Raw genomic sequence first — 280,530 nt, 5'->3', positions numbered from 1 at the left:
GCTCACGCCGGGCACACGCTGGGCTCACGCCGGGCACACGTTGGGCACACGCTCGGCTCATGTTCGGCTCACGCTGGGCTCACGCTGGGCACACGCTGGGGTCATGCTCGGCTCATGCCAGGCACACGCTGGGCACACACTCAGCTCACGCTGGGCTCACGCTGGGCACACGCTGGGCTCACGCTGGGCACACTCTCGGCTCACACTCGGCACACTCAGCACGCGTTTAGAACATACTCAGCACATGCTCGGCACACGCCGCTCATGCCCACGGCAGACACGGCTAAGGACTGTTGTTCCCCCCGGGCCTGCGTCTCCTCGTGAGAGCAGTGGCAGCTGGGACGATGGATGGAACTCGCTTGACGTTCCCGAAGGAAAAGCATGGAGGGCCCGCGCCAGCGAGAGGCAGGCAGGGCGGCTCGGGCCCAGGGGGGCTCGAAGGGAAGCGCGCGTCCCACGTTTCTCTGTGACCACTTGACGGCTCTTCGATCCTACCGGAAGAGCAAGCCACGGTTACCTCCTGGAGTGGTTCAGGAAAGGCCTCACGCTCGACCCACCGCCACCACGCAGAGATTGCGGGCAGGCGAGCCAGCAGGCTGTGCCAGGGCAACCCCGCCTGCCATGGCCTGCCCGGAGGCTTGGCGGGCCAGGCCCACGCCGTGTGTGCTGGCCGTGGCCACCTGAGGGCTCCGCCACGCTGAGTGAGTGACAGAGGCTGCAGGGCCCGCCAAGCCTGAAATATCTACCATCTGGTCTTCACGGAAACTCTGTTCTGAGTTCTGGGTTTCGGAGAGACCCCTGGTCACACGGACATCGCGAGCTCACCCGGCCGGAGCCAAGCGGGACCACATGGCCCCAGAGCTGCTTCCCAACCCCGTCGGGGTGCAACACGAGCTCAGAGACAACGTGGGTGCAGGCTGAGACCCTCCGGACGCCAAGGGCGGGGCAGACTGGGCTGGAGGCCCCCGGGTGCCATCCGACCTCCAGGTCTCGTCCCGCTGACACCGTAGGACAGGACACGCCCGCGAGTTCCTGAAGGTCAGCCGTGCTCCCGAAGGTCAGCCGCTCTGCAGGCGCTGAGCAACGTGCTGGCCCACGCCCTCTGCGCGACCTGCCCCACCTGCCGCCTGTGCCCGGGAGGCGGGGCGGGCTGGAGATGCAGGATCGGGAGGCTGCGGGTCCCGCTGCGGGGGGAGGCCACCCCACAGCCCGGCCCCGCGCGCCGGGGGAAGCCCGCGGCCTCTCCCACAAACCCCGAGGGAGGGCCAGCTCCGGAGGCTCTCCTCCCGGCCGTGACTCGGGGGCCCACCCTGCAGCTCCCTCACCCCGACTACAAATGCCAAGGACACGGAGCGGGCGCTCCGGCCGCCGACTGGTTTCTGTCTGTTACGCCAGCGGCACTGGCCACGTGGCCACGTCCGCCTGCCCGGGAGGACGTGACAGGGGCAGATGCAGCCGCGGCAGCGACGAAACCACGAGCACCGTCCCGCCTTGGCGCCCGGCCCGGCGCTCACCCTGCACGCGCGTCTCACCACCATGGACTCGCGCCTCGGCACCCCCTGTGCCTCTCTCCGGCAGGCGGCACGTGTGCGAGGCACCCGGCCCGTCTCCCTTCTCCAGCTGGACCGGAGAAGGCAAGTGGCCTGCACCCCGCCGGGCGGCGGTCACGCCTGCAGCACCAGGATGCTGGGTGTGACGGGGAGCCCCGGCGACGAGAAGGGAGCCGGGCCGGGGGGGGGCACGTCCCGACGCTGACGCCCACGCCCGCCCCCGCCCGCTCCGCCGGCCGCCTGCGCGTCTGCTCGGCACCACTCGCCAAGCCTCGGACACTCCGGCGGCATGCGATGCCCCGGGGCGTGAAGTAGGCGTGGGCAGCCGGCGCCCCCAAAGAGCCCGAGTCTCACCCTGCGTTCACCTGCCAAGCCGCAGCGCACAGATTTCATCACTTAGATTTGGATCAAGTATTTTCTTTTCTAAACTATGTTGTTGCTTGTTTTTGAAGAGCAAACGAAACGGCCCTCCAAATCACGTGGCAAAATGGAAAGGTCGGGGCTGTTTCCCGTGGATTCGGTCGAAAACAACGTGGCGTCTCTCCAGACAGCCTTTATGGCCCGTTTCTGTCTCTCGATCCAACGCCAGGCTGAAGAGCAGGCCGGGCACATTCCGCGGTGGCCCTGTGGGGGGGGGGGGGTTGGAAAAGGCCGCCGGGGGCCTGGGAAGCCTCTCTCCTGAGTGTCTGCCCCGCGGTGCGAGCTGGGAAGCGCTCCGAAGTCCATTTAAAGGGCACGGTGTGGCCTCGCGAACGGCCGCGAGCGGCAGGCGCGGGGTCCCCCAGCGCCGGCCTCGGCCCGAGGGGTCTCTCCAGGGGCGCGGCTGCCGCTGCCGCGCTTACTCCAGCGGAGGTCCAGGCAAGTGGCTCTCACCTGGCCCGGCCTGCAGCCCAAGCCCACTTGGACCCGAGAACCGGCGCAGACGCTCGGCGGCCTGCCACGGACCCGCTGCACAGACGGGTGCTGATTCCCAGTGGTCCTCACGGAGGCCCGAACCCGGGTGGCGCCCTCGAGCGCTTCGCAGGCAGCGGTGGGGAGCAACGCCTCTCAGCACCGCTGAGCCCCGGTCGGGAACCGCAGGAGGCGGCCCCGCCCACGCCCCCGGACGGGCTGCCTGGGAAAGAGCCGGTTCTCTTACACGTCATGCTGGCGGGTTCTCGGGGTCACGCCCGACCGGCTCTGCCTGGTGCCTCACACGCAGAGCGCGCTGACCCGGCTCTGGGCCCCCGCGTCTCGAGTCCTCAAGTGACCCAGGGCACAGGGCAGAGGCCCCTGCAGCTCCGGGTTGCGTCGGGTTGTTGGTTCATCTCTTCCACAGCCACCACGCACCTGTGGGCGCCAGGCACGGGGCCGGGGTGGGGGCCCGAGGTCCGGGACAGCACGACCCCTCCCCCAGGGGACATGCCGCCTGTGTGGGAAGTCGGGGGGGTGGGGTGAGGCAACCAGGCCCGGGCAGCGTGGCCGGACGATGATGCTCCCGCGGAGTCTGCACGTGGTGTCTGCGAGGGCCAGGCCCGCACCGACACGGCGAGGGGCGCAGAGACGTTCGACCCCCGGCGCCTGACGCCAGCGGCCGCCGTTCGGCTGGCGAGCACACGACACCGCTGTCCCATCTCGATCTGGTCCCCTGACGCACACTGAGCGGGGCCCGAGGGCCAGGCACCCCGGCCGCCTGGCTCCCAGCCTGAGCCCGGCCTGCTCTCCTGTGCCCGCCTGTGCTCACACCTGTCACCCGCCTGGCGCTGCGTTCCTCCCCGGGCTTAGCCGTGCTTTCGTTCCGGCGGTCTTTGCTGAGCCCACTGCGCCTGACTGCGCACGGGGACGTGGAGCCGGCTGGCCACAGCCGCACGCACGGAGCAGAGGGCCGTGCGGAGCCGGCAGCCCAGAGAGACGTTTCGGCGGGGCGGCCGGGGCGGAGTGGGCACCCCCGCCCCCCGGCCCTGCGTCCGGTCTCGGTGGCGGGAGCGGGGACGGAGTGTGGGAACACAGGGTACGTCTCTCTCCACACAGGCTCCGGAGGCCCGGGGTGCCCCGGACATCCCCGATGTCCTCGGGAGTCCCTGTGCTCCTCAGGTGTGAGTGGCTCGAGGCCGCTCCCCGCACTGGCGTCCCAGCCCCTCAGCCACGCGCCGATGCGGGGGCGGCGGGGGGGGTGGCCACGGCGCCCCTCCTCTGGCCTCGCCTGGGGGTGCGGGGCGCGGGCAGAATCTCGGCGTCACTCCAGGCACACCGAGTCCGCCCCCATTTTGACGAGCTTCCTGGCCCATCGGCGTGCGGGAGCCGCCGCCCCAGGGAAGACGGCGCGCAGGACCGGGGTCTGTCAGCAGCGCCGGGGACCGGGCGGCCAGCGGGGCCGCAGCAGACGCGCCGGGGAACCCCAGCCGGTCTGCACGTCGCGCCCCGTCTGACCGCCACCGCGGCCTCGCTCGGCGTCCACGGCCGCGGACACCTGCCAGCCCGTCAGGGGCGAGGAAAGCAAGCTGCGGCCCGCGCGGGGGCCCCGTGTCCATGCGGCCGGCGCGTGGCTCGACGTGGACTCGCGCGCGGGTCGGTCTGAACCCAGAGCCCGTGTCACCCCCGGAGCTGCCACGGTTCCTGGGACTCGTCAGCCTGGCTGGGTGACCCCGTCAGGGCCGGCACCCGACGTGTTGGGGCCGCGGCAAACCCCCACTGGGCCGTGGTCCTCGTTTCGGTCCCGACCAGCGGGGCCGTTCTCTGTTAACAATCCACCCTGACCCTTCCGGCCCCCAAGGACCACGGGGATTCCTTGGGCCACAGCGATGGGCTGCTTCCACGCCATCGGTGAAGCAGTCTCGGGAAAGGCGAGGTTGGGGGGCTGAGAGCAGGCCGGCCAGTGGGGAGGAGGCCCCAGCATGGCCGCGGCTCCGGCAGAAACTCAGACACTCGTGTGTCCCGTGACGGCCTCGCAGAGCCAGTCCGAGTGCCCCGTCCCCCCCGGGCTGAGGGAACAGCCGCGGCCCACTGCCTGCTCGGTGAAGAAAGGCGTGGCGGGCACGGCCGAGGCGGGGCCCCCCTCACACTCGACCGCCTGGGCGGCCGCGGCGGGCAGAGAGGGGGCTGCCCTCCAGCCCTGGCCGGGCCACGCCCTTGGGAGTCTGTGGCCCTGGGGGTGGCACGCGACTGTGGCGGAGCCCCCCCAGGGTCGCGTCTGCCCCGCGTCTAGTGGCACCGCAGCGAGGACGGCTGATCCGGAGAGTGAGGCTCAGCGTAGGCGACGCGCCAGGCGGTCCGCGGTTCGCCCGCGAGGAGCCGGCGGCCGGCCAGGTCTCTGGGGCACGAGCCAGGGCCGCGGGGTCCCCGGCCACGCCGCGGCCCCCATCCGCGGGCTTTTCGCCCACGTGTGAACACTGCCTACGATCTGTCTATGACTGTAATGTCGTCCACTTTCATCTGCGTATTAAAATTTCCTCTTTGTGTTTTGTCTCCAGTGAGTTCTGAAACATGCATCTGCATGGGACATTTGCTGTTCTTTAATGTAACTTGCATCCATTGCCTCTACATTTGTCTTCTCTTGCCTTTAACATGTTTTGTCAGCAAATACAGATGCCGTTTTAACCCTGCTCCATCGAGTCGTGGGAGTAAAACCATCAGTCCTCTGGGCGGGAAACTTTCGCCGAGGCGGGAGCCAGGCCACGGGGCGCTCCGCTCTCCCCCGGGCGGGCTTTCCCTGCTGCAGCTGCCGCTGACGGCACCTGAATGAGCACGGCCACGTGCGGCAGGGGACACAGGGGCGTGGCGGTCAGGGAGGAGAGCGGGGATCAGGTGCGGGCCCAGGTCAGAACGCCCCTCAGCTCCCCGGAACTCCTGAAAGAGCGGGCTTCCCCGTGTATCTTAGATAATCGCATTTACAAGAACCCGGTTGCACTCAGCTTTTAAAGAACTCTTCATCCGCTGAGTAATTGAGGGGCACCTGACCTGGGAAATATCGGGGGGACGACTCTGCTCAGAGGAACACTCGCGGTGTGTGCACATCCCCATCACCCAGCCCATGCAGCTCCTCGTGACCGTGACCGTGACCGTGACCGTGACCGTGAGCGTGAGCAGTCAGGAGGAGCCGGCAGCACTGCCCCGCCCCGTGCCCCGCCCGCGGGAGGCGGGGCCTGCGCCGAGCAGCTTCCGCGCCGCGCCCAGCAACGGAGGCGGAGGCCAGGCCAGGCCCCGCAGCTCGGCTTCTGCTCTCCCACCGCCGGGGGCCCCGCCACGTGTCAGGCAACCCGCCGGGCTCACAGCGAGACTTCCTTCACGCCCAGTCTTCTCCAGACCCGAAGAACAAAGTCTCAAAAGTCAGAAACCTGGTGACTTACTGCCGATCGGCGGCTGCTTCGCGGGGATGGGCCACGAATCGGGAGGAGCGCCGGCTCCCAGGCAAGGCCACCACGGCGTCGGCCCCGGCCCCGGAGCCGGCCTGTCCCTGAAGCTGAGCGGCCCCGGAAGCCCAGCGGGCGACTCCGTCCCGCAGGGGCCGCGTCGTCTGCACTGAGGACGTGATTCAGAGCAGCCGCCCTCACAGGTCGCCCAGCCGGACCCCTGGGCGACGTGCCGCGGCCGCCACACGGCACGTGGGGCTCCGCCGTGCGCTCTTTGGCTGTGGAGAGGGTTTCTCTCCTTGAACCTCGAGGAGCGGCCCCCGCCGGCTTCCGCTTCACGGAGCCGGGACGCTCAGGCCCCGGGCCGCACTGGGGCCCGCGGCCGGTTCGTCTTCTGTCCAGACCGCGGAAGCTTCCTCCCTGGCGGCGGTCAGCGGCTCGCTGTCTCACGGCCCTGAGCAGCGCGGCTTCCTTCGGGGACGCGCCCTCGGCGCTCGCCAGGGGCCGAGCTCCCAGCCCGACCGGGCCTTCGACCTGCCGTCCTCGCCCGGCACGATCGTTCATGGCTTTGATTCAAAGACAGGGGTGTCCCTCGCACGCGAACACTTCGCGGCCGCTGTGGGGTCCGTGACAGCCGGCTTCAGCGTCGTGTGTCTCGGGGAGGAGGGTGGCCGGGCGGCCGGCGGTCAGAGCAGGACGTTCGTGGGTGAAGCTCTCCGCCTCGCACGGCCGGGCCCGGGGCGCCCCCAACCGTGACAAGCGACCGGTGATCACAGGTCACCAACGTGGAGGCAGGAATGATGCAAACGTCCAGCAGCTGCGAGGACCGTGAAAACGCGCCACAGACATGACGAGAGCAAAAGCTGCTGGGACGGCGGCCGCAGGGCTTCCAGGCGTGAGGACACGCAGGAAGGCGGAGCGGGCCCCCCGAGGTGCGCCCGAGCCGTCCGCGGCCTCGCTGGTGGCCGCAGGGTCTCCCTGGCCGGGCCAGGGCGTCCTCGATGGGGACGCCACGTCCCGGCCGGAGCCCAGACGCCGGGACAGAGGTCTGGCGGGCTGTGCCGTCAGGCTCCATTCTCGGGGCGGTGAGCTGGCGGGCGCGCCCCGCTCTGCCCGCGGAGCCCTGGACACCTGACGAGGCACAGCACGGCCCCGCCACCAGCCGGCTCTCCCGAAACCTCCCGCCCAGAGCCCTGCAGAGCGAGCACATCCAAAAGCCAACCACGCAGCCGGGTGAAGAAAAGTTCAGTTTGGACAAACTTACAAGAATGTTGCAATCGGAAAATCTAGGGGGATTTTTAAAAATTTCATCATAGTTTAATGCTCATCTCTTTCCAAAAATTTTGCATTTGAATTAGGACCATGTGATCTCTGAGCAGGGCCTGGGAGGCCCACGGCTGGGCTTGGCCGCGAGGCAAGGTGAGGACATGGGGTCCGCGGAGCAGTGGCACCTCCGCCACTGCAGGAGCAGCTCCTGCCTCTCGGTGGCGCCCGGCTCGGGGGCTCCGGGCCGGCCCGGCCCCTCCCTGTGCCTCTCACCCGTTGGGTGGCCGCGGACCCCGCCGCAGGCTGACTTGTGGGTGCTCGCCACACCACTCGTGCCCCGCGGGGCTCCTGCTTGCACCTCCCCTCGGCGGTGAACAGACGCGTGAGTGGGGCCGGGGCCCCCACACCTACTGCCGGTCTGCGGCGGAAACGGCTCCGGTGCCCCCAGCCGTCCCTGATCCGTTTCCCTCCGACTCCAACTCCACCGCGGCCGGTCCTCCAGCGTTCAGTCTCGGTGTGGTCCATCTGCACTGTGACCTTGGCCCCGGCCGCTGACGACCCATGTCCTCTGCCCTCTGGAGGTGCTCGCTGCCCCCGCCTCCCCTTCGCATGGTCATTCCAGCCGCCCGGCCCCTCCAGCCCCTGCCACCTCAGCACGGGGCTACAGGACATTCTTGCTGCAGAGTCACATGCAGTCCCAGGACCAGGCCCCAGGAACCTGAAACGCCCGACGTGGTCATTGAGTCGAAACTGGCTTCACATTTGGGTCCCTGGCGAGTTTTAAGAAACACTGATGTCCAAACAAAGCGAGAACCACCTGTGTCAAGACCTCAGATGAGATCGGAGCTGTGACCTCAGCGTCCGGGGGTGGGGTCTGGACGGCGGGGGGTGACACTCCCGTGAGCACCCCGAGTCGGGGACGCCTCTCGGCACGCTTGCTGGGGGATCAGGACGTGGCTGACAGGGCGGAGCCATGGTGCACCCTGCGGGACAGCTGCCGGGCTGGGGGCCGGCGCCACTTACGTGGGCCGCAGCCCCGCCAGGCTCTGCCCCCGAAGCCGCGTGAGACCCCGCGGCCACCCTCCTGCCCCCCGCCCCGCGCTGGGGCCCAAGCAGCTTCTCCCTCGCCCAGCACGTGGTCCGGACAAACCGGCCTGGCCTCCTCCTGCTCTGGCAAAACAGCAGTCGCTCACGCGTTTCGTTCCTGTCCCCCAAGAGTCCAGTGTCTTCAGGTGCTGCCAGGGAACTCGCGGCACAAACACGGGCTTCTGGCCTCTGAAACCAGCTCTGCATCCAAGAAATTAGGTAGAGTTTCTGAGAAAATACGTTTTTAATTTAATGATAACCAATAAAATCTAAGGGAAACTAAGTTCTAAAACTTTCATTCTCAGAGTAATTATTTAGATTTTGAAAATGCCATTCTTCCTAAAAGCTAAAAGATTTTAATCCTATTTACTTTGTTTCCACAACAGAGAAGCCAAGAAGGGTAACTTTATCCCCTTTCTGATAAAAATGGAAAATCCGAGATGAATACAAAGATCGTATCAGCAACAGGCAACCGAGGCCCAAAACTTTGAGCTTCCCACCGGTCAGTGATGAAATTCCAGGACCCAACCTGCCACCGCCCCAGAACGGCGGGCCCCGGGCGCCCGGAGTGGCCGACGGCGCCGTTCAGCTCCCGGAGCAAGGTGGCCTCGGAGGCGCCCAGCATCGTCTCAGACGGTGCAGGCTCAAGAAAAAGCCCTGGCGTCTAACCTGACCGTCTCCACGGCAACTGACCCTGGACCGACGCAGGGCGGGTCTTCCGGGCGCCTGTCACCTGCCGGCCCACGGGTGCTGCTCCCGCCCGGCGCCCCTGCCCTCAGGCACGCGCTCGGCCGCAGGCCCTGCGGCCGCCCCGGCTTCCCGCTCACTCCGTGCGCCTTGCAGGGGCCTCGTGGCCGCCACAACTCCAGCCGACAACTTCCGGCGGCGGGCGCAACAAGACGCCGCGCCCATGGGGGCTGCGACCGCGTGCGGTGGCGCGGGGTCCGAGGTGGCCGGTGCGTGGCGGGCGACGCACTCCTCGCCGGGGGACTCGGCGGGGAGGGGCAGGCAGCCTGGACCCGCGGCCCTCGCGGCAGCTCTGTCTGGTCCGAGCGCTGTCCGACCCCATGCAGCTCGGCTCCGCAGGGGAGGAGCCCCGACGTTAAGGCCGTGCCCCGAGGAGGAGGCTAAGTATTTGCATGTTTATGCCGCACCCGGGCCTAAACCGCTGGGTGGCCGGGCGGGGACCGTGTGCACACGCTCTGCCTCCCCCACCTCGACCAGGACGCAGCTCCCGCCAGCCCGGGCCCCCCACCAGGCCTCGGAAGCCCCCTGAATTCCCGACAGGCCAGGAGCCGCCTCAGTGCCCGGCAGAACTTGGGGCTCGCAAGCATCAAGAAGACGCGAACCCCGAATCAGTCTCACGCTGGAAACATGCCCGCACGTGTGGCCCGTGCACGGTGCTCCGAGCACAGCCGCGGGCCCCGCTCTGCCCGGGCCGGGAACCCGGGAGTACCGGCTCGGACCGGCTCCTGCCACCGCCTCCCGGACGCAGGCGTCTGCGGAGCCACAGTGAGCAGGGCACGCGCCTAGGGCGCCGTCACCGTCGCCGGCGCTGCGCCGCGCTCGTGGTGGGGCCCGGGTTTCACAGAGCAGGAGGGAAGCCCCGGGCTGCAGACGGCGCCGAGTGCCCCACTCCCAGAGTGCCGGGAGGACGAGCGGCCACCACGCCGGCCAGCGCATGGCCACTGGAGCCGCCTGATCGCCCGACTGCAGAGCTGGATGCGGCGCTGCTCAGCCAAGGGCTCCGGGAGAAAGTGGGACTTTCGCGTTCGCCTGTGACACCGCCGGGGCCCGGGGCCCGGGGGCCGGGGGCCGGGGCCGCTGTGGGTGGGGCCCTTCCGGCGCGTCTCTCGAGCCCGAGCGTCCTCGATGCCCCCTCTGCCCACCCTGGGTCTCTGGAGTCTCAGACGTGCTGGCCATCAGCCCTGGCCCTGCTGTCCCCTCCTTGCCTGGCCTCACGCTCGCTCAGAGGGCTGCTGGCTCCAGGGGCCCGGGCCGGTGTCCGAGGTGTCCCGTGTCTGAGGAGATGTTGAAGCCGACAGAGACGCCCCCAACGCCACACAGGGTCCCCCCACTTGGGCTGGGATGAGAGCTCTTCCATGTGCCCGCGGGTGAAGGGGGTGGGGGCCGGTCGGCTCGCCCTGCCGGCCCGCGTGGGGACGAGCCCTGGCCCGGGGGCCCTCTGTGGGAGGACAAGCCCCGCGCCACACTCAGGGCCGATAGCCTCTCCCTGTCGTCCCTCCAGGGCCCCACGTGCGCCCCAGGCCCCCACAGGGCTTGCTTTGCCTCTCTGCAAGGCTGACCCCCGTCTGCAGGACTCCGAGAGCCACGCCCACTCCTCGGGGGCACACAGGGACCCTTAGTGCAGTGTGGTGATGACAGTGGACCGTGTGACAGCCAGCACGGGAGGCCGGGCACCAGCGGGCCTCACGTCCCCATCGGGGTGCAGGGGCACTGTCCCTACGAGCCGGAGGACAAGGGTGCCAGCAGGACCCTCCAGAGGGAGGGCCGTTTCGAGCGATGCGGAGGGCGCCAGACACAGGCTTCGTGGGACCTCGGGCTCCACGGGGGGCTCTGCCAGGCAGGACACTGAGCCCGCCAGGGCCAGGGCAGGGCGTCACGAGCGGGGGTTGGGGGGACCGTTGGCAGGAAGGCGGCGGATACTCAGTTCAGCACAGACTAATGGCGTCGATGACGGACGGCTGTTTGGTGGAGACACCGGGTAAAAGGCATGACCGCCGGGCGGGGGAGGCCGGGCACACGGCGAGCTCAGGTGGGAGGCGGGCCGTCCGTGTCGCTGCTGCTCAGGCCACTGCCCTTTCAGACGGGCCCCCCTCTCCCCGCACAGCTTCACGGCTGTGGGCTGTTACCCCGCTCACTCCACAGGAGCCTCGGAGGCGCGGGGCGCGGCCGGCCCTCGGGCGGAAGCCTCGTCCTGCTGCTTGTCCTGCTTGGACAGGGCGCTCTGCACGGGCCGCTCCGCCCCGCCCCCCGCGGTGCCCCCTGAATCCCCATGGTGCCCCCCGCGCCCGCGGCTCCAGGACGGGCCCGCGGGCGCGGGGGGACGTGGGGGCGGCCCGGCAGCGGCCCTCGGGCCGGGCGCGGACCTGTCGGGGGGCGAATCTCACTGCGCCCTGAGAGTTTTCAGACCCTCGTTTGCACACAGCTGTGTAAATGTGTCACCGCCTCCTTGGCCTCTGCCAAACCGATGGCGGCGTGTGCAGGCGCGTCTGCCGTTTCCTGCGCCGTGGGTAACGACCCTCGCTCCACCCCAGCGTCCTGCGACCCACCCAGGCCGCCCGTCCGGCCCGGATGTCTAGTCCGCGTCGTCCCTGCAGAAACCAGCCAGAGGCCAGGCCTCGGCTCCTGGACCGCAGTGCCCGGCGCGGTCCGGAGGCCAAGCTCGCGGCGGCCTCGGATGGCGACAGAACCTCCTGCCCGGGCGCCTGGCTGTGCGGCGAGCCCAGCGGAGGCGCTGAAGCCCGAGGCGGCCCTCGCCATTCCCAGGAAGCCGGCCATGTCCCCGCCCCGCGCTGGGCCGCCCTCGCCTGGTTCCCTGGTCCCACGGGCTCCTGTGAACACGTGACCTTAGCGGCCCCGCCGGGCCCCGCCGTCCGCCCCGTCTGCACGCTGCTCTCCAGCGGGTCCAGGGCACAGGGTGCCCGCGGCCCCCGGAAGCCTCTGAGAAACACCGGCCTAACGAGGGGGGGAGCCCCGCACGCCCGTGGCAGGGAGGCCCCCTCCCCGGCGGGGCGGCCCCCTCACTGGCGGGGCCCGGCGCGGGCCTTCGCGGCGGCACGGCCAGCCCTGTCTGCACGACGGCGGCGCCAAAGCTCCCGAGCTCGTGCCAGCGGAAGAAATCGCCAAGGAGTCTGAGCAAAGATGAACTTGGAAGCGAGCGGCCACCGGGGCCACTTCAGGAGCCCCCGAGGGAACCCGGGGGCCGAGCTCCACCCGCCACGTCCAACCCCGACCCGTCACCGCCGGTTCCTGCTGTCCAGCGGGGAGGCGGGCCCTGCCCACTGTGGACGCCGGCTCAGCAGGAAGAAAAATGCCACCAATTTAATGGCTCTTCCATGTGGCCATTCCTGCCCGCCTTCCCCAGCTTCGGGGTGATGGGTTTATTGCCAGCTTCTCCGCAGAGGAGACAAATAAATAACCCAGATGTCAGTGTTTGCAGAGCATCCGAAGACACCTCCGCGCCACTCGTGACCCCGCAGCCTGGGCACTGGATGCGTGGCCCGAGATTTACGGCGCCCGACACCAGCAGGGGCGTCCCTGTGCCCCCGAGCCCCGGAGGGGGGGACTTGTCCAAGGCCCGCAGGTCGCTCCCTTTCGCTGCTCAGTGCCTGCTCTGTGCCTTGGGGTAGAAATGATTTTCTGCTCTCGGTTCCCAGTCGCCACAGAATCATGATGTGATTCTGCAGAACTGAAAGGCAGTAAATAAGCTGAGGAAATGAAGGCGTTTCAGAGAAAAAACGCCTTCTCCTCAGTCCTCCTTCCCCTCACCCTGCCGTTGCCACGGAGACCGGCCCGGCAGGTCCATCTTAAGAGTAGGCATCTGTGGACGTTGATTTTCTACTTGCTTGCTTTCTTAATTCTTATTTTATTTTAAAAAGGGCGTAAAAAGTATGCACCATGTCAATCTAAATTTGCCAGCCTTATTCCCATCTCCTCTGCCTACCTACACACCAACCGCTCCACACCCGTCCACACACGCGGATTTAAGATGGCACACTGTACATTGCTTTCTTCGTTAAAAAAACACATATCTATTATTTTTCGAATTCAGAGACAAAAATGGAAGCTCCAAAATAACGGCTGTTTTTCACCTACTATATTTCGTTGAATGAATTCAACATTCTGTTGAGCTCCAAGTACGTGAGAAAACAGAAGGTGATCGCAGAGACCTGGGTTCTGCACGACACCTGCCACAGACAGAGACAGCAGGGCGTGCCAGAGCGAGACACCAAGCCTTCTAAAGGCCTGGCTTAAACAGCTGCTCATGGCAATTCGTTTTCTCTTTCAACAGATCCAGGGACACGAATATAGGACCATGTCTACAGAAGCGGAAAAAGTGATAAAATTCAGCATTATGAACTTTGACTAAAAAAAAAGATTAAATATTTTTTTTAACATGGTAAGATACATCCATCTCAGCCCCGAAGATGAGGGAAAATCTTCTACAAATAATAAATTTAGTAAGATATCAGGTTCTAAAATTAATATAGAGAACCCAATAGCTTTAGAAGATATAGTGGAAGAAATCGGCTCCATTTAATTAGCCAAAAACAAAGACGAAGTATCTAGGAATAGACTGAAGTTAAGATCGATAGGAGAAACATTTTTAAATATCCTCAAAAAATCATGCAAGAAAACTAGTACAAGTTGACTTATGATGTTATTCGACAAGGAAATTCAATATCCAGAATGTCAATTCCCTTGACTTATTTTATAAATTAATGTAACCTCAATGAAAATAATAAAATTCCAGGTTTTTATTATCTTCATGCCTTATTGTTTTATTGTGGGGTGAGGATTAGATGATCTGATTCTAAAATTCAAACAGAAAAAGAAACAAACAAAATAGAAAAACCCTGTGAAGAAAGAGCTGAGAGAGGGAGGTAGCCCTACTGGTTCCTAAATCATAATAATCTTAATAATTAAAACACTGAAGAGCTGGCTCATGCAGAAATAGACATACAGAAAAACATGGAAAGCACAGGTAGACACAAAATATGTGAGGAATTAGTATATAATTAAGGTGACATCTCAAACAAAAATAAAAAAATTGACTGATAAATGGCATTAGGACAACTGAGTGGCTATCCAGCAAAATAATAAAAAACATTGCACCTATATCTACACTGTATATTGAAATAAATTCCGAATAGGTCAATTATGTAAGCATTAAAAATAAAATCATTAAAGTACTAACAGAAACCACAAGGAATTCTCGTTACAACTCTGTAGTTAAAGGAACTCTTCTAATTAAAACTGTAAATCCAAATGCTGTAAATGAAAGATTTATAGATTAAACTACAGAAAAATAAAACTTCTGCATAAAAAAGTGCCATCAGCATATTCATAAATCAAGATAGACAATGGGAAAAATACATTTCACCACCTAGCGCACCCTATATCCTTAATATATAAAAAGCCCCTAGAAATAAATAAAAGGACAAAGATCGACAACCCAAATACACGAGCAAACACTTTACCTAGATAGTCCAGGGGAAAAAAAGAAACACAAATAGATGCTCGACCTTATTAACAATAATTAAAAACCCCATTAGATTGGCAAAAGTCAAAAAAGTTTTACAATAGTCGAAGTGTGCAGATAGAAGCATTTCTAAATATTGGAGGAGTAAATTTATAACTCATTTGGAGAATAATTCGAAAACGGCTATAAAATTACAAAGGGACACTGCCTTCGGGCATGTTACTCCCAGGGATTGATTCTGAAGACATGTGCAAAATGACATCTGTGCAAGGCTTTTTGCGCATTATTTGTTATAACAAAAAAATCTGAACTGCCTTAAGTGTCCACCAATAAGAAACAGCCATACAACGGAATACTATGTAGCTTTAACAAAATGGAGTTCTCCGTGTGCTGATAGATGGGAGATTCTCCACATACTGTGGACTATGGTACCTATGATGCTACTATTTGTCTAAAAAACGGAGGGCGTGAAAGTGAGTATACATACTTACATTTGTGTGCGTATGCATTAGGAAATTCTTCAGGGTACACGAGAAGCTCATCGCATCTCCCATCCTTAACATCTAAAGAGCTCCAAGAAATCGGTAAGAGTGCCTCACGCAGAGGACCGTAGTGAACGGTGGAGAAGGCGGGCGGTGGAAAGCAGACTCTACACGCGACACCTTTTCAGGTTTTCGATTTCTAATGCATGCGAATCATTACCCATTCAACAACTTAAAAATTAAGTTTTAGAGGATAAAATCAGCTTTTCTGTATTTAAACAGTACTTTTTTATGTTTGGGCCTCAAAAAATAAACACTACCATTTTCCAACAAAACAGACCGCCATCGACCTCACAGGCCAGTCATTTTAGCACTACCCACGACAGAAAAGTCGCATGGATACTACGCAGTTTGTACTCGCTAATAGGTGAAGCCAACAGGAACCACCTTTGCGAACGCCACAAAGTGCATTTCCTTAGCGTGATTTTCTGTTTCCCCTTTCTCTCCGCCTTACTCATGATGGGCTCAGCAAAACCCACTTTCATCCTGCAGGACCCACAGGGCCTTTGTCCACTGTCCTCAAAGCGCCCCAGGGCATTTCCGGTCACCCCCTCCAGCGACAGCCCAGACGGGGCTCCCCAGAAGGGACGTCGCATCTGAGGACACCAACCCCGGCTGGAGGGGTGGAGGGGTCCCCATCCTCCCGGCCGCCCTTGCTGCCCCTTGTGCCCGGAGCCCAGCAGGGCTGCCTCACCCCGACGTCCAGCCTCCCAGGCCCTTCCCGGAGCCAGTGACTGCGGCCGGAGGACGCTGGGCCCTGAACCCTGCAGTGCTGGCCGAGGCCCCCAGGCTGGCCGCGCTCCGCCGCGTCCTTGTCGCAGGCTTTCCCCAACATCACGCTGCCCCCCACGCCTCCCCCTGACCCCGACCGCAGCGTCCAGTTCTGGGCCCGGCCCAAGGCACGGCCCGCTCGGCCACCAGTGTCCCCGGCTGGAGTGGCTCCCCGCTGAGCTCGCGGCTGCCCCCTCGGCTCTGGGACTGTGCCAAGCCCTGCCGGTGACGGGGGGTCCTGCCTTGTGGGGCGGAGTGACGCCGGTCGTGAAGTTGCCAGATGTCTACAAAGCCCGGTGCGCAGGAACCGCCGGTCTGGCCTCCACGGTCACATGGACGACTCTGTGGCCCTGTCCCGCTCTGCTGCGGGCTCCGTTTGCGTCCCTTTCCTCGGGCCTGGGTGGGTCACTCTGGCACTGGCAGCGACCTCTGTCCTTGTCCCTTTGAAACACATCCTGGCCTGGGAAGCCAGCCCCATCGGGGCGCCCTAGCCCTGCCGCCCGGGTCCCTCTGCTGCACCCGGTGACACGGGGGGACGGACGCACAGACGGGACTGTCCCTGTCCCCTGGACCTGGAGAACGCCGTGGGCGCGCGGCGGACGTCACAGTGAAACTGCCCACCCACGAGGGGCCGCACCTGCAGGTGGAGGGTCGCCCCGCCCCCGCCCTGGCCTGTGACCCCTGTGATGAGATGCTGCCTCGGCAGGCAGCTAAGGCACAGCAACACACGGGAAACTGACCGCCCTGTCCCTCCTGCTACGCCCAAGGAAGCCGGAGTCTCCGCGGGTTCTGGAATAGACGGGGGAGGGGCGGGGGGTGCTGCCTCACGGGTCCCGGCTCGGGGGGGCGGTGGGAGGGAGTGGGGACCACGCAGCTGCGAGGACACGGCAGGGCCGCCGGAGGGATGCTCGTCTCAGGAACGAAGGGTCGATGCTCGTTAGGTCCTGCTAAAGAACGACGTCCCCAGCAGATGAAACAGGGAGGCGTCCCGAGGTCCTGGCTTTCGGTTTATCAAAGCTATTTAATTAGGGGGAAAACCCAGTCTATTAAGAACGTAGCTTTTCACCCTGTTTTTTAAAAAACAATAATGAAGTATTTCTTGCAGGTGCTCGGAATTCAAGGTCTGGTGGGGGGACAGGGACTGAGGTCCGACGGGGGGCGGGGGCCGATGCCGGAGCATTTGCTTTTCATCGGGCACAGGCAGAGCCAGAGGATGCCCCGGGATTCCTGCCAAGCGGGTGGCAGGCTGGGCCCTGGGGGTGGGGAGGCCCTGGAAGGGGAAGGCCTGGGGGGCGGGGGAGGGGAGTGGAGCCCCAGGCGGTGTGAATAAGACACAGCAACATGGCCGGGCACCCCACTAGCCATCTGGACACACCCGACTTGAAAGGAAGCTGCACTGCCACCATTTGGCCCAGCCTGCTGGACGCCGCGCCCCCCGGCCCGTCTCAAGGTGTCCCCGGCTCTCACACCTTCCTGTTTGTTCCCTGCTGGAGCACGCAGCTGCGGGTCGGGGACGAACACGAAGCAAACGGGCCACCTACCGACCTTCCAGGTGCTGGCCCACAGGCCGGTCCTGCCTTCCTGGCCTGGAGGTGGTGGGCCAGGCCACGAGATCGGCGTCGGCTTCTCCCCTCTCTGAGCGACCGAAGGTGAACCCTCAGAGGAAGGACAGGAGACGGGGGCCGGCGGACCCCCCGTGCGCCGAGAGGCACGGAACGGGATTCTGCGCAGGGGACAGAGCTGGCCCACGCGGCTAGGCCGGGCTTTGGTCCTGCGATTGAGCCCTGCCTTCTCCCGGGCCTCCGGGCCGCCGGCAGCCTGGCTCTGAGGCTCCGATCTGTCGCTCCTTGAGAACCCGCTGGTCACTGTCAGGTGAGCTCTTTTGGACGCCCTGCCGCCTGCCACCTCCCCCTGACGGAGCCCGCCGGGAGCACTGCACTCTCCCTCCCGGTCAACTCTGACAAGGGTCCCCAGCCCCAGGCTCCGCACACCTGCTCGTCCCACCCCAAGTCCCAGAGATGCACTCGGCTCCTCCGGGCAGGAGCACCTGCGGCCCGAATCCCATGGGACACAGCCCGTGGCTCCTGCGCGCCCTTCCTCCTCCGCCCACCGAGACGTCTGAGGTGACTCACGCGACGACCCCGCGGCCAGACCGCGCACCCCGTCTTTCTTCGCCCCCGGCCTCCCTCTCACTCTGGCCACGTGCTTCTCCGCCTTCTGGCGGTTCTGTGCTGGTTTTAGGGGTCAGGCTGCTAAACGTCGTTCTGTCCTGGGCTCTCTTCTCACGGCGCAGACTCCCGCCCCCACCCCCAGTATGACCTGGTGACAGCCTCCTGGTCCGCACCATGACGCAGCAACAGGGAGCAGGAAGAGGGCCGGCGATCGCCTCCCAGCTGGTGCGGGCCCAGGCACCCCGAGGCTGCCCCCCATCCCGCTCGCTGGCGGCCACTGCCCTCGGCCCCCGACACTCCACGGGACTGCCTGGCCACCTCTGCAGCGTCTGTCCATCCCGGGAACTTTTCTTCAAACATTTCCGGGGGCCGTTAGCCTCCCCAGCAGAACGTCTTGCCCAGAATGCAATGAAATATTTACACTGTAATTAGGTCTGTTATGTAACTTTCGCCCACGCCAGAGCCATCAGAAGCTAACCGCGGAGGCAGGTGGGAGGGAGACTCCAGACTGCTTTCGTGCAACTTAGTGCAAACTTGGGAGGCTGAGAGGAAGTGCCACCCCCGTGTGGCAGCTGAGGCTCCGTCTGTGGCGAGTGCGGGTCTGCGGGCAGGGCCTCCGCTCACCCGCGACACTGAGGAGCCACCTCGTCCCACCCGTCCTCCGTCACCTGTAACATGGACGATGCTGCCTCCTTGGCAGGGTCGCTGGGGACTGGTCGTGGGCACGGCACAGGTCAGCATAACCAGCCCTGAGGTGGGGTGGACGATCCTGCCGCCAGAGGAAGGCCGGCCGCCCAGCCCCCCACGTGCAGCTGGGGCCGGCCCTCTGCCCGGCCACCGCCCTGCCAAGGTGCGCAGCATCAGGACAGGCCCAGCTCACACTGCTGGCTCCTCCTCTCCCGGAGGGCAAGAGCACCTGCGGGCAGCTGGGCCTTGGTCACTCTTCAGTGGCGCTGACACTGTGCGGCTGGGAAGGGCGGAAATGCTGGCTCTGGGTCCTGCCCCGCATCACAGACGGACCAGCCCTCAGGGCTCAGCTACAGCTGGCGTTTCGAACCTAATACAAAATACTGTCTAAGTGCTTGAATGACACGTTGGAAGAACTTGCTGCTGCACCCAGGATCTCATCGGGCAACCTTAGGATTTGCTCTTACACCTACTGTCCACGGGCCCGAGTCAACTCACACGGGGGAACCATCCCAGGTCCCTGGGGCTCCGGCTTTGGGAAACGTGCCCGGCACCCTGCAGCAAGTCACCTGGTTCTAGGAAAGTTACCTGGAGCGGCCCCGAAGCGAGCCGCGGCCAGGCCCGTGCCATGCCGGGGTGCACAAACGGGGTGCCCTGCAGCCGGGGGCGCCAGGCCGTGGGAGTCCGCGGTGGGCGCCTGGGCACGGCCCCCGCGCCCCCGCCGCACGCAGGCCGCTCTGGGGCGACGGCCCCGCTCCTGAGACGCTCGCCAGCCGGGCCGGGCCCTGCGGCGGGCTGACTGCCGGCCCAGGGCGCCGCGGCCGCCGGGGAGGGGACCACGCAGGTACCGCATCCCCGCAGGGCGCCACCGCGCGGTCGCCGGCGGAAGCGCGGCGCCCACCGGCCTCAGTGCCGCCCGAGCGCGCGGCCGGGAAGCGAAGGGAGACCGAGCGCCCGCGGGGGCCCCACCGGTGGGCGGTGCAGGACGCGCCCCGGGGCCGGCATGTCCGCCCACAACCGCTCCTCGCGGGTCTGTGGCTGACGCACGGTGCCCGCGTGAGGGGCGCGGGGACAGACGCCAGAGTCGTTCCAAGGCACAGTTCAAAGGGCACTTCTCCGCGGGAAAGCCACTGTCGCCCTGGCACGAGGGGCCTGGGAGTGCCAGCTGTCCCCTCGGCCCGCAGTGAGCCGCGTGAGGAGGGGCAGGTGCACACAGGGCCCTGGCTGCTTGCTTCCCGGGAGAACATTCTCTGGACATGCAGAGCGCCTCACTTCTACATGGAGCGAGTTCGAACTCTCCTCCCAGCTAACGGCAAGGTCCGCGACACCGACTCACGCCGTGTTGCCTGGCCCGACCTCACCTTGCTCGGAACAGGGAGAAAGGGACCAGACGCCTTCCCGACAGGGCGGCTCCAGGAGGCTGCGTGCAGCCTGCTCAGGACACCGGTCAACCGCGGAGCCACGGTCTCGGTCGCGCTGTGCCCAGCGCCTGGCCTGCGGCCCGCTCCCGGGCTTGGCTGTGTCTTGGCGGCCAGCATGGTCGTCTCCCCGGGGGCTGGCTGGTTGCCGGCAGCAGAGGGCACTCGAGTGCTGGCCCCCGCCTGGGGCCCCAGGAGGCTGGCCAGGACGGCCGAGCGCCGCGGCCGCGTGAGGCTCGGCCGGTGTTTGTCCTCGTCCTCACCACGTGTCTCTCTCCTCCCTCCGGGCGCTCGCTCAGCTTGCTCGTCCTCTCAACACTCGGTCCCCACCGATCGGCCCGGCTGGCCCTGGGGCGTCATCTACTCGCAGGCGGCTCTGCTCCTGAGAATCTCAATTCCGAAAGGAGCCGCGCTAGCCAGCTCGCCTTCCCTAGAACGCTCACGTGGCTGGCCGGCCTCGGCACGGGCCCCCCAGGTGTGGTCCACCGCTGGCCCAGTCGCCGCGCCCCAAGGGCAGAGGGGTGAGGTGGGGTCTCAGGGCTCACTGCCCACTTGGCTGGAGCTAAGTGACAGGGACACGGATGAGGCAGGCTGCCTGATGCATTCGGGGCTGACCCACACACTTAAGTGGACCCTCCGGGTGGCTGTGTTTTCAGAACTGTTCAGGCAGGCCCTGGCGTGTGCTCCACTCCTGTCCTTCCCCGACGCTGACCAGACCCTGCCGTGTGGAGAGGCCAGGTGGCGCCCTCCTCCTCTCCGTCCCTGGCTTGCAGCACGCTCGGCAAACTCCCTTGAGCGGACGTGCGTTCGGATGTGCCGTTCGGACGGTTCCCCTTCACGGAGGGTCGGCACGAAGCCAGCCGGGGGCCCGCTGTGGCCTGCAGACCCACCTGCCAGTGCCTGCCGCGCATGCTCATCAGATGCGCTGGACCGCAAGGGCTTTGAGGGCCTGAAACACACCACTTAACGTGCTAAATACAGCCAGAAAGGATAGCCAGAAAGGATAGCTTTTTTAGAGAAAAATGACATAATAAATGTGGAGACGTGACAAAAAGTACCATCGGTTGACATCTGCCAATACGGGTCCAGGCAAGATTTATCAATGGATCCTAAAAAATGGAAGCGCTACTGGAAAAAATGTTCACAAGGGTTCAAAGTAACTTCCCACATGTCAGTTATTAATTCTAAGTAAACGTCCTTATAATGAAGAAACCTGGTGCCATCCACCTTCGCCAAGGGGTCAAGCCTCACCTCACCAAAACAGGTTAACCGAACGTGTCCCCTGGTGTGATGACCGCGGACGCGGCACCATGCATGTGCACACGTCCCAGTGCGGCGCGCCGAGGACACCTCCTCTGAACAGTGTGCTTTGCTACAGGGACAGGGGACCGCGTCTGCTGTCGCCATCCAGCTCCAAGGGACCCGCCTGCGGTTCACTGAGCCGGCTCGGAAAGAGCCCGTCGGAACTCGCGGCGAGACGGAGCTCGGACGCGGGCCGGCCGCCGGGACCCCCGCCTCGGGTTTCCAGCCGACACGCTGCTCAGTGTGAGGCCTGAGATGGGTTTTCCGACGTGGCCAGAAGCGTGTGAGCCCTGTTCCTACGGCGCCGCTTCGCCTGCAGGTTTCTTGGCTAAATGCATTAGCATTTGCTCCTTCTCGCCGAAAGCCCGCATTTTCTGCAGAGCCGTGTGCGTGAGCCGGACCGTCTCCACCCACTTGTTCTTTTCCGGGCTGGTGTGAGCCGCCAGGTTCTCTGTGTACTGCAGGAGCGACTTCAAGAACCTGTTGAAAAAATTAATTTCTTCATCTGTTCCATTACAAATGTAGTAATGATGTGAACACTCTTTATTTTCGAATTAGGATTAAAGTACTGCACTCAATTTTTGTCTGCAAATTCAAGAAAAGTACGTACAAAATGAAAACAGAATGCAAGTTAAGTGACATAAAAATGCTAAAACGTCAATGTCACTGGAGAGGTAGATGGACTCTCAGAGTTTTACACGCTCAGGAGCGTTTACACAGAACCTTCTCACGTGATGGAACTTGATTTCAGAAAGACCGCAGGCCCTCTGGACCAAGCCCGCCCGTCATGCGCACACTACGCACGTCCAAAGGCACCAGATCCCTGGGGTAGCCTGCACGCTGCCGCCCCGCCCCTCAGCTCCGCCCTCGGGGGGCAGGTCCCGTGTGTCACTGGTCAAAGGGACGGCCCCTGGTGTTAAATAGTCTTTCCTTAAAGATACTTGTCAAAATGTTCGAGGGTTGTCTGATGGGAATGTCATTTTTACATTTTCCGGGTTCTCTTCAGTTTCCCAAATAGTCTAAAATTTTCTCCAACTTTTAATTTTTGAAAATTTCCAAACGTACAGACATTAAAAGAATAATACAATGAAAATCCACGGATCCTTTGTGAAGAGCGTGGTTCTCAACTGGGGGTGATTTTATGCTCTGAGGGTATTTGGTGGTCATGCTGGGAAGGTTACTGGCATGGAGTGGGTAGAAGCCGGGGTGCTGCCAAACAAGCCACTGTGTGCAGGACACCCCCAAACCCTAACCAGCGGGATGGCCCCCCAGAGAACCACCCGGCTCACAGAGGGATGTGTGGAGGCTGGAAGCAAGCACCGGCTGTTAACATCCGCCGCCTTGTTCACCTGGATTTCACCTTCTTTCAGTAAGGTGCCATAGTCACTTTTTCCAGTTCCTTTTAACCACGTGGTGAGGTGCCTGCTACCTGCAAAGCTTGGTTTAAAGCCAGCGAAATGCAGGGCCCTTCGTGGGAGAGCCTGAGCCGTCTCCCGGGGGATCTCCGGTCACACACGTGCAAGCCCACCCCCAGACCCTAGACTTGGGCTCCTGAGGCGTGGACTTCCCAAGCAGCGGAAATTAGTTATAGAAAACAAATTCGTTTTGGGGCCGCGACCCTGACTCAGGTGTCCACATGGTGCGTGAGGCAGCTGAGGCGTCGACTCCCTTCTGAGAGACCTTTGCCTGTGAGCCACATGTGGATTTCTGAAAAGCGTCAGCGTTCAAGGCTCACAGACTTGCCCTGAAACCCATGACAAACAGTGAAGGACCAAGCGGACTGGGGTTTGAAACAACCACCAAAGACGACGACCAACAGGAGTGAAAATTATTTCAAGTTGCCAAACAGTGTCATTTCTTATAAGTGTGGCGCACTTACTTCAGGTACTGCTGATATTCATGAGCATTTTTTCCATGAACCATATGAATGTTGACCAATTCCAGTGCAATCAGCAATAAAATCAGGTAAAGCGTAGGCGACAGAAGCTTAACACTAAAAATAGATAAAATAGGTTAAAATTTGTTAAAGAAAAATGTTTTCAATTTCATCAGAAAAACATTTCTTCATCCACCCAACTCTTTGTTTGAGAGCCCTAAAAAGCACACCTCTCCGAGGAAGGGGTTTGTGCTGTACCCCAGCCCCCCGAGAAGCAGCCACCTGGCCAGGCCCCGCCTTCCTATGTCCCGCTCAGGGTGCCAGCGCCCTCGGCTGCCCCAGCCCACCGCTCTGCCCTTTGGGGTCGCAGGACGTCACCAGCTCTGCGCCCGGCCTTCCCACTGCGCCCATCCTCTGCATCCGACAACATCCTTCTCACAATCAGACAGTAAAAGACTTGCACAAAATGAGAAATACTAATGGCTCAAACGTGAGAGTGTGTTCACTGTCTCCAGGACTCAAACGCCAGCTAAAGTTGTTATCTTTCCCACTAAACTGGTAGATTTTTAAACATCCTGCTTGGGGGAGGGGAGGACCTAATGGTATCATCCCATAAGCTGCTGGTTGGAGTATAAACTGGGTGCAGCCTGGGAAACAACCCAAGAGTTAAAAGCTCTACAGATACTACTCAAATCCAAGTTCTAGGCGTTTGTCCAAGAGTCACATCTTGAGGACGCGGCATGTCCTCAAACTCATGGCATACGCGGAGAACCCGGAATGCCGGCACACCTGAGACCCAAGCGGTCCCACACGCCGAAGCTGCAAACACACTTGCAGACGAGATGAACCTGAACTTCCTCTAAAATGAGTGTTTCTTAGAAAGCATGAGAACTGCATCCAAGGGTGACTCCCGCCCGAGCGCGCCTCCCAGAACCGGAGCACGGCGGGAGCCACACACCTGCTTGACATGCACAGGTAGTTCCGCCTCTGCCGGGAGCGCAGCCTCTTCTCCACCCACTGCTGGTGCCTCTGCTCCCAGGAGGCCGCCACCTGGCGGGACACCTGGGCACAGCGCCTGCCGATGTTCTGGAGCACAGCGAGCACTTCCAGAACGGCTCTGGGGCAGAACAGGGTTGGGACGCGGATGCTGCAGAGTTCGGGGAGCAGCCGGGGACACCTGCGGGCCAGGGCATGACTCCGATGGGCACGGTCTGTCACCACCCTGTCGCCGCCTCGCGGGACCTACTGGGCTGTGAATTCTGTGCGCAGGGGCCGGCCGGCAGCCTGCCTTCGGTCTGCTGGTACGACCCCGCCGCACGCAGGGTCAGTCCGTGCGGGCCTGACCGTGGGAACTGCTGCGGGACGGGCAGACGCGTGTGTGAACACCGCGGCTTGCCTAGGAGTCCCTCTGGGGGAACGTGACAGGGGGTTCCAGTGCTACCATCCCATATGTGACATTTAAAACACAGGAAATAGCTGTTTGCAACCCCGATCCACTTAATTGACGTTTTAACAATTTTCAGAAGTGCTGAAATGTACTTGTCAATAGGAAGGTTATCCAGGCCGGTGAAAACGCAGTGATTCTCAGGTAGGTGGTGATACAGGTCACTTGTGAGTCTTAAAATTAAAGAGTTGCAGGCGTTTGTTTCTGAATTGCCTTCTAATCTGAAAAACAGAAAATATTCAAATATACATAATGAAATTTAAGATGCTCAATTAGCGCCTGTGCAAAATAACATTTGTCAATGGTTTACTGAGCAAACCACTTATCTGCCATTTAGTTTCCCGAAGACGGAACGACAAGTCGCCATCAGACGCAGTGGTAAAAACAAACGATACAGTGCGCGGAGAGCAAGGCACTCGGCTGATGAAGACGACCCATGGACCCTGCGGCGGCGTCCCGACCACGACTCCGAATCCCTGAGCTTCAGGCCCCCATTTCCAACTGTCACTAAACACTTACAGTGGGTGTTGTCTCTGCCAACGGCCCCGCCAACGGCCCTGCCCACGAACGGGCACTGAGCTGGGCACCACCTCCGCTACCCCCTGCCCCCGTCCTCTGCTCACGGGGGCCTGGCTGGCCCTCCTCAGCAGGTCCTTGTCCCTCGGCCCTGGAAGAGCCCTGGGGGCTGCGCTCACCGGTTCGTTCTGACCACCCTGCACGGCCCAGGGTCGCTCACCCAGCTGTTTCCCTGGCGGCTTCTTCCGGCAAAGGCAGCAGAGGCCACACCCTGAGGCTGCGCTCGCAGCTCAGCACCTGGGAGGAAAAGGTCCCCCTGCTTTTAGAGTGTTACAATGAAGCGCCAGGAAACAGGATTTTAAATTGTTACGATGTTGCTCTTTGTAGAAAATGTTTCTATAAAACTGTTTTAGACATAAAAACTGGGCGGCGGGTGTCAGTCACCCACTATAATCAGACAAGCCGGGCTGGACGAAGCTTCTTCCGGTCAGCGGGTGGCTGCGCGGCAAGCCTGCGGCTGCCAGTTCTTCCCACGGCCCCTGGCTGGGAGCTGCAGCCACGCTCCCTCCTCTGAGTAGGGACTGGCTCTAGTGGGTGGCCCGTCACCAAGAGACCCGAGGAAGTGAGGCCGCTGCGTGACTTCTGAAGCCAGGAAGCGCAGCACCCTCCGGGTCCCCAGGCCGCGTGCTGTGCGTGAAGATGCGGGACACCTGGGCCAGCCCAGCAACGGTCTCTGATCTCAGATCTGCCCACAAAGTGCAAGCAAAGGAAGTGGCCGCTGTCACCCCCACGGAACGTGGGTGCCGTGCAGCGGTGACGACCAGAGCATGGCCTGACAGGACACAGACCGTCGGCTAATTAAAAAGTGAGCAGTGACAGATGGCGGGGTAAGAAGCTACCGGAAACGGTGCCGAGCAGTGTGGGGAGAGGAAGGGGCGCCCGCCAGGGAAGGGAGCACCGCCGAGCGGCCCAGGGGCCCAGCGAGGGAAGACCGCCTCCCGAGGTTCCCCTTGCTTCCAGAACCTTCCTCCTCTGAAACTGTCCTCCCTCCCTCCCCTCTCTCGGAACCTGGGTGCCCAGCGGGCAAGTCCAGGGTCCCCCTCTCTAAGGTTCTGTCCCTGGGAAGCTCAGCATGGCGGGGGGCCGTGAGTGCGCAGTGGGCTGGCTGACGGTAGGGCCCATATGGCCTGAAGCGCCCGACACAGTCCATGCAGAGCTGCGGCTCACCCGCCCCCAGGAGTCTGTCCGCACCCCTCCCGCCTGCCGCCACCTCTCCTAAGGATCCTGGGCTTGGTCCCCTCGGGCACCGGCTCTCTGGGGCTGTGTGCAGACCCACGACCCGTGCGCTGCCTCTGGCTTCCGCAAGGAGGGCGGGGTGGCTCTGATGTGACCGCAACGTTCTTGGGGACGGCCCATCTATGCCCCCTGTACCACCTTCATGTCCCACATACAGTGTGTTGAATAAAGTACTAAGCTAATTTCCAAATTGGAGCTTCCTGGCAGAAGCGCTTTAACGTTCTGTTTGCATGTTTGTTTTAATTTATAAGTTAACAGAAGCTGGTAAGTTAAAAACTGACATTCGTCATCACTGACAAACAAGAACTGCTACCGTCCTGGGCAACGATACAGATGATACACTGGCCTGCTGGGCCGCTTCCCCACAGTCGCCCACCTGGTACTAAAAGCCCCCAAAGCCACGCATGCTGCCATCATTTCTCTGCGGGGTACAGGCCCTGAGGCTCGGAAAGGCCGAGCAGCAGGCCCAAGGCCACGCATGCGAGTGACGCACTGCGGTAGACGCCGGCGGACCTGCTGACCCGCGTGTGCCTTGCCGGGGCCGCCTGAGCCCTCGAGCATCTCCTAGCAGAGACCACGCACACGCCCTCGCCCCCAGATGGCTGCACGCGCGCACCTGCTTCTTCAGCCGAGCAAGCGGATGGAAGCGCGCGCTGTAGCCTTCTGCGAGCCTGACCAACGATTTTACTGCTGCTTTTTCCTAGTTAGAAAAAACAGATGTAAGTTACTACAACTTTTGTTTAGGCTTCTAGGTTTTTCTATTGAATTTTAAGTCACTCAAGAGTCCTAGTTTCTCGTTATTTCCCTCCATGTAATTCTTTTCGGCTGTAACAAAGCAAAACTCTCCTTTACAGGAGGTCTGAAGACAGTCAAATCATAACCCCCAGAGTGATTTTAAATGACGCTTGTTAACAACGATAAAACTTAAAAAGGTCAAGTCTGCTCTCTACCCCCAGTGCAACTAAATTAGGAATAAGATTCCAAACAATCAGAAAACTTAAGAGATTCCCCTAAACACCTAGGACATGGTAGAAATTTAAACATTTAAGATCAATAAAATTAAAAGAATTATATAGCTCTAAACACATAATCGTTAGATATATAAATACTGAAAAGCCAGTAAAAATATCGTTTAGTTATATTGATGTAACTGCACCTACAAAATCAAGTCAGCTGATGAAAACGATTAGAAATAAAAAGAGAAGTCAGCGAGTTCGCAGCTGACAAACTGCAATAGCTTTCCTACACATAACCGCTAACTACCCAGAGTTCTCGGCAGCACACAACGAATAATTAAAATAGCTGGACGTTAACTGAAGAAATGAGCTTAACCTTTCATTCACCCAAATGCCTGAGAGGCCGACAGTGCCGCAGGGAGTGTGCTCCTGGGCCCTCAGGGATCCCCGTTCTAGTGGGGCAGCCAGGACGCTCGTGGTGACGCTGGTGTTGACGGCAGGGACCTGGGGGCCTGCAGCGCCAAGAGTGCACGGGCTCTGCTCCAGACGTGACACTGCGGGGGGCTCCCGGCGGGGAGGAACTGTGAGAGGACGGTTCTGCCCGCTCTGCTGAGCATGGAACCCGGCAGAAGAAGACCTGCCACAGCCGGCGATGCCCCAGGGGAAGGTTAGGGGGGTCTGCCCAGGTGGCGGTGGCGCGGGCAGGTGGGGAGACACGGTTTGGGCCATGTTTTAACAGCAGAAGACTGAAGGCGGAAGGAATGTGGGGGGGTGAAGGGGGGACTCGGCCTTGGGGCCTCAGCCGCCTCCAGAGAGGAGAAGGCGCCACACGTGGGGAGGTGGCCTCAGCGATGGGGCACCGTTAGGGAGTGATGTTCAGCACAGTCAGAAACGCCCGTGGGCCCCCACTCATCCAGCAGCAGCTCATTCCTACATATTTTAAACTCAATTCACGAGGACTTCCACTTTCTGTGTTAATTTTTGAACTTTAAAAAAACTTTAACAATAATTGTTATAGGTATAATCTGAAAAAAAGATTAAAATATCACTAAACATTCTAACCTAGTTTTTTTTTTAATAATATTTAGTTTATTGATAGATGCAAACATTGCACCCCACCAATTTAACAGACATCTACAAAATTTCCATTATTTTTAGTTTAATCCTGAGTTATAGTCTTTGGTTTGCAATTTCCTGTGGCAGTTAAAAACAAAGGCAAATGTATTCTGAAGAAATGGGTTAAATTATTTTAGATTAGATTAGGTAATATTTATTTATTATACAGAATACATGCATACGTGATTAATTCACAATTATCTGTTTTGATGGCATACTGTAACTCAGAGAAATTAAGCAAAACGTGATTAAGAGTTAATTCCACTTAAAAATAAACTATATCTTTCGTAGCTGAACGACAGCGACTTAATTAACCGTTTTCTTCCCGATACGATACCTTAAACACCGACGCCACATCTTCGTCAACGAATCTCAATAAAAGTACAACGGAAAATGCAAGCAGCTGATCTGTTATTTCTTTTGGAAATCCAGGTAGGCTGACTTCCCCGTGGCTTAAACGATCTCTTACACGGGGACCCTCCTGATGGTTCAGGAAATCCCAGAGAAATTCCTTTCAGAAAAAAATCACAGAAAACATTTTATTAGTATTCTCAGCAGAGGAAAGTGCCAAGGCCCAGGCCTGACACGGTCACAGACAGTGTTCACTCGGCACGAGAGGTGAGCCTCAAGGAGACCGAGGGCCAGGACCACAACTCCAAGGAACAAGCGGGTGGCCTCCTGGAACCCGATCTCAATGCCCGCCACTCCATCAGGTGGGATCCTCCTGGGAATAACACTCTACCCGCACAACTCATGGAACCGACACGTTCAAGAACTCTCTGGGGAGCGGGCCGCTGAACCGGCATGCCTTAGAAAAAGGACATTTGGACGATAGACACAATGCACAGGACTTGGGCTCGAGTCACAGCTCGGCAGGTGCTTCCTGCAGACGATGAGATTGAGGCGTGTGCAGGAGGCTCGGGGCCCCCTGAGTGTTTCAGAAGTCAGAACCTATCCCACCCCAGAGACATGCAGCGCCACCCATAAACACGAGACCTTCCAACTGGGAGGCCCAGTCCTCACCATCGCAGGCTCTCCAAGGAAAAGAGGAAGCTGGTTAACTTTACCATCATTCAAGTGTTTTGCCAGTATCTAAAACACCAAAAATTAACAAATTAATTGGTGCGTACACACACACACGCGCGCGCGCGCACACACACACACACAGAACTTGTAGAGTTGAAGGATAGAGTACCTTTGGTATGAGATGTTAAACAAGCCAACAGAAAGAAATAAGGAGTCTTAAATGCAGCAACCCCCAGTTCAGGAGAACTTTGCCTAACCTGTGTGACTTGCAGTAGATGTATCTTCTCGTGTGGAGGGTGTGTGTGTTTGCATAGTTATGTGTACATGTGTTTACCTACATTTGTATGCGTGCATGTGAGTACATGCATGTTAATGTATACTTATTTGTGTATCTATGTGTATATGTAGTCATATGTGCGCTTGTGCATGTTTACATGTACTTGTTTGTGTCTGTATAGTACACACGTTTGTGTACCTGTATCTGTGTACCTGTGTGTATGTTCATAGGTACACACGTGCACATATGTATGTAAGTACCTACCAGGCACTTCGTTAGCCACTCCCTACCTCACCGTGGGCTGTGGAGCCCAACCACCTGTCCCGGCCTCTGGGTCCTGCCCCGCACGGAATGCACTATCCAATCTAATCATCAGTATCGCGCGCATCGTACGCTCACCAACAGCGAACTACTGAGCCAAGGGACCCCGCGCAGGTCGGCGGCACCCGCGCTGCTGCACCGCCGCCTCTCCTCTCCGAACGCTAACAGGTGTTTAAAGGCAAAATGGTCTGAACGCCTCAACCTCCACCCGAGACTCTGCTCCGTTTCCTCCCAGGCCGACTCCACGGTGTCGCACTTCAGGGTATGTGAGGACGACACACACAAAAGCCTCTAAACCCCACAAGTGACAGAAGGCGTGTCCAATGTAATTTTTACTATTCCAGACTTTCACCTCCAGAATCCCACCCCCAAACATGCAGACTAAACGCATCGGTGCACACTACGTGCTCCCAGCAGCAGTCGACGTGTGGTTCGCGCGCAGAGAGGGAACGTGCTAACGCAGTCTGCCACGTGGGCCTCTAAGCAATCACGGCAGGTGATGGCGCACCTGCTGGCGCTTCCGACTCTGGCCTCTCTATGGCTTCGGAAACGGTCTCGTGTAGCCTAAAAACTGCATTTAACTCTATGTAAATATTTTTTGTTGTTTGGTTTATGTGACTATCAATATTTTCCTATAAGCATGTGACTTACAGCTGATCTTTAATTTTGTATTTTAATTTGCATTTTTAAAGAATACAACATTTTACTTGTTTCAACATACTATAAATTTACTTACTTCATCAAAGGTGGTATAAAGAGCTGTTGACTTCAGAAAAGAAAAAAAAAGAAATAATTAAAGCAAAATACAAGCAGAGTGACATTATTCAAAGCAGGAGAACGTTCTGGCACATGGCAATGGACATTCAACGCCTTTTGAAGATGACTCTCCACGCGGCCGCACTGCGGGAAGAGCACGCCAGCACGAGCCCACGTGCCAGGGACCCGGACGGCTGCCAGGCGCAGCCCCGGGTGGCGCCACGGCCCCGGGACTCCCGCCCCCTCCCACATGCAGAACTCCTGCTGCTGGTGTGCGTGTGACGCTCAGGGAGGACAGCTGAGAAGGCCCTCGATGGACGGCTTTGTTCTCCACGTCGGAGTGGTCAGGACAGAGTTCAGACGTGGGCCCTGGGGCGCAGTGTCTAATCTCGACTTCAACACTTTGAATGCGAGAAGCCCTCAGCACCTCCAGTGTCTCTGTAAGACGGGCCATGCGCCAGCCACCACAAGAGGCTGCTGAGAAGGCGTGCAGGATTTTACACATGACATGCTGGAATCGGTATTCGGTGGGAGCTGGCTCTCGTAAAGCGTGGTCTTACCCGTTAATGGTCATCAATGCATTTCCAATTAGGGATTATCAAATGTTGTTAGATGTTTATCACTAAACAGATTACTCAAAATCTGCATCTTTAGCTCCCAAACCTGTACTGCTGACTCTTAAAAATTTTTCCTGAGCTCTATTCTAAGTAACCAATGACCTAGTAAATCTCCCCAGTTCTTTCTCGAAAAAGCTGAGCTTTCCACTCATCCCCATAAACCATATGCGCTGACTCCCCTTGTTTCACGGAAGTGGTGTGTCTTCTCTGTCACCCTAAGGTGAGCGTCTTAAACGTCAGGCGGCCCCGCTGGTCTTCACACCTTGCGCTGCTCTGAGGAGACCTGACGCCGCGACGCGTGCTCAGTAAGAGCGTCTGCCCAGCACTCACTGTCTCGCGGAGTTTCTCCACAGTGCGTGTCGCCGTACGCAATGCTGCAAAGTTTATTCTAGAGTTCACTGGGCGCACGGCCGCCCAGAAACATCTGTGCGCCTCCTCGCAGCTGGCGAGACCAAGTTCTGGCCAAGGGGAACAGTGCCCGTAAAGAGGGGGCATGCTACAGACCACGGACCCCCCATGGGGTTGCGATGCCACGCCAACCGTTATGGCTACAGGCAGAAAGCGAGCAGTGACTATCTTTACGACATCACTAAGTTTAAAAGCTTGCTTGGAAATACTGTAGAACTACAAAAACAATAAAAAAAAATAACAAAAATACAAGTCCTGAAAGATCATTATAAGAAGCAGCCACAAAAAATGACGGTCAAGCCTTCCGGGCAAAGTTCTTAGCTAAAACACTTGTTTAATGGTAAACAAAAGTACATGAGACATTAAGAACTTTTAATTAGGCACAGAAGACTGTCACGACAGTCGCGATCATTAAAGCACGCACCTCGGCTGTCAGAAGTCTCCGTGGACACTTGTTAATGGTGGCGAAGACGGTCCTGAGCCCGGTCTCCAGCTGCATCAGCAACAGCATGGCACAATCGGCAAACCTGTGCAGTTGGAGGGACACAAGCGAAACCTCCGCGGTGACGCGGACGCTGGCACCAGTGCCTCGGGAGCAGCGCTGCGTTTGCCGCGACCGCTGCGCGCGAGGCGAGGACGGTGCCTTCGCTTGCTACAGTGGGACACGAGAACACGATCGAGGCCCATCAGACCAGTGATTTTAAAATCACTGTAGCGTGTCAACGTTTGATGACCTACTTTTAGTACCTCAGTATAATAAAATGTCATGGAAACCTGCCTAATTCGTTCCATCACTTCTAAAAAATACTCAGATGCCAGGACATCAGCGGATTCTCACAATACACAAACGAACGTGTCAGGTACTTTCGGTCCCAGAAGTGATGACGAGGAAAACGGGAGGGACTTCAAAGACCACGGACCTCCTGACGTCCACTGGCACAGGCTCGGCTCCTCAGAGACGGAGGAGACAGACCTTACTCGGTCTGTGTTTCACGATTCTCTAACATGGGACACGATGTTTCACTCATGCCAAAAACTCAAACATTTTCAAAAGTTGATTCTATAATCTTTATCGATGGTGCAAAAAGGTGACATGAGCTGAGTCACAGAAGACCTCTGGATTAGGCACAGGGAGGCGCTTCACCCTCAGCTCCACCCTCGAGTCGGCCCACGGCTACCGATCGCCAACGGCAAACAGGCCTGGAGGGCGGAGGGACTCCAGAGGACTAGCCTCCCGACTTCCAGACCCACTGTGCGATACCACCTTCCGTTACCTGTGTGACTTGAACTTGATCAATGCAAGTTCCCAGTATGGCAGCATGATTCTTAATATGAAAGTGGATTTCTTCGTCAGTTCTTCTAATACCGACAGCACCTCATGAGTAACACCTGCAAAACAGCGAACTTTTTTAAGCACAATCATGCTAATCTACTGAAAATGTGCGAACGCCCTCGGGGAGTGGCACTGGCAGCCCCTTCTTTACGCTGCGGGGCGGCGTGTGCCATGAGCTAAGGGGGCCGCCCCAGCTACGGCCAGAGGCGCAGGTGCCGGCCGGCGCCCTGGGAGAAGAGTGGGCGGGGACGCGGCATCCTCTCAGTGCGGAGGCTCGAACTGCTTTGAGGAGAGGTGTTCGGGGTTGACCAGCTGACCAGGAAAGTATGTTTCCAGAAGCTACAGGAACCAAGAGCGAATGCCAAGGTAAACCACAGACTCTGCGTGATGATGACGGGGCAAAGCAGGTTCATCCCTGGTAACGCACGTCCCATCTGAGGGGGGCGGTGCGTGTGTGGCGGGGTGCAGAATCTGTACCTCCCTCTCTATTTTGTTATAAACTAAAACTGCTCTAAGAAAAATCTTAAACATATATATATTATTGGCAGTCGCCAACCTATCGAAGGGTCCATGGTACGAGAACCTGGGGCTGTCGGCGCGGGGGGCCTGCGCCGCCTCCCCAGGGGCTCACACTGGCAAACGCAGACTTACGCCTCGATTGCCCACGTGGAGAAGGAAGGAGCGTGGGGCGAACCCACGGCTTCGCTGCTCTTTCGAAGCTCTGTGTGCGCCCCACCCCCATAATGTGGCAAACGGCTTTGTCATGGAAAACAAAAGGACAGGGGAGACCCTTCCCCTCCTGGCATTTGTGGCGTGACTGAGCACAAAGGCACGAGAGGGGTGGGGAAGGGAAAGTGTGTTGGAAAACGGTCCTAAGCCACGTGTGCGCCAATACAGGTAACGGGCAAATGGGTGCCGTCACCAACAGTGACTCGTGGAGCGTGGCTCTCAGGAACCCCCACGGCCACCTGGAGGCACGTGGGGACAGGGAAGTTTCACGAGGCAGAGTTTAAACGGTTCTTCATGTGACTTTCAAAGGCATCTCACCATTGGAGGATAACATCCCCACGTAAAGAGGTCAAGTCCTGATGCTATTTAGTGACTCCAGAAATATCTCGAGAAAGATCCACGCGGGGAAAACGAGAAGCGCGGTACTTGCCAGGGAAAACGCTCAGGTCCCCCACGCGTGTCAGAGCGAGCGGAGGGCGCCGCGGCAGCGCGCGCTCGGCGTGCCGAAGGTAGCGCTTCAGCAGCTGACCCAGCCCCGCCGTCAACAGCACCATCGCGGAGCAGTACCTGGCGGAAAATGCCGGGGCTGTCAGAAACGAACTCGGTCACCCACGTCGAAGCTTTACTTTCAAAAAATAAGCTTAAAATTAAGAAAGTAGAACACTACACAGTGTCGGAGACCCCAGAGCTGTGTGAACGAGGCAGAGCCACGCTGGCCAGGAGGGGCGAGTGCGTGTCGGAAGGCTCGGGCGTCCCGCCAGGAAGCGGCGTCCGTCCCCGCGGCTGTCGCCGACCCGCCTTCCGGCGTGAGTCCCTGAGAGCGAACCCACAGCACTCCGGCCGCTCCGCTGCGCACGTCGGTTTTATCTTCAAACTCCTGTCCCCAAACTCTCTCTTCTTTCTCAAGGCGCGCGTACCTCCGTGCTGTGGCACTAGAGATAAGACACTCTCCTGGGCACACGCAAAGACAAAGAGCGGCACCTCCCCAGCAACTCACTTTGCAGGGACCTCGTGCGGCGCCGCGAAGCCGTGCCACAGGACGTTGCGCAGGTTGAGTCCGCGGGGGCTGCCCACGAAGACTTCCAGCACGTTCATCTGGTCACGTGATAGACAGCAGGTTACCGAGCAGGTAAACGGCTACGGCTGCTGAGCAAGACAACAACTCTGGACGATGTTTCCTTTCCTCCGTGGAAGTAACAGAACCAGCTGTCGGGCCGGGATGGAGTCGTCCTGACAGCCAGGAAAGGAGGCGACCGGCACTACCGAGCGTCAAGTCGGGTGGGACACGTCTGGTGCCCACTTGCGGGCCTGTGTCCTCAGAGCGGCCTGCGAGTCAGGCGCTGCGGGTATCCCCGCCCGCAGGGGACAGCAGGAGAGGGCAGGCCAAGGCCCGAGGCCACAGAGCTACGAAGGGGCACGTGACCTGACCCAGGCGGTGCCACTTTCACACCGGGCGTCAAACCCGCCTTATGTCTAGAAAAAATAAAACCAGAAACAAGGGTACCACGCAGAGTGGCGGGCACTTGTGCCATGCCGAGGGCAGTGCAGAGGGCTCCGACTAGGAGTCCCCGCCTGCCCGCGTGGGTCCCTCCACCTGGAATGTGGAGACACGCCCACACAGGGACATGCATGTCCGAGGGCACCCCTGGGCAAGTGCTCTAGGACAGAGAGACGCGGGAAAAATGGAGGGTGTTCAGAGACTGAAAGCACCCAGCCATGTCTCATGAGACAGAACCGCGGGGCGTCAGAGAAGAAAGGAGAGCTGTCTCCCTGTGCTTGCGCGAGAGCCTGTGGGGCCGCGGATGTGCTCTGAAGTCCCCTCAGAGCGCAGGAGCGAGGCCCGAGGGTGCGAGGTGCAAGAAGGAGCAGTCGGCATCAACGCCCGGCTGCGGCTTGCCGGCGCTGCTCCGGGCGCGCTTCACACTCACACTGGTGTTAAGGTGAGTGACAGTAACAGTGACTCCTTACCACACTCTGACAGTAAAGTAACGTTATTTATTACTAAGTCGACAGTAACTTTTAATTACCTGTTCATGCCACCTTGGCAATCAGATATACACGTGCCTATGAACTAGTAAAACGGGGGTGAAAGTGGCCGCAGGAGGCGAAAGCCTAAGAGCGCACGGGCAGACCACGGAGACCAGATCGAAGCGACGGAACGTGTTTAAGAAGCCAGCGCTCCGACAGGACATTTCTACTTTATCTTCACTCCATGCTCTCCATGACAGAAAATGACCTTCAAGAGGACAAGGGGTACATAACCGCCTCACTGAAAATGGATTTCCTGTCCAAAAAGAATGCGTCGAGCCCATAACATATTACACAATTGTACATCTTCTTGGCCCAGCAGACCCCTTCCCAAGGCAGTTCCTGGCTTTCCTCCTCACCTTCACCTGCTTGTCAGTTGCTTAAAGGCTGGTCTTAAACAATCCTGATCATGTGCTCTCTAGAGGATTTTGAAAAAGTAAATAGCTCTGCATGTTTTCTAACTGACACCTAAGTTATTTATTCACCATAAACTTGAACAGTGGCAAAGGGCATAATATCCCTCATGTTAAAAATACTGATATTTTAGAGTAAAATTGTAATGCCACTCTTTAAAGAGTTAAAATCTTATTTTAGAATACGTTAGTGTTATATTAATATATAATTAATGAAATCAACAGACTTCCAATTGTTCATATGACTGGCCCCCTAGAGGTTATTATACCAAAGGCTATTGCAACAGAGACCATCACACCAGAGGTCACCACACCAGAAGTCATCACACCAGCGGTCATCACGTCAGAGGCCACACGCCAGAGGCCTCGCACCAGAGGCCATCACGCCAAAGGTCACCACACCAGAAGCTAGTAGACTGCACCAAGACCCATTCTAGGAGAGATGCGTGTCTTTTGGCTAGAAGAGTAGCAATTTTTAAAGGGGAGGTGGAAAAGAAGAATATGCTCGACTCACTGATATGATTTTTTCCTATTACAGCATCACTTTTTGAGGAACAAAAGTACAACGAGCATGAACTGTTTTGTGTTGTGCCTACTCTATTAACAGTGGGCAAACGGACTTACCACCGACTGCCCGAAGACTTGAGCGAGCTCTTCAGATGCAAGCAGATCTCTTAAAAGAAAGGGGCATTCTTTTCCAATCAGTAAAAATACCTAAAATTTAAACAAAAATCATAAAACAAATTGCATTATATTCAGAAAATCACCCCTAAAGCAACTTTGTATGAACAAGGGGAGACAAGTCCTGAGGACACCAATGTCTTAATTTCATTCAAAAAATACTGAAAATCTGCACCAAATAATTGCATTTTATAGGACAATAATTAAAATCAAGAAATCTGAGGGCAACGATCGAACAGTTTAATGTTCATTCGGATGCTTTAACAGCCCCACAATGAAAGAGTTCTCATACTTACGTCACCCAAGGATCGTTCTAGACACGATGTCAGCTTCATTAAGCTAAGAGAAATTGCAGGAGATTGAAGACTTTCCAAGGCATCAAATATTTCAGCAAATAACTGTTTAGAATAAGATACATGTTAGAATTTTTGCTCAATAAGAAATATTTCTCAAAGTACCAATACTATTCATGACATTCAAACCTCTAAAAATTTCAATTACAATATTTAGTGACTTTTTTGGTAGAAGTAAACATTTTCTATACAATTATAATAATATTGAGTCAAAAAAGATTTACTAAAGAGTTCTCTGAAAGTTCTTTATAAAACGTTTATTGAAAGCAATAAATGTGGCAGAACTGTAAATGAAGTCAAATATTCTGACCTAAATCTTATTTTCCATTTTGCTTACTTCTTAAAAGTAGATAAACATAAGGCAGCTTGCTCTGTCACTCCAGAGAGCTATTACAGAGGGAGCCACAATGACCCTTACACTATAAATTAGGAGATCAAAGTATTTTAGAATTAGACTTTTTAGAGTTACTGCTCTATTGTGGCCATTAATGTACCTAGTGAAATGGCTGGTGGAAAGCAACTTACCAGCCAAAGGTTTGGGGAGGCCCTGAACGGGCCTCCTCCCTCCAAGCCTCCCTTCACCAGCCACGCACCCGTCTGTCTCCCAGCCCCTGTTTCAAGAATACTTTACTATCTATCCAGGTCTTTCTTTTTTCCTGGAAGTCCACTTCACTCTGTCCCAGGACCAGCACCCATGTATCACACTATGTCCCCAGCCCCCCATCCTGATGCTGTCCCCCAAACTTCCTTCATCCACAACAATGAGCTTCTCAGCTCAGGCTTCAGACTTTGAGTCCCCCTCCCAACCTGAAAGCCTTCTTCACAGCTCAAGGAGGCGTAAAGGAGACAGAGCCCTTTACGATTAGTAAGTAATAAGGGTCTCTAAGTGGAATTTGCAAAGCCTTTGCTTTCCAAAGGTTGTTCAAAGGCCAAACCTCAGGGGAGCTTGTCCACTGGAGCCACTGTGTGAACTGCATTTCCAGCTGTCCCCGGGGCAGGTGTGACAGGTGTGAATGGATGGCCTCACACACAGGGCCCAGGAGCCTCACGCTTCCCCAGTAATCCAGACCCTGGGCTTAAAGGGCAAGAAAACAAGGTAGTATCATAGCTCTGCATCACGTGACGGTCTAGTCTGACTCGTCAAAGAAAATGTGCTCTCATTACGAAGTTTTCACGCAGCCAAAAATCAGTTTATAACTTAACCCACAAAAAAGATACTCCTATGTCTTTGAAAATAAATTACATAGCGCTTATCTGATTATAAAAGAAAAATGAAAAATGTGCTATCAGTAGAGTTTGGAAAATACAGGAAGGTTCAAACAGGAGAAAAATATTTTCTTCAATTTCTTTACCCATATATGTTTATAGAAAATCAGGCTCATACTGTATATGCAATATTTTAACCCGATTATTTTTACTTAACATTATTCGAGTGTGAGATTTCCAATGACCTTTATTATCACGCTTATGTGATTTTTGTATATTTAGAGCTGAACAAATGATCATGATCAAAAAATATAAAAGGGTGAACATCTCCTTCCTGACCACTGAATTCCCCTTCTTAGAGCAGTATTATTAATTCCTTGCATATATTTAGAAATATTTATAGGTATACAAGCCAATACAAATATCTTCTCATTTTCACTCAGCGATATGGCTCAGAGAAACGTCTGTAGCAAGACAGGCCTCCTTGTTCTGTTTTACCACCGGATATTCCAGTGTGCATTTTCCGCAATTTGCTCAAGCGACCCCCTACTGCTTGGCATCTGGCTGTTTCCAGTGCCCTTTTCCTCTTTGCTGTCTGTAAGTGCCGGTCTAGAAGATCCTGGAACTTACTGGAACGGCTGGACCAAGCATCTTCAGTCATCATCTTTATAACTATTATTACACTCCCCAACCCGAAAACCTGCTCTGAAAATGTGCGAGACGTCACCACCTTAACAATGATTTCGTACCCCAAATCATGCCTTGTATTTCTACCCTTTTCCACCCAGAGTGATGGCCAAGCGCTGAGGTCCATGCCCCCCACAGCCCCCCTTTTCTTCCAGTTTCCGCAGCTTTCTGTTAACTCTTCTATCCTGCTCTGGCCTCATTCCCTCTTTTACACCAATTCCTTTCATCTTCTGAGTTAAGCCTGTATTTTAACATCCTCTAACCACAAGCAGCGACGGTCAGGGAATTCTGCAGGTTGAGCCGTCTTCAGTGGCACAACAGTGACAGGTGCTCGGGGTGCAGAGAAAGTGCAAACCTGATTCTGCACAGATCACACAGTCCGTTAGTGTCTTCCAGCACACTTCACCATTTGGAGTTACAATACTATTGATATCGTGACTTCCTCTGACTTCGAACCCGAGTTTACAGATCATGTCATACACTGAGGGAGAAAGACACGTGGTGGGAGGATCTTCTAATATCTGAAATATGAAACATAAAAGATACCGTTTAAATGATCTTTAACACGCTTTGTGGATATCGTGTGACGAAAACACTGATTACATATTAAAGATAATTTACATATTTTCAAATGTTGAAAGACTTAAAATTATTTTATGAATTATAATATTTGTTAAGATGTGTTTCCAGAAACTCAGTGTATTTTATGGATAGTTCATTATTCCTTTCAGCATTCCTTTACTATCCCAAAGTTAATCACGATAAGCAATTTTTTAAATGGGGATGGGAAAAAGCAGAAAATGGAGCATAATAAAAACAGGAAAAGCATCAAACCATGCTGCTGTTCCATGAAGGATTATATAACACCAAAATCCTCATAATTATCCCATCACATACGGTCATCTTATAAACCTGCAGAATCATACTCTAGGTCTAAGGCTGACCTAGGGGTCCCTATCCGATGTGTCAAGTGAAGGGGCGGCAGCATTCTACCACTGTGACTAAGCCCCGGCCGATCCCTAACTTGGCAGCTGCCAGTTTAAGTTCCCTGGGCTGCTCTTCCTGGCTCCTGAAGCTTTGCTTCTCTCCGCTCTGGCTGTCGACCAACCCCCGCGGGCCACCCAGTTCCGGGATTGCCTGAGAAACCTGAGAAACATGCGACCGCACGCTGCTCAGCCGGTCAGGGCACTGGAGAGGGCAGGCAGGAGCGGACGTGCTCGTGTTGCCCGCGGCCCCCGACGCGGGTCCACTTCCTGCTCCTTCTAGCCTCCGGCTGCAGCAGCTGAGTCCAGCCCCCAGCGCTGCCAGCGCTCGTCGGCCCCACTTCGTGACCGGCCCCTACCAGAGACACCACGCCGCTTGTCCAGGGCCTCCCCTTCACAGGTCGCGGCCAGGTGCCGGTCGCTGAGGAGCACAAGCTCCTCCTTAGAGATCAGGTTCAGCTACGACCCGGCGACGTTTAAGTGTCCACGTTTCAAAGTCCCATCCACTCTCCTTCCTTCCCTCAGTCCTCCAGACTGTGACTGAGTCCTGCAACTGCCTCCCCCATACTTTGAGACCTCTTTTTACCTTTTCAGATACCTAGTTAATTCTGTACCTTGTTCACTCTCTAAATCCTTAATTCAAAAACTTAGTGTGGTTTGTCTACTGATACAGAAATAAAATGCTCTGAAGGGTTACTTTCACATCGAGAGGGACTCTGCATTTTTGAAAAGCATTCAAACTCCAAAGGAATGAGCTGTAGTTCTGGAGTGTCAGGTGACAGGCAAAATTAATATTTTTACACAAAAGCCCATCCACTCCACTACTAAAGTGAGCCGCAGACAGAGCAATGTAAGTTGTGTGAAGTCTTCCTTTTTGATTGTAGTCACCCTATCAACATCATTGTCCCTCAGCCTCAACCACAGAGCAAAATTTGTGTCCCCAGCAGCAGCATAGCCCCAGGGCACAAAAAAATAATCAAAGGTAACAGAATGACTGGCCCCTCCTACTCTCAGCTGAAATACATCCTCCGCATCTCCACAACCTTCAGCTTTTGGGAAGGACGCTCTCCTATACCCTACCAACAGGTACACAATTCTAGAAAAAAACCCACTGTTAAATAAAATCCAACCTCAAATCAACAAATATTAGATGCTGCAATATCCTTCACTCATGATAATTAAATACCTTGTCTTGCATGTTACGGTTACAAATATGCCTGTCCTGTCACTAGAAACCAGAAACTGCACGTTTGCATGTGCGATCACCCACCCACACCACTGTTCTTTGGTACATCAGCTGTCTTGCCCAAAGATAGCATGGGGTGATGTAAATGTCTTGTTTTGGAGCAAAGACTTAAATCTGAATTTGTCCCCAAAATCTACCTCTTGCCTTGGAAAAGTTACTTAACATGTCTGAGCCTGTTTTAAATGTGAAATAGTGTGAAATACTATCACCCTCTAGGATTGCTGTCATTATCTGAAAAGCATCCAGCACACACTACTCAGATGCAGTTACTGCTAAAACTGATACATGTTTGATGTGTAATTGCCTGAGGAAGAAAAATAAAATCCTAATTGCAAGGCATCCCAAGAGAATCCGACCTACAGCCAGTCAATGAGGCCCTTGTGATTTAGTTTTGTTAGAAAAAAGTCCTACAAAGGAAGGATATAACTTTGTCAAGTGTGAGCTGCAGCGGCAATTACTACTACACAGGACTTCCCGTGTTGCTTAGTTACTACTTAGATAACACTTCCTTTAGGTGATGAAGGCCGCAGTCAGAATAAACCCTTAAAGTAAGGGCGCGTGTTGCTTGCAATACCGGGTTCTGGGTCGGCAGCTCTGGGTTCCGACAGACCTGGCTGTTACAGCGTTAGAGCCTGGACGCCCCACAGGCGTGTGGAGTCATTACACTATTTATTCAAACTTTAGCCTGGAACCTGGGGGACGATGGGGAACTGGGCCCTGGAACGGCCTGGGGGAGGAGACGACGCCAAGGAAAACGAGGGCGCGGCTGCTTTTCGGGGGTCGGGGTCAGGGCCAGGCGCCCACCCTCACTCCGGTCGCGGCCGAGGGGCAGGCACGGCCCACCTGCCTCCGCCGCGGCTCCAGCCCGGGGTACGCGGCCAGGGGGCCACTCGCGGGCGTCGCCCTCCCACGACCTCCGCCGAGGCCCACCCGCTAGAAGGGCGCGGCCCGCGCGGCGCCCCGTCCAGCGCCTCGAACTGGCCGCACGCGGAGCACCGGAGGAGCGGGCCCCGACGCGCCAGCGGGCACGCGGGTGAACGGCGCCCCGCGCCCTACCTCCATGACTTCCGGCTCCCAGCCGCCGGCGCCGCAGGGTGACGGCGCCTCGCCCCGCCCCTCCCTTCGGGCCGCACTTCCGGCTGGCGCGGCGCAGGCGCGAGACTTGCGCTCTCGCGAGAAGCAGCGGAGGAGGTTGGCGGCCTGCGAGTACCAGACGCTCGGCGTCCCTGAAGGAGGGCGGGATGGAGAAGCGGGGTCGGGGTGCGCCGGCACCCTCGAACCTGGCACCTCAGCAGCCTTCCGGGGGGCCTCGGAAGGAGAGGAGGCCTAGCATGTTCGAGAAGGAGGCAGTGAGTGCGGCGGCGGGCGCTCCCAGTCGCCGAAGCCCCTGTCCACTGGCCGGGGGAGCAGGGCTCTCTCGGAGGCGACCCGAGCGTGGGCCGGAGCGCTGGGTTGCTGTTCAGACCGCGGAGCCAGCGCTGCGTTAGCCGATGCGGAGAGCTTCTGCGAGAGCTCCAGCTCTCTTCACTTGCTCAGCTGGCAGATTTCCCAAGAGTAGCATAAGAGGTTATTGCTGTTTACAGTAGTGCATAATTTTAGTATATTTAGTGCCATCCAACAAACCAGAGGCAGTTTTACCGGCCACAGATGAGCGTATGTGTGCTGTATTAAAAAAGGGAAAATATCTACCAAGCAGAATAATGAGATATTTTCAGATTTTAAAAACAACGGACTCAGTAGTTGAATATAGAGGAGGAAAAAATGTAACGGAGAATATTATGTCCACTAACATATTGTCTAAAATTGAAAACGTCATTTGATTTTATTGGTGGTGTTACACTAGGATTTCTATAGTCCGAAATTGTATTGTAATCAAAATTCCCATCTTTTATTGAGACTTTAACAGGAAAAAATTTTTTCCAGGGATACAAAACTGTAATGATAGAGCTGAGACTAGAAACTGTGTTGTGTTATAATGGTTTCTTTTCATACCTACTTCATGGGACTCATAATTGATAGAATGAAGGAGCGAGAACAGGCAAAACACTAACTTTGAGGATTCTAAAACATTTCAAACAAAAAATTCTCAAAATAGTCATAGCAACATTTCAGGTTCTAATAATGGTTCTTTGGTGTCTGCATTTTACAGAAGAAAGAAACTAAGGGAGGAAAAAATAGGCAAAGTTTACTCAACCAAGAAGAAAAAGCAAGCCTAGGAACCTTAATCTATTGGACTTTAAATGTTATGCTCCCAGAAACTGCTGTATTCCTGGAAATAATTCTGAGTAACATAGGTTGCCTGGAGTTTAAAAAAAAAAAAATCTATATTTTGAGGCAGACAAAGGTGTCTTTTATAAACTTACTGCATGCAAAAGATCTGAAGTGGTCTTGAAAAATGGGTAAGCCTGAATTCAAAAGGAGATGCATAGGTATACTTGGTATATAGGTTAAAATCTAGGACTACAGGGTCATGGACCAAGGCAGTTCTTGCTGATATGATATGGTTGGGATCAATATAGCTGTCTTTAAAATCTAGCTTCCAGAGGTAAGAAATTCGAATAGACCCATTACTGGGAAGAGACTGATAAAGGATTCTGCAAATGCTCACTACATGTACCCGAATACAGTGAGTGTGCTAATGAGTCATGTCTTAACTTTCAGATAACTGATAATTTCCATGTTCCTGAGCACAGGAAAAACCAGGACACAGAATTTAATCAATATAAATATCTTTTGATTTATCTGGCATCCATTTTTTTTTCTAGTAGCATCTCAATTTTCCTTTGTAGAATTAACTAATTTCCTACTGGATAGAGTTTTGGTGGGACTGTCAGTCAATTTTCTTAACTTTGTGGTGAAGATAAGACCAAAACTAGGCGAATTAGATGAACTATTCTTGGAATAATGCAAGGAAATGATTGAGATTCATTCAAAATGAAGGATGGCATACTGAAATGCCTCGTTGTCTTGTCATTTAACTTTCTTTTCTGTGGAATATCTTTCCAATTACATTTTTGCATAACTAGAAATTAGTTCTTATTGCTTGCAACCAAAGATCCCAAAACCTTAGATTACCAAAAATCGAAAACTTGATTAGTTTCACTTGTATACATATATTTGAAAATCATAAATACTACAAAATAACATTTAGAAATACATTAATGTAATGGCATCTTATGACCAAGCTTAGTTTGTTATAGGATGATAATTAGGCTCAGTGTAAGGAAATGGGTTAAATAATTAAATTCAGGTGTTTTTAGTAGATGCAAAAAAAACTTGATCATATTTTAAATTTATTTCTAATTTTAGAAGTGATTACAAAGATTTTTCCTTAATAAAAGGGTAAAATGCTCTTAAAGAGATTACTAAATTAAGCCAATAATATATAAGGAAAAAATGGTAAGAGATGTGAGTTTTCAGCATATGGGAATCTCTAAGTGTCATTTTCAAACCATGCTTGCATGCTCTTTCTCCAAGAGAATCATTGCATTTGGAAGTTGAATCCCTTAAGTATGTTGGAAAAAGAGATGGCAATTGACTCCGGAGACAAGCATTCTCTTAATAATTTTAAAAACAAGTGTTTTGTTTTTTAAGTGGTTTAAGGAGTTGACAATGCCTCTCTTCCCAAGCTAAAACATAAAGCAGTCTGACAGATGATCAAAACAGCATATTTGTTTCTGATGAAGGACTTCTGTCAGCCAACATGGAATAACTCCTACGAGAAACTACTGAAAATAACAAAATCTGTGAAGCAATTGTTAACATTGGTTGGCTATAAGACAAGACAGGATAGTTTTCTCTGAGGGAGGAGAAATAGGAAAGATGAGCCCCAAGATTCCCTTTAACTTACTGAGAAATTCCAGCCCACATCTTATGGAGAGATCTCCTGTAGTTCAGAAGCATTTGAGAACCAGGGTAGGTCACAGTGACATGAGTCTGCAGAGTACAATATTAAGAGACAGCTGTACGAATAGCTCCAGATATCTGCAGAGGATTTTCCTCAATTTTTCAGCATAGTGAACTAGTATATCTGGTGAGGAAACTACCTGTGACCAAAAAAAGAACCACCCAAAAGGAGCAGAAAAAGAAAACCTCTGACTCAAATAAATTCGTATTCCCGCCAGTAAGAGTAGAAAGCCATGTAAATCATCGGGCATTGGTTACAGTGCTAAATGTACTATCTCAGTAGTGGGGAGTGGGGAGGGGAATAGCCCTAGACTTAAAGATTTCTCTAGTGTGGCCTATCAAAGCTTAAAAGCAAGCCTCAAGATTAAACTGTTTCCAAGTTACTACCTTCAAGAAGAAAGCTCAAGAATGCTTATAGGATTTCAAAAATACACAGCAAATAAGGTGAAATTCACAATGTCTGGTCTCCAACTAAATATTAGCCAACCTATAGAAAAGCAGGAAAATATGACCAAGAAACAATAAAAACACCCAGAAATGACACAAAGGTAGAATTACTATAAAAAGACACAAAAGTATTATAAAATAGTTATTGCATTAAATAGTTTTTATTAAAGCACCTGTGTAATTAAATTATATAACATTATTACAATCTATATGTTCAAGTGTGTAGAGAAATGATTGAGCATTTTAAATCCAAACTGCTACAGACGAAAAATATGATGTCAGAGATGTAAAATACACTGAATGACATTAGCAGATTGGACTGCGAAACAAAGGATTAATGAACTTACAGGCAGCAATAAGAAAACCTGAAAAAAAATATTAGGAGACATCAGTGAGCTACGTGGAAATTTCAGGCAAAAATTTTCAATCCCTAAGTGAAGAGAGGAAACGGGAAAGTCAAAATATTTGAAGAATTAATGGATGAGCAATTTCTAAATTTGATGAAAATTATAAAGCCACCAAATCCAAGAAGCTCAATGAACTTCAAGCAAAAGAAAGAAAATTATGCTGAGATATGTAGTAATTGCTTAAAATCAGTTACTTAAAACTAGAAAATCAACTAGAAAAAAATAACGAAAGAACAAAGAAGAAAAAACAGCAGACCTTTCAGAAAGAATGCAAGCTAAACAAGACATCTTTAAATTTCTGAAAGATAATCGAGGAAAAAAACTCCACCAACCTAGAATTCTATACCCAGTGAAGATAATCTTTCAAAAAACAGAGAAAATGAGTTTTTCAGACATATGAAAGCTCAAAGAATTTGTCACCAACAGACCCACACTATCAAATATTAAAGGAAGGCTGTCAAGAGGGATAGCATATGAGATGTAAATCTAGACAAAGAATGAAAAGCAGTGTGAGTGGTAAATACGTTGATAAATGTACAGAATTTTCTTATTTTTAAATTTACTTAAAGATAAATTACTGATTAATTCCAAAGTAATAACATTGTTGAGTTTATAGCACAAAGACCAGAGGTAGGAGGGGGAGCAAGTATACCATCGCAAAGCTCTCATGCTATATGTGAAGTAGTTTAATATGATTTGAAGGTAAACTGGTAAATTAAAGATATATGCTATTAACCCTAAAACCACCACAGGAAAAGAATAAAGCTTATAGGTTAACAAATGACATAAAATGGACTCTTTAAAAATAATTCAAAAGCATAAAAAATACAAGGAACAAAACAGGACAAATAGTAAAACAAGAAATATGGATTTAAACTAATGTCAGCCTCATTAAATGTAAATGTTATAAACATCCCAATTAAAATTCAGAGATTATTGGACTGGTTATAAAAGCAAGATGAAACGATAAACTGCTTATAAGAAATTTTACTATAAAGGCACAGATTGGTTAAATGAAAAAGATGAAAAAAGATACAATGTGAACACTAATCAAAAGAATGCTGGAGTGCCTATAATATTAGAGAAGGTGCATTTCTAAAGAGAATTATGAGAGAGGAAGAGGATCATTTCATGATATTAAGAAGTCAGTTCATCAGGAAGACAATAATCCTAAATGTTAATGTACCTAAAATCAGCACTTTGAAAAATGGGAAGCAAAAGGACATACATTGTTTGCTGAAATACATAATTGCAGTTGTGAATTTCAATACACATCGCTCAATAATTCATAGAACAAGCAGACAAAAAACTAGTAAGGATATAAAGGTGAATAATGTAATCAAATTTGAACTACTGGACTTCTTTAGAATACTTCATGCAATGACAGTCGAATAAATGTTCCTAAGAAGTGCAGATGAAACATGACTAAGATACAAGTCTTGGGATGTAAAACAGGTTCCACTGACTTTAAGCAGATTCACATCATACAAAGTATATTCTCATCACAATGGAATAAATTAGAAATCATCAAAAAATAAATGGAAAATTGCAAATTGATAAATGACAGACTTCTAAATAACCCGTGGGTAAAAGAAGAAAAAAAATACTTTAAAAATTTTAAAAAATATATCAAAAATTGTTGAATATAGTTAAAGCAGTATGTGGGAGAAATTTATAGCCCTAAATAGCTATATTAGAAAGATTTCAAATCTGTATTTCAACCATCAGCTCATATTAAAAAGCAAATTAAACTCACAGTAAGCAAAAGAAGGGAGGTAATAAAAACAGGAGTGGAAATTAATGAAATAGTAAACTGAAAAACAGGAAATGAAATCCAAGATGATAGTTTGGAAAGAAGAATGTTGACGAACCTCCAGCCCAGAGGTTGGCAAGTGCATTCCGTGGGTCAAATCTGGCTCACAGCCTATGATCTAAGAATGGTGTGTGTATTTTTAAAAGGTTACTTAGAGCAGTGAGAGATGGGGGAGCAGGAGAAAGAAAAGGGAGGAAGAGGAGAAGTGACAAAGACCACACTTTGCCCACAACACCTAAAATATTTAAAAAACAAAAAATGCCAACCCTTGTTCAAGCTGGACAGATCAAGTAAAAATAGACAACACCACAATGAAATGTATAAATTTCCTGAAAGACACTTAGGGCTGAGTTGTGTGCCCCTAGAATTTGTGTGTTGAAACCCTAACCCCCAAATACCTCAATATGAGTGTATGTGGAGATGGTTAGGTTTAAATGAGTCTGTTAATGAGGGCCCTAATCCAGTCTGACGGTGTCTTCGTAAGAGGAGATTAGGACACAGGCAAACCAGGGCCAAGCGTGCCCAGCAGGATGATTCTCCTCAAGTTTTATGTGAAGGGGCAGCAAGAATGTGGCCATCTGCAAGCGAGGGGCCTCCAGAGAAACCAACTCTTAGCATCTTGGTCTTAGACTTCCGGCCTCCAAAACTGTAAGTAAATACATCTCTCGTTTAAGGCCCCAGGCGTGTGATCTTTTGTTATGGCAACCCTAGCAGTAGACACAAACTGCTGGAGAAACATTAGACACCCTGAGTAGCCCTGTATCTATTAAGTAAAATGAATCTGTGGATTGAAGCTGTCCTGTAATGGAAACTCCAGGCCTAGGTGGCTTTTCTGGTGAGTTTCTACCAAACGTGTTCTGGAAATTGAAAAGGAAAGAATTCCCAATTCATCCTACGAGGCAGCATTACCCTGCTATCAAACCCGGAGTAATAACAAGAAAACAGAACACTGTTCCTTATGAACATAACTGTAAAAATTCTTAAAATTATGGTAAATTAAATCCAACAATATATAAAGAATAAAATATATGTACTGCACCCAACATAGGAGCACCTAAGTAAAGGAACCGAATACCAACAGACCTAATGGGAAAAATAGTCAGCAATATGATAACAGTAGGGGACTTCAACGCCTGCCCTTATATTGATGGATAGATCAGCCAAATGGAAAGTCAACAAGGAAACACCAGCCACAAATGACCGATTAGATGGAATTAACATATATACAAAATATTCTATCCAAAAACTGCAGAATACCTGTTCCTCTCAAATACATCTGGAACATTCTCCAGGATATATCATATGTTAAGCCACAAAACAAGTTTTAATTCAAGAAATTAAAATTATAAATAAGCACCTTTCATACAACAGTGTCATGAAACGTGATTTTATTTTTACAGCAATTACCACTATTTAAATTAGCTTATTTGTTTCCCTATGTCCTTTTTTTTTTTGTTGTTGTCTCAGTCCTCTTCCCACTAGAATAACTGTGAATGCGGAGTCCTTGATTATTGGTTAATACAAGTAGATCGTGAATTCCTGGCTTTTAATAATGAAGCTCACCACTGTAATTCAGTACCTAGAACATTTATCTGGACCATATTAGGCACTAAATATTTCCCTAGAGAGTGTTTAATGTCACCATAAATGTTGAATGCCAAAAGCATGGGATGATGTACATACTGAATCACATTTTTGTTATCTTTTCAACAAGACTTATGAATGTGTTACCTAAATAATTATTTATTCAAAGATAAGTAAATAAAAGTAAACTAATTAACCAGTAGGAAGACAAGAACCACATTACCTCAGGGTTGGGAGCATGAGAGCTTTTCCTTACGTACCTTGCATGTCTCCTAGCCATTCAGTTGCCCTCTCTGGAAGCCACCCTTGTTTCTATTTCTTTTGCATCATTTTCCATGGATATTATATACATACAAATTTGCGTTGGTGTGTATTTGTGTTTATAGATAATAGATACAGCTTGATAGCTAGCTAGATATCCTTTATTCTTCTTTTACCAAATTGATAGTATGGAGTGAGTCAGTGAACCTGGGATTTATCATCCGCATTATCATAGAATAGCATTACAGTGGATTTCCAAACTGTGTCACCAGGCTTCTTAAATCTAGCATTTCATTTTACAATTTAAAAAGTAATCTCTCTGCCCTCTCTCTTTCAGTATGCACAGATTTTAAGAGAAAGACTGAGGGAATCATTTCATGATGTTCAGTATGTAGAGCCTCCATTTGATGATTCAATTGCCGATATAGGTAAAGAATGGAAGAGTGCCCTGGCAAAACTAAGATTTGCCAATTCATACAGAATGGAGCCATTGAAAAAGTTCCAAGCTTATGCAGTAGAAGCTAAAGTCCAGCAGCTCCTAAAGGTAGGGTCATGGGTATACATGATAACAATATCTTAGCTGTTGACCCTTGATATGCCGTATTCAGGTTTATGGCAGTATATAATTACCCTGATTGATTTTTTATAGTATTTATCTCAAAGTACGAAAGCACTCTGTAGTCCCACCGAGTCCTCACATTGATGCTGTGAGCCAGGTTCAAGGGAACCTTCCGTTATTTCATTCATTTCGTCATTATCCATAAATCATCTCTATTTCCATGTTCCTCCCATAATTGGAAGCATGAGTAAAGAAAGAACGTATTGACTATGTATATATGTGTGAAAAATTGGTTCCTGCCTATGCTAAAACATCTTAAGAATAGGCAATCCCCAGTTTAGGCTTAGGTTGTTTTCTTTAAACAGACTGGGATGTAAAGTTTATTCGACACAGTTGTTTGAAATTCGGATACATGTTTACAGGCTTGTTCAAAAAAGTTTCTTTGATTTTATAAAATCAACACTTTAATACTAATATTAACGCAGTGTCATTTGTACTAGTGGCGCCCTCTGAAGGCTGCATTGTTCTGACGGAAGGGTGCCCTTCACCATCTTTCCTGATAAAGGACCAAATTACAGCTTTTTAATTACAGGAAGGGTGTTGAGGGACCACTTTTTCTGAATCTGTTTCTCACCTTTGGTCCTAGTTCTGGACCCTTGGCACCCGGGAGTTTTCTGTGACCAGATCTCCTGTGTGGCAGTCCCTCACGCCGAAACCTAGCCCAGAGGCGTTCCTTGTTTTAGAATTACCACCCACCCTCCAGTTTACAAGATGCATTTCTTCAGTAACAACTGCTGTGATCTGGCTGTTGGGAAGAAAGCAAACGTTTAATTTATTTTGTAAAAATGATTAATACCCCTTTAATTCTTTAAATGAATTCACCTTTATTAATATAGTAGACTAGTTAAGCAACTTACTCTCCAACCTCCCTCCACTATCACAGACGTAGGTGCATTTTAAACCGAACTGTCAGATGATATGGCTTGTGGCTACAGGAAATAAAGAAATTGAATTCAGTTTAATAAAATAATAATTGATTACCTTCTTCTCAATTCTAAAGATTAATAGGAAGCATTTGTGATGGGAGAGCATACAGTTTGATGTGTCTCTCACTCAGCCCTACCACTTAGACTGCGTTCACATCTATTGAAAATAGTAGGATTTCAAATTGTATTTACATATGATAATTTATAGAATTCCATTGAGCACGATGGGCCAGGAACAGTTCGTTGGATATGTAGGCGGATGCTAGGGGTCTTCAAGAGGCCAAGGATTTCTCCCGGGTTCGGGGAGCACCGAGCACAGTTCTGGGTACAAACAGTATGTACTGCTGGAGCTCACGGCACTGTCCTGTGGGAAGTGCTCACTGTTCATTGAAAAAGGGCCCTTTGGTAGCCAAAGCCTGGGGCGTGATGGGCAGATTCAGAGGAGAGAATGCATGTGAGTGTCCAAGAGAGAGAGCCACAGCCAAAGGCCTGAGGGAAATAAATACTTCTAGACCCAGTTTTGGATCCAGAAGCATTCTAGAAGGGAACCAAAACAGCAACAAGAGGGCCATTTCTTTGGTTTTACGGGCCTATAAAGTAGCTGGCAGGAGCCCATTTGTCACCACCGGAACCCAGAAAGTTGGTTACTTTAGCACTGGCCCAAGTCATTTAATCAAAGGCATGTGCCGTCTGCCCAGCGATGGTCCAGGTCTGCTGATGGTTCGCATGAGGGTCCCCTAAACCTGGGCTGCGGGCCGCTGCCAGTCAGTGGCCTGTCAGGAACCAGGCCGCACAGCAGGAGGTGAGAGGCGGGCAAGTTCACGAAGCTTCATCTGTATTTGCAGCTGCTCCCCAGCGCTGGCATCACCACCTCAGCTCGGCCTCAGAGCATCAGGCAGTAGATGCTTACAGGAGCACTGGTCCCTGATGCCGCAAAGGTTGGGGACCGCTGGTTTGCAGGAAAGTGTAGTGCTTTATGGCCCACACCTATCTCCCCGCAACCGTACAGTAATTCATTAACAAAGATGATGAAAATTCTTGATTTCCTTGGCATTATCCTGGAGGCCACAGAAAAAAGCAATCAAGTGGAAAGCCATGGGGAGAGCGGATTAAGGAGTGGGCTTTAGTTCAAGGAGGCTGAGGAGGGTGGGTCCATAATGCAGGCTCTGTGTTCCAGTAACCCTTGCTTTAGGAAAACTCGAATCTGAATTTTAGCAGATATACAGATTTTAAAAAGATTTATTTCTCCTACCTAAGGATTCTCAGAAGCTTTATTTTAAAATTCCCCTGTGTCTCCCTAAAAACTGTTTGATAGAACAACCTAATAAAAGGAGACTTACAACTTAAAGGTAAGTTGCAAGAGTAATTGAACATAATTTAAAATCCAAAATAAGCTTTCATTCAAATTGTTATTAAAATAAATTGGTAAGCATTACATTCGTTTAATATTATTTGGTTGGGAATATGTATTTTTTTAAAAAAAGTTATATGTATGATTTAGACACGTTTTCTACTTGAAGTTTTAGAAAATATTTGGTTTTAAAATTAAAAATTTTTTTTTAAAGGAAAGTCTTAAAGATGTCAAATATGACGATAAAGCCTTCTCTCATTTGTCGCTTGAATTAGCAGACCGAATATTGATAGTGGTCAAAGAATTTGGGTACTACCGTTATAAGTTTATTATAAAAGTATTATTTATTCAAAAGGCTGGTCAGGCAATAAATGTAAGTACCTCCATTGATCCAACATCTATCGATTAGAGCTATAAGGTCTCTCTAGTGATTTGGTATTTATTGGCATATCTCCAAGGCATTGCAGTCTCTTGTGGTGCTTGTGGAATGAAATGATAATTTTGTTAAGAATATGTTCTTTCCCTGTATGGTATTTGAAAAGTACTAACTTATAAATGACATTTTTCTACCGATAGCTTATTAAATTGTATAGCTAGCTTCCTTGATCATACCAGTTTTGACAATTTAATGTAATTTAACAATTAACCAGTAAATTCATTTTAGGCAGTAATGGGTGTTAGGAACTGAGGAAATTACAAAGAATTATAAGACATGGGCCATGATTCTCAAGGAGTTTTTTTACTCTAGTTGCAAAAATAAAGCAACTCAGTTTAGAGTTTAAGAAAACGAAATAATTTGGGTAGGGTAACAGCTTAGGTCTGAGAGTCTAGTTGGCCTAGATATGAATCCTGGCAGCAACACTCATGCTGTGGCCCAGGAAGATAAAACCTCTTGCTAGAGTCCTTGTAACTAAATGAGATTATCTGCATTAAAATCTTTAACATAATCTCAAGCACAGAGTCTTCAATAAACAGCAAGATTAGTGTTATTATTTGCAAATAAAGATGCAAAACCACTAGGCCATGTAAGTTTCTAGTGAGCTGGGAGCGGTGTGGAGCGGGGCAGTCTGCAGGCGTGGAGGGGGGCGGACGGGCAGACAGGTGACTCCCGGGGAGGCGAGAATTGCCACAGGTACTGTGTGTGCACCTGAGTAATAAGGACGGACCTTGAGGATTGTGATCAGGGCTCTAGCGAGAACATTGAGGCAGGGCCAGGTGGTAAGAGTGACCGAGTGGGATTGTCTAGAGGCAGGGAAGGCCCTCTGACAGCTGAAGGGCGAGAAGGAATGAGCCGTGCCGAAGATCGGGGCGCACGCTTACCATGGAGGGCAGAGATGCCGAGGTGGGGTGGACTTGCTATGCTCGTTAACACCCAGGGCTTCTTTACGTGGGGGTCTCCTCAGCATTCCACGGAGGCGAGAGCAGACGCCTCTCTAGGGCCTGGCTTGGAAGTTGCACAGTGTCACATTCTTTTGCTCAAAGCAAGTTCCAGTGCCAACTGATATTCAAGGGGTGGAAAATAGACTCAGCCTCTTGATGGGAGAAGCCACAAGTGATCTGTGACCGTTTTAGATGCGCCACAGAAAAGCAGGCCGTAGTCAGAGCATATGTGACTTCGTAAGCGAAGTGCAGGAGTTAGGACTTTCTCTTAACTGCCTCCTGTATGATCGGTGCCATGTCTTCATTTCAAGACAGAGTCCCAGCAGACTTGCGGTTGAAAATCTTTTAAGGGTGGGAAGAGTAAGTGACTCCTTGCGATGGCCTGTAGCGCAGCAGAGCAGCATTGCATGCAGAACTGCTGGGCCCAAGTCTCAGGGGGCCTCCCGTTCCCTCCCCCCCTCTGCTAGGGTGGGGGTGTTAGAGGACCACCAGCTGGTAGAAGAGAAGCATCACTGTTAAGCCTTTTCAGGAAAGGGGAAACTGGACAGAGTGTTTTGCAACTGTGACTTTCTCAGATACCGCTACATCTTTAAAAAAAAAAATCAAACGTGTAGATTTTTTAATTCTTAATATGTTCAATCTAAAGTTGATCTTTTTAAAATTCCTCATAGGTTGCCAGCCGATGGATCTGGGATGTTGCGTGGGACAGCTGGGTCGCAGCCAAACATGAGACGGAGACTTATGTGGCCTTGGCCTTGGTATTTGCTCTGTATTGCGAATAGTGTGTTACATGGAGTAGATTGTTTGCGTCTCAACTTTCCAAAAGTACATGAAATTTATAGATTTGTGAACCTTACAGTAGTTTTAATTAGCTATATTTTTATCTTTAATCGAAGCTCGATAACTTATTTTAACAACAAACAAATAAAAGCTGGATTTCTACCTTCATACTTACTAGTTATTTTTATTAACACTCTATTACCCCAAAGTACAAAAGATATATATGAATATGATTGTTCAGAGTAGATTATAATATGGGAAAATTATCATTCTTAAATTTAAGAAAATTATAATTTGCTATCGGAAATTATGATATCACCTTATAAAGTATCAAATTAAGCAAATGTTAAGATAGATTTTGGAAAACTTCTAAAGGCAGATGTATTTTGTATGATACTCAAATACGTTGCATGCATTCTTTCGAAAAGAATTACCAAGTTTGAAATAAAAAGGATTAACTATAATACTTCCCTAACTAATACCTCTCCCCAGTCAAATGCTTCCAGACATGTAGTCTATTTGTTAGTCTGATAATTAGGCTCTGTTTAGATGCGAGAGCCAAAAAACCTAATACGTTATTTTTTTAAAAAAGGAAAATTCTATTTCCCAGGCGTTTGATTGCAGATCCAGGCTCTCTGTCTTCATCTTCTCCTTGCAGACCTCCTTGTACAGTTGCTTAACTTGACAGGACTTAATCACAGTCCCATGACTGGACTGGTCACGATTCACTCCCAGGGGCTGGGGCTGAGCCACCTTCCCCGAGGCATATGGCCGCGTTGAACTAGAGGAGCCAGCTATAAGCGGCAGTTGTGTCCACTGTTCTGGCAAGGAGCAGGGGTAGGGCATGGGAGAGGCAGCCCACAATGCGTGTGACAACCCACGAGGTTTTCATAGTTACGAGTCCCGCGCTGCATGATGGTTAGTGACTGACTGACTGCATGCACGTATGGCGGTGGTCCCATGGACTGTCATGGAGCTGACAAATTCCTATCACTCACTGACATGGTAGCTATCACAATGGTGTGGCCCCACACAGTACACTGCCCACAGTATTCCATACAGTAACGTGCTGCCCAGGCTTGTGGCCCGGGAGTAGCAGGTCACACCGTGTAGCCTGGGTGTGTGGCAGGCTGGGCCATCCAGGTTTGCATAAGTGCACTCTGATGTTCGTACAATGACAAAATCACATCATGACACATTTCTCAGAACGGATCCCCGTCCTGAAGCAGCAGGTGGCTGTCGGGCTGGCAGACTTTGGAGATACTGCGGCGCAGGTCCAGGCCCCCACAGCAAAGCAAACATGGCAATAAAGCGAGTCGCACGAATTTTTGGTTTTCAGTGCACATAGATGTTTATGCTACACTGTAGTCTACTAAATGTGCAATAGCATTATGTCCAAAAAACCAATGTACTTACCTTCATTAAAAAATGCTTTACTGCTAAAAAAAACCCAACATCATCTGAGCCTTCAGCGAGTTGTAATCTTTTTGCTGGTGGAAGATCTTGCTTCAATGTTGATGAAAACACAGTATCTATGAAGCGCAACAAAGCAAAGTGCAATAAAATGAGGTATGCTTGTAATCAGAACTTGAAATATCGATTCAAACTTAATGGATAATAAACATACCCATTAGTTGGCGAATCTGCAAATAGGGAGACAGAAAGGTACAAGAGAGTATTTTTTCCAGTTATGCATTGTGATGACCTGGTTAATCCAGGATTAATAGTTTCATATCACACAGCATTTACATGATGGCTGCAGCCCTAAGGACCTCCAAAATAGGAGTTATCAGTTGCTAACCTTGGTCACAGAAAATAATAGTGATAACAAGCCTGTGACGTAGTTCATGGTAAGCGATGCACTTCCCTGCTGGACTTGTCAGTAAGATGCACTGCCTTGCAGTCAAGTTGATTGCCTTACACGTATAATTGTGTATAAAGTGAGAATCTCACCTTCCTCCTAAGGTTAGTGCTCTCTGTGAATCGTCAGGTAGCATATAATCGAGCACTTGTGCCCAGTGCTCAGCATAGCCCTGGAGCACACTAAGTCCTAAATGTTACCTGTTGTTATTCAGTCTGACATCTCAGAATTACCTTTAGCTCTACTTTTTCTGTTGCCATATCCCAACCCCCATATATATTTAGTTGTTCAATTTTGTTGATTCTAATTTTTTGAAGTGACTCACAGTTAACTTCAGTCACTGTAAAAATCTGAACACCCCCTAATCTGACTCCCAGCTTCTCAAAGCTTTTCACAACGGGTTATTAGCCTTCCTTCACATGGTTCGTAGAGTTCGTCTCTGTTCCCAGTCTCTCCTCCAGATGTATTTTGACTTTCTGTCCTTAACAGCAACCCAGCTGTTCCCTGAGGGAGACGACCACGCAGCCCTCTCAGGTGAAAGCTGCTTTCTCTCAGCCCCCATGCCGCAGCCAGAAGCAGGGTGGGCAGCCCTTGCTCTTCAGAACTCCAGCTCCTAGAAAGGTATGTCTCTGGATACACAGTTTTTGCCTCTGCGAGTCACTGCTGCTTGGAGTCCCGTGGTTTGTTCCTTCTCATTATGAGAAGACTTGAACTACTGGATCGCAAGCTCCATCTCCACTCAGCTCCTGCCATCATCCTCTGTGACTTCGATATCCCTGTAGCTCATCACCCAATAAGGCAGTGGTCGGTTCGCGCGGTTCTGATATGCACACGTTTTAGTCACACTTCCGATAAATAATACCAGCCCCTCGACGACATTGTTCAAATTTCAGTGACCACGACAGATTAACTGTAATTTCGGAAAGTACAAACTTCATAGCTAGCTCTTCAGTCCACGCATCGCTGTGTAAATAACAGATGGCATCATGATCGTTTTTTCAGTCTTTCATTGGTCACTGCGCATCTGTTATTCAGCTCTTCGGTTTGCAACACAGACAACAAAACTTGTAGTTCTGTTGTCTCCATATCTCCCAGTGACAAATCCACGTGATGTTAAAAAAAAAAAAAAATGAACCATTAAAAGAAGGAATTGACCAAAAAAGATGAAAGTGCATCGAAGAAACAAGAAGTGATGATGCTAGAAATGAAGTTGAGTGTGATTAGGAAATTTCAAAATGATAACAGCAGAGCCAAGGGCGGACGAGAACCGAGTCTGGCTGAAGGTACTGTAGGAACCGTAGGGAGAAAGTCCAGTGCGCAGAAAAGACAAGATGAAGTTGCAGCCACATAATCAATTGCTCTAGGAACAGAAAGCCGCTGGTGCTGAGAAAGACTTTCTTCTATTTTGGGTAGAAGACTCTAATAAAATAAAGATCCCAATCAGTTTGGCTAACGTTTGGGCCAAAGTGTTCAAGCTGGTTGCCATGCTGAAATAAAACTAATTACAAAGACTCTGAAAAACCACCTTTACTGCCAGTGAAGCCCGGTCCCACCACCTTGTAAGTCGACGTGACTTGAGTAATGTCGAGCTATCTAGTAAGCGGCTAGGCCAGATCAGGATGCTGCTGTGAGATCAGATTAGTTACAGCTGTGATTACTTGTGACAAAAGAACGAAGATGCCCAGAGGAAGTGACACTGATACAAATTTCACTTTAAAAGGGAATTTTTACAACATTGAAAATGCAAAAAATAAAATGTTGGAAATCAATCCAAACCTAGAAAGGCATATGACAACTTATCAAGCTATAGAAAGTGTAAGTTTCAGGGTGAGAAGAAGGCAAACAGTGCTAACTACTCTTGGTAAAGTTTTTACAAAGAAATAAAACTAATTCTCAGTGTTTCCCATGTTTTAAATTACAGTGCACTAAATAAATGTAAGTTTCACAATAAAAAAATTCCATACACGTTTATAATTGGCAGGAAGAGAGCTTTTAATACTTTAACAAAAGTCTTTTTAAAGTCATAGAGCAGTCACATTTTTCTCTTGGTCTATGAAGATTGCTTTGGACGATTTCGGCGTCTGGGGTCATTTGTGCAGTGCCACACGGTGACACAAAGCCAGGTCTGAGCGCACTCCAGCTTCTCAGCGCCTGACTAACTCAGTCAATGACCTTTACCTTAAGCCCAGCTCGGGCACCTACTCTTTGGTTCACCCTGTAGACCCTGTTATCGTCGATGTCAGGATGACCTCTCAACTCCGTCTGAGCAGGTTGTTCTCACGCAGTGATTTCCTCTCCTTCCCGCGCACTGCCTGCCGTGCCCTGAAGAGGGCCCTTCTCTTCTCACGCACTGAAATCTCCAATTCGTCAACCTTTCCTGGTCACCAGCCCTCTTCTCCTCCTTGTTCAGCTTAGCTGTCGTGGCCCATCATTATACACTCCCTTACAGACACTCCAGATTCCTTTGCCCCTCTTCATCCGCTTTCCTAGCCTGAACTGAGTAGCTAAACTTGAATGAGAAGGTCGCAAAACCAGACCGATTGGTTGCACTGTAAGGTCATGACCGCGAGCCTCCAGTGGGAAGACCGCTTGGCATCCTAGGGACTTTGCTCTTTACTTGCCACACCTTCTCTCTCCTTCGGCTCCAGGATTCCTGTCCCCCTCTCCTTGCAGCTGATGATTTCACCTCCTATTTCACTGAGGAGAGAAGTATCAGAGGAACACCCTTCAAATTCTCTGCCGCCGAATCTCTATAAACCGACTTGCGTGGCAGCCACATTCCGTTTTTGGTCCTGTGACAGTGGATGGATCCTGCTTCCCCTCTTCAAAGGCTTGTCACCTTCTTAAGGGCCACCTCCCAGCAGCCTTCTTCTCTCTCCTCAGCATCATGATTCTCCCTACCTACTGAGTCGTTTTGGTCAGCATGCGGACATCTTCAAACCAGTGACAAGCCACCGCTCCGGCCACCCTCTTTGTTACCCTTTACAGTCAATCTGCTCTCTGGACTCTGGCTCCAATCTCTTGCCTCCTATTCTTCCCTTAACTGACTTCAGCCTCACTTCCGAAACTGCCACTCCATTGGAACAGCTGGAAACAATTAAGATTGCCGATCACTCTGAAACTGCTAAATACGATGGACATTCCTGCCTTCATCTAACTCAGCTCCTCAGTCGGCAGAGTTGACCAGTCTTTCTTTTAGAAACATTCTATCCTCTCAGCTTACAATACTTGAGTTTTCTTCCTTTTCCTTCTCTATTTCCATGAGTATCTCTGGACTTCCTGGTCTTGGGCCTTTTTCTCACTTGTATCTCTACATATTCTAAGTGGTCCCATATAGTTTTATGGCTTTTTCTGTTCATTGTATTGCTAGTGCCTAACTCAGTGCCTAACTCAGTGCCTAACTTAATAAAATGTAAGGTAGTATCTGATGAAGGAATGAATGAATAAATGATTCTGTATGTTTCTATTACCTAGCATAGTTCTTAGTTCATAGTTGGTTTCCATTGAATATTTGAAATAATCGAATGGACAATATTATTACAATCCTAAAAACGAGGAAATGGAGGATCGGAGTATAAACAGTCTATCCATGATCACACAGCCAATAAATGGCACAGCCGGTATTCAAGCTAAAGCCTTAATTTCAAATTCTTCATCTCACCATTACACCAGACTGCCTCCCTGGACGTTGTGTTCTAAGCTCCTAGAATCTGCCGTCACTTACCCTGTTCTGAAGCCAAACTGGGACGACCGATGCACCTGAACACGCTTCCTATTTTCCCACCTCTCAGTCTTTTGAGACTTGAAACTCTATTTCCACTTCCAATTATATATTCATCTGTAGAGGTCCTACCAATCAAGATACTTTTCAAGTTCCATGTCAATCTTAAAAATCTTAATTGTTCTAGTTACAAGTAAATTTTCCTCCATCTAAGTTGCCTTTAAGTACAATCTTATATTTGCATCAGTATTTGTATCATATTATCATATTCTTTCAGCATCGAAAATGCCTATAGGCAAGGATTGTAATCCACGCAGTAACTCTTTAACGTTCTGCCTTGCGTTGGATGAAGGCTGTATCAGTATTCATTGATTTGGAATGAAGAATTTTAAATTTGTATTTGATTGCGATACAGAATTCCCAAGGGAGAAGAGTAGACCCAAAAAATGTAATGTATATACATTAAACTGTCCCCACAATCCAAGGGCCTTGATCAGTTAAGAGAATCTGGGAGAAAAAGGTTGATCTTGATGGATTCAGTCAGTTAAGAGCATTTTCTTTAGTGAGTTCTTGGTAGGAAAATGAAGAGCTGGTCTGACTGAGAAAGCAAAGTCTAAACCAGGAGCAGTTTGTGAGAGTTAAGCTGTTGGTGATGCCTTGTGTGACTGGATGGCAGCGGGGAGTCGGGGAGAGTCAAAGCAGGCCTATGCATTAATGTCCTAGGTTAGAAGTAATCCCCTTATGTTTCAAACTCCGTTTGCTGAGTATAAGCAAAAATAATGAATGAAAAGGAAGCCATATTAACTCTAAACCCCAAAACATTCTCTATTGCCCAGAAACGAATCTTGTACATTCTAAGATAAATAAAATGTCTGCTGAGAGGTCAACTTTAACAAATTTCTGGCACCCCTGTCACCGTAGTAACAGCTCTCTGCCCTGTGTTAAGGTTCAGTTCCAGACTTAAAAAAAAAAACAACTTTGGTTGACTCGTAGAAGTGACCAGGTGAAGCCTAAGAACTAGGCTTAACAATAAATTCAGTTCCTGTAAAACGGCCCCCATTTCCCTGGTGCCTTTTATGGGCCGGGCCCACCAAGCACTATGGCCTTTACCATAATCCCGAGGATTCGGGGTTTCTCCCCGCTTTACAGATGGAAGAGGTTAAATGAGCTGCCAAGCACGGGAGCCGGAGTCCAAAGGTCAGCGTGTGCGCACACGTCCTGTGGCCGCGCGGCGAGTCGCGTGCGGGAGCTGCCTGCAGGACCCCGGGGCCGCTTTCCGTCCCCCCCCCCGGGGGCCGCCGCGCTGCGCCGCGCGGACCGCGTGGCATCAGGCGCACTCCGGGCGCCGCCGCCTCGGTCACGCTGCACGCGGCCGCGCGCGTGCAGCTGGGTCCCAGCGACTCCGGCGTCTCGTGAATTCGGCGCGCATCGAGGTGGCTGCGGATAAACTGCTGCGGCGGCGGCGGCCGAGGCCGTGGCCGGAAAGGACGCGGCGACCGGCAGGTGGCTCGGGAGCCGCGGCGAGGCGGGAGCAGGGAACAAAGGCGGGCGAGGGGCGGCCCCGAGGAGCGCGGGCCGGGGCGGGGGCGGGGGGGGCGGGGCGGGGACCCCCGGGGGCGGGGCGCGGCGGCGCGGCGGGAGGCGGGAGGCGGGAGGCGGGGCCGACGCGCGCGGGGCCGGGCCGGGCCGGGGGCGCGGCGGGAGGCGGGGCGGCGGCGCGCGGGGCTGCGGCGGCGGGAGGCGGGGCGGCCGCGGCGGGATCGGCGGGCGGCGGGCGGCGGGCCGCGGGCGGCGCCGGGCTGAGGGCCCGAGCCCCGGGGCGCGGCGCGGCGCGCGGCGGCGGGCGGCGGCGGCGTGGGGCTTACGTAGGAGGGAAGGCCGTGGAGGGCGGGTAGAGGGAAGAGGCGAGGGAGCAAAGGGATCCTGGGGGAGAGGCAGGTGGGGAGGTGGAGAGGATCGGAGATGAGGGAGGGAGAAGGGGCACGGGAGACGGGGAAGGGGAGGGAGGCGAGGGAGAGAGGCGGATGTGGACGTGGAGGAGGTCGGAGGGAGCAGTGGAGGAGGGAGGCAGGGAGAAGAGGAGGAGGGAGGGGGGAGGGGGAGGGGGACGCGGAGGTAGCGAGCGAGGGAGCAGAGGGAGCGCGGTGGCGGGGGCCGGGGGGGGACGGGAGGCCGTGGAGGGGGGCCCGGAGACGAGGGGCGATCGGGGAGACGGGCGGCGGGCGCGCACGGCGTGTCCCGCGCGCCCGTGGTAGCGACGGGGACCGACAGGGGGAGGAGGAGGAGGAGGGGGGGGCGCGGGCGCGCGTCCACAGATCAGGAGCGGCGATGGGGGCGGAAGCCGCCGGGGGGCGACGCGCGGGCCCGGGCGCCGGCGGCCGAGCGCCTGGCGGGGTGCCGAGCGCCCCCTCCCGGGGCCGGCCCCCGCCCGCCGCCGCGCCCGGGCCCGCGGGGACCCCCGGAAGCGCCCCCCGCGCCCGCCGGGCCGGCGGGTCGCGCTGTCCTGCGGACGGGGACGACGCCCGGGGCTCCGGGGCGAGTGGGGCGCCCCGCGGGCCGCGGAGCGTCGCGCGCTGTTAAAACCTGTTGTTTTTCAACTTTAGCGGGTCGTGACGGGAGGTTGGGGTGCGGGGGCGACGTTTGAAACTTGGATCCTGGTCGCCAAGGCGAGCCGAGACGGCCCCGCGCCGGGCCCGCGAGCGGCCTGAACGGCGACGTGGCCGCCGCGCCGCGCCCGGCCGGCGGAGTCCGCCCCGGCGGGTCCGCGCGGGTCGCTGCGGCGCTCGGAGCGGGGCGCGGAGCCGGGGCGCCCCCGAGCGCGGCCCGGAGGGCGGCAGTGACGCCCGCCGCCGCGGGGCGGGGGGGCGGGTCGCACGGTCCCCACATCCTGCCCGGCGGCTCGTCCCAGGCGCCGGCGGAGGCCGCGAGCGAACGGCGCCGTTGTGGAGGCGGCACAGGAGCGCGCTCCGCGTCGCCGGCGGTTCGGGAAGGCGTCCGAGCAAACCCAGCCGCGGCCGCGGGAGCCTTTATCGTAGTCGCGTTAACTATCGCCGGGCGCTTAGGTGCTGGCTGGGCTTCGCCCCTCGGGTCTCCCCGTGCGGACTCCCCTTAGCCCTGGCCGTAGGCCCGCCGGCCAGGCGCTGTCCCCGCCGGGTTCAGGTGAGGAGTGGCGCGCTCGGGGCGGCCGCGCCGCTGCCGAAGCGCCGCGCCCGGTAAGAGTCGCCGGCGGCCGGCGTCGGCCGCACCGCCGCGCGCTCTGCGGGGTCGCCTCCCTTTTAACATGCAGCAGGCGGACGGTCGTATGGAACCCAATTGAATGTTTGAGAAAGGTGTATTACTTTGATTTAAAACAAACAAACAAAAAAACCCATAAGCCTCTTTTCATTAGGCCTTAGCTAATATGTGAGAAATTAATTTCCTGAAGTTGATACTTCATGCATTTCTTTAATGGTCCGACTTACAGCCTAGATATTATTGTCACAGTAGATGATGTCACTTAAAAAATTTAAAGCCTCTCTTCTTTGGAGGGAGGGAGGGTGTTGCTGAATAGATTGATGATTCTCATCCTTACCAAGTTGTTATTTTTGTTTGTTTGTTTGTTTTGATAATAGCCAGTCCAAAATGTGTGAAGTGGTATCTCATGATTTTGATTTGAACTTTCTGAATAACTAACGATGTTTAGCATCTTTTCATGTGCTTATTGGCCATTTGTGTATCTTCTTTGGAGAATATTTTTGCTAAATTTACAACGTAAACAAGATTGGTAACCTGTTTTTAGTCTTTGCATGTCTTTTCACAGGGATATAACTACAAAAACAGCCTGTTAGTATATTTCTATAAACCAGCCATAAGTTAACTTAAACACTAAATGATCCACATATTTTGTTCTTAGCTGAGGTAGGAGAGTTCGCTTCAAGTTTAGAGTGTTGAAGCAATTTTCTGTGTTTGTTTAAACTAGAAGACACTTTAACTTTCGTAAGAAAACAAAAGTAGGTTCAGATTTACAGATTAATCGAAAGCTTTTTTTTTATTCCGATTGTATTAAAGATCAGTTTTTAGTTTTTTTCCAGGGTTGCCCATGCCACATTCTTGGCCCCTTTTTAATTATAATGGAACGTTAACATGTATAACTAGTTGTCCTTAGAAAGTCCATAAGTGAACCTTTTAGCAAGTCTGGGAAGATGCATTCTTTCCTTACTTATTATTTCTCGTTCTTTTTTGAATCCTTGAAATGTATAGGATGATAATGAAGATAATTCAAATGATGGGACCCAACCGTCCAAAAGGAGGCGAATGGGCTCAGGAGATAGCTCCAGGAGTTGTGAAACTTCAAGTCAAGACCTTGGGTACTGTCGTTTAATTGCTTAATAGTACTTTTTTGTGGTTTGTTTCTCTGCATTAGCTCTCTCCAGTCCTCCCCCTAGCCTTGACAAAGGCAGTTATCAAAAACTGTAGGTTATTTTTAGTCATGTTTTACTGTGTGTCACCAAAGTTGCTTTCGCTTAGTGCAATTTTTTTAATTCTGGTACAATACACAAAATTCAGCTTTTTAATTATTTTAAAGTATATAGTTAGTTCAGTGGCATTAATTATAATATTTTATAATCATTACCACCATTCATTTCCAGAACTTTTTCACTACTGAAAACAAACTTCATATTCATTAAGCACTAAAAATTCTCGTTTCCACCTTTCCCAGCCCCTGGCTAGCAATCACTCTTTCTGTCATTATGGATTTGCCTATTCTAGGTACCTCATATAAGTAGAATCATACAATATTTGTTTTGTGTCTGACTTATCTCAGCATTATTTCTTCAAAGCTCATCCATGTTTTAGCATATATTAGAATTTTCTTCCTCTTTAATGCTGAATTATACTCCTTTGTATGGATGTACCACATTTTGTTTATCCATTCATCAGTTGATGGACACCACAGGGTTAGTTCCAGCTTTTGGCTGCTGTGAACATTGGTATATCCAGATCTGTTTAGTGTCCCTGTTTCCTCTTCATTTGGGGGTATACTTAGGAGTGGAATAGCTAGGTTATGTGGTAGTTTTATGTTTTCCACAGTTGATGCACCATTTCATATTCCCACTAGCAATGCACAAAGTTTCCAAGTTTCCAGTTTCTTCTCATCCTTACCAAGTTGTTATTGTTTGTTTGTTTGTTTTTTTGATAATAGCCATTCCAAAAGGCCTGAAGTGGTATCTCGTGATTTTGATTTGAACTCTCTTAATAACTAACAATGTTCATCTTTTCATGTGCTTATTGGCCATTTGTGTATCTTCTTTGGAGAAATGTCTATTCAAGTTTTTTGCTTATTTTAAATTGGTTTAAATTTTTTTTTTTAACCCCTACAGTACCAAGTCTTCCTAGGTGGTCTCCCGTCCCACTACTAACCAGGCCTGAGCCTGCTTAGCTTCCGAGATCAAATGAGATCGGGCACATTTTGTCTATAGACAAAAAAATTTTTTGTTGTTGTTGTAGGAGTTCTTTATCCATTCCGGATTATTATTAATCCCTTATCGGATATATGATTTGCAAATGTTTTATTTTCCCATTTTATGGTTTTTTTTTAACTGTTGATAAGTCCTTTAATACACAAATTTTTTAATTTTGCCGAATTCCTTATTATCTATTTTTTTGTTGTTGCGCATGTTTTAGGTGTCACACCTAGAATCCATTGCTCAATCTGAGATCAAGAAGATTCACTCCTTATGTTTTCTTCTAAGAGTTTTCTAGTTTTAGTTCTTATATTTAGGTCAGTGATCCACTTTTGAATTTTGTCTGTGATATGAGTTAGGGGTCCAAGTTTCATACTTTTGTATTTGAATATCCAGTTTCTAAGCACCATTTTTTAGAAAACTAGTCTTTTTGTTCATTACTTTTAATTGGATAGGTGCATGCAATAGTGTCACATTCCTGCCTTTAGTATCCATTGATGAATTTAGAAGTCGAGTTGGCCCAGGTCCAGAAAACTATAGTATTTCCTGTTCAGGATTGGGGTTGATCTGCAGTACACTGGCACCATCAAACTGTGTCTTATTTCTTTGTTTCTGAGTTTGTGAAGTCTATCAAAACAAATAATTAATGTTTATAGTTTATAATGTTGAGAAATAGGTTTTTAGAGTTCTGCTTTCTCACCTTTTCATGAGTCACTGAATAGCAGGTGGGAAGCAGCAGTTGATTACTTTAAACCTTGGCTGGATGGGATAGTGGCAATGGGTGTTAAGCCCAAGAGAAAGAATTCAGAACTGGTATCATCACCGTTTTGGCCTAAAAGGTCTCATAAGCTAAAAAATGCTTTGTTCCTAACAGTTGTGAGTCTTAGTTCTGTATGATATGTTGAAAATGTTCTTTCTTTTTTTTTTTTTTTTTTTTTGGCATTCCAGATAGATGTTTCCTTTCTTTCTACCTGTTTTGTAATTTCCTCCGATAACACATGAAGTCATGGAAACTTTTTTTTGCATTGCAAAGTCATAGAAGACTGAGAATCTAAATAATTTAAAATAGTTTTCAAAATCATTAAAACTAAATAGCCTCAAAAACAAATCTTAAAAATAAATATTCTTAAAAATAAAAATGATTAAAATTTAGTAAAAGCTACATATAAGGCATAACATATATCTCTGTGGTTAGCTTTAGCTACTATCCAGCAGAAAATTTGATAGAGTACAAATGGCCACCTGATGAAACCGGAGAATACTATATGCTTCAAGAACAAGTCAGTGAATATTTGGGCGTGACCTCCTTTAAACGGAAATATCCAGGTATTAAGTCTTAGTTTGTGTAACAGGTTAAATCTACCTTTCAACAGTAATTCTTCTTGATAGGTTGTCAAACTATAAATTTTGAGTGTGACTTATAATATTTTTTACATTCTTCTGGCTGGTATTCACTTACTCCTGTCATCCAACATTTCTCTCTGCTATTATTCTGTTGTTTTGTCTCGAAAATGATTTAAAAAGAAAAATGAGGAAGATACATTTCCTGGGAACAATTAAAAAAATTACTTTATAGCTATGTGATGCAAGGGTTTTGTTTTTTTACCATTGCTCTTTGACCTGAGGAGCGGAGGCAGCTGTATAAGCTATATCTGAATTTGGAGAAAACTGTACTTCAACTAATTTAACATAGTTATGTTGACTTCTAGCTTTGGATTATTCTATTTTCAATTTTATTTTAACTTTTTTAACTTATTTCTTGAATTTGTAAAATTTTTTATGTAGCCCCTAAAGATATTTGCAATATGAACTTTTAAAAATCCTTGAAAATGTTAACTTTAATAATTTAAAAAAGTTTTTAAAGCTTTTAAATGTTTTACAAATGCACAATGTTACAAATGCAAAAAGCTATTTTTAATAGTTCTTTGTTCTTTTTTTTTTTGGAGATTTAGAGCGACGAGATTTGTCTCATAAAGAGAAACTCTACCTGAGAGAGCTAAATGTCATTACAGAAACTCAGTGCACTCTAGGTAATGAAAGCTTTTAATTTGAATTTTGAAAGCTAAACATTTATAAGGGGATACTGGATGAGTATTTATCTCCTTTCCTAAAATGTTTTACAAAACTAATAAAGTAGATTGAATTATTTAAGTGCTAAATTATTTTATTTTTGATTGTTAAAATACAAATGAGAATTATATGTTTTCCACATTTTCTAATAACTTTAGAAAATGCGAACAGAAGTGTCAAAGTGTGTGTGTTTCGTGTGCAAAATTTGTATAGTACTTGTTAAAAGTATTGGTCCTATGGACCCTGAGAAAGAAGACACCTACCAAGAGGGACTCCTGGTGGCTAACTGAGCTCATTTAAAAACAGCCTAACAGCTGTTTCTATACGGGGCCTCTCAAGTAAACTTCACTTTAGGGAGAAGCTTGCACTGAACTGCCTGTCTGCACTGTATTCCTGCCAGCTGAGCCAGCTCTTATAAAGGAGTTCCTGGAATAGTATTTCAACCAAGAGGACTGAGGATTTCTTGTATGGTTGGAGCTGTGTAGCTATATGCTCATCAGCATCTTCCCTGACCAATCAGAATGACCACATTTTGACCAATCAGGATAGTGCCTTTTGGGCCAATAAGACTGCAAGAACTTGGAGTCTTCATTTGTATGAAGACAGACCAATCAGGGCCCAGGTGTGGAGACTTCTATTTATGTAAGTCAGCCTGTCTTCGGGCATAGACTTTCCCTTTCCGCCAAAGGTGCGGGCTGTATTATTTTCCAGCTGGAGCTGAAACACAGGTGTCTCTCAGGACCTGGGTGAGGAGCATTCCTGCGCAGCGCAGAGCAGACTTTCCCTTTCCGCCAAAGGTGCGGGCTGTAGTATTTTCCAGCCGGAGCTGAAACACAGGTGTCTCTCAGGACCTGGGTGAGGAGCATTCCTGCGCAGCGCAGAGCAGAGCAGAGCTGTCTAGCCAGAGCGGCGCCTGGCCTCAGGGCCTTGCAGCCATGCTGCTTCGTGATTGCACTGTAAGACAGCTCAGATGAGCTGTTCCACGGCCGTGCTGCTCACGACTCTAGTACCGCAGTTGAGGTGTTGGCACCGAGTGCAGTTTCTCTCTTTACCGCGCGCCAAATTGGGAGTTTCAGTTGGTGTTGAAATAGCACCAATGACCATCAGTCGACAGTCTTAAGCTCTTAAAAGGCAAATTTTGCTCCATTTTCAGTAATTATTTTCATGCTTTATTTGTAATTTTTCTTACATAAACATTTTGAAGCAACATGGCTGTTTTTTAATATAAAAGCATAGGAATTCATCTTAGCAGTTGAACTATGAGATTTAAAAATTGCCTGAATGACTTAAATGTGCTGGTGCTTTTGGTGAAATTTGAATTGACTATAGTTTATCAAATTTGAAGACTAAGTACTGTAATATATTGAAAAGTTATCCTGTGTTATTGCCATTAGTATATATCATTTAGCATTTTTTTTCTGTAAAGGAACACATGTTTATACTACATACAATTTTAAAAAAAGAAACATGTGGTTGAGAAATTGATTTTTTTGCCTTTGCAACTTTGGTAATTATTTCTTTTTAATTGTTTGATTATATTGAGTTTTTTTTTAATTTTCAAATGTATTAAAATACTTTGACTATTGGAAAATCTTTTAAATGTAGAGTGGTCCGAAGGAAAAACAAATTTTGAGATGTGGGTTTTTTCGCTTAGGCCTAATTGATTTTCTTTATCTTTTTTTTTTTTTTTGGTCTAAAATAGGTTTAACAGCATTACGCAGTGATGAAGTAATTGATTTAATGATTAAAGAATATCCAGCCAAACATGCTGAATATTCTGTTATTCTACAAGAAAAAGAACGTCAACGAATTACAGATCATTATAAAGAGTATTCTGTAAGTATTGAGGTAACTAGCATTTTTATTTGGTTTGGGGAGAATGACATTTTGTAAAGTTATGTGATTTTCAACTGTAATATTTTTTTCAGCAAATGCAACAACAGAATACGCAGAAAGTTGAAGCCAGCAAAGTGCCTGAGTATATTAAGAAAGCTGCCAAAAAAGCAGCTGAATTTAACAGCAACTTAAACCGGGAACGCATGGAAGAAAGAAGAGCTTATTTTGACTTACAGACACATGTAGGAACACTTACACCTAGTCCCTGGGCCTTGCTTATTATTGCTTGTTATTGCAGAGTGCTCCATACCACCTTTTTTTTTTTTTTTTTTTACCAGCAACATGTCTTTTTCTTCCCCAGAACTTAAGATACCTTTTTAACGATGGCCTTGTAATACTCAGTTCACGTGTGTGTGTGTGTCCGTTGCTTTGTGGTCTACATTCTACTGAATGAGATCAATACCTCCGGTATTGTCCTTGCTGTGTGCCCCAGGAGTTGTTGTAGGAGATTTCCATATTCAGTGAATTCTCACAGTTACCATGTGAGGTTGAAACTAGTGTTTCCATTTCACAGATGAGGACGTTGAGCCACAGAGGTTTTATAAGTTGCCCAGGTCACATTGCTGTTAAGGGGTGAGAGTCTTTCCTTAGAAATGACCATGGGGAAGAGCTGGACAAAACTCCCCAGGAGAATGAGGAACATCAGCCGCCCCCTTGGGTGGTTGCTCCTAATGCCTCTTCTAGTTTTACTTTTTTGGGGGGAGGAGTGCAGTGGATTATTTTCCTAAAGCCTTGATTCCTACCATAGAATTAGTTTCGTGTTTCTCTTCATGGTCACCCAGGTTATCCAGGTGCCTCAAGGGAAGTACAAAGTGTTACCGACAGAGCGGACCAAGGTCAGTTCCTACCCGGTGGCCCTCATCCCCGGACAGTTCCAGGAATATTACAAAAGGTATTCGCTGATTGCATTTGCCGCCAATACTGGCTGTTGGCGAGGGACTTAAGAGCCTCTTGTAGTTGCCTCCTGAAAGTTTTGAGCTCTGTGAGTTTTACCATAAATGTCTAAGATTTGTGTCAGTATTTTTCATCTCTATGGTTCCGTAGTGAAGAGCACCCTTCCCTAGAATCGAACATCTGCTGATGGAGCCTGGACTGCCTCGCTCCCTGCGCACCTTCTGTGTTTCTGCAAACAGGTGCTAGAGGTTCTCTGGCACCTGTCCTCAGAGTGTGGTCCATGTCCCAGCAGCACTGGTGTCACTTGGCTACTGGAAATGCACACTCAGTCACAAGCTAGACCCACCAACTTGGGAGTCTGTATTTTCACGGGCGCCAACACGATTCGTGTGCAAATAAAGTTTGAGAAGCACCAACTTAGCCAGCGTAGGGTATGAAGGAAGGAGCAGAGTGGCCGCCAGGGCCAGTGTGGCCGCCTGGTCGCTGCAGCCACATCACTGCCCTGGTGGCCGCCGCCACTCTGCGTGGCAAGAATATGCTATTCCCAACCTGGAAGGGCCTGAAAACAGCATTGACGGGGTTATTTTGTTTCAAAGTCTCAGCTTTAACTTCAGCTGTGTTCTTTAGGAAGGCACAATTCTTTAGAGAACAGTATTTAAGGTAGATTAGAGGCTAATAATGTATGAAAGTCAAATTTAAATCATAGGTCACCAAATTTTAATTTTTTTATTTTGTGGTCAGCACCTTGTTAAAAGCGACGTGCCAGGTGACCACACCCTCTGCTTTTTGGTGCCATGTCTCAGCTGAGGGAGATGCTGGTGCAGCCCCGTCCCTGAGCGAAGGTCACAGAGCCTGCTGGCGAGGACGGCACCAGAAGTGTCAGCTGCCTGTGCGCTGTCTGACCCAGGCCAACGGGGTGCGAGCTCCTAGTTTCAGATAAAACATGATTAAAGTTGTTAGAAGACATGCTTCACATTGGTTTAAAATAATTTGTTACTGAAAATTTTGTTTCTTGAGTGCAAAGGACTGCTGTGACTGGTGTGTGGCGGTTTACTTCTCAGGTCCATCCGGGAGTTTGACTCATTGTCGTACCGTTTTACATGGGGTGCATGGACGACACGTGGGCAGTGGCGACGTAGGAGAGTGGGGAGGTGGGGTGATCGGCCAGCTAGGATTTTGTGTTGGGTGCTGTATTGTCAGTTTTGCCCTTATCTGCTGCCACTTACATTTTTGGGTCGAGGGTAAAAAAGAGAGATGTTATCTTTCGATAATATGAATCAAGCGCATATTTTACACTTGGTCTTGTGAAAACATGTTTAGGTTTTTTATTTATTGTTCCTACTTGATCCCCAAAAGAAAAATTATTACGTCTAATCATTTCTCAAAAGTATTTGGGGTTAATTAAGAAAATTTAAGACTATCTTTGTAGTTCAAAGATTAGTCTGCTCGTGCTTAGTAATAAAGGAAAACTGAAAACCATGCTTCTGAACGCCAGGTACTCACCGGACGAGCTGCGGTATTTGCCATTAAACACGGCACTGTACGAGCCGCCCCTGGATCCTGAGCTCCCTGCCCTGGACAGTGACGGTGACTCGGATGAGGCCGAGGACGGTCGAGGCGGTGAGAGGAGGCGAGCCGAAGGCACCTCGGTGAGAGCATTTGGCTTCGGGGGGAGGCGCCGCCTCTTTTGGACCTGTGCTAATTCCCTTCCTGGAGTGTGAAATTGGACTTGCGTTACCACCCTCTTTTTGAAAAAGTTCAGTTGCATATAATTTTCAGAAAACTATCGAGAAGTTATTTATTGTGTGCATTGATACAGACACGCTGTACGTGGCCTTTGGTAAGTTTTATAGTTGAAGTTCTTTTTGGTTATCACAAGCCGCTTATTTAGGCCAGGGTACCAAACACTGGTATACAATATTATATTTAATTATCTTGGTTGCGGGAGCATATTAATATGCTTAATAATTTTAGGCTTTTTATAGAAAATGTTAAGGTTCCTAATGACATCTTGTGCTACTAGGTTTTCCTGTATGACTTTTGTGGTAGCAAAATGCAGCTGGAAGACAGTGGGGCATTTGGTGTGCCCTGTGGAACGAGAAAGGACAAAAAGCGTGGCGGTCCAGGGTTTGACGCTGTGCAGCACAGCGCACGAGCCACCGACTGCTCTCCGACCTTTCCCTGTAGCCAGCCCAACCTGACAGGGTGCTCCCGTTAAGTGGGCAGTACGTTTCCTTGACACCAGTGGCCACTGAAACATAACTTAGAGGTACATGTCGCATAAAAGAAGCTGTCAGATACCGGTCCTGTTGGTTGAAGGGGAGCTCTGGTGTTGGGAGGCCGTCGTGAAGCCGACAGTCTCGTGGTGCCGTAATCCAGCGTTGCAGGGGAGCATTTTGATGATGTATACTGAGACTTAGGACTTGCCCAGAATTCGATCTAACAAAGACACCGATAGGAGTTATCCAAAGGACCTAATCAGATGCTGACAAAATTTAATTAAGAGAAATGTTCACTGGAGTGTTAATAGTATTTTTTTATTGTGAAAATTAGAAATCTAATGTCCATAGTGGGTGATATACTTACGTGGTAGATACGCAGCTCAAAGAATATTTAATGATGTGATAAAGTGCACATTACACTTACAATTCCATTAAAACACGTTCACACACACACAATGTAATCCAGTTTTGTGTTTTAAAAAATGAGGGTACATGTGTATGTAGGATGTGAGTGTGAGTGTGTGAATCTCGGTATCTAGCTATGTACCAACATTCACCTAGAAAAAGAGGAGTCGCATTCATGTTGCTAGTAGTTTTCTCAGAATGGTTATCAGGGTGGGTATGTATAACCTAATTTTTTAATTTATGATTTGCATAATTTATATGAGCGTAACATTAGAAATTTTTGAATTAAAAAATGAATTAAGTGATCAGATATTGAACTCCTAAGCTTCGAACGTCTAAAATATATCCAGTACTGTTGTAAAACCCAGTGATTTTGGTCCCTACATAGTCGAACATTTTGGAAACACGAGCGTGTGCTTGAAGGACTTCTTTAATGACTTGTATTACTCAATAAAAATACTCACACTTAAACATTTATTTTTAAACACTATTTTTGTATGAAATAACTATGCTCCCTTGTGACATGGCGAAACGCTGCAGCTGTAGTGTGTGAGAATAGCCGAAGCAGAGAATTTTGCCTCTGTTGACTAAGTCAGACCAAGTGCCATGACGTACTTACAGGATGGGTAAATGATTTTTAACGTGACTCATTTTAGTCTCCACTGGAAAAAGTTTTCTTATATTTAGCATTACCTTTTTACTTTTAAATTGGAACTCTAAAGCTGCTTTCGAATATTTTCTGTAGTTTTCAAAATTCAGACTTAAATCCGTGCGAATTCCAAGGGCTCTGTTTGTGTGTTGACCTCCAGGACAGCTCCTCTGGCAACGTGTCTGAGGGGGAAGGCCTTCCCGACAGCCAGGATGAGTCCTTACAGGGAAGACAGAGATCCAGGGACAAAGCTGCGACTCCACGGAAAGACGCTCCCAAACGCTCTGTACTGTCCAAGTCAGTTCCTGGGTACAAGGTAGAAGAAAAAAGCCCCTGACTCAGCTTCCTTCCTGACCAGCCTCTCTCCCTGAGATATTTTAACTTTGAATTTCAAAGTTGTGGAGCTCCTGCCGCTGCAGCTCGTTAGCCGTTCTCCTGTGGTGTGTGCCCTCTGTCGGCTTCCTTCTGTTTTGCTTTATTTTTCTGGTGGCTTTTCTGTCACTTTTGGCTATGGTTTAGCTTCTGTTTTCTGTATATGTACAATTTATAAGAGCTTCTTTTTTTTTTCTTCTAATTAATAACCAGGCAAGTATGAGTTTTTAAAAAGTCATATTATAGGCAGAATTTTATACCTTGTTTCTTCAGAGTAATGTCGGAGTAACCTCATCTGATGTTTGAAGTCTCATGGTGTTTAGTAGAGTGAAACATGCTGAGCTGTGTGAAGCATGGCCGGATGAGCCGTAGGTTAGGTTTCAGTTTTGTAGTGCCTTTCAGTAAGAAAGATCTGGGTTTAATCTAAGGATTATTTGATCCATTTGCCAAACTCAGCTAACTCTGTGGTAGAAAATAGTAAAACCGCTTACAGTGTGGTGATTTTTAGCCTAATCTTGGCAAATAGCTGATATAATCTTACGGTGGGATTGAGACATTGCGTGAGGTAATTGGCTCAGATACACTTGTTGATTTTTTAAGCCGGGTTCTCCCTGTAAGGTAGTAGCCGTCGGCAGCATCATGACTGTTGGTCTTTCCTCTGATGTCCGCCCCTTCCCCTTCCGAGGCCTAGGCGAGCCGTAGGTGGGGGCAGGAATATCACACAAGGAGTGGAATCCGCTGCGCGCAGGTTTGTGTTTTGGATGGTCATAGAAGTGTCCCGTTCTCTGAGTCTAGAATGTATCAGAACGTACTTTCCGCTGTGGTTACGCAGGTGTTTCGAAGGCCCGTCTAAGAGAGAGAGTTTCGTCAAGTGGAACTGTGAACGGCTCGTGTGTCAGGTCCCCCACCGCGGTCAGCCGCAGGGCCGCTGCCCAGCCGGGCCCTCTGACCACTCGTTTATCTTTTCTTGAAGGAAAAAAGCGACTTAAATTAGGATAGTCCATATTTATTTAGAAAACCCCTTTACGTAACTAACTTAAAAATTCATGTTTTTTAGCCTAGGGCAAACAGCGCCTGAGCGTCCTCCAGCAAGTCGGTGGGCTCGCGAGGGCGGCTTCAGCAGGCCGCAGCATGTGGTTTTTTACTTGTTTTCACGTATATAGTTTATGTGATTTTTAAAAACTAAATATTAAAATTAACGCGTAATAAGTAAAAGCGAATGAACTCCAAAGATTAAATTTCGGGAGGTCGGCCAGAGCGCGTGCCCCACGGCGAGCCGCCGTGTGAGGGAGGGCCAGGCGTGGCAGCCCCGCGCCGACGGCCTCGGACCTTCCGGACGGGCGGCCGCGCTAACCGTGGGTGAAGAAGGCAGAATCAAAATCGATGTTTTAATAGTGGCTGGAAATGAACTACTCAAAACTCGCATTGGTTTAATATAGAAGAAATCGTGTGGATTAACCTGAATTGGCAGTACTCGAGGGAGTCTTATGTGCACAGTACACGTTTTGTAATCTGTACTAATAATGTTTAGTGCTTCAGGTACTAAAAACGTTTCAGGTATTTCAAAGTTTGGAACAGCCAGTATTTAGACTTACTACATTAACATGAACGTGTTTATTAAAAGTTAATCTCTCTATGAAAAGTATTAATAAGCCAAGACGTGCCTAAATAGGGATACTTCAAGCTGAAGGTCATATATATAAATGTTTTAAAATAATGGAGTTAAGAAAAATGATAATGTATCTGATGTCTTGCTTAATGAAATTAGTGCTTGCCCTTAATTTGTAGGACAGTATTGTTTAGGTTACATTAACCTGAAATCAAAGCATATAAGTTATGATTCAGGCTTACATTACCAGTATATAATTAAAATCTATACTCTATTAGTGCTACCATGAAAGCCTCACTTATCTTTGGTTATTTTTCAAGCAGGAGAATAAGTGTTTTGTGAGGCTTTAATTTGAGAGACTGAGAACTGTTAGCATGAGTATTTTAATTTTGTCGTCAGTAGTGAAACTTTGATAATGATATTAGAGGTAGACTTGACCGTCTCTCGTTAGACACACATAGGGTCCTGTTCCACGAAGCTTCATGGGAGTTCTGCACGCTGTCCCCTTCCTCCATCAGCTCCACAGCACACTGAGAGACTGGTTTCCCAGTTTCCCAGCCAGCGGTCCGCATCTGCTGTGCGAGGTCCTGAATGTGAACAGTGTGACTTCTTAGAGAGCTCAGAATACTTGAAGGAACAAAGTTTTTGTACTGAGCTGTGGCACTATCATAGAAAACGCTAAAAAGCGCTTGCTCGCTTGCTGGGTTTCTCTCCCTCTCTCTCCCTCTCCCCACTCCTCCCTCTCCCCCTGCCCCTCCTCCCCATGCCTCTCCCTCTCCACCCCCGTCTCTCCCTCTACTTCCTCTTTTCATCAAGATGAAGACTGTTGGGTAAGAAAAACTTTAAGTGGTTTAACAAAACATGATTTTAAGCTTAGAAGTAAACCTAGAATTTTCTTGGTGTCCCTTTTATCATAGGTGTTTAATGTATATTTTAATGATTGTAGAACTTGAATGAATTGCTCTAGAATGTGAATGACTAGCCTTGTGTTTTATTCCTTTTGACTTCTGTAAAGGATCTCCTATCTCCTAAGAGGAGCTCTTCTAAGAATTTAACATTGTGTGGTTACTTTCTTGACTTTAGTGAAAGATATTAGAGTACTTAGTATGCCAGTATCTAACATAAACTACAAGTATTAAATAAGTATCTTTTACATTCAGTTCAGGTAACATAACCAAAAGATATTTCTTATTTTGGTAAGTTGAGGGATAGCTTTCTGCTGTATATTATGGCAGTTAGTTTTGATCATGACTGAACTAGAATTTGGATCGTAGAAGTGCACTTCCTAGCTATTTTTTATCGAGTATAGGAAAAGACAATGAGAACCTTATGCTTAGAATGTAGCAGTAACAACAGAGGGTAACTACACTGCAAGACTTAAACGGTTCGAGCATGTGACACTATCCTTTCGTTGGGGAGCAGGGTATGAAGCTATACATACAGGAGATGTAGAATAGTTAACGGTAAAGTTTTATATGTATGTTTTAACTTCCATGATATTTATTATTTTGTAGAGATATTTGTGATTGTTTAGAGTTATTGTTTTTATTATATTTATGTATAAGGTTGACTTTTTAAATAAATAAGCCAAAAATTATTTTTGAATGCCTCTGTCATCTTTTGCAAAGAAAGGTAATTAAAGAAATAAGAAGCTAAAGGAATTAAGAACAAATCGTTTAGGCCTAACAGGTTTTGAAGGTGGCATGAGACGTTTCAAAGCTGGAATACTAAGTCCAAAGCTGCAGTTTCATTTAGGCTCCTCTTTGGTTCAGTAACTTAGGAAAGGGAACTAGCAGGTGCATTTGGCTAGATTGGAATGAAACAAATATAATAATCTACTTAAAATAGTTTTTCTCTCAGTATATATACACACACCCCAGCTCCCATTGCATCACGGGCCCATGCTCGCTCTTCTTCTGCCGCTGTTATTGTGTGTTCATGTAGTGTGAATGAACATCATTTTATTATGGTCAAGGCTGCGATGTTCAAATGTTTTCCTTCCCCTGGTAATTTTAGGTGCAGTGAACCTTTTCTTCTTTTTTCTTTTCTATGTGTTACCAAGTGTTTTTTTAAAGCCCAAATACCTTCATTGAATTGAACATGGTTTTTAATATGGAAAATGAATGGTAATCACAATGTAAGGGGGTGTATTTTTTTGAAAATTTTTTTCTCATCTGGAAACTTATGTTTTTGTATTACTAGATGTGCAAAAGGAATAATCACCCAAGTTGGTTTTCCACAAACATTTATGCACATAACAATGTCTGTATGAGCCATCTTTCAATTAAAAATGTTAAAACATTGATTTTGTAACTTAGATTTTATAGATCTGGTTTTATAGCTTTGGAAAATGTCAGTGTTTAAACAAAATCAGTATATAAGCACTTGAAACTGAGCCATTTATAAGTCTAACTGATTAATAATAGTCATTTGTCTTCCAATTAATAGTTTGTCTTCCCTTCTAGTCATCATGCAGATCTTATTGTGCGTTTAGGGAGTGTAGGGTGCTACACTGAATCCTACCTGGCATGAGATCATGCCCTCGACAGAATTTTAAAATGAAATGTAAGGCTTTAGTCAGTAGGTCATTGTATGTTGAAAGGAGACTCATGTCGTTATGTCTTTCAAAAAGGTCCTCCTTAGCAAGTTACCAAAAGTAAAGATGAGGCGATACAGTAACAGTTCCTTTGAACCCACAGTAAGTTCTGGCATGAATTTATAGCCCTCTTCTACCCTTCCAGCCAAAGGTCATTCCAAATGCTCTATGTGGGATTTGTCTGAAGGGTAAGGAGTCCAACAAGAAAGGGAAGGCTGAATCACTTATACACTGCTCCCAGTGTGATAGCAGTGGTAAGTATCCACGTGTCTTCTTAACATTTTAACCACCCTATTTGTTGCTTCAAAAAACTAGGATTTTTAGTTGTCAGCTAGACTTGAACTAAGGAGTTAAGAATATTATAGGGTAATTTGTAAGGTGGAGATTAAGTCCATGCATTTTCTTGTGTTTTCATTTCTTTGGCAATTAAACATTGTAGCCATTCTTGAGAATCACAAAACAAACTAGCATTTCGTTATGCCATAGTAAGTTTAAAATTCTTGTGTGAAATACTACTAATGTCGGTTTTGGTTTAGGCCACCCTTCTTGCCTGGATATGACTGTGGAGCTTGTTTCTATGATTAAGACCTACCCATGGCAATGTATGGAGTGTAAAACTTGCATTATATGTGGACAACCTCACCATGAAGAAGAAATGATGTTCTGTGATGTGTGTGACAGAGGTTATCATACTTTTTGTGTGGGCCTCGGTGCTATTCCATCAGGTAAAGATTACAGAACTAAGGAACATTATCTGAGTGAAGGGACTTTCTCAACATCTTTAAAAGGCTCCACTAACACCATAATGACATGAAGTGCCTATAGAGCTTTCTGTTCACAAGTGACCAAGTTGTGATTACCGAGATCACATTCACCTGCTTTTAATCCCGAGCTCACCCAACTAAAGGACTAGTGAGACGGTAGAGTACCTAGTCTGAGTATAGCCACTGTCTTTCTACTGAAATGGCTAAAGCAACAGCATCGATTTGTTTCAAAGCCTTGGTTTTATTTTCATGTCATCTATTTAAAACTTTAACAAAGTGAGCACTTTGTCTTTGTACATATTAAACCAGATTTCTATAAATTGAGGCAGCATTAACAATTCCAGGTAACTTTAGAATGAACATAGAATTGAATAAATCACAGTAAATGGACTCAAATGTTACACAGATAATTGTGTAATTTTAGAACTTACTTGCATAGTTAACACTGTATAATACTTTCTATAAAATATATCCCTAGAACTAAGTTTCCTAGGAATCAGAAGCAAGCAACTTAAAGGATTTAAAGTTCTGCTGTAGTAATTCAGATCAAGTATTTAGTTAGTTGTTTATCACTGTGCTGTCAGGTTCTTGGTGAGTTTTAAAGTGCTGTGTCAGCATAGTACACCAGGACTTGAGAATGCTGTTACGACATACGGCTGCCACTGAGCAGCAGAGAAAAGGGCTGAAAAGAAGCCAACTCAATAGCCAGTTTTACATTAGGATTTGTATTATTGAACTTTTTAAGAATAGCAGTGATTATATTTCAGAAAGGTAATTTTTAAAGGTCTACATTTATATTGTTCCTCCAATGGCCACCTTTGCCTGAATTTCAAATGGCATTGATAACGGATTACCTTAAATTTATATTTTTCTCCTTAAATTAAGGAACTCATTTGTGCCCTTACCCCACAAATCCAGAGAAGACTATCATTAATGATAGCTAAGGAAGGAGAGGAGTTAAATGGGTTTAAAATTCAGTCGTTAAGTTAAATTTCATTCTATATTAACTAACAATTTTTTTCCTAGGTCGCTGGATTTGTGACTGTTGTCAGCGAGCCCCCCCAACACCCAGGAAAATGGGCAGAAGGGGCAAAAACAGCAAAGAGGGATAAAATAGTGTTTTGACCCCAATATTGTAACATGCATTTAAGTGAATTATTTGGTGCCAGTTTATATACAACATTCTCATTTTTATGCCAATAAAAGATTTTTTTTTTGAAGTTAACTATGTGCTTAAAATCTGCAAGTTGCTTCATTTCGGTTATAAGTTACTCTTACCCTTGCAGCCGGTATAGTCTATCTCCCAGGTTTTTCACTCAGCGTTTTAGCAGTCTTTAGAAATTCAGTGGAAATATTAGGCAACTTAATATGAAATACTTAACTATTCATCCATTAGCCTATAAGTTTCTAGTATTTTTATGAAATTTTCCTAATGTATATTGTTTCTGGCCTACCTTGGGGTCCATAAAAAAATATAACATAAGAATTTTAATAGGTAGCCCAAGGTGGTAAAATTACAAATGACCCAATGAGATGTGGTACAGCTGGGTTTAGCACTGTCATTAACTGGCATGGGAACAGAGCCTACCTGCCAGGAAATCGTTTGACTAGGAGGTATCATTCCTGCTCGGGGTAGCTCTGCGGCTTTTGTCCATGCTCTAGCAAGTACGAAGAAAGCATTACATTTCAGACTTGCTTTTAGTTAACTCTTCAAAGTTTACACATTGTAATTTCATATAGAATCTCTGAGTAAAATTATAAAGTTAACCTTTTGATCTATATACCTGCAAGAAAGGTTGCACTATTTTGATTTCTTTTATATAAACCTAAGTTACTGCAGTCTTTTTAGTCACCTGACAAGCTAATCAAAGTGGAGTTTAAACATTTTATTGTGCATACTCCTCTTACAGGAATTTCGATCTTTAACAAATACCGTGCTTACTGCTTTCCCTACTTTTGGGGTAACTGAGGTAACAAAACTGTATGGCTTTAGTTTTCCATCTGCCAACTAGAAAAGGTTAACTAGAATTTTCAGCCAAGTAAAAGTAGCTAGGTTCGCAGCAAACTGCAATCAACTTCAGGTTAATGGTATAGTTGCGTATGTTCAGAGAATCAAAAAAGAATTTCAAGTACCAGTTTCAAAATACTAATTAATATAGTCCAAAGAACGGATTCCTCTTCTTGAGATGCATCTTCTGGGGCGTAGGCATGCTTATGACTCGACTCTGCACCGTCTGAATAACCAGCCTCACCAAATGGGTACTGTTCGATCGTTCTATCATAATACACTTTCATTTCAAACTCGCTCTGGTGGTGAGACGGATGTCCATAGACCCCTATTCCCACAGGGCGTTGGAAATGCGCTGGTATAAAAACAATGTCCTGGCCACAAGTGACAGACTGCAGTTCATAGTCATCAAAACTCGGGTGGAGGGTGCTGTCAGAGACGTACAGGTCTGCGTCACCTTTTAAGCTCTGCATCTTAAGAACTATCTTTCCCTCATGATTCAACCTCAAATAGCTGTAGTTCCCAGCTCCTATCTGACCCTGAACAACGTGCAGAAGGATCCATTCTTCGGGGACCTCCTCCTCGTCGAAGGAGTTCACCCAGGACACAGCCTGCGATGCCAGCAGCATCAGAAAAGCGCTCTTCCAGGGAGCGGCCATGACTGGTGACGCCTAGCGTGGTGACTTCCTCATCTGTGAATGCTCTGTAGAGAAATGACAGGACACACTAAGCACGCCTGGGACCAGCAAACGCCTATTTCCACTCGGCCACATCGGGACGCATCCAGGCCACCAGTCAGGGGCTTCAGACTTCGGCCGGGTCCTGGGCGACCCCGGCGGCCCGCCCCCAGCTGCCCGCGCCCGCGGCCCTGTGGGCGGGGGCGGGGGCCGGCGAGGCAGGGACCGGGGTGGAGGCCATGCTGGGAGAGAGCGAAGGGGCCGGGCGGGAGGCCGGGGCAGCCCGGGGAGGGTCCGAGCGCGGGGTGGGCTGGAGGGGCGGCTCGGGGTGCGGGCGCGGGGCGGGGACGGCGCGAGCGGGCGACGGCCGGGGGCAGGGCCGACCTCCCGCCCCATGACTCACCACCGCTCCCCGCAGGCCGGGCGCCCGCGCCAGACGAGCCGGAAGTGAGGCGGCGCCTGGAAGTGAGGCGTGACCCGGAAGTGAGGAGTCGCCAGGAAGCGGTGGGTCTGTGAGTTCTCGCGAGAATGGCAATGAGGCGGGGCAATAAGCGGCGGCGGGCTCGTAACCAGGGCGACGCGGAGGGGGCGGAGTACCGGCCGCACGCTCCTCGGGGCTTACCTTGACTCAGCGTCCACCTGGCGGCCCTTTAGGTGAGAGACAGGTGCGCCGGGGGACCCCTGTTTGGACTCCTGTTACCTGTACGGCGCTCACCTTGATCTAGCATCCACTTCGCGGGCCCCCAGGTGAGAGACAGGTGCGCCTGTGGACCGCTGTCCGGGCGCCTGTTACGTGTTTCTTGTCTGTTCCTCTTAAGAACATGGTGCTTTTTGGAATGCTTCTGAAAGCGTCTTCTCTATGAAGTTGAGTTTGTTTTCAGGACTTATTGTGTTAGTTCAGAATTCGGTGTTAAGGGACAGCCGTTGGCTATTAAACGAGATTCCCCCGAGAAAAATGTTCATTTCAGAGTCATGCTTTAGTGCTGATTCCCATTCCTGTGTTTTGTTTTAGAACCTGCCGAGCCACTTCCGTGGAAACGGGTGGGAGTGTAAATGTTACAAACACGGCGTGACCTTTGTGCGTCTTTCCTAGAGCCCGAACGCCCGCCAGCAGCTGCACAACTTGTGGACGGGTCAGGCGCCCACGGAGATTGGCATGTGCTGGGTTAAACCCTGAGCTGTCACATTTTCATTTATGGGTGTGACAAGTGGAGAGACAGTCTTAGGCTGATTGTCTTCTGTGGGTTCTTTTGCCTGAAGTTGGGGGAAGCTGCCTCTGGGTGGCTAGTGACACACTGGTCTTTGGGCTAATGACGGAGATGACACTAGTGGGTCTTGACGCTTTCTCCCGCCAGGCCTGTCTTGTCACACGTGTGATACCCCCACGAGACCTGGGCTGTTCCTAACTATCCATTCTATTTCCCTGTGAAGAAAGCATATCAGGCTGGAATACAAAAGGGTGGATATAACATAGTATAAATCACTGGAAAAAGAAATTGTTTAAAAAGTCAGCATTTATAACTTACCAGCAGTCAGTGGTTTGCGCTCACCTAACGAGTCCTGTAGCACAAAAGTGCAAAATTCGTGCTCTGGAGCCGAAGGTCTGTGCAGTAAGGCTTCCCTCAGCCTGGCCAACACAAAGCGGGTGGAGAGTTTTAAAAATATTGAAGTGGCAAGATATAAAGAGTAGCGTGCTGCCAGAACCCAGCCCCGGGCGGCACTCGGGCCGACGTCGGCTTCAGTCTGGAGCCCGCCTGCCCGAGGCACACTTCTGGCCGCGGCCGCCAGCGGGGCGCAGCCCTTTCCCTCAGGCCCGGATGTATTTCCTCATGGTTCAGGGATCTGTGGACAAAAGAGATGGGCTGTGTGCTCCCCCACCGAAACACGGGTTACAGTGACCGGGGTCATTGCAACGGAATCCCCCTTTCACCAGGGGACAGATCTGAAATCCGGGTGGGGTCGGCGTGGGGCGAGTTTCCGACTAGACCCTGACCCTGCTGCCTGGGGCCCTCCTTGCCCGCTGGGTTCCGCGGCCCTTGGTCCTGTCCTCTGTCTGAGGCGGTGGGGAGCGTGGTGCTGTCCTCGGGGCTGCGGTGGTTCCCGGGCAGCTGTGAGGGTGGCGCCCCGCGCAGCCAGCACATCGTCAGCTGCTCCGCGGGCTTCGCCGTGCGTCCCCCACCCCCGTGGGCGCCGCGTGCCCCTGCCTGGGTCGAGTCTTTCACTGTCTCTTTGGCACGCTTGCTCTCTCCTCTTTCTTGGAAAGGAAAGGCTGGCGCGGGAGGTCACCATCCTTGCTCCGATCTCTTCTGTACGGTCCTTTGTTCCCCACCACACATCTAGAGGACTGGAAGTTTCCACCTTTTTTTTTTTTTTAGCCAATTTTGTGTGTTGGCTACAAACACTGATTCTTCCCCATCATTCCCCCTAGGGCCGTGGGATGAGCGCGCGCGGGCGTGTCCTCCAGGACAGGTTAATCACCTTTCCTCACTGCATAATGTGCATCTCCAGCTGTCAGGCTTCGGAATTTGCTTCCCGCCCCAGCACTCAGTTGCTAAGCGGCTCTCTGCGGGCTCACCGCAGGGCTCCTATTTCTGTCCAGGGCACCAGGCTGTGCATTCGTCAGATTAGGTCATGACAAGTGACCACAGCATTTCAGTGGCTTGATGGCGTTGTTGCTGGAAGGAGAGAAGACACTTTAAATTCTGAGTTAGCTCAAATTTTAACACACAAAAGAGACAAACGGATTTCAGCTGGGAGAAGGGAAACAGGCCCTGGTGGGGTTTGAGAGCAGCGGTGGGGACGGGACTCCTGCACTTAATTGGCCAAGGTGGGAGGTTTGACCAAAGTAATTGAGAATTTTTTTTTCAATTTTTTTAGGCGAGGCAACCCTTGGTTGACCTCGCAGATTGCAAGGACCTTGTCATCTTACAATCCCTTATTTTTTATTTTGTACTCTTTCAGCACTTGGTCTTCCTAGGAGGTCTCCCATCCAAATACTGACCAGGCCCGAACCTGCTCAGCTTCCGAGATCAGATGGCGTTGGGCTTGTTCAGGGTGGCCTGGCCGTAGACACAAGTGAGAGTTTTAACTCTAGCCTTGGGTGCGTGTTGGCACAGGTGTCGAGCCTCTTAGAGCAGCAGTGAGCGGCAGCGCGGTGAGTCAGGTGGGTCTGCTTGACCCTCTGCTCGCTGCCCTGCGTCCGTGCCGCCTCAGCTGCAGGCGGCTGCAAGGTGACACGTCCCTCTGCTCGCTGCCCTGCGTCCGTGCCGCCTCAGCTGCAGGCGGCTGCACGGTGACACGTAAGAGTGAAGTCCTTGGGTTGCGTGGTGGTCGTGCCACTGAGGAGGAGCCAGAGATGTGAATTCTGGTTGTGAAGTCGCGAATGGGGATCAGGGCAGCTGTGCGGGGTGACGTCCCCATCCCTGTTCCGGCGCCAGCGAGGCGGTGCCGCGCCCGGTTCTGGCTGCCAGCGGACCCCACGCCTAGGCCAGGCTGGACAGCCCGTGGGTGAGCGCCCCGCGTGGTCATGGATGCAGGGCCGCCAGGGTTTCCAGTGGCTTCTTATCCCCTTCCTGGGGAGCCGGGAGGGGCGGTGAGTCAGTAAACGCTGTGTCGTGTATAAGCACATCATCGGTAATTGTGACTAAGAGGCTCGTGTCACACCTGTAGCCCTTTTTCCTGATTTGTCTTTTCAGATGGAAGAGCCACGGGGGGATTTCTGCGCTGATGAGGGCTGTGCAGGTGACGTCGTCGTAGAAAAGTACCTGGCGGAGTCCAAGGTGTCCGCATCGCACGTGCAGCTGGCGTGCCGGGGGCCACACTGCGCCTTCCCCGTGGATGGCAATGAGCTTCGCGTATGGAACGCCGAGGACCCTTCTTGCCAGGTGTTTGGAAGTTGGCTGTGTTTCTCGTTAAGTCAGGTGCCGCGAGAGCCTTGCCGTCACCTGTCCTTTTCTCTGATGCTGTTTGGGTGACGTTACCCTCTGTACATTCAGTTAACAACTGAGAGTGAAAAATGGTATAACAGAAACATTATATTAAGTTTGATTTTTATAAAATAAAACATCTGGAATCATTTTATTAAAAAATAAGTCCTTTAGTAAGAATATGAGCAAGAAGAGATTCATCTTTTCCCCTTTCTTTTCTTTCTCTCTCTCTCTCTTTCCTTCCTTCCTTCCTTCCTTCCTTCCTTCCTTCCTTCCTTCCTTCCTTCCTTCCTTCCTTCTTTCCTTCCTTCCTTCCTTTTCTTTCTTTATTTTTATGGTGATTTTGGTTAATGAAATCCAGTAAGTTTCAGGTGTACAATTCAACAGTAAGGCATATTGCAGTTGTGCGTTCACTGCCCACAGTCAGATTTTTCTGTCACCACATATTTGACCCCCTTACCCCATCCACCTTCCCCTTCTTCCCTCCACCCTCTGCTGACCACTAGTCTATTGTCCATGAGTCTCTGTTTGTCCTTTTTGTTTGTTGCTTTTGAGTTTATACCTCACATATAAGTAATATCATGTGGTTTTCAACTTCTTCTGTCTGGCTTATTTCACTGAGCATGATTATCTCGAGGTCCATCCATGTTGTCGCAGTATTTCACCTCTTCTTATGGCTAAGGGGTATTCCACTGTATATATGTGCCACAGCTTCTTTATCCAGTCATGCGTTGTAGAACACTTTGGTCGCTTCCATGTCCTGGCCGCCGTGAATAATGCCACTGTGAACATCGGTGTGCAGATTATCTGAGATTATCTTTTCAGATAATTCATTTTACGAATGAATTCATTTTCAGATTATTCATTTTCATTCTCAAGCTTATTTCAAGAGTGATATCATTATTTGAATACTCAATAAAAATAAATTTCTTAGTCCAAAATGAAAAAGTAAATTCTATCAACATGTGTGGTATTTGAATAATTTTTGTCTTCATTTTGGGCTTCAGGAGCTTGAGAACTGTGACTACAGTAGGTAGGAACCAGGAACTTTTTTTAACTTTCAATCTTACTGGCAATCATTTAGCTAATAGCAGCCACCTGTCATTATAAAAGGAAAGCTATATCTTGATTTCCCCCCTGAGTTTAGAGATATGCATTCAGATCGCCAGCTTGAGCTTACTTTTTTCTGTGAACAATAAAATGCTTAGCAAAGTGCGCCACGACATTGAGCGCATGCCGTCGTGGTTCTGCCAAGGCGAGCACAGCCGGGCGGCGCCCCCCTCCCGCCCCACCTTGCTCCCGGCGCCGTCGGTGGGTGTTGCTCACGTTTGAGCTTTGCGTGTGTGGGGTCGCGCTCGATGCGCCCTTTTGTGCCGGTTTCCTTCATTCACCATCATGTCTGTGAGACGCATCTGTACCGTTCATTCCCATCATGTGGACAGACCACACTTTACCCGTTCTGCTGTCGGTGGACGGTTTTTGATTCTGTATTTTGACTGCTGCAAACGTTCTTTAAAATGTCCTTTGGTACACATGTGTGTACAACTGCTTAGTCATAGGGGATTCATATATTTAGTTTAGTGGAGAAAGATAATGCTGAGACTTCCGATTTGTACTCCAAACGGCGTATTCCAGTGGACCCATATCCTCACCTATATATGGTCCTTTTAATTTTAGCCCTTCTGGTGGGAGTGGTGGTATTTAATTGTAATTTGCAATTTCCTGCTGATTTTTGATGGTTAGCACCTTTTTGTACAGTTGTTGGCTATTTAGACATTTTCTCCTTTTAATCTTTGTAAAGGTTGAATATATGATGCATGTGTTCAACATCTTGCCATTTTTCTCTTGGATTATGTCTTTTTCCTGTTGATTTGAAGGAATTCTTTATTCTAAATATAAGCTTTTAGATTAGTTTGCATTTTCAGAGTATTATATAAATGGGATCAGACAGTGTTTACTGTTTTTTGTTTGGCTTTTTTCATTCGGAATAATTATTTTGAGACTTCTCTATATTGCACGTATTGATAGTTCATTCTTTTTATCACTGAGTAATATTCCATTGTATGAATAAGCTACAATTTGTTTATTTGCTTTTCTGTTGGAGGGCATTTAGGTTATTTTTATATTTTATTTAACTATTACAAACAAAGCTGCTGTAAATATTTGCCTGCCTTTTGTTTTATACATTTCAGTTAGGTCACACTAGTTTCTGGTGTTCCTCAAGTCTCCCGCGTCCTCGCGGATTTGTCGTCCGCTTGTTCTGTCAGTTACTGAGTGAGGCATGTTGAAATCTGTGACTCTGCGTGTGACTTTGTCTCCTCCTTTTCCATCAGTGTTATTCCACGTATTCTGAAGCTCTATTATTAAGCATGTAAATGTTTAATATTTTTATGTTCTCTTGACGAATAAACTCCATTAATATTATGACGTTCTTTATCCCTGAAAATATTCCTTGCTTTGAAAGTTTGGCTTCTTTTTATTATTTTTTTTTAATTTAAGGCTTTATGTTTTTAAGGAATAGTTTCAGGTTCACAAAATACTGAGCAGAAGGTACAGAGATTTCCCATACACCTTTTGCTCCCACACATACGCAGTCCCCCCGTTATCTTCACCCCACTGGAGAATGCGTTAGTTACAGTGATGAGCCTACACTGGCACATCGTTGTCGTCCGGAGTTCATGGGCTACCTTAGCTCGCTCTTGCTGTTGGATACTCTGTGGGCCTGGACAAATGTGTAATGAAACGTATGCACCGTTATAGTTTCATGTGGAGAATTTCCACTGCCCTAAAAGTCCTTTTTGCTCCGCCTGCTCATTCCTGCCTACCCTCTGAGAACCCCCGGCAGCCGCTGATCTTTCTCTGGTCTCCATAGCACTGCCTTTCCCAGGCTGTCATATAGTCGGACTCACACAGTATGTAGCCTTTTTGGATGGGCTTCTTTCGCTTAGTAACATGCGTTTAAGGTTCTTCCATGTCTTTTCATGAGCTAGTAGCTCATTTCTTTCTAGCCGAATAACATTCCATCGTCTGGAGGGACCACGGTTTGTTTATCCATCACCTGCCGAGGGGCCTCTTGCTGCTTGCACGTGTTGGCAGTTAAGAATAAGCTGCTGTAAACCTCCATGAGCAAGATTTTGTGTGCGTGTAAGTCTTCAGCTCTTTCGGGTCAATACCAAGGAACACAACTGCTGGATTGCGTGGTAAGAGTATGTTTACTTTATAAATAGAAACCACAGCACTCTCCTGAAGTGGCTGCACCATGTTTCCTTTCTACCAGCAATGGGTCCCCGCCGGCATTAGGTGGTGTCAGTGTTCCAGGCTCAGGCCGTTCTAACAGGTGTGTTGTGGTAGCTCGTCGCTGATTTAATTTCCATTCCCCCCGTGACACGTGAGTGGAGCTTCTTTTCATATGCTTACTTGCTGTCTGTACATTTTCTTTGGTGAGGCGACTTAAGATCTTTTACCCATTTTTAAATCAAGTTGTTTTCTGGCTTTAAGAGTTCTTCGTGTAGTTTGGGTAATAGTCCTTTATCGGATATGTCTTTTGCAAATATTTCTCAATCTGTTGTGTCTTTTTATTCTCTTGATAGTGTCTTTCACAGAGCAGAACATTTTAATTTTAATTAAGTCCAGCTTATCAAGTCTGTCTTTGGTGGATCTTGCCTTCGGTGGATCTAACAATTCATTCCCAAACCTAAGTCATCGAGATTTTCCCCTAGGTTATCTTCTAGGAGTTTACAGTTTTCTCTCTTGAATTACCTTTGCTCCTTTGTGAGAGCTCATTGACTGTGTATGTTGGTCTGCTTCTGGCTCTGTATTTCCTCCCATTGACGTGTCCTGACGAGCGTAGCCTCACAGTGAGCCCTGGAGTCAGGTAGAGGCTGGCAGTCCTCCAATTTCATTGTCGTTCTTTGGGATTGTGTGGCTATTCTGGGTCTTTTGCCTCCATATAAATTTTAGAATTTGTTGACTTTCATTGTGATTGCATTGAATCTACAGATCAAATTGGAAAGAACTGACATCTTGGCATGTCGAGTCTTCCTGTCTGTGAGCGTGGAACATCTGCCGTGCCATTCACTTAGTTCTTCTTTGATTTTTTTCAACAGAATTTTTTAGTTTTCCTTATAGACGTCTTGTACATATTTTGTTAGATTTGTACCTATTTCATTTTTGGGGTGTTAATATAAATGGTGGTATTTTTAAAAAATTTCTTTTGCGTGTGTGCTTTACATTTCAAATTATACTTGTTTCTTGCTGATATATAGGAAAACGATGGACTTTTGTATATTAATTTTGTATTCTGCAACCTTTCTATAATTAATTTTAGGAATTTTTTTTGAAATTCTTTTGGGTTTTCTACATAGACCATTATGTCCTCTGTGGGCAAAGACAGTTTTATTCCTTCCTTCCTAGTCACTTTACCTTTGTGTTTAAAATTTTTTTTTTAGTATTACTGCATTGGCTAAGACTTCACATATGATGTTGAATATGATGTTGAAAAGGAGCAGTGAGAGGGAACATCTTTGCCTTTTTTCTGATCCTAGAGAGGAAGGTTCTAGTCTCTCACCATTAAGTATGTCGGCTGTTAGTATTTTGTAGATATTCTTTATCAAGTTGCAGACATTCCCTTCTATTGTTCACATGCTGAGAGTTTTGATCATGAATCGGTTTTGGATTTTGTCAAATGCTTTTTCTACATCTATTGATGTAATCATGTGATTCTTCTTTTTCCTGTTGTGATGAATTACATTCATTGACTTTCAAATGTTGGACCAATCTTGCATACCTGAAATAAATTCCATGTGGATATGGTGTACAATTTCTTTGATACATATTGGGTTTGACTGGCTAATATTCTATTTTCTTGAGCATATTGGTTTGTAGTTTTCATGTAATATTTCACCTGGTTTTGGTATTAGTGTGATTCTGGCTTCACAGAATGAGTGAGGAAGTAATTCCTCTGTTTCTGAGAGAGACTGTGGAGAATTGGTTTACTTTCTTCCCTAAACATTTGGTAGAATTCACCAGTGAACCCATCTTGGCATGGTGCTTTCTGCTTTGGAAGGTTATTAATTATTGATTTATTTTCTTTAATAGACATAAGCCTGCTCAGATCATCTGTTTCCTTCGCTGCAACATCTAATATGCTGTTGATCCCACTCATTGTATTTTTCATTTGTCATTGTAGTTTTCATCTCGAATTAGATTTAGGTCTTCTTAAAATACATTTAGTGCTTCTGTCTAGCTTCTTGAACACATGGAGTAGGGACTTTTAATGACTTTTAATGTCCTTAACGAGTAATTCTAACCTCTGGATCAGTTCCGGGTTGGTTCCAAGGCCATCTGGATGGTCTCTGGGCGTTTTTCATGGCTTCTTATTTCAGTTGGTTTCCTACTGTATAGTCTTATCTCCTTGAATTCCCAATTACTTTGGATTGGTTGCTGCACGTTATCATGAAAAAAGATACACTGCTGAGTCTGGGGCTCCTGATGGTCTTTGCTTCTCCCGTAGAGAGGTCACGTCCTGCCTGCCTGCTGGCCGAGGGCACTCTGGTCCCAGAGCAACACAATCCAGCCAGGGCTGAGGAGAACGTGAGGGTGGCCGTTGGCGCTCGTGGGGCTCCTCCGTTTCCAGTCTGCCTTTGCTCCTGGGGTCTGACCCTTTGGGTCCCTACTCTCAGCCTAGGGCATGTGGCAGCATGCCCCTTACCCTGTGTGAGAAAGCTGTATTCTTTTTTTAAAGCAGAATTTTATTAAAGTCCATCCATAGTGTTTTAAAGAAAACACAGTGCTCAGCTTTAAGGCCGCCGACTGTTCTCTGAAGTACTTTGTGAGGCAGAATTTTTTGCCCTTCTCCCAAGAACCAGATGAAAGAAGTATCTGTCTATGGCCCTGAAAATGATGCATTCATTTATTTACACCATTTTAGTCCCTGTAGCCTCATAAATACCTCAGCTTTTTAATGGCCTTTAGGGGATTATCAGAAAGTTGCCTTTTGAGCGGTGTCCTCATGGGAGAGGTGGCCTCCAACACTGGCTCCCTTCTCTCGGTCTTCCTCTTCTCTGTGATCGTAATGCTTCGTGTGTAGATTCTGTCCCCTTTTTCTTGCAAATCTCCTCGGGAGCTTGGTACTGAGAACTGGCCTCACGTTTGGTGGTGACCCTCCTGTCAGACGGCCCACTGCCTACTTACTGTCCGCTAGTGAGCACGTCAGCTGTCCACGAGGCATGCCACCCTGGTCTGTCCCGACTGCCTCCTGTCTCCGGCTGTGTTTCCTGTCTCTGCCACCGTCCACCCAGGACTTCAGCCTGTGGCGGCGTGACTGTCTGCTGCCTTCAGGCCCACCTGGGCCGCTGGCGCAGGCCTTCACCGTCTCTCCTGGAGCATGCTGGTCTCCCCATCTCCCTCTCTGGTCTCTCCTGCACGGGCAGCAGTGCCGTGTTCCCGAGAAACGACTGGTCATCGCGTTCCTCTGCTCGTCCATTTTTGCTGGCTTCCGGTTTCCTAGAGTGCCCCCAGAACTCACGGGGCCACCAGGGCGTTCCCACTGCCCGCCTCTCCCAGCTTCCCGTCGCTGCCTGGCTCTCACCCGCAGCTTCGTAAGCGTGCCCGGCCTTCCCAGCCACCTGAACGCGCTCCCGCTGCCCAGGCCTTGCGACTCCCGCCTCCTGCCACGTGCGGCAGAGCTGTCCTCTCCTCTGGCACGTAGTAGATGCAGCACATGGTTGTTTAATAAATAATGAGGAACTGGGAGAACTACCTGCCTCATTTTACTAGTGTGTGTTATTTGCGGTGCTGAGAACAGGAATGTGGTTAACCTGAGAGAACAATGTGGAATCAGACAGGAATTTTAATAAATTAGAAACGAACATATGAAATGAACATCTAAACAATTTAATCCATTTAATTTTTTAGGTTTGAGGTTATATTATTAGGTCCTTTTATTTTGTCTTATATCTATGGTATTTTTGTTTTTTTTAACGTTTTAGCTTCTAATCCTGAGAGGACACCATCAGCCAATTACTGCTGTGGCGTTTGGAAACACAGTGGATCCACTTCTGATCTGTTCTGCGTCAGAAGATTATGTTATAAAGTGGAGCCTAGAAGAATGTAGAGAAAAAGTGCTTCAAGGTAAATATAAATTTAAAATGCATTTTAAAAAAATGTGTGAAGGGAATAACATCCTTAAGTGTGCTTGTTGACATAAGGAGTTTTGGGATCCTGTTTGAGCCCTTCAGCCTAGAAAGCAAAAAACATCAGATTTCAAAATAAAACATGTAAGATTAAAACCTCTGAGCCTAAGAAACCAGCTTCGCATAGCCGAGGTCGGAAGACGTGAGTGGCCCCGTGCCCGCCCTGTATGTGCGGTGCTGGGAACGGCCTTTGGCAGAGGCATCACGTGTGCTTGCGCCTGGGCGCGGAGAGCTGGGCCTGTCTGAAGAGCTGAGGACGAGCCCTTGTGGTGGGAGCCCAGGGAGGGCAGGACGGTTTCATCAGATGGCGTTGAAACTCTAGGGGAGGACCACATCAAGGCATTACGTCGAGGATTCATAGGGTTCCTCTAAAAGCGGCACCAAGTAATTCCAGGCAACAGCCTATATAATAGTTTATCCTCCATCTTAATTTGTAGTATGATTACTCCAGTGACAGCGTTACTGCTGACATATACACACGAGGACATACATACGCACAAATGTAATACACGTGTGCATGCAAACAGACACACGTATATAGTATAATACTTGCACATGCACACATAGTCCACGCATACCTACACACATGCACATACACGATGACAAACTACAAAACACATACATATATGGCACACATGCACACACATGCATGTATATAGTGCACACAGGGAAATGCACAAATGACACATTGCATACATGTACATGTGCATATTATAAACCATACACATGGCACATGCACACACGCATCGTACACATGCACACACATGGCACGTGTATATGGCATGCGCATATGACACACACATGTATATCACACACACAGGCATATACATGCATGGTGCACATGTGCGTGCACACAGCACACACAGGCACACAGCTCACGCGTGCAGTGATGCACTCATGTGTGCACACAGCACATGAGCACAGTACATACATGGCATGCACATTCACACATGTAGCACACAGGCAAGGTGTACAGTACATGCACACATAGCACACGCGCACATGTATACAGTGTAGCGATACACGTACACATTTGTACAGTACACCTAATCGTGCTGGCTCCCGCCAGGGCCGTGGGGTCCCAGCTGACAGCCAGTGGCAGGGGAGAACCCGTCCCCAACAGCCCCAAGTGGAAGGTGGTGGTGTCACAATTATGCTAGTGTTGCCGAGTACCTCTGGCGACCACACTGACAGCTGGACCTCTCCCTAGGGTCACCTCCTCGAGGGATCATCGTGGGCGCCCTGCTGGGGAAGGTGCGGTATTTACGGTTCAGTCCAGACGACCGTGTTGCTGCCGTGTGCGCTGGAAATAAAATATTCATGCTGGATGTGGAGGTCAGATTTAGCCCAAGTGCAGTTTAGGGGTGCAGAGCTGGTAAGGCCTCGCAGGTGCTCGGTTCCCACCTGCGTCTTCTCAATAGCATTTTTAATTGGGTGAACTTTTGTAAACATGTTAGGGGAAATGACTGAAAACGTATTTTTATCTTGCAATTGGAAAGCCACTGGAATCAGATACTGCTGTTCTATGTATCATGAAACCTTTGCCTGAAATCTGGGTATCAGGGTTGACTGTAAACAAACATGTTCAATTCGACGCTCGTTCCTGACGGTCTCTTGCTTTAGTGATCACTTTAAGACTTAGCGTGGTCCTTCTGTTTATCCCTTTTAATCAAAATTTGTTTTCCATCAGGAATTGGGCTTTTCTCACTGATTTCTTAATCAGGATTAGTTTAAGTAAATGGGTTGCCACTTCTACCTCCTGTGATTTTCGAATCTCATATTTGACTGTGAAATGGCATTTTGGAAAAAAAAAAAAATTGCACCAGGTGTCAGCAAGCAGGAGGTGCTGGCTTTCTGTTCCTTTGGATTCGTGGTCTGCTTGAGACGTGCTGTGGAGACAGAGGATCCAGGGCCTGGATACAGTTAGCAAAGCTGTTTGCCTGCGAGGAATCTTCTTGCCACATCCACGTTAAAAGATTTGGGATAAGGATGTTAGGCATGAACTCTTAACTGATGATTACCTGGCACTGTGTCCAGTGTGTGCTCCGCAGTTTGGGGCAGAGTGCACATCTGTCTTTGAACACTCGTTGGCTCACACTAATTGTGGAACTGAGGCTCACATGTGGAAAGGCTGCTGTCATCTGTGACATCCCAAACAGATAGGGAAGGTGTCCTCGGATTATCTGGGGTCCTCGAGACTTGTCCTGTGCAGTACCGGGGAAAGCCTCACGGACCTGTTGGCGTTTGAGCTACTATTTACAGTTTTGTCAGAAGTTGCGTGCCTCAGGCTCGTGGAAGGTTGGCCTTGGCTGGTTTTTCTCTTCTAAAGTCACTGCTCTTGTAGCCCAGGAACGCTTTTGCTCCCCTTACCTCGATTGTCTGAATTTTAACTTCTAGGTTTAAGTATAGATAGTGTCAAATTTGGAAGGGGGAATCATGTCACGCAGAGTTTAACTGAAATGTTTTTGTGAGAAGCGTATAACTTCTTGATACTAATGACCAGAACACACGCTTACTGATCTTCCCTCACGAACCCCCAGAGTCAGTCTACACTCACTGAGCTGGAGGGGCACCAGGGCCCCGTGACTGCAGCGGAGTTTTGCTCTTGGCAAGCTCACGTCATCATCTCGGTGTCTGAGGACAGAAGCTTCAAGGTAAGGCGCCGGGCATGCCAGCGCTTGTAGGTGAAACAGGTGCTTTAAGGGGCATCGTGAACACACGTGCGCCACGCCTTTTGGTTTGTGGCCACTGGGGTGCCTGTCACTCTGTTCCCACCACGTCCTGCATGATGGCTGCCGCCCTGACTTCCGCCAGAAGCTTGGCGGGGTCAGCGGCGGTGGGGAGGCTCGCGGCGCCATCTTGTCCCGACAGGGCCAGGAGGCTGGAGTGGCCGGCGGTCGGCTCCTCGAATGCCGCGCCCGGGCGACCAGAGCCACCCCGTCTCCGTGCGCGCCTCCCAGTGTCGGAGGGGCCGGTCAGAAGCCGCTGGGGCTGGGGGCGCCATACGTGACCATGCCGGCCCAGGTCCCGCCGACTCCAGGCGAGCGGCGTTAGCATTACCGCTCACGGACAGAGCGAGGCTCCACCGCCACCGCCACGAGTGACAGGGGCGCCGAGGCCAGCCCTGCGTCTGCAGGGGGCGGACGGCACGTGTCGCGTCTGGGATTCCCGCCCGCGAGGCCCGCGAGACGTCGCTTCCCGTCTGGAGACGTTGCTTCGCGTGGGGAGACGACGTCACTTCCTGTCGGAGCGCGTCACTTCCTGTCACGTGCGCCGGCGCCGCGGCCCCCTGGTCACAGCCCACGGTGGCCGTGCGGAGCTTGCGCGCATCGGCTCGGCACCCCCGAGGGCCGAAGGGGGCGACGCCTGAGAAGCGCTAGGCCGCCCTGTCGCACAGCGGCTGGCGCGCCAGAGGGCGCAGCGCGCACCTGTCTCCGAAATGCTGGCGACCAGCCGGGCCGGGCCCGCGCCCCGGTGGTCATCGCTGGGCGGCGGCCGTTCCCCGCGACTCCGGCGTCCCGCGTGGCGTGCGTGCGGTTCCGTTACACCTGCTTTTGATGTTCTCAAAGTCCGTGCGCTACATTAGTTCGTGATCCGGTAGAGCGTTAGCCCCACCGTAGCGATGACGGCAAAGTTTTTCCCTCTTCTGAGGACACGTGTCTGTCTGTCCGAAGGTTTGGGACCATCGTCTGGGATCACTAATGTACAGCTCATCGGTGTTGGCAGGTAACTTGCACGTCCACGTATTTTCTGTCAGGCTGCGAGGCGCCGGGGTCCCCGGTGTGTGATTCCACAGGTGGAGCTGTGACTCTCCAGGGTCTGAGCGTCTGTCCCCCATCAACAGCTGTTTCGCTCCCACCTGCGCCCTGACAGGATTCGCTTAGTTAACTCTCTCGAAGTTGTAACTTAAAACATAAGCATATGCTTGGAGTCTGAGGCTTTCCATTGGTTAGATAGGAAGTGTGTGGTGGCCCCAAGGACAGTGCCCGCAACCTCTGCTGTCCTGGTTAAGGCATGCAGGTGCGACTCTGTCGCCCAGGGGTGCGGTTGGGACACAGCAGCAGGCCTCGACTCAGTTGATCAGCAGAAGCCATCTGTACAGCTTTTGCGTCCCTGGGTCATTCACCCTCCCCTCAGATGGTCTCTTTGGTGCCAAGTGACACCCCCATAGGACCACATATAGGGTTGAGAAGGTGAGTGCAAGTGCAGGTCCCCACAGAGCTTGTGGTATCAAGGGGCCAGTCAGCATGTGCAGGCAGCACTCCCCAAATCTGTCACCCGTGACCTCCCATGCAGGGTCCCCCCAGGGCCTCACGTGACTGGTTTTCGCGAGTCCCTTGTGTACCTCTTGTGTGCATATCCTAGTTTATGTGGAGAAGAACAATCGAAAATTAGTATAAGATGGTTCCTTTGTTGTGATGAGTAACATGAAAGTACACCTCGAAGAACATTGAGATACCTGCGGCCTGGTACAGTTACTATTATATTTCCCAAAAGATTGAAAATTTTTCCTGAAATGAATTTATCCATGTGTAGAATATGATATTTTAACAACTCGAATACATTGACCAATCTCAGGGATAAAGCACATTTCTTGGAATTATGTTGAAATTGTTTTCTTAAACTAATTATGTGGAATTATCAATTAACTGTCAGGAAGATAATTACAAACTTGAATTTGGTGTCGTTTATAGTTTTTAGGCCATGCAGTGTTTTAAATGTCCATTTAGCATAATTCTTTTAAATTCTGGACAATTTGGATTTAGAATAAGTTTTAAATGAAATGACATCACAGGCAACAAGAAGTCTGTTTAATTGCTGTTTTCATCACTAATTTCACAATTTCGTCATTCCTGGCTCACTTAAGAGTTGTTCTGTTGAAAGTTTAAATGCTTGTGGGATACAGCGCTGTTCTCGCTGTGGTTAGAACGCTGCCAGGAGTCAGTGACTCGGGGATGGCCCGAAAGGATGCGGGGCAGACGTGCGACCCGTCCAGCCGGCGGGGGCCCATGCTGTCCCTGTGCTCGTCCGCGGGTGGGCCCCTCTGCCCGCACTCATGCAGCTCTCCAGCGCGGTGCCCACGGTTTCTGCTTCCTGTGAAGAAGGTATTTTGGGATAGTTTAAACTTCACTGAAAGAAATGTGATTCTCAGTTCGAATTGTGTCCGTGTTCTGCCCCTAGCGTCCCCTCTCCTGAGTCTCTTCGTGGATGGAAGGAGTCAGCAGCTCGTCACCGGGTGCGCCGCGGGCCAGGTAAGGGCGCCGTGGTTTCCAGGCGTCCTGTGGCCGAGTGGACATCTGCACGGAGGTCTTAGCTTCGCTGTCACCTCGCGTTCCCTGTGGCGCGAAGGCACCGGTGGCCGCGGCGGTGGAGACCCTCCCCCAGAGGCGCCGCAGCCTGGGGTCTCTCCTTTGCCGGGGCCTCCCGGCGGGGGCGCCAGGTCCCTGTGCGTCCCGAAAGCGCCGGCCAGAAGCATCACCGTTAGTGTCGGCGGGATCTGTTTTGAACATTTTGAAGACACTTGATCTTTTTCAAAACTTAGATTTTTAGGTGAACGATTTAGGTTTACTTCACAAAGTATGGATAGTATTCTCTTTTGAAAAGTCGCTGTGGGTGTAGTTTGGGAAGGGCACTGCATCTGGAATAACCCGGGTCTGTTCTCTGGTGAGTCTCCTCTACTTTCACCCAGAACACTTTGCTTCTGACACTCTGGTCACCAAACGTGAGGGTTGTGCCCACGGGAAGTCATTCTCCATGACACCAGCCAGCCGGGCGTCCCACAGTGTAACTCAGTGCTGAGCTGTCTGGTGGAGAAAGTGTCAGACCCCACGGTGAGTCTCCTTCCCCCGAGACTGCCACCGCCTCAGACGCCAGTGCCACGGCCTAGGCCCCCAGGTCACTTGGCTGCATGTCACAGGTCCCACAGCCCCCTCCGCGGGTTCAGTTAATTTGCCGCAGCGGCTCAGAGCTCGGGAGACGCTTGCCATATTGATCAGGTCACGGTACAGCGGAGGGTGTGATAAACAGTGCAGGCCACAGCCGGATGAAGACAGGCCTGGGGGGCGTCACCTGCCGGGACTCGGATGTGTCCCCAGCCCCAAAGCTCTCTGGACCCCATACTTGGGGATTTCACGGGGCTCCATCATACAGGCGAAGTTGATGAACTCACCGTCCGTTTTAACTGAGCCGTCTCCAGCGCCTGTCCCCTCCTAGGGGGCCAGGCTGGGGGGTGACGGTCCCACTCTCTGATCGCCATGTGCCTTCTCTGGCCCCATTCTTAGGTTATGTGAGGACTCTGCACTAGTCACCTTATTCACATAACAAAAGACATCTTTGTGGTGCTTGTCACCTGACTCCCAAGTGTATTAGTTGCCCTTTGTCAGGCATAGGGACAAGGGCCGAATGAATTTCTCATTACAAGTCAGGGCGTCACAGGTGCGTTTCGTAAGTTAAAATGGTTTTTTCTGACGGCGTCTGCTGTGCCCCCCGTGTCGTCTCCCATGATGCGTGAGGTGCACCCCTGGTGTGTTTAGGGAGACGGGTGGCGGTGAGGGCACCGTCCCCGCGGGCGGCCTGTGCCGTGGGGACTGGGCGACAGGAGTGTCCCCGCCCACAGGCAGCGCGCTCGGCCCACGTGCTGTGGAGGCGCTCGAGGGTGGGGTGCGGAGGGACGGGACGGACCTGACCATGGGCGTCGGGGCCCGGAGGAGGGTCGCTGGGCCCACACGGGCCCGGCCCCCGGCCCGCCTGCTCGCGGCCCGTTCCCTCGGGTGGCTCCTGCCGCCTCTGCGCCTGGGCTGCCGCCGACCGAGTCCGCATGCGTCTGCCTTCCAGCTGTGGATCTTCAGTGTGGTCGAAGGACACCATTATCGCTGTGTGACACACGTTGACCTGAGGAAACAGGGAGAGAGCTTCTTCACCAGGAGGGCTGGGTCGCACCGGTGCCGCCCGCTAGGTAGGGCACCGAGAGCCTCCCACTGCCCAGGCCCACCGTGCTCCCCAGGCAGCTCGGCACGGCCCTGTGTTCGCTGCGGGGGGCTGTGGGGATCCCTCCCGACCAGGAAGCCCTAGTCGTGACCTTAGACATCTGCCGGGCCCCAGGCGGGCCTCGTGAGGGGACAGGTGGGGGCGGCCGAGGGCGCCCCTGTGCAGGGGGCCTCGTGGGCAGCGCCTGGGGGGGCATATCGCGGCCCTGGGGGTCCGGGCTCGGTACGCCCTACACATCGCGGACTCGCCCCTGGGCGGCGCTGCTGGCGCCCTCTGCCCAGCGCCTCCGCCCGGCCACAGCGCACCCCGTCCCCGTGCGCCCTCACGCCTGCCCCGTGGGCTGGAGGAGCCGACGTGCTGGGAAAGTGCCGATTCCGCTTCCTGCTGCGGCCAGTGGCTCGGAGCCGCACGCAGCCCCCGGCCCTCGTGCCGCAGCAGGCGCCTCTGCTGCCCTCCGGTGTGTCCTCACTGTTACTCTTTTAGTTTAGTTTCCGTTTTTTTTTTTTCTTTTTCTTTTTTTTTTTTGCAGGTAGTTTTAAGCCATTTCTTTTCAAAGTAGTTCAGAAATTTCCTTTATCTAATATATCCATTTTTTTCTAACGTTTTATGTCTTGGCTTTCATATTTCTCATATAAGTCCCATTAGCTGTGAAGTACCCTCAGACCCGCTGTGGGGACCGGAGGTGAACCCGTCCCAGCCGCCAGCCCCTCCTCCCCCTTTGTGCTTCTGTCCCCGAAACGCCCTCCCCCGCCCCACGGGCCCCTGGTCTGTGTTTTATCTCTAACCTTGTTCTTTTTACGATGTGTGAGCCCGAGGCAGGCCTGAGCGACTGTAGCCACAGCACCGCCCACAGCTCCCGGTGTGGCCGTTGGCCTGTGGCCTCGCTGACCAGGCGATCGGTACTTCTGTGCCTAGGGGAGAGCCAGCTTCCCTCCGCAAGTGACCTGGACCACGGGGACAGCTCCGAAGTGGCGCTGCCCGTCCTGGGCCTGGCGCCCTGTGACCTTTCACTCGCCCTGCATCCTGAGTGTGCTTCGTAAGTGTGAGGAACTCGGCCGGCGCCACGCGAAGACGGCCTCTTAAATTAGGGTTATTCTCATTAGAAGGATGAAAGTGAACCCGAATCATTTCAGTCCAGTTGAGTAATGATGACTGTAAGTGTTCTTGAGATCACATATTTTAAATCTTAAAGTTGGTGGGTTTGGTCAGTTCTTTGTGAATCTTTTAATAACAGAAATGAGATGATTTTCATTTTGCTCACCAAAATCTAGGTGGATCTTGACCTCTGTATCAGGGTAAAGGGGAGCTGTAGTCGTACCTCATTCTCAACCCGCCTCCATTCTGCCCCGTGTTATACATTTAAAGTTGACCCCAGATGGGTTTTATTTGTCTCCGTGTTTGGCAATGTAAGGAAGCCACTGTTAAACCGTGGTTAAGGGCTACGTGGGGGTTGTATTTGCCTGTGTCCTGCAGAGCGTGGAGGCTCTAGAGCTGGCTAAAGACTGGTCCCCTGGCGAGCGTTGGGGAGGGGAAGCCGAGGAGCCTGTGTGACGGCCTGGCCAGCTGTGCGGCCGAGCTCCCGCACGGGTCTGAGGCGCACGGCCCGCATCTGCTAGAGCAGCGGCCGTGACTGGAGGGTGCACAGGGCCCTCGGGATCTGATTCCTGTTTAAGACCAGCCACTTGGCCCACCTGTGGTCTGGCATCGCAGGGCAGTCAGAACTGTCGGAAGCGGCAGGTGACGATGAGGCTGCTGTCGGGGTGACAGGCAGGGGTCTGGCATTTCCGGGATGAGGCTCGTTAATCGGTGGAGAGACTTTCACGTGGTCTGTGAGGTGGAAGCAGCGGCAGCCGCAGGCCGGTGCCTGCCTCGTGAGCTGCGCTTCGGGGGCGGCCTCCTCCTGAGCGCGCAGCTTGCCGGCCGCGCCGCCTGGCGCCATCTTTCGGGGCAGTGGTCGTGACGGCACCGAGCCCCACACGGGGACACCTGCCTGTGCGGTGTCTTGCGGAAGACGTGGCACCACCCTCTTGTGACCACAGGGGAAATGACCACGTTGTGGATCAGAGTCGAGTTGGGACCAGGCTGTGGGGAGCGGGCGCCTGGGAAGCCCGTTTCGCTGCGGCCTGGTGGCGGCGACCACAGCCCGGGTGCGGGGCGGCAGCCCCCGCGACAGCATCAGGGCTGCTCCGGTGTCACCGCGGTCACGCGCCGCGTCGCTCCCCTCGGGGACTGGCGCGGCGCTCAGCGGCAGCCGTGGGAGTGAAGGTCACCGCAAGGTCGGTGCAGTGACCTTTTCTTTTCCCTTTAAAGGTGCCTGTCTCCTGAGAACACCAGCTGCTTGTGGATCGGGAGCTCGGCGGGTTTGTTCGTGTTTAACTTGGCGAACTTCGAGTTCGAAGCCGTCCTCCTCTTCAGGGGTAAGGTCCAGCCGCGGTCGGGGCCCCCGATGGAAGGTGCATGTAACTTCGGTGCTTTTAGCTGCTGGGGGCACTTGGAGTGTCAGGGCAGAAGGCCCGTCGTCTGAATTTGAGGACAGTGCCTCAGCCACTAGTGGTAGGTGGCCTGCCCTCCGCAGGTTCCTAGGCCACCAGTGTGTGCCCGAGCCCCAGGGGCGCGTGTCTGGTTCCGCTCCGAGCTCTGGGTGGCCGCCCCAGCTTGCGGGCCTCCCCGAGGCTGCTCCCCATCCCGCCGTCCTCCTCTCCCACCTCTGTGGGCCGCCCCTGCCCCTCCAGGCGCCAGTGTCCCGAGGCTCCTGTCGAGGGCCCCTCACTTGTCACTGTGTCCCACCGCAGGCTTGGCGCTGGGGCTGCACAGCCTCGCCAGGCGGTCGCGGACGCGCTCTGCTTTCCAGCCCTGGCCCTGTCCTCGCGCTGCCACCTGTCTGTCCCCACAGCTCCCTCAGCCCCACCGCCGGGAGCCTCCGCGCCCTCCGCGGGAAGGGGCCCGCCTCTCTGTCTCTGTCCCGCCCCTGGGAAGGGGCCTGAGTCTCTGTCCCGCCCCTGGGAAGGCGCCCTGCTCTGTCCCCACCCCCGCATTCCTCCCCCGGGAGAACGGCCCAGCTCCCTTGGTGCTTGTTTTCCGTGAAGCTCCCCTGGGAGAGGCGCCAGTTCTGGTGATGGCGCGGGTGTCAGGACGCCTCCCTGAACCCTCCGGGCAGCTGCTGGCCGCGGGGCGGGGCCGCGTCTCTCCCCGGCCTCAGCGGGCCGCCCGTGCCGTCCCTGGGGCAGCGTGGTGTCCGCCGAGCGGCACCGGCGTTGGGCCCTGTCCTGGCCCTGTGCCGTCGCAGCCCCAGCGGGCGGCGTGCCGTGTGGTCAGGAACGTTCCCTCCCTCACGCCTTCCTCCTCGCTGCTCGCTTCCATTTCCTAAGATTTCCGGAGCCTCAGCATCCAGGTCGCTGGGTCCTGCGCCGTGGCGAGCGAGGCTGGTGGCGATGAGGTCAGTCGGGCCCGCGCGCGCCGGCGGCCCGGGCTGCGCTCGGGAAGGTTCCCACGGGTCCCGGGGCGTGCGGCCACCCCCGGCAGCAGCGCGGCCGCTCACGCGCCACCTCGTGCGGGCCCGGTGCTGCGGGGGGTGGGGGGGGCGCGGCGACCTGTCGACCGGCCGTCCTGCCGTGACCTGCCCCGCAGGCGGCCTGTGTGCTCACCTCCCTGTTCGGGAACGAGGTCGCCGTGCTGGAGGTCAGCGTCCCCGCTCTGCTGCGGTCGTGGCGGCGCCCCGCCCCGGGGCAGCCCCTCTCGGTGCTGCCCAGGTGAGTCTGCCAGGCGGGGACCTGCGCGCCCATTGCCAGCTGGCAGAGGCCAGGTTCTTTTTTGTCTTAATAAAAGTCAAGTTTAGTGAACTCCCGAATACTCCGACCTCATTTGGGAGAGCTTCCCGCTCGCGCCTTGCCTCCCTCTTGTTCAGAACTACGTGGCTCACGGTTTATTTTAACGCGAAACACTCTTTGGGATAGTAGGTTACAAAGCAGTACGTTTATTAAAAATACAAATTTATTTCCTAGACGGATAGTTTAAGCTTGATAGTCGTCCTCACTTCGAAACACTATTCGTAGCCGCATGAGCGGACCCTTTGTAACCGTCCTCAGCGCGTGTTTTGTTGAAATAGCCCCGTCACGCAGCACAGTCTTCTGCGTTTATTTTAGCTCCTGTGTCGTGTCGACTTCTCCGCTGTATTTCAGAATTATTGAGGAAAAAAGCGCCAAGCCAGTTCGTCAGAAACAGTCTGGTTAGTATAACACATGCTGGACTAGCACCGAGGTGGCCCGCTCCCTCAGCCGCCGTCGCCTCGGCGTTGCCGCGTGGCTGAGGGTCCGCGTCCGTCAGGGGGACCCTGCTCCCTGCCTGCTCTGCTCCTCCCCCACGCTCCCCCTCACGCGTCGTTTCGCAGTGGGGCGCGTGCTGCACCTTGCTTCCCTGCGCGGGGTACGAGCCGTAGGGATTCGGTGATACTTCAAAACACGGGCGGTGGTTGTCCAGTGGCCTGTGCGGCCGTGCGCACGGTGGACACTCAGAGCTACGTGTCACGGGGCGGCTGTTCTCGTTTCTCTGTGCTGGAGAACTTCAAGCAAGTCCCGGGCGTGGTGTCATTGTACCCCACACGCTCCGGGCGCGTTTCTAAACACGTGGCCGTTTCCTTCCTGGCCACGATGCCATCGCGTCAAAGCCGACAACAGTTGTGTGGTACCTCGTATTAGCCAGGCCACAATAAATTGTTCTCAAAGGTATGTTCTCATGGTTTTGTTTTAAGCAGTGTCCAAATCCACATGTTGCTTTTTACAAAAAAATACTTTAAAAATTAGCTTGCGTTGGCAACGACTTATTCTCTTCAGCGACCGACCCGGCCCTTATCAGCCTTGTTAATCCTCTCACTGACCTGATTGAAAACAGTGCGTGAGCTCGGCTGCCTGTCACCTCCTCCCTCGCTTCCCGCCTCTCAGCCTCTCCTGTCACGCCACGTCACACATGACACCACGTCACACATGACACCACATCACACATGATACCACGTCACACATGACACCACGTCACACATGACACCACGTCACACATGACACCACATCACACATGCACGCCACGTCACGTTGCCTGTGAAATGGCCACGTCGTACGCATCACACCCGTGGCCTTTTACTCAGGAAACCAGAGCGCTTTTTCAGGTGCCAGGGCTCGGTCTAGAGCTGGGGATAGGGTTTTAAGCAAAATGGAGAGACCCCTGGAGCCGACACTCTAGTGGGGGATCAGGCACAGGTGACGGGTCGCCAAAGACCGGTCGTTGCAGTGATGACAGCTCTGGGGGGCCTTCCCTCCTAGGGCTTAGAGGTCACAACACAGGGGGACCTGGTGGGGTTCGAGGAAGACAGCTTTGGGAGGGCCGGGCCGCCAGCGGGGTCACGGCGAGGGGGCCCCGGAGGGCGCTGGGTGCGCAGGGGCAGGCGGGGGGCGGCTCAGAGGGGGCAGGTGGGGGCAGCTCAGAGGGGCCAGGCGGGCGGGGGGGGGGCGGCTCAGAGGGGGCAGGCGGGGGGCAGCTCAGAGGGGGCAGGCGGGGGGGGCAGCTCAGAGGGGGCAGGCGGGGGGGGCGGCTCAGAGGGGCCAGGCGGGCGGGGGGGGGCGGCTCAGAGGGGGCAGGCGGGCGGGGGGGGGCGGCTCAGAGGGGGCAGGCAGGGGCAGCTCAGAGGGGGCAGGCGGGCGGGGTGGGGCAGCTCAGAGGGGGCAGGTGGGTGGGGGGGCGGCTCAGAGGGGGCAGGCGGGCGGGGTGGGGCAGCTCAGAGGGGGCAGGCAGGCGGGGGGGCGGCTCAGAGGGGCCAGGCGGGCGGGGGGGGCTGCTCAGAGGGGCCCCCCTGCCATTCGCTTCGGTCCTCCCCCGGCTGTCATCACCCTGTCCTTTTCAGGAGAGGGAACAGCGGGTTTTATGTGGCGTTAGGTGTGTTTTCTGGGCCGGGGGCCGTCAGAGTTCCCAGCAGAGTGCTGACTGTGACGTGCACGTCAGGCCACAGGTTTTCAGCGGCAGCTCCTCACAGGACTTTACATTCCTGTGCCGTCCTCATGGTGAGGAAGGGTCGACAGTCTCTGCTAGGCATGATGTGGTCTTGTACTTTGCCTGGTGATGGTCTGTTTTTCGTGCTCTTTTAAAAATATTTCATTTATTTCTCTACTTATGTGTATTTTTTATTGTAAAATGTATATAACACAATTTACTGTTTTAACCATTTTTAACTGTGCAGTTCATTGGCTTTCGGTACCTTTGTATTGTTGGACAACGTCTTTTTGAATCATTTTCTTAATACCCCAAATGACTTTATGTTATGTGTATGTTTCTATTAAAGTTTTTTGGAACAATTAGTGACTCACAGATATTCATTAAAGTTATTAATAGTCAGAAAAATTCTACGTTGTCCAGATGATATTCTGAAATTCTGAATGCATTTTCTTCAAAGCCTCAGCTTGCAGAGTGAGCTCTGTGTGAGTCGCCTGTTTGCAGAAATGTGTCCTGCAGGGCGACTGTCCGATAAGCAGGACACGTTCCCCCTGGAAACCGGGGCGTCCTGGCTGAGGGACTCTGGACTTTCCTCCTCTTCACGGAAATTGTTCCTTTTGTTAGATTTTGTTCTTACGTACTTTATTTAGATTGCCTCCCAGAAGTGGAATTTCACCTCTTACTAACCTGGACCATCCCTTTCAGAGGAGCGTGTGATATGTCATGCTTCAAAACTAGATGCTGCTGCTGAGATTTTAGAGCGGAACGTGAGAGCGGTGGTGCAGGCGGGTTTTCACAGAGGTCGTGGCTCCTCTGCATCCAGAGGTGAAGTTTTGAAGCGTTAACTATTTATGACAGCTTTATATGCTGTGTAGAAGATATTCACATGGAAAATCAACGGAGGCGACTTCCAGCTCGGCATGTGCGTCCTTCTGACAAAGCGTGACAGAAAACGGAAGAGGTGTGAAGGGCCCTTCCGTGTCAGGGCTTGACGCGTTAAAGCAATGTGCAGTTACGCACTTACGGACTTCGACTTCAAGACTTTCTCATAGTCGTCGGGTATGCCGTGACGTGATCTGAAACTTCACCACCTTATCCTGAGATTATTTTTCTGTTGGCTTTTAAACGTTTTTCTCAGAGAAGGTGTTTTTTCCTTTACCTGACGCTTAGGTACAGTTTTAGCTCCAGTTCCCCTACTCTGAGGAACTTTGGGGTCCCAGGTCCCAGCCGAGGTGCCTGCCCCCAGGCTGGGCCCGGCCTTCTGTGTCAAATAAATATTCTTTTAATGTTTTCATTAGATTCGCTTGGCTTTTCTTGGGAATATGGTTCAGGTTATCAGTTTTGAAATTGTGTCAGAAACAACTGAAATTTTTAAAGAGAACTATTTTTAGAATTACTCAATATTATGTAATTACCCATTTTTCTAAAATTATGGTGGTGTACAGATTGAATACCAAATATTAAATGTAAATAAATTATTCTGGCAGCATTTTACTTTGTCTGAAAGCATTTCTGAGATTCGTAAATCCACGCGAAGTCAGGTTTCGTCAGTCGGCAGTGCTGTGAGAAACCAGTGTTAAAAATAGGGCAAGACGTTCCCTTGCCGATGAGATGCTCTCGCGCAGTCACGTCTTAGTGGCTCATTGTACTTATTCTATTATGTGATGAAGGAGAAATTTGAATTGGTTGGAAACAATGATTGTTCTTGTGAGCGGGGAAGATGTATTTGCCGCTGTTTTGTAAAGTGAAGCTCCTTGCTGGCTCTTAGGCCGGTTTTGTGTCGCACACCGTCCCGTGGACCGGGTTCTGTGTGCGGCCGCTGCGCGACGGCGTGGCGGTGCCTCCCACACGCCGCCCTCCGGCCCCGCCGTGGGGCGGGCCGCGGTGCCGGTCCACGGGGACGGGGGGCGAGCAGTGCGGCCGTGTCGTTCACGGCGCGGGAGGGGCCGTTTTCGCTGTTTCCCTGGGCCGTGAATGGCCGCGATGTTACTTGCTTTGCTGGTATCGGTTGGTTGGGCGCCAGGTGAGAAACCCCTTGCGTTTGCAGGTCGTGACCCCGTTCGGCCTGGGCCTTTCTGTGTCTAAGGAGCGGTGTTCTTGCCGTGGCCGTGAGGACGGGCCGCGCTGACAGTGGCTTCTTTGTCTCGTTTCCGCCAGCGGCCCGGGGCGCCGTGCAGGACCAGCCGCTGGTGTTCCGCAGCCGCATCCGCTCGTCGGGGTACACGTCGGCGCCGCAGTGAGTACGCGGGCGGGGGCGGGCTCGGGGCCCCCGGCCGCCCGAGGGGCGCCCCGCGGGCGAGGCAGGCGCGAGCACGTCGGCGGGGGCCGTTCAGTGCTTCCCGCGTGCTGGCCTCCAGCAGCCCTTTGTCCGCGACTGCTCAGTGGCGAGGACAGATGACCTCGTGGGGGGGCCGAGGGGCGTGGCCGCGGAGACCTGACCAGGGCTGCTGGAGCCCACTGTCCCCCGCACTGGTGTCCGGGCTGGGCCTGCCGGGGTGAAGACGGGCCAGGAAGCAGTGTGACCCTTGGGAAGGGTCAGGGGTACCCAAGCCTGGAAGGTCCCTGGCCCTACAGGAGCCCCACACTTCCGAGACGCAAATTTGGCTTTTCTGTGAAATACCGACCTGCCGCCCCCTCCCCCCACCCCGGGTCTTGACCCTTTGTTCCGCACACTGGCAGAGGGGCCCTGCTGCCTGCAAGCCCCAGGGGGCCCACACCCAGACCGCGCCCCTTCCACGCTCCGCTCCCATGGCCCCCTGTGGCCACCCTGGCCTCCCCGCCCCTTCCTCCCGCCCCTGGGCTCTGCGCGGGCCCTTTCCTCCCACCGGGGAGCGGCGTGTCCCGCCATGTCCCTGGCTGCTGTGCGCGAACCGCAACCCCCGCCAACCCCCGTCCCCCGCCGCCCCCCGGTCCCCTGGCCCCCTAGTCCCCTGATCCCCTGGCCCCCACCGCTCCCCCCCAGCCCCCATCGTCCCCTAGTCCCCTGACCCCCCCTGGTCCCCGCCGCCCCCTAGTCCCCTGACCCCCCGGCCCCCGCTGCCCCCTGGCCCTCGCCACCTTGCTCTTTGTCCTCGGCGTGACCACCGGCTGCCACGACTGTCTGTTGTCTAGACCGCTGGGCCTGAGGCAGTGCCTGGCACCTCGGAGCCTCCCACGTGGTGCCCGGTGGGTGGGGGGGAGGAAAGGGGGGCCGAGGGAGGGCGGCAGATTCTGGACTCGTCATGCCTGTGCCTGGCGGTGGCCGGGTGGCCTCGTGGACGGCACCGTGCTGAGGCGCCCGGTATGGGTGCCCGGTGTGGGAGCCCGGAGGGCGAGGGGCTGGGTCACGGAGGGCCCTGGACGCCAGCCCGGGAGTTGAGGCTTCCCAGGAAAAGCACGCGGTGACGTCACAGGCTTTTAAGCGGGTGACCTGGTCAGCTCACGCAGTGTGGTGGCGTCCTGAGGCGTGTGGGATGGATGGTGAGGAGGGGAGGGCGGCCCTGCTGGCCGCGGCCTCCTTGCTCCTTCCCAGACACCCCGCCTGTCCCTACTGGCGGCCCCGCCCTGGCCCTCCGTGCGGAGCACTGTTCCCCGATCCTCGCGGGGCTGGTGCTGCCCCAGGCCCGTGTCAGTCCCTGGGGGCTTTGAGATCCTGCAGCAGGCGATGTAGACGGTGGCCCAGGGCCGGGCCGACCCCTGCCCCAGCTCGTCCCGTCCGCGCTGGGCACTGTCCGAAGCCGAGCGTGCGGTTGCTCTGCGCTGCGCCGCTGCATGTGGGTGCAGGGCGACGTGGGTGTCCCCTTGTCCGTCCCTGAGCTCAGCACCACACGGCCAGGACGCGACATAGCCGGTCGGTCTGCAGCGGGCGCCGAGCTCCCAGGGCTGGCGTGCAGGGTGGTGGCCGAGCTACCGCCACTGCTTAGTGTATGCGCTTTGCTGAGGTCAGTGTCCCCGCCCAGCACCTGTCACCTCTGTCCCTGAGCAGGTGTCTCAAATAATGTCCCCGAGTGGGATTTGGCTTTTATTTTCATTATCAAAATTTATTCTCCAAAAAGTGAACAATGTCATAAGAATCGTGTTTTGTGCTCAGTTTAAGAGGCCTTCTCTGTAAGTGGTTGATCGATTTAAAAATCTTCCATAAAATTTCAGAATTCAATCAATAGATAGTTTACTGTGTGATCTTTGCAAAAATGATTGTTTTTTTAAGCCACAATCTGTAAGTAAATGGCACAGTATTCTCCAGAATTTTTATAACCAAATTCGTTTTATTTTCCAGTATTGAAGTAGCCAGCGTAGCTCCCCCTTCCCCCTGGGCTGGTCTGCAGCCGCGTTAGCTGCGTGGGCCTCAGGTGTGCAGGGGAGTCCCCCAGGGCGCCCGGACTGGCGCTCTTCGGGAGTGACCTACGTCCTTCTCCGCAGCGCAACGATGTTTTCACCAAAGACCAACGTCAAGAACGATGGCGAGAGATCCGCAAAGTGCAAGAGCAGCCACAGATGGTGCGTAGCCCCGGCGCGTGTCAGCCGAGTCTGACGTCGTGTGGAGAGACCCTCTGAATCCGTAACCAAGTTTTCCAAACCGGCGTGAGAGCGCGTATCTGTGCGCACGGGCGCGTGCTCATGGGCGTCCTGCAGTCACGTCTCCTTCATGCTTGTCACGTCTCGGCGCGCTGCCGTTGTCACCCCTCAGTGGCGTTGGGATGTTTCTGTTAAAGTTCAGACTCAGAGGTGCTGTAGTTGACGCTTGTTCCTGCGAAGCTCCTCGGGAGAGCTGGGTGGCGAGGTCCGGGCCGCAACCGGGCCGGCGAGGCGCTCGAGCGACGGTGAACAAGCCCGTTGACCGAGGCCGAGGGTGCGGGGACCCGCAGGGCCGAGCCCCGCACTGCAGGGCGACGTCGCCTGCGCGGGTCGTGGGCTCGGAACCTGCAGCGCCGTCTGCTCGTCACGTCGACGCGTGGGCGACCTCCGTCTGCAGGGCGTGGACGGAGCGCTGCCTTTCGCCACGTCTGGCGACGGCGCGCCTCCCGCTGCTCCACGGCGGCGGGCTGCACAGAGCGCCGTGCTCTGCAGCCGACACGGCGTGGCCGCAGACCGCCCTCGCGCCGAGCCTGCCTTCTCGGGCTCGGGCGGTGTTTGCGCGGGGGCCTGGCACGCTGGACTGAGCAACGTGTGGCGGGCCCGTGGCGGCGATGCGGCCGGGGACCCAGCCCCTGCCCAGGGCCCAGGCGTCCGAGCCCCAGCCAGGCCCGACACTGAGGGGGCAGCCATGCTGGTGCGTGTGTGCGGGCGAGCGCGCGGGTACGAGAGCGCTGGGGGTGCCGGTGAGCGTGAGCGTCGCCAGTATGAGCCCGCGTGCCCAAGTGAGTGCGGGCGAGCGTGTGGGCGAGTGTGCGAATCCAGGTCACAGCGACTTTCTCGGTCTCCTGTCGCGTGCCCCCGGGCCGGGCCCTTGCCACCACTCGGGGCTGTAGAACCACCTGCCCAAACCGCCCAGACTGCCCGGTGGGGAGGCTTGGCCTGACACTCGCCTCTGGGCTGGGCTGTGCTCCTGCTCACAGGCCCCGGGACCCCCTCCCCCCCGTCGTCCCCCCCGTCGTCCCCCCCGTCGTCCCCCCCCGTCGTCCCCCCCGTCGTCCCCCCCGTCGTCCCCCCCGTTGTCCCCCCCGTCGTCCCCCCACGTTGTCCCCTCCCCGTTGTCCCCCCCGTTGTCCCCCCCGTTGTCCCCCCGTTGTCCCCCCCGTTGTCCCCCCGTTGTCCCCCCGTTGTCCCCCCGTTGTCCCCCCTTCCCCTCCCGTTGTCCCCCCCGTTGTCCCCCCGTCCCCCTCCCCGTTGTCCCCCCCGTTGTCCCCCCGTCCCCCTCCCCGTTGTCCCCCCGTTGTCCCCCCCGTCCCCCCCGTTGTCCCCCCGTTGTCCCCCTCCCCGTCCCCCTCCCCATTGTCCCCCCCGTTGTCCCCCGTCCCCCTCCCCGTTGTCCCCCCCCGTTGTCCCCCCCGTCCCCCTCCCCGTTGTCCCCCCCCGTCGTCCCCCCCCGTTGTCCCCCCCCCGTTGTCCCCCCCGTCGTCCCCCCCGTCGTCCCCCCCGTTGTCCCCCCCCGTCGTCCCCCCCGTGTCCCCCCCGTCGTCCCCCTGTGTCCCCCCCCGTCGTCCCCATCGTCCCCCCCCCGTCGTCCCCCCCCCGTTGTCCCCCCCGTGTCCCCCCCCTTGTCCCCCCCCCGGCGCCCTCGCTGCTCTGGATCCCAGCACCGGCCGCCTTCCCCCGCACACGTTCCTCGCCGTCGTCTTTAAACGGTGCGCGTGGTCATCCTCGTGCACAGAAGCCGTTTGTCGTTTAGTTGGCGTCACGGTGGCCACACAGCGTAGACGGTGAGCGAGCAGGCGTTTTGTCTCAGGACCCGCCCCCCAGCAGTCGTCGCAGTGTGCCTGTCGGTTCATGTCACACGTGACAAGTGCTTGGGGATTTGTGCTTAGACACGTGTATCACTTGGCACTATGGAACGTGAGCCTGATTTTAAGGGTCACTGCACGGTTTTGAGTGTGAGAGTTCGTACACGTGCGTGTTCAAGTCTGACAGATCAAGTCACGCCCTTGATTTCTAGTCGCTTTGCCCGGAAGCTCGCTCTGAACGCGGTGCCTGTGTCCTCCGCCCTCCCTTCCAGCAAGGAGCGCCCCGCGCAGAGTCCTCTGCCCACCCGGCTCAGGCGGCGTGCTGTGGCCCCGGCGGCCGTGCGCTGCGTCCAGTTCTCAGGTGCGTGGCGAATGGGTCTCGGGGGCCTTGGTCACTCAAGGTCGCGTGGCCGTGCCGCGTCTGGACCGGCACAGAGGCTGCCCCCCGGCTGGGCGTGCGGCGGCCGCAGACTGGCACTGGCTCTGAGTCACGAGCTCGCCCAGGCCTGCGTCCCCGGGTCTGGCCGGCTCCCCCCGGTTCCAGGAGCCTGGCGGAGGGCTGCTCTGGAGGGTCGCTCTGTGGGAGAAGCTGGGAAGAGGGTCACCAGCTGCCCTGGAGACCGGCCGTCTGGTCGCGGGGTGGGCGGAAGGAGAGGGCCTGCACGGTGGGCGAGCGGGCACGTCCCTCCCTCGGCAGAGCCTTCCCCACGGCCTGCGGGGGCCCCGGTGGCAGCGCCCTGTTCTCTGGGCACCCGGACGCCTTCACCCGGACGTTCCTGTGCCGGGTCGGCGGAGGTCAGGAGGCAGCTCTGAGCCCCTCCTCAGAGCAGGTGCTGCGTGTGGTCTGCGGGGCCCCCTCCGGTCCGCGGGCGCACCACTAGCCAGGGGCCCAGGGCGTGTTAGGGGGCATCCTAGAGGTTTACAGCCATGCCGAATTTCCTTCGCTTTTCATAAAATTCTAGCCAAAGAGATTTTAAAGTAATTTTGGGGAGTTAGGTAATGCACCGTCATCGGTAAGTCAGATGAGCCTGTGCAGTCTGACATGTGTGTCCCTGCACACGTGACCATGGGGCAGGGTCCAGCTGCAGCCTCGGGGGGAAGCTGCCCCTCGCTCCTGCCTCGTCTCGGGGAGCGCTCGGCTGAGCCCAACGTGCCGCTTCGTCTCCGCGGGCTCATCTGGCTGCCGCGGCTCAGCGGGGCGGCCCGGGGGTCAGGGCGACCCTGCCGGTCCCCGGGCCCTCCGTCCCCGGAGCGGGCGGCCCTCAGCGCAGGGCGGCAGCGGCGAGGGGCCACCAGGCTAACTGCAGACACCACGCTCCACCTGCCGCGGGCGTCACTCCCGTGAGTGGCGGGTCTGCAAGGCGCGTCTCTCGCTCTCCTCGGGCAGCGGACGGACGGCGGCTGGCCTGCGGCTTGGCCAGCCACGTGTCGCTGGCCTTCGACGCCGATCTCACTGGGACGCCGGCCGTGTTTTCAGGTGAGATGCGGGTGGGTCCCGGGTTGGTCTGGCTGTGAGTTGCTGGGGCTGCTTTTGTTTCCTTGAAGAGCAGACAGAATAGGGAGGAGGCTCGAACTGGGGGGGACGGGGGGCAACGAGGCTTAACAAACGGGGCAGCTCGGCACATCGCGGTGAGTGTCCCTCACGGGGCCGGAGCCGCGGGCACCGTGGCAGCGCCCCGCACGTGGTCCGACTCCCACGTCGGCGTGTGAGCGGGTTCTCGGCGCTTAGTGGAAGGCAGGGTGGGTGGCTTGCTTGTGTCGTGATCGAACGCAGACACGCCTGCTCCGGACGCCGAGTGCTCAGTCGGGCAGCGAGACCCCCGAGGGGCCGGCCGGCCGCGCAGGGCGAAACCGCCAGAGGAGATGCACGTTCCTGCTCGAGTGGACGCTTGCCCAGTGCGGGAGGCGCGTGCCAGCCACGTGACCCGTTAACGCGTGGGTCGGTCACTCTAGAAGAGGAAGGTTAAGATTTCGCTGAGGTCGTGGAGCTGTGCGAAAACCGACTCCCATCGAGGACGGCGTTAAGCTCAGCGCCTCTTGCTGACGGTCAGTCCGTCTCCTGGTGCTGCCGAGGTGTGGCCCCCGCGCCCGCCTTCCCCAGGGGCCGCGTGGCCGCCCTGCAGCGGGGGCCCGGCCCGGCCCGGGGCACAGGCAGGCGCAGGCCGGTTCCGTGGCCGGGTCGCTGGGTTTCTGGGGTTGGCCACCAGGTGGTGGGAGGGGCGGAGGGGTGAGTGTGTTACAGCTCAGTGGGCAGTGCCCCGCGCGGGGTCCTCTGCTGCGTGTGGGCGAGGGCGAGGGTCCCCGCGCCCCCACTGGTGTCCGAGGCAGGACGGTGTGCCCGAGGTCCGGCGGCTGGACGCGGCGGCCGTGGCTGCATTGTCAGACACACTGGCCCCCGCTGAGAGGTCACGGATGCCACTGCTCGTGACTGGTCAGCGATGGCCCATCCGGTCTGACTGCGCGGACACTCCCGGCAGCGTGCACCAGGGGGCAGCAAAGCCATGCGGACGTTCCCGCCCTGGGCCGAGGCGTCTGCGGCCGCTCGCAGGACTGCTGTCCGGACACAGGGCCAGAGGCCGCAGGTCCGTCCCCTCTGCTCTGCCGGCCGTGGGCGACGGGGCCGCAGGTCCTGGCTCCCTGCCTCTCGGCTGGCCCCCCTCACTGCTCCTGCAGCCACGCAGGCACCCAGCCCCGCCCTGCTCCTTATCGCAGGGCCTCACGCAGCGGTCACTGCCACAGTTCCCAGCAGCCACCTGTCAGAGCCGCGGGTGGTGGGCTGCCCTGGAGGCTCAGAAGTCAGCGCGTGGCCGGGGCAGGGGCCACAGAGACGGGGGCGCCCCACCAGGAAGAGCAGGGCTGCGGGGTGGGGGCGAGGGGGGCCCGGACAGCCGCGCCTGCCCTCTCCGCCTGCGCTCTGTCCTCAGGACAGAGCTGTGCGCTGGGCGGCGAGGGCTGGCAGGACCCGCCCCACGGCTCACGGCGGCACCCGGCACACGCTGCCGTCAGGGCACGGCGGTCCTTCCCGCCCCGTTCTGCGCGTCGGCGCGGCCTGCGGACGGGCGGGACGGGCCAGCCGCCTGCGGGTTCGATCATTCGGACGTGTGACGGCCTGACGGGAGGCGGGGCCGCGGCGCGAGGCGGGTCTCGGCCAGATCGGGGCCGGCGGAGGCGGTGACGGAGGACGTGGTGGGGTCACGGTGGCTCGGAGGACAGACCGCGGTTGGCGTTCCGGCACCTGTCCCCGGGTTTTCGAGGAGGGAGAAGCAAGGGGCTGCCCTTTCCTGGACCTGGCGGTTGCTCTTTCCTTCCTCGCTCGACTCCTCCTTATCTTCCTGTGACAGCCCCTCCAGGGCCGATATTAGGGTGCTCTGACAGCCCCCCAATGGGCCGACGTCGGGGTGCTGTGAGAGCCCCCCCATGGGCCGACGTCGGGGTGCTGTGAGAGCCCCCCCATGGGCCGACATCGGGGTGCTGTGAGAGCCCCCCATGGGCCGACATCGGGGTGCTGTCACCGCACGCCCAGATGCCTCAAGACCAGCCTCGCCGCACCCCTGGGAGCCAGCCGTTTCCACTTTGGATGAAGCGTTCCAAACCCGTCGTGACAGGCATTCACTCGTGAACACGTCCAGGAAGGCTTTTGACTGTTCCCTTCAGTGTTATGAGAATGCCGTCTCTGAAGTGCATCTCGTGAGACCCACGGGGGTCTCTGTGTTTCGTAATTTTCTACAACTCGTAAGGTTCTTCTTCTAATACGTACTCTCGGATACATGCATAGTTTTGGACTTCATGTTTAACAAAATAGGAATTTTGGAAATGCACCCTTCATAGACCACACTCGGCCTTTAAGGGAGGCATGTCACCTCCTCGGGCCGCAGGGGTCACCGATGGGCTCTCCCTCCCTCCCGCCTGTCTCCCGTTAGGTCACGATGGGGCCGTGAGCGTCGTGTGCTGGAGCCACGACGGGAAGTGGCTGCTGTCCGCCTCCCAGGACGGGACGCTGCGGGTGTGGTCGGCTCGCAGGGCGGAACTTGCATTGTGTCTGGTAAGGGTCACTCCCGGCAGTTGCAAAATGACCGGCCCTGTGATCGCAGGACTGTCAGGCAGTCACAGTTCCAGACAGAACTTTCTCCAAGGTGAGGTGGTTAGGAAATGCGGCAGACCAGGAGTTTGCTGCAGCGCACTAAAAATCACTGACTACAGTTTTCTTAAACGTGCATGTGTACGTGCGCACACACATGATGGGCACACATAACATACATGTGTACGACACGCAGACGTGCAGTTAAATACGTCTCATGTTTGCTGTGGTCGGAAATGGCAAAGTCATTCATCCTCACATACTGGAAAGGTGTTAGGTGCGAATTCAGTGCGAACTTACAGGAGAGGCAGCGCCGATGGCCCAGGGCACACGGTGTGGAGGAAGCGCCTTTCGGGGAGTAAGTGTCCTGTTTTGGTGAACTTCCGGGAGCTCATTTGGACACAGAATGGGAAAGGAGGGCCGGGCGATGGCATTGAGGTGACGACAGCCACTCCGGGGGGCGAGGGGGTGGCAGGGTGTGCGGCTTCGGGCGATCACGTGAGGAGACGTCGTCAGCGTTTACTTGCCACGAGTCCTGCCGTAGGCGGGGACAGAGTGCAGGGCAGCCGGCCGAGACGGGCCGTGGGGACCTCAGGCTCCCGGGGCCTCGCACGCGGCCTGAAGAGGAGACGCCGCTGCGGGCCGCGGGTGCCGGTGGTGGCGCGGGCGCCCCGCGGCGGGCAGCGCCGAGGTGAGGCCGCCGCCGCCGCCTTGTAAAACACGCGGGGGCTTCGCCGCAACAAACCCTCGGCGCGAGGCGAGTTCGCCGCCGTGTTCGGTCGCCTCTCGTTTTGGTGCTCGGTGGCCAGACTTCCACGCCCTCGCGACGGAGGAGGTCGACCACGTGCTCTCCGCCAGCCCTCGGGGAGACGCAGTGCTGCTCGTCCGGAGCAGGGTGCCGGAGTCGGGCGGCAGAGGCCCCTGCTGAGGTAGCGGCGTTTCCGACGCTGGCGCCCCGTGCGACACCCCGTCATTCCGCTGCAGGACAAGGACGTGCTCCCCCAGCCCGCGCGGTGCGCCCAGTTTTACTACCTCGACGCCTTCATCCTGTCGGCCTCGGGGCCCGAGGTGCGGCTGCTCAGGCACCACGTGGACACCCGCCGGGACGAGCTGCGGAGGTAGGGGCCGCGGGGCGCATCCCGCCACCTGGGCAGCTGGCCGCGCAGGTGCGAACGTCCTCCGAGGCTCAGGGACTCGGCCTCCCAGACGAGCTGCCGGGAGCTGAGCGAGCCGCATCTGTGTCCACAGAGTGTCTCTGTCCCGCACGCCAGGCTGCGGGCCCTATACCGCACCCCACGGGGCGCCCCTGGGACCTCTGAGCACCCCTCTGTGCCTGACTCTGCAGGTCACCGCCCTGGGCCCCGCCCAGCACTGCCCTGCCGCTGGGAGGCAGGGCCGATGGCCCGCGTCATCCTCATGAGCCCCGGCCCCGCGGCTTTGTGCCGTCACCGGCCCCTGCCTGCGGGTGCCCCGGTCTTCGCCCCCGGGGAGCCCTGGTCGCCTGGCCTTGACGCAGCCACGCCTGGAAACTGTTAGCGGGGTCTCACTCTGAGAGTATCGCTAAGGGTTAAGACCATGTGTTTATTAAACCAGGACTACCTGCTCGTGCTGCCTTTTAGGAAGTGTTAAAAAATCATGTTCAAGTGGAAACACAAATTGATAGCTGGCCGGATGTCTCCGTAAGGACATGCGACCCCAGAGTCAGGGGAAGGCTTTGCTTTCTCCCGGACTGCAGTGGCTCCTGTCGGGCTGTCTGTAGCACCCTTGATGAAGTCTTCGTGAAGGAAGACGCAGGTGGCCGGCCCGCTTATTCCCTGGGCGCTGTCAGATGGGGCTGCTCGATGATCCGAGGCTCCTGTCGTTTCCGGTCTTTGCGGGCGGAGCGCGTCGTCGCGGTGAGGAGCGTGCTCACGGTCGCCTGCCTTCCAGGTACAGGCAGCGGAGCTGGTGCCGGGCCGTGTGCGGGCTCCGCATGACGGGCACCGCCGACGTCACCGGCCTGTCCGCGGCGAACGACTTCTACTCCTGTATCCTTTCTGCGTCCTCCCGTCCGCCCAGCGGGGGTCGGCGGAGTGTCTGAGCCCCGGACACGTGCGGGCGCTGGGGCCCAGAGTCGGAGGGACCGGCTCTGTGTGCGTGCGTTTCGTCTCGGGCGTGGAAAGTGCCTCAAAGGGAAAGAAAGAAAACGGGGTGCAATGGAGCACGTGACGCTTCGTGGGCGATCGAGCCCAATGCTTCCGGCCTGCGGCTTATTGAATAACGAGGCCGATTTAATACATTTTCAGACGCCGCTGCCCTTACCACAGGCACCCCCTGATCGCGCAAACACGTCCCCCGTCTCCGTGGAGGCTGGTGGACCTCCGAGCCGTTGCCGTTCAGTGGAATATGAAATTGAGTGAGAAACTTTAATTTTTTGTATTTTTGTGGCTTACATCATCTCTTTTAATTAAAAAGCATTAATTTTAACATTTAGGGTCAAAAATGACAATCTTCAGGCATTTGTAAACTTTTAATTTGTTCAGAGGTCTAAGGATTTTACAGCTGAAGTTTCAGGACCGACGTACGGTTTGGAGGGTCCTGATCCTGGCGCCCCGGACGCTGGTTTCCGCGTGGCGGCGGCAGTGCTGGCTTTGTCCGCGGGTCCCGCATGCTGAGCCCTGAGTCGGCCTTCCCACCGGCGCGGTGCCCTGGCGTTTCGGTGCGCACGCCACCGGCCCACCGGGCGCCCTCCTGAGTTTTCTGGGCTGAACCCTGGCAGCTGGGTGGCTCCGGCGGCCACGGGAGCCTTAGGGTCCTCAACGGCCCCTCGTGGGCTTCGTCACCCTCGCGTGCAACGTGCCCCGGGGAGTCGCGTCCTCTCACTCGTGCAGCCTCCTGCCGGTGACACCGGCCACCTTCGTGGCTCCGCGGTCCATCTTTACCGCAGACCTGTCCCCCGAGCCCAGCACCTCCAGGTCGGCCTGTGACCGCGCCTGTTACGTGGCGTTTCCTGGGCATCCGACACTTTGCTTGTCTAAAAGTGGACGCTCGGTCTCCTGGCTTGGAACCGGCTCCGCCCGGGTCTCCCCATCTGCCACCAGCTCTTGCCCGAGGCAGGGCCCGTGTGGGGCACGGTCTGTGCCAAGTCCCCAGGGCGTTCCGCAGGGTCCTAACGGGTCTCCTGGCATTTCCAAGCTTTCCGAGAGGGGACCCGGGCTGTCGCTCCCCGGGGGCGCACCCCTGAGTTGTGTTCCTTAGCAGACCCGTGCAGACCTCGTGCTGGCCGCCGGCCGGAGCAGGACCGTGGAGGTCTTCGACCTCAACGCGGGGTGCAGCGCGGCTGTCATCCGGGACGCCCACACACGGCCCGTCCACCAGATCTGCCAGAACAAAGTGAGTGAGCTTTCGGAATGCTGCGTCGGTGGTAAAGGTGCTTAAAGTGTTTAATGTACGAGTGTGTGATGCAGTTTCATGATTTGCCACCTAATTCAGTGTTAATTTTTATTGATCAAAAATTTCCCGAGCCTTGATGTTTGACATTAGAAGATATTTTAACATATCGAATGTTAATTTTTGTGTTTTTGTCTCTGATTATTTGATGAGCCCATTCTTGGACTTTACTAGTAAAACCTTCTCACTTAAAACTTGAGAGCCCGGGTGTTTCAAGCACTGAGCGCCCAGGATGGCAGTCACGTCGATTCTGAACGTGGAGCGGCTTCGCAAATCCCAGCTTCTCTCTTCAGGAGGCAGCTCCTCTGTCATGACTGAGACGGTTTGAAAATGCCCAGAGCCGAGGGCTAAGGCCTCGGGATTGGAGGAGGTGACCCTTCTGATGAATTCATTGTTCACAGTTTAGTTCAGGAGACACTGTGTTACCCAAAAGAGCATTCAAGAGACCTGGGAACGAAATTTCTGTTTTCAGAGCCACAGCTGCAATTTTGATGTTCGACATGTTTGAGATCGCTTTCCAAAGGAAGGCTTCAGTCTGAAGCGCCGTCTGAGCCCCGCGTCACGATCCGAGGACGCCACTTCTCCAGTGCGGTCTCGCTGTGTCGGTTCAAAGACTGCGCCCGCCACAGGTTCCGTGCGTTGCTCCCGGCGGCCGGGCAGCTGCGGTCTGGTGTCTGTGGAGTTTGTCGCCCGTGTGAGAGGGGACGAAAGCGCAGGTCCGAGACCAGGGAGTTGCACTTCGTCGAAGCAGCCGCTGCCCCGGTGTCCTTCTGGACGCGTGGCACTGCAGGGCTTGGGCCACGGACTTTCTCGGGGTGTAGTGCGGGGGGCCCAGGTTCTGCCGGAGCAGGCCGGAGCCTCTGTGTTCAGGTCCCTGCGAGCTGTCGGTCAGGACGGGGGCAGAGCCGGGAGCAGGAGCATGTGGAGGCGCGGGCCCCCCGCCGCGTGGGCGTCCTGGGTCTGGGGCGGGAGACCTCGAAGGCTCAGGCCGCAGCCCTCCCGACGTGCCCCCAGCGTCATGCCCGCGGAGGTTCACTGCCTCGGACGTGTCAGACTGTGATAGGGGAAGGGTTTTCTGGTTTATATAATGCTGCGGAAAGTATCAGCTTGGAGCGAGTTGATGAAGAAAGGTTATTCTTCTGTATCTTTACTTGTACAGACTCCTATTGCATAAAAGCAGAAGAAAAATATTTTAAACACTGTGTTGTAGGTCCCCAGATAACAAAGGAATCCCTTTGAAGCAGTTTGTAACTTCTTTACGAGGCTACTAAAATAGCAGGCTTCAGAAACCATGCACGTCAGATCAGCTCCGAGTGCGGCCACAGCCCTGGTTGAATGTCGCGCTCTGGGTGGCTGTGGAGGAAGGGCGTCCGCCCGGTGGTGTCTGGGGGCTGGGGGGAGAGGCGCGCTGCTCTGTAGTCGATGGCCACGGTCTCGTGCTGCGAATTTCAAGGGCAATCTGTCAGATGGGGGTTAAGAGTGGTTCCTAGACGGTTCCGGGCTCGTAAATGAATCTGGTAACGGAGTCATATATAAAATGAGCATTAGCCTGATACTTGTCCGATTTCTTAGGAATCGTGATTTCATTTAACTCAGTGAGGCATTGGTAGGCGATATTTTAGTGTAGAATTTTAACAGGTAAGTCTGACTTGCCGTGTTTGTTTAGTGAAACTTCCGGGCCTTTGGCGCTCAGACTCTCTGGTGCACATGGGTGTCTCAGTTGCCTTCGCGGTGTGTGGAGCAATCGTCTGTACCCAGAATCTGCTCAGGCAGTATTTGCTGATTTGAGTCAACTAATTGCCGCCACGGAAGGACCAGGATCCAAGTGTTTGTGTAGGAAATGAGATGTAAATGCAGAGGGCAAAGGGTTTCTGGACGTTAACACACAGGTTTAAGGAGTTAAAGTTTGACAAACAGCATTTGAAAGTGTTTAACATTTCATACCCGAAATGCAGTATTTAAAATTTATCTAAAAATAAAGGTTTGTAACATCCAAGTATCTCTCTTGAAATGTTATCTAGTTGTGTATTTGACCAGTTTTTTTTTAGTTTCTTTAAGTCTTTAGTTAGTACAATTCAGTGAGAATTAAATTTACCAAACATTGTCATTCTTGAGTTAAAATATTTCAGCCACGAAGATAAATGTGGCTCTCGTGTGTGATGTCTCTATGTTGTAGATGTTACATTTAAAACATATTTCTCACCTTGGTTTTGACACTTGCTACTTCTTTATCTAAAGCATTGTGAATTAGAGAGATTTCCTTGTTCGTTTAATTTGTGCATTTGTGGCACAGAGCTCTTACTACAGGTGGTCATTTCAAAGCCAATCATCATCATCATCGTCGTCGTCGTCATCATCATCATCACTTTTTGTCTGTGGAAAATGGTCTGGCAACATTTCCATAAATATCTATTTTCTTTTTGTTTACTTATTCCATTGTTTATTTTTGGGGTTTATCACAGAGCCATAAAAACTTGGTCTAGGTTGGAACTTATTAGAGCTCAGTCTGAGATTTTTTTCATTTTGGTTCCCAAATTCGTTTTAAATTATTTCAGTGATTTATATTGCAAAAGCAAATATACTTTCGGAGTTTTAAATTATTTTTTTTTACCTGTAACATGAAAAGCAAAGCCCTGGCTTTAAAACAATGGTAAGGATAGCTCTTTTAATCTCAGCTAACCAGTTTTACTTGTATTTTCAGAGAAGTTATTTCATTTTGAAAAATGAAGTGATACCGACATCTTGGGATTTTTCTGTTTCCTGCTAGAAAGTCTTTTTAACGTTTTACATAAAACACTTCCCTCTGTCTTGAGGATCGAATGAGGTCGTGCGTGCCAATCTCTTACCATCGCGAAGTTCGGAAATGGGTATTCTTATTTTTAAATGTAAACGTATGAAGCCGGGTGGACCTTGCCTTAGAAAACGCTTCGTTTCCGCGTGCCCCTAGACCCCACGGCTCTTTGTCCCATGAGAGTTGGGCGAGTGCACAGGACTTGGCACCGCAGTGGAACCCGACACCGAATTAGACACGGTTCACAAGGAAACAGTGACATAGAAGGTTCTCGGTGTGGGCGTGGGTGATGTTTCCACCGGGCCGACTGTTGTGAGCATGGGACGTGACATGGAGGAGGGCGCAGGAGCCCGGGGGACAGACCAGAGGGGCCCGGGCCTGCCTGGGCCGCGCCCGCGCGCACTCTGTTGGAACGAGGTCGCGAGGGCCTTGACGGTGCATGGAGCAGGGAGCTAGTCAGCTACAGTCACTCGGCCTCCCTGTCCTTGGCGAGCCTGGCCTGAAAACCCGGCGGTCTGTGGGCAGCCCACGCTCCTCTCTGCTCCCTGGTCGGACCCCAAAGCCCTGAAGACGGGCAGACGCACGTTACTGCTGGGGAATGCCAGGCGCCTGGCGCTTTCGGTCAGTGTCGCCGAGGTCGTGCGCGTGTGTGCGTCTTGCGTGTGTTTGTGTATGTGCGTGCATCCATGTACGTGTGCTTGTGTGTTGCGTGCCTGGCCGTGCACGTGTTAACTCATCAGCCAGCTCGCTAAACGCGCGCCAGCCAGCACCCTGCCGGGCCCGGGACGCTGGGCGACAGGGGAGCGGGGCGTCCCGTAGACGGGGAGGAGAGTTCAGGAGGTGGGCGAGGGCGCCGGGCGTTGGGGCGCGTAGGCCCTGGTCAGACGTGGGGTTTCGTTCTGGGCGTGCTGTGGCCGTCGCCGAGCTTGGCAGCAGGCGAGGGACCGCAGATGCCGGGGGCGGGTCACTGACAGGACATGTCAGTTTCTGCAGAGATCGGGACGGCCACACTGTGCCTGGCCCCACAGCGGGGCGCGGCGGAAGGAGGCCTGCGGGCCCCTCCCCGGCGGCGGCAGAGCGAGCCCACGTCCGCCTTCGGTCCATCACAGAGCCGGCTCGTACCGGCTCGGGCCACCCCGTACCCGTCCCGCTCAGAGGCCCTGCGCCAAGCCGTCCCCTTGCCCAGGGAGCGGGGCGAGGGGCGGGAACGCGGGCCAGTCACGGGGAGGAGCCCCGAGGTGTCCTCCAGACGGGGGCCCGGGCTCTGCTTCCAGGTGGCGGCCAGATCGCGCTCTGAGACGCCCGGCCCCCAGGGCCTGCCCCGCTGGTGGGGACACGTCACTTGGACCTCTGCGAAGACTCCGGCTCCCAGGCAGGCTGGGGGGCCGGGGCCGTGGACACTGCCTTGCCCCCTCAGGTGGCAGTGACCACCTAGCATGCCAGTTCGAGGATCGTGCCTCTCTCTTAACACCTGTGTTGTCTTGTTAAGAGTTTCAGAGCATTTGCTCCAGGAAACTGCTGGAAACGGCTTCCCCGCCGTGTGGCCGAGTGGGCCTCAGACCGTGTGGTCTTTTCCTGTGTCTGTGATATTCTGGGAGTTACCGTGGCCTGCTCCAGGATGAGAGGTGCCATATTAGGAAAAACTGTCATGAGGTTTTTAGTAGGAAAATCACTGGTTTTACTTCCTGAAAAATAAACAGCCGGATCGTGTCTGACGGAGCGAAGGTGGACGCAGGCCACGAGGCCGAGTGTTCACGGCTCGTTCTTCACGCCGCTCTTAGGTTTCTGCTCAGTGCCACGGTGCACGTCAGGGCTCCACGGATATCCTGCAGGTCCGAACCGGTGGGGGCACGGACTGGAGCTGGCCCCAACGTCCCATTTCAGTGAAATACAAAAGCAGGTCCCTTCCAGGACGTTTCCGCCCGGTCGCGGGCGTAGCCGCGGTTGTCGTACGTCGTGCGAGCCTCTCGTGCGGTCGGCCTCCGAGGCGGCCGCCTGCCGCGGCTCGCTCAGGGGACAGGCGCGCGCGGGGGGGGCGGGCGCGCTCGGAGGGGGGGGGGGCGGGCGCGCTCGTCCTCTGCCCTGACTGCGCACTGTGCACCACGTTCTCCTGTTTTAGAACCGGGTCACGTCGTTAAACGGCTTATCTTTAGAATAAGCACACAATCTTTTAAGATTCATCGATATCTTTAAATATGAGAGCAGGTGTTTTTTATGTATTTTTAAAAGTTGACTTTTTCTGTCTGAATAAGGCGTTTGATTTTCTCATGTGAATACATAATACTAGATGGCTAATTTGAATTGAACAATGAAAAAATACTGAATAGAATTTAGTATACGGTTTTTAAATGAAATGATTTTATCACACAAAACTACATTTTCAGAAACAGTAGTCACAAATTGATACAATTACTTTAAAATATATTTCTTTATTAGCTTAAGATCTTGCTGTTTTCTTTTTAAGGAAATGAAACGATTTTTGATCCAGACGAAAATCTCCCCCCACCCCCCGCCCCCCAGCGAGCGCTACCGAATGTGGTGCGCGCCTTTCCCGGGTGCGCCTCAGAAGTACGCACTGCGTTTGGCGTGGGACTTGTGCCCAGTGACACCAAGCTGTACCTGTCTCCGTGCTACCTGACTTTCACTCCGCGTCATGTGCATGAGTTTGGTCCATTTTTACACATTTCTAGTCAGTGCGTTTGAGCCCATAAATTTTCCTCCGAACACTGCTTCGCCTGTACTTCGCCAGCGTCGGCGCGTGGTATTTTCATTACCGAGTGCGGAGAGTTTCTAATTTTTGTCAGGTCGCTCTTCCGCCCAGGCTCCCCTCCAATGCGTGCGTCTGGCTCGCCGCACGCGCGAGCTCGGCTTCCGGCCTTGCCGCACCGCTGCATCCGGGCCCTGGGCACAGGCTCTGCGCAGCACTGACCGCTGTGGTGTCCGCCGGGGCTTGGTAGTTGGTGAGAAGCTTGGCTCTGGCCCATTTTCGCAGGCGCTGCTGCCGGCCGCGGGCGCACGTCCGCGCGGGTGTCCAGACCAGTCACGCTGCCTCCTGTTTCATGCTTGATTTTTAAAATCAAGGCACGGAGCGTATTAACATTTCCCTCTACGACTGTGAGCTTGTCAATTTCTTCTTATATTAGTGTTTGCCTTATGTATTTGCAGGCCATGTTGTTAGGTGTATTTAAGTTGAGACTTTATATTTTCAGTGCAGTTCCTTTTACTATTTTTAGAAACTATTTCTTATTGGGTGTTTTTTGCCGTATGTCTTTTTTATTTACTTAGTATATACTGTTTTTAATCTCCATCCTTCACATTTAACCTTAAACAACCAGTATGTTTTAAAGTGTATTTCTTGAAATCGAACCTGGGAATCTCTTCCTTCTACTTCTTGGGCTCGGCGTGTTTGCTGTTACTATTACGGCTCATGTATCAGATCCTCGCGCTTTCTCCTCTACCTTAGAAAGACGTCTGCACTTCAGCAGGAATTTTCTCTGCTTCTTCATTTCTTCTTTTTTTAATTCCATTTTTACCCTGTGCGAAATGGTTAAAGCAAACGTATACCAGCCGTTCAGTTTTGTACTCCTCAGCTTCAAAAGACCCGCCATGTTGTAAGGCGCCTGACTCTGCGACCACCGTCTGTCTGTCTGTTAAGCTGGATTCGTGTTTTATGTTCTTTCTACGCCCGGTGCCTCGTGGGTGCCGTACGTCTGGTAGACGGTCCCCGCGTGTTTGGCGCACGCCTGCCGACGTGTCGCAGGGGACGTTGTGCGCCATCGCGCTTTCTCGGCCCGGGCCCCGTCTGGGGGACGCCGCGCCACGTCCGTGTCGGTAGCTGCACGACAGCGACGCGGGCGGCGTGTGTGCCGTCCCTCACCCGGACGTGCGCGCACGCTAGTCGATGCCTTACCCGTCTGCTGAGAGGGCGTCGGGGCGTCTGGCATGTCCTCCGGCCCAGGCCCCCCTCCTCCCCTCTCCCCCTCCTCCCCTCCCCCTCCCCCCTCCCCCCCTCCCCTCTCCCCCTCCTCCCCTCTCCCTCCTCCCCTCCCCCTCCTCCTCTCTCCCCCTCCTCCCCTCCCCCCTCCTCCCCTCCCCCCTCCTCCCCTCCCCCTCCTCCCCTCTCCCCCTCCTCCCCTCCCCCCTCCTCCCCTCCCCCTCCTCCCCTCTCCCCCTCCTCCCCTCCCCCTCCTCCCTCCCCTCCCCCCTCCTCCCCTCCTCCCCTCTCCCCCTCCTCCCCTCTCCCCCTCCTCCCCTCTCCCCTCCTCCCCTCCCCCTCCTCCCCTCTCCCCCTCCTCCCCTCCCCTCCTCCCCTCCCCCTCCTCCCCTCCCCCCTCCTCCCCCCTCCTCCCCTCCCCCCTCCTCCCCTCCCCCTCCTCTCCTCCCCCTCCTCCCCTCCCCTCCTCGTACTGGTCATCGTTGCTGAGTTTACGTCGGCCTTTACATCTCTGTGTAGGAGGAACCACTTCTAGGTATGTGCACATTTTAAGCACAAATGTCTGCGGATATACTTTATTAAATTTGTCTTAATGTTTTAGGCATTCTCGATGTGGAGGGTGGAAATGGTGTGAACCATACTATATGAAGTAATGTTTGGGGCCAGATGTTCTGTTGGTGGATCACAGTTCAGTTCCAATCCACGAGGCGTTTAGAATCCCATTTCGGACCTTACGGCAGCAGCCCGGGGGGCGCGAGTGCCACGGCGCCTGGGGCGTCTGGCCAGAGGCTCGGCCTCAGAGCGGGCACCGTCTGGGCGACACGGGCTGCGTTCCGCCCGTCATCAAGACGTGATCAGCAGCTTGTGCCGATCTCACACTTTAAACGCCTCTCACGAGGGGCGTCCTTCAGAAAATACAGTAAATACGGGTCTTGACCTATACTTTAAAAACAGACTTGGAGTACTCATGTTTTAGTCTTTTGATCTTTTACCATCTGTAATTCTAAAGTTTCAGTGGCATTATGTGTAGAAAAAACACACACCAGCAAGTCTAAAGGTCAGAACATACTATTAGTAACTGTGCATATGGGCGGTTTTAGAGTCTAATTCTGAAATTGTCATAACTAAGAAAAGTTTGGAGATTTTTGTGGATAAAATCGGTTTTGTGGATTCTGTGTTGTTAGGTCTCGGTGGTCCCACGTTTATTAATTCCTACCTTGATTTTCCCTCTTACGTCATAGGGATCATCGTTTACCACTCAGCAGGCTCAGGCTTATAATCTCTTCGCAACCACAGCCATCGGTGACGGGATACGACTGTGGGACTTGAGAACTCTGAGGTGAGGCTGTCCTGGTTTGCAGGTTGCAGCTGGGAGTGAAGCTCGAGGGACCATGTAAATGTCTCTCTGTCAAAGCTCAGAAAGTGCTTTGCTTTAAATATTTGTAAACTCGGTTCAATCTCTTTTTTGCAAATACAACAAGGCTGTGGTGAATGTATTCACACTGACCAATCCGAGGAAAGTCTGATTCATGCACAGAGAAGGCCGCGTGAATTTGGAATGGTAAAAGGACAGGTGCTGGTCTTTCCTGTTACGAGTGTGGCCTGTGGCTCCTGAGGGCCGGCAGTGCCCAGGGGGCCACCGGATGGTCTTAAACAGTGTGATGCGTACATCTGTGCGCAGGTGCATACATGTGTTGTGTGAATTATCCTGGTAGTTATATTATGCCAGTCGTAAGATATGTTTTACCTGCATTATCCTGTTCTTTTAAAAACCTACATCCTGACAATGTGTAATGCCTGTAGCAACATGGAACGTGTGTGCGCGTGTGTCCTGTAGCCACAAGAACGTCATTGGCAAAGTGTCCCTGTGCTCCTCTTTCATCCTGCACAAGTGCAGACCCCAGTGGCCAGCCGGCCGCTGTGTGGAGGGGTGTCGCCCGGTGGAGGGCCTGCTGGCCGGGGCCGTAGCGTGGGGTCGGGGGCTGCCCCGTGCCTGTAGATGCCGGAGAAGGCTTTCTCAGCATGGCTCTCTGGCTGTCCCTGAAGGTGCTGGAGTTTTTTTTCTCAAGAAAACTAGCATCAGTTCCCTGACATTTTTTATCATAAACAAATTTCATATAGCACTTTATAACTAGTTGGCTGTAAAACTTCACCAGCTTTGATAGAATGTTACACCTCCCAAAAGCCCTTGAATCATTGATTTCAATAACTTATGATTTTAAAAGGTTTGTTTTTTCTATTTTTAAAGAGCTCCAGAATATGTTTATCATTTAATAGTCTTAATACATAAAAAGTAACAAAGACTATTAAATAGTCTTAATATATAAAAAGTTTGTTTAGTGTTAGTTTGGTCATCTTTGTCAATCTATTATTCTGAGAAGTGTTTTAATTACTTTTGAAGGTCTCTAGACTAACCTGCTGTTTAATCCTCATATTTAAAAATGTTCTTTCACTGTTACTTTCTTCATTTTTGTGAAGAAAAGCAACAGGTTCGTATCTTTATGCTATTTTGTGTTAAAAATTAAAAAATCATTTTTTCTCCTGGCATCTGTCACTTTTCCTCATAGGTGTGAGCGCCGTTTTGAGGGACATCCGAGCCGCTGCTACCCGTGCGGGATGGCCTTCAGCCCCTGTGGACGCTATGTGGCCTGCGGTGCCGAGGACAGACATGTGCGTGCTGTGGTTGGTCCTAGACCCTGTGGGCCACTCACGCGGTTGTGCGTTGGGGGAAAGTCTGCTTTACGCTTCGCCACTGGCCGGTGCTTTGAGACTCTCGCACAGCAGCAGTATTTTAATAGCAGTAACGTGCGGAGGAGAAAGGTCGCCGTGGTGGCTTGTCCTTGCTCCTAATAAATACTGCTGGGATGTCGGTACAGGAGGAGCCGTCGCGGGGCACGAGCACTTTCTCGGGACGGTGCCAGGTACGGGCCGAGGTCGGTTCCTCTGTCCTGTTGTTTTACCATAAGATCATGTTTCGAAGTCATCAAAACAGATGGACTAAGGGAAGGGACACTTAGAGATGCCGCGATACGCCCCCGCGGTGCTGGGACGGCCCAGGTGGTTGTTAGAGAGAAAGTCGGCAAAGACTTATTCGGAGACTGTGAAAGCTGCTGCTGCCCTCGGTGGTTGACCGGTGGTCAGCGGCCGGCCCGCCACTGTGCTTTCTTTGCGGGAAGTGGCGGGGGAAGGGCAGAGGGATCCGGCAGAAGGAACCGGTTGTTGCTAGAAGTTGGCAACATTTCTGTGTTGAATCTTGACCATTTTGGTCTTCTAAGAAAAGTTTATTATTTTTTTATGAACTAAAAATTCAAATGTAATTTCTGGCAATATTTTTAACAAGTAAAGCGAATAACGTGACAGTTGATTTATTTTCCCTGTGAATGATATCACTGCTGTTATGAGGTTTTAGAAAAGCAGAACTGACTTCTGTTTGAAGTTATTTCTCCCGTTTCCTTTATTGGAATAATTCAAGTAAAGGGAAGGACACGTGTTAAAAACTGTCAGACAAAAAAATGAAAGAAACGTCTCTTCAGATACCATTCAGCAGAATTACAAAACAGTCGTGATGAACTGGCCTGGTTTTGTTTGCGAAACATCCATCTTTTTCAGTAGTACATTCAGTCCCTTATGGTTTTTGTGAAAATGTTTTTGAACAGTGAAGTATTATTCCAGCCCGAGTGGTTTGTGCCACATCCTCATCCTTTGCCTAAAAAAATACCGTTTCCTTTCTCTCGGCCCTTCCCTCCAGGCTTATTAATTTAGTTTTGGAGTAAGATTTACTTTATACATGTTTTATTTCCACTTTTTTTTTTTAAAGTACATTTTAGCGACAGGTTATTTCTTTTTGATGGGGAAAAGCTGCTCCATGAACTAAACAACGACTGTTACTTCTAATGAAACATTTGTTCTCCACATGGATCGTGGCGACTGACTCATTTGCATAGTTATTCCTTACTTTTCCACCGTATTGTACAAGCTAAATCTTGTCTTTGGACTGATTGTTGCCGCTATGTGGAAATACAGCTTATGACAAGTGCGTATCTAATAAAATATTTCTGATATTTTGGGGCTTCAAACTGCCATTTTCCGGGTTAAAGGTTGTCATGACCAGCAAGATTCATTGGACTCAAGAACCTTCGAGGTGAGAAGATGTGTTTCATCGAATACCATTTTCACATAGAAAGTAAAAGCCTGTTTCTTAAGCAGGTCGTCCCTGGCCGCCTCCCACAACGTCCCGGTGGCCTCTGACGTGCGTTTCGAGAGTTGGCGCGAGTACAGGCCAGGGTCCGCTCCCACCTGGAGTCGGGTGGGCACGCGGCGGGGCTCAGGGCGGCCTCGGGGGCACGAGCTCCGGTACGAGGAGCGCTGCAGGGGCCCGGGCCCGGCCCTGCGTCCCCCTCGGCGGGGCGCGGAGCGGCAGGAAGCGGCTCACCTGTCACCCGGTCGTCGCCCGGGCCTTCTGCTCGCCCCTCTGCGCTCGTCCCGGCCCTGTCGGAGGAGAAAACGTTCTCGCGCCTTCGTTCTCGGCCCGCCTTCTCTCAGCCTTGAGCAGGCTCCCTGGGGCCCCCCCACAGCGCGGACGCCGCCCCCGCACGCCCCGCACCTCCCCGGGGGCCTCCCGGTGACTCGCGTCAGCGCAGTGCTCGGCCGACCCCCCAGCCCTGGCCTCCTTGTCTCAGATCAGACGAGAGTATTGTCTTCGTTTGGCTGCAGAGGGTTACGCGAGGCCATGAACGTGAAAGTCCGTGGTCAGCAGGCGCTCGCCGTCATGACTGACCTCCGTCCTGGGTGGTCACACGCGAAGGGTGCAGACAGGGGTCATTAACGCTCCCTCGCCCGCTCAGTCCTAACAGCAGACAGGAGAATCTTTGATCCTGATCCTGAGAACGCTCCAGGATGAAGTCGGCCTTAGCGCTGAAATACTGAGAGCAGCGGTAGTTTAGAAACACCCGTGAGATGAGAGGGCGTGTGAAGGTGCCCCGAGTCCTGCTCGGATGGGCGTCGTCACTAGGAAAATGGGAAGCGGAAGCTCAGCGTCAGAGGAGTCGGACTGGAGTCTCAGGAGCGACTCTGGACGCCGTGCTGGTGACTTGCTCTCTATACGTCACGGTTTCCTCAGGGAAATACGGGGGTGTTGCTAGTTTAAGTGAACATACCTCATCCGACAGTTGTGATTTATGTGACAGCTGTGACGTGCTCTGTAGATAGCAATACACTATTCCCGCGCTGAAATACCGACGGCAACTCTAGGTACAGATCTAAATATAAACGTAAACGTAAATACGGGCATGCAGACATGTTTCTATCTCTGCATATATCTTTTTATATAGTAACGCCATTAGAAGCAAAGGTATGTTTTTATTTTTAATTTTATGAAGAGCTATAGAAAAAAATTCTAAATATTTGAATTGCTCAAATTTTAAGCCAGTCACTAGGTTTATGGAAAAAAACGATAAAGTATCACTTTTTCACTCAGTTTGAGACCTCCAGGTGAGGTTTGTCAACCGCAAGAAAGAAAATACCAAAACGGGCTCCTGGTGGTGAATTGAGCTTAAACAACAAGAAAACACAGAGCCTAGCAGCCATTTCTAAGCGGACAAAGAAGAAACGTGTGCTTCGTAAACTTAGTTCCCTGACTTACGTGGCATTAATGGACAGCGCGCGAATCGCCGTCATGACCCTTGATTAGCCATTGAACGTGCTTTAGCGCCGCATGATGAACAGTCGACTCTTGACCGCTCCGACATGGAATCCCCGTTTGTCTTGTCTTTTAGGCATACGTGTATGAAATGGGCTCCAGCACCTTTTCTCACAGACTGGCAGGACACACGGACACGGTCACTGGAGTGGCCTTCAGCCCGTCGGCCCCCCAGGTACGGTCTGTGTACGTGGCGGGTGGAAATCTTGTTTCCCACAAGTCTTACATCGCATCTTTTGTATCCGTCAGACTTTATTTTGGTGAACTTTTATAGTATCTAAGATTGCATGCCAGTTTTCATCAAGTACAGGGAGACAAACCTAGGAAATAGAACTTTTGGGGGAGAAAGAAAAACCTTGAGAGTTTTTTTTTCTGTGAAAGTGGTTATCATTCATTGCTGATGTGCATGCGTTCTAACTGAAATATGGAAAACTGCAGAAACGTCCATGGACGAAGGGGGCAGCACTGCTGCGGACGCCCTGGCAGGGCTGGAGGAAGACGGCAAGCACGGGGCGCGCGAGGACGGGGTCTCGGAAGTTCCGAAAAGAATGCGGAAGGAGAAGGACCGCAAGTTTAAAGAAACTTGCTTTATTGGGGGAAAAGATTAGGAGCACATAGCGCCAGCAGCAAGTCATCCAGTCATGCAGAAGGGTGAATGGGCTTGGGCCAAAATGCAGAGGAAGTTTCTTTTATAGAAGTCGTAAAAGCGCTAAACATTGAGTAACTCGAGTCGCTGGGAATATCGATTTCGTTCTGTCCGTTTAAGTTTGCGCTTTGACTCGGAGCGTGCCTTCGTGCGACGGCGTGCCTAAGCTCGGGGGACCTGGCTGTGGCTGCCGTCCCGTCCACCGGCCCTTTTCACTGAGAGTGGACTGTTGCGATCCAGACGTGACAGCGCCTGGGACGTGGTCTGCCTTCCATTTATACCGACCGTTTGGAAAGTGGATAAAGTTCGTCACGTCAGTGACCACGGAGCTTCCGTTGGTGTCACTGGAAGGCTTCGTCACACCCATTTCACATTGACCCCAGCTCTGCTCTTGACCCACTGCGGATGGGCATTGAGGCGATTCCTTTTTCAGTTCTTTGAATGACACGCTGCCAGTAAGACTGAGGAGGGGTCAGGGCGAGAGTCAGAAGCGAGGAACCAAGCTCAGGCCGCGAGGTGTGTGGCGGGAGCGAGTGGTGATTTCTAGGCAGAATATTGATGGTTTTTAAGATTCAGTACGGGCCCCAAAATGTCCTTTAGCATAAATGAACTGAGGCGTTTTTTGAATCCTTGAAAGTTTTCAATTAGGAAAAGTTGCGTAGGTCTCTTTTGCCATTGCGATTATTTTACTGACTAAAAGAAGCAAATATGGCTTAAATATAGTTATGATAAAGAAAGGGGGGAAAAGGAACGGCTGTACTGCTCATGAACATCGATTCCTGATGAGATGCCATTAAAAATGGCCTCTGCGGCGCGTCACCTCGTGCCGCCACCTCGGCCGACGACGTGCAGAGGACGTTGGCGTGTGCGTCCTACGACGCGTCTGCTCGGATACTTCCCCATGGAGGGCGGGACACAAATCCGGATGCTCCACAGTTAAATGTCCCGGCCGAGACTGCGGCCCACAAAGCACTTCTAGGGAGAGGGAGCCAGGTGTCCCAGAGCCGCCGCCGAGCAGGAAGAGGCCTGTGCCCTCGACCGAACGGACGGGCCGCGGCCGCAAGTGCGGGCGGCAGAGGTGCAGGCAAAGGTCGGGACGCCGCGGGGCGGCCAGGAGGAGCGCCGCTCCGCGCGAAGGCGAAGCCGTCAGAAAACTTTGTGATGTGTGACTTCGCCCCCTGTTGTCAGGTTTCTGTTGACATGACCAGCAGTTTTATCGTGCGTCAGACACCGAGTAATCAGCGGAAGCGGGACGCGATCGTAAGGTGGCAGGAGAGGAGAGGAAAGACGACGTAAACGCTCCTTCTCGGCGACGGGGGCTCTCGAGGCCTCGCCTCGTCTCCCGCGCCTGTGGGGCTTGTCGCGGGACGTCGCGCGTTGGTCTCTCCAGCCATCCTGGGTTGCGCCTGGCCCGTGCGGCCATGTCACCCTGGAACACAAGGTAGAAACACGGGAGATGTCGGATGCTTTATGTAGAGACAAGATGCCGGTGGAGGCCGCCCTGTGCCGCACAGTCCGGCGCGCGTGGCCTGGTCCGGGCCGCGACACGCAATACCCCGGCAAGGGGAGGAAGCGGGCGCAAGTGTGGAAGGCGTGCGGGGTGGTGCGGAGGCCGCCCCGCGGGGTCACGGGGACGGAGAGGGAAAAGTGAGCGACCGGGAACCGGGAGACTGTCGTTTCTCTTTAAGACTGTGATGTCATAGTGGATGTTTGAATCGTTTTGATATTTTGGTATTGTAAGCAATGTTTTGGTGGCATCTTAGAGTACACAGTGTTTTCTGTATCTGGGTTTATTTTCCAAAAATAGGTCCTATAAAGGAGCATTACTGGGTAAAATAGCAAAATCATTGGAAGCGTTCTGATATAGACAAATACTTCTCAACATGTTTTCTTGCCAACGTAGATTATCAACACTTTCATTATCTTTGTTTAGCTCATTACCAAGAAACATTACCTCATTTTTTAATTTGCTTTTCTTTGAACTCTTTTGTACATAGTTCCATGTGCTATTACCTATTTCAGTTTTTTTCCTTTTTAAATTGCTTGTTTATATCTTTCATATGTTTATATTTTGGACCCAATCTTTTCTTTACTGGTTGCTCTAGCTTTTAATTTAAAATGGACATTTTCTTTATATTTACAAACAGTAGGTTTTCTTAGATTTGTTTTTTTGTTCTCTTTCAAGGACAGAACTTTGGTTTTTCCTACTTATTTTAGGCTAAGATAATTTTTTCTTTCCCAGGATTTGTCTCTGATGAACTTACAGTAGAATCTTTAACTTGTTGTAATTTTTCCGTTCCATGGCTGACTGTGTCAATATCTGGGTCATTTCAGAGTCTGGTTCTGTTCATTGCTTTGTTTCTTGACAGTTGGCTCCCATTTTCGGTATGTTGCACTCTGAATGATATTGAATGTGGAAGAACTTGAGTGTGCCTGGGTAAGCACGTCTCTCTTTTCTGGGCTGTTAGTTTGCTGACTTGATTCCGTAGGGTTAGGAGTTGAGCCGAGTGTGTTCACTTTAATTGTTCAACCTGGATTGTGGCGGGCCTTTAGGTTAATCTGCAGGAACCATTATGAAAACTGTAATTCAAAGATGATAGTTACCTTCTAGGCACTTGAAAATAACCAGTTTTCTTCTCCAAGTCATCTTTTGTCAGTCTTTTTAGAAAAATTTATTTACTGAATCATGTGAGTATGAAATTTAAATTGAATAAAAGCTGGTGAGATTCGTGGTCATTTTATCGGTTTGAATTCATAAACTCAGGAGTAAGGTGGCACTCTTTCCCTCGTACTGCCTGTCACTCGGATCAGCTGCCCTGGTGACGGCCTTGCATAACAAGGGACTGGCACGAGGTACACGCGTCTGAGGAAGCCGGGGAGTGGGACCCTGGGGCGCCTGTTCCTGCCATGGTTGTCACGGAGACGCTGCTTCTAGCGTGAGTGTCCTCACGGAGAGAGGTTTCTTAACTTAGTTAAAAAGGACGCGTCGAGCGTAAGCCTCCGTTTCATAAGGAGACTTTCGTGATTTACACAAAGTGTTTGTGGACAGGGCAGTGTCAGGTGCAGCCCGGGGCCGTCTTGTTCCAGATGCCGCATCCCTAAGGGGCCGGAAGGACGCGCCGTCCCCAGTGTGTCTTCCCTCTGGGTCCCCGGTGGTCTCGGTCACACATCCGTGGCAAGGTCCCGGCTCTTCACGGCCGTTTTCACTCTCGGGTTCGCCCTTGTTCAGGGTCCAGTGCTGACTCCCCAGGTACACTTGTCGACTTCCATGGGAGTCCTCGCTCCCCACCAGGGTCCTCCGTGAGTGCCGCCTGTGCGCTTCTTGTGGCCGTGGCTTTGGTGACAGAACCCGAAAAAGCCATAAGAGAGATGCTGAATCCATGTGGGTGCACGGCGACCCCACCAGACTGGCAGAGTTCACGGGGGTCACAACCGATCACACGTGAGCGGAGGACACCTAGTGGAACGACCGCAGGTGTTTCACCCAGCGCCGTGGGGTCACTGACGTGCCTGCCGGGGGCTAAGTACGAGCAAGGTCCAGCCAGGGCGAGGGAGAACGTGGCCGCTGGCAAACAGGCCGGCGAATTAAGCAGAGGGATTCCCTGGACCCCGGAGTCGCGAACCCCCTCGAGGCCGTGTGTGCGGAGATGCGGAAAAGGGGCCCTGCCTGAGTGTCAGCCAGGCGACCCCTCTTTATCGCAGATCGGAAAAGGTTTTCTTCAGTGCTTAGAATTAAGCATAGAGGTGAAGTGTAGCAGACCCCCAGTGTTGGCAGATTTTCATGGATTTGGGAATAATCTGAGAATAATTAACATTTAATGTGTTTAAAATGTTCTAAGGATTTGGGTACATTAAAAATATTTGATTCTAATTTGAAATGCAAATGAACTTTAGACTTGTGACATTTTAGTTGAAAAAATAACATTTTACTGTTAGCAGCATTTGAATTTTTAAGAGAACTTGAGATTCACCATATTTATAAATTTACTTCATTAAGTTTATGGGAATTAAGAACTTGGGAGAATTTGGCTTTTTTATTTTTGTCATTAAAGTATTCAAAAATGTACCGTATTAAATTTGAAATGAATCTTGACCATTTTAAAATAATTTAAGTTGGGTCCGTCGCACTCTGCCTCTGAGAGGGACCACCACACTCTGTGGGGTGTTACCCTTTTTCCAATAAACTTTCCTTTGACTCTAAAAATAGATAAATAAAATAAGCTGTGAATTTCACTCATTGCCTAAGGGACAGTAATCTGCTCACCACGAGCAGATTTAACATGACTCGAAAGCCACTTGCTTATGATTGTTGAAACTTACTCGATTTCTACATGCAATTAGATAGGAGCTAAGGTTTAAATATTTGACCCTTTAGTAAATCGAATGATAATTTTTAACAGGTCGCGATGCACCCCACGCGGCGCGGCATTTCCGTCCCGTGGACCGTCGTGCCGCGCCAGCCGCTCACGTGCCCCGTGTCCCCGCGCCGTCCTTGTGCGCCTGGCGGGTGTTTGCGGGAAGGGCCGGCCGCGCCGCCCGGCGTGGCCTCCGCGGGGTTCGTTCTCCGTGCCGTGTTGCTCAGGGAGGGGGTGCCAAGTCTCTGAGTAAAGTGAGCTCCCTCCTCGTGGGATGACGCCGAGAAGGACCCCTGCCGTCGGTTGTGCGGGAAACACGGCCCCAGAGCTGGGGGAGACTCTGCTCCGTTCTGGCCGCGCCAGGCCCCACACTCTGTGGTTTGCGCTCGTCCCGGAGCCGTGCTCCATGCAGCGGGGTGTCGCCGAGACGCAGCGCGGGGCGAGCCCAACGGCTGCTTCCTGTTTGAAGTAAGTAAACATTTGCTATAGGTTTTTAATAGCTGGTAGAAGTATGATCCCCGTGATATTAAACAAACAGCACACCAAGGCGGGCAGCGGTCTGTCACATTTGGAGGAGAGTATCAATTTACTTAGGTGTTTTCAATTTAGAATATTACGTAGAATTTAATATTAAAATTCAATCTTCTGATGATTGATTGAGGGTAAAGTTTCATCTTGGTACAAAATTTTACCAAAAAAAAATAGGCTTTCATTTTAGAAATTGGCTTTAAAGTCCAGGCAAAAACACATAAAACAGGAACGTTCTCTGGGAAGGGAACATTTGCGTACCTCTGCCAATTCTTAGTTGCTGACTTGGCAAAATACGTCAGGACAAATATGGTGCTGTTTAAGCAACTTAGCAGTCTTCCCCTGACCCACAGTCTTCTAAAACCTCCCATAATAGCTCAGCTCAGGAAGGCTGAGTCAAATCGGGTTTATTCTCTCTAAATATAGTGACTCTTGTGGATTTTTTCCTTTAGTGAATGCTGCATCTAAGAGAATGATTTTGCCTATTAAAATTTTTAAAATTAAAATATAGCCGGCATACAGCATTGTATTAGTTTTGGGCGTACGACATAGCGGTTAGACATTTATATACTTACGAAGTGTTCATCTCAATAAGCCTATTAATACGAGGTCACTGCCATAGCCACCCGGGTTCTCTGTGCTGCACACTGCGCCCAAACAGACTGCCCAATCACAGTGGGTGGATGCCCGGAATAGACGCTCCTCCGAAGAGGGCACACAGGTGGCCAACAGACGTATAAGGGTGCTAAACGTTCCCAGTCACCAGGGAAATGCAGTTTGAGACCACGGTGAGCTAGCGCCTCACACCGGTCAGAACGGGCATCATCAGTAAGTCGGCAGAACCGGGCCCTGGCGAGCGCGTGCGGCGGGGGGCCCTCGTGCAGTGCTGGCGGCATCGGGCACTGGCGCAGCCGCCGAGGAGCAGCGTGGCGGGTCCTCGGGACCCTGAAGATACAGCTGCCGTGCGATCAGGTTACCACCTCTGGGTACTTCTCCTTTTTTTAAAAGCACGGCTTCCAAACCACCATTCATGTGTCGGTGATGTTTGGCAGGAACTGCTCAAACAGCTCATAAAACACACAATGTTTAGGTGGACGGTAGGAGAGACCGTGGAATCCGGCTGTGACACGACTGGCCTTGAGCCCTCCCGAGCACGTGCACGCGCGTACGGCCGTGAGCTGGGCCTTTCTGCCCCTGTGGCTGTGAGCGGCGGTGTCCACCGCGGCTGCTCTAAGCGAGGGGGTGGATTTATTCATTTCCCGGAGCGTATCAAAGGCCCCCAGGGTTGGTGTGGTCAGGGCCGGAGAACCAGGCCGGGAAACAGGCAGGATCCAGGGCGTTCCACGGGCGAGAAGGCAGGAGCCATGGGAACGTTCCAGAAGCTGAAAGAGACTGGTCAGGGCCACACCCAGGGCAAGTGGGTTCCGGCTCAGTCCTCCGAGTGATGCGCAGACAGGTGAGCGGGTGTGTGACCGCCTGGTCTGCCGCCTGCCGCCTGCACTGGGGCCCGTGGCCACAGCGGGCACAGGGGCATGTCTACCACGGCGTCTTGTGCGGTGTCTGGGCCCAGCTTGCAGAGGCCACCTAGACCTCCTAGCTAGGGAAGAGCAGGTCACCCCCTGATGGGAAGAAGTGGACCACAGGGGTCCCGAGGCGTCTCTGCAGCGGGATGCGGCCTTGTGTTGGAGTCGGAACCGCATGCTGCGTGTGCGGGTACCGGCCTGGCGCTGCTCGAGGGTCGGGGATGCGTGGCGTTCCCCGCCCGGCATGGTGAGTCCTTTAAGCTCTTTAACGTGTGGGTTAGGAGATCACAAACGTAAGCCAGCCCGTGAACTTGGAAAATGGATGTTCCTGTTCCCACAGTTTGGATTTTAAGTCTTAAAAGAAGGACAAACGTGTATTGTGATTCAATTTAGTTCTCAAAAATTATGATGAGGAAAAGGTTTTGCTACCGCGTGCACTTGAATAGTTTCTCCTGTCTTTTTATATCTCGTGAAAAAATAGATCCTTATTCCTTTTGCTCTTGAATATGACATGATTAAAAGTTATGCTTGACGTTGTGGGTGGAAAATCAACTTGGGTTGGTGGAGGCACGTGTTGAAACCGGTCAGCTCACTCCGATGTGGCCCCCGAGCGTCTGAAGGGCTCGCGATCGCCTTCATCAGCCGCACCCGGGCCTCAGACCGGCGACCGCCCGCGGCTGCTCACACGTGCTTTCGCTGGTGCGTTTGGCCTCGTTTCTGTTTTTATTTATTTTTTATGTTGCCTCCATTTCCTCCATCTCTGACTCAGTGATTCCGCAGCCTGGCCTCACCCCAGAGTCCTAAGGAAGGCCCGAGAAGACGTGCCCAGCTCAGCTGGGACACGTGACGTGAGAGTGGGGGGGCGTGGCCTCCAGGGCCCAGCGCACACCTGCGCTGTGGGACACGTGACGTGACGTGAGAGTGGGGGGGCGTGGCCTCCAGGGCCCGGAGCACACCTGCGCTGTGGGACACGTGACGTGACGTGGAGTGGGGGGGGCGGCCTCCAGGGCCCGGAGCACACCTGCGCTGTGGGACACGTGACGTGACGTGGAGTGGGGGGGCGTGGCCTCCAGGGCCCGGAGCACACCTGCGCGCTCAGTGCAGGTGTTCTGTCGGTTCCGTTCTCTTCCACTCCGAATGATCGCCCTTTCTCTCGCCTTAAGCTGCCGTCGCTGAGCCTTCGCCACATGCTCCAGCCTCTCTCCGTTAGACTCGGATGCCATCTGTCACGGGGCGTTTCCCTTGGGAGCGCCGCAGCTCCTCAAACCCGGGACTCGGAACCCAGACAAGGCGCCCCGTTCCCAGGGCCTGCAGCCCGGCCCCTGCCCGTGCGCCCCTGGCCGGCGCCCCCTCGGCCGAAGCCGGGACCCTGCGTTAGCCTGTGTTCTCGCTCCCCGTCACCCGGCGGGCACGTGCCAGCAGATGCGATTCGGTGGGGCGCCAAGTCGCTCCTCGTGTCTTCACCACACCTCTGCCCCCCCCCCCCACTCCTGGCAGGTGGCACAGACGTGACGTCACTGGTCCCTCCGTCCAGGCCTCCATCCTGCTGCCGGTCGGGGCCCAGCACCCGCCCCTTCCCAACCCGTCGCAGGCGCCAGTCATTCGCCGTGCGGGAGACCTGGCGTGGCGAGCCGTGGAGCGCAGCGCCCAGGCCGCCCGCTGTCCCCGACGGGCGTGGCGTGAGCCCGCTGCCCGGGGTCCGCCGCCCCCATCCTCAGAGGCGTCCTGACGGGGGTGTCGGCGCTGCGAGGCCCCCTCTGCCGTGTTGGAAGTTATCTCGTCGTGTTCATTTAGTTTATCCAGTCCTTTCTAATTTCCCTTTCATTCCTTCATTGGTTATCCAAAAATGTGCTAGTTCATTTCCAAATACTTAGGGACTTTCCTGAAGCCTTTTATTGGTATTTAATTTAATCCACGTAGTTAGAGGATATACTTGGCATGATTTGAATTTATCGAGCTTTGTTCCATGTTCTGTGTTCACTTGAGTGTATTCTGATGCTGGCGGTGGAGTGTTCTAGAAATACCAATTAAGTAGACCGTGTTCTTCAAATGTTCTATATACTTATTTGTTGTATCAGCTTTTGAGAGTTGTTTTGAAATCCCTGACCATAATTGTGAGTTTTCTCTTTTTTCCTTGTAAGTCTATCAGTTTTTGCGTGATGTATTTTGAAGCTACTGTATTAAATTTCTGATTGTTACGTCTTCTTGATGAATAGACCCCTTTATTATCACGAAATGTTCTTTCTTTATTTGCTTTGAAATATAGTACTTTGATATTAATATAGCCACTGTAGTTTTCTTGTGATTCGGGTTGGGATAGTATATCTTTTTTCATTCTTTCATCTTAACCTGTTTGAGTCTTTATGTCTGAAGTGCATTTCGTATACGTGGTATTTAGTTTTGTCCCATGCTTTCATCCAGTTTCACTGTCTCTGCCTTTTAATGGGTTTGCTTAGACCGTTCACATCTAATGCGGTTCTTGGCACGGTGTCTAGGACTCTCATTTTGCTCGTTCGTTCTCTACTTTCCCATCTCGTAGTCATGTTCCTCCTCCTTTTGTTTTTGCTTTTTTTGTAATTCTATTTGACCGTTTCCCTGGCTTTATGTGTAACTCCTTGTTTCGTTGCTCTGAGGCAGCTTGAGGGTTCGCAGCACGGTCTTTACCGCGAAGGTCCCTTCACGCGACGTCGTCGCACTGATCTGCAGGACGAACCTCGCAGCAGCGGCCTCCGCGCCCCTCTCCCGCGGGGCTCCGCGCGGCCGTCCCCGAGCACTCTGCTTGGCCGTGTCATGAAGCCCACACTGCGCTCCTGTTCTGTTTCAACAGGTGTCGCGTGAAGAGATTTACATAATAAGGGTGAAATCCGATATATTTGCCATGTAACTTCTCACTATGATGCAAGTCTCGATCTTATACCTAAGACGCCTTTCTTCTCTAAAATTAGGTTGTTGAGGTATAATCTCCATGGTTCTCAAACAGCTTTCTTCTCTAAGAAGGTGGTTGTGGTATGGAACTCTGTGTGCGTGTGCCTGTGCATGTGCGTGTGGGTGTAGGTGTGTGTGCACTTCATCTTGCATTCTAACATGTATATGAAATGCAGCATACAGTAAGTGACTAATGACCCTCGCCCGTACTGGATTGGTAACGAGACTGTAGGGTGAACCGACGGAGGCCTCTCAGCAGGTAGGCAGCAGAGCCGGTGCTAAGCCGGCTTCGTTGGACCCCGGCGCGGCAGGCATCAGCCCCCGGTCCGGTTTCGCCTGAGGCCACGCGTGGTTTCCGTCCTCGCTCTGGGCTAAAGTGGGTCTCGTTTGGAGTTACTGTTTCGCCAGTGCCCAAACCTGATTTCTTATTCGCAAAGACAAATAGTTTGAGTTCAATTTAAACTTTTAGTTGTACTCGTTAGGTATTTATTACATAACAGTCACTATTGTAGGTGCTTTGTTTAATGATCATATCCTTAAGAAGTGGGTGCTTTATTATCTTCATTTTACAGATAGGGAAACTGGGCATGAAGAAATTAGTCGAACAAATCCATACAGGTGGGCAAGCTAGATTCGCCTTCCATCGAACAGGTTTTGGGCCCAGCACGGCACCGCGAGGAGCTGTGTAAGGACGGAGGAGGGCGGGGGCAGCGCCGCCCTGGGGACCAGGGCGCCCCCACGAGGACGGTCGGGATGCGTGGGCTTCAAGCGGCGGTGCGAGCGGGGAGCCTGCACCTTCCTGGGGAGCCTGGGGGCTGGCGATGTGCTTTCCAGCTTGGATTTATTGACTAGAACTGAGTTCAGAATCAAGCTTTCAGAAAAGTTGCTTGTTGCAGTTTTATGAGAGGGAATATAATGTGTTTTTGTTAATGTGACTCTTCTACTCCCTTTTTCCTAGCTGTTGAGTGCTTTTAAAGATGCGTTTTCACATCTAACACGCTAGTTCTGAGGAGTGTATCATTCCCAGATATTTCCTGTCTCATCATGCCCACATCATAAAGTTAATTTCACCCCTAAAAACTACAGTACCCTCCTTTTGGAAGAGGTTCTGCAGAGTCTAGCAAATTTGATAGCCAGGTCATAAATTTAAATGCAGTGCAGACTAGAGAAAGAGGAAGCCTGCCATTGTCACATCACTTATTTTAATAATCAAGTCATTTTTTATAGTAGCCAAAAAATTGTACCAAAATGGAATTACTTGTCCAAATGATAGACCGAGAGGACAGAGCATGAACGAGGTTCCCGGCCGACAGAGCGTCCCGTGCAGCAGGGGCGGAGACTGGTCGTTGCGCGCGGCCGCCCGGTGCACAGCGCGCCCGGCCCCGGCGTGGCGCCGCCGCTCCGGCCAGCAGCCCGGAGGCGAGGAGCCTGTTCCACGGGCCCCTGGGCGGCGCCGCCCGGGTCTGAGCCGCGTGCCGCCGCGGGGACAGGCGCGGGGACGTCGGCCCGGTGTGGCGGCAGGTCTCCCGCCATTGCGGGAGGATCCGCGTCGTCCCCCCGCTGCCCGGGAGGTGGCGCGCTGGCCGCTGCCGGGGACCGGGCCCCCTCGTGCACGGCCCCGCGCGGCGCGCCCGTCTCCGAGTCCCCGAGCCCCACGTGACCGCCCCTGAGCACGGACTCCCCTGGGGTCGGACCCGCCACCCTCCCCCCTCCCCCTGCCGTCCTGTGGCACCGGGGTGTCCCCGCGGGCCAGGGACCCGCCGCCCCGGGCCCATCTGCCCCGCGGAGGCCCGGCCATTGCTCAGCATGAGCGGATTCTGACTTCAGACGTGCTCAGAAGTCGCTCATTAACGGACTTTCGACCCAAAAGGACTTCATCGAGGAAAGTGTTTTATGTCACTAGTTTGTAGGAAATGGAAAAGTCAAGAGGAATATTGGGTTTAGACCAATTTCTGATGAAATATAGGTCACTCGTTTGAACCCAGAACATTTTAAATCGTGTGGGGAGCTATGATGACATGATTTAGTGCGCTCTCAGTTTTTAGAAATCATAAAAATACCATGAACTTAAGAAGGGTTTATAGACATCAGGACTTCTGTGAACACTGAAAAAACATCTGTCCAATTTTACACCAGTCATATATTTTTTGTCTAAAATATTGTTTGATGTAGAAAAGGACAGTGAAAACAGTCTTTTTTTTTTTTTTTTTTACTTCTTCCTTTGTGACCATTTTTTCCCAACACTTTGTTATTTTAATCAAAATAAAATGCTTTGTCTATTTTTAGGCAAGGCAACCCTGATCGGCCTCACAGATCGCAAGGACCTTGTCAGCTTACAATCCCTTAGTTTTCATTTTTTATGCCTACACCACCCGGTCTTCCCAGGTGGTCTCCCGTCCAAGTACTGACCAGGCCCGACCCTGCTTAGCTCCTGCGGTCAGATCTGCTCGCTCAGGGTGGCGTGGCTGTAACATAAAATGCTTTTTGAAAAAGAATCAAAAAGGAAAGACTGAAGGCAAAAGAAGTCAAGATGCGGCCAGTGTGGCTGCAGCCTCAGGGGCGCGAGCGCCGCAGTGACAGGCTGGGGCCTGAGCAGGGTCACCGAGTGTGGACCCCGCACACACCGTGTAAGCCCCGCCCTCCAGAGGCAGGCGGCTCCTCCAGCCCAGGACCCCCTCCCCCGCTCCCCGCTTGCCCCGGGCCAGAGCTCGCGTTCCCCCCAGACTAGAAGCGGCCTCGCGCCCAGCAGAGGCTGGTCTGACCTCTTTGGGACCGTCACTTCCAAGGCGCCAGTGGCTCGTCATGCTCGTCCTAGGTCCTCCCGTGCGGTCACGTGGACTGGCACCCCCGTCCCACCCCCGCCAACACCCAGCACCCTGGGAGAGCCCGGGGCCCCATGTTCTCAGCTACGTTGGGTTTCGTTAGTCTTTGGGTTTTAATTTGCATCTTTAATGATGAGTGATGTTGAACACTTCCTCCTGTGTTTATAGGCCTATCGTTTTATTATTATCGAGTTGTAGAACTTTAAAAAAATGTATTCTAAATACTACCCTATGTTGGCAATATGCATTTCTAATCACCCTAATCTGCCTCTAGTCTATCTGTATTGTATTAACATAATGAGCATAAGGTTTAAGTTTTTATGAAATCCAGCTTTCATGTTGTGGTTAGCACTTTCTGTGGTCGAAGAAGCCTTTGTCGTCCCAAAGCCTGCGAAGTCTTGTTTGTTTCCTTGTGGGGAGTTTACAGTTTTTACGGTACTTAGGCCTGTGGTCCATTGTGCTGTCTCTCGATCTGTAGCAGTGTTGGCCGAAACATAGTGGTTTACAGCAGCGACATCTGTTATCTCGCCGTGTCTGTGGGCCCAGCGTCCGGCCGGGTGCAGCTGGGTTCTCAGCGCAGGGTCACAGGCTGGGACGAGGTGTCGCCCTGGCTGTAGACCCACCTCCTCATCCTCAGAAAGATACAGATGGTCACGATGGATCGCATTTTTTATACGTCACTGGGTTCATTTAGCAGAGTCTTGTACAGAGCAGATGGTTTGGATTTTAACGAGGTCCAATTTTGTTCTTTTTCCTTTTATGGATCGTGCTTTGGTGTGAAATCTAACTTTTTGCCTAAACCTAGATCTCGTCAGTGTTCTACATTTTTGTCTAAATGTTTTATTGTTTTCTATTTGCATTTATGCCTGCGATCCATTTTAAGTTAATTTTCGTGTAGGTGTGAGGTTTAGGAGGAAGTTCTCCTTTTTGCCCGTCAGTGTCTAATCAGCATGATTTTTGCAAAGGCCGTCGCTCCTCCTCTGAACGTCTTCGGCACCTTCGTCCGGAGTCAGCCGGGCGTACCTGTGGTGGCTCTGTGTCTTGGTTCTCTGCCCTGCTCCCTCTGTCTGGGTGTCGCGCCACCCACCAGCACGGCTAGCCAGTGCGGTTAGCAGGCGGAGCGTGTCTCCTCACCTTATTCTCGTCATCAGTGCCATTCCAGCTGTTCTAGGGCTTGCACCCTTCCCTACGGCCTTTGGAATAGATCGGTGGCCGTCCACAGCTGTTCTCGGCATGGCATTGAACATGAATGTGAATTTCCACTATGTGGAATCCTCCAACCCAAGGTCATGGTTTGTCTCTCGATTTATTTTGATGAGGGATTTCTTTTGTCAGCAGATTGTAGATTATAATTTTTACCTTACATATACTGTATATGTTTCTAACATTTATACCTGGTATATTATTTCTTTGAAGTAACCGTAATTCCACTGTGTCTTTAACATTGGTTTCCACGTGGTCGTTGGTAGTGTATAGAGATGGGATGGACTTTTGTGTGATAATACTGTGACTTGGACGAATTTCTGTGTTAGTTCCAGCAGTTGTTGTCGTTTTATGTTTGTTTTGCTTTTGGACCCCTCGGGATTTCCCGTGCAGATAACCATGTCAGCTACAAAGAGGGACGGTGTCGTTCCTTCCCCCAGCGGGCATGTTATGTCCTTCTGCCTCACTGCAGTCGCTAGCGCTCCCCCGCTGTCGGATAAGAGCGGGGGACCAGGCACCCCGTCGTTCCCCCCGTCAGGGGCAAGCGTGCGGCCTGCCACCAGCGCACGGGACGTCGGCGGTAGGCACTCTGTCACTGCCCTTCACCAAATGGAGGTGATTTTCCTCTCTTCCTAAACTGCCGAGCGCTTTTGTTATGAACGTGTGTTGGCTTTTGCCAAATGCTTTTTCCGTATTAATTGATGTAACTTTTCCTTAGCGTTGGTATGGTCGATTGTGATATTTTGATACTGTTTAGTGTGGTGTGTCATGAGCACAACTCAGTGAGCGGATGTTTTCCGCCTGAGTAATGCACGTTACAAAATCATGTGCTGGTGAAGATCCATTCATTTAAAGCAGAAGATAGGCCGTGCCTCGGAGCGCAGAGGTCCACCGACAGGGCCTCGGCTTCCATAACTCACGCAGCCTGGAGGAGCATGCCCTCAGAGCTTGGAGCGGCATCAGAGGAGATCATCGCGGTTGCCTGAAAGGACTATTAAAAACACTTCTTCCTTTCTCAACACACGTCTTCAGCCAAAACATCGTGTCGCAACAGTTTGAGTGCGGAAGCAGGCATGAGAACCCAGATGCCTTCCGTTAGTCAGACATTAATGAGATCTGACAGGAGATAGAAAACCGTGTCGGCCCCTCAGCTCACTGCCGTTACTTTTGTTTTGGAAAATAGAATTATTTTTTATAAAAATAGGTTATTTATGTTAAAACATGAAGGACTTATTGTTAATTAATTCAGATGTGGATGTTTTGTAAAGTTTTCTGTTTCAGCTTATAATTTACTAAATATTGGTAGATAGGACCGGCATAAACAAAAGCTCTTTGGGGTCTTCAATATTTTTACGAGTGGAAAGGGGGTATTGAGACCAAAAAGTTTAGGAACTGCCGCCTTGTGATAGGATTATTCTGGCTTTAAATAATTTCTTGAATTCATTTTCATAAAATGTTTTTCTAGAACTTTGCCTATTTGCTAAGATTTCTTGGCATGAAATTGTTTATTGCATTATTGTTTTTATTTTGTTTCTGTATTTTTGAAATTTTGATATTATTTGCACTTTGTAGAAAAATCACAAGACTATATGGACATACGGTTTTTATTCAGATTAAAGAATTTTATTTTTATTTTATGCTGTTTTTCTGATCAACATCGTTTATTCATTTCCCTTTTTTCTTACTCTCTCTGCATGTAGGTATTTAGCACTTGAGTGTGACTGGTACAGATTAAGATGATCCGTAAGTTTAAAATAAACACCAGGTTCAGAGACTTTGGTGCAAAGATATAAATTTTCTCAATTCCTATATTGATTATGTGCTGTAATAATATTCTTAGACACTGGTTTAAATTATATATCAAAATTATTTCTTTTTATTTGTTAACGTGGCTGTTTGAAAAGTTAAAATTATACATATGATTTGCATACCATTTCTGTTGGATTGCGTATGTATAAATTCCTTTTTAAAACCACGGGAGCAAGTTGGGGATTTCATTCCCTCATCCCAAACGCGTTAGTTTGCGTTTCCTGGGACTATGGCCCCCGAGCGCAGGGCGGTGACTAAGTCGGGGGCGTAGCGGCAGCTGCCAGCCCTGCTCATCTAGTTCAGGGTTCGCTCCCTGGTCACACTGAAAGCCCTCCGTAGCTGTTTTTCCGGTTCCGGGACGATGCGTTTCATTCCGTTATTGTGTCCTCTTGGTTTCTTCTGAGCTGGAACAATTTCCCAGCCTTCATGTGTCTGCCTTGGCCTTGACTTTGGGAAAAGTGCAGCTCAGTTCTTCAGTAAAACTTCTTGTGATGAGACTTTTTTTGTCAGTAATGCCACGGAAGGGAAATGTTCACATATAGGTAGCGACATGACACTGTTCCAGTCATCTCCTTCATGTTCATAACCTGACTGAGATGCTGTATGTCACGTTTCTCTGTTGTAAAGTATTTTTCCTTTTATGATTGATAACTGTTTTGTGGTGGATATTTTGAAATGATATAAATATCTGTTGCTCATGAAATGTTTCCCTGTTTCTGTTAGCATTCATTGGTAACCTCAGCTTTTTTGTGCAGTTTTTACTTCCTTTTTTAAAATTCATTTATTTTTAATAATTTATGAGAAATGTGAAACAGTGCAGTATAAAAGTGTTAGCCTCAGGGTTTCTGCAGCTGTCTAATGTTTACATCCCTTTTCTATGAGACGTTTTGAGCCAGTAGCAGTGAAATGATTTCACAGCTTATTTTCATAAATTATGAAATTGTCTTGAATACGTTGTTTCCTATTTGGATGAGGAGAAAGCCTAGAAATGGCTTTTCATTAAAAAGTAATCTTTATTCAGCGACATTTAAGGTCTATTATTATTCCTTACATTAGAATCTGAACCCTCTCACGGTCTGTGCCCCATGCGTCCCCAGGCATGCTGCTGCATGGGGTGGGCCTCCCTCTGCTCTGCCTTCTGCTGGGTCGGCTGATGGTTGTAATTCACAGGAGGTACTGTGACCATCAGTCCCTTTACTGAAATGTTTCCAGCCATCTCTCGGCTAGGCAAAGCTTATCTTCTATTATATTCCTCAAAAAGGGCTCGCGTTATGGAATGCGCCAGTTCTTGCGTGTTTAAACCTGCTTTTCTGTAGCCTTGGTGCCGGAAGGACACGTTGGGACACAAAATCCTTGGCACCCACGTTCTCTCGTTGAGGTTTCCCAAGCGCTGCTCTGTGGTCACGTGCCTTGCTGTTTTTGAGACCCAGTGTCTGACTCCTTTGTAACTTACCTGCTCTTGCCCGGAGGCCTTGAGGATTTTCTCGTTATCTTTTACACATTTTTAATTTTTAAAAAATTTTACTTTTATTTATTTCATTAAACTTATTGGGGTGACATTCATAGTAAGACTAGATAGGTTTCAAGTGTCCAGTTCAATCACACAGCATTCGTGTATTGTATTGCGCGCTCACCACTTCAAGTCCCTTCTGCTACCACTTATTTATTTTCTGTCCCCTTCCGTCGGGGCACGTTCTCCTGGTCGGTGGCCCTTTTGACATTGAGATTCGGGTTCTCATTCTCATATCTGGGAAGCGTCCTTAGTTTATAGTTTTAAACATCTATCCTGTTCCATTGTTTATTCTTCCTTCTTCAGAGTCTCTAGTTTTACATGCAGTATTTTGCTTGGTTTTCATTTCACATTTTTTTCTTTTCACTTCTTTATCACATTTTCTTTTTTTGTTTTCTTGCCTTTCTTCAGTGCTCTTATCTACATTTTTATTTGAGTCTGTTTTTCTTTGTTCACTTTGTAGTTTATCCTAAATGCTGAGGGAGACTTATTTTAGACAGCAACCAATCAGTTCACTCTCAGGCATCTCTCCTCAGAAACCGACTTGAGCAGGTCCCCCGCTCAGCTGAGGGTTGGGACAAAGGAGAAGGTGTGAGATGCAGGGAGTAGCTACTCCCACCCAGGAGGTCAGGGCAGGGAGTCCCAGACCTCAGCCGTGTGTCAGGTCCCTGCAGGTGGACGCAGGCTTCTGGGGAGAGTTTTGGCGATGAAGGGACTTAGTCCCCATGCTATGCAGAGTGATGTTTAGAAAATAACAAATCCTCAAGGTATGGTGAAATGCTTTAAAAAAAAAAAAGCAGTAAAGAGAAAATGAGACAGTTCAAGAAAACTAAGCAGTGAATTTATGGTGCGAGTGGGAAAGCAATGAAATGATTTTAAGCGTCGTGACTGTGAGCAACTTCCGTGGTGTGGGAGAGTGTGTTTGAGCTCGCCGCCGGGGACGGGCTGTGCATGGCGCCCGAGCAGCCGTCCCCAGGGCCCCGGAGGCAGGAGGGCTGTCGCGCGTGCGTCCGACTGCCCGGTGAACGCTGTTTACCCAGGGGCAGGGGCCACGCGCTGCCTCGGGCCCCGGCCCGCGTCGCCTGTGCCCCCGCGGCCTGCGCTCGTCAGCTCGGGGCCTTCCTCCTCCTGCAGGTGGAGCCCGGTCGCGCGGAGGTGTCCGGGCGGCCGTGCGTGGGCTGGGTGGCTGACCTGCCCGTGACCCTCGGTGCCGTCGCCGTTCTCTCCAATTTCAGATGTCGGTTACGGAGCAGCGTAGGCACCGGTGACACACGGCGGGCGTGACGTGCCCGCCACCCAGACTCCGCAGGCGGCACCCACGTCCCGTCTGGTTACTACCCCCACCCCCGCGCCCGTCACCCCGCGCCTGCGGGGCGCACCCCGGCCTGGCCGGCTTCGCCGCATGTGCCCCGTGCAGCGGCCCTGCGACGGTGCGGGCTCCCGGCGACGTGCTGGGAGCGGCTCTGCCGTGGTCGGGGCCTCCGGGCCGCAGGTGCCGCGCCTGAGCCGGCCCCGCCGTTCCGCGCTGCGTTTTCCTCGGTGGCTCGCGGACCACCGCCGTCCCTCGCCTGGGCTTTCTCCCCACTCCCTTCGTGAAGTGAGCCCCGTCGTGTCACCCCTGCCCCAGGCCGCCTGAGCGGGTCTGGGCTCCTGGCCCTGGCCTTGGCCTCCGGCCTCGGCCCCGCTCCCTGTGCCCCGCCCACGTCGCAGCCCCGCCCACGTCCCTGCGCTCCGCCCATGTCCTTGCGCTCCGCCCACGTCGCAGCCCCGCCCACGTCGCAGCCCCGCCCACGTCACAGCCCCGCCCACGTCACAGCCCCGCCCACGTCGCAGCTCCGCCCACATCGCAGCTCCGCCCGACGCCGCTGTCCTGACGCGCGCGCCTCTGACTTCCGGTTCTCACTGCCGCGCACCGAGCTCTCCGCGGCCGGACCTGTCACTCGCCATTGCCCTCACTAGAACAGATTCCCCGAAGGTTTCACAGGTGGCTGCTTGTCCGTCAGGTCGCAGCTGCCAGGCCGCAGCCTGAGGGACACCCCCTCCGAGCGCCCTTCAGCAGAGGAGTCCATTTTCCCCCCCTGTTGCTGAATTTAAAAACTTGAAATAACCTCATGGTATTCCTGTACGGCTCTGGTACCTTTTAATTGTCAGATCCCGGAAAATCTACGGGTCTGTTTTTGTTTTAAAGAAGAGTTTGCAGAGGACACGCGGGCACCAAGCAGCACTGAGGTAGGACGAGCCGCGCCTGTGGCTCTCAGCATTTCCTTTGTCACCCCCGGCATCCTCGCTGTGGCTGCGTGAGCTCACGGCACTGCCAGGTACCAAACGGCGATCGAGGGCCAGGCCCCGAGGGGCCATCACTCCCCCCGTCCCTTTTGTAGGCTAAGGGAAGCAAGAATCCCATCGGAAGCTGTGGGGACAGGGCCGGCAGGTCCCCGAGACACTCTTCTCCCACACGCTCAGGGCCCTGTCTGCTCAGCCAGCATCTCACCTGCCGGCACTTAGCTGTGCTGAGCTCTAGGTGAGTCGTGTTAATGCCTTGAATAGTTCACGGAGGAATTCGAAAGATACTCGTAGATATCTTTCATACTAAGACGTTTTTAGACATGAGCAGGAAATATAATTTCAAGTTTTACCTGGATGAGAAATTTGTGTATTCAGGTATTAGAATAGATGAAATTTCTAAGTAGGGAAATAAGGGAAAGAGCTAGAGCTCACCAAGGTAACTGAGAAAACGCAAGTCACTAAAATCAGAAACAGAGGTGGGGATGTTACAACCAACCCCACCGCTGATTCAGGAGCTTGAGTGAAACGGAAAAGTTCCTAGGAAGACACAAATCATTGAAATTGACTCAAGGATAAAGAGAAAATTTTAATAGTTTTATAAAAGTGAAGAGATTAAAAAATATAATGATGATGATAATAATATCAATAAACATCCACAGGATAATTCTAGGGCAGGATGGCTTCACGGGCGACTCTACCAGACACTTAAAGGAAGTTAATACCACGTCTTCACAACTCAGCCACTGAGGTGTCAATATCGCTCTGACGAAAAAAAAATCAGAACAGGAAATTAAGACTGGTATCTTTTATAGATAATGCAAAGCCCCTCAACAAATCACTGGCAAATCAAATACATAAAAAGGGTGATAAGCCATTACAAAGAGAGATTGCTCGCTGGAATGCAAGGTTGGTTTAACAAACAAAAATTAATGTAGCACATCACATCAAAAAATAAAATGTGTGATCTCTGAATAGAGAAACATTACTTGACAAATTTAACGCCCGTTTGTGAATGATTCAGACGACAGCGCAACAGAACTTCCCCAGCACAATCGAGTCTGTGAAAGCCGCAGCGCTAACGGCTAATGGTTGAGTCTGGACTGTTCCCGCCCCCCTGCAGATGGGGAAGGGGACAGGGACGTCCACTGCCCACTGTCCACTGCTGCTCATGGTCGTGCTGGAGGGTCCCGTGAGGGCGTCAGGCGAGAAACGTGCACACGCTCAGCTCCTGAGAACCACTGCCCGTCGGCAGCCAGGGGCTTCCAGGACGGGCGTCTCCCTCCGGTGTCTGGGGACACAGGCCAGCGCGGTGGCAGACGGGCCCCAGGCCGCCACTGCCCACGTGGCTCTGCGAGGCAGCTCCTTTCCTCTGGGGGCTGTTCTATGTGTGGCTCCGTGGTTCGCGGTGCCCAGATGTGGGGACTCAGTGTGTGCCGTTTGCCTCTGACTTCTGTCGTTGGAAGACGGGGACTTATTACAACAGGGCCCTTACTACCGGCCTGCTGCCCCCAGTCAGGTGCTACTTCGTTAGGGCTCTCCCTGAAGACACAGGAAGATCCCCCGACCCCCCTTGGGTTTGTCGTTCTGCAGTCCCCGGCCACTCCTGGGCGGGGCATCAGAATCGTACCTGTTGCTTGTTCTCTAACCTCATCTGCTTCCCTCCAACATCTTCCCCAACGATGCTCGGTTTTGTGCCCTTCCCATGTGCCGTGTTCTCTCACATAGTGGCGACTTCACACATGCCATTTCCTTCTGGGACACAGTGTCCTCTGCCTAGCGAGCCATTTGCCCTTCGGGACCGCCTCCCGGAGGCCTCGCGCTGCCGGAGCAGTCCCGTGCGTCCCTCTGGGCTCATGGCTTCTGCTCGCCGTGCCATCCGTGACCCGCGGCTCCACGGCTCAGCACGTGGCGGCGGCGCCGTGCCCGGGGACATGTGGGTCAATGTCGGCGACGTGGATCCAGGCATAGCTCCCCTTCCGGGTGGCGCCACCCAAGCGTCTGCTCTTCCCCAGGTTTGCCTGTCCCGGAGGCCCGGGTCGGCACGCCGTCAGGGGTCAGAGCTTGAATTCTGATTTCCGTTAACAAATGGCGAAGGAACATGTTTGACCTGTCTGCCCTGAGACACACCTCGGTCACCTCGGAATTGAAAAATCACGGCGAGCTGTGAGTCTCATGTGACTCTAGTTTACAAAAGACAATTGAGTATTATTATCACCGTGCAAATTTGGGTGCTCTGCCAAAGGGTGGACAGTCGCGTTAAATCGTCACTTAACAGAACTAGGGAGAGAGCCCGGGCCAGGGGGCGGGGGGGCGTGGCGGAGAGCACGTGAGGCCCACGGCCACCGCCCGCCCCCAGGCCGGTGTCTTGGGTGCTCGCGTCCTGTCGTGAGCCTGCGTCAGCTGCTCCCCACACGCAGGGCGCTGGGAACAGTCTCCTGGCCTCCAGCCGGGGGCGCGAGGCTCGGAAGGTGGGACGGTTCTCGAGAGGAGCTCGGTAGTGACGTGTGACAGCCGCACTCTGCGGGAGCGGGTGAGGACACTCGCTGCGCGACGGGGTATCATCGGGGGACACAAGACAGCATCACTGGGAGGCCGAACGACAAGCCGCGCGGACCTCTACAGTCCACAGTAGGTGAGGACGTGCTCTGTTCGCGGCCTTATTGGAAAAGAGAATTTCGGAGATGAGTCCTGTGGACCGAGGGCCCTGCGAGGCGGGCGGGGGGTCCCGGTGCCGGGCGGTACCTGTCGGTCCGAGGAGTCAGCAAGTGGCGCTCCCGTGGGAAAAGCCAGGTGAAGGCCGCACGTCGTTTTTAATTTCAGAAACGTAGCTTCCCAACTCTTACATAAACATGTAATTGAATTCAAAAATGTAAAAACTAACCTGAGAAAACTGAGGGCGATCCATTTTATTCAAACGTGAGTCGGAGACTTGTACATTTGACTGTCACCCGCCCATCCATCCGCTCAGCAAATACTCAGCAAGGGCGGGAACCGTGGTGGCGGGGCCGGCAAGACCCTCGTTTTTGTGGAATTTAATCTAGCGAAGGACACAGACAGCGACGGCTGGAGCCTAAACCAACCGGTGGCCGCGGCGCGGGCGCCCTGGCAGGGAAGGTGGCTGGGCGTGGCAAGGCCGCCGGCGGAAGGCCACGGAATCGGAGCACAGAGACGCGCTTTAAAACGCAAGGCGACGTTGGTTTTTTTGCAGAAATCGTGTGTGCGCGCGCGCATGCGTGGTGTTTCAGGGGGTTCGTCGCACTTTCCGGGAAGGTGATTCTCTAGGCATAGACTTCAGCCTCCGGCCCGGGACGTCGGGGCTCAGCTCTGGTGCTGGCTGTGCTCTGTCTCAGTCGCAGGCTGGAGAGTCGCGTGCACGGCGAGCGGGGCGGGCCGTGTCACCCCCACTTGCACGCGGGAGCCGGCCGCCTGATGGGAGACGCGGGGCCCCACTCCCGGGCTGTGTTCTCGCTCAGCCGAGGCCACCGTCCCCTCCTGAAACCCACGCCATCGTGTGGCACAAGGCGGACGTGGGCCGGCGTGCGTGTCCTCGGAATCGCAAGCGTTTCTAAATCCAGGTACAGGGGACGGGACACTTAGGAAGGACGGCGAAGGGAGGCGAAGGGAGGCGGCAGTCGGCGACCTCGGTCCCTTCGGCTCCTTGCCGTCCTCCCAGGTTCCACGGCTGGGACCGAGGCACTCCCGGCCGCACGCAGACCGGTCGGTGTGACAGGACGCCTCCATTCCCATGACACATTTGCAACTGTTTGTGTTGCAGCTTTTGAGCCGTGGCCATGGAAGACGGTTCCTATTATATTTAATGGCCGTTGAGCTAATATCTGGCTCGCGGAAGATATTTGTTCTTCATGGTCTGGCAAAGCTCTCAGCTCCACGGACACTCACTGCCGTGGCCGCCAGCCACAAGCACAGTGTGGTCACACTGGAGGAATGTGACAGTTGGACTGTAGGCTGTAGTTTTAGTTCTGTTCAGTTTCTTTGTAAATCATTTATAAGCCCAACTCGAAAAATCCGCCTGAACAAGTTGCAGCCCTTGACTCGCCCTCGACACCCGTGTCCCGCCACACACAGCCAGTGTCGGTGCCAAGGGCGGTGCGTTGTAACGACGTGGCAGCTGTTTTTTTTCTTTTTTCTTTTCTCCTCTTTTTTTTTCTTTTCTTTTTTTTTTTTTTTTGTATTCAGGGATAAGCGGTATTTAGGAGAACAGCTATATAATACTCAGGGAAAAGATTCGGTAACAAAATCGTCCACATACAAAGCCACGCTGACTGCCGCGTTTGTGCTTGTGGCAATCCAGTGGGGTTTAAAACGGTGACTCATGCAGATGAGCCTGGTCCAAAGCTTGCTGCTTTCATTCTTTCTCTGAAGGACAAACTAGAGTTGAATAAAATAGTGAATTGTTGCTCTGATTTCTTGAGTATGATTTGGCCTTGAAAAAGCAAACTATCAGTATAATCTGGAATATGCAGTCATTTTATAGAAAATTTAAGGTTAAAAATGCAGATGCACAAAACCAGTGTGCTGATGGAATTGTTTTTTAACTTCGGAGATGATATTGTTTCTAGATGCTTTTCCACTTTTTAAAGAAACAATATATAATGTTTGTGGAAATAGAAATTATACATAAACAAGACAAAGCAAACAAACAAAAGGAGAAATGCAACAGCTTGTTAGCTGTCCCACACCCAGAGGTGACTGACTGCTGTTGACACTTACTGCATGAGCGCCGAGATTTTTGTCCTGAGTGCGTGTGGGTGTGTGCGTGCTTACACATACAGATGCATACGTGCAAAGGAAAACAAGATTCTATTGCAAATACAGTTTTTAGCCTAATTTTTCACATAATTGAATTTGATTTTTGCACTAGTTCTAGTATAAGGATGAACCCTAATTTATCAAATCAATATTTTATTGTTGCGTTCAGACGGCTTCTAATTTGTTTGGCTAGTACATGGAGTGCTATGATGAGCATCCTTGTAAATACATTTTTTATAATTCCGTGACACTTTCCCTATAATAATTTTCAGAAGGGCAATTGATGAGTCAGTATTGTCAATTTCGAACAATATTTTGATAAATATTGCCAAATTTTCTCTAAAAATTTTGAATCAACTTATATATCTTCTAACAGATTGCAAGGAAATTGTGTCTATGTCAGACAATAAAAATTGTTATTTTTAAGTTCTTTGTTACACACATCACAGGCCTTGTCCCAACCTGGCAGGGCAGAGGAGAGAAGGAAGCTACAGTTTCAGTTCTTAAGGAGACGTCCTCATTTCCTCTGGGGCCCCGGGTAGGCCGGGCCGGGGCTGGGCGGGGCGTCTCCGATGCCAGCGGGGTCTCCATCACTGGAGAGCAGGAAACAGACTGTGCTTAGTGTCTTGGGGACACGTAGTTAATTTTTTATGAAATACTTATCTACCCTTTAAATCAGTTCTTTCACTGAGACACATTTTAAAAACTTTTTTATTAACAATAATTTTTCTCTTTTCAAACTTTAACAAAACCTAGGCTCTGCTTTTATTATTAGACTTAGAACTTTCCCCTAAAGTTACATATTCATTGATGTTTTTCCAATGGTTCACGTTTACATGACTTGTTCTTATATGGTTTTAATTTTATTTGGAATGTGATTTTTGCGGATTGTAGTTGTATGCACAGTCCTAGGTAGGGCTACGACCGATCATCTCCTTCCCGGAGGCTTAGCACGCACCGCAGTCACTAACCGTTTTTTCCTCACTACCGTGCCAAGTCCTTCATTGATATTCTTGGGTCTTCTTCTTAACATTATTTTTCGTTCCAACACAGTCCACCAATTTTGAATATGTTGTTTAAAACGGGTCCCCAGCCCCTGGGCCGTGGACTAGAATCAGTCTGTGGCCGTTAGGAACCGGCCGCGCAGCAGGAGGTGAGCGGCGAGCGCAGCTCCATCTGTGTCCGCGGCCGCCCCCAGCGCCACACGCCGCCTCAGCTCCGCCCCAGGCCATCAGGCGTTAGCTTCTTAGAGGAGCAGCGGTCCCTGTGCCACAAAGGTTGGGGACCGCTGGGACCTCTGGTATAGAAGTTACAAGAGAGAGGTCCTTGTCATGTTCCAGATCACAGGGTGAAAGTTTTCACTCTTTTAAGTAGGAAAGTAGATGTGGATTTTTATAAATGGCTGTCAGGCTGAGGAAGGCGCCCTCTGCTCCTAGTCTATTGAGTATTTTTATCATGAAAGGAATGTTGCATCTTTTCAAAATTTTTTCTTGCATCTATTGAGATGGTCATTTTTTTTTTTATTCTATCGATATGGTGTATTACATGATTTAATTTTTTGTATGTTCTACTAACCTCGCATTCCTGGGATAAACCCCACTTGATCATAGTGTAAAACCCTTTTATATGTTGCTGCATCTAGTTCTCCTGCATTTTGTTGAGGCTTTTGCATCTGTACTTATAAGGGATATTGTTCTGTCATTTCCCTTCCTTGTGATGCTATCATCTGGCTTTTGTTTCAGGAAAATACTGGCTTCTTAGAGGAATTATGGAGTGTTTTTGCCTCTGTTTTTTTTTTTTTTTAATTTGGGAATGATTGGTATTAATTTTTCTTTATATTTTTAGCAGAATTCACCAATAAAGACATCTAGTCCTGAGGATTTCTTCGTTGAAAGTTTTAATTATCATCATCATCATCATCATTACCGACTTAATCCTAACTCTTATAGGTCTGTTTCTTCATGAGTCAGTTTTGGTAGTTTGTGCATTTATAGGAATTTGTCCATTTCATCTAGGTTTGTTGGTTTGTTGGTATACAATGATATATTCCCTTACAATTTTTTTTTTTCTGTAAGGTTCGTCATAATGTCTCCTCTTTTATTCCTAATTTTAGTAACATGTTTTATTTCTCTTTTATACATTGCTTTCCCATCCATGTTGATTTATAGTTATTATTTAAAATTGTACTTTATGCGCCTGTTTTTTAAACAGATTGAAAATTAAAAGGATTTACAAACAAAAATACATTTGTATTGTCTTTTATATTTACCTACTTAGTTATGTTTATTGGAGTTCTTTATTCTTTCACATGGATTTCAGTTATTATCTAGTGCTTTTCTCTTCAGCCTGAAGGACTCCCTTTAACATTATTTTGTTGGGAAGTTCTGCTAGGAGTGGATCTTCTTAAATTTTACCTGGGGATGTCTTAATTTCTCCTACATTTTTGCAGGATAGTTTTGCTAGGTGTAGACTGCTCGATTGAATTTTTTTTTTCTTTCAACACTTTGAATATGTCACCGGACTGCCTTTTGGGCTCCGTGATTTCTGATGAGAAATCAGATATTAGTCTTATTGAAGATCTCTTATACATTAAGGAGTACTCTGTCTTGCTGCTTTCAAGATGGTCTCTTTGTTTTTGTCTTTGGAGGGTAAGATGTTTCTAGGTATAGATCTCTGAGTTTATTCAATTTGGAGTTTGTTGAGCTTATTGAATATGTAGACTAGTGGTTTTCACTAAGTTTAGGAAGCTTCTAGCCATTATTTCTTCATTTATTCTTTCTATTCCTTTCTCTTCCTGCCATCCTTCTGGGACTCCCCTTATGTGCAGGTTGGGACGTGCGCTGGTGTCCTGCGGGCTTCCAAGGCTCTGCTCGTTTTTCTTCATTCTTATGTCTTTCCAGTCCTCATATTGGATACTCAGCTGGACTATCTCAAGATCGCCGATTCTTCCTTCTGCCTATTTCAGCCTGCTATTGAGTCCCTCTAGGGATTTAAAAAAAAATCAGTTATTGCACTTTTGACTTCATATTTTCTATTTGGTTCCTCTTTGTAATTTCTGACTCTTTACTGACACGCTCTGTTCAGTGAGACACCACCCTGAAACTTTCCTTCAGTTCTTTATGCATGGTTTCCTCTTGCTTCATGAATATTGAAAGTAGCTTATTTAAAGTCTTTGTCTGATATCTGGAAGTCTAATATCAGGACTCCCTCAGGGACAATTTCAGTTGTTTGCCTCCTCTTCTGTGTGTGGGCCATACTTTCTTGTTTCTTTGAATGCCTCATACTTTTTTGTTGTTGTTAAAAGCTGTGTATTTGAACATTGTAGGGTGATGCCTCTAGAAATTAGATTCACTCCACTTCTCAGGATGATTTGTTTTTGCTTCTCATTTTAGTTATTCACTTATCGCTGTTTGTTTGGTTTTTTTTTTTTTTTTTTGGACTAATTCTGTAAATTCTATAAGCATTATTTGTTATTTATGGCCATGGAAGTCTCTGTTCAGTTAACTTAGTTGTCACCTAATGATTGGAGACTTTCTTATGTGCTTGGAACCAAACAATTTTCCAGATTTTGAACAGGAGCTGTGTGTGAGTGTGTGGGGGGGCACCTTTACACTCAGCTAAGCAAAGTACAACTTGGTCTTACTTTGCTTCTCAAGGAAATTGCAGGTCAGCCAGAGGTGAGAACTTAGGGCCTCTCAGGTATTTCCTGGGCATGCACGTAGTCTTCTAGATTCAAGGAATATTGTCAATCCCTTCTGGTCATTTCATTCTGCAAAAACCCTCCAAGGTTTTTGGTTTGTTTATTTTTGCCCCAAATGTTATTTATCACCAGGTGGCATCAACTAAAGCATTATCCTGTAACTGTTTTAGACAGATACTTTAGCACTGGACCACTTCTGAGTCAGGTAAAATGAAGACAAGCCTTTTGAGTCAGTCTTCCAGGGAGATTATTAGATATGTCAAATAAATAACTGACGTTTTTGTGGATGAGGTCTGTCTCCATCCAGCATGAAGAATGCAGGCAGCTGTTTGCGTGGCTCCTGCTGAGCTGGGGGTTGAGAACGGGGCTGGAGTGAGTCAAACAGCACAAATCCTGTGGTTCTTACTGAAATTCATCTGTTTGGTTGAGTAAATACTCCTACAGTTGCTTCAGCCCTTTGTTTAATTTTCAGACTTCTGAAAAAAAGCTGTGTCTGACAGTTTATACCAGTTTTTCTGCTTTTATGGAGGGGCAGAAGTTAGTTTCTTATTTTTCTGCTATTATTTTCCTCTTAGTTATTTTGTCGTTTTACTTCTCCTGATGAAAATTAGAGTTATTTATTCACCCCGAAGTTTCGATTATGGTTGCATTCGGTTTGCAGATCAATTTTCAGTGAATTGAGATCTTTATAATTTTGAGTATTTTATCAAGAACATGATATACTCTCTGCTTATTGGTATTATGTGCCTCTTTGAAAGTTACTTAAATAATATCTTCACAAATTTGAGGTTTATCCCTTCTTGTTTTTACTTTTATTCATTTAAAATGTAATGTATACATATATAATAAATATGTGTGCTTATTTATATTTATTTGATAATACTAAAGTAGTCCATAAAGTCTATATTTCCTTCGTATTTCCTAACACTGCCATTGGTATGAAAAAAAAACTGTCGATTTGCAAATCTTTCCTTTAATATTTTTATTCACATGGCACCTTTAAGTTTTCTTGAAGTAAGCACTCATGAAAAAAATGATAATTTTGATGCCTCATTTCCAAATTTATGCTCCTAATTTTATTTCATCCAAAATTTTATTAGATAGCATTTCCAAGTATCGTTATATCAGTGTAGTGGTAGCAAGCATTCTTGTTTAATTCTGATCTGTTTGGGGTGCAGTTTTTAAAATTATAAAGCAACACAATTTCTAACCGTCAGAAAGCTTTGCTAATTGATGATATGGTGTACGTGAGTGACAGTTAAGCTTGCTTCTCACGGTTGGCTTGAATTTTCCCCACCACTTAAAGAAAAATTTTGTTTCACTAAGAGATTTTTGTATTGTTATAATTATTCTTTGCTCACTTTCTTTTTTATTATATAATGTAATGTATTAAAGACATGTGTATGAAATGAAACAAATGTGCACAACTCCGTGACTCATCACCGAGCATGGCACCGATAGGTTCTGTGTCTTTTTTCCGAAAGCTGTTCCGTATTCCAGCTTTCATGATCACCACTTCCTTGGTTTTGTTTTTAACTTTAAAAACATACATCCATAAAACGTTTATCTTCTTTGTTCTTAAACTTTCTGCACATGGCCCACGGTGTCTCTCTCTTGTATGGGCGACACTGAGCACAGCCACCCGGTGAACGCTGCTCCATGCGCTTTCCGGCACTTGGGGCTTCGACTCTCGCCTTCCCGACGTGCATGCGGTGGCATCGCGGCCTGACGTAGCACTGTCCTGGTCACCAGTGTGCTCGAGGACTTCCCAATGCATTTATTTCTGTTAGGCTGACTTTTATGAAGTGTCTGTTTGAGGTCATCCATTTTATTTCGGCAATTTACCCTTTTTGTCGTTGATTTATAGGAAGAGCATTTTGTAAATTTTGCCAGTTATATGTGTCGCAGATGTCGTCTCCAAATTGTTGACGCGTCGTTTTGCTCTCTTTGGGGTGTAAGTCGATATGGATGGATGATGAACACAGTCCAGCTGATTAATGGGTTTTACGTCTGTGCCTCTGGGTCCCTTTTCAAAAGCCTCTCCTTACTCCAGACTCATGAAATGCTCCTCTTCATTACCTGTAGACGCCTTGCTGTTTGCCTTTCATGTTGGGACCCTAAACCCCCTCGGAAGTTATTTTGCGAATGGGGACAAGTATGTGTCAAGTTAAATTATTATTATTATTTTTTGGATAACTTGTCCCAGCACCATTTGTTGAGAAGACTGCCTTTTATCGGCTGCTCTGTAGACCACCCTTCTCTTTCTCTGTGTCTGTCTGTCTGTCCTGTCCCCCGTCCCCTACTCCCCACCCCCTGTCCCCATCTCTTGTTCTTCTAAATGAATGTGTGCATTACTAACTCTGCCTTGTTCTTCAAGGCTGACTTAGCTATGCTTAGCCATTTTTGTTTTCACATGAGTGTTAAATAGTATTGTTAAACTCCATAAAAGATACCTGTGAGAGATTTGACTGGAATTAAATTATATTGACAGATTAGTTTGGGAAGCCATCTTGGCAACATCGATTCTTCTAATCCATGAACCTGACATTTCTTACTATTTAATTAGGTTTTCTCTCAGTGTTTTACAATTTTTTGTGTGTAGAATGTTTTACATACCTTTTGTTAAATTTTTAAAAAATATTTCATATTTAAGATGCTCATCAAAATGGTGTCTTTTAATTTATTATTTGTATTTTGTTCATATATATAAAAAACAATTGACTTCTATATTGATTTCATATTCAGTAATCTTGCTAAACTTTTATTATAAGAACATACTAGATTTTATTCTACATAATCATATAATCTGTGACTAATGAAAATTTTCTTTCTTCTTATAAACAATCCGTGAATGATGACAGTGCTATTTCTTCCTTTACAATTCTGTCACCTTTTCTTTCATTTTTTTCTGCACTGGCTAAACGCTCCAGTAGGACGTTGGGCGGAAGTGGTGAGGCGTTATTTCCAGTGTCACACGGAAGGCTTTCAACATTTCCTCATTAAGTCTGGTGGTGGTAGAGATTTCTGAAAGTATCATTATTGTTTAAAATTACTATCTGTCAAATAAAAAGTTCCCTTTTATTTCTTGTTTGCTAAGAACAGATACTAAATGTTAACATGTGCTATTTCTGCAGCTATTGAAATGGTCATATGTTTTTCTTGTTAATTTGGTAGGTTAGAATGATATTTTTCAGAATGTTAAATCTATCTTTATTCTTAGAATAAATTCAACTTGGCTTGGTCTTAATGTATTGTCCTTTTAATATATTGAGGAATTTAGTTAGATAATATTTTATTTTGCATTTAAAAATTTACGTTTATGATTGAGTAGATTTATATATGTGTCTTTGTTCATCTTTTGTATATACGTGTATATATACACACACACACACATATATATACTTATAATAGTCTTGCTAGGCTTTTATTGTGAAGGTGTTGATTTTGTTGTTTTCTCTCTTTATTCATCCTGAAATAAAATGAGTCTCATCTAGACCTGGAATTCGTCAACAGTCACATTTTGCGGATCGCCGTGACCTTCCCTGACCATTTATTGTGTGTGAGTAGCTCTGAGCTCACAGCCGGAAGCCCCTGTGAACCGCAGTGTCCCGGGGTCTCTGCTGGCCAGAGTCTTCCTTGTCCGGGCCCGTGTTCTCGAGCACCGCGGCACTGCGGTCTGCGTCTGCGGGTCCAGGCCCTGGCAGGCGGAGACGCTCGGTCATGTTCGGTAGCCCCACGAGCGAGTGGCCGCCGCGGCGTCCGGCCCGTTTGCTGCGGGAGGCGCCCCTGCCTGCGGACCCCTGCCGGCCACCAGCGCGCGCCTAGCGTGCCGCATTCCCCGGGCTCCCCGCCCCGCCTGCTCTTCCAGGACGTCGCCGTCGCCGACTAAATGTGAATATGTTGAAGCGGAGAAATTTCGAATTTGGGAGGAACGGCGGGGTTCTGAATCTAGAATTTTAAAACATGGCTACAGATTCTTGGTGCTTCTTGCGTCAAAAGGCAGGCGTCTCTGTCCCCTCCTCTTTAATGCGGGTGTTCTTAGGGCTGTTTTGAAGAGCGAAGTGTGACAGGTAGGACACCATGTGGCTTAGCCGTAGAAGCCCGTACAGCTTCTCTCGCGCGTCAGAGTGTCCACTCTCGGACACCGGGCCACGCTGTGAGAAGCTGGGGCCACCATGGTGGAGGGGCCGTGTGGGCGCCCCCTTCATCTGGTCCAGCCGAGCCCGGTGGGTGACCCATTGGTGCAACAGGGAGCAAGACAGTCACCCAACTGGACTTGCCCAGTTTCTGACCCATGAATTGTGAAATATAAGAAAATGGTTGTCATTTTAAATTAATAAGTTTGTGGGTAGCTTGTAGTGCAACAATAAATAATTGGTACATCTTTAATACTTTCGTGTATTCGGCATTTCATGAAGATTTATATCGACCTAGTTCTGTCTCCTGTAGGTCTGTGTTCAGGCATCACTGTTTCTTGGCTTTCGACTTGTCTCTTTCCTGTCTCCTCAGAGATTTTGTTTTCAGATAAGGAGACTGTGTCAGGCACTATTTTCTCATGTTAGTTTTTGGAACATCACACATGACCTTCTGTTAATATGAAACCAGGTGATTTCAAGCCGGGATCTCTACTACCGAAAGGGGCAAAGATAAGCAGATGGTTCTGTAGGCCCACGGTGTCGGAACGCTCGTGCTGGCAGCCTCCGAACGTGCTTTAAGTCACGTCATTCGAATCTGGCTTGTGTGAAGCTGGGCGAGCCAGTGGACTGCACGATGGGCTCTTACTCGCTGTTCTTACACATTTCTTTGCTTTACTAATTTTAGCTTCCTCTAGAGCAACGTGGCTAAATGGAATAACAATTTGAAATTCCTTTTGGCATAATGATCATCCTTCTATTTTTTAGACTTGATTCTAAAATTTACTTTTTTGTCATCTAGGAGGTCAGGTCATGAGCAGGCTTTGGAATGCATGGCTTCCTGCCTTTCCTGCATCGGCCGTTGACGTGGAGCACAAAGCTGACCCCTCCGTGGGACCCTGTCATGGGCCTCAGGGGTCTGCTTCACCCTCGATGGTGTTTGGGAAGACAGTGTGATAGTTTATAGAGAAAACTTTCTGGTAGTTTTTGTTTGTTTTGGTTTCTAAAGCCTGGTTTTGTTTGTTTGTTTACTTTTTTATGCCAGAGTTGAAAATTGGGTGTGAACTACTAAAGTCTAAAATTTGATGTGTGGTGTTTTCCTTTCCTTGGGGAAATAAGTGGCCAGGAGAAGTAAAGACTTAGTGTTAGATAGTTTCATAATTTTTAAAGACGAAAACAACAGAATGACTCACTTGGTTAATTTTATAATGTACAACAACAGAAATAACTTGCTTAAAATTGTCTCAAAACTTACCGTTGGACCCTGGAAAACCTGATGTCAAAGAATCCACTAGGATTCTATTTGCGTTACCAGTTTAGTTAAAAAAAGAGGAGTCTGCTGGGTCCCTGATGGCTGGCTGTGTGAGGCGCGCCAGGAGGTGGCCGTTAGGGTGGGCTGCTGATGGAAAACCCTTTATAAATTACAGCAGCTAGTTTTATTTAGGAGTTTATTTCAATTACATTTAAAGTTCAGTTAGCATTTTCTTATAAAAAATTACAGTATCGAATTACTAAAAAGATTTTTAAAAACTCAGTGTTTTGGGTGAGGTGACAGTTATTACATTTTCAAGACCTCTAGGTATCAAATCTTCACACTTGATAAGAAGACACTATAGTTTGGCAAACCACAAGCTGTTACTACTTGAAAGGCAACTCGAAAATGTATATTGTGTCAGTTCTGCATCTCTGCTGTTTGGAAGGAAATAATTTGATATTTTGTGTACTGCGAAGCTGTTTTTCTGTTGTTCGGATTGAAACACTCTGAGGAAGGCCAGCGTCGACCTCCGCTTGCAGCCCGGGCATGGCGGCCTCTGTCGATAGTCCCCGCTGCGTCCCTGCCCTCCCCACCCACACATTCCCGATGGCTCCACTTCCTTTCAGAAAAACAGTAACCGGGGATCGTGGGTCATGGGTTAAAGGTCACAGAACCGGAGCTTATCTGTCCATCCACTCAGCTACCCAGAAATTTTAACTCAAAACCACGTAAGACGATGACAGACACGGCCGTTAGCAAAAAATGGTAAGTGTGATTTGGAGACCAAAGGGATATCTAGAGAAAGGTTTCAACCCCTCATTAGGAAAGGGCCTGATAGAAAATATTTGAGGCTTTGGGCCAAGAGGAAAAACTGAGGATGTTATATATTTACATAATAAGAAAGGGAACAAATGTTCTGTAATCTCTTCATTGGCAACTTTCAAAATATAGTAATAAAATGTGCTTTATTTTTAATAGCACAGATCAAACAGGTGAGAAGAATGAAGTTATATTTTGGGGAGGACAGCACTTGGTTTAATGGGGGTTCAAAGGGAGCGTTCCCTGTCCCCAGGATTGATGGCGGATGTCTGCCTGTCGGCGTGAGCGGGCCCGGAAGGAAACTCTGCCTCTTTGACGGCGTCTTTCCCACACGGGAACGTCCCACGAGACACCGAGACTAGTCCACACACATTCAGTTTCAATCGCGCGTATCCGTGGCTTGGCAAGCATTTTTCGAATTCTGGATTTTACTCGATATTTGTCAAGATTTTACCACATTGCAGATTAGTCACTTTCAGCGGAAGGTTGGGTGGCGGCTCCGAGCACGTGGCGAGTGGAGTCGAGACGCGGGAATTCCCCGTGCCCCACGTGGAGGCCTCCGAGCGCCGCGGTGCCGCGTTGGAGCCTGGGGACTGTGTCCGCGGCTCCGGGGCCTGGGGACGGTGACCTCGCTGCTGGTTCCAGCTCTGGCACGTGGGGAGTGGGAGGACGGGGGGTGACGTTGGAGCCTGGGGACTGTGTCCGCGGCTCCGGGGCCTGGGGACGGTGACCTCGCTGCTGGTTCCGGCTCTGGCACGTGGGGAGTGGGAGGACGGGGGGTGACGTTGGAGCCTGGGGACTGTGTCCGCGGCTCCGGGGCCTGGGGACGGTGACCTCGCTGCTGGTTCCAGCTCTGGCACGTGGGGAGTGGGAGGACGGGGGGTGACGTTGGAGCCTGGGGACTGTGTCCGCGGCTCCGGGGCCTGGGGACGGTGACCTCGCTGCTGGTTCCGGCTCTGGCACGTGGGGAGTGGGAGGACGGGGGGTGACGTCTCCAGAGTGACCGCGCCTCGGGACTTCAGACTGAGTCGCTGGGACGCGGCCTCGAGCCTCCTCTCCGCCCGTCCGTGCGTGACCGGGCGACGGGCGGCAGTTCTCGCCGAGGACCCGCCGCGGCCGCCCGGAGCTCAGTGCCGCGGCCACGCGGTCCCGGCGTGCGCCGAAGGAAGTCGGGGTCCTCGGCGTCCATTTCCGACAGAACTTCACAAGGTGATGCCGTGTCGTGTGAGCTGTGGACGTCGTCGCCAGTGACCTTGACCCTTGCGCGCATCTTCACGCCTGAAAGCGAGCAGCCTCCACGAGCACCTGTGGCCGGGCCGCCCCGTGGGCCACCACGGTCGCCGTGACCAAGTCCCCGTGCACTTGGTCATGGCCTCGTTTGGCTGCCTCGTGAAATCGCCTCGGTCGCAGCCTGACTTGGATTTTCTGGAAGAAGTTCTGGTCCGTTGAGGTTTCTGTCGTGGGTTTGGCCGCTCTCGTGACCAAGCTGCCGGGGCGGCACCCCCGGGCTCCTTCGAGCGCAGCCTGAGTGTCACCGCACAGTGAACGCGACGCGGGCTGGTTCTGTGACACACTCGTCCGCACCCCACGACATGCTGTGCAGGGCCCACTTCTCTCTCATGTCGTCACGCCGGGTGCGCTCCGGGGCGGACGTCACTGGACCGCCGCGCACGGGGCACGTGCGTGCGCCCTGTGGCGGAGCAGCCGGCGCAGGGCTGGAGCTGTGAGGGGGCCACCTCGGCCCCTGTCGCTGCCACTCACTCTGCTTGTGGCTGCAGGCTGCAGGCGCGACAGTGGCAAGCCCGCGGACGGGACCAGCGCCCACGTGGCGTCATTTACGAACATCGGGGCTTGACCTGCATGCCATTCTCATGTGTCCCAAAGTGTCCCTTCCTTTGTCTCGGCCACTCGGAAGGGTCACGGCCGCGGTTCGCTGGCTCCTGGAGGGGCGTGCGGAGTCGTGGGCTCCACCGTCAGTGGCCGAGAAGGGCGCCATTCCCGCCCAGGTGGCGCCTCCCCTCGTCCCCCCTGCTCCGGTTCCCGGCCCCACGCCAGGCCCCCGCTCAGCCGGTCCTTCCCCATCGAGCCGCAGGCACCCCGTGTCCCCCTCGTGTCCTCCAGCGACGCAGGCCCCAAAGCCAGGAGGGGAGGCAGGAGGCTGCGTCTTAGCTGAGTCTGCCAGGAAGCGAGTCGGAGACCCCGAGTAGACTCGGAAAATCAGTTCTCAAATGGAAAGGATAGTATTTTCTGAGCTCGTGTTTTAATTTTCTTTAAAAAGCCCTAAATGATTTAAAGTAATGTTCAGTCAGATGTTATGTTAGATCATTAGATCGTCGACAGTGTTGTTTGAATTCACCTCTAACTCTTACAGCTACAACTAAACTCACAGTTGACATGCTGCACAGTGAGACGTTTCCCGACCCTGCGGCTTTGTCACGGTGATGCCCGTTTCCGGTGCCCCCAGCTAGTGCGTCAACTGCCGGCCAGACGGGGGAACGATGTGGAAATGGTCCCGCGAGTGCCGCTCACAGGCCGCTGTCTGGTTACCCGTCTGAGTGGCCCGGGCATTAAGGACCCACACGTGGTCCCTGGGACCCGAGCTCATTCCTGTACAGCCTGTCACCACCAGCCCCAGGGCCGCAGTGGCGCTGATGCCGCGTGTACACAGCTGACCTGCATTAACTGTACTTCTACCTATTTTTTTTTTACCTGTAATAGCTACATTTTTACCCATTATCGTGCTTTTGTAGGTTTATTGTTCGCTGTCGCTTTCTTTGATTCTGGAATCTCCGCAGTCCTCTCCTCACCCAGTGGGACCCGCTCTCACGAGGCACAGCGTTTGGTTTCCGTGGACTTCAGACCATGCTCGCCAGGGGAGGCAGGATTTAAAGATGAAAATCCAGACATTTGCATAGGTGACTCGCTCTGTTAGGACAGACACCAAGGAGACCCTTGGTTTTTTCCTTTTGGTCACTGCAAGTCCGTCAGCAGCCGAGTGGGTTAGAACGAGCGGGATCTCAGCATTTGGTGCATAGGGCAGGTAGGTTACGATTGTCACACATATGCTGATTATCGTGTCCCTGGAAACGTCAGGGACTGTGATGTGTGCCAGCTTTCCCCTGTCAAAGGGAAACTGTGATTAAAACGGAAAACTCAGAGGAGTTCGTGCTTGGACGGCCTCCGAGCGCGGCTTCCAAGTTGTAGCCTTTCAGCTTTTGCTCACATGAAATACTGCACATTTACAGAAAAATCATGTTCCACTGGAAACAGAAAGATGGAAAAACGCAAGTGCGCACCGTGCAGTTAACTCGTGGGAGCTTTGTATCCGTTGGACAGCTAAGGAGGTTCAGCTGGTGTCTGCGTTCTGATAGGTCCGGTGCTGGAGGTGGCGTTTGGAGACAGGAGAGCAGAGCGTAGCGGTTGTCACAGTGGGGTCCCGGGCCAGTGGCACAGGCATCATCGAGGGGCTGACTGGGGGCGCGGTTCTGGGCCCTCCACCCAGTACTGCCGAATCCAAAATGGAGGGGGGGGGGCACATGGGGTGCAGCATCCTAGGCTTGAATCAGCCTCCCAGATGGCCGTGGCCGCAGTGAGCGTGTTCAGAGACCAGGTCTGTCCCTGCGTCTCCAGCTTTAACATGCCGTGGGAGCACTCGGGATCCTACAAAGACACCGATGCACAGGTGGAGGTGTCCTGCACCGCTGACAGCAGGCGTGGGTGACACCCGGAGTGGAGGCGCCGACTCCAGCTTCACTCCCAGCTCTGCCAGCCACAGGTCACCTCAGGACGCGTCCTCAGGCTGGCTGGGCCTTGCTACTCCACCTGCAGAAAGGCCGGATGCTTGTATGTGCCCCATGGCGCTGGTGCGGGCCATCTGTGGACATGAGCTTTGTTCTTATTGTCCCAGCGAGTTGATATCGACGGCTTCCTACAGGTGGCAACAGACATATATCAGGGAAGTCGCTCGCAGCACCAACTGCGGCAGCTGCAGGAATAGAATTAGGCCCGACGACCGGCGGGGGGCGCGTAGCTACCTGCGTGGGGCCCGACCACCGGCGGGGGGCGCGTAACTACCTGCGTGGGGCCCGACCACCGGCGGGGGGCGCGTGGATGCCTGGGGCTGACCAGGATCCTAGCACTCTGCAGTCTCGAGGCGGATGAGGCTTTACACAAGCTATGTTCGTTGCCGAAGGAGTTTGCGTAACTGTAGTGCGCTCATTGTTACATGGGAAACGACATGCCACCTGTTAACCCCAGGTAGAGTGATGGCCAAGTAACACTGACTTTCTTGACAGGTCTCATGTAAGGAACTGAGGCAAATTTCACAAAAGGTAGAAGAGAAAAAGAGGAGCCTAAAATAATCGACTTCATGAGCATCTTGAAAGGATGTAAACGGTGGGCGGCATCTGTGCACACGTCCCCCAACGTCATCATAAAGTGTCCTAACGGGCAGTAAGGTCGGAAGAGCTTTGCAGTCATCAGGCGAATTCCCATTACTCAGACTCTACCATTAATACTTTACCTCACTCATTTCCACAAAAACCATCCATTTGTCTTTCCCCTTCTATCCACTCAATAATCCATTTGGTTCTTGATGCATTTTAAAGTACATTTTACACATCAGCACACTCCCCAGTACCTGAGTATCTAGCCTGAGTTTAACCTATTACTAGCATTTAAAACTAGAATTTCGTTTCCCTTCTTAGCAAACCTTCCTTTCCGTGGCTTAGGAGCCCAGCTTGCCACGCACGGGGCGTAATGCAGAGTCGGCTGTCTGGCTTTTCATTTTATGGCTTCGGCCGAAGCGTCATGCGAGTGGTGAGCTTGATTGACACAGGGTTAAAATGACGGGAAGAGGCCGTGCTGCTGACCGCGGCGCAGCCGAGAATCGGTTTTTCCACTTTGTGTGTCTGCGAACGTACTGGGCAGGCCCAGGACATTACAGCAGAAATCAAATATGCTAGCGAGCCACATGCACCGAAACGTCCCCGAAATATGTAGTTAGTTTGCATTTTTTTTTCCCCTGTCAAAGTCTCTCATCTTCCTTCCAAGAAAAGGAGCCCGAGCAGCAGTAGATGGCAGGCCGTGCTGTCTGGGGAGGCCCTTGGAGCCCAGAAGAGAGTCTGTTCCATGAACCTTCACTTGTGTTTCTTCCCAGAAATGTTTACACAGTGTGCGGGTGAGGGGGAGGTCATCTGTCATTAAATCTGAAAGGATCATCTGACCGACCGGCGTGTCTGTCCGTTTATAAACGTCTTCAGCTTCGGACCCGTGGTTCTATACGCCTGCTCTGAATCTGTATTTTTTCATGAAGTTGCATTGTGGCCATTGGCCAGACAGTCTTCAAAGCTTCTTCAGGGTGACGTGTGTGGCCATGATCAGGAGGTGACAGTGACGCCCCTACGCGCGGAACTCGAGCTCTCAAGGCTTCAGTGTTGCCAACTGGACATCCCATTGTTTTCAGGCCAACCCCCCTGGTCTGGGTGCGCTGTTTGTGACATGGCCAAGGGCATCTTACTTGCCGGCAGAGTGAGAGGCGACCTATTCGGCGTCTTCTGGCCCACGTGCTCCAAGAAAGCTCACGTGTGGCGATGATCTGACCCTCATTGGGAGACCTGCCAAAAGCTCCTTTTTGGGCCTATAGAATAGTTTGATCCGACTAATCTCCGCTATCCACTTCATTTTTAGGAGTGACCCAAAATGTCTGTCTTTGAACCCTTAGGACCTGTGAATGTGACTTTACATGGCAGAGGGGGTTAAACTAGGTGGCATGAAGCTTCTGTCAGCTGACCTTGAGACAGAAATCACCCTGGACCATTCAGGTGGCCCAGGAGAACCACGAGGACCCTCGGGAGGCCGGCGGAAGAGTCAGGGACAGGGGCGTGGTGCTGCCCGCTTTGCAGGTGGGGAGAGGGGCCACGGGCCAAGGATCGAGCCAGCCCGGAAGCGGGACCGCAGCCCGGTGACCCCGGGGTCTCAGCGCAGCCAGCCCCGTTCCGGAGGCCGACGCACAGAGCCGTGAGGGGCTGAGCCGGTCGGTGGTATTTTCAGCCATGAGGTTTGCGATGACTTGCCATGGGGGCCACAGGGAACATGCGGGCACGTCCCCTCCGGGGGGTGTGTCACGTGGACCGTGTCGAACTTCAGTTTGGGTGGCAGAACTTTGGGAGGGGTAAATGCCCCGTGACGTGCTCATCTAGGGTCTCGTCCCTTCGTGTCCTCACACAGCCCAGGCCCCGGGAGCTCCGGGGCCCGTGGGGAGAGGCGCAGCATGCTCCTCCGGCTTCTCTGTGTGTGCTTGCCCGCCACACTCTCCCCTGTCACTGGATGGCCACCCACCCATCTGTGACAGCACCCTCCGGGCCCAGGACGAGAGGCCATCGGAGGTGAGGCGGCCATCGGAGGTGAGGCGACAGCGTCACCCGGGCACCCGGTGCAGGAGGGTGTCCATGGGCTGGGCCCCGTGTGGCTGTGGTTTGGTCCTGTCCGTGGTGCTTACGCCACCTGATGCAGTGGAGCCATCTGGAAGGACTGGATCCCAGGCACACGAAGAAAAGTGTCACTGGGACACAGACCCCGGTCGCCTCCGGGGCCAGCGTTAGGTCCCCGCGGCTATGCATCAGATGACCTCCAGATGCTGCAGCCTCCCGAGCACGTGCACCCTCGGCGACCGCGGACTGGGCCCTGGTCAGAGGGCTCCGACCCCGGGGGTCCAGACCCGCCCCGAGCAGCCACGCGCGCCTCGCCGTCCCGGGAAGCGTCCCGTGTGCTTCCGGCCCTGTGCTTCGTCCGCGTCCCCCGCGGCTCTTCCATGAGCTGGAATCATTTTCATTAACTATTTTCAAGCAGTAACTTTTTCTCTCGGCATCTTGCCTGATGGTCGGGTTTGTGGCGGAAGTGTTCTTCCCACGCGGGCACGGTCTCTGGCACCTGGAGGAAGCTCGCTATGCTCAGTTCGGTGTGTTGGGAGCAGGTGTCCGTCAGCGATCGCGCCAAAAAGCTGCATGGTCACACCCGCCCGGGACTCGGTGGGTCTGGCGGCAGCGCCGAGGTGCGGGCGCGCGGCCGGGTGTGCGGGCGCTCTGCTCAGCCCGGGCACGGGGCGGCCGTCGTCCCGGCGGATCTGTAGGCGGATGAGGAAGGGGGACCCCAGGACAGCGGGGACGTGCAGGTATCGGCGCCGAACCCCACACAGCTGCCTGCCAAGGCGTAGATGCGCCTGTGGGAGTTCTAACACCAGCTAAATACATTTCAAAAAGTGAGTATAGGGCAATTTCAGCTATGAACAAAACTGTGACTCCTAATGAAATGAGCTGATTGAATACGACTGTGCAGTTCAAAATACATCTTGATTATCCCTGAATGCAAGATTGGGAATAGCTTTGTGACTTCTGCTTGGAAAGACTTCTTAAGCAAACCTAGAAAGTATAAAATATGAGACAAAACTTCAGTGAATTTATTTTCTTCTAAATTGAAGATGTATTTCCGGTGGAGTCAGTGACAAAGTTAATGGCCAATGACCGATTGTAATATTTAAACCTAAAAAATGAGTCATATTACAAAGTAGACCTTGTTTCTTGCTGCCCCTCAGAGTTCCTCGGGGTCTGTATTTTAGTGTCACTGTTTGTACCTCCCGCCACCCTAACCGAAGCCAAGGCTCTCCGAGTGGGGCCTGGCCCTGGAACCCAAACCAGTGTGGCGGAGATTCAGAGCGAAGCCCGCCAACTGAGACAGATCCTTGTGTGTGCTATTCTGGAAACTTATTATAAACTTAGCTGTAGGTTTCTTATTATTTTTTTTTTCTAGAAGCCATTTTGCTCCCTCAGTGGCAGTTTGAGTTTTCTCCAATTCTGAATAATTCTAGCTCTTATCCCTTTAAATATTCCCTATTTTCCATTCTCACTGTTGTCTCCTTCTATAATTCCAGTTAAATACATATCGTACTTAGTCTGTCATCTACACTCGCTTTCACTTTTTCCATCCTTTCAACTCTTTGAGTTCCGGACGATTTCCTCATACCTGATTTCTGGTTCACTAATTCTCTCTTCAGCTATTTCTAATTATCTCATAACTGATCAAATGAATCTTTATGTTTCATGACTCTTATTTCTAGTTGCACTTTGGTTCTTTTCAACTTTTCAGTTTTTTAGTGTAGCACCTCATTCTTTTATTATGTTTCTAATCATTTTCAACATATCATTTCAAGACTATATGATGGCTCTGTTGTTTCAAGTTTTTAGTACTTTGTTTCTGCTTTTTTATTGTGTCCACCAACAGTAATTCATTGTGAAATACGCAGAGGCGCCCTTCAGCAGGGTTTTCCCTGAGGGTCCTGAGTGGCTTGGTCACCATGGTGGTTCAGGGTGGTCTTGGTTTGCTCTGCTAGGTGCTTCGGGAATGTCGCTAGATGAGACTACGTTTCTCTTTCATCAGTTCTTTGACTTAGATATCACGTGACACATAAGGGGAGTTAAAATGCAAGCTCTCAGGGCTTTTGGAGGGGGTTTCCTTTCCTCACATACGGCGTCTTCATCTCCCTGGGACATCTAGTCCACGCTTCACTCAGGGTCAAACACATGATTCTGGCTTTGTGCAGGGTCCCCAGGCCCAACTCCTGTTCTCATGAGACCCCAGGTCCTCATCTTCTGTGTCCTTATGGCCATTAGAGCCCAACTGCTACTTTTCCTCTGTGCTGTTTTTTTTGTTGTTTTTTTTTTTTTTTTTGAAAACAGAAATCAGTGATTTACTCAGGGCAAACAGAGTGCAACCTTATAAATTTATCACTCGGGCTTTCAGTTGTCTTTTTGCCCATATTTTCTTTTGCCAGCTCAACTATGCGTAGTAATGAATCCTGTGAAAGCCTTAGAATTGTTAGTTTTTTCAGTAACAACTATCCCGAGTTTGCAATGTGCAATAGTGAAACAAAAACATTCACTTAAATGAGGATATCCTGATTTCATTTTAGGAAGGGAATCCTGCCTGTTCTTCGTACTGTTGTCTTTTAGTCTCCTTGCTTTTCTAGGAAACACGCGTGTTTGTCACAGGAGCACCATGGTAATGATGCACGACCCTGCTTGGGCCAAATGTGGAAACTAAGGCTGAGAGCAATGGCAGCAGCCGAGGCTTGCTGGCCTACGGACCTGAGGTTTCCATTGCTGTTTGTTCTGCCTTTTTCTCTTTTTTCTGATCATGTGGACCAGTGAATTAGAAACAAATAGTTTCTAAAGAAACAGAAGAAAACATGTATCAAAAAGCAGACACGGGATGACGACAGTGTCCTGGTGACAGTTACGTCTGTGGGTTTGGCTTTTCTGACTCCAAATCCGTTTCTGCTCTTCAGCCCCCTCGGGCAGTCCAGTGACCACGTGGCAGGATGTCCTTCTGCTAACCTGGGCTCAGGTGGCTGCTGTCCCTCGCAGCCGGGAGGGTCATTTGCTGAGTTTCCACAGCAGCTCTCCAGTCCTCTCTGTAGTGACTTCGGGAGAGTTGTCCCTTTCCCCATTCTGGGTTGCATTTGTCACCTGGGTCCAAAGAGACTTGTTTCAAGTCCCTGTGTCTTTAAAAAGTCTCTCTCACAGCCGACCCCTTCTCTGCCTTCCTGCGGTTTTGTTTTCTGTGACCCCCCCCCCCGCCCCCCGGCAGCCCGTCCCCTGCAGCCACCAAGCGACACCTGCTCCACGGGCTCCTGGGAAATGCAGCGTGTATTTCGTTTATGTCGATGAAGACCTGATGTTAAAAGATCAGATTTCTAGCCGAGTTCAGACGACGCTCACGTGAGTGAGTCTGACGCGCTTCTTCGCTCGGCTGTGCTGCGTTTCCCTTTCTGAGAGTTTGGAGACAAGCGGCGCAGCTGTCGGAACGTTAATTTATGTTGTTTTCAGATCTGTTCAGAGAAAGTTTGTCAGTGCTGGGAGGTGTCGTTAGTGTGGGTTGGCGGCTGTGTTTTGCGGATGGAGCCGTTTAGAACAGATAAGCCTCCCTTTCCGTAATTCTGGATGTGTGTGGTTTATCTTCATCTCTTTTCCAGTCCAATTTAAGAAAATTTTAAAAATAAATTTGACACGTCCCTGAGCGTAAGTTATTTCGGGACCCACACGTAAGCACAGCTTTGCTCCACCGTGGAGCCGGAGTTTGCATTGGCCTTTACTGTGAAGGAAGAACTGAGACCCCCCCCCAGCCCCCCAAAACTGTGTGCATTTGAGAATCTGCCCCGTGAGCAGGTGTGTCATCCTCAGGATTATGGAGGTTGTAGCTCGGTCGACGTTGCGGACTTGTCCTCTCGGTCTCCACGTGCCGTGCGTGGCCCTGACGGTCCCGCCGTGGGTACAGTGCCCGCCGTGTCCCCCGCGCAGGCGCTTTACGTGTGTTGGCGGCTCCGCCTCGTGACGCCTGCCCGTGTGGCTTCCCCCGGTGCTGTCACGCAGCGTTTACCTGAACCGGGGTGGCGAGGACAAGGTGACTCGCCGCAGGTCACGCGGCAGATGCCTGGCGGAGCCGAGGGCCGACCCCACGGCTGTGCTCAGGGTCACGCCCTGGAACCCTGGCCGGAGTTTAAAACGAAATCGAGTGGCAGAGCCAGGGTTCCTCTCGGTGCTGCTGCGATGGCCGCGGTGTCGCCGGCACAGGGTGTCTGTCAGCGTGCGTATCCCGTCTGTCTGGCCTCGCGTTTGTAGCTACATTTATATCTGCGTCTGTATCTGAATCAGCTCCGGCGTAGACACACCGCCCGCGCCCCACATGGACGGTGGCGAGCCGCCCTCACCTGTCTGCACCCCGGATTCAGGTGTTGCTGAGAGATTAGCCAAGGACGGAGCACTACAAACCGCCGTGACCAGTCCCCCTGCGAGCCGCCTTTAGTGACGCCGAGGCCGCGGGCGCAGTTTGCTGGCTAAGACTCACTCGGGCTCCTGGCCAAGCCGGCCGTGCTGGTCACGCTCAGCAGCTCTCGCGTCCCCTGGCCGAGTCAGAGGCCCAGTGGGGTGAGACAGGCCTGGCCTCTGCCGTGACTGGATCGTGTCATCCCCGCCACCCGATCCAGTCACGCGCGGAAGACTGACTCGTGTCAGAGTGGCCCAAGCTCACGGGCACATGTGACAAGCAGGCGGGCAGCCCGTTGGCCCACCGGGCTCACGGGGCAGCTGCGACCAAGGAGCCTGGTGCCAAACTAGCCTCAGGGTTGCGTGGGAGCGGGAGGCCACGGCGCCCGCAGGGGTCCTGACCCCACTCCCCGCCGGCAGGCCTGGGCGACGAGGGCCGTGCCCAGATGCCTGGGCCCTCCGCGTGGGGCCTATGGAAATGACAGCAGAAGCCGCAGTGTCCTGAGGGGTCCCTTAGCCTCGTGGCCGCTCGGTGGAGAGCGCGGGGGCGTCCGGGGCGGCGTGGGCGGGCTGTGACCCGGCTCCACGGTGTCGGAGCGGCCGGGGCTGGCGTGGGTGAGTGGGGCACAATGCTGTTGGCCTGACAGACCCGCTGTTTCAGTGTGTTTTGTCGTAGGGGGTAGAAGATGACGGACAACGGACGGGAGCACATACGCCCGCGCTCCCGGGGGCACTCAGGGGAAGGGGACTGAGGCCACCTGCTGCTGTTGTCCCTCCACAGCTCGTCACAGCCGCCTTGGACGGCAGCCTGCAGCTGTTCGCAGCTGAGTGACCGCCGACCTGTGGGCCAGGACGCGGGAGCAGCCACGTGAGGACGGCCGGGGGTGTTGCAGCTCCGACGTCACCGCAGGGCCCTCGGAGGCCCCGTGGCATCCAGCCCTTCTGCGGGGACACTTTCCAATAAAAGGTCCACGTGGTCCGTTTCACACCCTCGTCTGCTGGAGAACGGGGCGCTGGGTGGCGCCACCGCGGCGGGTCCCGCCCCTGCCCGCCAGGCTTCGGGCGCCTCCCACGGTGACGGTGAAGCCCCGAGGCAGGGTCCAGCTGCCCCTCGGAAACCAGCAGCCACCCTGGGGACCCCCTGCACAGCCGCCTCTGACGGCCCCAGATCCACGGCTCCCCATGGCTCCCGGGGACCCCAGAAGAGTCAGGATGCTTCTAGAATAATTCTAGGTCCCAAACGGCCGTCAGCGCAGAGGCCACCCACACGGGGGCCGCTCAGGGCCCGCCCGGAAATGCCCTGGGGAGACCCCGGCACTGTCCTGCCAGCTGGGGTGGGGGCGCCCCCGTGGCCCCCGTCCCCCCGGGAGAGGCCTCGCTGTCGCTCGGCCGCCAGGGCCCGCGCGGGCCGGGTTCCCGGTTCCCGGTTGGCATCTTCACACAGTGGCCGTAAACGTACGGGCGCCTTGTGCCACGTTTTTGAGAAGCAGAATTTACAAGAACTCATTTTATTTTATTAACCTTTGGAGTTATCCAAACGCTTTTATTCATTTATAGTAATTATATATTTTTTCCTTTGTTAACATGAAATTTATTGAAAACCAGTTAAAAATAGGTATGTAAAGCTGCTTTAGGGTAAGTCCATAGAATCTCATTTAATATTTTTAAGTTCAGTCACATTATTTAATTTTTTTATTTAACAATTTTCTTCTTGATTGCAGCAAAATATACATAACATAGAAATCACCATCTCAGCCGTAAGTGCGCAGTTCGGTGGCATTAGCTGCACTCACGCTGCTGTCCCCGCCACCGTCGTTTCCAGAGCACTGTCACCTTCCCAGACCGAAGCCGCCCCCACCAAACACTAACGTCCCCTCCCCAGCCCCTGGCACCCACCGTTCAGCTGCCGTGTCTGCGGACTCGGCCCTCCAGGGACGTCGTCAGTGGGGTCACGCGGCATCCGGCCTGGCGTAGCTCGCCGAGTGCGACGTCCTCAGGGTCCGCCCGTGTCGCAGCCCGAGTCAGATTTCCGTTTCGGGCACGGCGTTTTCCTCCGTCGCCCTGCGTGGCGTCCTGGTTGTTGCCGGCTTTTGGCCGCCGTGACCAGCGCTGCTGTGGGCGTGGGCGTGTGTGGACCGGGTCCCCGCGCTCCGTTCTTGGGGAACGCCCCCGATGTGTGGCCGCCGTGCGACCTGGAAGTTCCCTTTCGAGCGTTTTGGGGACCTCCGGACTGTCGTTCACGGTGGCCGCGCCGTGTCGCGATCCCACAGCGCCGCGCTGTTCTCTAACGTGCCGGCTTCGTGATGACTTTCATGACGTTAGTTCCTATCTATGGCGCTTTCATTCTTATATACATTTTCACCAAAGTGAGTCATGGTTCCACTTTGTCAAGTGTGACTTAAAAAAGCTTAATATAAGTAAAAACTAAATAAGATCTTTAAAAACCCTCTAACGTGTATATCTAAAATCAGCTTTGTCAGGGGGAAATGCAGGAGAGCATGAACCTGGAGGAGCTGCCGCGGCGTGGGGGGCCGAGCGCGGCTCTGCTCCCGGGCAGTCGGGCTGGGCTGGCGCGGGCGGCGGAGCTCTGGGCGGTGACCGGGCTGAGGGCCGGGCTGTCCACGCAGAGGCCCCCGCGGTTCGGGGCGCAGCGGCGTGATGCCCCCGGCGGCCGGCGGAGGACAGCGGCCGTCGCTCGCTGCGTCTGCCCGCCGCGGGGCCACTGTCACGTGCGCGCTGGATCGGCATGGCGAGGCCGCCCCACGTTCTCGGCCGTGAGCAAGCGCGTGTCGTGTGAAAGCGACCTGCCTTCTTCAGAGAGCACGGTGAAGATGATGCGTTTATGTGGAGCTTGGCCTTTTCCACGTGACTTCATTTTGTTATCCGTTTTAAAATAATAATGCTATGAATTTTATGAACTCATAAGTATTGTTATTATGTGTATTTTTCGAATGCCTGAGGAACGCCGTGTCACAGGGAGGGGACTGATGACTTTCACCTCGGACGTCCATTCGAAGGCCCTGTTTTCACAAATCTTTAGGTCTCACCAGGCTGGGCGGACCAGGCCTCGCAGGGCACGTGGGAAGGACGTCGCCGTGCCAGGCTTGCTGACGGCACTTCAGACAGGGTAGAGGCACCGAGACGGTGACCGAGCTTGGTCACAGGCCAGTGGGTCCTGGTGGAACAGGAAGGGGGGAGGGGCAGGTGGCGGCGGCGAGAGCCCAGATATGACCAAGAGCGTAGTCCCGGTGCCGACGGAGGCAGCAGAGCGATGCGGGGCATCCTCGCCCGGAGAATGACCCCAGGCCTCCCGAGGACGCTGCGGGGCCGGGGCTGGGGGTACCGACGGCGCCCGGCGGGCCCCAAGGGCTGTGGGAGGACGTTTCGCAGATGGTGCCAGTGATTTCTGAGTCTGTGGGAGCAGGTCACCAGGCCGGCCTGCTGCCGCAGGGGGCGCCCCAGGGAGGGCTTCTCCGGGCTCCAGGCGGGGACTGAGGCCCCACGCGCCTTCCCGGGATGGGCCAGTTTCAGGGCGGCCATCTGAGCGCGGACGGGATGGCCAGGCAGAGGCCTGCGTGTGGGGGGGCCACTGTCCTCCAGGGGAGCCCCTCTCGGCGGCGGAAGCGTGGGCTGTGAGCATCCTCCGTGGTGTCCGACGACAGGGTGACTCGTGGTCTGCGGCACGTGGCGTGGGCTTAGCACAGCTTTTGGCACGCCTGCGTTCCATGGACGGCAAAGCCGGAGTGTGGTGGCGGTTAGCCCAGGCCTTGCTGTGGGGGGACCAGGGGGACGGGGTCCGGGGGGGGATGGGGGCTGGGGGGGGGATGGGGACCGGGGGAACGGGGACAGGCGGGGACGGGGACAGGCGGGGACGGGGGCTGGGGGGACGGGGACAGGCGGGGACGGGGACAGGCGGGGACGGGGACAGGCGGGGACGGGGGCTGGGGGGACGGGGACAGGCGGGGACAGGGCCTGGGGGACGGGGACAGGCGGGGACGGGGTCCGGGGGGGGATGGGGGCTGGGGGAGGGGACGGGGTCCGGGGGGGGATGGGGGCTGGGGGGGGGACGGGGTCCGGGGGGGGATGGGGGCTGGAGGGGGACGGGGACCCGGGGAACGGGGACAGGCGGGGACGGGGACAGGCGGGGACGGGGACAGGCGGGGACGGGGGCTGGGGGGACGGGGACAGGCGGGGATGGGGGCTGGGGGGACGGGGGGGCCTCGGCAGATGGCGGATGAGCAGTTTGTGTTCGTTCTGGACGCCGTCGGTGGCGTCCTTTTCGGATTGGAGCTCACGGCGCACGTGGACCTGGCGTCAGGCCTCAGGCTTCGGGGGCGGCGCCGGGGTCGGGGTTTCGCGGTTGGCTGTCAAGTGGAGGACAAGGTGGCCTCTGTGCCGTACGCGGACGTCTGAGGCCGCCCACCGGGAGGGCAGGCGTGAGTGCAGGGCAGGCGCTCAGGGCCCCGCCCCCTGGTACCTGCCAGGTCCCTTCGCGTCAGGTCAGACAGCCGCGTACCGCGACCTGCGCTCGGCTGTTTCCGACCTGCAAAGCTGGCACGCCACGTGCTTCAAGCGAGTGCGTTTTGCGAAGGAGAGGTTCAGCGCGCGTGTCAAACGCTCCCCGCTCCTGCCTCTCTTTCCTCTGGCTTTTTCCGTCCTTTCCTCTTTCTCACAGACTTTGTTCCAGGCCCTGATTGGAAACAACCTTCTGGTCCGTGTCCGTGGCAGGGTCCCAGCCTAGTTTTACCTTTGCTGCCGTCGCTGGCCTCGTGGGAACGTGGCCCCTTCGCCGGTGTTTCACTTTCCGCCATTTCAGCTGCCCGCGGACGGTCACGCCCCCAAAAGATCGAATGGAAAATTCCAGAAATAAACAATTCTTCAGTTGTAAATTGCATGCCGTTCTGCATGGTGTGATGAAATTCTGCCCCGTCCCACCCTGTCCCACCCAGGATGTGACTCTTCCCTCTGCCCAGCGTCCCCACGCCGTAGACGCTCCCTGCCTGCTGGTCACTTAGGGGCCGTCGGGTCATCAGATTGACTGTCACAGTGTCACGGTGCTCGTGTTCAGGTCCCCCCGACTTCACTCGCGGCGGCCCCAAAGCGATGCGGGCAGCTAGAGTGTGCCCTGAGGCGCTTCCTTTGGGCAAAGAAGTGAACGTTCCCCACTTGATAGGAAAGAGAAAGCCGGGTGCCGAGCTTGCTGGACCTGGAGGAGGAGGAGCCTGCCGTCCGCGAGCTTGCCAAGGACAAGGAAGCGCGGTGCGGCCGTCGCCCCTCCGACTGCGGGAGCCACGGTGCCAGAGCTGCTCGGACGGCAGGGTGCGAGCCCCCAGGGGCGGGTCCCGCACGGAAGCCCGGCTCATGCAGGAGCGCTCGTGAGGACCTCAGCGGTGACCCTGCCGCAAGTGACACGGAGCCCCTTACTGTAGGTCGGGGCGGGCACACAGATAGGAATGGTTTGGGACTGAAAAACGTAAAATTACTGGCGAGAGAGACCGCATTCACTTTACCTTTGCAACAGCGCATTGTTATAATATGTATTATATTATGATTGTTAATCTCTGCAGCTAATTCATAAATTAAACTTTGCCGTAGCTGTGTGTGTACAGTAGAACGCCAGTCCACTGGGGCTGGATGCTCTTTGCAGCGCCGGGCATCCTCGGGGGCGTGGGTGTGTCCCCTGCGGGCGACGGGGGCGGCGGCCCTCACAGAGCGCCCTGAGGCCCAGAGCGGCGGTTGGAAGTCCAGGGCCTCGTGGGGAGCAAAGCGGAATCCCGGCTGCGGTTCGGGCCACTTGTCGGGGAGCAGCTGACAGTGAACGTCTTGCCTGTTCTGGGTTCTGGCCACTTGGGGCCTGAGACCAAGCATTTCACACCTACGCCCCTTGTCTCGTGTGTACTAGTTCGAGTTTTTCAACAGGATAAAAAAACGAATTAATGCAATTTAATGGTTATTTTTTCCTGGCATGTGAGGCACATACAAGGCAAAGATTCCAGAAGAACAAGGATCGAATGCAAACAAGCAACTGATATTGAAGAGAAATAATGCGACTTTGACCAGAAACTAGGGTGGTCGTCTGCGATTTTGAAATTAATGGCAAGAAAATTGAATTGTGTGGAAAAGGCGGCTGCTGCCGGAGGCTGCAGGGGGAGGAGGGCACAGGGCCTGCTGGCGGGGGAGCAGACGGTCCTCGCAAGCCTGTGAGGTCTTGGCGTCGGCCTGGAGCAGCAGGTCTCTTCCGAGGAGCACTGGGGACAGACACACCCCAGAGGTCAGCGGGAAGATGACCCGAGGTGTCTTTGCTGGGCAACAGGGTTTGGGCTTCAGTTTTCAAGGTCACATCAATAGAAAATCAATATCCTCACACAGACGCTCGTGTCCCCGCCGAGTCTCACATCTGGGGCCATCCACGCGCCCCCTCGGTGGGCCCTGCGGGTCCTGGAGTCCAGGACCCCGGCCTGCTGGACCTGTCCGGACAGCATCGGGCTGGGCTGTGCGGCTCTGGGGGGAGGTCTCCCACCGCCACTGCGTCGCCCTGTGAGAGCTGCGGCCGGCCGGCCCCTGTCCCCGGAGGGCGGGCAGTCTGCTGCTGGGCTCGCCGCTGACCAGCCTCCTCGTGAGCCTGCAGGTCGTGTCGCTCTAACAGCTGCTGCTTGGACGGCCGAGATGTGACCTCTCTGAATCCATGGTGCCGTGAAGGGCTAGTGTCACTTGTCCTTTGAATTGCAAAAGCAGCTGCCGATAGAAGTCCCACATTGAGTCACTATGTTCTGAAACTGTAGCGACCCATCTGGATAACAAAACACACGATTAGCAGGAAAAAAAGGAAAGTTAAGAACATTCCACAGGGCAGGCATGATGCCGCGTTGCCATGGCCTCTGAGACACACGGTTCAGGATAGGTGACTTCCGCATCGGGACCTCGCCTTCCGTGGGCGTCGCTGACACCCTCCCGTGACACGGTGCTTTGCTGGTGGCACTCCTCAGGCTCTAACTTGCCGTCTGTTCTCTCGTGGGGCCCGCCAGGTGCCACCACCATCTTGTCGTCTGGCCTCTTGCTAAGTTCGTGTCCTTTTTGATGGAGACCCCGAGGTGTGGTGACATTGGTCTTGCATCATGCTCTTCTCCAAGTGCAGCCTTTTCTTGTATAATGAGCGTCACAGACGCATGGCCTCTGTTGTCCGGAAGTGACCTTTCCCTGTAATTTACAAGTATTTACTATCCACCAAGGAAACACTAAACTACCCACTAAAAAACTGGAACTTTGCTTCAAACCTAGAGATCCACATGCGTGATGCTGTGACAAGTGCCAGGCATGGCAGTCACATTCTGTCCACAATGACTAAGTCTTGGGTCATTTAAATGTGTTACAGATGGATGAGGAAATAGGAAAACAAACCATCTGAAGTGAAACTATATTGATTTGTTTTCTACTGTGAAATAAATGAATCAATTTTTCTTTCAAAGATTGGAATAAACCTACGAAGTTTTGCTATGGTTGTTTTAAAGGAAATTATACTTAACAAGTTTTTATTATAACTAAGTTAATCATTTTGTTTCTTAATGGAGAAAAATATTTTGCTATTTGAAAGAGCATTAGGAAAATCAATAAGTAGGTCAAAGAATGGGGAAAATATATATAATACATATATATCAGGCAAAAGACTTATTTCCAGGCAATATAAAGAACTACTATATAATAAAAAAGGCACACAACCAAAAATGGGCAAAATTCGTGAACAGGAGCTCATGAAAGAATGCCGACATGGATGGAAAAATTGCTCAGCGTCATTTATCATTAGGGAAATGCAAATCAAACCCACGACGAGATGCTCCCGCACGCTCCCTCGAGAGTCGGCGACGTAGAGAGGCCGTCGACACCGGCGTCGGTGGGCGTCGTTCATTTAACCAAAACGCTGCTGACCGGCGTGACCTGGTTGTCACTGGGAAATGTGCCTGGCGGCTTCGTTACAAGTTGAACACGGCCCAGTGGTTCCTCTTCTGGACATTCATTGAGGAGAAAGACTACATGTGTCCCCAAACACCTTGTATGAGAAGGTCACAGAGCTCTGCTCGTGGCGGCTAAAACCTAGAATGAGCCCTAACGTCCCTCACCGGGGAGGGGTGGCTCACGCCTGGACCCGGTGGCTACTGCTCGTCGACGGAGCGGCACCGGCTCTGCGGCCAGCAGCCCCCTGTCCTGCTTCCCGGTCTCTTCAGCCCCTGACTCGAGGGGCGACTGAGAGGCAGTCGGGCAGGAGGTGGCGGGCTGGGCGCATAGCAGCCGGCCACCGCCCGGGGCTGCGGGGACCTCGGACGCCACCCTGGAGCCGGCCTGGCGGGGGCCCTTTGCCTCCCAGCTCCCCCGCGTGTGCCGTCACTTCGGCTGCGCCATGTCACAGAAAACCGCGACTTACCACATCTTTTCTTTTGCTTCGGCAGATTCAGACGTTAGAGTTCACTCGGGAATGTCCCGGGGCCCGTGCCCAGTCTTCGTGTCTGTCCTTCGTGTCGGAGAAGCCACTGGACGTGGGCTGGTGGAGGCCCGGCCGTGGGGCGGCGCGTGTCGGGCTGTGGCCGCCTCTGCAGACGGCGGGAGGCTGCGCGTCTGCGTCCACGGCGCGTCGTACGTGCCTCCTGGCCGCCTCCGGTCCCCACACCTGGCGTACAGACGGGACCCCAGGGCCGGGGGCCACGGGGCCAGCTGCGGGCAGATGGTCGAGCGGGCGGCGAGGGGCTCACGCTTCGACTCTCATCTGCAGCGAGTGGCCAGTGTCGAGCTGCTCGGGAGGGGAGTGTCCGTCCGCGTGAGGCCCTGTGGGTGGGAACAACGCCACAGTCGTGCCGGGCGCTGGCTGTGGCTGTCACACGGGGCCTGGTCTAGCTTCTCAGATTCAACGTGACGATCTTGCAGCTCATCCCTGACGATGCCGTCGCGTCTCACGTCGGGCCCGCAAACACCGGAACGCCACTCTGTCCTGCCAGCAGCGGGCGATGCAGGCGGCGCGGAGACCGTTCGCTCCTGCCCTCCCCGTTTCCAGAACTGACACAGATTTTTTAAAATGAAAAATTATTGGGGCAACGTTGACCAACAAAACCCAGTAATTTTCAGGGGTGCAATTCAGCAGCATGTCACATGCACACACATGGCACTGGGGTTCACCGCCCGGAGCTGGGGTCCTGTGGCCACACGTCTGACCCCTCCGATCCCCATTCGCCTTCCCTCCCCCTTCCCCCGTCACCGCCGACCCACCGTCCAGGGGCCTCGGTGTGTTCGTCGGGTGTTTTTGTCGCTCTTAGGTTTCTATCCCACATAGAAGTGACATCATGTGATTTGCAACCTTTTCTGCCTGGCTCATTTCGCTTAGCATGATTGTCTCGAGGTCCAGCCACGTTGTCACCATGGCGACGTTTCGTCTCCTGTAGCTGAGTGACAGTCCGTTGTATGTGTTCTGGGTGCGCCGCGGCTTCTTTATCCAGTCGTCTGTCGTAGGACACGCGGAGGACACAGTGTCACCGGCGCCCCCGCCCGCGGGCCGAACGTGTGGCCGCAGACGCTGGTTGGCCATCGTGGATAATGCCACAAGGAGCTGGGGGTGTGACTGCTTCTTCAAGACCCAGGTTTCAATTCCTTTGGATAAATATTCTGAAGCGGGATTGCTGGATCACACGGTGATTCTATTTTAATTTTTTTTAGAAATCTCCACACTTCCATAGCTGCTGAACCAATTATATTTACACCAATAATGTCCAAAGGTTTCCTTTTCTCCACATTCTGCCAACATCTGTCATTTAAAAAAAATAATAGCCAGCTTCATTGACGTGAGGTACTTGTCTCTTCGTGGTTTTGATTTGCATCTCCCTGGTGATTGGTGATGCTGAGCATCTTTTCATTCACCTGTTAGCCTTTCGTTGGTCTTTTTTGAAGAAATGTCCATTCGCTCTTTTGCCCATTTTATTGGGTTATTATTTTTTTGCTATTGAGTTGTAGGAGTTTCCTATATATTTTAAATATTAACTCTCAAATACTTTCTTCCATTCCTCAGTCGCCTTTTCATTGTGTTGATATCTTCTTTTCTGTGCAGAAGCGTTCTAGTTTAATGCAGTCCCATTTGTTTATTTGTGCTTTTGTTGCCCGTGTTTTTGGTGTCACATCCAGAAAATCATTGACAAGACCAATGTCAAGAATACTTTTCCTTGTTTTTTTTTTCCTAAGAATTTTACTATTTCAGATATTAAATTTAAGTCTTAAATCCAATTCTAGTTAATTTTTTGTGTGGCGTAAAATAAGGGTCTGATTTATTCTCGCGGATAACCAGTTTTCACAACACCGTTTATTGGAGAGCGTTTCCTTGTTGTGTATTCTTGTCAATTTACTGAATACCAGAGGACTGAATATATACGGGTTCATTGCGAGGCTTTCTACTGTGTCTCACTGGTATGTGTGGCCATTTTTATGCCATTGCCCTACTGTTTAGATTACTGTAGCTTTGCAATATATTTTGGAATCAGAAAGTTTGATGCCTCCAGCTTTGTTTTACTTGCCTGATATTGCTTTGGCTATTTGAGGACTTATTGGTTCTCTGTGAATTTCAGGGTTTTTTTTTTCTCTTTCTGTAAAAAAATCTATTGGGATTTTGATAGTGATTGTATATAAATCTGTAGATCACTTTGGGTTGTGTGAATTTTTAATGATATTCTTTCAACCCTTGAACTTGGGGTGTATTTCCATTTATTTGTGTCTGCTTTAATGTCTTTCATTATGTTTTATAGTTTCATTGTACCAGACTTTCATCTCCTTGGTTAAGTTAAAGTCTAAATATTTATTCTGTTTGAAGCTATTATTAATTGGACTCTTTCCTTAATTTCCTTTTCAGATAATTTATTGTTTAGAAATGCAACTGATTTTTGTATGTTCATTTTGTATCCTGCAACATTGCAGAATTTATTATAATGGTTTTTTTGTCATTGAAGTTTTTAGAGTTTCTGCATATAAGATCACATCATCTGCAAACACAGACAATTTTACTTCCTTTCTGATTTGGATTTATTTTATTTTATATTTTATTTTATTTTTAAATTTCCTAGTAGCTCTGCCAGGGCTTCCAGTACTGTTGAACAGAAGTGATGAGAGTGGGCATCCTTGCCTTGTTCCAGATCTTAAAAGAAAAACTTTCAGTTTTTATCATCGTGTATGATGTTAGTTGTGGAATTTTCATATACGGGCTTTATTATGTTGAGGTAAGTTTTTTCGATCATTCGTTTAGAGTTTTTAATCATAGAAGGGTGTTAAATTGTCTCAAATCCATTTCCTACATCTATTGACATGGTAATGTGATTTTCATTCTGTAACTATTTGTCACATTGATGGATCTATGGATGTTGAACCATCCTTGCATCCAAGGCAAAACTTCCATTTGGTCATGGTGTATGATTTTTTTAATGTGCTATTGAATCTGGTTTGCTAATATTTTGTTGAGAATTTTAGCATCTGTATTCACTGGAGATATTGGCCTATGTTTCCTTCCCTGTGGGGTTGTTGTCTGGCTTTCATATCAGGGTAATGCTGGTCTCGTAAAATTAGTTTGGAAGTGTTTCTTCTTCTTCTTCTTCTTTTTTTTTTTTTTTGGAAAAGTTTAAGAAAGTTTGCTATTAAATATTTGTATGATTCAACTGTGAAGCCATCTAGTTTTGAGCTTTTCTCTGTTGGAAGATTATTGCTGATTCAATCTCCGTATGTCAGGCTTTTTATTCCTTTTTGAGTCAGTCTTGGTAGATTGTGTATTTGTAGGAGTTTAACCATTTCTTTGAGTCGCCCGGTCCGCTGGCATATAGCTGTTCAGAAGGCCTCTTGTGGCCTCTCGCTTTTGTGGCATCAGTCGTGATGTCCCCGCTCCCATTTCCAACTTTATTTATTGCCTCTGGTGCTGGCTGGATCCTTCGTGCTGGGCAACCTCGTCTGCGACACCAGAATATTTTGTCGTTGTCTTCCGTGCGTTGCTGTGTACCTCTCGCTGGTCACTGCGTAGATGCGCTTCCTAACGGTGGACGATGTTCAAACCGAAGAACCCGCTTTGGGAATCACTGAGAGCGTCCGAAGCCAAAGCAGAACTCAGGTGAGTAATGTTACTTGGTCTGTTTTTGACTTAATGATCTGACCTTGGCCCGCACCGTACATATTTTTTAAAAAATGCTAAAAAATTACATCAGCCTAGCACACACTTGGAGAATCCCAAATCTCTATGAGAAAAGGAAGGTTTCTCCAGGTGGGTAATAGAAGGAAGCGGTCTGTTTCCCTCCACCCTGGGCATCGAATCACAGCCTAGCTCCCTGGGTGCCCGGGGCACCTCCTGGCCCACCGGCCCCGCGCCCCTCGCCCAGCACGCCTGCCCACGGAGCCAGCCTTGCACACGGGACCCTCACCTCACTGGCTCCTGCCCACGTGGCTCGTCACTGCAGCTCCCGCCCTCCCCGAGGCCCCCAGCTGGGCGACGTGGCCATGCAGTCGCCCTGCTCTGACCCAGCTTTCCTCTGGGCCCGACATCCGGCATCTCCCAGAGGCCCTGGTGCATGTCACTGGTGTCTCGTCCACTTCGCCTGTGGGGTGCCACCGCGCTGGGGTCCTCTGGCCCAGCGAGGACACCGAGGGAAGTGCACTACCCCGCCCTGCCTTGCCAGAAGCCTGTGAGACCGGTGTGGCGCGTCCTCCAGTTTGCGGCCACCCTGGTCCAGCCGGGGCCTCAGCTTAGGGGTCCCATCTTCACGACCACCTGTTGCGAGCGCGCTTTGCAAGAAACCCTCTCACGGTTGGTCCCTCCCCTGTGTGCGAGGAGGGGACCTAAGTGACCAAAAATGAAAGAGACATAACCCCATGACCGGACTGGGGCAAGGACAGTCCCCAGATACGTGGGCACCGAGGTTTCCATGTGTTCCCTTAGAGGCGCCAGGAGGAGGGGCGACCCGTTTGGTGCACACGCCCATGTCACCTTCCGGTGACGACAGTCGCGGTCAGTTCCGAAAACTGCCTGCAGATGAACAGTTTGGTTTTCATAACGCTGACTCTGCCTTTGCGTTACGACCCCCCGTCCTGTCTTCGGTTTGAGCTGTCCTTTCCCTCGCTTGGTGACGCGGGGTGGTAGACAGTCACTTCTCAGCTTGCCCCCAATGTATGTGATAGATATAAATTTTTCTCACTACTTTTTAGCTGCGACCAAAAGCTTCGATTGTTTTCAATGGCTTTGTTTAGGTTGATTGGCAGACAGTAAACGGCGCCCACCACAGTGAAGACCCCGAGCAAAGCACGGACCGAAGGAAACGTCCTGAAGGTTGTCTTAGCAAAATATCTCCACTGAGTTTGGGTCTCGGAGGTGAGTTACTGAAAGCCAGATTCCTCCTCTGGTGGAACGCGAGCCTTGTCCTTGGTCCCTGAACAAAATAGCTCTTGCAAAAGCCAGGGTCCCTCGGAGCTTAAATAACTGGTCAGTGCTTGCAACCCAGTTAATTTGTGTCAAACACTGACTTTATGGGCCTGGTTACCTTTGGGGTCATGTGGCTTCCTTTTCCAAGAAATTGCCTGGTGTTTGCTTTCATGGGCTACGTGGATCTTGACCAAAAGGCCTCTTACCAGAAAGTATTTGAGACATAAAAATAAACATTATTCGAACAAATTTGCTAAGAGTAGGTGGACAAAATATACATTTTCAAGTTCTTCACTAATTATGTAACCTAGCTCCAAAGTTGCCTAGGATATAAGTTCCGGGTTGGAAGCGCGTCTCTTGCAAAATGTCTGCGGTAGCACTGCTTCCTGCCCGCCCTGCTCCATCGTGGTTTTGCGTGAGCCTAACTGCATTCTGGCAAAGCCACTGCGAAGAGCCATTTCTCAAATCGAAACTTTGGAAAAAGTATGCGCTTCTCAAAGTAAAATAATATTAATAAAACTCAGCCAAAACCTGCATTAATATGGCATTCTCTTTATTAACTTTAATTTCTGGTTTCATCATTGCAAACTCTCAAATCAAATGGGCTGAAAAAACATGTGAATGACCCTCTGGGGAAATAAAATTATACTTTTAATAGCCAAAAGGTAAGTTAAAATAAAACAACATGCTGAAATAAAGACTTTAGGGACGGGTTCAGTAATTCTGCCAAGTATTAGTGTGATTGAAAAGCAACTGAAATGATGGAAATTGTATTTCAGCCCTGAGCTTTCACAGATCTTTAGTCAGGATCATCTAATCCCCGTTTATTAATGATTCTTTGATGTGTCACTGAACTTTCTTGAGAAAAAATGAAAAATCTTGGTATCCGCAGAGCTTTGGCTGTAAGAGTTTGGGTTTTGTTTTGTTTTTTTTGAGCCGCCTGGCTGTGCCTGGGCCCAGGAGTGGCGGTGGCGCCCGCTTGGAGCCTGACGCCCCAGCGGCCCCCTCCTGCTTCTCAGCGGGGAGAGACCTTATTTTTTTTCCTACTTCTTAAGTCTACTCAAAAACGTGCCATTTTGCAGAAGATAGTGAAATGTGGAGAAATAGGTGTCACTGTAATAATGACGAGGAGGTGTTTTACTCAAGATGTCAATAAAGAAGTGCAAACCTTAAGCCACTGGACTCACGGTGATCCAGAGATTTCCAAGTGCGGGAGGCACACGCTGCCCCCAAGCACGATGGCGGTGCCCTCCACTCTCTCTAGTTTGATAGTCCAAGAAAGCAAAATACTTTCCACTTTATAAAAATTTGAAGACCGCCAGGGGAGACGGGTTGGCCTGGCGCACGCCGGAGCAGAGAGCGCCTCAGCTAACCGCAGGGCAGAAAAGGAGACCAGACTTTTCCAGGCCCCGGGCCAGCGGGAGCCAGGTCTCGCTCCCAGCTCCCGAAGTCTTAGGAGGTGACTGGTAACTTCGCACGCGGACAAGTTTAGAAACCGGGCGAGGACGAGGGCAAAGGGGGCGCCCCCGGCACGCTCGCCAGTGACAGCGCCGCCCGCGCTTTCTCCCGTCGTTCCCCGTTAAAACGGTGCTGACGTGATCTCGTGTTGACCATGGACAATACGTAAAGCAGCTTTGTTCTGTAGGCGCCATTCGTTTGGGTGAAAACTGTCCAAATGAAAAAGATAGCACCTCGCAATTTGATTCAGATTAAAAGCATCTCGGCCCATCCGTTCATGCAAACATTCCCGAACCCTCAGTTAAGTCAGCAGATGCTGATCTGTACCTGTTTGCGTGTTTCTGATGGAGGCCGCGTGTCACCACAGTTAGGAGCAAAGTTCCGCCGTCAGATGTCCTGGTTCAAATCCGGGTTCCACCACTTACCGATGGGGTCACCTTGAGAAAGCTCTTACCTTTTCTAAGCATCTGCCTCTCCACCGGTACGAAAGAACGTTATGGTGAGCGTGCCATGGACTTGTCGCCTACGCTAATAGGTAGAAGCCACAAGGGGTCAGGAGGTCTGTCACCAGCAGCTGCTCTTGTTGCTAAAACTCATGGCTTCGTTAAAGAACGCGCCAGCTGAGGACTGAATCCTGCGGTGTCGCCACCGTCTCGAAGAACCGCCTTCTCTCTGTCCCATGGCACCGTTTCAGCCGTAGCACACATTCAGGCGCAATCAGTCTTTAAACGTGCTTCCGTCTGTTTTTAATTCAGCAGGACGTCTGAGGGGACGTGCTGCATTCGCCATCTTAACCTATGTCAAATACACCCTTGTCACGTTTGGGATTTTGTACCCATGTGACCGCCTGTGAGTGAAGCTTGCCCCTAAATCTGTGCGTACTTTTTACCATTGCTTCCTAGAATAAACACGTTCATGATTTATAACTGGAATTCCAGTTCACTTACCTCTCAGAAAGCGTATTTAGTTCGAAAGCGCTTTCGGGATAGAAGCGCAGGTGCTTAACGGAAGGTCCGTTTGCCGAGTTCCACTGCGGCCTTTGTATCCAACGTCACCACAAATACAAACGAAGACAGAAAAGTCTCAATGCTAAAAATGCCAATCAAAGGACAATGACATACCCAAACCTTTCGGTGACGAGCACTAGGGGTGAGGAGGAGGGACTGAGGGGGCAGCCGAGTCTGGTCTTCTGCGTGGGAAACCGCAGTTGATGTTCTGGGCAGGTGGATCCGAAAACCGGGAGCGACGCCTCCCAGCCTCCTGCCGTGCTCACCGCCTGTGACCGGCCGGGGGTCGGTGCTGTCCCTGCCGACAGTGGCCGGGGGAACCGGCCCCAGGACCCTGCCTCTGCTCCGGCCACGCCCCTCCCTCCCCCCACTGTGGACGGCGTTGCTGGGGCCCTCCGGACGGATCTGGGGAGACAGCGGAAGAAGCGTTCGGTTTAAGAGGCTGTGACTCCCCGCTGGAGGCCTCTCCTCCCCGCTCTCTCTCGCTCTCTCAGCTCGCCGTGCTGGGAGCCGAGGTCCGTGTCACACGCATTCGCAGAGAGAGGCCCACGGCCGGGAGGAGCTGAGGCCCCCACCCCAGCCATGGGGAGGGGGCTGGACGGTGGCCATGCAGGGGCTACAGGTAGCCCCGTCCGGCCTCGGATGGGACCACGGGGGCCTGGCCGCCAGGTCGACGGCAGCCTCACGGGTGACCTTGACCTGGGCCGGATAAACTGCACAGGTTCCTGACACGCACACCATGGGAGGATTCGCGTCTCTTGTTTAACGCCCCGAGTGTTAGGGTGATTTGTGACCCGGCCAGAGAGGGCGACACACACCCCCACCTCCTGTGAACCTGCTTTGAGGTAGAGTTCTCCAGGGCACCTGACCTTCCCTTTCCCCTTTCTGCAGGAATTTTCTTAAAATGGTACAGGAAATAAATTGATATAACTTACAGGAAAACCCGTGTGCCCCGAGAGGTACAGATGAAGGGGTGCGCTGGTGGGGACATTGGGGTGCACCCTGGGTGCGCTGCCTTCAGTGTACAAAGTCGGCCAAGCGTGATGAAGCATCATAACGAGTACCGGGCTGGACGCTCGCTGTCTCTCCTGTTGTGTCCGGAAAAGATGTAATCGTCACGTCAGTGGGCGGAGACCAAGAGAAACGCCTGTGTTTTCGCTGCAACAACGTGAGTTGTAAAAAAATCCCCTTGTTTATGAGGGATAAAGAGGGGAAGCAAAGTGCTATTTGAAGCCCATTACAAAAAAGGTCTAAATTAAAATGGGAAACGTTTTTATGCCGAAATATTTAGGGCCAAAGGGAGAGTTTGATTTAAACGTCCTCCAAAATGCAGAAAATGATACTGGGAAACTTTCAAATTAGAAAATGTGAGAAGACACGTCTGCTGGAAACAAAGACACGTATGGAGATGTCAGTGGAGCTAAGAATCAAAAGCTTTGGAATAAAACTAGAACCAGCCCGACTAATGCGAACGGGGTCCCGCGGGCACAGGCGACCGCGGCGGCTGCCCGCGGCCTGTGGACGACACGCTCCCGCGGCTTTTTGGGACTGAGCAGAGGTCAGGAGGCTTTTGCCACGGCGGACACTACCTGGTGGCGCTGGGAGCCAGGCATGGGCAGGTGTCAGAAAGGGGAGGTGTGCGTGTGCGTGTGTGTGTACGTGCGCGTGTGTGCTTGTGCACACGTGTGCGTGTGCATGCACACTCATGTTCTTGATGGGAGAAGGAACTCCATAATATGACAATACTTAGAGCAAAACATATTCCAGTGAAATATTTTTAAGGAAAGAACAAAATTTTTCAACATCCTGACAGAAAACAAACTAATTAAAAACAGACTACAGAAATCTGGCCGGCTTCTCCACGACGATAAATTCTAGGAGATAAAAGAATAACGATCCGATAATGAGAGAAAAGTCCTCTGACCCTGGCCGGCGTACCCAGCCAAGCTGTTCAGGTGTAAAGACAATACAAAGATTCGAGAAGCAATGTTGTCTGAGAAAATAAATTGCCACAGTATTCTTGAGTAAAAGCTCCCTGAGGAGAAGATTTTGCAGCGCCAGTGGTCCGGCCGAGTGACACTGCCGGGCCGTGACAGACCCCGGGGCAGCTCAGCTCCACCCCGCGAGCGAGCACCAGGCCGGCCGCCCGCACACGTGTGTGCCAGGCTAACTTTGGGTCACGACGTGGTGACTGCCGGTTTTGCCCTCCCCTTTTATACAGCTATGAAACTACACGAATGTTTGAATTATTAACACTATCAGAAATCCTCTACAAATAAGCCAATACCCTTGAAGAATTTGAGCTGATTAAAATAAACGATAACAATAAGAAACAAAATTAGAGTAGTAACATTACCCGCAGAAATGACACTGGCCTCAGACGGCCCGTGGGTGTGCACAGCGTGAGACGCCCGGCGTCTGGCAGGCATCCCAAATACGGCACCCTGTTTCAGGAAGCGAGTGGTACCCAGCTACCAAAACCTGACGTTAGCAATTGCGTTTAAGACTGAAGACAAAATTCTGAAACGAGATGCTAATAAATCCAACTCATTTAAAAGTACTACACATAAGGACAAAGTTGGCTTTATTCCAGGAATAAGAAGTGTTCTGTATTAGAAAATGTGTTAATACAGTTCACCGCCTGTGACCATCTTGACAGCAAACAAACATTTAATGACATTCAAAATCATAATTCATGAACATAATTTTCACCCTGGTGGGGAAGAGCGGTCTCAACCCAGCGGGTGACGCAGCAGTTGCCGCCGAGACCGGAGAGGCAGCGAAACCCAGACGAGGCGCGGGGTGCGGTGGGGGGCACGGTGGGGGGGGTGCGGGGTATGTGGGGGTGTGTGGTGCGCGGGGGGTGCGGGGTACTTGGGAGGTGCGGGGTGTGGTGTGGGGGGCGCGGGGTTCAGGGGTTGTGTGCGGGGACCACCATCGACAAGAGCAGAGCGCCGCGTCGGGCCGGGGAGGGGGCAGCACAGGCCCAGGGGCCGGAGCGGTGTGACAGGCGCCAGGGGCCACGGAAGCAGGTGCGCGGCATGCAATAGGACCAAACCGCTCTACCTGCGGGAACAACTGAAAGTCTTAGGAATAACTGCACCAAGAGGGTCAAGAAAACAAACATTTTCGTCAGGGAGATTTGAATAAATGGAGACATCGTAAAGTAGTATAAGGATCTACATCTTTTAGAGGAACCTGTAGTTTATTTAGAAGTTCAAAAACTCAACTTTTAGAAGATGATGAAAAAATTAGTTTATCTGGAAGAATGAAAATTCTATGATATTAAAATGAAACCCTGAAACGAAAGGGCTTGAGGGCCATTTCGCACAACCAGACATCGCAGAAAAAACCCACTCAGTTAACACCGTGGGCGCCGCGGGGAGCTAGGCCACCTGCCCGGCCGCGTCCCACCTGCCCGGCCGCGCCCCACCTGCGTCCTCTGCCTCACGGGCTGAAGTGGAAATCGTGTGTCACCGCAGACAGCACGTTTTGGAACGGCTGCTTTAAAACTGCTGGGTAAGGACTCGCGGACGCCATTGCTGTTGGACGAATCGTTTCTCCTCCTGACTTACCACAGTGATTCCTGGGGGAGGAAAATTGTTTTAAAAAAGAAAAAAGGTGTTTTTAAAAGAACACCTCATATTTTCCCCTCCAACGCCGTCTGCCCCCCACTCCATGGGTGGCTGTTTACAGGGGGGTCCCCAGGCCATCTCAAGCCAAGACGTCATGGGAGTTTCCTGTCTTCACCTTGAGGGTCCCTGGATGGCGCAGCCCAGCCTCTCTCCCTCCCTGAGCACAGCCGACGGGGCGACCGTGAACCCCTGACCGCAGGAAGCTGCCAGGCCATGTGTCCTGCAGATGGGGGGGGCTGAGGCTTGGAGCCAGCAAGTCCTTGAGGGAGCTGTGGCCTATCCGTGTCCCACCCTGGGGTGGGGTCAGCGCAGCACAGCCCCGGAGGGCTGGGGGCCGGGGCGGCCGTGCGTGGGGAGGCCCTGCCCCCTCTTGGGTTCCCCAAACCGCCTCTGTGGTGAGAAGCGTCCCGTTGTTTGTACAGCGCAAGTGGCAGCTGTTTGTAGTGACCACCTGGTCCCACCTGTTTTACTTTTGGGTAAATATTAGAAATCCCCATACCTCTTCCTGTGGCCTGGACTTGGGGCTCACAGTCGGCAAAACCTGGAACCCCCTCCAGCTCGGCCATCAGCCCTGGGGCATTGCCTCCCTGGTTCTGGGGAGTGGGCCTGGGTGGTGCATGCGGGGAGACCCCAGCCTCACCTGGGGACACGGGCAGCATGGAGTGTGGCCCCCACACTGGCTTGCCTTGTCTTTCCTGCTCTCGGGAGTCAAAACATGCAGAACTGGGTCATCTCCGTCCCTGTCCCAGACGCCCCTGCACGTTTGGGGCAGAGACTGTGCGTGGAGGTGACCAGTGCCCGCCCACTTAGTATCCCATGATTCCACGGCTGTGACGTCAACCCCAGGGACCTCCCTTGTTCTCAGTTGCCAGTTTGAGACGTGTCACCCAGGCCGAGCTTCCCAGCGCGGAGCCCAGCTCTGCGCACGAACCCGGCCACGCGGGGCTGGTCCGAAGCAGGTTCTGGGACTGAAACCCAGAGTTCCGGACCTCCAGTCCCAACGCTCAGGGGTCGCCACCACTGAATTCATGTCGGGCGTGGCAGTGACCACTCATGAGGACATTCTGCGCCACGGTTAAAATTCTGTATCACAATGAAAGATGAATAATAGTGTCATCGTTTAAATAGTTATACCTGGAATGTGGCCTTAATTAACTTTTTGCTCATAAGTATAGAATAAACTAGGTGGAAAAATGGAAAATTAATAGCAATGATTGAATGTGTAACATCCGGAGCTATTTGATTGCAGAGGAAAATGTGAGGGGACGTTAGGCGGGGTCGTCCCCTGAGGTTCTTCGCGTCCGTGGGAGCTTGGTGACTGCGGGGTGGAGGCAAAGCTGACTGCCCAGGTTTGTGCACGAACAACTCCCACGAGCCTTTAGTCGAGACCGTGCGCCCAGAAACTTTTTGGGATTCAGTAAATATTTCTACTTTAACTCAAACCATTTGAAAAAGCGATTTCAGTAGCATTGCCAGGCATTTTTCGGCTTAGTGTTTGAAGCATGGTAATTTTAAGGAAAATTTGATCCATATGTTTGAATAACTTAAGTTTGCAGCATTGGACGACAATTTTAAAAAAACATTTAGTTCAGGAGGGTTTGTTCCCTAAAGCGAGAGTCACGTGGCTCAGTCATATGTCTGCCAAGTGGACCCGAATGCCCCACGATCCGCTGGCCCTTAGCTTTCCAAGACCATGGTCGTGGCTTCGGATGGGGACCCACGTTCAGCCTGGCAACTCCATCTCCTGTATCCACGCGTTTGTCCCACGTGCAGGGGGGCGGGCACCGGCCACGTCACTAGCTGCCACTCAGCAGGATCTGAGGGAGGGGCCCGCGGCCTCCCCCTGCCCTGGAAGACCTCCTCCCAGCCCACCTGTCACCCCGCAAAGGTCTCATGGCGCCTAGTCTCGTTTGCTTGTAAAAATGTGTTCGGATGGAAGGTCTAGGTTCAAAGGTGTTTTAATGTCACCTCTGTTTTCTCTTCGCAGGTCGGGCTCACGGGGCCTCCGCTGCTGGGCAGAGTGGGGACGCCCCTGACATGCTGCTGCCCCTCCCCCACCTCCCAAAGCCCATGCTGGGAGGGGTGGGGGTGGCCGGGGTCATGTTAAGAAGTAGGGAGTTGCTGTAACGCTCCCTGAGACCACAGTGGCAGGCCAGGTGTCCTCGGGGTGGCAGGGCTGGCGTCTGGCCCCTCACGGGGCACACAAGGCTCTCTGGGGGCCCCACAGGCTCTCACCCCCAGTTGTCGCCATCAGCGGAGAGCCTACAGTCCTGGCGCCGAGGCCTCCTCGCCAGCGGTCAGCGCCTGCTGTGAGCCACCTGGCAGGTGACGCTGGTCGTGACACCAGCCGCTCACATGCTCCTGTGGAAGAGAGAGAGTTCAGACTGTCCTGCAGTGTCCCTGACCACAGTGGCCTCCGGGCTTGAAGTGGGCGGCGCTGTCTCCCGCCCGCAGGTGCCTTCTCTGCCGTGTCGCGGAGCCGCCCTGTGCCGGGGAGCCAGCTGTGTCCTCGCGTTGGGAATAAACTGGGCGACAGAGCAGACGCCTTCTCTCAGACAGAAGGGGCTCGCCCTCCCTGTCCCGTCTAAAATCGTGACGTCGCCGTGCGTCTGCGGTAGAACACGGCGCGATGCGCGAGGCGTCTCCGCGGCTCAGAGGTCCCGAACGGTCTGAGCGCAGACGTGCGCTGGTCGGGACTCGAAGGGCCGGTGATGGCACATAGCGTCGGCACATGTCGTCGGTGTTTGCAGAACCTGGTGGCAGAACCTGGTGGCCCAGGCTGGAAACAAGTGTGGACGGCAGGGTGGCAGGGTGGGGGCAGGGCCGCGGCATTTGTCATTGCTGCCAGAAGTCCCAGGGACTGGGAGGTGGCTCATTCTGGGCCTGGGCTCCTGTCCCCGACAGCCTCCACGTCCCACCTCCGGCCTCGGCTCACTGATCTTCACAGGGTCCTCACCCTGCGCCGCCACCGCGGAGACACTAGTCTACCATTACGGCGACCCTGTGAGACGCTCTAGATACAACTCGCGTTTCAATTGTTCTGGTCCGTCAGGGACCTGGACAAATGCTGTCACCACTTCTTGCAACGTAGGCAGCTGTCCCATGGCCCGCCCTGACGCCCCCTCCCTGAGATGAGGACACCACCTCCCGGTTTCAGTCACAGCCGAAGGAGCGCAGCGGCTGCCTGGGGACCCGCACGCGCCGTGGCCACTGTCCTCTGCCCTTCCCCGCTGCCTCCGGAGAGTTCCCCCTGAATGAACTCACTCAGTCACAGGGTGTCGCGGACAGAGAGCCACACCTTCACCTAGTGACCAAGTGCGTAATGTGCTGTTCTGTGCAGCGGTGACATTACCTAGTTTCAGTCTTTTTGGCCACATCGCTCGACCTCAGTCTTCTCTGTATCCGTACGCATAAACGATGCTATTTGTTTTCTTAGACGATATAACTGTCTACGAAGTATTTGTCATAGTCACCTTAATCGCTAGTCTATTTTTCACTTCGTCTTTGGATTTTGGTTTAAAAGTTTCTGAAATCACATGCCGAAGGAATATGTATATTTTTATATACAATACAATATATAATATTTATATACATAAAATATATAAATATGGTGAAAGGGATCAAATTAGGATAGGAAGGTTTACAGCATATCAGTATGTTTTTAAACAGGACACTTACATGAGTGGCATCGCTCTTTTTAAGTTTAATCTTGTGATCACGCGCTAATCAGACACAGCCCCTGTGTTCACGAAGGTTTATAAACACGTTCCCGGCGGCGTGAACGGGGCGTCCGCGTCCGCCAGGACCCTGTGTGGACAACGGCGCGGGACCCTGACTCTGACGCCAGGAAGCACCATCCTGCGGGCCACCAGTGTCACCTTTGCTGGGCACCTCCAGCAGCAGTGAAGAGCCACAGGAAGACCGGAAATCTGCCCCCGGCTGGGCACGGCTGAGTGGACGGCGCTTCGTCGCCATCACCTTGGTGAGATTCGTGGCCCCGCGCGGCTCAGCGAGGCACCGGGCCAGGCGCGCGCGGGCGGGAACAGAGCCGCCACCCAGGCCGGCGCCACGCGGCGCGCTGCGGTCCCTCCCTCGGGAACCCGCCGCCCTGTTCCCCGCGCCGCGCGGGGGTCACGCCGTCCCTCAGCAGTGAGAACCCCGCGCGACGCGGCCCGACGCTTTCTCTCGTCTGCGTCATGCCGAGGGCTTCCGTCCGCCATGGTCCTGAAGCTAAAATCTCTGCGGGATCCCCTGCCCGCCCCCGGAAAGCTTGCTTCTGCTTCAGAAGAAACCCGGTCGGTCTCGACGATCGAGAAAGGTTTGGGAGAGACGCATTTTCATTCATCACCATGCGGGTGACGTTGGAACTGCGGACCTGGACGAGGCCACTGGGAGGGTTTAGCAGGACCAGGATGGACGGCCTGAGACTGAACTTAAAGGAACGCAAACACTTTCACACCTCGAAGAAGGAAAACCAGTCCTTAGAATAAACTGGAGAAACAAACAAAAACCGCAAGCAAGCGGAAGAAAAGCCGCGGTGACACGGTGACGCAGAGGCCACTGAGAGGGCGCTTTCTGGAGCAAGTGCGGGAGAACGGCGCTGCTGCTGCCGCCGAGGCAGGGCGCCGCGGAGCCGCTGTCCGGTATGACCGCGTCATCCCACCGGTCGGCGAGAGGCGTTGGGCCCGAGGAGGACGCGGAGGCCGAGGGGCGGTAGCTGCGCGGGACCGTCGTTGAGAAGGCGGGCTGCGTGGCAGCGGAGGGAACCGGGGGGCAGTCGGAGGGCGGCGGGGGCTCAGAGCGGGGCCTGAGGGGAGGGCTCCGAGCCGGGAGCGGGGGCCCAGCACCCAGCACAGAGGGGGCGAAACTGTGGAGCGGACGGTTCGCAGGAGCATCTGAGATCCCGGGAGGTGGACAGGTCGTAAGTGGGGGCCGGCGAGCCCCCGTGGGGCCACTGGCCGAATCCGCGGTGAAATCAGGCTGCCGGCCTGTGACTCCTCCAGGAGGGCTGGTTGTCACACGTATGTGAAGAGGAGTGAAATGCTGGGTTCACCTTGGGCCGAGCTTCCTCCAAGGGGATGAGACGGAGCGTTAGGGAACCTTTAGGGCATTGCAGAGAGGGCGGGGCCTCCGTTTTAAGCTGCGTGATGAGATGAGACCGCAGCTCAGGGCTGGGATCGTGGTTAACTGGGTGTGTCCAGTTGTGTGGTCACACTCCGGTCCAGACGTTGCTGCGGAGGTCTTTCTAGACAAGATTAACATTTACATTAGTCGACTTGGAGTAAAGCAGATGACTTTCCACAGTGTGGGTGGGCCGCATCCAAGCAGTTGAAGGCTTGAAGAGGAAAACTTGATGTCACCCAGGGAGGAAGTAATTCCTCCTCCAGACTGTAGCATAGAAATTGTGCCTGAGTTTGTAGCCCTCAGGGTCAAGACGGTGACAACACTGTTCTCTGGGTCTCCATCCTGTGGAGTTCACACTTGCCAGGCCTCACCTCATAGCACTGTGAGCCAATTCCTTAAAATAAACCTAGATAGATAAATGATAGATGGATGATAGATGATGATGATAGCCTCTATCTATAGGGCATCTATCTATAGATAGATGCTAGATGATGACAGACAGATGGTAGACAGATCGATGATAGATGATAGATAGATACATCTCCTATTGGTTCTGCTTCTCCAACTATGTAGCCAGATGGTGGTGAGTGTTCTGGTCGCCGTTAGAATCAAAGTCAGCAGGCAGGTAGGTAGGAAGGAGGGAAGCTGTGACCAGGCAGCTGATTCTTCAGCTTGTGACCGAGCCCTGAGGGTGACCCGAAGGACCAGGGTGTGTCTGGAAGAGGGAGGGGGAGAGCCACTGGGGCTTAGCGGGCCAGCACGCGCTCGGAGGCCAAGGCTTGGCCGTGTGTCCCCGTGGACACAGTTACCCAGGAGGGTGGTAGAAGTCACAGCTGAGAGGAAGACAGTGAGCCTGACGGCAGGGTATCTGGGGAGAGGGTGAGAAAAACCTGGAGGTAGAGAGAAGGCAGCAGAGAGGAGGGTCCAGCTGCCTGAGGCTTCAGGGCATCACCCTGTTTTTATCGACATACCGGGCAAAGGAGGGGACTGAGGCATTTTGATGGGAGAATATTTTGTAAGGTGATGCAAGGACTTAAAGGCTAGTGATGTGCGAGTGACCCATGATGAAGGACAAGGGCCCTCACCGTCAAGGAGCACGTGGACCACCCGCCAGTGGAGGCTTAGGGTGCAGGCATTTGGAACCCCAGCCTGGTGGGTCCCGAATCAATGCTGCGTGAGGGACAGCTTTGGGACAGACGGGTGGGTGTTAAAGCCAGGCTCATTCACTGGAAGGAAGAGCGAGAGGAAAGCTCTGCTCCTGAGAAGCGGTGACATCGGCGAGAAGCGACGCCAGGGAAGAGAGTAAAACTATAACCGCATCTTTGCTGTGATTCTAACACAATGCGGAAAAATCATCCACTTGGAATTTTAGAATGTGAGGATGAGTTGATCACATATGTTTTTAATATTTAACGTGATGCTTAATGTCATTGCGAGACTTTGTTCTGATAAATGTTATTAGCAAAGATAAGTGAAAATAAACAACTTTGATTTAAAATGCCTTCATAATGCCCATAAACACCCTAAATTCTAGTCGTCATTTATCTCTAGGTTGTGTGTATGTGTCTATGTGCAGAAGGATTTGACAACTAGAATAATTTAAGTAAAAGAACAATATTGCTTGATCTGTGCTGGAATGTGGGCTGTGATTAGTGCAGAAATATTTCAGTAAAATTCACTGTCTGTTCAGATTTTCCTCACCGAAAAACCTGAATCATCCCTCCCGCAACAAAACATCGTAGCAAAGCGTTCCCCAGGATTCTGAAGTGAGAAGAGAAATAAAGCTCATAGGCAAAATTTGGTATAAATTCTGAGGCTGGATGATAACAATTACTTGTCACCATCGGAATGTCACAGGCCTTGCCTGGTCATGCTCTCTTGGCACCAGGCGTGATTGTTTATGCCAGGCCGAAGGAGTCACTCGAACTCATGTCCCTTGATTGAATGCTCTTTATGAGACCCGCATTCAATCATTTAAGAATGGCATCCCGGGCGTGGAGACAGTCTGCTGAGTTCTCAGGAATGTTTCTGCGCCGGGCACTTCTCCCTCTCGGATGCGAGAGGCTCCGCTTCAAATGCCCTCCGCGCCTGGCCCCCGCGCGGGCGCTCTGCCTCCTTCGACCCTCTGGCCTTTCTCTCCGTTTATGGTTGTCATTTAGGCCAATATTTCCCACTATGAGTAATCAGAGGAATGAGAAGTTAAACAAAGTGAAAAGCATACATCTTACTCGCATATTTGTCAAGTCAAATTTAACCACCGTCTTCTAGAAATTCTTCTCATAAATCTCTTCATGATCTTCGGGAAGCGGACATTTCTTAAGAGGACACAGAGAGCACTAAAATCATAAACAATGATAGACCGGACTCCATCGAAATCAAGACCGTGTGTTCGTGACACCAGCACATGACGAGGTGGGACACTTGCCTTTGCGCCACGGTGAAAACCGCATGAACTGATCAGGAAAAGATAACCCGACAGCTGAACCCCAGGGGTCCATGGACGGACACACCGGACCCCAAAGCCACCAAGCATCCGGTGGGTGATCAGGCCGCCACTTCTGGAGAAAATGTCATTAGATCCACAATGAGGGGCCTGCACACTTGCCACAGAGAGAATGCCAGCATCAGTGACGATACGGCTCGAGGACACTCACCCGTCGCTGAGGAAATGCGAGGGGGGCGACCATTAGGGGGTGCTTCTGAGCCATGTTCGTTAACTTCAGGCGTGCGCCCACCCTGGGATCCCACCGCTGTGCTCTGAGGTGTAGCAGTGAGCGAGCAGGTCCCCAGAGGCATGCACGAGAGCATTCACGGACGCTTTATCGTAGTACGCCCAAGCGGGGAGCGACCCAGTGCCGTCCCCACGAGAATGAGTGACTGAACTGTGGGCCAGCTGTGTCCGCAGATGGGCGAGGCCTTCGGCTGCTGCGTTTGCACAAGGAGCCAGACTCGAGTCTACACTCTGTGGGTCCCGCTCTGTGCGATCAGAACCAGAAGGACACAGAGCAGTGGCCTCGTCAGGAGTGCAGGCTGGAAAGGGATGAACGGGAAGACAGGGCCACACGGGTGACGGAGTGCCACTGCGCATGGTGGACATGGTAGACAGTAGAGACTTAACGAATAAATGGCTTTTGAGGTCCTGCGGCACATGCGGGGACGGGAGAGGGTTCCCCACACGCAGACTCCTTTGTGCTTCTAACGTCATCGCGCATCTCCGCAGTTACGGGGGACGGAACTGAGCGTCGTGATGGATGCTGGGTCGCTAGATTAAATTTGTATCTTTTTTCTGTTTTCCCCTTAACTAGGCAACTAGTGTCTTCTTGGGGTGCACCGTCAGAAGGTTGGCGGTCACCCCGATCCCAGGCAGCTGTGGGGCTTTTTCAAAAGCGACTTCCCACGCAGTGTCTTTCCTACAGGCGAACCAGCAGATGACTCCAGCAAAGAGCCGCCCCTCCCCCACTGACTGCAGGCGGAGGGACGGGAATAAGGACCGTGGTGCTGTCCCTCCATGGCATAACGTGGTGTGACACAGCGAGATGTGTCTTGGCATGGTGATGAGATATGGCATGATGTGATATGACACAGTGTGACACGTCCTGGCATGCTGTGTGACAATGTGATGCATCCTGGCATGGTGAGACATGGTGTGCTGTGACATAGCGTGACATTGGAGCACCTGCCATTCCAAACCACCGGGCCCGGTGCCGTCCCTGTGCGTCGCAGTGCCGGCTGCCCGGAGCCGCTCTGGAGGCGGACGCGGGGCTCCCCGCGCCTGTGCGTCGGGCGAGGCACCTTCAGCCTCCCCACGGGAAAGGCTTCCGCTCTGGGAACTCCATGCCGATTGCGGGCTCTGGCTCCCCCCTCGTCCCCCCGATTATGAGCTTCCTTGTCCCAGTGGATAAAAATAGCCAAACGAACTGAACGTTTCCCAAGCCCCGCGAGGAAGCCGGCTGGGGCGGGCTGCGCGCTTCCCTCCCGAGTTCCAGTGAGAACTGTGTCCGAGCCCCGCGGGGAGTGTAGTGATTTGGAAAGATGGTGTTCCTACGGCACATGGCTTTTTTCGTTTTTAAGGGACCTGTATACACTCAGGCCACATTTGCTGACACTCTAGGTTTGCTCCTTGCGGCTCATGAGACGTGCGGGACAGTCGGCCACACAGGTGTCGGCTGAAGCAGTTCGAGGTGTCCTGCCTCGCTCGGCCGTGGGACACGCAGGCGGTGTTCCACCGTGGGCTCGATGGGTTCCGTCCTCTGCGCCGTCGAATGCGTTACTGCCGGTGACACATGTCCCTGATTACGTCACGCTTTTGGAGCCCTGTGTCGCTTGCATCGCCCATCGTCAAGCGTGGCCTGTGTCGGCCCGTGGGCTGGGGTCAGAAAGGGCTGATTGCTGGAGGGGAGGGGCCCGGGCCGTGTTGCGAGCGGGGGGGCCAGCTGGGTGCAGGGGGCTCAGCACTGCCGCGGCGCGGGGCACACGCAGAGCTCACGCCCGGAACGCGCCCTGCGGCTCGGCAGCGGGTGGTGCCTGAGAGGAACTCTGGGCTCCCAAACACCAACATGAGGCGGCTAGGAGGGTGACAAGTGCTCCTCAAGGTGCCTGTCATCTGCCACCCAATAGTCTCTCTAGGCATGTGTGCGGCTGTGTCTGGCTCTCTCAGTTGTGTGGACACCAAGTTGGAAGCTTGTGCCCCGAAACTATGAGGCGGAGTGGTCTGCAGGGAGGTCAGATGTATGTCGTTGCAGGGCGACGTCAGTGTTCCGCCCTGTTGTTCCTAGTGCGGCCATTTTTAAAAACAGCATTATTCATGTCTTATTTTTGTATTTGAAATGACAGCTGTTATTAGTATGCTCTTAGAAAGCGGGAACAGTTCCCAAGTGATGTTGCACCCCTAGAGTCAATCTCAAACAGCTCAGGTGTGACCCCCAGGCAGAGTGGCCCAGCTGAGCCAGGACCTGCGGGGACAGAAAGCTGGCCGTTTGCTCTGAGCAGTTGTGTGTTTTGTGTATCACACCCAAACGGTAAGTTATTCGATTGTGCAGGAACTTCTGTGACGCAACGCTGCGGTGGTCACAGAGCACGCCAGTCCCCGGCCCTGGGGCGACGAAGACCCCGCCGGCCTCGTAATGGACCCTCAGCTCTTGACGCCCTCCTGGCGACTCCTGCAGGGAGATCCTGCCTGGCGACCCTGCTGGCTCTGGCCTGGGCTTAGCTCCCGGTGAAACAAGCTTTTAGCCATGACCTTGGCGTGTGACAGGAAGACAACCACCGGGCTGAAGTACCTGCCATCTGGGGTGCTCGTCAGCGTCTCTGTCCTTCTCCTGCTCTGGGTCCCTCCCCTCCTCGGCCCACAACTACGGGGCTTGTCCTGCGCCTCTGTGTCCCTGCGCAGGGCGCTCTGTGTCCCTCCTCCTCCCTTGGGCTGGGAGGTTCGCAGTGCCAGGCCTGAGCTGCAGCATCTTGCTCAGCTCATCTGCTCAGGCCACAGTCCCCCTGAGGGGTGACACTCGGGCAGCTGTCGCCCTAGAGGAGGCACGTAATGGTGAAACGCACCCCTGCAGACGCGTTTCAGCCCTGAGCCGCCGCCGTCTTGCTCATCCGCCTCGGGGTGCGCGTCCAGCCGTAAGGTAGATGTGACGGGCGTCTTGACCCACGGCACCCAGTGCCACCTGTTTTCCAGATGGAGCTAGTCACACACGAGGTCATCACACAGGCAGTGTGGGTGGACAAGACAAACCTCAGTGACTTAGTCACAGGAAATCTGACCTAGGAATCCTGGATGGGAAGTGCCTCTTACGAACAAACGAAAGGATATCTGCGGGACTGACGGGAAGCATTGGTCACCGCTTTATAAAGGGTTTCTCTGCCCTACTAAACGATTTGTCATGGAATTATTTTAATGAGTAAAATCCCTACGTGCTCTTAAAATACTGATTAGTACTTTTAGTTTGTGATTGCATCTGGCTGCTGTTTCCTCACAGGTCCGCTTCCAAATGTCTACTAAAACAGCCAGGGAAACAGAAACCACCACGAACTCAAAACTCTGCTGTTAAACAAAAATGCCATCAAAATTTTATAAGCTTGTGGGATCAACTCATAATAACAGGGCAGATACATTGAATTCAAATTCTTAAAAATCTCCATTCCCCAACTTCTGGAATGGAGGGCGGCTCCTTCTTTCTCCCCCTCCCCGTCTGCACTGGACACCTGTCCCCTCATCCCAAGATGCCACCTCCACCAGAAGCCACTCTCTTGCCATCCGTAGAAGCTCTGGGTTGCCTCCAGGCTTTGTTTTGTGCTACCTGCCCGCTAGCGGCACAGTTAAAAAAGATTTGTTTAAAATTTCATTCGGCGTTTTGTTTTCAGCAGAGGGGTGTTCAGGAAATAGCGTGTCAGGAGGGCAGAGGCGAACGCCTCATGCTGACGTGCACAGGACCATCGGACATCAGCGCACTACTGATCACTGAGATGCGTGTGACGACAGGACGTGCCCTGACGACGATGGCTGACAGCGTGGGCGGCTGGGAGAGTGTGGTCCCTCGCATAGCTGAGCGTGGCCCGCAGGTGCGTGTGAGTACAACAGGAAAGGCGTCACTGGTGCGCTTTGGAGAAGGACGCCACCCACCTCTCCCGGGTATTTGCATGCTTCCAGCGACGCCCTCGAGTGCTCGCCGTCTGTAGACGTCCCCGGTCCCCAGGGACCACGTGGACCGCCGCTGCGAGGGCTGGAGAGGCCCAGCTGCGACGCCACACAGAGCGAGGGGCGCTCGACGCAGCTGAGACCCCCGACCCCACACAGGCTCCCCTCTGGGCTCTGCGCTGACCTACCGTGGACCAACTCTGTCTCCCTTTTGCATCATGACAATGAAGGGGGAACAGTGCCCCTAAGTCCACGGCCCCGACTTTCAGCGCCCTTTACTCCGGGTGCTTAATGAGCTCTGTCCAGCACCGACGGGAAGGTCACAGTCACGAGCACCGTTCTCGGCTCCTTCTGGACGTGGCAGGTTGGTCCCCGTTGGGGCCCGCGTCGGGATTCGGAGGCTGGGCGGGCGGCGCTCCCGCCGCTACTGCAGAGGCACCGATGGCAGCCAGCGGAGGGCAGGCGCAGTCCAGTCTCACAAAACGGCTGGCCCCCGAGTCCTGCTGCCACAGCGACCCCACGCCGTGAGCCCTGCATGCGGGCTGCGATCCAGGCCTGGAGCCGGCTGTGGCCCGAGGATGCTCTGCCACCTGCTACCACCTGGAGGTGGCTGCGTCGTGCCCCCACTGGGCAGCCAACGTCAGCGTGAGATGGAGAGAATGAGGGAATTCAAGAAGCGAGGTCAGGAGAGCGGTGTGCGCCGCTGCGGGCTCTAAGCACCAGAGCAGGGGGAGAGCGAGGGCAGTTCGAGTTCAGTGCTTGAGAGCCAGTATGTTTCTTAACATGAGCACGAGTGGAAAACAAAACAGCTCAGCCCGTGTCCCCCAAACTGCCATCCTCCCTTAACTCAGGAAGAAATCCCACCCCAAAAGCAACAACAAAGAAAATCAAAATGAAAACCAGTCCGAACTAACCTTCACCAACAGGTATTTGAATAAGTGACCCGACTTGGATGAAGTGTGACTTGGCAGGCTCACACTGAACTTGGCACCTGTGGCCACCTGGTCCAGGCGGGAGGTGTGGCAGCCCGTCCATCAGCGCCCCCTGCCTCCTGCTCTGCGCCCAGGACTCCAGGAGGCAGGACAGAGGCCAGCTCTGACTGAAGGTTGACACCGAGGTTCCCGACACTGGCGGCTGTATCTTTAAATATATATGCACAAAAAATACTATGTATTCCTTTAATGTGTATGTGTGCGTGCGTGTGTTAGAGAGAGACAGTAACATCCATGTTTTATTGAGATGCCAGAAATCCCTTATTGACAGTTCTAAGCAAACATATTGTTAACAGTGTCCTTTTAAGTGAGGCTGGAGGGTCACTCAAGACAGTTTTCTTCTTCCTCCTCTGAGGATGGGGAGGCGGAGGGCCTGGGGCTCCTTCTGTGGCCGCCCCGGCTGTCCCCTGGCCATTACTGTGCCCCCTGTCTCATTGCCATGTCCTCAGCTGATGGCATTCTAAACACAATCATATGAATTCAAAATGTTTTGCTTCGTCAAAGGTTTCAGTTTTTAGACTGCCAGGTATTGTCTCAAAATATCCTGAGGAACATCTGTAATTGAGTTTGGTGTTTTTTTCCATGTGTAGTTTTACCCTTCCTCTTGCAAGCAGCTTTTAAATTAAATGCCTTTCATCTCTGCTTTCACCGTATCCTCGTTCTAAATCTCTGAATAACTTCCCATGAATCCTAGGATAAAATCCAAACCGTGGCTTGTATTTCAGACTCCATAGCAGCCGACTTACGGCGACTTGTGCGGCCCCGTCGTCGGGGCCTCATTGTCGGTAGAGGTCTGCTTCCTCTACCAGGGTCAGGCCGAGCCTGACGTCAGTACAGGGGACGTGCCACCTCCATGGGGAGCCCTGGATGGCTTTGCGGTGGGAGGGAGGATGTGCCTGTCCAGTCCCTTCACGTGCTCCTGGGGGACCCCGAAAGTAAGCGGAGGGGCTGGGTCCTCAGCAGCGCAGCACGGGCAGCACGCCGGGACACTGAGCGAACACTGTCCCCGTGTTCAGGGGCTCAGCGCTCAGCTCTTGGAGGCTGTGCTGTGCCCCGGGGTAGGCGGGCCTGCCGGGGTACCTGTCACCCCCGCCCCCAGAGCCAGTGGCTGCACAGCACAGTGGGGAGGGGAGGGCCAGCTCCATCTGGCAGCTGACGACAAAATTCATGTGCCGCCTGGGACACTAGTGGGGAAGGGGCTTCGCCCGGCCAGGTTTCAGAGGGGCGGCTGAGGCCAGGAGCTGGCCCCTGGCGCCCTGAGCTCGGGGGCGCCTGCCTCTGGCCGCGGCCCCGCAGGCGCACGCGCGCCCCCACCCGGCCTCTCGGCGGCACAGCCGGGGCTCAACACTTTCCTATTCCTGAGAGTCCCGACCGCGATAGAATCATTCAGTATTCCATGATTACTCAATAACCAGGAAAACGAGGATCTGGACAAAGGAAAAGAAAGTGTGACAGGGGCTGTGGACAGGGCGGGGAGGTGTGTGGCCTCACAGAGATGGGGACTCACTGCTGCTCATGCAGACAAGCCCAGGGACAGTCAGGTGAGAATGTGCGTGTGTCTGCACACTTATGTGTGCACGTGCATGTGTGTGGAAGAAAACCACGTGGAACAGACTGAGGAAAATGGCCTGGGCTGTGTCACCCACTCCATCTCTAGCACTGGGTGCTAGTGTCCCAGAGGGGCCCGAACCCCAGGAGCTGATGGGGAAGCCGCTTCTCTGTGGGAGACGCCGAGCTTCGATCATCTCGAACTCCTGGGGGAGAACCCACGAGGGTGGCGGGCAGGTTACCCGAGGCCTCCGTCGGCATGTCCGCGTGCCACCAGCACTGCCCGCTTCCCGGGCTTCCTTCCCGCTGCACTCTGCTGAGGATGAAACAGCCAGAGCGACTCCTCCCGGACGCCCCCCTTCACTAAGCCACCAGTGTCCCTCCACTGCCATCGTGGTGGGCGCAGAGCCATTAGCGACATCCCCTCCGCCCGTGTTCAAGCCTCATCTCTTAGCACACTCCCGGCTGCTCCGGGCGCTAACCACGTAGGCATCCCAGGCATTTTAACGGGCACACTCCTTGTCTCTCTGCACCTCGACCTGACTCCACCTGCAAGGACATGTCCTCCATGTCCCAAATTGACAGATGGGAGGGCACACATGGTCCTCATGTCCCCTGGTAGTTTGTTCGTGTTTCTTGCATCTGCTTAAACGTCAGCTGCTTCTGGAAGCTTCAGGGCCTTGTGCTTCATGGGGCAGAGCCTCTGGTACTTTTCTGCCTACTATTGATCACAGCTGCTAATTATTGTTTTTATCACTATTTTTTGGTAATCGCTGGTTTAACCTCTCGAGAGGAGGTTGAACTTGTCCTGTCCCTTGGCGACCCCCAACGTCTGGCCTGCCCCCAATACCGCCACCCCTCGATCTTCTGTGTCACAGCCAGAGGCCTGCTCCTGCGAGCCGGTCCTCCTTACAGGATGGGGTCACTTCATCGGTGCTGGTTCGCCCGACCCCGGTGTTTGGCTCCGCCTCAGCCTGGGTCCGCACGTGGGCCCGGGGTGCCGGCAGGACACTTGCTTTGCCTCCTGCAGACTCGCCTCGGCGCCCTCACACAACGGCCAGCTCAGTACATTTACCTTTTTTTGAATAAACAAGTAAAACATCGAGAAAATCTTTGTGGCCATTTCCCAACATATTCCCTCGAAGTCTGTTTGTGTGGATCGTCTTTATGAAACACCGGATTATCGGGCACAGGGCAAAAGAGGTGTGCTCTCGTCACTCTGCTTCAGTAAGAGACGCGGCCATCCCGATGTGGGTCCCAATCCGTCATGTGTTTGTGAGATTATGAGCGGCATGCTTTGACTTCTCCTTGGAAGTGGCCACACCCTGCTTCCAGTGTCAGCTGCGGGATTGCCCAGGAGACATCTGCAAAAGTGAGAAGCAGGGACTGGCCCGCTCCAGGCCGGGCATAGCTGGGCACTCCAGCGGTGGCTGACACTGTGGCTCCTGCCTGAGAGTGCGAACCGAGAGCATCCCCACCCTTATTTCTAAGGGAGGGTGTCAGTGTTCACCCGCGGGCGGGGGCTCTGGTGTCCTCACTTTGCCTCAACAACCACAGGGCAGGAGCTGGGTCACCTTCTTGGATCGGAGTATGTGCCCTCCTAGCGCGGTGCCTGCAGACCCTGTGCAGCTCAGTCTGCATGCTCTGCCCAGGCCCCGTCCCTTAGGACGCTGTTCACCTGTATCCCGGACAGGCCACCAGCTCACTGGCCCAGCCATTCCGCACCTGCCGCCTGGCCTAGCCAAGGTGGCCCAAGAAGGGGGCGCGCAGATTTCTATGTTGCAGCTGTGCTGGGAGCACGGCCATGTTTGCTGATACCTAGAGACTCAGATTTCATAAAGCTCTGGGCAGAGGGTCTTGGGTCTTGAGTCCTCACCAGGAAGGTCCAGTGAGCCGATCAGCGGATGGCCCTGCTTTCCAGGGAGGCCGTCCAGGGGAGGACTCAGCGGTTCCCAGCCTCTCCCGTTGACAACGGGTGAGCCCATGATCATTCTTTACTAAAACGTCAGCTGATCAATTTCCGTAATCACCTTCCCCGCGTGGCTCGATGAATTCCAGCCGCGGCCGATTTTTTAGCTTCAGCTGTGACGGCGTTTCTGGGCGAGGAATCCCTTGTGCTTTAGGTTCGCATGGCCCCCACGCCCAAGCGCGACGGACCCCAGAGCCTCACAGGCCACCGCGGCGGTGGCGCCAGCGGACGTCCAGCCGAGTGGCGGCCGGTTTACCGCAGTGGCCGTCGCGACCGCGGACCCAGGACCTCGTTTCTGCGCGCCCCGCACCTCGGGGTTCGCTGCAGAGCTGGGGCTCCCTGCGCCGCAGCCTGAAACCGCACGCCGCTTCGCTGGAGCAACGGGGCCGGGGAGTCCGCGCGCCGCACCCCGCCCCGCAGCGCCGCCTTGTCCCCAGAGCCCCGAGCCGGTTGGTCTGCGCGGTTCCTTCAAGTCGGTTTAAAAAAGCATAACAACTATGAAGCGATAAACACTGAGGTGTTCACCTGAAAACCACGTGACGGCCTTCACGCTCCTGCGGCTGTGCTGGGCCGCGGCCCGGCCGGTCCTCCTCACGGCCTCGGCCGGTGTGCGCCGCGGTCCCGCCGTCCCGTGTCGCCGGCCGTGCGCGGGGCCCGCCCTCCGGGAGCGGCTGCGGCCCTTGGAGTGACGAGCAACCGTTTACGAACGCGCGGGTGTCCCTGTGGGCACGCACGCTCACGCACGCACGCGCACGTACGCACATGCGCACGCACAGACGCGCATGCGCACGCCCACTCGCTCGCATGCGCATGCGCTCCCCGCTCGCCCGCTGTCGGGCGTGGGCCCGAGGAGGCCGATGGTCCGCAGGTGCCGCCGCAGGCGGGTCCCGCGCGCCCTCCCCGAGGCCACCCTGCTAGGCAGACCCAGCGCCCCGCCCCCTCCACGCAGTGCCACGTCGTGACCGTCAGCAGTGGGGAGCGGTGCTCGGGGACACGGGCAGGCGAGGCCGGGACTGCGCAGGGCAGGGCGGCCTGCGTGAACACGAAGTGTGGGGACCCAAAGTGACAGGGTCGGTCCCTGGATTTGGTGCCGTCGAAAGTCCCCGAGGAGAGGCCTCCGGTTTTGTGCGTGGGCTGGGTGGAGCAGGGCACCGGGTGAGTCCCACCCCGGGTGTCCCTGGCGTGAGAGCACTGTGACTTTTCCTTGGCGCACTGGCGGGAAGACGACCGCAGACAGTGGGCATGTCCCCGCAACAGGGACCTCGCCTGCCGTGCTGCGGGGCTCCCGCCGCTGCTCCAGCGGGGCGTGGACACACGAGGCGGGGGCGGGGCGAGGTCTCCGTGGATGCTGGTCAGGGCCAGAGCCCCGCCCTCCCCCTCAGGGGCCCAGCCGGACCTCGCATAAACAAGACACACCTGGCACGGTTCCTGGGTCCCCCGCCTCGGCCTCTTCAGAAAGTCAGGAGAAACACCGAGTGAAACGGAGAGTCATATCGGCCACCACTTCCTGACACTGAGAAAACAACTATGGACACGAAACGGCTGGAAGCAAACTCAAATTACTTCCCAAAGCAGTTGTTCAGACTGGTATTGACAGGCTTGGAGAAAAGTTCATTGAGAAAAACCAAGCAGAGACTCCGGGAGACAACTGTGAATGGTTGCGTCTTCACTATGAGCTGATTGAGGCCTGGAAAGTGGGTTGCCGAGGGGGTTCAAGGGGTGGGGGGCTGATTGGGACAGCACAGGAAGGAACTTTCTGTTTAAATAATTGATGCCTCCTTGTTGAATTTTTAGAGTCCTGTTCTAATTAAATATTTTTATGTTTGATGGTATTCTACTTACATTTCTCTGTACCAAACTAATAAATGATGGCATGTCCCAGTTTTGAGATTAAAATTATGAGATTTCTTCTGCATGACGTGTGTTTTCTAAACCAACATCATGTGCTCCAATTAAAGAAATATTCGAGTGAGATTGGGAGCACATGCTCATCTTTCTTTTGTCATAATTTATGTAACACACTTAAAAAACATTTTGGAGATTTAGAAAAAATTGAATGGAATTCTAATGGTAAATTTAGAGCGATTCTATTGTCATTTAAGAATCTTGGGTGTATACAATTCATGCGAGTCTATGAGGCAAAAATCCCTTTATTATACTGCTAGAATCCCTTGATTAAAGCCAGTGATTTCGTTCATTAATCTTTTTAGCATCATAAAATTAATTTATATTTAAAAGATTGTGCAACAAACCATGAGTTGGGCCTGAGCTCTCAGTTACTTCCCCCGTGTCATTCCTGGATGCGTATTTCTGTCACTTTCTCCAGGGAGCATGGGGATGGACCCGGAGGTCAGGAGTCCACGTTGGCATGGCCAAGTATGGAGGCAGGCTCGTCCTGCTGAACAGAGGTTCACTGACCCCACAGAAACGAAGTGCACAGCCAGCCACTCCTTCTAGCCTGCTCTCAAGAGCCACGGGTCACCCTCGGCAGAATGGCAGAATGGTGTCTTCATGTCCTTCTGCCCCAGAGTCTTTAGAACAGTTTGAATATCACCACCTGCTGGTCTCTTTATCCTCATCTCATTTCTATGGGATCTGCAGTCAGAGGCTAGAAAGCGGCACAGACACCTGCCTGCGCGTCTGGGGCTCTGTCCCACGCCCCAGGAACCGCCGGGGACTCTGTTATGACTTCGCCCTGAGATCCCTGTCTGCCGTCGGTCGTGCAATGAAAGGGAAGTGGGAGATGTGGCTCAGGGTGACAGCCCTGCGCTCCCCGCTCCATTCACATGGTCTCGGGTTGGAATCGTGTCGCAGTCACCTCCAGGGATTGCCCACCACGCGCTGCCTCGTGATGTTGCTTAGGCCACGAGCACCTTGGTTTCTGTGATCCAACTAGATGGTCAAAGCAACACCTGCCCTTTATATAAGAGTGAAAACACGTACAGGAGTGTGAGATGGTCACAGGCAGAGCCACACAGGCCCGAGGACCACAGCCCTCACGCGCTTTCAAGGAAGCAAGCGACCATGGCGTTAGTGGTTCTAATCGACACTGCTGTTGACGCGTTAGCATCCTGCCCACGTGGCTCTGCCTGTGCGTGTCCGTCCATGTCTTTGCCAACAACAGAAATTAAGGCGACTGCCCAAATTTAACATCCTTCCTCTTGTGTTCCAAATAGACTTGGAATCGATTATAATAAAAGCCATCATTTTGGACAATTCAATTCTAAAGTGAATTTGATACACTCATATTTTATGTTCATCCATAACATTATAATGGAATCACACACACACACACACACACACACACACACACACATTTTTTCTCTATACACATGGTACAACAGTTGATAGCACAGAGTCTAAGAGCCTTATCGCCTGGCTACAAATCCCAGCTTCACTTCTTACTTGCTGTGTGAGCTGGGCAATTCAGTTCACTTCTCTTCCTCAATTTCCTCATCTGTAAAATAAAAAAAATAATAGGACTTGCCCACAGTGTTATTAGGAGGTTTAAGTGAGTTACTATTGTGAAGTATCTAGGACGATGCTACAGAAATGCTCGTTAACTCACACACGGCCTCATTGCGTTCTCTCCGCGACCGTGAGGTGGTATCATGCTCCCCTTCTACAGAAAAGGAGGGCCCTGGACTCTGAGAAGCAAAGGGACTTTCCAAAAACTCTACGACTGTTCTCTCAACTCTGAACTCTTTCTGCTGTCTTAAACTGAAGCATTTTGTGAAGAAAGACATTCTCAGATGTTTTCAGTGTACTTAGAGAATTTTTAAACCATCGTCATCATCGAAAGACCCCCATCTACTGCTTTACTGTCTGCATCTGTCTTCTAGAGGCTTTGAAATGAATTCAGTGCATGCTTCCTCATTCTCACCATTCCGTCTATTAAGCATTAAACGCAAGCACCTTGGGGAAAATGGCAGCTCCGTCCTCCTGTGGCTGGAGACAGCTTCTTCGAACGAACTACATTTTCTACCATTCACCTCACCTGCTCCCGAGGTGTGCCTTCCCAGGACCCCAGCCCAACCCCGGACCCCAGCCTGGTCTCTCGGTGCCCCATTCTCATAAGAAGAGACATCTGCTCAGCCGGTTGGCGTGAAGCCACCAACGGTCAGTATTACATATGCAAATGATTAGAAACAGAAAACAAATGTTTCGAATGTTCTTAAATCCTAAAACTTTGGATTTATTCCCTCTGATGACCATGAAACAGTTCTCAGAATATTGGAAGATGACACAATTATGAGTCAGTACTGTCATCCTCAGAGGACCGTAAATAGTGAGTCACTGGCCGCCCAAAACACATCAAAGGTGTTTTGTCTTCAGAAGAGCTTTGCATGGAGAAATTATCACAGTATTTTCTGTAAATCATAATCCCGCCGAACACCTGCTTTCCTCCCTGGGAGTGTCACCCAGTGCACACTCGAGAGGGGGGCATTCTGAGTAGCGTTTGCACGATTTCCTTGTGAAATGGTGCCTGTCACAGTGCCATGTTTGGATATTTTTCTAGCCCAGTTTTTACATTTATATAGTTTAACAGTCGTGTGTCTGTGTGTCCTTATGTCATCTCATACCCAGACCCATGCCTTGGGTGCGAGGACCGACGTCATTGTCTCACAGAGGAAGGGCCACGCGGTTGAGACTTGCCTGCCGAGCTGGTGGGGACACGCTAGGGTCGCAGCACCCTAGCGCTTGGCCTGCAGACGCTCTGCCCAGGGCCTCTGCCCTGGACGTCTGTAACTCTTTGTGACCTGTCCCATTCAAATCCCCTAATGCTTGTTTCCTATTTTCTTATTAGGATGAAATTCACAAAATGTAAAAGTAAGCATTTTCAAGTAAAGACAACAGTGGCTTTCAGAACGTTCACGGGCCGTACAGCCATCACCATTATCTGGTTCCAGAACATTCTCGGCTCGCCTTTCTTCATGCCCCAGGCCCGAGAACCCCGGTTTGCTCCCCGCCTCTCTGGGACATTTCGCAGACATGGAATTGTGCTGCACGCGGCCTTTGCGTCTGGCTTCTCTCACCGAGCACGAGTTTTCGAAATTCGTTCGCGATGCGGCGCGTGTCTGCACTTCGTTCCTTTCCATGCTAAGTAACGCCTCATGCGTCTGTGTGTCCGCGCGTCATTTCAAGTGGACCCTGTTTGGTTTATCCGCTGCTGCCGCCACACGCTATGGATAGTGCTGCTGTGAACGCACGTGCTCATGAACATGTGACCTCCGATGGGATTTTGCCGACCAGAAGGAAACTTCGTCTTTGAAATCAACATTTAGTAATTGAGACGTCACCAGGCAATTAATGTGAGAAACGAAGATAACCAGCTGTAGCATGATCTTCGGGCTCTTTGATGTTCACTGCTGAGCAGGAATGCTATTTATGACTCCCCCAGGACCTTTAAAAGGCATTTGCTTTCCCGGATCTTGTGATCACCGTGGAGAATGACGTTTGTGGTTGAACGTCTTACAACTACTAAACATGCAAACAGCCCACTACGAATATTTCATCTGATGCCAGAAGAGTTACTCTGTGTCCTCACTGTCCACAGAGTCAGGCTGCAAACCCGTCGGGAGCCAGGCCACCTACAGATAGTCACCACCAATGGCCACGGCCCGAGGCTAAAGGCCGGATGATCCGAGTAGCAAACCTTTGAAGAACTTTATCTAAGCTACCAAGGGGGATTTCAGAAAATAGTAGGTCAGGCAAACATCCTGGGCAGGATAGCAATGAACTTCATGTCCATACAGAAAACACGAGGGTGGATGTCTTCCTTCCGTTTGTTCTTAGCCCGACAACACACACTCGTAAACGCTGCCTTATGATGCTGTGACGTAGAAAACTTAGACGTTCTTTGCTTCATGTTTGTGGTTTGCCTCTCCAAGCAGAAACTCGAAATTATTAAATCGTTTTCTTTTGACTTACGAGTTCAGAATTATGGGCTGTCAATTCGGTTTGTTAAGGATACCTTGAATGAGTTAGCTGAAAGTGGCTTATAATTATAATTGTTCATTTAGTCTTTTACGGCCCACTTAACACACACGAATTTGACTGACTCTCGCGCTGTCGGTCAGACCCGCTGGGGGAGGAGAGAGAGTGGACGGCCTCACGCCTCGTTCGGATGTGAAGGGGAAACCTTGGCATTTATTTTCTCCTCTTCCTTGGAGGTGTGTAATGGTAAATGCTGAAACCATTATAGCATTGCACAGAGTGAACGATGTCTGTCGTGAGAAAGAATACACCGTCCTGCGCGATCAGGAGCAGAAGCGTCTTTAGTGACAGGGAAAGTCTTTACGCTGATAAAGTTTGGAGAGAATATGTTTAGAGGCGGAGCCGATGCCCTGACGAGAGAAACCATCAGCCGAGGAGGCGGCTCGGGGACGTCGAGTGCGCACACCAGGCTCAGCGGTGCCTGTGTGGCAGCCACAGGCTCCTGGCGCCGAGATGCTCCTAGGCCGGCAGCCTGTACAGTGTCCCAAAACACACGGCCTCCCCGACCTCTCAGGGAGCACACAAGGGGGGCTGCCGATGCCCTCAGGCCCCTGACCTCTGACAAGACTTAATGCTGCCACATTACCGTCAGGTAAAAGTGGATGCCCCTCCCTCAGGGTGGCACTGCGGCCTGAGGGACAGCCGCGCATTTGAGACGCGTGTGAAACGGGGTCAGGCAGACTGGGGTCTTGCCGGGCGGATCCACCGTGACCTCGCGGCAGAGGAAGCTGAGTCGGCAAACGCAGGACCCTGTCGCATTCAGGGACGGCGTGCGGGAAGCGCCGAGGGAGCTCGCCGGGGATATCACCGTCACCGCGCCTGAGGGGCCGCCAGCGCCACCTGAGCGGACACCTCCTGTGGTCTGAGGTCGGGCTCTGAGATGGTCCTGCAGGCAGGACCAACCTGCTCCCTGGGGACATATGCAGGGCCAGCACTCCCACGAGTCCCAGGGGGCTGCTCGGGTCTCGGGAAGCGTCGGGTGGCCGGGGTGCCGGGTCCCATGGAGCGAGCGCTCGGCCACGGCCACAGTGGTGGCCCGCAGGACCCCGGTGTGCTGGGCCAGGCCGCATCCCTGCTGCCTCCGCACGCCCACAGTGCCGGCACTGGTGGCCGTGGCCCGGGGCGGGTGAGTCGTTACGTCTGCTTGGCTGCACGTGTGCACGCGTGTGCGTGTGTGCATCCTCATTTGCGGTGAGTCTTCTCAGCAGAAAAATGACATGTAATGAAAAGAAAGTCACCTTCCTATGCCATGATCCTCAGTCCCAAAGGCCATGTGCCACAGTCCATGTTGGTGCCACCCCGCTGCCCCCACGAGCTGCCTCTCCGGCCCCGGCTGTTGCCACCCGCCTCCCTCCAGTCCCCTGACAGAACCGTCCAGCTGTTCCTCCTTGCCTGTGTGTCACACGCGTGGCCACCTCCAGTCCGGCCTGCTTCCGCATGCTGTGACACGCGGCAGGATGACCCGGCCGGTGGCCTGGAGTCCCGCCCCTCGGCTTTCCCCTCCTCATCCTATAGAGATGTCCCAGCCGTGACCACGCCTGGCCTTCCCTCCTCACTGGAGAGCCACGCAGGACCCAGTGGTGGCCACGGCAGTGGGGCCTGGCTGGCTGCGTGTGGGTCTCCGTCCCCTCCCCACCTGGTGTGGGTGCGGGGCGACTAAGGTTCCACGAGGCACTTGGGAACTCGTAGGACGCGTGTTTGGGGAGGTGGAGCCCCTTTGCTTCACGTGGGGCTCGCCTCGGCGTGCCAGGGCCGGCGCCGTGGACCCCCAATCCCCCAGGGAGTGCTGTGAATGCTGCACGTGCCTCTCCCACCGCGACGCCTCTGGGGTCCTCTGGGGCTGGGGCGGATGCGTCACAGCTCGGACCCGCTGCCACCGCACTGACTTCTGCTGCAGAAACAGAGTCAGCAGCCGTGACTGGCCAAGTGTGTCCCCGTCATTCAGCGAAGGACGGCGCTGACTCCCCACATGCGTTGACACTGTGGTGGCAGCAATTTAGGAAGTTAGAGGTATATTTTCTGGAAATCACCCTGAAAACACGGCCTCACTGAGGAAATGCCATGTGTGTGAAATGCACAGCGTCCCTCCTTGGACCTGCTCTGAGCTCCAGGTCCTCGACCTGCCAGCCTACGAGCCGAGGCCACAGTCGGGACGCGCCCCTCGCTCGGGGGAGCGTGGGGTTGGGGCAAAACACTGCTTTCCTCCAGCTGGTGTTTCGAAATCTCTGCCGACCTGCGACCCGTGATTCCTTTATCAAAACAATGGGAAATATTGTGTTCGTGGAGCTCTCGGGGATCAACAAGTCCCTGGGAAGAATGGCCACTAGAGTGGTCCGTGTGACCAGATCACGTCGCTGCCAACAGGTGGCTTTCATCGGCTGCTGGCACAGACGGCGCCATGCCAATGGCAGGCAGCCGTCCCCAGCCCCCTTGGCCACATCCTGGCCAGAGCACCGGGCCATTCGCCTGATCATGTAGCCTGGGGAGGGGATCACAGAGGAAGTGATATTTTAGTAATTCACATTTTCAGCAGCCGCAGCACCTACCCAGGAGCTGATGCATCAGCGGCCCTGCCCGCGGATCACAGACTTCTGGAAGAAGCTTCTGGGATTACCTTTTTTCCTCCCTCCCTCCCTCCCTCCCTCCCTCCCCCTCCCTCCCTCCCTCCCTCCCTCCCTCCCTCCCTCCCTCCCTCCCTCTTTCTTTCTTTCTTTCTTTCTTTCTTTCTTTCTTTCTTTCTTTCTTTCTTTCTTTCTTTCTCTTTCCTTCTCATCTCCCTCCTTTCCTCATTTTCTTTCTGTAAAATAGGTTGTAAATTACAGGTCTGGCAACTAAGTTTTGATTATTTTGTGAAGTCGCTTTGATCCTCCTTGGTCAGAATTCGTACGAGTAACTAGAAAAGCACCGATATGCTCAGGGTCTCCCTCTGCGGGCACCTGTTGCGGGCGGGCCCTGCTGCGGCTTCGCTCGGTGACACGCCTTGTTCGGCAGCTCAATTGCTTGAGTGCAAGGCGAGAACATCACGTGGACCGGGCTCACGCTACTTCTGTCCCGTTTCCTAAGGCGACGTGGGCTGTTTGCCCCCCAGGAGTTTCAGTCAGGGGATTCAGCCCTAACTTTTCAAGACCGTAAGTCACTGGGGAATTGAAGTTTCATAGGAAGAACTCTGATGTGAAGATAAATGCTTCGTCAGTGGCCACAGGTGGCTGACGTGCTGTCTCGGCTCGGTGTCTCAAGCTGGTGACCGCCCGCCCAGCCCCGGGAGAAGCTCCTGTGAACCCACGAGATCCTGTGTCCTGCTCCAGAATCTGCTGGGAAGAAGTCACAGAAAGCGTTTTTACTCCTACTTTTAACATTTTCCTATTTAAATAAAGAATCCGTAAAGCATATGTAGACGTTTATGGCAACACGAAGCAAACGCAGACAGCTGGTCACTCAGCGTGGCCTCTGCTGCGGTCCACTCCCGCATCCTCGGGCTGTCCCCAACGCGAGGGCTCCTCGAACGGGAGTGAGTTCGTACAGCATGTTCCTGTTGATATTTTCAAAACACTCTCCTATAACCCAACAGTCACGTTACTTGATTTCAAGCATGTCGCCTTCAGGAGGATGAGACCATTAGTGGACAGGGCACCCTAGGGCCACCGGGAGCACCACCTGGCTGCCCACACAGCGCAGAAATGCATTCACCTCAGACTTTTCATGTTCTTTCTCGGAAATCAGCCAAGCGTTAGTCATTCCTGTAAATGATAAAAACGAAGTGTCTTTGGTTAAAATAATGAAAATTGTTAAAATAATGAATCGGTTATGACAGCAGCAAATGGCTGGCTCTGGGCTAGGAAGAGAATCCAGTGGTCTTTAGTCATCAGCCTGCAGTGTGAGAGACGGTGCGCGTAGACACTGCTCACTGCATGACCCCGTGGCATGGGGCGGGGGGCCGGTGCTGGCTCAGACAAACCGAGGTTCGCTCACCGACGTGTGTCCTTGAGAAAGTTGCCTCTGAGACTCAGCATCATCTTTAGATTGGAGACAACGCTTCCTACCTGACGAGACCATTCTGAGGAGCAATCGAGACGAAGCACACAGAACCCCTGGCACGTGGTAGACGTCTGGAGACACAGTGTGTCACCGCGTAGCTCAGTCACCAGTCACTGTGGTTTCCTCTCTTCCACACAGATAGTCTTCTATAGACACGAGCTAGAGAAAATGTTTCGGGTCATGACTACGTACTGCATAGCTTTTTGCATTAAAATAAAGTGTCTATATGGAATTGTATAATATATCAGTTTTTCTTAAAAAAAGATACCTACATATCTCTTTATAAAGACAAACTTTGAAAGTATTGTCCTACAAGAGGAGGCAGTAATAGGGTAATGGATACTTTATGGTGGTTTTGTTTTTTTTATCTTAAAATAAGAGCTAGACTTCTTTGAATATAACTTGGTTTTCACATTTGACTTTTTAGTTATAAAAATTATTCACATAAACATATAATAGTAATAAAATTAATTTCTAAAAATCCAAGTATATAAAGAAACAAATAAATCTTAATGTGTACACAGTTAACTGGTAAAATGACTACATGGAAAAGATGTTAAAATGACTCTGAAACATAGTGTGTTCCACATCCTTTGTAAAGAACATATTAAAGTATAAAAAAAGCTGTAAAAGCTGATACTTTTTTTGTTGTAATCATATTGTTGACTAAGCATGTTAACATTGCTATTGGTGTAGAATTATGGGATAAAGAAACTTAGTGATTATATATTATTTTATTCTGTCATTTATGGTATTATTTAGAACCAAGCTCCTTGGCATGGGCCAGAGAAAGCACAGATGTAAGATGTAAGAGGTTTAGTAAAAACCCAAAATTATGAATGTAATTGGCTACATTGGAATGAACTCATGATGTATTTTATATTTTAAAAAAAGAGCCTTGTAATTTTTCCCACTAAAATGGCCTAAAAATAATGGCCGGTGGTCATGAGAGGCTCAAAGTGCCCAAACTGAGGTTGGATATATGATTTTCCAGTAAAATAAGTCAGAGTTCGCCAAGAAATGGCTATGTCCAGATGTGGAGTCAGAAATACCTCGGATGAGGCAGGGCCGTTTGGGCCTCGCATGTAGCAAATCAGCCCTCAGAGATGGCAGAGACGACGTCGTAGGACAGAGGACAAACCCAAAGACATGCCGACTGACCAAATGTGGGAGGACTCAAGCGTCAGCTACGGCAGGAAATTCAGTGAACAGGAACGGGTGAAATACTTTTAATTACATCGGTTTATGATAGTTTAAAAGCACAACCAGTTATTCCCAGTGTAGGATGCTAACGAACTAACTCATTTTTAAAAATGCATAAAAAAAAACAATAATTTCAAAATTATCTCCTTTCCTGTGCTGACTAAAAGTTGCCTCAACCACAGATGAGAGAAATGCTCTTTTATAGAAGTATGTTAACCAAGGCATGAAGGAGGAATGAGAAAATACAATTATTTTGTAAACCCCGTGAACTAATAAGTTGAGGTGTTAATGATCAGTGGGCGCTTCCACCGGAAAGAGAGACAGCTCGGCATTTCGTGTCTCCGCCCCATAAATATCATACACCTCTTATGATGTGAGCCTGCCCGGAGTGCAGAAAATCAAAACAGAACCGTGTGAATGTCTCTGTCCCTCCCTCCCTCTCCCTCAAAGGAACACAGTCCTTTGGGATCGGGGCCCTGCTGTTGGGTCCCCACCTACCTGTGTGACCTTATTACAGGTCCATTTCCAACACGGTCACTAAAAAGTTGGGGTCGCAACCAGTGCACTTTGGGAACACATCGTTGTGCGGAAGGAACGATAACTTTCCCTCGACCCTTCTAGTTCTTAGCTAAGACCTCCATGTAACAAAAGGCAGGTAAACAGGAGGAAAAGAAGCAGAGGTTTAGCGACATGCATGCCACCTGCCCTTCAGCTCCCGGAAAGGGCCCAAGCCACCTACTTAAGCGCCATCAGGAGGACGGGGGAGCGCGGGGCCCGCCGCGGGTGGGCAAGTGCCAGCCTCTCCCCCGAGACGCGTCCAGCAACTTCGACTTCATTTTCAGAGCCTCTCCGGGGCTTGCAGCTATTGTCTTAAATAACCAGCCCCAAACAATCCTTGTGCCAAAGAGACATGTTTTCAGGTGACGTATTCCATTCCCCTTCAAGAGAAAACCTATTTAAATAAATAATTACCAAAAGCCTCCCAAAATTAATAAAATAGAACTTTAACAAGTTCAGTGAGCCCCAAACAAAATAATTCTATAGCATGTATTCAAATAAAATTTACACATATACTCAAATAAATATGCCTAGTCACATAATAATCGAACTGCTGTAAACCAAAGTTTAAAAAAACATCTTCAAAGAAGTTTGCTGAAAACAACACATTCTAATCAGAACCTGTAGAGGAGAAAAGACAGAACAACATATTTTAAGTGCTGAAGGAAAAAAAAGTCAATAGGGAATTCCATAGTTAGCAAAAATATTCTTCAGTAATGAAGACAAAATCACGACATTTGTAGATAAAGGAAAACAAAGGTAGTATAATCACCAACAGATCTGCTCTACAAGAAATTCTGTTTTTTTTTCTTGTATAGAAATACTATAAGAGAACTCAGATCTTTAGGAATCAAGACGAAGCATCATAAATGATAAATATAAAAGAATAATTTTTCTCTTAAGTACATTGAATATATGTAACTTGTTAAAATAATAAAAATATATAACATGGCTGATGTAAGATGTTCAAACCTGTAGAGAATTTTTACAAGAGTTTATTTGAGCTAAACTGATGCCATGTGCTGGGGAGTGAGATTCCAAATGCTCCCGGCTGCTTTCATGCATTAGAGACGAAAGAGGGAACCTATCGAAGGTTGGAGAAAGTATGGCGGGGACTAGATTACAGGATAATTAACGAGATCATGTGCTTACTTGAGCGCAGTCACGTTTTTTCAAAGGCGTGGTACCTAGATGCAGAAACAAAGGGCAGGGCCTTGAGGGCAAGGGTAAGCTTTTACTACAAAGTGACAGGCCTGGGGCGGGACAGCCCACAGTGACCGGCCCAGGTGGGGCTCAGGTTAGATCACCCTGTGAGGTCACTTTCCGTAGACCCTTTACTTCATCCTCAGCATGATGAGTATGTATGTGTAATATACGTGATAACCTTGTCGTAAAGGACAGCAGAGGAAAGAAGGGGGATCTAAAGGTTGTACATTTTTAAAAGTTTAGGTAAAGAGGTAAAATATTATTAAATTTAAGTAGCCTGTAAAGGTTTAGGTGTGTATATTGTAATACCTCAAGGACACACCTACGAATGCAAAACGCCCAAAAGGAAATAAACACATTAAAATTGGATACTAAAGCCAAAGATTACGAGTAATCTCTCATCCCTTCTCCCCAAAAAAAGTCAGGCAAGGCAAGCACAAAAATCAGAGCGGACACTGAAGAGGAATTTTCACTCAAAAGGCTGATCAGCTTTCTGCTCTGCTTCTGTGGATACGCTTGCTGGCGGGGTCTGTGCTCCAAATTGACTAAAGACTCATCTTCCCTTTTGCTTGATCTGTCTAAGCAACAAATGTAGCTGCCTGTGCCCCTTAGCAAGTCCCGCGCTTTGTAACCATCTGAGGACAAATTAACCAATCAGCCTATGCCAAATAAGTTCTGTATAAGGAATGTCGCAACTGAGCTCTGGGCCCAGATCTTCAGAGGGCTATCTCTTGTGGGACCACCACATAATAAACCTGAGTTCTCCAACTCTCTGAGTGCTGCTTGGTTTCTCACAAGTCTGATTTTTGCAACTTTTCTGCAACAACACACGAAAAGTAAATCATAAAAATAGTGAATGCAACTCTGACTATCAATAATTGTGACCACAGTTTTGTCTTTCTCCATATTTTGCTCTAATGCTGGGCTCGAGCAGATTTTATCCTTTCTTTTGTTCTTTCCAGCTCTCCCTCATGCTTGTTTCACAGCATTTTTGTAGGGCTGATCCTGTTCCCACACCCACCCCGGGGACAGACACTTGACCCATGTGTAGCTGGCCAGAGTATTCTACAGCCTGCGGCCACAATGTATGGTTCAAGGACAAGAGCTTAAAATAACATAAGGAGCCTGTGCCTCGGGTTTTTTTTTTTTTCTGGAAGCTTAGAGAATGTTTGTTTGTTTGCTTGTTTGTTTTGAACCAAAATTTTATTTATATTATTATTTTTAATTCATTTTTTAAAATACCCATCCCTCTATCCCCGCCCCTGATTTTTGGCCACCGTCAGCTCATTTTCTGTGAGTCTATGTTGTTTTGTTTTGTTTATTCATTTTTAAAAAATTACACATGTAAGTGAAATGTCACTATAGTATTACTAGTGATAGTAAAGATATGGAAACCACTTAGATGTCCATCAATGGCGAATGGAAAAAGAAAAATATATATACAATTGAATATTATTCAGCAATAAACAAAAAATAAAATCTTGCTATTTGCAACAATGTGGATGGGCCTAGCATGTGATATGCTAAGTGAAAGAAATCAGACAGAGAAAGACAAATACCATGTGATCTCATTTATATACTTTCATCAATAAAATAGACCCAAATCAAATAACATAACCGAGTTCAAAGAGATATTATGCAATGATAATAGGGATAATTCATGAGGACACAATAATAGATGCCTATGCACCGAGAAACAGTCTTCAAACACAGAAAGTGCTGCTTGGCGGTTTCAAGGCAGGCGCAAACCCCGACCCAATGCAAGAGTTTAACATACTTCTTTCAGTGATTAACAGACCCGCTATCCGCACAGTCAGCAAAGCTCGACCAGCACCAAGGACGATAATCAGTTTAACAGTCAGAGAACGTTACATCCAACTGCTGCAGAGCACACATTTTTTTCAACTGTACACGCTATACTCACCAACACCCTTCAATTAAGGCTGAGCCATGAGCGAAGTTTCAAAAGTTTTAAAGAATTGAAATCAAACAGTATATTATCTAACCAGAATGGAATCTGGCTTGACTAGGTAAGATTTCTAGAAAAACCTCAATTAATTTGAAGTCAAACAACACACTTCCACATAATACATGGGTCAAAACTAAATTAAACGGAAAATTATACTAGTTTTTACTGAATGATATAAAAATGAATCTTTTTTTTTTTTATAAATGTAATTAATTTAGTTTAAAGGGACCTCGTAGGATTAAGTGTCATGCAGTCTGGTTCAAATGGTGACGTAGGACAGTCCTGGACTCACCTCCCCCACGGACACATCGAGTCCACAGCCATGGACTCAAAGCCGCGCAGAAGCTGGGGCGCAGCCCACCGGGACTCCCGGCCCCCCACGGCAAAGGGATACAGACTGGGAGCATCTCCCTGAGGAGAGAACCCCAACTTTTAAGATTGCACTTGATTGACAAGCCCCTCCCAAGTCCCTAACTTTGAAAACCAGTGGGGCTTGTGTCCTGAGACCCGCGAGACCACAGCGATATGAGACACGTGATCCCCACACCACACCTGGACACAGGTGCTATGCAGGGGGACCACGAACTGAACGTCTGTGTCCCCGCAGATCCACGAGCGGACGCCAAATCCCTACGGTGACGGCATTTGGAGGCGGGGCCTCTGGGAGGAGGTGACGTGGTGAGGGTGGGGCCCCCGTGACGAGACCGGCCCCCTCATTAGAAGAGACAGCTGACTCTGCTCTCTGCTCTCTGCCACGTAAGAACCTGCGTGGTGGACGGTGGCTCCCAGCGCCGCCCCCAGCACCTCCGTCAGGGACCTCCCAAGTCCAGAATCACGGGAGAGAAACGGCTGTCATTAGGCCACTCAGACTGCAGTGCGCTCGTCATAGAAGTTTAAATCAACATGCAGTTTATTTTTGATAAAGGCGGCAAGGCACTTTAACTTAATCAGGACAAGAAAGTCTATTCGGGAAATGGCATAAGAGCAACTAGATATCCATTTAGAAAAAGTGAAATCAAACCCTTTTTTCATGTCATGCCAAAAAATTAATGCAAAATGGAACACTGACCTAAATAGAAAACTTAAAGTTATAAAACTTTTAGAAGAAAACTTGAGAAAATGTATTCATTCATTTATAATAGGTAAAGAGTTCTTAGAAGTCACAGAAAACACTAACCATAAAAAATCATGATAAATTGTACTTGATCGAAATCAAAAATTAAAAATTTCTGGTCATAAATAACCCTATTAAGAAAATGTGCAGGCAAGCCACCGACTGGGAGAGGATGAAATATGTACAGTGTATTTAATTGAGACAAATCCTGTACATCAAGAATATGAAAAGAACTGCTGCGATTTAATAATAATAAAAAGACAATAAAATGCTCAATCAAAATGGATAAAAGATACTCATGGATGCCACGTGCGAATGTCCCAGTCCGGGAGCAGCACTTGGTGCTGGCCTTTAGACAAACGCGTGTTCGCGTCGCCAAGGTCCCACTCGGCGCCCTCCAGGTGACGAGAGCGGCAGGAGCGGCAGGTCTGGGCGCCTTGCACGCCGCTCGTGGCGCCTCTGCGCCAGTTTTCTCGGTTTCCTACCAAGCGAAAGCCGCTGACGGAGCAATGCATATGTTCAACAGGAACGAGGACATGCGCCCACGAGGCGACAAGGGCAAAAGTGTTCATAGCCGTTCCATTCGTAACAGGAAAAACATGGAAGTAATGCTAAGAGCCATCAATAAAAGACTCGGTAAAATATGAGATTGCTCAGCAATAGAAGGCAGCGGATTACCGACTCCCAAGAACATCACGCTGAGCGAAGAAGCCAGGCGCAAAAGAGAACACATCGGACTCTTCCGTTTATATCGTCTCAGAAATGCAAAACCGATCAATGGCGACGGAATTACGAACAGTTGCTGTCTTCTGAGGGGTCCGAAGTTGGCCAGCTGAGCACAGGGGAACGTCCTGGGGTCGTGACGACATGCCCCTCAGTCGTGGTGTGGTGTTCACGGCCACGTGCACTTTTCACGACTTGACAAACCGTACACTAAGGTTCGTGCATTTTTCCATCTGTGGATTTGGTCACAGAAGCAGCCCACGGAGTCCCCTCGGCCTCGTGCTGGGGTGTTAGGCGGTGCGACAAAGCAAAGAAGCAGAAGCAAAGGCTGGAAGGAGGACAGTTCCTGGGTCTTCACCAAGAAGAACGGAGGGATCCTGGCGGCGAGGCCAGGGACGCGGGAGAGACCCCCGGAGGCTGCGCCGGATCCCGCTCTCCCACCCGCTCGCTCCGCCACCCACCGCTGGGCAAGGTCACTACCGAGGCCCCGCCAGGTCTGCAGCGGGCCTTGGCGACGCTGGGCATACTGGTCCCAAAGGTATTTGAGTTTTCAATGAATTGAGGTTTTTTTTAGATTTGTAAAATAAATACTGTTCCTGTGACGTTTGATATCTTTGAAGGAAGTTCTGAATATAGCTTTAAACTTGTGTGAGGTTTTTTGTTGCAAGTGTGTCATATGAACCGGAACCTGGAGACTCCTGGGAAACCAGGTGTTTTTTACAGGAGGAGTCGCAGCTTCAGAGGTGGCGTCGCATGGCACATACGAAAGGCCAAGAGATGCGCGATTTGAAAACCCTCATAACACTTGGAATGTGCGTGGGCGAGCGGCCAGTGATGACTTTGGTGCCCACGTGGACCTGCTGCTCTGTCCTCAGGCCGGGCGGGCCGAGGTGGGGGTGCTGACTCACCCCCAGTCACTCTTCCCCAGGGCTGCAGCTGGCCTTCTGTCCCCATGGCCTCTGTGCATCACTTCTGGGGAGGACCTATTTATTGTGTGACAGCCGCTTGGAAGTTTCCAGGTCAGTGAGAGCTCGCTGCTGCTGGGCATGCGTTAGCAGGTAAGTGGCTGTGGACGTGTGGGTTTGTGGTCATCTGGTCATTGTGTAAGATGAAGGACTCATTCCCATGTGGCACCATCTATCCTCGGTGGCAGCAACCATGCCACTCCCCAGGGACCTAGAGGGACCGAGGGCTTATGCTGGGATGGAGTGACTCGTTATTGTACATGTGTCGCCGACCAAAATGGCAGCAGCACACTTTTAAGACGCCTCTGCCTTTGCCTGAGGGCCCAAGAGCATGATGGGAAAGCCTGGCATCACTGCACCCGTGAGACCTGCGCACAGTGTGGCTTCACATCATTTCAGAGGACGCTACGTTTACAGAATAAATGTAATATCTAACTTGAGATGCATTGACCACATGTGTTTACTGAGCAGGGTTCTAAGACTTCTTCTTCCACTTTAAATAGAGACAAAGGGTCCACCGAGACTTGGCAACTATCTGCAAAACCAGACGTGCCCTCTGCTAGCGCACACGGGGACACAGTGGTTTGTGCTGCCTGAGATGCCAGCACGTGATTTCAGAACACAAAAACACTTGTTTTTTGTTTGTGTGGACAGATGAAGGAATGAATTATTCTGGCTCACGTGGGTCATGGAAACACAAACGTGAGGATTTAAAGGAAGAGAATGTTTCCGTCGCGATTGGCTCGTGTTTACTGAGCAGCCAGCCTCCTCTGAGGGAGTCCTGGCCGGGGTGGGGGGCGGCGCCCCCCCAGGTCAGGGAGCTTCTGCTCTGAAGTACACAGGGGTCTGTGAACCTGAAGAGATGACAAACGGGAACTATAAATGTCACTCTCCTTACGAGCCAAATGGCTGTCACCCCGCACTGGGCTTTCTGGTCAACACGGCGCTGCAGAGGTGCAGAAGCCCACGGGGGCCTCTCTCCATGGACCCCGAATTTCAACCCCAGAACCTAGGGTTACACTCCCTCCAGCAGCTGTTTCACAGGGCGCCGAGCTGTGACAAGCACGCGGAAAGCTGCAGGAGGAGAAAGGACAAGGTTCCAAGGGGTCGGGAGGGAAACGCGTGCCACAGAGGTGTTCCACGGGGGAGAGGGAAGCCACGGCCAGGACACGGACCGCCCAGGCGTCTCAGGGGCTGGGGGCCTCTCGGCGAGCCCCGGGCCGGAGCCGCCGGCCACTCCTCCTTCCTCGGGGCCGGCGAGGAGGGTCTTCCCCGGCGGAGGGGGCGGGCACGTGATCCAAGTTCTAACCACGGTGCCTCCTGCGGCTCTTCGTCACCCTGCTCAAGCCTGCTCGCTCCGAGGCCCTTCTGGGTCATAGAGATGGCAGGGGACGTCGGCCTTCCCGTTTCTCCTGGGGTTCCATTCGTCAAGTGTCAGTGACGAAACAAAGGTAAAGTCTGGATCCCAGAGACCAGTGAACGTCATGTGATCGATTATTTTCCGCTACCGAATAGCATTCTCTACGGTGGTTAAATCCGAAGACCCAAGCGATGCTCTCGTCGCCGTCATCGCCGTCACCGCGGCCACTGCTGTCATCGCCGTCACCGCAGCCACTGCTGTCATCGCCATCACCGCGGCCACTGCTGTCATCGCCGTCATCGCCGTCACCACTGTTACCACCGTCATCGCCGTCACCACATGGCGGCACCACTTGCTATGCCCCGTCATGCTGTTGAGGGGGAAGTGCCACCTCTCGTCCCCACCCGCAGGCACGGCTGCCCCTGACTCTCCTCCCTGACAAGGCCCCTCTGGCCCCTGCCGCCACCGCAGGGACCTGGCGGAGGCCCTTAACGCACCGATCAAAGTAGGGACGACAATTCCAAACTCATCGGAGTCTCTCCCACGGCCTCTCTTGTGCACCTCAAACCAGGGACCACGCTCGCGTCATGGAAACGTCTCATCTGCCGTCACTCACTTGACTGGAAAGAACTTAGCAGGGGAAATTTCAGTGGCCGATGGCGTCACAGGACAGTGTCTTGGGGAGGTTTCGCCTCACGGGCCCGCGCCTGTCCGCACGTGCTCGCCGGGAGGCCGCTGACCTCACGTTCGACCCCGTGCTTCATGGAGCCACACTGCATGTCATGCGATGTCATTAAATGGGATAGTCACAGCAGTGCCATTAACTGAAATCTTAGTAAGCCTGGTGACGTTTATATAAATTATTTTATAAAATCTTCAAAAGACATCTATTTGAGTTATTACTTTGAATGTATCCATTTATTTAAATATATCTGAAGGTCAGCACAACTTACCCAAGACCACACAGCTGGCACCGAGGTCTGGGCAAATCCCTGGTCCTGGAAATAAAAAAATAAGTGGGAAAAATTGTTCGAGATTTTTCTCTTTTTCTTTATCTGGCATAAAAAATTTATTTTCAGCATAAACAAAATAAACAATGCCAAGGTGAATCTTTGGGGAAATGATTATGCAAAATAAGTGATATCATTGTGGGAATTTAAACATTTGATGTCAGCTTATTTCTAGATATTTGGTTCACGAGAATGGAGTCAAGTAATGAGTCACTTCACCTTGTTTTGATTTAGCATTAATTTTGGGATCACATAGGAAGTTGCAAAATTAGTAAACTTAGATTAAAAAATCAAAGCATAATTTTTTATAGCCTCTAGATTGAATTGATGCCAGGACAGTCTTAAGGCAAACTGGCTAGAGAACCAAGTACAAGGTCAAGAGCGGACAGGCGGGGCTGGAAGCCACGTCCTGGAAGGCGCGCACGGAGGACGCAAGGTTCTCAGCAGTGACTCGGGGGGGATGAGCAGTCGCCGGGGCGGAATCGCCTGGGGCTTATTTTACAGACGTGTTTCCATGACCGAGATTCCAGAACCCCGTCGCCCAGCATGGCCTGAGCCAAAGTTCGCTCGTCATGTTTGCGGTGGGCTCTGGTGACCCACGCCCATTCATCACACAGAACTGGCCACGTGGCTGTCACTGCCGCAATCGGTCTCCACTGCAGCCAGTGTCCGGCCCCGCCTCCCCTCATCCTCTCTGCCACGGGGAGTGGCAGAGCTGCCCTCGGTGCAGAGATGTGGGCTCTTCCAGCGTTTGGGGTGACATCCCCTCAAAAGTCGCGGATGTAGGTCCTCAAGCGGCAGGACGGAGTGACTTCCCGAAGTCAGAAAGTGCGTGCTGTTGGTTTGTTCCAAATGGCGCACGCCAACACCTTCTTAAGATAATCTCCTCGGATTCTCTCCAACCAGCGAGATATCAAAGGTGATGTTTTGACCAAAACAAGAACAATTCTGGGTCACTGAATTTCTTTGGCTTGAGAAATCATCTTTTTTGGCTCAAATAAACTCTCATGAAAAATTTCCACAGTGTGGGCCACCGGGTGGACCTGCTCTCTGCTCCCGCCCTGGGCGGGGCCCGCCCCCCTGTCCTGCAGGCTGCCTTCACCAGCTCTCGCGTGGACTGTGACAGTGGCCTGGCCCTTTCCCCGCGTCTCCCGGTTTTCCCACATCGCAGCCTGTACAATCATTCTAAGATGCAGAACTGGCCACGTGAGATGTCTGGTCAATGCTACTGGCTACTCTTGTACTTGGCTGAGGGAGGGGTACCGTGTACACGTTCTCCAAAGGAGACTTGGTCACACTTTTCAAGGTTCGAAATCCACACGGCCTCTGCCAGTATCCTCGGCAGTGCTGTCCCATGTGTGGGATGGCGCACGAACACGGCTGGTCATTGAAGCATGTGCGCAGCAGCAGCCGAAGCCCAGGAGCATCCCAATGTCTGTCAGCGGGAACGTGGCCGAACAAAGGAGCCATCTAAGCAGTGAGACCATTTCTATCACTGCAAACAACGCGGAGCCTGTTCTGTTCCATGCCTGCTGGGGCAGGTCCAGTGTGGGGACTGCGCCCAGAGCCCCCCATTTATGTGTGCCCGTCACCAGCTCCGATGTGCCCCCTGCGCTGGCCAGTGCCTCCTGCTCCGGCCACCAGCTGTCCCCTGTCCGCCGAGAACACCGTGCCCTGGTGGCTGGAACTGCGGGTTTTTCAGGCGTGGGGCTGTGCGAACCCAGCTGCCTGCCTCAAGAGGAGGACCAGCTCGGAGGCCTGACTTACTTCCTGGCTTTCCCCGTGGAGGTGGAGGCAGGGACAGGGGACTGGGTGGAGGCAGCCACCACATGACATCTGTCAGAGGGCGAGCGCTGGGAGGTGGCGCGCAGCATGACCACGGGCAACGCTGCCTTGCCCGCTGCTGAATGCTGCCGAGAGAAGATCCTGGAAGTTCTCAGCCCAAGGAAAAAATATGCTTTTCTTTCTTTCAGTGCTATATGAGAGGATGGATATTAAGTAAGTTTATCGTGGTCATTTCACAGTCCACGTAGGTTGAGTCATTACATCGCGTGCCTTAAACTTACATGGTGCCTCGCATTAATTATATTCCAATAAAACCAAAAAAAATCGGCTTTAAATGTGCATGAGCATTAAATGAGGATTTACTCTAATGAAAAGAAATACAAACATAAGCTATAACATTAAAAACAAACATTAGCAGAAAATGAGCTGCATTAAAAATGTGTAAAACATTATGGAAATGGTGCGCCTGATAAATGTCATTTTAGTTCTAACGTTACATATTTTTGTTATACAAGGAGGAAGTTTGACATATGCTGCCACATGGGTGAATCTGGAGGACATTGTGTCAGGCGAGAAAAGCCGGTCACAAAAAGGCAGACATCACGTGATTCCTCCACCCACATGCGCTCTGTAGTCAAAGTCAGGGAGACAGAAAGTAGAATGGTGGCCGCCAGGGGCTGGGGAGAGGGACAAGTGGGGAGTCATTGTTTCACGGGTAGAGTTTCAGTTTTATAAGATGAACCGTCATAAAAGATGTGTATCTCTTATGGAGACGGAGGGTGGCGATGACCGCATAGCATCGCGAATGGATTTAAACCCACCAGGCTGTGCACGTTCGAACGGTTCAGGTAGTATATTTTATATTACGCGCATTTCAGTAAAATTAAAAAAATTGAAGAAAAGAAAAAAAGAACTAGAGCTAAAGGATTTCCCAGCCAAGGAAATCTGAGGGTATTCTTCAGCACTAGACCTGCTTTTAAAAAGCAGCGAAGGGATTTCTCCAATCTGAAGAGAATGAGCACTGAACGGCGCTCCAGCAGGTGCGGAAGCATCGCTCTCATAAGCAAAGGCAGAGATCTAGGCATAGAAAAAATAACGAAACTATGCAAGGAAGGCGTGTCGATCACTTTTAATCAAAGTATAAGGTTAAAAGACAAAATTATTAAAATAAATCTTAAACTACGATATTTGGTCAAAGGATATACAATATAAAAAGAAGTAAATTCTGAATCGATAACAGGAAGTGTGAGAGTAGGTCGAGTAAAAGTGTAGAGTTTTTGTGTACATTTGAAATTAAATTTTTATCAACTCGAACTTTTATGACAATACAAAGTTTTATGTGTATGATGGTAATTACAAGGTAAAAACCTACAGTAGATACAAAAAAGAGAAAAGACCGACCCAGAGTATGGTACTACAAAAAATCATCAAATCACGAAGGAAGACAACAAGAGAGGAACAGAGGCACAAAAAACCCGAGAAAAAGACAAAAAACACTTTTTAAAATGTCAATAGTAAGTCCCTGTTTATCAATAAACACTTTAAATGTGAATGGATAAGCTCACCCATCGAAAGATGTGGATTGGTTAGGATGGGTTTAAGAAGAGCCCTAGATGTTAGAAGAAATACGAAGAAACTTAAACACTAAAATCCGAGTTAGATCGTACGATTTTTGTACGATGTTCTGATACCAAAGTCTTGGATTGGGTGTTGGATAGCTCCAAACTTTTTTTTTTTTTTTTACCCAATTGTCCTTAAGCTTTAGATCACCAGCTTCACTTTTGAACTGACGATTTCAGTTAAAAACATGCACATTACTTCTTAGCTCTTAAAACTGTGCTAAGTGCTTTATCAAATAAATTAACAGGCCTTTAAAAGATAAATAAGACTCTCTCATGCGGGTTTTCTCACTACTTTTCTGAATAAATAAAATAAAATACTTCGTAAAACTTTTGTACCAGAGAAAATTTTTATTTTTTCCCTCATTTTTCAATAGCTTCAAAAATGAAAAGAATAAAGTGACTATGATAAGGAACACTTTCAGGGGCAAATATTTCAATCAGCAGAGTTCCCTTTTATGTCCCTCTGACGACGTCAGCTCGCTGTCATCTCACGGGGGAGTGACTTCCTTCTGGCTGTGGAGTGCTCATGCAGCTCGCTAGCCACCCGTGTCCGCCGAGAAGCTCCACGCCTCAGGGGAATCCCTTCGCTTTCCCTTCTTTTCAATTTTCACCCATATAAGTTGCGATGGTTAATGCGTCAATTTAAGGGGGCCATGGGGAGCCCAGACTCTTGGTCCAACAAGACTCGGAGTGAGTCTGTGTGGCTGTTTGGGGGATGAGAGTAACATTCGATGCTGGAGTTGGACTAAAGCAGATTGCCCTGCCCAACGTGGTGGGCTTTGTCCAATCAGTTGAAGGCCCAACAGGAACAAAAGTGCTGACTCCCCACAGCCGATAAGCGGGAGCTCTTCTGGTCTGACCGTCTTAACGGGACGTCACCTTTTCTCCGCCTTTTAGACTGGACCTGAAATACCGGCTCTGCCTGGGGCCTGAGCCTGCGGCCGTCAGACGGGAACTGCGCCATCTGGCCTCCATGTTCTCAGGCCTCCGGGCACGGCCGGACCTCAGTGATTGGTTCTCCCGGGCCTCCAGCTTGCTGGCTGCAGTCCTGAAGACTTGTCAGCCTCCCTACTGAGTGCGTCCGTCCCCTTCTCAGCCCTGTCTGTCTGTGTGCATCTGGCCAGTTCTCTCCCCCTCCCCCAGAACCCCGACTAATGCATGAGGTTTGCCAAATACGCTGCAAAGCAACACAACATCGAATAGAGGCAGGAGGCCAGGAGCCTTTCCCCTGCGGTCCTGCCGCCCAGGCCAGTCACAAACTTTGACCAAGCTGCAACGGCTGGGACTGGGCAGTAGCGTCTGCAGAGGTCGCGCTTGCTCACGCTGGGAACCATGTGACGGCTGCCCCGCTCGCGCTCGCCGGGGTCTGCTGTGGCACTCGCCGGGGTCTGCTGTGGCACGGCGACCCTCCTGCGCTTTCTGACGGAGTAGGGCATTCGCTGAGGACATGGCGCACGTGCACACAGCAAGTGAGCGCTGAGCAGAGCGGCTGGCGCCGTGTCCCGGCTCAGATTCCTGCCTAATTACAACAATATTGTGTAAACGTCGGTCACATGCGTCTGCTTGTGAAACCCCCTGCCATGTGTGCCTTCTCCCAGGACACCGCACACGGTGACTCAGCACCGAGCCCTCCCAGCCCCTTGGTGCTGAGCACACGTGAGCAAAGCCCCGCAGCCCCGGCGCCCCGCACCGAGGCCCCGCGAGCCGAGCGCTGAGCGTGCACGCGCCCCGCGCCTCCGTCTGCCCGCTGGCGGCTCTGGTTCTGAAGAACCTGCTTTGCGGTGCAGCCTTTGAGACCCAGAGAAGCGCCAGCCACCCGGATCCGGTTAAACCGCATACCGTCTGCGGTTCTGGTCGAGGACACTTGCCAGATGCTCGGTCGTCACGGCCCCACCCAGCGCGGCGGCGGCTCTGGGGTTTGAGCACCCCGCGGCCGTGCGGGCGGCGTCAGGGACAGCTGCGCCCGCGGTCCTGTGTGGAGTCGAGATGGCCGGAGGTGCCTTCGCCAGCCGCCCCGGCGCCTGCGTGGACCGGCTGGTGGCGCTGCGGGGCCTTGGGCCCGGCCAGCGCTGGTTCTCCCTGAGGAAGGGGCCGCCTTCCCCCAACGCCAGGTGTCCCTCCGGGCGCGGGCGCGGGGATGCCTCCGACCGTCCTCTGGCTACATTTAGTGTCCAGCTCTGTTCCCTGCCACCCCGGCTCCAAGAACCTCCCAGGGGTGGGGCTGCCCCAAGCCTAGTCCTCCCTCCCTCGGAGGACAAAGGTGACCTGGGACCCACCCGCTGTGCACCCAGAATCCCTCTTCAGCCCAGACCTCGACTTCTTCCTGCTTCGCCTTCATGTTGGCAGAGGCCCTTCTCTGACCTTCTCTGATCTCCTGGCTCCTGAGCCTGTTCCCTGCTGGTTATGCCTCACCTCTGCCAGGCTCGCCCCGCCCCTCCCGGCTCGCCCCGCCCCTCCCGGCTCGCCCCGCCCCTCCCGCCTCGCCCCGCCCCCTCCCGGCTCGCCCCGCCCACTCCTGGCTCGCCCCGCCCCCTCCCGGCTCGCCCCGCCCCTCCCGCCTCGCCCCGCCCCTTCCCGGGTCGCTCCGCCCCTTCCCGCCCAGGAGCTCCTCGCTCCCGCCTGCTGCCCTGACATCCTATATGCCTGTCACCCATGTGGAACTGACCCCCTACGCCAGCGATGCTTACGGAGGCCATGTTTATTGGGACGGCGTGGGCGGGGCTGGGTATTGCACTCTGCTGGATGCCAGCCACCCCCAGGCCCCTGTACCCCGTCTGCTGGACTCCAGCTTCTCCGTCCTCTCCCACAGCCAGCACCCAGCGAGGAGCAGTCTTCGTGCAGGGCCTGCCTCGCCTTCCCCCTGGGGAGGGGGCCTGGGCGAGCGCGCCCCTGGGGTCCCCTGTCCGCGCTCCATCGCTCCTAGGCTGTGGTTGGCCTGAGGTGGCCCGGAGGCGTCTGGGGAGACCGTCTCCTCTGACCGCTGCCAAGCCGGCCTCCGTCCCCCCACCCCGAGCAGCAGATGGGCCCTGGACGCGGGGCTTACACGCCACTCCCCGGGCCCCGGACTGGACTCGCAGTTCCAGTTCCCTCCTGGCGCTCTGTCTGCGCTCCAGACGCCGCTGGCGGCTCCGTGGACTCGCGTCCCACCAACCTGTTCGCTGCACGCTTCTGTCTGTCTGTCCGTCGCCGTTATCCCAGCGTCTTCTGCCTGACACTCTCCTGTCAGCTGCTCCCGTGACAGGTTCCCTCCGCTGACAGGTGTTCAGGTGCCACTCCAAAGTCCCCTTCAGCACCAGCCAACCCCAGACGCGCCCCGCACACACCCACTCAGGTCACTGTCCCTGTCCCCGTATCTCCCAGCATCTCACTCACTCGTGTGCATACCGCTGTGTCACGCTGTCACCGCACTGACCTGCTCTGGCGAGACAGGCTAGTGAGGGGTCGGGAGAGTTCCGGGTAGAAGAAGTGGCAGCTTCAACACCCCTGAGGACAGCATTAGAGACACAAGGGCACAGGGTGGGAAGGCAGGCCGGGGCTGACGGTGGCAGGTCCCTGGGGCTCCCAGCAGGGCACCCCATGGTGTCCTTCATGCAGTGGCCCTCTGGGTGCTTGGGGGAATGGCTGCAGGAAGGACTCGGTGACCTGGGTGCTGCGCGGCAGTGGGCAGCTTGCGGTCAGTGGGGTTTGCGGGCTTGGCACCCCCAGCTCTGTGCTCCCCTTGGGGGAGGGTGGAGGGGTGACTGCTGAGGAAGTGTGGGAGCTGTCAGCCCTGCAACCTGCTGTCCCCGGGACTGCCCAGCCACAGCCTGCAGCCCCAGAAGTCAGTGGCCCGGGCTGGTTATAGGGGTAGGCAGACCGGAGACAGCCCAGCCTGGGAGTGGGCAGCCTTGTGGCCATGCAGCAAGGTGGGCCAGGCCTCCAGGGAGAGCGAAGTCCCCGGGGGGGCTCTGGAGAGGTTGGCGCTAAGCCACCAGAGGAGCGCAGCTGCACCCGCCCCCCGCAGTGCTGAGTTTCTCCGACGTGGGGGGGGCACGTGGTCCCGCCCCCAAGCAGGTTTCATGCTTGAGCCCATTTTCCGGGGGCGTGGGCAGCATCGCCCAGCTGGCTCAGGGCTGGCACCTGGGCTCTCTGGGAAGGGGTTCCCCACGCCCGCCTGCCTCCTGCATGCGGGGCCGGGCGGCCCCATCCGCCCTCGCTGAGCCCGCTTGGGCCCTCGTGTGTGAGCGCCCAGTTCACGCCAGGAGCGGAGGCAGCCGTGACCTCACCCCCTGGCCTTCGTCCCCGCGAGCTTCTTCAGGAACTTTCTCTTCCTGCTACCAGCGCTGGGCACACGCTCAGAGGACTCGCACGCTGTTGTTCCCGTTGCTGTTACGACATGGTGAGTTCCCGAAACCCCCCGCCCAGAGGAGGGGCGAGAAAGCCCTCGCTTACTCAGGGCCGCAGAAGGCTAAGAAGAAACAGATGCCTGGGGCTCACAGGCAGCAGCTCTTTGCTTGCTGCTCCCAGCCCTGGATGGCAGACCTGGCTGGGGTGTCGCCGCGCCTGAGGCCGGCCTGCCTGCGCCCTCCGAGGCTCCTCCGGCCCGCAGCAGAGCTGTGAGGCGAGGGTGACGGGCGCCCCGCCCCCGCCCCCAGACCCCGCAGCTGTTCCCACGGGGACTCTTCCGGCGGGGCGGGGGTGGGCCGCCCACCTTCCTCCATTTCACTTCGACTTGGCCACTCGGAGTTTCTGCGTGGAAAAGGACGGAGCTCATTTTGTTCCCTTATGAATCAATTTGGTCATTTTTTTTTTAACTCAAAAGTCATTTATGAAGCATCCATCACCCCTAACAGATGCCGGGCGCTGCCCCAAGCTGCCGGCGTGAGCGCCTGGAGATGGCCCCTGCCTTCTTGGTGTCACGTTCAGTCCCGCCTGCCCTGCCCGAATCCCCCGCACATCTCCAGTCATTGTCCCTGGGCCCTGGGTGATGCTCAAGTGTTTCTTGTGACTGGAAGCTGCCACCCAGCAGCAGCTGCCGGGAGTGAGCAGGACTGTCCACCCCCTTTGCTTCCTGCACAGGCCCATGGGCCGCAGAGGCCTCCCCGCCCCCCGGCGCTGGAAGCCAGTCCCCTCCCCTACACCCGGGGCCACACCCAGTGCCTGGAACCCAGCACGTGCCCAGTGTGGCCGGGACATAGGGGTTGCGCTGTCACTGCTCAGCACTTCCATGGGAGGACACCCCCCACCCAAGCACCTGGGGTGCGATCTGCCCTCTCCCTCCGCCCTCTGCACAGCACGCCCTAGTGAGCTGATGGTTGAGCCCAGTGAAGACGGTGAGCTGTGGGGACCCCTGTGTGTTCTCCCCACCACTGGAGCCTGTGACACCCCGACCCCTGCAGCCTCAGAGAAGCGTCTGGGCTGAGCCTGGCCCTGGCCAGTGGCCGGAAGCCCCTCCCGGGCAGCCCCGGTGCTGCAGGTCTGGCTGGGCGCTTACTCCAGGACCGACTCCCTGCTGGACCCTGTGCCATTTGAGGGCTGGTCCCTTCTGTCCTCTTGTCCCCAACCTCGGCATGGCTCTCCTCCATTCGAGCTCTTGGTGACTTGGCGACCGTCTGCCTCACTCGGTCTCCGAGTCACTCACAGTTCAGGCCATGAATATTCTGCCTGCTCCGTGGACACAGAAGCATCAGCCAGGTGACAGCCGCGGGGTGCGGCAGGGGCCACACGTCCGGTGGGGGTGGGGCTACACAGGAGCGTGGTTAAGGCGCCACGCACTCCCGATGCCACGCCCACGACACACGCTGCCCGCCGGCCAGGTCGGGGACCCTCCACGCCCTCCGCCCCTCACCGCGACCCTTCGCTTCGCGCTCCGAGCCCCAGGCCTGGCCACGGCGGGCTGTCCCCGCTCCTCCCTCTGGGCCCGCCCCTCCCGGGCTCGCGTGGCCTGCCCCGTGCTCCAGGGAGGGAGGGCTGGTGGCTGCCCCACGCCGCCGGCTTTCTGGGTTTCACTGCCCCCCACCCCCAGTTTGGGTGTCAGAAACGTAGGCCGGGCTGCAGCGGGTGCTGACGGCAGGCTGGCCCCGCCTGGGGACCCCAGCGGGCGGGTCTGCTGCCCCAGCTCCACCGCGGCCGGAGGCCTCGTGCAGGTCGGTCTCTGATGGGAGCATTGCGGCTCAGGGCTGGGCGGACAGAAGTAAAGCCCCTGACAGTGGAACCTTCCGGAACCTGGCAGCGCATCCGCATGACTTCGCTAGGGCCGCAGTAACGGAGCACAAGGCAAGCGACGAAGGCAGCGTGGAAACACACGGTGGCACATTCCGGATGGAGCCGCGGGGCTGCGACCCCGGGCCACGGGGCTGGGGGGGTCGGGGGGGGGCCCTTCCCGCCTCTTCCGGCCCAGGGTCTCGGCCGCATCCGGCTCTGCCGGTCCTCACGTGGTCTCCTCCCACGGACCCCAGGCGTAGGGCTGGGGCCGCCCGATTCTCGTGTGCCACGTCGTGATGGAGCCGCCTGTGAAGACCGTGTCCCGAGTGCAGGGTCGAGGTGGCGTGAAGGCGGGACAGGCCACCCCAGCGGTGCTGCCCCACACGGCCCTGCCGTGGCCCTGCCCCTGCCACACTCGCCGTCCCCGTCCCGCCTTACACACTCGCTCTCCCCATTCGTGCAAACTGGTGCTTCACTCAGGTCAATCGACTTTCCAAACATTCCTGGGCTGCCCGTCATGCCTCTGCCCTTGCTTTATGCTTTCATGGTCGCAGATCCCCTCCGTCCTGTGGAATCCGGCCAGGGCCCCCTCTGCGTCCCCTCGCTGCAGCCCCCGTAACGGTGGGGCGCGGACGCCAGCCTCGCCCGCCCGCGCCTCTGTGCCCCCCAGCGCCTGCGGGCCCCCGTCCCAGCTCCCGGGCCAGCCCCGGCCCCACGTGGCGAGCAGCCTCTGCTCGGGCTGTGTCCACGGCTCCTGGTCTCGCACACACACCCTCGGTGTCCACCCTCACGTCCCGGGCACGTGCCCTCCGTGTGGGGACCCTGGGCTCACACCCCATGTCCTCAGGAAGCCCTCTGCGGTCCTCCCCTTGGGAAGGCACCAAGGAAGTGTCTCCTGCGGACCCCAGCCTGGGGTGCCCACTGCCTGCCAGGTGCTCGCCGAACGGGCGGCATCGCTGCTGTGGCTCGCTTCCCCTGTCCTCGTGGAGGTGGCCCGCCATCATCCTTAACGCGGAGCTCCTGGTCCGCAGAGCGGCCCTGCCACGCAGCCCGCTCAGCACGCGCGTCAGACCGACAGCAAGGGACACCTGCGTGTGAGGACGGGGCCTGGCCCCACACTTACAGACGGAGACGGCCACCCCGCCAGCAAAGTGACATAAAACGACAGTTCCCAGAAACTCTAGGAAGATCCGGACTAGGCATGCACCTTTAGAATCTGAGCCGATGTCACGTTAGTTAGAGCCCAGATTTTCATTCAAACGATGACAGTATGACCCACGAGCTGACCGAAGGGACATCTAGCCTTAGGGGACCTGCGTTCTGAGTCCAAACACGAACAGGGACCAGGGGCGTCCCCCTTCCTAGTTACGCCCCCGCCTGCCTCGCCCTTGCACGCCCACGGGCAGGGACCCCCGGCCTTGCTACCTGGCTCATGCCAAGGTGTCCGGGAGCCAGCTCTGTGCACACACGCTTCCCTGCGCCTCAGCTAAGACTGGCCTGGTCACTGCTGTGCACACCCACCTCCGGGTGCCCGGTGCCCGCCCAGAGCCAGCCGTGCCCCGGCCTGCTCCTCTCTCTGTGCGCCCCCCCCCATGCACCCCCTACACCCCTCCCTCTGCGCACCCCTTCCTTTTGCCCAGCCCATCCCTCTGAGAAGCCCTCCCTCTGCACACCCTATCTCTGTCCGTCCCTCTGTGTACCCCCTCTTTCTGCGCACCCCCATGCACCCCTACCCTCTGCCAGTCCCCTCCCTCTGTGAACCCCTCCCTCTGTGCACCCTTTCTCTTTGCCCACCCTGTCCCCCTGAGAACCCTTGTCTGGGTGCACCCCACCTCCGTGGGTCCCTCCTGGGCCCCCTGCCTTCTCTGCACAGCCCCGACTCTGCCCACCCCTTCCCGGGCCCCTCTGTCTGTCCGGCGCACAGACGGCGGCGTGGCCTTGGTGGCGCGCGACCACCCCGAGTGCGGGGGGCCAGGCTGCCCTGCCGTTTCTGCTTCCTGGTCTATTCTCAGGAGCACGGTCGGGGGTCGGGGTCGGGGCAGCTGCTTGGTCGGCGGCGTTCATGGACGCTGGTTACGGGGTTCGGGCCACTAGGAGAGTAAGTGCCAGGGGGACCAGCCCGGGTCTGGTGACCACACGGAGAGGCTGCCCTGCCCTGCGGGGCCCAGACCGAGCGGAAGGGGGAGGATGCGGGTGCGCGCGACCCGCGCCAAACCCGCGTCCCGGCCGCCGAGCCCGAGCTGGACCGAGTCCGCCTCCTCTCGGACTAAGTGTTTTTTTGCGAACGATAAATTAATTCATCTGTGTAGTGACTTCGCTGGTCACAGACCAGGTCCTTGCGCTCCTGCCCGGGCCCGGGTTTGGGGGCGCCGTGGCCCGGCCGCCGCGCGGGGGGCTCCGCGCAGCGCGTTCTGCGTCCCACGGAGGAAGGGCCGGTGCCGCGTTTCATTTATAGCGCTTCGCGCGGGCAGGACGGGCCGGCGCTGCGCCCCCCGCGGCCGGCGGGCGACGTCAGGGAGGGGGCCGGACGCGGCCGGGCCGGGCGCGCAGGGGCGGCGCGGTCCCGCCTCCGCGGGAATGAATTCGGCGCGCCCTGGAGTCTGACTGGCGCGCGGCGGCCGCGCATATAAAGCGGGGAGCGCGGTCCCCGCCCCGCGCCCCGCCGCTGCCGCCGCCGCCGCCGCCGCCGCCCGGCTCCCTCCCCGCGCCCCGCACCGCGCCCCGCGCCCCGCACCGCGCCCCGCGCACCCCGTCGGCCTGCGGAGCTTCGCCCATGCCAGGTGAGGCGCTGGGGCGCTCGCCGCGCCGGGTCAACGCGGGTAACTTTTGGGGAGGCCGCTTCGCGTAGGCGGAGGAGACAAGGGGACGCGAGCGCGCAGACGTGCCCACGGCCCGAGCGGGGACGTGCGCGGGCGCCGCCGTGAGGCTCCCCGACGGGGACACCCGGGGCGGCGGGGACTCCCGGGGCGCTCGTGGCGACCGCTGCGTTGGCGGCTCCAGAGCGACCGGCAGACGCATCGCGGTCTGTCATCACGGGGTGGCGCGAGGCACGAGAAAGGAATTAGAGAAAACGTCCCGGACAGCGTGAAGACATGGCCAGCGCCTCTGGGGACGCCAACTCGAACAGTGTTGACGGCCCAGCGCGGGGGCGAGTGTCCTCACCGCTGGTCCGCGGGCGCCTGGGCGCCCCGACCGACCGCCCTCGGCTTTGGGGCCACGGCGGGCTCTCATTAAAGGGGCTCCCGCCCAGCGCCGGGGGAGCGCCTGGCCTTTCACATGCCACTCTGAGGAGGGAGAGTGATCTCTGCCGGGATTGCTGGCGTGAGAAGAGTTTTAAAAGGTCTAGAAGTTCTGATGATGCTGTGTGGCAGGAGTGTCTTCTCTGGAGCAAATACAGTGATGAATGCGTGTCCACGGGTGACGGTGACAGACCCTGCTGGGTGCGTGTCCATTGCTGTGGTGTGTGTGTGACCGGCACCTGGTGAGCTCCAGGGTCTGGGGGACCCAGCTCCGAGGCCGCACCCGGCACCTGCTGAGCTCCGGGGTCTGAGGGACCCAGCTCCGAGGCCCCACCCAGCACCTGCTGAGCTCCGGGGTCTGGGGGACCCAGCTCCGAGGCCGCACCCAGCACCTGCTGAGCTCCGGGGTCTGGGGGACCCAGCTCCGAGGCCGCACCCAGCACCTGCTGAGCTCCGGGGTCTGGGGGACCCAGCTCCGAGGCCCCACCCAGCACCTGCTGAGCTCCGGGGTCTGAGGGACCCAGCTCCGAGGCCGCACCCCTGCCGGCCACTCTGGATTCTGCTGTTCCTTCGTTGTCCTGGTCCCGGGAGACCCTTGGGCTGGTTTGTTGAGTGACAGGACGGTTTGTTCAGGACAGACTTCATCTACTCTAGTCAAGCCCAGACTCAGGAAGCTGGGCGTCCGGAATGTTAGAGCGTGTATTTTGGACAGAGCCCGCCTTGCAGGGCCAGCTGTCACCTGCTGTCCGTAGGGGACGGATGCAGGGCGGGCACCGCACAGCCTGCCCCCTGCTCATTCGACAGGCACCTGGCCGTGCTCACGCGTCGGGGCCAGGCTCCGTACCGCGTTAGTCACAGCCCTGTCACCAGCCCCAGCCCCGTCGCCGCCACGACGCTGGTGAGTCGCGGGAGAGCCTCCCAGGTGGAGGCCCGGCCGGGTGTGTGACAAGTGCCTGTGCGTCTGCAGCATAAGCCCTCACGGATGCGGCCGGCTCGGTTTATCGTTTGCCTCTGCGGGAACCAGCACGGGGCGGCGGGCTCCCCGCGCAGCACCGCGGCGCCCCGGGGCACGCCTCTGAGTTCCTGGACTTGCTGGGCGTAGCCGGTGCAGCAGGCATCTGGGCCCGGAGGCACCGGGGTCCTGTGGTCACTCCTCTTACTCTAGGGACCGTCCCCACCCAGGAGGTGACCTCCAGTCTGCCAGATACCTCTGCAGAGGCAGGGTCCTTGCATCTCTCCAGCTCTGAGACACTAATGAGCTTTGAGATCCTAACGGGAGAGGAATTAGGGCCTGGATTTCGGCTTTGACTCAGGGGACAGGGGACTCACAGGGCAGGGAGAGTCCTCGGTGCCAGTTGCCTCTGGGAATGGGGAAGGTGAGACGGGGGGGGGGGGGCGGCAGGGCTGAGTGGAGCGGCTGCCCCAGGGCCTGCCCGGGGTGCATCTGCTGCGGAGTCTGAGGCTGAGGCTGAGGCCAGGAAGCGACAGGAGGCCGGTGGGGGGAGCAGCCGAGCAGCGTGGAGAGCCAGTGAGCAGGGCGCTCGCCTTGCAGCTCTGCTGCGACGGACCGAGTCACTTCTCTCGTTGGCAGCTCACGTGTATCCGTCTGATTAAGTTACACGTAACCGATTTCCCGGCTGCGCACACCCGCGCCTCCCTGCTGGCGGGTCCCCAGCTTCCAGCTTCTTGGTGCAAACCTGAACGGACTGCTCGGGCGGCATCGCCTGGGGGCGCTTGGCTTTCCCAGCACCCCTCCCCTTCCCCGCTGCACCCCTGGGCCACCACGACAAGGTTTACCTCCCGGGTCCCAGTGGGGACTGAGCACCGTGAGCGTGCATTATGTGATTAGCTCTGAGCTTGACAGCAATCCTAGTTCAGTACGACCAGCCCCATTTGAAAAGCATATTTCTCATCTCGCTGTTACTTCCCACGAAGCCACCTGTTGCGACATTTATGTATAAGCTGCTTCGAAGTGGTCACGTGAGTACAAATGCGGACCTGTGTGGAAAGATGCCGCGTGCGCTCGGAACTAACAGGCTCTGCTCTGCCCACAGGGGTCCGGCCGCTGAGAGGCGCGATGCTCTGGATGCTGGTCCTGCCCGGCCTGTGGGCCTCCTGCAGCGCCCAGGGTGAGTGGGGAGCAGGCCGCACCGCCTGGTGTCCGGGCCGCGTCCCGCCTGAGGGGGGAAGGGCCACCAATGCTGGCGGCTGGAGCAGCTCGCCTCTCGTAACCGACTTTAGTAAATCTCTGTTTGCAGAGTCTATTTAATAGGATACAATTGGTTTGGAAACAATCCAGGTATTAGAGAAAAATACCTCCCCACCTGGAGATACAGCCTCTTCCTGGACACATTTTGGCCCTTTTTCTACGGGCTGTGTTTATTGGCGACTTTATAGCTTCTTTGCTTTCCACTTTTTTTCCCACTTAAAAATATATTATAAAAATGTTTTCCCAGGTGTATATACTTTTGCAGCATATTTTAAATGAGTGCATAATATTCCATCAGAAGATGAACCTCTACTTTGCAAAAGCCAATTCTCACTTATGGTATTGCTTTATTGTCACTGGTATAAATGATCCCACAGGCAGCAGCGCTGCAAGGAGAGTGTTACTAGCAAAGCTCCGAGCGTAGAATTGCCGGATCGGAGGTTTCAACCATTTTAAGGATTTGGGATCCATTGACCAACGGCCGTCTCGACGGTGGTGCGGTTCATGCTTGCCGGCGACACCGGGGGCTGCAAAGCTCTAAGTTGCCAAATAGTGAATGAAAGGTTCTGTTCTGCTTAAACTTCTTTTCCAGTAAATTCTCTCGAATCGGTTAAACGGTAATTTCGGTGAGGTCCGATCACTTTCCTTTTCAGTAATTTAGATGATAACGTACGACGATTCAGTCTCAGGCTTGATTCCGCCCCTGCGCGAGCGGGAGAAGCAGGGCAAGGAGACAGCGCCCCAGTTTGCCAAATTCAGACCATCTCAGCAGGAAAGCGACACACGGGCCACCTGCTTTCTGACACACGCAGGCAGCGAGGCCGAGGGCGCATGTCTTTTTTTAGGGATTTTTTTCCTGGGAATCACGTGGTCGAGAGCAGGTTGCTGGGGTCTGGGACAGGAACGCGGGGATGAGCGCCAGGGCTCGGAGTCTGGGCTGCGACAAGGTCGGGACCGTGAGCCAGGACGCCCCTCAGGGGCCACTCCCTTCCTGGGGGTTCCTGCTGTGCGGAGTCGATGGCTCTAAACACAGCGCCGGGTGGCGTAGCCGGTCGCTGGCTCGGTTCCGTTGTCGGTTCTGGCTCCTGACCCGTCGAGGGTGGGAGCTAGCCCTGGGGCGGCAGCTGTTTCGGGGACCGCACCTGGAGTCGCAGCAGGGGACGGAGGGTGGCCGTTTGGCCTTGGCCCCCGCAGCACCAGCGCCTGTCGAAGAGGAAGGGGGCAGCGGGGTGGTGGCCGCCTCGCCAAAGCCCTGTGCGCAGGTCACCCCAGCCGCCTGTCCTGGCCTCTCACCCCGCCTGCCGCTAACCTCCCGCCCCGCTCCCTTGGCAGCTGGGAACCAGGACGAGGACACTGCCGTGGACCTTTTCAGCGCCAGCAACATAAACCGGAAGACCATCGGGGCCAAGCAGTTCCGGGGCCCCGACCCCGGCGGGCCAGCTTACCGCTTCGTGCGGTTCGACTACATCCCGCCGGTGGGCGCGGCCGCCCTGGGCAGGATCGCCCAGGCCATGCGCGCCAGGGAGGGCTTCTTCCTGATGGCCACCCTGAAGCAGGACCGCAAGACCAGGGGCACGCTGCTGGCCCTGGAGGGCCCCGGCGCCTCCCACAGGCAGTTTGAGATCGTGTCCAATGGCCCCGCGGACACGCTGGACCTCACCTACTGGCTGGATGGCGCGCAGCACGTCCTCTCCCTGGAGGACGTGGGCCTGGCCGACTCCCAGTGGAAGAACGTCACCGTGCAGGTGACAGCCGAGGGCTTCAGCCTGTACGTGGGCTGTGACCTGATCGACAGCTTCGCCATGGACGAGCCCTTCTACGAGCAGCTGAACACAGAGAAGAGCAGGATGTACGTGGCCAAGGGCTCCTCTCGGGACAGTCACTTCAGGGTACGTGCGGCAGGACCCCACGAGTGAGGCGTGGGGGGCCTCGGAGACCTGATAGGCGATGCCACCCCCACATGCATGTTCACACAATGCACGGCAAACACGCACACGTGCACACACAAATACTATACCATGTACGCGTGTGTTCACGCACACAGACACCTCCCCTGCACACCACCACCTGCCTGCACACACGCACACACATACACCACACCGTTCTGCATCGGGAGTGGGCGGCGTGAGCTGTCGCAGGTGCACAGGCGACAGCCCGCACGACGGCCATCGGTTTCCGGCTGGACGGCCCACACGATGGTCCCGGCTTCGGCCACTCAGAGGTCCCCAGTCACTGCAGCCCGACCCCGTTATGGGGACCCGCCCCCCGCACTCCCGTTCACTGCTGGAATGGGAGGGGCGCACACTAACAGCTCCGTTTTTCTAAGGAAACTGATTTAGGGGGGGCAGTTCCATCCTCTCCTTCTGGAAGCGGATCTGCTAAACCCACAAGTGTGGAGCCTACCGCTGGGTTGATACATTGTTCCCTTCCAGACGGGGAAACGAATGCGCGTTTAAACTCCGTTATCTGAGGAAAAGGTGACTGAGCTTAAATCCCGGTGTCAGTGGCCTGGCTAAACAGTTTCAGAAGCCACACGTAGAACAGGCCCTTGTAACGACGAGGCTTCAAACCTGCGGAGCAGAAAGGCGGAGCAGAGTGTGTCCTCCCTGCTCGAGACCGCGTCCCGTGTGCCCACGGTGTCACCCAGCAGGCGCCGCGTTCACCACGTGCCGCTTCTCTCCCTGCGTGTGCACAGGGCCTGCTGCAGAATGTCCGCCTGGTGTTCGAGAACTCCGTGGAGGGCGTGCTGAGCAAGAACGGCTGTCCGCAGAGCCAGGGAGGTGAGCGGCTTTCACCACGCGCTTCCTGTGTGCCCTCCCGTCTGTGACAGGCTCTGCTACGGTGTGTGCGCGTGTGCATGCGTGTGCACTGTATGTGTAAGTGCGTGCATGTGTGTGCAGTGCATGTGTTTGTGTGTGCATGTGTGTGCATGCGTGCACGTTTCTGTATATGTGTGGACATGCGTGTGCACATGCATGCGCATATGTGTGTGCAAGCTTGCACATGTGTGCACGTGCATGTGTGTGTGCTTGTGCGTGCACTGTATGTGCAAGTGTATTCGTGTGCGTGCAGTGCATGTGTTCGTGTGTGCATATGCATGTGTGCATGTTTCTGTACATGTGTGGACATGCATGCACACATGTATGTGCGTGCATGCATATGTGTGAGTGCATGCATGTGTTCACGTGTGCGTGTATACGTGCATGCTGCATGTGCACGTGCATGCATGTGTGCACGTGGACATGCGTGCTCGTGCATGTGTGCGTGTGTGCATGTTTATATGTGTGCATGTGGACATGCATGTATTCGTGTGTGTTCGTGTGTGCATGTGTGCGCGCACATGCATGTGCATGTGTGTGCACATGTGTAAGAACGTGTGCTTGTGGGATGCAAATGAAAACATCTAAATAAAATACCACTGTCACCTTTGGGTTGCTGGTCCACTTAGACATGTTGACATTTTAAAATGAAAAATTTATTGCTCGAAGGATTGATTCTGAATAAATTTTAATAATCTAAATATCCCATTTACGAGCTGAAAAACACAGATCGATGCCATTGTAAGCGCCGTTGACTTTAGTGCATGTCCTAGTCTGTTAACGTGTGAAGAGTGTGTCGCTAAGCCGACGCCACAGACGTTTGTGGGCTTGGGGGGTGGCGGGGGCTCCTCGCACTGCCTGTCGCTGTCGGGATGGCCGCCTTCTGAAGGTCCGTGCCATCCCCATCGTCTGCTAACTGCTCTTTGAATCTACGTCCAACCATGATTTGTCAGCATTTTCCTGAGCGTTAAATTCACGAAGGTCACTGTGCTGGACTCTTCAAACGCAGTCTGTCGTAGGGCTCTCTGTGAACACCTGTGTGAGTTGGGAGCCCGACTGTCCTGCCCTGAGAGGTTAGGGAGCTGAGGTGCAGGGAGTTCCTATGAGTCGCCGGGTGTAACTGCCGGTGAGCAGCAAGGCCGGCCACCCTCCCCCACCCCCTGTCTCCAGGGGGCCGTGTCGTATCTGCCGCGTGGCTTATTAGGAGTACATCTTTGTGTCAGCCCTAAATCGTGACAAAAGTAAGCTGTCCTTTATGGATCGAACTGTGGAGGCCGGCCCCTCGGCGCCCCCGTCACAGGCCGCGGCGTGGGGCTTTCGCCCTGAGGCGTCCGTCCGCCTGCCCGTCCGTACGTCTCCCAGACGTTGTTTAGTTGAAGTACGTGTGGGACGAGGAATCGAAACCGTGATTTTCGGCCAGACGTGGAGGGCGGGGAGGTTTTCAACGCCTCCTGCGACCATGCTCGCCGTTCTCGAGGCCTCGTGGCTGAGGCCGCTGTGGCTCCCGACCGAATCTCGTCTAATTTCTCCAGCCCCAGCTAAAACGCCCACATGCAGCCCCTTTCCGGGGTGTGGTCATTGAAAAGGCAAAAGTCCCGCAAAGGCTAAGAGAGGACGCTGATGTCCAGCACCCACCTGCCGGGAAGGCTCCGCAGGACACGGGAGGCGAGCAGAGTGCGGGGTGGCTCCCGGGGCGCCCGGGGCGCCCTGCCGACGAGCCCCGCTGTGTTTCAACAGTGGCCGATTGTCACTGTCACCCAGGGCCCTCAGCTGAGCTAGGCCGCGTGTCACTGTGACAAAGCAGAGGACAGGGAGGCAGCGCGCCCTCAAGGAAAGGGCAGGGGCACCAGACCACCTCCGGTGGCCCCCGTGCGCCTCCGAGGCGCCCTGATCCACCTCTCGCACTTCCCCGCAGCCGAAGCCAACGCCATCAGTGAGGACACGGAGACCCTGCGCCTGAGCCCAGTGGGTGCTGAGTTCGTGGTCCCCGGCGCCGAGCACGTGGTCCCCGGCGCCGAGCACGTGGTCCGCAGCACCGAGCACGTGGTCCCCGGTGCGGGGCACCTGGTCCCCGGCGCCGAGCAGAGGCCCGGGGTGTGCGAGCGCTCCTGCGAGGAGCTGAGCAGCATGGTCAGCGAGCTGTCGGGGCTGCGCGTCATCGTCAACCAGCTGCACGAGAACCTGCACAAAGTGGTGGGTGCCAGCGCCGCAGCCCCCGGCGCGACCCCCGCCACCCGCCAAGCCGCCCGGGGGCTCCGCGGGCTTTGCAGGGGTGCGGTCAGGGCGCAGCTGGGGGCGCGCGGGAGGGACGGGGACCGCGTGTCGTCAGGGGGCCAGCCTGGGAGAGTCACCTCCGCGGTGACGGGGGTCACCCAGGCAGAGGCGTCCAGCGTGGCGGGCAGGGTGGCCGCGGAGCCTGAGACGTGAGCCTGTCCCTGAGGATACGACGTGCTCACGGCCACTCTGAGTTCACGCGCACAGCACGCAAGGAGGGGGCCGTCGCACGCGCTTCGGGGTGTGTGGGTTGAAGTTAAGAGAAAGCTGTCCGCGGTGATGAGGTTCCCTGAGCCGTGCCATCCTGGGCGGCTGCAGGCTGGGCTCCTGCCCGGTGGGAGGCGGCTGTGGCTCGCGCCCCAGCGGACACGGAGGGAGCGCTGGTGGGGGGGGGGGGTCCCGCGTCTGGGTCTCCTGTCCCGAGAGGCTGCAGGAGGTGCTCATGTCACTGCCTGTCCCCATTTCCCTGCTGCACAGTGCGCGGGCCCTGAGCCCCGGCGAGTCTGTGCAGGGTGGCGTGGGACCGGCACCGTGTCCCTCCTGCGGGTGGCCCCGGGAATGGGCGGAGCTGGGGCAGCCCATGGCGAAGGCCAGGGCGCTGGCCGGGGAAGCGCCTTCTGGAAGGTCCCACCGCATGCACGGGCTGGGCCAGGAATGGGGGCTGGAGCTTGACCTCCACAGGGTGCCGCTGTCTGTACGGGAAGTCACAGGTCCTCGGCTGTGGCGGCAGCTTGGTTTTCTGGGTGAGCTGACATGGCAGACGCTCTCCCCGGGAGGCATGTTGGGTGTCTCTGAGGACACGCACCTCAGCCTGGCTGGGGAGCCCCTGGGGACAGCGGCTGGCTGCGGCGCCTCAGCCGTGAACTGCCCGGCCGGGACACACTCTCAGCCTGCGCCGGGGTCAGGGTGGCGGCGAGCTCCCTGGACACCAAAATCGGGGCGGCCATGTTTCTGCGCGTTCTGGCCGGAGACGGTCCACGGCTTCCATCCAGCTCTCCGAGGTCCTGTTACCCCCTCAGAAGCCCCCACTCAGGGGCCATGTCCCCAGGGAGCTTCGGCAGGGGGAGGGCACCGGGGGGGGGCACAGTCGCTGTAAGTGTCACTTACTCATGTTTTTAAATTTTGCACTTTTGTATTTTTTACCCCCAGACAATAAGAGTCCTGCGTGTGCTTGTCCCGTCCTCGCCTACCGAGGTGACGGGCGGAGTTTAGTTTCCAGCCGGGGTCGGCCAGGAGGGCTGCCGGTCCCTGGCCCCGGCTACGCTGTTCCCTGCCCCCCGCCTCCCCGCCCCTCCTCCCCGCCGCCCCGTCTCACCGTTGGGCTCCACCGGGCAGCTTCGTCTGCCGGGCACAGGGACTGCAGGGACCAGACTCTGAGCAAGCAGGCGTGGCCGAGCGCCCCGGGGTGCGACGGCGCCTGGGGAGGTTTGGCACGGTTGAGTCACCGTCACCCTCGGTGGCTGTGTCGTCTCGCCAGAGTCGCTCTACACGCCTGCCAGTCCCGCTCTCGAGGGCGAGGGCTGTTGAGACGGCGGGGGCGTCTGCGTCCGCGAGCGTGGTCACCCGCGGGTGCCGCCCTCATCCGGACTTACACCGGCCCCGGGTTTTCCAGTCTAGCGACAACCAGTTCCTCTGGGAGCTCATCGGTGGCCCCCCGAAGACGAGGAATGTGTCAGCTTGCTGGCAAGACGGCCGGTTCTTCGCAGAAAATGAAACCTGGGTGGTGGACAGCTGCACCAAGTGCTCCTGCCAGGTGGGGCTCCGGCCGCCGTCTGCCCCCCGGGCCCGGGCGCCGCATTCACGGCACCCGAGGGTCACACGAGTGTCTTTCTTTCCTTGTAGAAGTTCAAAACCGTGTGCCACCAGATCTCCTGCCCGCCCGCGACCTGCGCCAGCCCGGCCCTGGCAGAGGGCGAGTGCTGCCCCTCCTGCTCCCACCGTGAGTGCCGCCGAGAGCCTGACACCTCCGTCCGGGGACCCCCTGCCGAGTGGCTGGCAGTGTCGCCAGACAGGGGAGGGCCGAGGCCTGGACTGGGACGGTGGCATGGAGCAGGGTAGCCATGCCCGCGCCTGGCTGCTCACCACTCCTGGGGCCCAGCGCGCGCCTGGCTGCGACGCCTTGAATCCAGGGGCCGTGTCCCGGCTGCCCCACCCCGGCGGGTGAGCGCTGGGGTGCAGGGCCCGGTGAGTGCGCCCCGCTGTGAGGCAGGCCCGCGCGGAGCCCAGAGGCAGGGCGCATCCTCCGGTGTCCAGCACAGGACCCTGCGTTGGGCGGTCCTGCTGTTTTTCCTCGGGGCCTCTGCCCACCACAGGGCGTCCTCCCCCGTGGGAAGCCGACGCCTGCGGTCCTGAGGGCGTGGTCCCGGGCGCAGTGGGTGCCCGTCCATCCGTGCCCGTCACCGGGCGGAGGCTTGACGGGGCCCTCGTGTTTCCCACGCAGCGGCGGACAGCGAGGAAGGCTGGTCCCCGTGGGCGGAGTGGACGGAGTGCTCCACGTCCTGCGGGCCCGGCACCCAGCAGAGAGGCCGGTCGTGCGACGTCACCAGCAACACCTGCTTGGGCCCGTCCATCCAGACGCGGGCATGCAGCCTGGGCAAGTGTGACAACCGCTGTGAGTGTCAGCTACTCGGCCGTCCCCGTGGGGCGGGTCGGCGCCGCCCGCTGCCCTCTGTCCGAGGGCTCCGGCGAGCCCCCCGGCGTCCGGCCTGGTGGGTGGCCCGCCGCTGACGGCCGCGTTCCTGTGTGTGCTAGTCCGGCAGAACGGCGGCTGGAGCCACTGGTCGCCCTGGTCATCCTGCTCTGCGACCTGCGGCCTGGGCAACGTCACGCGGATCCGGCTCTGCAACTCGCCGGTGCCCCAGATGGGCGGGAAGACCTGCAAGGGCAGCGGCCGCGAGACAAAGGGCTGCCAGGGCGCACCGTGCCCGAGTGAGTGGGGCGGGCGGCGGGGCGGGGCTGGCGGGCGCCCGGGCCAGGCTGCGCGGTGCGAGCGGGCACGGCCGAGTCGCAGCCGGGCCGCAGGGGCGGGGCAGGCGGGCCAGGGCCCGGGCTGGGGGTCGGCCTGGGCCGCGTGTCCAGGACACGCCGTCTCCGCCGCCGGGGCTGGCGGGGTCCCTGCTTCCGGGCCACACACGGGCCCAGTGCTAGGACCCTCTGCGGGGACCCGATCACGGTGTCCGGACCCGGGAGGACACAGGTGCAGGGCGGTGTCTTCCACCGCCCTTCCGCCGTTGGTGCCAGTGATGGACGGTGGCCGTCTAGAATGGACCTCGATGTCACAGACCCTCTTGGGCGCCTTGTGCATGTGGCCGCCAGCGCCCGTCAGTGGTCCTCGGCCTCTAGACACCAAGGCTGTGCGACTTCCCTTCCCGGAGGTCGAAACAGAGCCAACCGAGATCTGTCCCCTGGCTCAGGCCATCAGAGGGCCGCAGCCCTGCTCGTCCCCCCGTGTCCCCGCAGCGCGGGCCCCCGCCGCCTTGACGGTGCCCCCTCTCCCCTTCAGTCGACGGCCGCTGGAGCCCCTGGTCCCCGTGGTCAGCCTGCACGGTCACCTGCGCCGGAGGCATCCGGGAGCGGACGCGCGCCTGCAACAGCCCCGGGCCGCAGCACGGCGGCCAGGCCTGCGTGGGGGCCGCCCGAGAGCAGCAGATGTGCAGCCGGAGGAGCTGCCCCATAGGTGGGTCGCGCCCGCCCGGCCCCCCCCGGCAGCCACCGGGGCCTGCCCAGTGGCCACCGCCCCTTCATTCTGACCAAAAGCACAAAACACGCAGAAAACACAGCGAGGAAAACTCAGCCCTAGGTGCGCGAAGGGCGCCGCCGTTAGCCCCGCGCCAGGCCCCTGCGGCGCGCCACGTGGAGACAGGAGCCCTGCAGGGCGGGCACCACACCCGCTGGCGGTCGCAGGACTCACGCGGGGCTGCCCCCTGGGGGTGGTCACGCCGGGCGGCTGCCCAGTGCCACAGCGCACGGCACGCCGGCGTTCCCTGACGGACCGCGTTTGACGGCAGCCGAGCTGTCCGTCGGCGCCCACGCCGGCCCCTTGGCCGCAGTTGCCGTCTGTCCTGAGGGGCACCCGAGCTGCCCGGCCCGGCCTCACCCCGCCCCGCCTCCCCGCAGACGGCTGCTTGTCCAACCCTTGCTTCCCCGGCGCCGAGTGCAGCAGCTTCCCCGACGGCTCCTGGGCCTGCGGCTCCTGCCCGGCGGGCTTCCTGGGCAACGGCACACACTGCGAGGACCTGGACGAGGTGGGTGCCCGGCCGGCGGGGCGGGGTGGGGCGGGGAGGAGGCCGTGGGGCGCCGCGGGCTCACCTCTGCTCCCCCCGCAGTGCGCCGTGGTCACCGACGTCTGCTTCTCGACCAGCAAGTCGCACCGCTGCGTCAACACCCAGCCGGGGTTCCACTGCCTGCCCTGCCCGCCTCGCTACAAGGGGAGCCAGCCCTTCGGCGTCGGGCTGGAGGCGGCCAGGACGGAGAAGCAGGTGAGCCGCCGGAGGGCGGGCGGAGGACGAGGGCCGCGGGTGGCCGGGCTCCATCTGCCGGCACGAGCGGCCGCGTGGGTGCAGAGCTGTCGCCAGGCACAGGGCGCGAGAGCACGGCACCCACACTGGGTCCTCGTGCCGAGGGCCCGTGAGCAGCCGGTAACCGTCGCGTGAGGCAGTGGCAGTGTGCGGTCCCCTGTGGGCTGGGACGCGTTCTGGGCGCTCGCTCGGCAGCTGCAGCCTGCGCACCCGGGGGGCCCCCGCGCCCCGGCCGCGGCCCCTCCCGCCAAGCGACGGCCTCAGTGTGCGCCCTCCTCAGGTGTGCGAGCCCGAGAACCCCTGCAAGGACAAGACCCACGACTGCCACCAGCATGCGGAGTGCATCTTCCTGGGCCACTTCAGTGACCCCATGTTCAAGTGCGAGTGCCAGACGGGCTACGCGGGCGACGGGCGCCTCTGCGGGGAGGACTCGGACCTGGACGGCTGGCCCAACAGGAGCCTGGTGTGTGCCACCAACGCCACCTACCACTGCGTCCAGGTGAGGCGCGCGCAGGTGGGGAGGGGCCCCGGCTCCCGGCGACGGCGCGGGGACCGCGGACTCCCGCGTGCAGCTCCCGGGGCTGTGACCAGCGCCCGTCCACCGTTTGCAGGACAACTGCCCCCTCCTGCCCAACTCGGGGCAAGAAGACTTCGACAAGGACGGCGTCGGCGACGCCTGTGATGAGGACGACGACAACGACGGCGTCAGCGACGAGAAGGTCAGGGCCGGGTGGTCGCGAGGCGCTCTCGCTGCGGGCGGGGGTGGTGGGTCCCCGCGGGTGGTCGCGAGGCGCTCTCGCTGCGGGCAGGGGTGGTGGGTCCCCGCGGGTGGTCGCGAGGCGCTCTCGCTGCGGGCGGGGGGTCATGGGTCCCCGCGGGTGGTCGCGGGGCGCCCTCCCGCACTCCCGTGTCACCGTGGCGAGTGCTGGGTTTGCGAAGCAGCCAGCCCCCCGGGGGCAGCTGCCCGCACGCTCCGCTGGGAGCAGTGTCATGCTCGACCCACTTTTGGTTGCGTAAGGGGACACGCCTGCCCCTCCCGCACCCGTGGGTGCTGGCCGAGGCGGGCCGCGTCCTGCCGAGCTGGCGCACGCGCCCTCATGGCGACGCCCGGCCGGCTGCCCGCGCGGCGGTCCGACCTCGGTGCGCGGTGCGCGGCAGCAGCTCGCCGCGCCCGGCTCCCCCCGAGCCCTTGCCTGACCGGCCGGCGCGTTCCTCCCCGCGGCGTTTACGCGTCCGTGTGCCCCGCGCGGGGTCCGCCCGCCCCCCTGCGGGAACCCGCTCCGTGCCGGGCGGGGCACACGCGGCGGTGACGGCCCGGCCCTGCGCCCTGCGGCGTGGCCCCGGCCGCCGGGGGACAGACGTCCCTGTGCCGTTCCGCACACGTGGCCCCTGTGCTTCCAGGACAACTGCCAGCTGCTCTTCAACCCCCGCCAGTCCGACTACGACAAGGACGAGGTCGGGGACCGCTGTGACAACTGCCCCTACGTGCACAACCCCGCACAGATCGACACGGACAGCAACGGCGAGGGCGACGCCTGCTCCGTGGACATCGACGGCGACGGTCCGCGCTGCCCCTCGCCGGGGGGTTCGCGTCCGCGCCAGGGCCGGCGCGAGCCGGGGCGCCTCTCCCGGGGGCCGTCCTCAGCCCCCCCGCCAGCTGCGGGGCCCCCCCCGACTCGCGTCCCCTGTCCCTGGGCTCTCATGGCACAGCTCCCGCAGGCCCCGCTTCCCACGGTCGGGAGCCCCGGCACCACGGGCCCCTTCCGCCCGGTCCCTGTGCCCTCGGTGCCTGCCCTGCCCCAGCCTGAGTCCCGGGCCGGCTTCCAGCCTGACCGCGCCCCGCCCCGAGGGTTTCGGGGTGCAGCTCGGTACGACACTGACCGCTGTCCCCGCCCCAGGACAGCGCCTGACGTGCCGGCTTCCAGGGCTTCGGGCGGTCGGGTGTCCCCTCCGGATCCGGCTGGCGCTTGTGCCCTGTGCTTCTTTGGGGTCCTGTCCCACCTTCCCTGGACCCCCGGCTGACGCCCCCTCCTCCCCAGGCCCCCTGGTCAGGACGAGACGGCCTCGGCCTTGTCCCCGGGCTCCGCCGTGTGTGCCTGGTCCCCGACATGGTGTCTTTGCCGTCCGGGCTTAAATCACATTTTTTTCCTAGTTCCAATCTTGGTGGAATTCATGATCAGTTTTTAGGTTTCTTAAAATAAGGTGTTTCCCTGAAAAACCCTGCCAAGCCCTGCCGTCCTCACTTTCCTGCCGACATAGGGGCAGGTGACGAGGCGGTGTCCCTGGGGACACAGCCAGCGCCCGCTCGGCGGGCATTGTCTGGACAGACATCGGGCCCCTGGACCCGGCGGGCTCCGAGACGGCCCATGGGGGCACAGCCGCAGCCGGCAGTGTCTGAGGCTTGCGAGCCGGCCCTGGCTCACACGCGGGGCGCCGACCGCGAAGGGGACACCTGACCTGACACGCCGCCCCACGCTCCTCACGCGGTGCTGCGTCCCGAGGTCGCGGTCATCGGGAGCGGGGCCGTCCACGTGACGGGAAGAGCAGCGTGCCTTCTCGGGACTCACGTGCCTCTCTTTCCTTCGAATACCGGCAGATGTCTTCAACGAGCGCGACAATTGTCCCTACGTCTACAACACGGACCAGAGAGACACCGACGGCGACGGCGTGGGCGACCACTGTGACAACTGCCCCCTGATGCACAACCCTGACCAGGTAGTCCATTAGGCGCCCAGTCAGGCTGTCCGTGAGCAGAGGGCGGGCTTGGGGGTCAGCCAGACACAGACGTCTTCGCGGGTTTCCATTAGCGCTGCCCACAAATGTTTACTGAAACTATTTGCTGAAGTTGGCTCTGAGCAGGACTTCCGTGGGTCGGTGGCCACGGGCCCGATGAGCAGCCGCCTTCGCCCCTCCCCCCGGCTGAAGGGAGACTGCGTTGTCCCTGAATTGTCCCCGTATGTCCCCGATACGATCGGCGGGACCGGCTTTGCCTTAAGAAGACTCAAGCGAGAGCTAGCGTGCCCGACGTGATCCGCGGCCCACACTCTCGGGGATGACGTCAACGGGGGGCTTGACCCTGGAGCGGACCCTCCTTCCCGCGGGAGGCGGCTGGGGAGGCGCCCGGGCCCAGCCCCGGGTGTGCGTGGACGGCGGTGCGACCCTCAGCAGCCGTCGCCTGTGGGGGGCGGCGGTCCAGCTGCAACGCCGTCGCCTGTGGGGGGCGGCGGTCCAGCTGCAACGCCGTCGCCTGTGGGAGGCGGCGGTCCAGCTGCAACGCCGTCGCCTGTGGGAGGTGGCGGTCCAGCTGCAACGCCGTCGCCCGGCGTGCGTTTCAGTGGGTGGACGCTCAGCGCTTGTCCCCATGCTCTGTCTCTCAGACCGACGTGGACAATGACCTCGTGGGAGACCAGTGTGACAACAACGAGGACATCGACGAGGACGGCCACCAGAACAACCAGGACAACTGCCCTTACATCCCCAACGCCAGCCAGGCCGACCACGACCACGACGGCAAGGGTGACGCCTGTGACGCGGACGATGACAACGACGGGGTGCCGGATGACAGGGACAACTGCCGGCTGGTTCCCAACCCCGACCAGGAGGACGCAGACGGTAGGGGCGGAGCGCCGGCCACGGGCGAGGCAGAGGCCACCGAGTGGCCACCGCGAGGGGACAGGGAGGGCTGAGTTCGGGGCGAGGCAGGTCGCGGCGCTGGGGGCGGAGCGTGCTCTTGGCGGTGAGCGCCCGGGGCCGCCGCGGGCTGTGGCGGGGGGTCCGGCCGGGCGGGCGCGGCCTTCCCGCGGGGTCTGAAGTGAGTCACCCTGCGCTCCGTGGGGCTCGGGGCGCTGGGCACACCGGGGCTTCCGGTCCACGTGGGGCACAGCGGCGTGCAGATGGATCCTGCTGACTCCGGGCGCTGCATGGAGGACACGAGTCCCTCCTGAGCGGTGACAACGGGTCCCTGGGTGTTTGAACCAGCGTGACCGAGGGGCGTCTCGGTGACCAGGAAGGAAAGGCCGGCGGGGACGTGGCTGGACGTCGGCCGCCTGCCCCTGGAGCCGCCGGCCCTGCCGCGGGCCGGTCTGGCCGAGCGGCCTGCCCGTGTGCGGCACCGTGCCACAGACTGGGCGACGGTCCAGCATCCCTGCCCCTCACCGACCGGGGGCCGTGGCCCACCTCGCTGGGAGCGTGGCTCAGGAGCCTCCGGACCTCCCCGGGGAGATCCATGCTTAGTGCGGGCGCCGCTTCAGGTACCGAGGGCATGGCAGGCGGGGCCCCCGCGAGAGGTGGTGACAGACTCTGGACTGTGTGTGAGGAAAAAGGCGGAAGGTCGCTCGGGTTCCGCACCCGTCCTGAGCTCGGGCGAGGTGCGAGGTGGCCCCCCGGGGAGGGGACGGTGGCGGGCCGCCCTGCAGAGCTCCGCGGAGCACGCGGCGTGCGGGCCGTTGCGCTGCGTTTCCTCAGACACGAAGGGCCCGGCAAGCCGTCGCCTGCTTCCTTGCTTTTCCACTCGCCCTTGGTGACAGGTGACGGGCGAGGAGATGCGTGTAAAGACGACTTCGACAACGACAGCGTGCCGGATATCGACGACGTGTGCCCGGAGAACAGCGCCATCAGCGAGACTGACTTCAGGAACTTCCAGATGGTCCACCTGGACCCCAAGGGCACCACTCAGATCGACCCCAACTGGGTCATCCGCCACCAGGGCAAGGAGCTGGTGCAGACGGCGAACTCCGACCCCGGCATCGCGGTCGGTGAGTGTCGGGGCGCACGCGCCCGCTGTCCCTGTGTGTGCCGGCCGCCGAGCGCACAGATGGGGTGGTGGGTCCCTGCAGCGCCCCGTCCTCCGTGGGCTGCGGAACCATCGCCTAAATATTCGGGTCGGAGGAGCTCGGGGACGCGCATGTTCGCTCTCCAGGTCTCTGAAGGCTCGTTTGCTCTCACGAGCTAGGTCAGGTCGATGACATACATGTAGCGCAGTAAAGCTCTGCCCCAGCCCCACGGGCGGGGTCCCGGTGTCACTAGCCTCACGGTGACAGAACCCGAGCAGGACGGGGGGCGGGACCGACCCCCAGTGCCTGGCCAGCGCCCGGGCTGGTCCAGGGGCCCCGCGTTCTCAGGGCACCTGCGTCCCATGCCGAGGACGCAGAGGCCCGATGTGAGGCCGTGTGTCCGGCTCTGGCACAGGCTTTGACGAGTTTGGGTCCGTGGACTTCAGTGGCACGTTCTACGTCAACACCGACCGCGATGACGACTACGCCGGCTTCGTCTTCGGCTACCAGTCGAGCAGCCGCTTCTACGTGGTCATGTGGAAGCAGGTCACCCAGACCTACTGGGAGGACCAGCCCACCCGGGCCTACGGCTACTCGGGCGTGTCCCTCAAGGTGGTCAACTCCACCACGGGCACGGGCGAGCACCTGCGGAATGCCCTGTGGCACACCGGCAACACGGCCGGACAGGTGAGGCCAGGCCGCCCCGGGGCCCCAGCCTGGGTCTGTCCGCGGTGATTTCACCCGTCTCCCGGGCAGCCCCACCTTGCCGGAGACGCCGTGCCTGGCGCCTTTGCAGCACGACGGGCGATGCTCTTCCAGCCACGCGCGTTTCTGTCCCCGTGCGAGCGTCGGGTTGCACCCGCGTCCCACGCCGAGGGCGCGGAGGCCCGACGTGAGGCCGTGTGTCCGGCTCCGGCGGCCGTGCTCCCGGCCCCGTGTCCTTGCTCGCGGCGTGGGCTCTGATCGGCCCTGGGCACTTGTACTGCGTGCGTGAGGCCCAGCGGTCTGCACAGCTCCCTCCTGACGCTGTGTGACCCGGCTGAGACCCGCTGTCCTCCTCAGGTGCGCACCCTGTGGCACGACCCCAAGAACGTCGGCTGGAAAGACTACACGGCCTACAGGTGGCACCTGACCCACCGGCCGAAGACGGGCTACATGAGGTGAGGGCGCTCGGCGGCACGGACGCTCCGTCCAGCCACGCCGGCGTGGGGGGCCGTCCCTCGCTCGGCGAGTCGCGGTGCGCGGACTCGGAGCCCCACACGCATGCCGCCCGGGGTCGCCGCCTCCCCCCTGCCCTGCGCCTGCTCCGGCCTGCGCGGCGCTTAAGGTTCAAAAGACAGAACCAAGACTGGGGCTGGGCGGAACAGACTTGCCGCGTTCGGGTCGCTCCGAGGGCGGCAGGCGTCTGTCCCGGGGCGGAGCGTCGGGCCAGGAGGAGGAGGTGCCGAGGGGCCCGCGCGACCCCCGGGGAACAGGGTCGTGTTCGTTTCTGACACACGAGTGGCCGAATTTAAAGCACGTCTCTGGAGAAAACTCACAAATACCAGTCCCACTGGACCGTCCTCCCGGCGTGACAGCGTTTGTGGTGGGTTCTGAGTAAAATTCGCCGTGGACAGCTGAGATTTAAGTCTCGTGAAGTCAAACCTAGTTGACGAGAGTGAGACCTGGCAGGCCCTTCCCTAAAGCTGTCTGTGTGCGTGCGTGTGTGTGTGTCTGTGTGCACGTGTGTGTCTGTGTGCATGTGTCTGCGTGCGCGCACGTGTGTCCGTGTGTGTCTGTGTGCGCGCGTGTGTCTGTGTGCATGTGTGTGCGTGCGTGCGTGCGTGTGTCTGTGTGCGTGCGTGTGTGTGTCTGTGTGTGTCTGTGTGCGTGCGTGTGTGTGCGTGTGTGTGTCTGTGTGCGTGCGTGTGTCTGTGCGTGTGTGTGTCTGTGTGTGTGTCTGTGTGCATGTGTGTGTGTGTGCGTGCGTGTGTGTCTGTGTGTGTGTGTCTGTGCGTGTGTGTGTGTCTGTGTGCGCGTGTGTGTCTGTGTGCGTGTGTGTGTGTGCGCGTGTGTGTCTGTGTGCATGTATGTGTGTGTGCGTGTGCGTGCGTGTGTGTGCGCACGCGCGGGGAGGCGCCAGGGGGGAGCCTCTCCTGCCCCCGCCGCGGCCGCGCGGTCACAGGGTCCCCCCACCCCCGTCCCCGTCGCAGAGTCCTGGTGCACGAGGGGAAGCAGGTGATGGCGGACTCGGGGCCCGTGTACGACCACACGTTTGCCGGCGGGCGGCTGGGCCTGTTCGTCTTCTCCCAGGAGATGGTTTACTTCTCGGACCTCAAGTACGAGTGCAGAGGTGAGCAGGCCGCGGGGGGACACACGCTCGCCTGTCGCCGCGCTTGGGGGGGCCGCCCGCAGCGGCAGCCGACATGTCGCACGGTCAGCTCGAGTCGCCCGTGCCGTCCGCAGTCGGGTGTGGAGGCCTCGGGAGGACGGCCGCTTCCCAGGTCCCTGTGCCCCCCCCATGGCCACGCTGCCCTGTGGTGTCCTCTGTGCTCCCCCCGGAGCCCCCGACTGAGCTCCGGTCGTCCTCCGTGCGGAAATGGAAGAGGAAAAGGGAAGGAAGGGAGGCGGGGGAGGGAGGGGCAGGTCGGTCCTCTCTAGTCGTCTCTTTACATCAAAGAGGGAACGCGGCCCCCGCCTGGTCTAATCCCGCCCCTTCACGAGGACATGACAGTGACCCCCTTGTGCAGCTGAGGTGACCGAGGCTCAGAGATGCTTCTCAAAAGCCACACGTTGACGATCACACGTCAAGGGAAGGGATGAGGGAGCACGGAGCCTCACTTTATCTCCTCGCGCCTGGCGAGGCTCTCGCCGACCTGCCGGGCGCCCGACAGCACTTCCTCCCCCTCCCCCTGCCCTCCCCCTCCCCCCTCCCCCTGCCCTCCCCCTCCCTCTTCCTCCCTCTTTTCATGATGTCTCCATCCACCCATCCATCCATCCGTCCATCCAACCAACCACATTGCTGTCTTTTTTAAAAATTAAAATAAAGACACTTTAGGCTACAGGTGAAACAGAACGAGACGAAACCCCGGCGCCCGTCCCCCTAATCCCGCTCACTGCCTCGTAGATGCGTAAACCGGACCCGCTGCGTTTCCAGCCGCGGGCGGCCTCGCTGTCGCCCGACACCGCGGCGCCTCACGGACTCCGCTTGTCTCCGCTAGCAGCCCCCCGCCCCCGTCCCTGACCCTCGCCCCCCGCCATCGGCCCCGAGACCACACGGCGACGGCGAGCGGCCCGCGATGAGCACCCCGCCCCCGCGGGGAAGAGTCCGGCGGCCCGAGACGGTGGCCTGACGACGGTCACGGCAGCACGCTGCGTTTCCTCGTTTGTTGAAAAGAATGGCGTTCGCACGTAACATGTGATTCCTGGCTGTATTCTGTGCACATGGAGCTGAAGGGCCCTCGTGTGGGAGACGGCGTCACAGGCCGAGCAGGAAGGCGCTCCCGCGGGGCTGCGGCCCGCCACCCCGCGCAGCCCCGCGAGGTCACCAGAAGGGTCGTCAGGCGAAGGGGGCGGCCGGCCACCGGCCCCGCGACGCAGGCTGTCCACCGACTGGCTGGGACACTAGAAATGACTCGGAGCGTAAACGAGGCCCCCGCCCCGCCCTCCCACGCGCGGACCCCGCTGTGTCCAGGACAGCCCCCGCCGCGCGGCCCCCAGGCAGGGCAGCGTGGGCCTGGCGAGGCCGCCTGCGCGTGACAGGGACGGCGAGGTGCCGCCCCGCTGTGCAGGGCCGAGCAGACTGGACACAGCCCCTGGCCGCTTGCTGCCGCTCGCCTCTGCGTCCCGACCGCGTCTGCCCGAGGCCCCCCGCCCCGGCCTCGGCTCCGGGGCAGACTTGCCGGCAAACGGCGCGCGCGCTCGGCCATGTCCTTCCCGCTCCGGGCTCCGACTCCGTGGAAAAGTTGCCTTCACCCAATTCGGTGACACGTTTCATTAAGGTTCCGGTTATAAATGTCGCGTTAGTATTTATTAAATGAATACAGAATACAGTTCCATTCCACAGTAACTTATTTTGAAAGTTCCAGGGAACACATATGTGGTGTAATTTCTGGAAGTAAACACATGACTGGCATGTGATAATATAAAGATGCAGCAAAACATCCTCCTGTCAAAACACAAAGCTTTATAATTTATGCTGTCGTGACAAAGCACGCTGTAAAATGTAATAGAATAAATAAACAATGATGAAGAGTCTATAACGGATGGAACCTTAATATATACTATTGCCAGCGACTAACCCAGCGTTTCTCACTGCTGCGTAGCTGCTGTACAGAGGATTTTAAACCTGTGCCGATGCGATCTCAGCGCCAAGTCTCGCCCAACCCGCCGTGTGCAGTCCGCCCGCGGCCGCCTGCAGGCCCGGTCAGTCGAGCTGCACGGCCACCCCATCCGGCCTGCCCTGCGTGGGGCGGATCCTCCCAAAACGAAACAGCGGGTTCGTTTTGATGCTAAATAGAGAGAATCCGTAAGTTCCGTTTTCACGCCCACCTTCCATTTGATAAAGGTTGTGTTCGTTGCTTCCTTTGAGCTTTATTTTCTTTTGTTTTGCTGCCCGTTTTACTTTTTCGTGGACGGCAAGGGGACGCCGGCAGGTGTCCGGGTGTGACGCGTCTGTGGGTCCCTGTGTTTGGCGGGAGGGTACAGCGGTGCGGGGCGACGATGTGAATATTGACAATGTACCATATTTTTTTTGTAAATTATTTATGTTTCTAAACAAACTTCTTCTCGTACAGATTGATGAAACTTCTTTGTTTTGCCAAAGACTGTAAATACTTATTTATTTGTCGGCCCAGTCGGCGTCTCACCACCGAAACCCCGCATTCAGCTAGAGCCTCGTTTTTTATGCTTTAAAGACTATTAATAACAGAAAATAAATTGCAAAAGGTTTTCTACACATGAATCTCTCTCCCTTTTTTGAGAAAGAGTTAGAAGAGCCTCTGTGGGGGAGGGGAGGACCCTGCTCCGCCTCTCACGACCCCGGCGGGCCTCAGGCCCTGGCGGGGAGGACGCGCTGCCCCGGCAGGCGTCTGGGCGACTCGCGAGGCCCGTCTCACGGACGGTCCCTGCCTCCTGCCGTTTCTCGCCGTCAGACGGGAGGGCAGGACCACACAGTGAGTTTGGCAAGCGTCACTACGACGACTCAGGAAAACGCAGCACCCGCAAGACCCTCTCGCCGACACCGCTGCACGTCCCTGGGTGGCTCTCGCGCCGCAGAGGGGGGACCGCGGAGGGCGCGGGAAGGACACCTTGGGTCGCTGGGCGGAGCCCGATGGCAGTCTCTGCCCCCAGCTGCTCTGCGGGGTGTCCGAGGAGCACGGGGCAGCCACGCGTGCCGAAGGGGGCCGGGGCGAGTCAGGCAGGGAAGCAGCGAGATGTGGGGGGGCCATGCGAGGTGACAGGATGGGACGGTTTTGTGGCACACACGTGGAAGAACAGATCAGACCTGTAGCTGGAATCGAGAAGCCTTGGAGAAGTTCAGGAGCAAGGCCTCCAGGGAGGTGGCTCCGGCCGGACGTGGACTCACCGAGCGGGGCTGGGCTGCGTTTGCTCGCGGGACAGAGTGAGCACCAGGAGGCCGGGTGTGAGCGCGCACGAGTTTCTCCGCGGTCGGAAATCCTGTCGTGTGCGGAAAATAGTCCTCTGACAGGCCACTGAGCCCTTCCCAGCCCCGCCTGTCCCGCGACTTGTCTGCAGCGTCTTGTGACCTGGCACAGGAAGGTGCTGTCCCTGGAGGGTGGCGGCTTCCCCACGTGGCAGGCTCTGGCACACTGGCGGTGGCCGTGGGCCATGCTCCTGCGGAGCCTGTGCTTGGGGACGGAGGATGCGGTGACCGCTGGACTCCGATCACACCGGGTCACGAGCCGGCTCGTCCTCACGCGCGCGCGCCGGCTCAGGAGCAGGCGACAGGGTGACGGCGTCCTCACTCACCAGTCCCCAGCCTGGGGCCTGCGGTCGGGGAGACGAAGGTCCCGGAGGGACTCGTGGCCCCTGACCCTCACCGTGGCCGCGTCCCCCCTGTAGGCGGGCCGGGGTCCCTCCCAGGCATGCTGTGGGTTCCAGGGTCCAGGTCAGGCTTGGCTCATTAGTCGGAATTCCACGAAGTGGTGTTTTGGCCACAGGAGCCGCCACGGGGTGGTGGGGGGCGGGGGCCTGGGAGGTGGGACTCCGCTGAGGACTGGACGGGGCAGGAGACGGGATGGTCCTGAGCCAGGAAGCCCGGCCTCCCTCCCCGGGAGCGCCTCGGCAGGGGCGTGCGGCTCCGGGTGCGAGCTGCTCACTGCAGCACAGCCTGGGGACCCCGGCTTTGGGGACGCCCGTGGCCGCTCCTGCCAGCGGTCTGGCTTCAGGCCGCCGAGCGCCAGCCCCACAGCCTGACCCGCCCTGGTCCTCGGGCGCCGGGGCTGCTGTGTGCGGTGCCCTCGGGGGCCAGCGCCGCCTCCGCCCGGGGAGATGCCGGGGACACAGGCGCAGAGCCTGGAGGCCGGCCCCCCTGGCCACCAGGCCAAGCCGCCTGAGGTCATCGAACGCGGCTCAGGGGTGCGGGGCGAGGCTGTCGGGGGAGTGTGGGTCCCCAGGGCTGGCGGGGGCGGGGGAGGGATAGGTCGCGGCCCCCACGATGGGACCATGCTCGTCCCTGGCTGCTGTGCGGACTGCGAGCCCAGAGCAACAGGGCCTGGCCGCGAATCGCATGTTTGGGGGACGGGCATCAAACACTAAGGTGATGGACAGAGAGCCCCAGGCAGAGGCCCCGGCTCGCACGCTTCCCGCTCAGGACCTCCCGGCTCCCCCCGCCCACCGCACAGAGGCCCAGCACAGCCTCCTGCCCCCCAGGGCCCGCTGTGGTAAGCGGTCACCCCCACACTGGAGGAACGGCCGAGGAGGGAGCGTCTGAACGAAGGTTCTCCAGGTCCCCGTGAGGCATCGCCTCACCGGGTGTGCGGAGGGCGTCACACACGCCGGTCCTCACGCGGCCTGCTGGCCAGGAGGACGCCCGCGGGGGCCTCGGGTCTCCACGGTGTCGCCGAACATCAACTCCCTGCTCTCGCCAGGCCCTGCGGCCGGCGCGGGACACAGCGCGGGGCACGGGCGGCCGCAGGGCTGGGCGTGACGGGCCGGCCCCGGGAGTGACGTCAGCATCGCCAGCCAGGGAGGGGCGAGGTCAGCACCCCGGAGGACGCCCCCGCCCCGATCCCTGACCGGGACGCCACAGGGTTTCAGAAACACCCAAACCCTCATCACAGCATCCTGGGTGTGACCTCCCCGGGGGATGCATGTTTCAGAGCTGAGCTGTGTTCTACTGTGGGTCGATGTGCTGGGAATGGGGTCAGCCCTGGAGCCCAGACAGGGGTGGGGACGGGGAGGACCCGGCCCGTGCCGGGAGGGGCCCCCCCACGGCGTGGGGCACGGCGCCTGAGACGGCCGCTCTGGGGCCTGGGCCAGGCCGCTGCCATGCTCAGCGGAGTCCGCGGCCCACGGCGCGAGTGACAGCGGGGTTACTCTCCTGTGCCGATCCTCTTGCCCGGCTTCGTCCAGCGCGCTGCCCCTTGAAGCAGAGGGTGGCCAGGCTCGGGACCAGGCCGTGCGGTTTGGAGGTCGTTCCAGGAAGCTGGACTGAGCGAGGTGGGCGGGAGAGAGGGCTCCGCACAGACAGCGGGCTTGGGGGTGGCACCCACGCCCAGTGCCCCGGGCCTGTGCGGGTCCCGCCGAAGGAAGAGCCCGGCCCTCAGGGTTTCGACACCCTGAGTTCTCGTTCAGTTCTCACAAGGGCCGGGCCGGGCCGGTCGGTGGGGTCGCCCGTTTCTGTGGGTGGATACCCAAAAAGGGGGCGCCGAGCGGCCGTGAGATTGTGAAGTGGCCACGTGAGGGGCTCGGTGTCCCCGATGTTGGTGCTGTGGCTCTTGGGCTATTATTTTATATTATTTTTCTCTAAAAACCATCCTGCAGGAGCAGAAGTTAATGTTGGCAAAAGGCCCTGCTTTGTACTGAAGACACAGGTTGTGGACGCGACCCCGGGGTGGCTGGATCGTCAGCGCCCCAGACGCTCGGCCCGCTCACCGGTGGGAGGGAACATCTCGCTGGGGCTGGCGGGCGAGCCGCGGGCCGCGGGGGGCCCGACCCGCTCTGCGCAAACCCGGGCTCACACCGCCCACTGCGGGGGCCGCGCGGGGCTTCGGAGACCCCGCTGCGTTTTCTGCGGTGGCCACGCGGGGCTTCGGAGACCCCGCTGCACTTTCTGCAGCTTGGCCTTCACAGTGTCACGTTCCGCGGCTCGTTTTCCCTGTTCGTGACCCACGGCAGCCACGGCAGCCATGGTTTCAGCTTGTCTTGAGTTTAGGTTCCCTTGTCACATCGCGGGCTGCAAATTTTGAACATTTTAATAACAATTTTACACTATTAATCATTTCATAGTGTTTTATATAATTTTTAGTTTTTAAATTAAAGCAGTCCTCAACGTTTTAAGTCCAGATTCTTATTCAAGAAAAGCTCAAAACCCAGAAATAGCTCTTAGTTTCTTGCCAAGACATGATTTAAAAAGTATTTCCTGAAAAAAAAAAAAGTCAGCAAATCATTTGTGGTTCCCTTAAAGACCAGCGAGGATGTGTCTAGCTTTTCTTCTGTTACACAACGGAAAATTTCAACACTTACCTTGAATAAGCAACACACACTTCACTAGACACCGAGATTCCGAGTTCACCACAAAGTGTCTTTCTAGTGGCCCGAGGTAGATGGGACCCCGAGTCCTTGGGCCAGCCACCTCTGGCCGCACACGAGTCCCCCGGCAGCCCAGACACAGCCCCTCCTTGGCCTGTGACGGGGAGCCGGCCCCCCCGGGCGGCCAGGGACCCTTGCTCGCCTGCGCTGGCTCGGGGGCCAGAGACCCTGGGTGGGACCAGGACAGCCACACCCCGACGAGCGCGCCTCTGCACTCCTGGATTTGGGGCCTGCGGAGTGGGGGTGGCAGCCCGGGGTTTGACGGGGACCTGTCCCTAGGTGACCTTGCTTTGTGTGTGAGCAGGGGGTGGAGCATGTCCCACACGGGAAGCGCAGCGTGGGCTCAGGACATCTGGCTCCGGAGAACCACCGAGACGCCCGACTCGTGCCCTCGACGCTCAGCGCTGTCTGTTGCCTCCGCCGTGTTCAGACTCTCTCTCGGGGCTGGGACAAGGTGGTGATGATGTGGAGAGCCCCGGGCTCACCCCGAGGGGCTGGAAGGACGGGCAGAGGCCACGGCCTCGGGGTCCCCGAGCGGGGCATGCCCCAGAGGCCCTTTCAGGTACGTGGGGTGGCGCCGGGGGCGGGCCGTGACGCACGGTGTGCCTTGAAGCTCAGGTCATCGGCATGGGGTCCGTGTGCCCTGCGGGCCGAGTGTCGTGGGCCGTGCTGGGCCTCAGACGCGTGTTCTGTCCGTCTTAGGTCATAATCGGGACGCGGATGCAGGAAGGTGGGTCCTCCCGAGACGCAGACACACATCGGCGTTCACGGGGAGTTCCACGCGGGGGCTGAGCCCCCACCGGCCTCGGCCCCACTGCCCGTGGCCTGGGCGGCCTCCACCGGGTGTGACCCTGCCCACGTCTCGTCGGGCGCTCAGGGCCTGCGAGGCCGTCTCCCACTGACCTCCGGCTCCTGCGCTCAGCGGGCCACGTCTCGTCGGGTGCTCAGGGCCTGCGAGGCCGTCTCCCACTGACCTCCGGCTCCTGCGCTCAGCGGGCCACGTCTCGTCGGGTGCTCAGGGCCTGCGAGGCCGTCCCCCACTGACCACCGGCTCCTGCGCTCAGCGGGATGACCCCCGGGTCCCGAAGGCCAGTTGGTCAGTCTCATTTCCCTTCCGGCCTGCTGCCGAGAGCTCAGCCTGCCCCGGACGTCACCCCGTGGTCCGAAGGCCAGGCCCTTGCCGGCGATGTGGGGCAGCATCTTCCCCGGTCCTGGCGCCCCTCCTGGCCCGGCCCTCCATCCCGCAGGCTGCCCAGAGCCCAGGGCTGCAGCGGGACTCACGCTTTCTCTCCTGGGACGCCCGCCAAGGGCCCAGCTCCGCACCGGCCGCGGGAACGGCGCACCCTGCATGGCCGGAGGCCAGGCACCCATTTCCTCTGCTTCGGAGGAGGCTGAACTGTGGAGGGCTCCAGGGGGGACTTCTCTCCAGCACCGGGGTCTGCAAGCCCGATGGCTTCTGCCACAGCAAAGTAGCAGACAGCACCCGTCTTAGTGACGACGGAGCCCAGGGTCCTCGGGCTTCGACCGTCAAGCTTCTCCTCGACTCACATGTGGTTTTCAAATACGCGACATGGTCTGACTGCGTCCGCACGGTCACGACGTTGTGTTAACCTGTATTTATCACTATTTCTCTGAAAACAAACTAAGTCTTAACACAGCAAAACCGTTTTCTCTGCTTTTGATCCCAAACATGCTGTGCTTTTGTCCCAGCTGACTTTAGATTTGACGCCACATATAGAGGTTTTGGCAAGTCTGAGACTTACTTAAATGTTCTTATTTATCTCTCAAATAGCTGCTTTGGAATAAAGGGCAGGGCCTTGATAAAGTGCGTGGAGGTTAACGTGCCCCCGGACATGGGAGCAGTACGCGCTCATGTGAACGGCTTCCTCTCCGCTCACACACTCACACGCGTTTGCACACCCTTCAGGAGAAAACCGTGTCTACACAGAATTCACTAACTCTGCAGGGTGTGTGTATAAACACACCGGTTTTCAGACGGGGGACTACCTCGGAATAGGTTCAGATGCTTTTGTGTCTTAAAAGACAAAGAGTGAGTCAAGGGGAGACTAACGGTGAGCCCGGCCTTCCTGAGCGGCCGGCAGAGCCCGCGAACGTGCGAGAGGGGTTAGAACGTTCTAGCTGTCGACGGTAAGAACCGATGCATCGATGGCTTCTCTGGTCCCCTGTGTCTTTACAAATGTGATCAGTGGCCCCAAAGGACACCCTGCTGGGCTGGCACATTAGTGTGGACTCGTGTGCACAAAATAAATGCGGCCGCTAGTGTTTAGATCTTGGTAAATTGAAAGACCCCCTCGCTGCTCCCGCTAAGATTTCCCATGCAGCTGAATCGCACAGATGCCGGAGGCCGTGGGAGCAGGTGGGGCTTGGGGCCTGCGTTGCCGCTGGGCGCTGCTGCGCCCCCGCCGTGAGCCCCGCCTCCCGGCCACGCCAATGACACGGCGCTGGTGACTCGGGTCGCCAGGTGGGGTGACGTGTCTGGCGCACCCTGCTTGCCGCTCGCCCTGCCTGCGGACTGCGGTGAGGGGCTGTGGCCCGACAGCCGGGGTGAAGCTGGGCCACCGAGACGGGATTGCGGTCCTCGCTTCTGCTGTCTACAGGCCAAACTCGTGTTATCATTTCAACAAATTCCTTCAACAAATGCAAAAACGACAACGACAACAGAAAAAACTACTATACTGCACTGAAAGTAGCCATGTGTGATCCATCCTTCACCAGACGGAGGACGGGGACCCCCGTCCCGTGCTTACGCACGTGGACCTGTCAGGAAGCCACGCCAGTCACCTCGGGCACAGGCCTTGCTGGCGAAGGTGCATGTGAAGCTGGCTCCGCCTGAGAGGGTCAGTGCTGGCACTGAGCCGCGTCCTGCCCTCGGGGGCGTGAGGCGGGCTGCTCACCGAGGCCCCCCAGTTGAGAAAGGGCCAGGGCGTCTGCTTAGCCCCCTGACAGGAGCCCCTGGGGCCCAGCCAAGGCCACCCCAACCTGTGGCGGCGAGCCGTCGCGTGCCCTCTGCTGCACCGGGGCCACGGGGACCAGAGCCACGCATGCTGAAGGAGTCGGCGGGCCGAGGACGGATGTCGCCGAGCATCGGCTCTGCAGGTGCCACCTGCAGGCCGTGTGCGTCCGGCCGTCCCGGGCCAGCGTCCCTCTGCTCCACGCGGCAGGGCCCGGGGGTCCACCTGTCGTCGTCGAGGTCTCTGTCCTCAAGCACAGAAGCAACGGGCCCGCCTATCCGCGTGAGCTACGCTGCAGCACCAGTACGTGACCCTCTGGGAGAGACGGACGTGCGAAGCCCGCAGCTGTCACCCAGCACGGGGCAAGAGCCACGGCTGAGGCGGTCTCAGAGCCTCCACGCTGTGGCTGCACGACACCCAGGGGCCAAATGCTGGGACGCGCTGGGTCCCTTCCGTTGGCTGACGGCACGTGCTACGCCCATCGCCGGCTCGAGCGGGAGCTCAGGACGGTGGCCGGCTCTCGCCCCCCTCCCCCACGGCGACTTCCACACGCGACCGCCACGTGGCAGTGAATGACTTGCCCGAGTCAGCCACGCCTCCCGCGTGAAGGTCAGGGTTGGCGGTGGACGCCCTGTTGCAGACTCCACGGGAAGTGAGCTTTTCCTCGGTGCCTTGTTGTGGTCTTAGTCACCTGTAGGCGACAGTGGTGTGGCCCCCTGCCAACTCGCTCGGCACCACTGTCCCAGCGGGGGCACCCAGGGCCTGCCCGCCGTGGGAGACGGGGTCAGGCTTCCTCACGGCCCCTCCCACACCTCCCAGCCCATCGCCGCCTGGAGGACGGGGCGCCCGCCGCCCCGCGGCCCTCCCGCGCTCCCGGCCCCCACTTCCAGCAGCTTCGCCCTCTCTCCGCCTCGTGGCCAGGGCGAGCTTCACAAAACGGCCCTGAGCGAGCTTCTTGCTGGCTCACGCCTCTTCCCGTTGTTTCAGCTCGGGCGCGAAGCCCTCGCGTGACTGAGATGCCACTGAGTGTGCCCCCGACAAGCCGCCAGCATCGTGGCCGCTGGCGCCCGCCGGGCCGGCTGCATCTGCCTCCGGCGCCTGAGGGACGCAGCCTCGCCTGCAGCCTCCCGCCCATAGGGCCAGCGGCTTGGCCCTCCGCGCGAGGCCAGCCCCACGCGCTCCCACGGGCACCCGCGCTTCGGTCTCCTTCCTGGCGTTTCATTCCAATGGTCACTTGAGAAATCACTTGTTTTTTCCTCTGCTCTACATCCGACGTCTGACCCAGTGTCGAGAGAACGGGTGGCTGATAAACATCAGTCAACGTCACGGAGCGACAGGCTGGGTGGGCGGCACCGGCGAGCGGAGGCCTGCCTCGGGGCTGGACCCGCCCGCCTGTGTCCGCCGGCCCTGCTGGCCGGGCGCCTTTGTCATCAACGCTGGTGCAGACCGAAGGTTCTTGGGCCCCGAGTCACAGGTCGAGATCCCGCCCCCGCTGTGATGGTGTCGGAGGTCGGGCCTCGGGAGGCGACAAGGTCGGCAGGGTGCAGCCCTCGTGAAGGGCCTAGCGCCCTGGAACGGGGTGCAGAGAGCCCGCCCCCTCCACCAGGTAAGGACACAGGTAGTCTGGGAGGCGGGACGCGGCCCTCAAGGCACTGGGGTGAGCGGCTGGTGTTGGGGGACGACGCGAGTGAACGACCGAGACTGCGTCACTGGTCGGCGCGGTGACAGTGACGAGTCCAGACAAGGCGTCCATGTCACAGCGGCCAGGACACCTGAATTTCTCTGCTACCACCGCCTGTAAAACCCTCTCTGGGTCTGTGACATAGCTTGGCACTTGTTATCAAGAGTGACCCATAAACTGTCGTTAAGAGAGATTCTCCATCTGCAGACAGAATCACTTAAAATGTCCTAGAACATCCCAAAAAGCCACCCTTTGCTCATCATGCAAACGGCTGTAAATGGCATTTTCTGACGTCCCACTCGCTGGGCTACATGTCACCCAGAATTTATGTCCTGTAACTGCAGGGCGAGAGGCTGCGAGACGGTCGTGCAGGAAAAATGTGCTCGATGTCACATCTCCACACGACGTGTTCTTTCTAGAATGAGCAAGCATTTGCTGCTTGTGGCTGGGTTAGAAATTATCTCCTGTGAGATAAATCTTTTGGCTGCAATACAATTTTTAAAGATTCTCAAATGTTCAAGTCTTCGTTTCTGCATTAATTGAATTAAAACAGAGCCAGCGTTTCTGCAAACTCACATGATCTTAACTCGCAGGCTGCTCTGAATTACGTCATGTGTTTATGTTCATCTTCCTCGCTGGCAAGGAGGAGAGAGATCCGGTAAATAAGCGAACGGCCGTTCCGTCTCAGAACGGAGGTCCTGAGCCCTGCGGGGAGTGAGCCAACCAGGCCGGAGCCGCCGGGCTCCACGGAGCCCGGGGCGAGAGTCCGCCCCGCGCCTCCCCCACCTCGGCGAGGCCCCAGGTCCCCACCGAGATGAAGGTCTGTGCTTCTCATCAACACACATTCGTTTCCCGGCCCTGGCGTTTCGTGCCGCCCTCGATGAGGACCCTGCCAGGAGCTATCTCTTGTATGAGAAATGATTAGAACCAGAAAAGATGAAATTTAGAAAAATGCACATATTAGCATCTACTAATAGGCAGACTTACTTAAATTCCCCATGTATTTAAGCATTAACTTATTCACCCATGTGTCTAACTGGTGTTGCACATCGAGGTGTGTGTTTGCATGTTCAAATGTCTCCTCCAGAAACGGCTTCACAGACACACCCGGACGTGACATTTCACCTGCCATCTGGGCGTCCCTTGGCTTTCAAGTTGACACACAAAATTGCCCTTTGAATTAACTTGCGGAGGACGGGGGAGGTGACGCCCAGGAGAACTGCAGGTGTCCCCGTGGCAGTCAGGAGCACCGACCAGGTCACCTGTGTGGTATAAGCTGCTGCCTTTCCAGTTGCCTTTCCAGTGACTTCCTGGGCTGCCTCCTGGGAGGACGGAGGGCCGGCCGCCGTGACCGACACACACTGCGTCAGACGTCATGAGCCAGTCCAGACGTCCGCCGGCCACCAACGTGCAGACACTTTTCCTGTTGTTACCACGATGATGTAGAAATAAAGCCCAAGGAACACAATCAGGTTTATTTTTTAAGGAAAATTTTATTTCCAAAGACACAAGTGACACCCTGGGACTTTTCCGCCGCCTAAACTGTAAACATGGGCGTCGTTCAGATGCCGTTTATCTCTGGGCACAGTCCCCAGCTGTGCAGACCCCCGCCGGCCGCCCGGCCAGCCTTGCCGTTGAAGCGACAGTGAGGGCTGTGGGAGGGCCTGGACGCCCCGGGGAGGCCGCCCCACCTCACAACCCCCCGTCTCCGCATCCTGAGCGGGGCAGAGACGGGAGGGCACAGCGCTGGCCTGGCCGAGGGGACATTTCACATGTAGGGCGAAGAAGAGCCTGGTCCACGCGAGTGACAGACTCGTCAGGACGCGTGCGCTCGATGGGGACCCCGGTTCTGTGAGAACGCGGCCGTGGCGCCTCCAACGTGACCAGGTCTACATGACGACGCGCACGTGGGTTTCGCGTCGCCTCCGACGGGGAGCACGGCCCGTTTCCGCCGACACGGGCTGCGCAAGCAGGGAGCCGCTTTCCTGTCGTTAAAAGTAAACGAGACTTAAGTCGAACCCTCTCTGGGTTAGATGCCCGGGTGGCTGGACCAGGAGACCCCGTTTTCCCGGGGCTGAGGGTGCCCCTTTTGGTTGGAGAGGTGGCGTCTGGCGGCTGGGCCTGCAGCTCCAGGCGGGTCGGCCGCTGAGTCCACAGACGACCCTGGCCCCGCTGGTCCCCCCGACGCCCCCCCGATGCCTCCCGGGCCCTCAGCTCCTGGCCCGGGCTGCGACCTGCGACCCGATGAGCTGCCCAAGTTGGGGCCACACTCGATTCTGAGCGGACACGCTTTTGAACGCCGTGGCGGGGACGTGCGGCCGTCACGCCCACGAGGCCGCTGAGTGCGTCTCTGCAGCACGGAGCGGGCGCCGCCGCTGTCCTCCACAGGCCCCCAGCCCACGCTGCCAGCCTCGGAGTCGCGGCTGGAGACTTCGGGCGGGTCCTGCCCGCGGGCTGTAGTTCGCTGGGGTGGACAGGAGCGGGTTCGAGGCTTCGCCTGGGCCTGGCACCGTGAACACCGAGCAGTGCAAGCACCGACCCGGCCTGGGACGGGCGGGTGAGGACATGGCGCCTGGGGTCACATGTGCCACTGCGCGGTGGCCACAGCCACTCACAGTCCCCTCGTTCTTCCATTTTTTCTCTGAGACCCATGATGGCCTGCCACCAACGCCAGCATGCCAAGGGTCAAAGGGGAACGTTGAGGAAGGACCGAGCAGGGGCGGCGGCCTGTCTGCAGGTCGCCGTGCCTCGGAGGGCTCGGCCTTCCGGCCCAGCGCCCGCTCGCCAGGCGCCCGGCCCCCTTCCCTGTGGAAGCCAGCACAGGTGCCCTGCGGACGGAGCTGCCACCGTGAGCAGGCGCTCCGGGACGAGCTCCTGGAGGACGTCCAGTCCTCCTGAGCAGGCCCCTGGGTGTGTGTGTGGGGGGGGGGGGGCTGCCGTGGCTGCAGAGACCCGCCGCCCCCGCGGTGAGACAGCTGCGGCGTCCACCGGGTCGACGCGGCCCAGCTGGCCAGCTCACGGCCGGGGCCCCTTTGCCTGCCGTGTCCCTTGGCACGGTTGGCTGTGGTGACACACACGGCTCTGGTGTCCTGGGCTGTCCTCAGAAGCTTGGGCCACCTTCCAAATGCTTTCGGGTCCCCTCTTGTCCTCGCTGTGTTCCATCAATGTGACCAGGGCTCCAAATCCTTGTGAAGCAACTGAGGGGTGGGTCCCGAGAACACAGAGAGGAGGCTCAGGCCGGGGCACGGCGGGCACTGCGAGAGACTCGCGGGCAACCAGCCGGGGACACAGGCTGCGGGACACGGAGGGGGCACAGGCGGGGACACAGGAGGGGACACAGGCGAAAGCTCAGGAGGGGACGCAGAAGGGGGGCACAGGCCCCGTGGGTCTGACCCCTGCTCCTGCTTCGCTGTGCATTGTGGGATGTGTCCGAGGACACAGGCCTCCTTTTCACACGATGCTGTCCCCGCTGGAGAACGAGTCAGACACACCGTCCCGTGGAGACGTGCTGTGGCTGGCCCTGTGCTCCCGCGTGGGGCTCACCAAGGCCCCCGTGACAAACACGGCCACAGGGCAGTGACTCTGCGGCAGGCAGAGGGGAGAAGGGCGGAGGGCGGGACCGGCTGTTGCCCAGGCCCGTCTCGTAATGACCTGACGGACGGCTGGGCCTTCCACGGACTTCTGGAAAACAAGCGGCATTGCTGGATTTATTTTTTTAAGCACTAAATGACTTGCAGACACTGGCGGCGAGATTCGGGCCTGGGTCTGCAGTTTTCTCTTTGAAAGCCTGCCGCAGCCGCGTGGCGGACGAGGGAGGTGGGGTCCCGCCCTCGTGTCTGCGGACGGTGGCTGGTCACTGAGGCTGGTCAGCGAGCCGCTGGCTTGGGAGACCTCTGCGGTCCGGTGCTTCACCGGTCTCCATGTCCTTTTAGGGACAGTCTGCAAACTCTTAAAGCCCAGCAGGAACAGAGTCCCCACCGCTAACCTGGCGTCTGAACACAAAGCAGACACTTTCTGTGCGACCGCCACG

At 54.0% G+C, this 280,530-nt stretch overlaps 6 protein-coding genes and 2 long non-coding RNA genes across 27 annotated transcripts; 6 read left to right on the top strand and 2 right to left on the bottom strand.

Moving 5' to 3' along the window:
* Positions 1–21,036: 21,036 nt before the first annotated feature.
* On the bottom strand, positions 21,037–42,747 carry ERMARD (ER membrane associated RNA degradation). Of its 8 annotated transcripts, none has more exons than XM_016125069.2 (18): positions 42,672–42,747; positions 39,742–39,907; positions 38,429–38,568; positions 37,437–37,538; positions 37,084–37,173; positions 35,016–35,113; positions 34,449–34,585; positions 33,231–33,345; positions 32,381–32,483; positions 30,912–30,941; positions 29,575–29,643; positions 28,889–29,062; positions 27,096–27,179; positions 25,404–25,480; positions 24,763–24,888; positions 24,182–24,400; positions 23,227–23,340; positions 21,037–21,827 (listed from the first exon to the last, which is right to left on the bottom strand). In XM_016125069.2, exons 1-18 carry the CDS (start codon positions 42,675–42,677, stop codon positions 21,644–21,646), a joined length of 2,034 nt encoding a protein of 677 aa, XP_015980555.2. In that variant the 5' UTR covers positions 42,678–42,747; the 3' UTR covers positions 21,037–21,643. The 8 variants fall into 8 exon arrangements, with proteins under 8 accessions (XP_015980555.2, XP_036079629.1, XP_015980556.2 ...); XM_036223736.1 differs by lacking the exon at positions 42,672–42,747 and adding an exon at positions 42,459–42,480; XM_016125070.2 differs by lacking the exon at positions 24,182–24,400.
* A 52-nt stretch (positions 42,748–42,799) lies between these two features.
* On the top strand, positions 42,800–55,259 carry DYNLT2 (dynein light chain Tctex-type 2). 2 transcript variants are annotated; one of them, XM_016125079.2, is made up of 3 exons: positions 42,800–42,964; positions 50,371–50,577; positions 54,981–55,259. In XM_016125079.2, the coding sequence occupies exons 1-3, from the start codon at positions 42,857–42,859 to the stop codon at positions 55,089–55,091; spliced, it is 426 nt and encodes a 141-aa protein (XP_015980565.1). In that variant the 5' UTR covers positions 42,800–42,856; the 3' UTR covers positions 55,092–55,259. The 2 variants fall into 2 exon arrangements, 1 of the variants encoding a protein (XP_015980565.1); XR_004951618.1 differs by lacking the exon at positions 54,981–55,259 and having other exon boundaries at positions 42,836–48,836; positions 50,371–50,454.
* Positions 55,260–63,613: 8,354 nt separating this feature from the next.
* PHF10 (PHD finger protein 10) lies at positions 63,614–80,817 on the top strand. Of its 3 annotated transcripts, none has more exons than XM_036223719.1 (12): positions 63,614–63,830; positions 64,911–65,017; positions 67,311–67,441; positions 68,068–68,145; positions 69,888–70,021; positions 70,114–70,263; positions 70,864–70,973; positions 72,471–72,624; positions 74,412–74,567; positions 78,974–79,082; positions 79,365–79,553; positions 80,619–80,817. In XM_036223719.1, the coding sequence occupies exons 2-12, from the start codon at positions 64,965–64,967 to the stop codon at positions 80,702–80,704; spliced, it is 1,350 nt and encodes a 449-aa protein (XP_036079612.1). In that variant the 5' UTR covers positions 63,614–63,830; positions 64,911–64,964; the 3' UTR covers positions 80,705–80,817. The 3 variants fall into 3 exon arrangements, with proteins under 3 accessions (XP_036079612.1, XP_036079607.1, XP_036079609.1); XM_036223714.1 differs by having other exon boundaries at positions 63,618–63,830; positions 68,062–68,145; XM_036223716.1 differs by lacking the exon at positions 63,614–63,830 and having other exon boundaries at positions 63,950–65,017.
* Positions 80,818–81,457: 640 nt separating this feature from the next.
* Positions 81,458–82,750, bottom strand: CUNH6orf120 (chromosome unknown C6orf120 homolog). Its single transcript, XM_016125063.2, has 2 exons — positions 82,681–82,750; positions 81,458–82,303 (listed from the first exon to the last, which is right to left on the bottom strand). The coding sequence occupies exon 2, from the start codon at positions 82,257–82,259 to the stop codon at positions 81,705–81,707; it is 555 nt and encodes a 184-aa protein (XP_015980549.1). The 5' UTR covers positions 82,260–82,303; positions 82,681–82,750; the 3' UTR covers positions 81,458–81,704.
* WDR27 (WD repeat domain 27) lies at positions 82,653–181,512 on the top strand. 10 transcript variants are annotated; one of them, XM_036223702.1, is made up of 26 exons: positions 82,653–82,781; positions 82,932–82,979; positions 85,973–86,161; positions 93,193–93,334; positions 94,607–94,731; positions 95,937–96,050; positions 97,071–97,122; positions 98,578–98,648; positions 100,231–100,351; positions 101,299–101,419; positions 102,694–102,800; positions 103,752–103,819; positions 104,011–104,132; positions 104,526–104,608; positions 108,514–108,592; positions 110,755–110,832; positions 112,928–113,076; positions 114,103–114,192; positions 116,636–116,757; positions 117,778–117,911; positions 118,723–118,820; positions 120,044–120,165; positions 128,189–128,286; positions 129,515–129,617; positions 132,722–132,820; positions 133,084–137,190. In XM_036223702.1, exons 3-26 carry the CDS (start codon positions 85,973–85,975, stop codon positions 133,261–133,263), a joined length of 2,667 nt encoding a protein of 888 aa, XP_036079595.1. In that variant the 5' UTR covers positions 82,653–82,781; positions 82,932–82,979; the 3' UTR covers positions 133,264–137,190. The 10 variants fall into 10 exon arrangements, with proteins under 10 accessions (XP_036079595.1, XP_036079574.1, XP_015980546.2 ...); XM_036223681.1 differs by lacking the exon at positions 82,653–82,781 and adding an exon at positions 83,290–83,410 and having other exon boundaries at positions 82,830–83,024; XM_016125060.2 differs by lacking the exons at positions 82,653–82,781; positions 133,084–137,190 and adding an exon at positions 178,528–181,512 and having other exon boundaries at positions 82,830–83,024.
* A 7,046-nt stretch (positions 181,513–188,558) lies between these two features.
* Positions 188,559–201,272, top strand: LOC118604010. The gene is made up of 3 exons (XR_004951608.1): positions 188,559–189,861; positions 190,992–191,112; positions 198,513–201,272. It is a non-coding gene; the product is annotated as an uncharacterized LOC118604010 (long non-coding RNA).
* A 44,623-nt stretch (positions 201,273–245,895) lies between these two features.
* THBS2 (thrombospondin 2) lies at positions 245,896–266,156 on the top strand. Its single transcript, XM_036223676.1, has 22 exons — positions 245,896–246,043; positions 248,557–248,631; positions 250,044–250,600; positions 251,407–251,491; positions 253,446–253,723; positions 255,417–255,557; positions 255,647–255,743; positions 256,245–256,415; positions 256,556–256,732; positions 257,307–257,480; positions 257,921–258,048; positions 258,130–258,282; positions 258,602–258,820; positions 258,933–259,040; positions 259,723–259,882; positions 260,918–261,036; positions 261,699–261,933; positions 262,848–263,075; positions 263,509–263,780; positions 264,156–264,253; positions 265,286–265,425; positions 266,131–266,156. Exons 1-22 carry the CDS (start codon positions 246,037–246,039, stop codon positions 266,139–266,141), a joined length of 3,633 nt encoding a protein of 1,210 aa, XP_036079569.1. The 5' UTR covers positions 245,896–246,036; the 3' UTR covers positions 266,142–266,156.
* A 10,194-nt stretch (positions 266,157–276,350) lies between these two features.
* On the top strand, positions 276,351–277,968 carry LOC118605971. Its single transcript, XR_004952295.1, has 2 exons — positions 276,351–276,425; positions 277,588–277,968. It is a non-coding gene; the product is annotated as an uncharacterized LOC118605971 (long non-coding RNA).
* Positions 277,969–280,530: the final 2,562 nt, after the last annotated feature.

Source organism: Rousettus aegyptiacus, unplaced genomic scaffold, assembly GCF_014176215.1.
Source record: "Rousettus aegyptiacus isolate mRouAeg1 unplaced genomic scaffold, mRouAeg1.p scaffold_m13_p_1, whole genome shotgun sequence".
Lineage (NCBI taxonomy): Eukaryota > Metazoa > Chordata > Mammalia > Chiroptera > Pteropodidae > Rousettus > Rousettus aegyptiacus.
This window is presented reverse-complemented; position numbering and strand designations above follow the sequence as displayed.

What these genes read in the sequence shown, in the direction of transcription:
- ERMARD (XM_016125069.2), bottom strand. An exon ending in AGTGGACAAGCTCCCCTGAG is followed by an intron (nt 37,539 to 38,428) that starts GTTTGGCCTTTG and finishes TATTCTAAACAG; the next exon opens with TTATTTGCTGAAATATTTGA. An exon ending in TCCTTGGAGAGCCTGCGATG is followed by an intron (nt 29,063 to 29,574) that starts GTGAGGACTGGG and finishes TTTTTCTGAAAG; the next exon opens with GAATTTCTCTGGGATTTCCT.
- DYNLT2 (XM_016125079.2), top strand. Translation starts at nt 42,857, where the DNA reads ATGGAGAAGCGGGGTCGGGGTGCGCCGGCACCCTCGAACCTGGCACCT. An exon ending in GCATGTTCGAGAAGGAGGCA is followed by an intron (nt 42,965 to 50,370) that starts GTGAGTGCGGCG and finishes TCTCTCTTTCAG; the next exon opens with TATGCACAGATTTTAAGAGA. An exon ending in AAGTCCAGCAGCTCCTAAAG is followed by an intron (nt 50,578 to 54,980) that starts GTAGGGTCATGG and finishes AATTCCTCATAG; the next exon opens with GTTGCCAGCCGATGGATCTG.
- PHF10 (XM_036223714.1), top strand. Translation starts at nt 64,965, where the DNA reads ATGGGCTCAGGAGATAGCTCCAGGAGTTGTGAAACTTCAAGTCAAGAC. An exon ending in ATCATTATAAAGAGTATTCT is followed by an intron (nt 70,022 to 70,113) that starts GTAAGTATTGAG and finishes TATTTTTTTCAG; the next exon opens with CAAATGCAACAACAGAATAC. An exon ending in ATTTTGACTTACAGACACAT is followed by an intron (nt 70,264 to 70,863) that starts GTAGGAACACTT and finishes ATGGTCACCCAG; the next exon opens with GTTATCCAGGTGCCTCAAGG.
- CUNH6orf120 (XM_016125063.2), bottom strand. Translation starts at nt 82,259, where the DNA reads ATGGCCGCTCCCTGGAAGAGCGCTTTTCTGATGCTGCTGGCATCGCAG.
- WDR27 (XM_036223702.1), top strand. Translation starts at nt 85,973, where the DNA reads ATGGAAGAGCCACGGGGGGATTTCTGCGCTGATGAGGGCTGTGCAGGT. An exon ending in GCGAGGCTGGTGGCGATGAG is followed by an intron (nt 103,820 to 104,010) that starts GTCAGTCGGGCC and finishes CCTGCCCCGCAG; the next exon opens with GCGGCCTGTGTGCTCACCTC. An exon ending in ACCAGATCTGCCAGAACAAA is followed by an intron (nt 120,166 to 128,188) that starts GTGAGTGAGCTT and finishes CTTACGTCATAG; the next exon opens with GGATCATCGTTTACCACTCA.
- THBS2 (XM_036223676.1), top strand. An exon ending in GGGCAAGTGTGACAACCGCT is followed by an intron (nt 256,416 to 256,555) that starts GTGAGTGTCAGC and finishes TGTGTGTGCTAG; the next exon opens with TCCGGCAGAACGGCGGCTGG. An exon ending in ACGGCGTCAGCGACGAGAAG is followed by an intron (nt 259,041 to 259,722) that starts GTCAGGGCCGGG and finishes CTGTGCTTCCAG; the next exon opens with GACAACTGCCAGCTGCTCTT.